The following is a 288,358-nucleotide window of genomic DNA, read 5'->3' as shown; positions in this document are numbered from 1 at the left end:
AATTATAAAACAAGTAAAAGGCAAGAAATGCCTACTCTATTACCCACAGGCCTCTGTGACGTGGGTTGATGTCACAACCCTAGAGCCTCAACAGGCCTGGGTCCCAAGGCTGGAGTATGCTGTTGCTGAGGGAGACAGGAAGGAGGACGTGCCACCAGATCACCGGCCCCTTGGACCTCTATTGCCCATTCTGCTCTGCATGGTACCACAACCTCCTGATCCAAGACAGTCCTCTTACAGGTAAGCAAAGCCTAGTGTACCCAAATGATGGTAGACCCGCTGGGAGGGAAGAGCTGTGAAAAGACATTGGATCTCCACAGCTCCTGCTAGTGGGGTTCGTACCTCCAGCCTCCTTCCTTAGAATCGCCCCACCTACAAACCACAGCACCCTCCGAATAGCACATTTGCAAGGCTTGGGATTTGCCTGGGGTCTGGCTGTGCAGGGTAAGGGGGAAGAGGTAAACACACACAAGCCCTGTGGTGTGTGTTCAGCCACTTTCGACTCCAATTTGCAACCCAACACCAAGACTCCCTCTAAGGCTCTGTTTGCCCAAGTTAACACAGAGGACACGAAGAAGTGCTGCCACATCGTGGCGCTTTCCTGTAACAACAACTTGAAAAACTGTGCTCAAGGGCACTTAATATTCACAAGGCCTGCGGGGCTGCAAACGACCCCTGCCCTGGAGTAACGTCCTGGGCTAGGTAATGTGAAATGAATTCCAATCAGGCCCGACCCCCAAGCAGAAATGTTTCAAGAGCTCAATGATCCTCACACGCTTTTTAAAAAACAGCACATCCAATCAAAAGATGTTCAGGATCTATCATGATTAGAGAATGCAAATAAATGTAGACGAGGTGTTCCCTCCCTGCAGTCCTCAAAAAACCTGAAAAGAGTAAGTGCTCAAGAGGGTAGGCAGAAAAGGGGATCCTACTATGCTGTTGGTGGAAATGTAAATTGCTAACAGCCAGTATGGAGATCAGTAGGCATGTTCCTTACTAAACTGTAAACTGGAGCTACCACGAGACTTGGCATCCCCACTCCAGTTTGTATAACAAGAGAATACCATCATTGGAATAAAACATTTGCCCACCCCCCCATCGGTCGTTGTGGTACTCTTTGCCACAGCCAAGACACCCAAACGACCAGAATGTCCAGCGAGAGATGATTGGATAAAGAAGTTGTGCTACCTATACCCCCTGGACTGTCACTCATCCAGAAAACAAAATGAACTCATGCTATTTGTAGCAGCATGGATGGAGCAGTAGATGATCTCACTAATTCTGGAAAATTAGAGACAGAAAGACACATATCCCAGGATATCACTTACATGTGCAGTCGAAAAATGGAGACCAAGGAACGTAATGTACAGAGCAAACACAGATTCACAAACGGAGACACAAAATGTAGAGTTACCATCGGGGGAAATTGGGGATCGGAGAAAGATGAAGTAAGGGTTTGGCATTAACAGAAACAAAGTAATGTATCAAAAAGAGTTCATCAACGATGACGCACCTGATAGCACAGGGAACGCTACTCAATATTCTTCAATAACCTAACAGGGAAAAGAATCCGAAATACTACAGGTACAGCTACATTTAGAACTGCATCAAGTTGCTGTAGGACTCAAACAGACACAACATTGTATATAAATTATGCTGAAATAGAAAATCAATATTAAATTATAAAACAAGAAAAAGGCAAGAAGTGCCTACTCTATTACCCTCAGGCCTCTGTGACGTGGGCTGATGACACAACCCTAGAACCTCAGCAGGCCTGAGTCCCAAGACTGCGGTATGCTGGTGCTGAGGGAGACAGGAAGGAGCACGTGCCACCAGATCAGCGGCCCCTTGGACCTCTATTGGCCATTCTCCTCTGCATGGTACCACAACCTCCTGATCCAAGACAGCCCCCTTACAGGTAAGCAAAGCCTAGTGTACCCAAATGATGGTAGACCCGCTGGGAGGGAGGAGCTGTGAAAGGACACCAGATCTCCACAGCTCCTGCTAGTGGGGTATCCACCTCCAGCCTCCTTCCTTAGAAAAGCCCCACCTACAAACCAGACCACCCTCCGAATAGCACATTTGCCAGGCTTGGGATTTGCTTGGGAAGTGGCGGTGCAGTGTCAGGGGGAAGAGGTAAGGATACACAAGCCCTGCGGTGTGTGTGCATCCACGTTCGACTCCAAGTTGCAACCCAACACCAAGACTCCTGCTAAGGCTGTGTTTGCCCAAGTTAACACAGAGGACACGAAGAAGTGCTGCCACATTGTGGCGCTTTCCCGTAACAACAACTTGAAAAACTGAGCTCAAGGGCACTTAACATTCACAAGGCCTGCGGGGCTACAAAGGACCCCTCACCTCGAGCAATGTCCTTGGCTAGTTGATCTGAAATGAACTCAAATCTGGCCCGACTCTCAGGAAGAAATGTTTCAAGAGCTCAGTGGTACTTACACGTATTTTTAAAAACAGCACATCAAATGAAAAAATGCTCAGGATCTGTCATGATTAGAGAATGCAAAGAAACGTAGACGAGGTGCTCCCTGGCTGCAGTCCTCAAAAAGCCTAAAAAGAGTAAGTACTCAAGAGGGCAGGCAATAAAGGGAACCCTACTATGCTATTGGTGGGAGTGTAAATTGATAATAGCCAGTATGGAGATCAGTTAGCAAGTCCCTTACTAAACTAAAAACTGGAGCTACCACGAGATACGGAAACCGCACTCCAGTCCGTATAACCAGAGAATACCATCATTGGAATAAAACACTTGCACCCCAACGGACGTTGTGCTACTCTTTACCAGAGCCCAGACATACAAACGACCGAAATGTCCAGCGAGATGAATGGATAAAGACGTTGTGCTACTTACATTCTGGCGACTATCACTCATCCAGAAAGCAAAATGAACCCATGCTATTTGCAGCAACATGGATGGAGCAGTAGATGATCTCACTAATTCTGGTAATTTAGAGACAAAAAGACACATATTCCAGGATATCACTTATATGTGGAGTCTAAAAAGGGATACAAAGGATGTAGTATACAAAGGAAACACAGGTTCACAAACGGAAGAAAGAAGTGTACAGTTCCCAGAGGGGGAAATTGGGGATCGGGGAAGGATGAAGTCAGATGTTGGGATTAACAGAAACACACTAATGTATCAAAAAGAATTCATCAACGATGACACACCTGATAGCACAAGGAACGCTACTCAATATTCTTCAATAACCTAACAGGGAAAAGCATCCAAAATACTAGAGGTACAGCTACATTCATAACTTCATCACCTTGCTGTCGAACTCAAACACAACACTGTATATAAACTATGCTGAAATAGGAAATCAATACTAAATTATAAAACAAGTAAAAGGCAAGAAATGCCTACTCTATTACCCACAGGCCTCTGTGACGTGGGTTGATGTCACAACCCTAGAGCCTCAACAGGCCTGGGTCCCAAGGCTGGAGTATGCTGTTGCTGAGGGAGACAGGAAGGAGGACGTGCCACCAGATCACCGGCCCCTTGGACCTCTATTGCCCATTCTGCTCTGCATGGTACCACAACCTCCTGATCCAAGACAGTCCTCTTACAGGTAAGCAAAGCCTAGTGTACCCAAATGATGGTAGACCCGCTGGGAGGGAAGAGCTGTGAAAAGACATTGGATCTCCACAGCTCCTGCTAGTGGGGTTCGTACCTCCAGCCTCCTTCCTTAGAATCGCCCCACCTACAAACCACAGCACCCTCCGAATAGCACATTTGCAAGGCTTGGGATTTGCCTGGGGTCTGGCTGTGCAGGGTAAGGGGGAAGAGGTAAACACACACAAGCCCTGTGGTGTGTGTTCAGCCACTTTCGACTCCAATTTGCAACCCAACACCAAGACTCCCTCTAAGGCTCTGTTTGCCCAAGTTAACACAGAGGACACGAAGAAGTGCTGCCACATCGTGGCGCTTTCCTGTAACAACAACTTGAAAAACTGTGCTCAAGGGCACTTAATATTCACAAGGCCTGCGGGGCTGCAAACGACCCCTGCCCTGGAGTAACGTCCTGGGCTAGGTAATGTGAAATGAATTCCAATCAGGCCCGACCCCCAAGCAGAAATGTTTCAAGAGCTCAATGATCCTCACACGCTTTTTAAAAAACAGCACATCCAATCAAAAGATGTTCAGGATCTATCATGATTAGAGAATGCAAATAAATGTAGACGAGGTGTTCCCTCCCTGCAGTCCTCAAAAAACCTGAAAAGAGTAAGTGCTCAAGAGGGTAGGCAGAAAAGGGGATCCTACTATGCTGTTGGTGGAAATGTAAATTGCTAACAGCCAGTATGGAGATCAGTAGGCATGTTCCTTACTAAACTGTAAACTGGAGCTACCACGAGACTTGGCATCCCCACTCCAGTTTGTATAACAAGAGAATACCATCATTGGAATAAAACATTTGCCCACCCCCCCATCGGTCGTTGTGGTACTCTTTGCCACAGCCAAGACACCCAAACGACCAGAATGTCCAGCGAGAGATGATTGGATAAAGAAGTTGTGCTACCTATACCCCCTGGACTGTCACTCATCCAGAAAACAAAATGAACTCATGCTATTTGTAGCAGCATGGATGGAGCAGTAGATGATCTCACTAATTCTGGAAAATTAGAGACAGAAAGACACATATCCCAGGATATCACTTACATGTGCAGTCGAAAAATGGAGACCAAGGAACGTAATGTACAGAGCAAACACAGATTCACAAACGGAGACACAAAATGTAGAGTTACCATCGGGGGAAATTGGGGATCGGAGAAAGATGAAGTAAGGGTTTGGCATTAACAGAAACAAAGTAATGTATCAAAAAGAGTTCATCAACGATGACGCACCTGATAGCACAGGGAACGCTACTCAATATTCTTCAATAACCTAACAGGGAAAAGAATCCGAAATACTACAGGTACAGCTACATTTAGAACTGCATCAAGTTGCTGTAGGACTCAAACAGACACAACATTGTATATAAATTATGCTGAAATAGAAAATCAATATTAAATTATAAAACAAGAAAAAGGCAAGAAGTGCCTACTCTATTACCCTCAGGCCTCTGTGACGTGGGCTGATGACACAACCCTAGAACCTCAGCAGGCCTGAGTCCCAAGACTGCGGTATGCTGGTGCTGAGGGAGACAGGAAGGAGCACGTGCCACCAGATCAGCGGCCCCTTGGACCTCTATTGGCCATTCTCCTCTGCATGGTACCACAACCTCCTGATCCAAGACAGCCCCCTTACAGGTAAGCAAAGCCTAGTGTACCCAAATGATGGTAGACCCGCTGGGAGGGAGGAGCTGTGAAAGGACACCAGATCTCCACAGCTCCTGCTAGTGGGGTATCCACCTCCAGCCTCCTTCCTTAGAAAAGCCCCACCTACAAACCAGACCACCCTCCGAATAGCACATTTGCCAGGCTTGGGATTTGCTTGGGAAGTGGCGGTGCAGTGTCAGGGGGAAGAGGTAAGGATACACAAGCCCTGCGGTGTGTGTGCATCCACGTTCGACTCCAAGTTGCAACCCAACACCAAGACTCCTGCTAAGGCTGTGTTTGCCCAAGTTAACACAGAGGACACGAAGAAGTGCTGCCACATTGTGGCGCTTTCCCGTAACAACAACTTGAAAAACTGAGCTCAAGGGCACTTAACATTCACAAGGCCTGCGGGGCTACAAAGGACCCCTCACCTCGAGCAATGTCCTTGGCTAGTTAATCTGAAATGAACTCAAATCTGGCCCGAATCTCAGGCAGAAATGTTTCAAGAGCTCAGTGGTACTTACACGTATTTTTAAAAACAGCACATCAAATGAAAAAATGCTCAGGATCTGTCATGATTAGAGAATGCAAAGAAACGTAGACGAGGTGCTCCCTGGCTGCAGTCCTCAAAAAGCCTAAAAAGAGTAAGTACTCAAGAGGGCAGGCAATAAAGGGAACCCTACTATGCTATTGGTGGGAGTGTAAATTGATAATAGCCAGTATGGAGATCAGTTAGCAAGTCCCTTACTAAACTAAAAACTGGAGCTACCACGAGATACGGAAACCGCACTCCAGTCCGTATAACCAGAGAATACCATCATTGGAATAAAACACTTGCACCCCAACGGACGTTGTGCTACTCTTTACCAGAGCCCAGACATACAAACGACCGAAATGTCCAGCGAGATGAATGGATAAAGACGTTGTGCTACTTACATTCTGGCGACTATCACTCATCCAGAAAGCAAAATGAACCCATGCTATTTGCAGCAACATGGATGGAGCAGTAGATGATCTCACTAATTCTGGTAATTTAGAGACAAAAAGACACATATTCCAGGATATCACTTATATGTGGAGTCTAAAAAGGGATACAAAGGATGTAGTATACAAAGGAAACACAGGTTCACAAACGGAAGAAAGAACTGTACAGTTCCCAGAGGGGGAAATTGGGGATCGGGGAAGGATGAAGTCAGATGTTGGGATTAACAGAAACACACTAATGTATCAAAAAGAATTCATCAACGATGACACACCTGATAGCACAAGGAACGCTACTCAATATTCTTCAATAACCTAACAGGGAAAAGCATCCAAAATACTAGAGGTACAGCTACATTCATAACTTCATCACCTTGCTGTCGAACTCAAACACAACACTGTATATAAACTATGCTGAAATAGGAAATCAATACTAAATTATAAAACAAGTAAAAGGCAAGAAATGCCTACTCTATTACCCACAGGCCTCTGTGACGTGGGTTGATGTCACAACCCTAGAGCCTCAACAGGCCTGGGTCCCAAGGCTGGAGTATGCTGTTGCTGAGGGAGACAGGAAGGAGGACGTGCCACCAGATCACCGGCCCCTTGGACCTCTATTGCCCATTCTGCTCTGCATGGTACCACAACCTCCTGATCCAAGACAGTCCTCTTACAGGTAAGCAAAGCCTAGTGTACCCAAATGATGGTAGACCCGCTGGGAGGGAAGAGCTGTGAAAAGACATTGGATCTCCACAGCTCCTGCTAGTGGGGTTCGTACCTCCAGCCTCCTTCCTTAGAATCGCCCCACCTACAAACCACAGCACCCTCCGAATAGCACATTTGCAAGGCTTGGGATTTGCCTGGGGTCTGGCTGTGCAGGGGAAGGGGGAAGAGGTAAACACACACAAGCCCTGTGGTGTGTGTTCAGCCACTTTCGACTCCAATTTGCAACCCAACACCAAGACTCCCTCTAAGGCTCTGTTTGCCCAAGTTAACACAGAGGACACGAAGAAGTGCTGCCACATCGTGGCGCTTTCCTGTAACAACAACTTGAAAAACTGTGCTCAAGGGCACTTAATATTCACAAGGCCTGCGGGGCTGCAAACGACCCCTGCCCTGGAGTAACGTCCTGGGCTAGGTAATGTGAAATGAATTCCAATCAGGCCCGACCCCCAAGCAGAAATGTTTCAAGAGCTCAATGATCCTCACACGCTTTTTAAAAAACAGCACATCCAATCAAAAGATGTTCAGGATCTATCATGATTAGAGAATGCAAATAAATGTAGACGAGGTGTTCCCTCCCTGCAGTCCTCAAAAAACCTGAAAAGAGTAAGTGCTCAAGAGGGTAGGCAGAAAAGGGGATCCTACTATGCTGTTGGTGGAAATGTAAATTGCTAACAGCCAGTATGGAGATCAGTAGGCATGTTCCTTACTAAACTGTAAACTGGAGCTACCACGAGACTTGGCATCCCCACTCCAGTTTGTATAACAAGAGAATACCATCATTGGAATAAAACATTTGCCCACCCCCCCATCGGTCGTTGTGGTACTCTTTGCCACAGCCAAGACACCCAAACGACCAGAATGTCCAGCGAGAGATGATTGGATAAAGAAGTTGTGCTACCTATACCCCCTGGACTGTCACTCATCCAGAAAACAAAATGAACTCATGCTATTTGTAGCAGCATGGATGGAGCAGTAGATGATCTCACTAATTCTGGAAAATTAGAGACAGAAAGACACATATCCCAGGATATCACTTACATGTGCAGTCGAAAAATGGAGACCAAGGAACGTAATGTACAGAGCAAACACAGATTCACAAACGGAGACACAAAATGTAGAGTTACCATCGGGGGAAATTGGGGATCGGAGAAAGATGAAGTAAGGGTTTGGCATTAACAGAAACAAAGTAATGTATCAAAAAGAGTTCATCAACGATGACGCACCTGATAGCACAGGGAACGCTACTCAATATTCTTCAATAACCTAACAGGGAAAAGAATCCGAAATACTACAGGTACAGCTACATTTAGAACTGCATCAAGTTGCTGTAGGACTCAAACAGACACAACATTGTATATAAATTATGCTGAAATAGAAAATCAATATTAAATTATAAAACAAGAAAAAGGCAAGAAGTGCCTACTCTATTACCCTCAGGCCTCTGTGACGTGGGCTGATGACACAACCCTAGAACCTCAGCAGGCCTGAGTCCCAAGACTGCGGTATGCTGGTGCTGAGGGAGACAGGAAGGAGCACGTGCCACCAGATCAGCGGCCCCTTGGACCTCTATTGGCCATTCTCCTCTGCATGGTACCACAACCTCCTGATCCAAGACAGCCCCCTTACAGGTAAGCAAAGCCTAGTGTACCCAAATGATGGTAGACCCGCTGGGAGGGAGGAGCTGTGAAAGGACACCAGATCTCCACAGCTCCTGCTAGTGGGGTATCCACCTCCAGCCTCCTTCCTTAGAAAAGCCCCACCTACAAACCAGACCACCCTCCGAATAGCACATTTGCCAGGCTTGGGATTTGCTTGGGAAGTGGCGGTGCAGTGTCAGGGGGAAGAGGTAAGGATACACAAGCCCTGCGGTGTGTGTGCATCCACGTTCGACTCCAAGTTGCAACCCAACACCAAGACTCCTGCTAAGGCTGTGTTTGCCCAAGTTAACACAGAGGACACGAAGAAGTGCTGCCACATTGTGGCGCTTTCCCGTAACAACAACTTGAAAAACTGAGCTCAAGGGCACTTAACATTCACAAGGCCTGCGGGGCTACAAAGGACCCCTCACCTCGAGCAATGTCCTTGGCTAGTTAATCTGAAATGAACTCAAATCTGGCCCGAATCTCAGGCAGAAATGTTTCAAGAGCTCAGTGGTACTTACACGTATTTTTAAAAACAGCACATCAAATGAAAAAATGCTCAGGATCTGTCATGATTAGAGAATGCAAAGAAACGTAGACGAGGTGCTCCCTGGCTGCAGTCCTCAAAAAGCCTAAAAAGAGTAAGTACTCAAGAGGGCAGGCAATAAAGGGAACCCTACTATGCTATTGGTGGGAGTGTAAATTGATAATAGCCAGTATGGAGATCAGTTAGCAAGTCCCTTACTAAACTAAAAACTGGAGCTACCACGAGATACGGAAACCGCACTCCAGTCCGTATAACCAGAGAATACCATCATTGGAATAAAACACTTGCACCCCAACGGACGTTGTGCTACTCTTTACCAGAGCCCAGACATACAAACGACCGAAATGTCCAGCGAGATGAATGGATAAAGACGTTGTGCTACTTACATTCTGGCGACTATCACTCATCCAGAAAGCAAAATGAACCCATGCTATTTGCAGCAACATGGATGGAGCAGTAGATGATCTCACTAATTCTGGTAATTTAGAGACAAAAAGACACATATTCCAGGATATCACTTATATGTGGAGTCTAAAAAGGGATACAAAGGATGTAGTATACAAAGGAAACACAGGTTCACAAACGGAAGAAAGAACTGTACAGTTCCCAGAGGGGGAAATTGGGGATCGGGGAAGGATGAAGTCAGATGTTGGGATTAACAGAAACACACTAATGTATCAAAAAGAATTCATCAACGATGACACACCTGATAGCACAAGGAACGCTACTCAATATTCTTCAATAACCTAACAGGGAAAAGCATCCAAAATACTAGAGGTACAGCTACATTCATAACTTCATCACCTTGCTGTCGAACTCAAACACAACACTGTATATAAACTATGCTGAAATAGGAAATCAATACTAAATTATAAAACAAGTAAAAGGCAAGAAATGCCTACTCTATTACCCACAGGCCTCTGTGACGTGGGTTGATGTCACAACCCTAGAGCCTCAACAGGCCTGGGTCCCAAGGCTGGAGTATGCTGTTGCTGAGGGAGACAGGAAGGAGGACGTGCCACCAGATCACCGGCCCCTTGGACCTCTATTGCCCATTCTGCTCTGCATGGTACCACAACCTCCTGATCCAAGACAGTCCTCTTACAGGTAAGCAAAGCCTAGTGTACCCAAATGATGGTAGACCCGCTGGGAGGGAAGAGCTGTGAAAAGACATTGGATCTCCACAGCTCCTGCTAGTGGGGTTCGTACCTCCAGCCTCCTTCCTTAGAATCGCCCCACCTACAAACCACAGCACCCTCCGAATAGCACATTTGCAAGGCTTGGGATTTGCCTGGGGTCTGGCTGTGCAGGGTAAGGGGGAAGAGGTAAACACACACAAGCCCTGTGGTGTGTGTTCAGCCACTTTCGACTCCAATTTGCAACCCAACACCAAGACTCCCTCTAAGGCTCTGTTTGCCCAAGTTAACACAGAGGACACGAAGAAGTGCTGCCACATCGTGGCGCTTTCCTGTAACAACAACTTGAAAAACTGTGCTCAAGGGCACTTAATATTCACAAGGCCTGCGGGGCTGCAAACGACCCCTGCCCTGGAGTAACGTCCTGGGCTAGGTAATGTGAAATGAATTCCAATCAGGCCCGACCCCCAAGCAGAAATGTTTCAAGAGCTCAATGATCCTCACACGCTTTTTAAAAAACAGCACATCCAATCAAAAGATGTTCAGGATCTATCATGATTAGAGAATGCAAATAAATGTAGACGAGGTGTTCCCTCCCTGCAGTCCTCAAAAAACCTGAAAAGAGTAAGTGCTCAAGAGGGTAGGCAGAAAAGGGGATCCTACTATGCTGTTGGTGGAAATGTAAATTGCTAACAGCCAGTATGGAGATCAGTAGGCATGTTCCTTACTAAACTGTAAACTGGAGCTACCACGAGACTTGGCATCCCCACTCCAGTTTGTATAACAAGAGAATACCATCATTGGAATAAAACATTTGCCCACCCCCCCATCGGTCGTTGTGGTACTCTTTGCCACAGCCAAGACACCCAAACGACCAGAATGTCCAGCGAGAGATGATTGGATAAAGAAGTTGTGCTACCTATACCCCCTGGACTGTCACTCATCCAGAAAACAAAATGAACTCATGCTATTTGTAGCAGCATGGATGGAGCAGTAGATGATCTCACTAATTCTGGAAAATTAGAGACAGAAAGACACATATCCCAGGATATCACTTACATGTGCAGTCGAAAAATGGAGACCAAGGAACGTAATGTACAGAGCAAACACAGATTCACAAACGGAGACACAAAATGTAGAGTTACCATCGGGGGAAATTGGGGATCGGAGAAAGATGAAGTAAGGGTTTGGCATTAACAGAAACAAAGTAATGTATCAAAAAGAGTTCATCAACGATGACGCACCTGATAGCACAGGGAACGCTACTCAATATTCTTCAATAACCTAACAGGGAAAAGAATCCGAAATACTACAGGTACAGCTACATTTAGAACTGCATCAAGTTGCTGTAGGACTCAAACAGACACAACATTGTATATAAATTATGCTGAAATAGAAAATCAATATTAAATTATAAAACAAGAAAAAGGCAAGAAGTGCCTACTCTATTACCCTCAGGCCTCTGTGACGTGGGCTGATGACACAACCCTAGAACCTCAGCAGGCCTGAGTCCCAAGACTGCGGTATGCTGGTGCTGAGGGAGACAGGAAGGAGCACGTGCCACCAGATCAGCGGCCCCTTGGACCTCTATTGGCCATTCTCCTCTGCATGGTACCACAACCTCCTGATCCAAGACAGCCCCCTTACAGGTAAGCAAAGCCTAGTGTACCCAAATGATGGTAGACCCGCTGGGAGGGAGGAGCTGTGAAAGGACACCAGATCTCCACAGCTCCTGCTAGTGGGGTATCCACCTCCAGCCTCCTTCCTTAGAAAAGCCCCACCTACAAACCAGACCACCCTCCGAATAGCACATTTGCCAGGCTTGGGATTTGCTTGGGAAGTGGCGGTGCAGTGTCAGGGGGAAGAGGTAAGGATACACAAGCCCTGCGGTGTGTGTGCATCCACGTTCGACTCCAAGTTGCAACCCAACACCAAGACTCCTGCTAAGGCTGTGTTTGCCCAAGTTAACACAGAGGACACGAAGAAGTGCTGCCACATTGTGGCGCTTTCCCGTAACAACAACTTGAAAAACTGAGCTCAAGGGCACTTAACATTCACAAGGCCTGCGGGGCTACAAAGGACCCCTCACCTCGAGCAATGTCCTTGGCTAGTTAATCTGAAATGAACTCAAATCTGGCCCGAATCTCAGGCAGAAATGTTTCAAGAGCTCAGTGGTACTTACACGTATTTTTAAAAACAGCACATCAAATGAAAAAATGCTCAGGATCTGTCATGATTAGAGAATGCAAAGAAACGTAGACGAGGTGCTCCCTGGCTGCAGTCCTCAAAAAGCCTAAAAAGAGTAAGTACTCAAGAGGGCAGGCAATAAAGGGAACCCTACTATGCTATTGGTGGGAGTGTAAATTGATAATAGCCAGTATGGAGATCAGTTAGCAAGTCCCTTACTAAACTAAAAACTGGAGCTACCACGAGATACGGAAACCGCACTCCAGTCCGTATAACCAGAGAATACCATCATTGGAATAAAACACTTGCACCCCAACGGACGTTGTGCTACTCTTTACCAGAGCCCAGACATACAAACGACCGAAATGTCCAGCGAGATGAATGGATAAAGACGTTGTGCTACTTACATTCTGGCGACTATCACTCATCCAGAAAGCAAAATGAACCCATGCTATTTGCAGCAACATGGATGGAGCAGTAGATGATCTCACTAATTCTGGTAATTTAGAGACAAAAAGACACATATTCCAGGATATCACTTATATGTGGAGTCTAAAAAGGGATACAAAGGATGTAGTATACAAAGGAAACACAGGTTCACAAACGGAAGAAAGAACTGTACAGTTCCCAGAGGGGGAAATTGGGGATCGGGGAAGGATGAAGTCAGATGTTGGGATTAACAGAAACACACTAATGTATCAAAAAGAATTCATCAACGATGACACACCTGATAGCACAAGGAACGCTACTCAATATTCTTCAATAACCTAACAGGGAAAAGCATCCAAAATACTAGAGGTACAGCTACATTCATAACTTCATCACCTTGCTGTCGAACTCAAACACAACACTGTATATAAACTATGCTGAAATAGGAAATCAATACTAAATTATAAAACAAGTAAAAGGCAAGAAATGCCTACTCTATTACCCACAGGCCTCTGTGACGTGGGTTGATGTCACAACCCTAGAGCCTCAACAGGCCTGGGTCCCAAGGCTGGAGTATGCTGTTGCTGAGGGAGACAGGAAGGAGGACGTGCCACCAGATCACCGGCCCCTTGGACCTCTATTGCCCATTCTGCTCTGCATGGTACCACAACCTCCTGATCCAAGACAGTCCTCTTACAGGTAAGCAAAGCCTAGTGTACCCAAATGATGGTAGACCCGCTGGGAGGGAAGAGCTGTGAAAAGACATTGGATCTCCACAGCTCCTGCTAGTGGGGTTCGTACCTCCAGCCTCCTTCCTTAGAATCGCCCCACCTACAAACCACAGCACCCTCCGAATAGCACATTTGCAAGGCTTGGGATTTGCCTGGGGTCTGGCTGTGCAGGGGAAGGGGGAAGAGGTAAACACACACAAGCCCTGTGGTGTGTGTTCAGCCACTTTCGACTCCAATTTGCAACCCAACACCAAGACTCCCTCTAAGGCTCTGTTTGCCCAAGTTAACACAGAGGACACGAAGAAGTGCTGCCACATCGTGGCGCTTTCCTGTAACAACAACTTGAAAAACTGTGCTCAAGGGCACTTAATATTCACAAGGCCTGCGGGGCTGCAAACGACCCCTGCCCTGGAGTAACGTCCTGGGCTAGGTAATGTGAAATGAATTCCAATCAGGCCCGACCCCCAAGCAGAAATGTTTCAAGAGCTCAATGATCCTCACACGCTTTTTAAAAAACAGCACATCCAATCAAAAGATGTTCAGGATCTATCATGATTAGAGAATGCAAATAAATGTAGACGAGGTGTTCCCTCCCTGCAGTCCTCAAAAAACCTGAAAAGAGTAAGTGCTCAAGAGGGTAGGCAGAAAAGGGGATCCTACTATGCTGTTGGTGGAAATGTAAATTGCTAACAGCCAGTATGGAGATCAGTAGGCATGTTCCTTACTAAACTGTAAACTGGAGCTACCACGAGACTTGGCATCCCCACTCCAGTTTGTATAACAAGAGAATACCATCATTGGAATAAAACATTTGCCCACCCCCCCATCGGTCGTTGTGGTACTCTTTGCCACAGCCAAGACACCCAAACGACCAGAATGTCCAGCGAGAGATGATTGGATAAAGAAGTTGTGCTACCTATACCCCCTGGACTGTCACTCATCCAGAAAACAAAATGAACTCATGCTATTTGTAGCAGCATGGATGGAGCAGTAGATGATCTCACTAATTCTGGAAAATTAGAGACAGAAAGACACATATCCCAGGATATCACTTACATGTGCAGTCGAAAAATGGAGACCAAGGAACGTAATGTACAGAGCAAACACAGATTCACAAACGGAGACACAAAATGTAGAGTTACCATCGGGGGAAATTGGGGATCGGAGAAAGATGAAGTAAGGGTTTGGCATTAACAGAAACAAAGTAATGTATCAAAAAGAGTTCATCAACGATGACGCACCTGATAGCACAGGGAACGCTACTCAATATTCTTCAATAACCTAACAGGGAAAAGAATCCGAAATACTACAGGTACAGCTACATTTAGAACTGCATCAAGTTGCTGTAGGACTCAAACAGACACAACATTGTATATAAATTATGCTGAAATAGAAAATCAATATTAAATTATAAAACAAGAAAAAGGCAAGAAGTGCCTACTCTATTACCCTCAGGCCTCTGTGACGTGGGCTGATGACACAACCCTAGAACCTCAGCAGGCCTGAGTCCCAAGACTGCGGTATGCTGGTGCTGAGGGAGACAGGAAGGAGCACGTGCCACCAGATCAGCGGCCCCTTGGACCTCTATTGGCCATTCTCCTCTGCATGGTACCACAACCTCCTGATCCAAGACAGCCCCCTTACAGGTAAGCAAAGCCTAGTGTACCCAAATGATGGTAGACCCGCTGGGAGGGAGGAGCTGTGAAAGGACACCAGATCTCCACAGCTCCTGCTAGTGGGGTATCCACCTCCAGCCTCCTTCCTTAGAAAAGCCCCACCTACAAACCAGACCACCCTCCGAATAGCACATTTGCCAGGCTTGGGATTTGCTTGGGAAGTGGCGGTGCAGTGTCAGGGGGAAGAGGTAAGGATACACAAGCCCTGCGGTGTGTGTGCATCCACGTTCGACTCCAAGTTGCAACCCAACACCAAGACTCCTGCTAAGGCTGTGTTTGCCCAAGTTAACACAGAGGACACGAAGAAGTGCTGCCACATTGTGGCGCTTTCCCATAACAACAACTTGAAAAACTGAGCTCAAGGGCACTTAACATTCACAAGGCCTGCGGGGCTACAAAGGACCCCTCACCTCGAGCAATGTCCTTGGCTAGTTGATCTGAAATGAACTCAAATCTGGCCCGACTCTCAGGAAGAAATGTTTCAAGAGCTCAGTGGTACTTACACGTATTTTTAAAAACAGCACATCAAATGAAAAAATGCTCAGGATCTGTCATGATTAGAGAATGCAAAGAAACGTAGACGAGGTGCTCCCTGGCTGCAGTCCTCAAAAAGCCTAAAAAGAGTAAGTACTCAAGAGGGCAGGCAATAAAGGGAACCCTACTATGCTATTGGTGGGAGTGTAAATTGATAATAGCCAGTATGGAGATCAGTTAGCAAGTCCCTTACTAAACTAAAAACTGGAGCTACCACGAGATACGGAAACCGCACTCCAGTCCGTATAACCAGAGAATACCATCATTGGAATAAAACACTTGCACCCCAACGGACGTTGTGCTACTCTTTACCAGAGCCCAGACATACAAACGACCGAAATGTCCAGCGAGATGAATGGATAAAGACGTTGTGCTACTTACATTCTGGCGACTATCACTCATCCAGAAAGCAAAATGAACCCATGCTATTTGCAGCAACATGGATGGAGCAGTAGATGATCTCACTAATTCTGGTAATTTAGAGACAAAAAGACACATATTCCAGGATATCACTTATATGTGGAGTCTAAAAAGGGATACAAAGGATGTAGTATACAAAGGAAACACAGGTTCACAAACGGAAGAAAGAAGTGTACAGTTCCCAGAGGGGGAAATTGGGGATCGGGGAAGGATGAAGTCAGATGTTGGGATTAACAGAAACACACTAATGTATCAAAAAGAATTCATCAACGATGACACACCTGATAGCACAAGGAACGCTACTCAATATTCTTCAATAACCTAACAGGGAAAAGCATCCAAAATACTAGAGGTACAGCTACATTCATAACTTCATCACCTTGCTGTCGAACTCAAACACAACACTGTATATAAACTATGCTGAAATAGGAAATCAATACTAAATTATAAAACAAGTAAAAGGCAAGAAATGCCTACTCTATTACCCACAGGCCTCTGTGACGTGGGTTGATGTCACAACCCTAGAGCCTCAACAGGCCTGGGTCCCAAGGCTGGAGTATGCTGTTGCTGAGGGAGACAGGAAGGAGGACGTGCCACCAGATCACCGGCCCCTTGGACCTCTATTGCCCATTCTGCTCTGCATGGTACCACAACCTCCTGATCCAAGACAGTCCTCTTACAGGTAAGCAAAGCCTAGTGTACCCAAATGATGGTAGACCCGCTGGGAGGGAAGAGCTGTGAAAAGACATTGGATCTCCACAGCTCCTGCTAGTGGGGTTCGTACCTCCAGCCTCCTTCCTTAGAATCGCCCCACCTACAAACCACAGCACCCTCCGAATAGCACATTTGCAAGGCTTGGGATTTGCCTGGGGTCTGGCTGTGCAGGGGAAGGGGGAAGAGGTAAACACACACAAGCCCTGTGGTGTGTGTTCAGCCACTTTCGACTCCAATTTGCAACCCAACACCAAGACTCCCTCTAAGGCTCTGTTTGCCCAAGTTAACACAGAGGACACGAAGAAGTGCTGCCACATCGTGGCGCTTTCCTGTAACAACAACTTGAAAAACTGTGCTCAAGGGCACTTAATATTCACAAGGCCTGCGGGGCTGCAAACGACCCCTGCCCTGGAGTAACGTCCTGGGCTAGGTAATGTGAAATGAATTCCAATCAGGCCCGACCCCCAAGCAGAAATGTTTCAAGAGCTCAATGATCCTCACACGCTTTTTAAAAAACAGCACATCCAATCAAAAGATGTTCAGGATCTATCATGATTAGAGAATGCAAATAAATGTAGACGAGGTGTTCCCTCCCTGCAGTCCTCAAAAAACCTGAAAAGAGTAAGTGCTCAAGAGGGTAGGCAGAAAAGGGGATCCTACTATGCTGTTGGTGGAAATGTAAATTGCTAACAGCCAGTATGGAGATCAGTAGGCATGTTCCTTACTAAACTGTAAACTGGAGCTACCACGAGACTTGGCATCCCCACTCCAGTTTGTATAACAAGAGAATACCATCATTGGAATAAAACATTTGCCCACCCCCCCATCGGTCGTTGTGGTACTCTTTGCCACAGCCAAGACACCCAAACGACCAGAATGTCCAGCGAGAGATGATTGGATAAAGAAGTTGTGCTACCTATACCCCCTGGACTGTCACTCATCCAGAAAACAAAATGAACTCATGCTATTTGTAGCAGCATGGATGGAGCAGTAGATGATCTCACTAATTCTGGAAAATTAGAGACAGAAAGACACATATCCCAGGATATCACTTACATGTGCAGTCGAAAAATGGAGACCAAGGAACGTAATGTACAGAGCAAACACAGATTCACAAACGGAGACACAAAATGTAGAGTTACCATCGGGGGAAATTGGGGATCGGAGAAAGATGAAGTAAGGGTTTGGCATTAACAGAAACAAAGTAATGTATCAAAAAGAGTTCATCAACGATGACGCACCTGATAGCACAGGGAACGCTACTCAATATTCTTCAATAACCTAACAGGGAAAAGAATCCGAAATACTACAGGTACAGCTACATTTAGAACTGCATCAAGTTGCTGTAGGACTCAAACAGACACAACATTGTATATAAATTATGCTGAAATAGAAAATCAATATTAAATTATAAAACAAGAAAAAGGCAAGAAGTGCCTACTCTATTACCCTCAGGCCTCTGTGACGTGGGCTGATGACACAACCCTAGAACCTCAGCAGGCCTGAGTCCCAAGACTGCGGTATGCTGGTGCTGAGGGAGACAGGAAGGAGCACGTGCCACCAGATCAGCGGCCCCTTGGACCTCTATTGGCCATTCTCCTCTGCATGGTACCACAACCTCCTGATCCAAGACAGCCCCCTTACAGGTAAGCAAAGCCTAGTGTACCCAAATGATGGTAGACCCGCTGGGAGGGAGGAGCTGTGAAAGGACACCAGATCTCCACAGCTCCTGCTAGTGGGGTATCCACCTCCAGCCTCCTTCCTTAGAAAAGCCCCACCTACAAACCAGACCACCCTCCGAATAGCACATTTGCCAGGCTTGGGATTTGCTTGGGAAGTGGCGGTGCAGTGTCAGGGGGAAGAGGTAAGGATACACAAGCCCTGCGGTGTGTGTGCATCCACGTTCGACTCCAAGTTGCAACCCAACACCAAGACTCCTGCTAAGGCTGTGTTTGCCCAAGTTAACACAGAGGACACGAAGAAGTGCTGCCACATTGTGGCGCTTTCCCGTAACAACAACTTGAAAAACTGAGCTCAAGGGCACTTAACATTCACAAGGCCTGCGGGGCTACAAAGGAACCCTCACCTCGAGCAATGTCCTTGGCTAGTTAATCTGAAATGAACTCAAATCTGGCCCGAATCTCAGGCAGAAATGTTTCAAGAGCTCAGTGGTACTTACACGTATTTTTAAAAACAGCACATCAAATGAAAAAATGCTCAGGATCTGTCATGATTAGAGAATGCAAAGAAACGTAGACGAGGTGCTCCCTGGCTGCAGTTCTCAAAAAGCCTAAAAAGAGTAAGTGCTCAAGAGGGCAGGCAATAAAGGGAACCCTACTATGCTGTTGGTGGGAATGTAAATTGATAACAGCCAGTATGGAGATCAGTAAGCAAGTCCCTTACTAAACTATAAACTGGAGCTACCACGAGACACGGAAACCGCACTCCAGTTCGTATAACCAGAGAATACCATCATTGGAATAAAACACTTGCACCCCAACGGACGTTGTGCTACTCTTTACCATAGCCCACACATGCAAATGACCGAAATGTCCAGCGAGAGATGAATGGATAAAGATGTTGTGCTACTTACATTCTGGCGACTATCACTCATCCAGAAAACAAAATGAACTCATGCTATTTGCTTCAACACGGATGGAGCAGTAGATGAGCTCACTAATTCTGGTAATTTAGAGACCGAAAGACACATATCCCAGGACATCACTTATATGTGGAGTCTATAAACAGATACAAAGGATGTAGTAAACAAAGGAAACACAGGTTCACAAACGGAAAAAAGAAGTGTAGAGCTCCCAGAGGGTGAAATTGGGGATGGGGGAAGGATGAAGTCAGAGGTGGGGATTAACAGAAACACACTAATGTATCAAAAAGAGTTCATCAACGAGGACGCACCTGATCGCACAGGGAACGCTACTCAATATTCTTCAATAACCTAACAGGGAAAAGAATCCAAAATACTACAGGTACAGCTACATTCATAATTCATCACCTTGCTGTCGAATTCAAACACAACACTGTATATAAACTATGCTGAAATAGGAAATCAATACTAAATTATAAAACAAGTAAAAGGCAAGAAATGCCTACTCTATTACCCTCAGGCCTCTGTGACGTGGGCTGATGTCACAACCCTAGAGCCTCAGCAGGCCTGGGTCCCAAGGCTGGAGTATGCAGTTCCTGAGGGAGACAGGAAGGAGGACGTGCCACCAGATCACCGGCCCCTTGGACCTCTATTGCCCATTCTGCTCTGCATGGTACCACAACCTCCTGATCCAAGACAGTCCTCTTACAGGTAAGCAAAGCCTAGTGTACCCAAATGATGGTAGACCCGCTGGGAGGGAAGAGCTGTGAAAAGACATTGGATCTCCACAGCTCCTGCTAGTGGGGTTCGTACCTCCAGCCTCCTTCCTTAGAATCGCCCCACCTACCAACCACAGCACCCTCAGAATAGCACATTTGCAAGGCTTGGGATTTGCCTGGGTGTGGCGGTGCAGTGTAAGGGGGAGGAGGTAAAGATACACAAGCCCTACGGTGTGTGTTCAGCCACCTTTGACTCCAATTTGCAACCCAACACCAAGACTCCCTCTAAGGTTGTGTTTGCACAAGTTAACACAGTGGACATGAAGAAGTGCTGCCGCCTTGTGGCCTTTTCCCATAACAACAACTTGAAAAACTGTGCTCAAGGGCACTTAACATTCACAAGGCCTGCGGGGCTGCAAACGACCCCTGCCCTCGAGAAATGTCCTTGGCTAGTTGATCTGAAATGAACTCAAATCTGGCCCGAATCTCAGGCAGAAATGTTTCAAGAGCTCAGTGGTACTTACACGTATTTTTAAAAACAGCACATCAAATGAAAAAATGCTAAGTATCTGTCATGATTAGAGAATGCAAAGAAACGTAGACGAGGTGTTCCCTGGCTGCAGTCCTCAAAAAGCCTAAAAAGAGTAAGTGCTCAAGAGGGCAGGCAATAAAGGGAACCCTACTATGCTGTTGGTGGGAGTGTAAATTGATAATAGCCAGTATGGAGATCAGTTAGCAAGTCCCTTACTAAACTAAAAATTGGAGCTACCACGAGATACGGAAACCGCACTCCAGTCCGTATAACCAGAGAATACCATCATTGGAATAAAACACTTGCACCCCAACGGACGTTGTGCTACTCTTTACCATAGCCCAGACATACAAACGACCAAAATGTCCAGCGAGAGATGAATGGATAAGGATGTTGTGCTACTTACATTCTGGCGACTATCACTCATCCAGAAAGCAAAATGAACCCATGCTATTTGCAGCAACATGGATGGAGCAGTAGATGATCTCACTAATTCTGGTAATTTAGAGACAAAAAGACACATATTCCAGGATATCACTTATATGTGGAGTCCAAAAAGGGATACAAAGGATGTAGTATACAACGGAAACACAGGTTCACAAACGGAAGAAAGAAGTGGACAGTTCCCAGAGGGGGAAATTGGGGATCGGGGAAGGATGAAGTCGGAGGTTGGGATTAACAGAAACACACTAATGTATCAAAAAGAATTCATCAACGATGACACACCTGATAGCACAAGGAACGCTACTCAATATTCTTCAATAACCTAACAGGGAAAAGCATCCAAAATACTAGAGGTACAGCTACATTCATAACTTCATCACCTTGCTGTCGAACTCAAACACAACACTGTATATAAACTATGCTGAAATAGGAAATCAATACTAAATTATAAAACAAGTAAAAGGCAAGAAATGCCTACTCTATTACCCTCAGGCCTCTGTGACGTGGGCTGATGTCACAACCCTAGAGCCTCAGCAGGCCTGGGTCCCAAGGCTGGAGTATGCTGTTGCTGAGGGAGACAGGAAGGAGGACGTGCCACCAGATCACCGGCCCCTTGGACCTCTATTGCCCATTCTGCTCTGCATGGAACCACAACCTCCCGATCTAAGACAGCCCTCTTACAGGTAAGCAAAGCCTAGTGTACCCAAATGATGGTAGAACCGCTGGGAGAGAGGAGCTGTGAAAGGACACCGGATCTCCACAGCTCCTGCTAGTGGGGTTCGTACCTCCAGCCTCCTTCCTTAGAATCGCCCCACCTACAAACCACAGCACCCTCCGAATAGCACATTTGCAAGGCTTGGGATTTGCCTGGGGTCTGGCTGTGCACGTTTAGGGGGAAGAGGTAAACACACACAAGCCCTGTGGTGTGTGTTCAGCCACGTTCGAGTCCAATTTGCAACCCAACACCAAGACTCCCTCTAAGGCTCTGTTTGCCCAAGTTAACACAGAGGACACGAAGAAGTGCTGCCACATCGTGGCGCTTTCCTGTAACAACAACTTGAAAAACTGTGCTCAAGGGCACTTAATATTCACAAGGCCTGCGGGGCTGCAAACGACCCCTGCCCTTGAGCAACGTCCTGGGCTAGGTAATGTGAAATGAATTCAAATCAGGCCCGACTCCCAGGCAGAAATGTTTCAAGAGCTCAATGATCCTCACACGCTTTTTAAAAAACAGCACATCCAATCAAAAGATGTTCAGGATCTATCATGATTAGAGAATGCAAATAAACGTAGACGAGGTGTTCCCTCCCTACAGTCCTCAAAAAGCCTAAAAAGAGTAAGTGCTCAAGAGGGCAGGCAGAAAAGGGGATCCTACTATGCTGTTGGTGGAAATGTAAATTGCTAACAGCCAGTATGGAGATCAGTAGGCATGTTCCTTACTAAACTGTAAACTGGAGCTACCACGAGATTGGGCATCCCCACTCCAGTTTGTATAAGAAGAGAATACCATCATTGGAATAAAACATTTGCCCCCCCCCAACGGTCGTTGTGGTACTCTTTGCCATAGCCAAGACACCCAAACGACCAGAATGTCCAGCGAGAGATGATTGGATAAAGAAGTTGTGCTACCTATAACCCCTGGACTGTCACTCATCCAGACAACAAAATGAACTCATGCTATTTGTAGCAGCATGGATGGAGCAATAGACGATCTCAGTAATTCGGGAAAATTAGACACAGAAAGACACATATCGTGAGATATCACGTACATGTGCAGTCGAAAACTGGAGAAAAAGGAACGTAATGTACAGAGCAAACACAGACTCACAAACGGAGACACGAAATGTAGAGTTACCATCGGGGGAAATTGGGGATCGGAGAAAGATGAAGTAAGAGGTTGGCATTAACAGAAACACAGTAATGTATCAAAAAGAGTTCATCAACGATGACGCACCTGATAGCACAGGGAACGCTACTCAATATTCTTCAGTAACCTAACAGGGAAAAGAATCCGAAATACTACAGGTACAGCTACATTTAGAACTGCATCAAGTTGCTGTAGGACTCAAATAGACAGAACATTGTATATAAATTATGCTGAAATAGAAAATCAGTATTAAATTATAAAACAAGAAAAAGGTAAGAAATGGCTACCTATTACCCTCAGGCCTCTGTGACGTGGGCTGATGTCACAACTGTAGAGCCTCAGCAGGCCTGGGTCCCAAGGCTGGAGTATGCTGTCGCTGAGGGAGACAGGAAGGAGCATGTGCCACCAGATCACCGGCCCCTTAGACCTCTATTGCCCATTCTGCTCTGCATGGTACCACAAGCTCCCGATCCAAGACAGCCCTCTTACAGGTAAGCAAAGCCTAGTGTACCCAAATGATGGTAGAACCGCTGGGAGGGAGGAGCTGTGAAAGGACACCGGATCTCCACAGCTCCTGCTAGTGGGGTATCCACCTCCAGCCTCCTTCCTTAGAATCACCCCACCTACAAACCACAGCACCCTCAGAATAGCACATTTTCAAGGCTTGGGATTTGCCTGGGGACTGGCGGTGCAGTGTAAGGGGGAGGAGGTAAAGATACACAAGCCCTGTGGTGTGTGTTCAACCACATTCAACTCCAATTTGCAACCCAACACCAAGACTCCCTCTAAGGTTGTGTTTGCCCAAGTTAACACAGAGGACATGAAGAAGTGCTGGCGCCTTCTGGCCTTTTCCCATAACAACAAATTGAAAAACTGTGCTCAAGGGCAGTTAACATTCACAAGGCCTGCGGGGCTGCAAACGACCCCTGCCCTTGAGAAATGTCCTTGGCTAGTTAATCTGAAATGAACTCAAATCTGGCCCGAATCTCAGGCAGAAATGTTTCAAGAGCTCAGTGGTACTTACACGTATTTTTAAAAACAGCACATCAAATGAAAAAATGCTCAGGATCTGTCATGATTAGAGAATGCAAAGAAACGTAGACGAGGTGTTCCCTGGCTGCAGTCCTCAAAAAGCCTAAAAAGAGTAAGTACTCAAGAGGGCAGGCAATAAAGGGAACCCTACTATGCTATTGGTGGGAGTGTAAATTGATAATAGCCAGTATGGAGATCAGTTAGCAAGTCCCTTACTAAACTAAAAACTGGAGCTACCACGAGATACGGAAACCGCACTCCAGTCCGTATAACCAGAGAATACCATCATTGGAATAAAACACTTGCACCCCAACGGACGTTGTGCTACTCTTTACCAGAGCCCAGACATACAAACGACCGAAATGTCCAGCGAGATGAATGGATAAAGACGTTGTGCTACTTACATTCTGGCGACTATCACTCATCCAGAAAGCAAAATGAACCCATGCTATTTGCAGCAACATGGATGGAGCAGTAGATGATCTCACTAATTCTGGTAATTTAGAGACAAAAAGACACATATTCCAGGATATCACTTATATGTGGAGTCTAAAAAGGGATACAAAGGATGTAGTATACAAAGGAAACACAGGTTCACAAACGGAAGAAAGAAGTGTACAGTTCCCAGAGGGGGAAATTGGGGATCGGGGAAGGATGAAGTCAGATGTTGGGATTAACAGAAACACACTAATGTATCAAAAAGAATTCATCAACGATGACACACCTGATAGCACAAGGAACGCTACTCAATATTCTTCAATAACCTAACAGGGAAAAGAATCCAAAATACTAGAGGTACAGCTACATTCATAACTTCATCACCTTGCTGTCGAACTCAAACACAACACTGTATATAAACTATGCTGAAATAGGAAATCAATACTAAATTATAAAACAAGTAAAAGGCAAGAAATGCCTACTCTATTACCCACAGGCCTCTGTGACGTGGGTTGATGTCACAACCCTAGAGCCTCAACAGGCCTGGGTCCCAAGGCTGGAGTATGCTGTTGCTGAGGGAGACAGGAAGGAGGACGTGCCACCAGATCACCGGCCCCTTGGACCTCTATTGCCCATTCTGCTCTGCATGGTACCACAACCTCCTGATCCAAGACAGTCCTCTTACAGGTAAGCAAAGCCTAGTGTACCCAAATGATGGTAGACCCGCTGGGAGGGAAGAGCTGTGAAAAGACATTGGATCTCCACAGCTCCTGCTAGTGGGGTTCATACCTCCAGCCTCCTTCCTTAGAATCGCCCCACCTACAAACCACAGCACCCTCCGAATAGCACATTTGCAAGGCTTGGGATTTGCCTGGGGTCTGGCTGTGCAGGGTAAGGGGGAAGAGGTAAACACACACAAGCCCTGTGGTGTGTGTTCAGCCACTTTCGACTCCAATTTGCAACCCAACACCAAGACTCCCTCTAAGGCTCTGTTTGCCCAAGTTAACACAGAGGACACGAAGAAGTGCTGCCACATCGTGGCGCTTTCCTGTAACAACAACTTGAAAAACTGTGCTCAAGGGCACTTAATATTCACAAGGCCTGCGGGGCTGCAAACGACCCCTGCCCTGGAGTAACGTCCTGGGCTAGGTAATGTGAAATGAATTCAAATCAGGCCCGACCCCCAAGCAGAAATGTTTCAAGAGCTCAATGATCCTCACACGCTTTTTAAAAAACAGCACATCCAATCAAAAGATGTTCAGGATCTATCATGATTAGAGAATGCAAATAAATGTAGACGAGGTGTTCCCTCCCTGCAGTCCTCAAAAAACCTGAAAAGAGTAAGTGCTCAAGAGGGTAGGCAGAAAAGGGGATCCTACTATGCTGTTGGTGGAAATGTAAATTGCTAACAGCCAGTATGGAGATCAGTAGGCATGTTCCTTACTAAACTGTAAACTGGAGCTACCACGAGACTTGGCATCCCCACTCCAGTTTGTATAACAAGAGAATACCATCATTGGAATAAAACATTTGCCCACCCCCCCATCGGTCGTTGTGGTACTCTTTGCCATAGCCAAGACACCCAAACGACCAGAATGTCCAGCGAGAGATGATTGGATAAAGAAGTTGTGCTACCTATACCCCCTGGACTGTCACTCATCCAGAAAACAAAATGAACTCATGCTATTTGTAGCAGCATGGATGGAGCAGTAGATGATCTCACTAATTCTGGAAAATTAGAGACAGAAAGACACATATCCCAGGATATCACTTACATGTGCAGTCGAAAAATGGAGACCAAGGAACGTAATGTACAGAGCAAACACAGATTCACAAACGGAGACACAAAATGTAGAGTTACCATCGGGGGAAATTGGGGATCGGAGAAAGATGAAGTAAGGGTTTGGCATTAACAGAAACAAAGTAATGTATCAAAAAGAGTTCATCAACGATGACGCACCTGATAGCACAGGGAACGCTACTCAATATTCTTCAATAACCTAACAGGGAAAAGAATCCGAAATACTACAGGTACAGCTACATTTAGAACTGCATCAAGTTGCTGTAGGACTCAAACAGACACAACATTGTATATAAATTATGCTGAAATAGAAAATCAATATTAAATTATAAAACAAGAAAAAGGCAAGAAGTGCCTACTCTATTACCCTCAGGCCTCTGTGACGTGGGCTGATGACACAACCCTAGAACCTCAGCAGGCCTGAGTCCCAAGACTGCGGTATGCTGGTGCTGAGGGAGACAGGAAGGAGCACGTGCCACCAGATCAGCGGCCCCTTGGACCTCTATTGGCCATTCTCCTCTGCATGGTACCACAACCTCCTGATCCAAGACAGCCCCCTTACAGGTAAGCAAAGCCTAGTGTACCCAAATGATGGTAGACCCGCTGGGAGGGAGGAGCTGTGAAAGGACACCAGATCTCCACAGCTCCTGCTAGTGGGGTATCCACCTCCAGCCTCCTTCCTTAGAAAAGCCCCACCTACAAACCAGACCACCCTCCGAATAGCACATTTGCCAGGCTTGGGATTTGCTTGGGAAGTGGCGGTGCAGTGTCAGGGGGAAGAGGTAAGGATACACAAGCCCTGCGGTGTGTGTGCATCCACGTTCGACTCCAAGTTGCAACCCAACACCAAGACTCCTGCTAAGGCTGTGTTTGCCCAAGTTAACACAGAGGACACGAAGAAGTGCTGCCACATTGTGGCGCTTTCCCGTAACAACAACTTGAAAAACTGAGCTCAAGGGCACTTAACATTCACAAGGCCTGCGGGGCTACAAAGGACCCCTCACCTCGAGCAATGTCCTTGGCTAGTTGATCTGAAATGAACTCAAATCTGGCCCGACTCTCAGGAAGAAATGTTTCAAGAGCTCATTGGTACTTACACGTAGTTTTAAAAACAGCACATCAAATGAAAAAATCCTCAGGATCTGTCATGAAGAGAGAATGCAACGAAACGTAGACGAGGTGCTCCCTGGCTGCAGTTCTCAAAAAGCCTAAAAAGAGTAAGTGCTCAAGAGGGCAGGCAATAAAGGGAACCCTACTATGCTGTTGGTGGGAATGTAAATTGATAACAGCCAGTATGGAGATCAGTAAGCAAGTCCCTTACTAAACTATAAACTGGAGCTACCACGAGACACGGAAACCGCACTCCAGTTCGTATAACCAGAGAATACCATCATTGGAATAAAACACTTGCACCCCAACGGACGTTGTGCTACTCTTTACCATAGCCCACACATGCAAATGACCGAAATGTCCAGCGAGAGATGAATGGATAAAGATGTTGTGCTACTTACATTCTGGCGACTATCACTCATCCAGAAAACAAAATGAACTCATGCTATTTGCTTCAACACGGATGGAGCAGTAGATGAGCTCACTAATTCTGGTAATTTAGAGACCGAAAGACACATATCCCAGGACATCACTTATATGTGGAGTCTATAAACAGATACAAAGGATGTAGTAAACAAAGGAAACACAGGTTCACAAACGGAAAAAAGAAGTGTAGAGCTCCCAGAGGGTGAAATTGGGGATGGGGGAAGGATGAAGTCAGAGGTGGGGATTAACAGAAACACACTAATGTATCAAAAAGAGTTCATCAACGAGGACGCACCTGATCGCACAGGGAACGCTACTCAATATTCTTCAATAACCTAACAGGGAAAAGAATCCAAAATACTACAGGTACAGCTACATTCATAATTCATCACCTTGCTGTCGAATTCAAACACAACACTGTATATAAACTATGCTGAAATAGGAAATCAATACTAAATTATAAAACAAGTAAAAGGCAAGAAATGCCTACTCTATTACCCTCAGGCCTCTGTGACGTGGGCTGATGTCACAACCCTAGAGCCTCAGCAGGCCTGGGTCCCAAGGCTGGAGTATGCAGTTCCTGAGGGAGACAGGAAGGAGGACGTGCCACCAGATCACCGGCCCCTTGGACCTCTATTGCCCATTCTGCTCTGCATGGTACCACAACCTCCTGATCCAAGACAGTCCTCTTACAGGTAAGCAAAGCCTAGTGTACCCAAATGATGGTAGACCCGCTGGGAGGGAAGAGCTGTGAAAAGACATTGGATCTCCACAGCTCCTGCTAGTGGGGTTCGTACCTCCAGCCTCCTTCCTTAGAATCGCCCCACCTACCAACCACAGCACCCTCAGAATAGCACATTTGCAAGGCTTGGGATTTGCCTGGGTGTGGCGGTGCAGTGTAAGGGGGAGGAGGTAAAGATACACAAGCCCTACGGTGTGTGTTCAGCCACCTTTGACTCCAATTTGCAACCCAACACCAAGACTCCCTCTAAGGTTGTGTTTGCACAAGTTAACACAGTGGACATGAAGAAGTGCTGCCGCCTTGTGGCCTTTTCCCATAACAACAACTTGAAAAACTGTGCTCAAGGGCACTTAACATTCACAAGGCCTGCGGGGCTGCAAACGACCCCTGCCCTCGAGAAATGTCCTTGGCTAGTTGATCTGAAATGAACTCAAATCTGGCCCGACTCTCAGGCAGAAATGTTTCAAGAGCTCAGTGGTACTTACACGTATTTTTAAAAACAGCACATCAAATGAAAAAATGCTAAGTATCTGTCATGATTAGAGAATGCAAAGAAACGTAGACGAGGTGTTCCCTGGCTGCAGTCCTCAAAAAGCCTAAAAAGAGTAAGTGCTCAAGAGGGCAGGCAATAAAGGGAACCCTACTATGCTGTTGGTGGGAGTGTAAATTGATAATAGCCAGTATGGAGATCAGTTAGCAAGTCCCTTACTAAACTAAAAATTGGAGCTACCACGAGATACGGAAACCGCACTCCAGTCCGTATAACCAGAGAATACCATCATTGGAATAAAACACTTGCACCCCAACGGACGTTGTGCTACTCTTTACCATAGCCCAGACATACAAACGACCAAAATGTCCAGCGAGAGATGAATGGATAAGGATGTTGTGCTACTTACATTCTGGCGACTATCACTCATCCAGAAAGCAAAATGAACCCATGCTATTTGCAGCAACATGGATGGAGCAGTAGATGATCTCACTAATTCTGGTAATTTAGAGACAAAAAGACACATATTCCAGGATATCACTTATATGTGGAGTCCAAAAAGGGATACAAAGGATGTAGTATACAACGGAAACACAGGTTCACAAACGGAAGAAAGAAGTGGACAGTTCCCAGAGGGGGAAATTGGGGATCGGGGAAGGATGAAGTCGGAGGTTGGGATTAACAGAAACACACTAATGTATCAAAAAGAATTCATCAACGATGACACACCTGATAGCACAAGGAACGCTACTCAATATTCTTCAATAACCTAACAGGGAAAAGCATCCAAAATACTAGAGGTACAGCTACATTCATAACTTCATCACCTTGCTGTCGAACTCAAACACAACACTGTATATAAACTATGCTGAAATAGGAAATCAATACTAAATTATAAAACAAGTAAAAGGCAAGAAATGCCTACTCTATTACCCTCAGGCCTCTGTGACGTGGGCTGATGTCACAACCCTAGAGCCTCAGCAGGCCTGGGTCCCAAGGCTGGAGTATGCTGTTGCTGAGGGAGACAGGAAGGAGGACGTGCCACCAGATCACCGGCCCCTTGGACCTCTATTGCCCATTCTGCTCTGCATGGAACCACAACCTCCCGATCTAAGACAGCCCTCTTACAGGTAAGCAAAGCCTAGTGTACCCAAATGATGGTAGAACCGCTGGGAGAGAGGAGCTGTGAAAGGACACCGGATCTCCACAGCTCCTGCTAGTGGGGTTCGTACCTCCAGCCTCCTTCCTTAGAATCGCCCCACCTACAAACCACAGCACCCTCCGAATAGCACATTTGCAAGGCTTGGGATTTGCCTGGGGTCTGGCTGTGCACGTTTAGGGGGAAGAGGTAAACACACACAAGCCCTGTGGTGTGTGTTCAGCCACGTTCGAGTCCAATTTGCAACCCAACACCAAGACTCCCTCTAAGGCTCTGTTTGCCCAAGTTAACACAGAGGACACGAAGAAGTGCTGCCACATCGTGGCGCTTTCCTGTAACAACAACTTGAAAAACTGTGCTCAAGGGCACTTAATATTCACAAGGCCTGCGGGGCTGCAAACGACCCCTGCCCTTGAGCAACGTCCTGGGCTAGGTAATGTGAAATGAATTCAAATCAGGCCCGACTCCCAGGCAGAAATGTTTCAAGAGCTCAATGATCCTCACACGCTTTTTAAAAAACAGCACATCCAATCAAAAGATGTTCAGGATCTATCATGATTAGAGAATGCAAATAAACGTAGACGAGGTGTTCCCTCCCTACAGTCCTCAAAAAGCCTAAAAAGAGTAAGTGCTCAAGAGGGCAGGCAGAAAAGGGGATCCTACTATGCTGTTGGTGGAAATGTAAATTGCTAACAGCCAGTATGGAGATCAGTAGGCATGTTCCTTACTAAACTGTAAACTGGAGCTACCACGAGATTGGGCATCCCCACTCCAGTTTGTATAAGAAGAGAATACCATCATTGGAATAAAACATTTGCCCCCCCCCAACGGTCGTTGTGGTACTCTTTGCCATAGCCAAGACACCCAAACGACCAGAATGTCCAGCGAGAGATGATTGGATAAAGAAGTTGTGCTACCTATAACCCCTGGACTGTCACTCATCCAGACAACAAAATGAACTCATGCTATTTGTAGCAGCATGGATGGAGCAATAGACGATCTCAGTAATTCGGGAAAATTAGACACAGAAAGACACATATCGTGAGATATCACGTACATGTGCAGTCGAAAACTGGAGAAAAAGGAACGTAATGTACAGAGCAAACACAGACTCACAAACGGAGACACGAAATGTAGAGTTACCATCGGGGGAAATTGGGGATCGGAGAAAGATGAAGTAAGAGGTTGGCATTAACAGAAACACAGTAATGTATCAAAAAGAGTTCATCAACGATGACGCACCTGATAGCACAGGGAACGCTACTCAATATTCTTCAGTAACCTAACAGGGAAAAGAATCCGAAATACTACAGGTACAGCTACATTTAGAACTGCATCAAGTTGCTGTAGGACTCAAATAGACAGAACATTGTATATAAATTATGCTGAAATAGAAAATCAGTATTAAATTATAAAACAAGAAAAAGGTAAGAAATGGCTACCTATTACCCTCAGGCCTCTGTGACGTGGGCTGATGTCACAACTGTAGAGCCTCAGCAGGCCTGGGTCCCAAGGCTGGAGTATGCTGTCGCTGAGGGAGACAGGAAGGAGCATGTGCCACCAGATCACCGGCCCCTTAGACCTCTATTGCCCATTCTGCTCTGCATGGTACCACAAGCTCCCGATCCAAGACAGCCCTCTTACAGGTAAGCAAAGCCTAGTGTACCCAAATGATGGTAGAACTGCTGGGAGGGAGGAGCTGTGAAAGGACACCGGATCTCCACAGCTCCTGCTAGTGGGGTATCCACCTCCAGCCTCCTTCCTTAGAATCACCCCACCTACAAACCACAGCACCCTCAGAATAGCACATTTTCAAGGCTTGGGATTTGCCTGGGGACTGGCGGTGCAGTGTAAGGGGGAGGAGGTAAAGATACACAAGCCCTGTGGTGTGTGTTCAACCACATTCAACTCCAATTTGCAACCCAACACCAAGACTCCCTCTAAGGTTGTGTTTGCCCAAGTTAACACAGAGGACATGAAGAAGTGCTGGCGCCTTCTGGCCTTTTCCCATAACAACAAATTGAAAAACTGTGCTCAAGGGCAGTTAACATTCACAAGGCCTGCGGGGCTGCAAACGACCCCTGCCCTTGAGAAATGTCCTTGGCTAGTTAATCTGAAATGAACTCAAATCTGGCCCGAATCTCAGGCAGAAATGTTTCAAGAGCTCAGTGGTACTTACACGTATTTTTAAAAACAGCACATCAAATGAAAAAATGCTCAGGATCTGTCATGATTAGAGAATGCAAAGAAACGTAGACGAGGTGTTCCCTGGCTGCAGTCCTCAAAAAGCCTAAAAAGAGTAAGTACTCAAGAGGGCAGGCAATAAAGGGAACCCTACTATGCTATTGGTGGGAGTGTAAATTGATAATAGCCAGTATGGAGATCAGTTAGCAAGTCCCTTACTAAACTAAAAACTGGAGCTACCACGAGATACGGAAACCGCACTCCAGTCCGTATAACCAGAGAATACCATCATTGGAATAAAACACTTGCACCCCAACGGACGTTGTGCTACTCTTTACCAGAGCCCAGACATACAAACGACCGAAATGTCCAGCGAGATGAATGGATAAAGACGTTGTGCTACTTACATTCTGGCGACTATCACTCATCCAGAAAGCAAAATGAACCCATGCTATTTGCAGCAACATGGATGGAGCAGTAGATGATCTCACTAATTCTGGTAATTTAGAGACAAAAAGACACATATTCCAGGATATCACTTATATGTGGAGTCTAAAAAGGGATACAAAGGATGTAGTATACAAAGGAAACACAGGTTCACAAACGGAAGAAAGAAGTGTACAGTTCCCAGAGGGGGAAATTGGGGATCGGGGAAGGATGAAGTCAGATGTTGGGATTAACAGAAACACACTAATGTATCAAAAAGAATTCATCAACGATGACACACCTGATAGCACAAGGAACGCTACTCAATATTCTTCAATAACCTAACAGGGAAAAGAATCCAAAATACTAGAGGTACAGCTACATTCATAACTTCATCACCTTGCTGTCGAACTCAAACACAACACTGTATATAAACTATGCTGAAATAGGAAATCAATACTAAATTATAAAACAAGTAAAAGGCAAGAAATGCCTACTCTATTACCCACACGCCTCTGTGACGTGGGTTGATGTCACAACCCTAGAGCCTCAACAGGCCTGGGTCCCAAGGCTGGAGTATGCTGTTGCTGAGGGAGACAGGAAGGAGGACGTGCCACCAGATCACCGGCCCCTTGGACCTCTATTGCCCATTCTGCTCTGCATGGTACCACAACCTCCTGATCCAAGACAGTCCTCTTACAGGTAAGCAAAGCCTAGTGTACCCAAATGATGGTAGACCCGCTGGGAGGGAAGAGCTGTGAAAAGACATTGGATCTCCACAGCTCCTGCTAGTGGGGTTCATACCTCCAGCCTCCTTCCTTAGAATCGCCCCACCTACAAAACACAGCACCCTCCGAATAGCACATTTGCAAGGCTTGGGATTTGCCTGGGGTCTGGCTGTGCAGGGTAAGGGGGAAGAGGTAAACACACACAAGCCCTGTGGTGTGTGTTCAGCCACTTTCGACTCCAATTTGCAACCCAACACCAAGACTCCCTCTAAGGCTCTGTTTGCCCAAGTTAACACAGAGGACACGAAGAAGTGCTGCCACATCGTGGCGCTTTCCTGTAACAACAACTTGAAAAACTGTGCTCAAGGGCACTTAATATTCACAAGGCCTGCGGGGCTGCAAACGACCCCTGCCCTGGAGTAACGTCCTGGGCTAGGTAATGTGAAATGAATTCCAATCAGGCCCGACCCCCAAGCAGAAATGTTTCAAGAGCTCAATGATCCTCACACGCTTTTTAAAAAACAGCACATCCAATCAAAAGATGTTCAGGATCTATCATGATTAGAGAATGCAAATAAATGTAGACGAGGTGTTCCCTCCCTGCAGTCCTCAAAAAACCTGAAAAGAGTAAGTGCTCAAGAGGGTAGGCAGAAAAGGGGATCCTACTATGCTGTTGGTGGAAATGTAAATTGCTAACAGCCAGTATGGAGATCAGTAGGCATGTTCCTTACTAAACTGTAAACTGGAGCTACCACGAGACTTGGCATCCCCACTCCAGTTTGTATAACAAGAGAATACCATCATTGGAATAAAACATTTGCCCACCCCCCCATCGGTCGTTGTGGTACTCTTTGCCATAGCCAAGACACCCAAACGACCAGAATGTCCAGCGAGAGATGATTGGATAAAGAAGTTGTGCTACCTATACCCCCTGGACTGTCACTCATCCAGAAAACAAAATGAACTCATGCTATTTGTAGCAGCATGGATGGAGCAGTAGATGATCTCACTAATTCTGGAAAATTAGAGACAGAAAGACACATATCCCAGGATATCACTTACATGTGCAGTCGAAAAATGGAGACCAAGGAACGTAATGTACAGAGCAAACACAGATTCACAAACGGAGACACAAAATGTAGAGTTACCATCGGGGGAAATTGGGGATCGGAGAAAGATGAAGTAAGGGTTTGGCATTAACAGAAACAAAGTAATGTATCAAAAAGAGTTCATCAACGATGACGCACCTGATAGCACAGGGAACGCTACTCAATATTCTTCAATAACCTAACAGGGAAAAGAATCCGAAATACTACAGGTACAGCTACATTTAGAACTGCATCAAGTTGCTGTAGGACTCAAACAGACACAACATTGTATATAAATTATGCTGAAATAGAAAATCAATATTAAATTATAAAACAAGAAAAAGGCAAGAAGTGCCTACTCTATTACCCTCAGGCCTCTGTGACGTGGGCTGATGACACAACCCTAGAACCTCAGCAGGCCTGAGTCCCAAGACTGCGGTATGCTGGTGCTGAGGGAGACAGGAAGGAGCACGTGCCACCAGATCAGCGGCCCCTTGGACCTCTATTGGCCATTCTCCTCTGCATGGTACCACAACCTCCTGATCCAAGACAGCCCCCTTACAGGTAAGCAAAGCCTAGTGTACCCAAATGATGGTAGACCCGCTGGGAGGGAGGAGCTGTGAAAGGACACCAGATCTCCACAGCTCCTGCTAGTGGGGTATCCACCTCCAGCCTCCTTCCTTAGAAAAGCCCCACCTACAAACCAGACCACCCTCCGAATAGCACATTTGCCAGGCTTGGGATTTGCTTGGGAAGTGGCGGTGCAGTGTCAGGGGGAAGAGGTAAGGATACACAAGCCCTGCGGTGTGTGTGCATCCACGTTCGACTCCAAGTTGCAACCCAACACCAAGACTCCTGCTAAGGCTGTGTTTGCCCAAGTTAACACAGAGGACACGAAGAAGTGCTGCCACATTGTGGCGCTTTCCCGTAACAACAACTTGAAAAACTGAGCTCAAGGGCACTTAACATTCACAAGGCCTGCGGGGCTACAAAGGACCCCTCACCTCGAGCAATGTCCTTGGCTAGTTGATCTGAAATGAACTCAAATCTGGCCCGACTCTCAGGAAGAAATGTTTCAAGAGCTCATTGGTACTTACACGTAGTTTTAAAAACAGCACATCAAATGAAAAAATCCTCAGGATCTGTCATGAAGAGAGAATGCAACGAAACGTAGACGAGGTGCTCCCTGGCTGCAGTTCTCAAAAAGCCTAAAAAGAGTAAGTGCTCAAGAGGGCAGGCAATAAAGGGAACCCTACTATGCTGTTGGTGGGAATGTAAATTGATAACAGCCAGTATGGAGATCAGTAAGCAAGTCCCTTACTAAACTATAAACTGGAGCTACCACGAGACACGGAAACCGCACTCCAGTTCGTATAACCAGAGAATACCATCATTGGAATAAAACACTTGCACCCCAACGGACGTTGTGCTACTCTTTACCATAGCCCACACATGCAAATGACCGAAATGTCCAGCGAGAGATGAATGGATAAAGATGTTGTGCTACTTACATTCTGGCGACTATCACTCATCCAGAAAACAAAATGAACTCATGCTATTTGCTTCAACACGGATGGAGCAGTAGATGAGCTCACTAATTCTGGTAATTTAGAGACCGAAAGACACATATCCCAGGACATCACTTATATGTGGAGTCTATAAACAGATACAAAGGATGTAGTAAACAAAGGAAACACAGGTTCACAAACGGAAAAAAGAAGTGTAGAGCTCCCAGAGGGTGAAATTGGGGATGGGGGAAGGATGAAGTCAGAGGTGGGGATTAACAGAAACACACTAATGTATCAAAAAGAGTTCATCAACGAGGACGCACCTGATCGCACAGGGAACGCTACTCAATATTCTTCAATAACCTAACAGGGAAAAGAATCCAAAATACTACAGGTACAGCTACATTCATAATTCATCACCTTGCTGTCGAACTCAAACACAACACTGTATATAAACTATGCTGAAATAGGAAATCAATACTAAATTATAAAACAAGTAAAAGGCAAGAAATGCCTACTCTATTACCCTCAGGCCTCTGTGACGTGGGCTGATGTCACAACCCTAGAGCCTCAGCAGGCCTGGGTCCCAAGGCTGGAGTATGCAGTTCCTGAGGGAGACAGGAAGGAGGACGTGCCACCAGATCACCGGCCCCTTGGACCTCTATTGCCCATTCTGCTCTGCATGGTACCACAACCTCCTGATCCAAGACAGTCCTCTTACAGGTAAGCAAAGCCTAGTGTACCCAAATGATGGTAGACCCGCTGGGAGGGAAGAGCTGTGAAAAGACATTGGATCTCCACAGCTCCTGCTAGTGGGGTTCGTACCTCCAGCCTCCTTCCTTAGAATCGCCCCACCTACCAACCACAGCACCCTCAGAATAGCACATTTGCAAGGCTTGGGATTTGCCTGGGTGTGGCGGTGCAGTGTAAGGGGGAGGAGGTAAAGATACACAAGCCCTACGGTGTGTGTTCAGCCACCTTTGACTCCAATTTGCAACCCAACACCAAGACTCCCTCTAAGGTTGTGTTTGCACAAGTTAACACAGTGGACATGAAGAAGTGCTGCCGCCTTGTGGCCTTTTCCCATAACAACAACTTGAAAAACTGTGCTCAAGGGCACTTAACATTCACAAGGCCTGCGGGGCTGCAAACGACCCCTGCCCTCGAGAAATGTCCTTGGCTAGTTGATCTGAAATGAACTCAAATCTGGCCCGACTCTCAGGCAGAAATGTTTCAAGAGCTCAGTGGTACTTACACGTATTTTTAAAAACAGCACATCAAATGAAAAAATGCTAAGTATCTGTCATGATTAGAGAATGCAAAGAAACGTAGACGAGGTGTTCCCTGGCTGCAGTCCTCAAAAAGCCTAAAAAGAGTAAGTGCTCAAGAGGGCAGGCAATAAAGGGAACCCTACTATGCTGTTGGTGGGAGTGTAAATTGATAATAGCCAGTATGGAGATCAGTTAGCAAGTCCCTTACTAAACTAAAAATTGGAGCTACCACGAGATACGGAAACCGCACTCCAGTCCGTATAACCAGAGAATACCATCATTGGAATAAAACACTTGCACCCCAACGGACGTTGTGCTACTCTTTACCATAGCCCAGACATACAAACGACCAAAATGTCCAGCGAGAGATGAATGGATAAGGATGTTGTGCTACTTACATTCTGGCGACTATCACTCATCCAGAAAGCAAAATGAACCTATGCTATTTGCAGCAACATGGATGGAGCAGTAGATGATCTCACTAATTCTGGTAATTTAGAGACAAAAAGACACATATTCCAGGATATCACTTATATGTGGAGTCCAAAAAGGGATACAAAGGATGTAGTATACAACGGAAACACAGGTTCACAAACGGAAGAAAGAAGTGGACAGTTCCCAGAGGGGGAAATTGGGGATCGGGGAAGGATGAAGTCGGAGGTTGGGATTAACAGAAACACACTAATGTATCAAAAAGAATTCATCAACGATGACACACCTGATAGCACAAGGAACGCTACTCAATATTCTTCAATAACCTAACAGGGAAAAGCATCCAAAATACTAGAGGTACAGCTACATTCATAACTTCATCACCTTGCTGTCGAACTCAAACACAACACTGTATATAAACTATGCTGAAATAGGAAATCAATACTAAATTATAAAACAAGTAAAAGGCAAGAAATGCCTACTCTATTACCCTCAGGCCTCTGTGACGTGGGCTGATGTCACAACCCTAGAGCCTCAGCAGGCCTGGGTCCCAAGGCTGGAGTATGCTGTTGCTGAGGGAGACAGGAAGGAGGACGTGCCACCAGATCACCGGCCCCTTGGACCTCTATTGCCCATTCTGCTCTGCATGGAACCACAACCTCCCGATCTAAGACAGCCCTCTTACAGGTAAGCAAAGCCTAGTGTACCCAAATGATGGTAGACCCGCTGGGAGGGAAGAGCTGTGAAAAGACATTGGATCTCCACAGCTCCTGCTAGTGGGGTTCGTACCTCCTGCTAGTGGGGTTCGTACCTCCAGCCTCCTTCCTTAGAATCGCCCCACCTACAAACCACAGCACCCTCCGAATAGCACATTTGCAAGGCTTGGGATTTGCCTGGGGTCTGGCTGTGCACGTTTAGGGGGAAGAGGTAAACACACACAAGCCCTGTGGTGTGTGTTCAGCCACGTTCGAGTCCAATTTGCAACCCAACACCAAGACTCCCTCTAAGGCTCTGTTTGCCCAAGTTAACACAGAGGACACGAAGAAGTGCTGCCACATCGTGGCGCTTTCCTGTAACAACAACTTGAAAAACTGTGCTCAAGGGCACTTAATATTCACAAGGCCTGCGGGGCTGCAAACGACCCCTGCCCTTGAGCAACGTCCTGGGCTAGGTAATGTGAAATGAATTCAAATCAGGCCCGACTCCCAGGCAGAAATGTTTCAAGAGCTCAATGATCCTCACACGCTTTTTAAAAAACAGCACATCAAATCAAAAGATGTTCAGGATCTATCATGATTAGAGAATGCAAATAAACGTAGACGAGGTGTTCCCTCCCTACAGTCCTCAAAAAGCCTAAAAAGAGTAAGTGCTCAAGAGGGCAGGCAGAAAAGGGGATCCTACTATGCTGTTGGTGGAAATGTAAATTGCTAACAGCCAGTATGGAGATCAGTAGGCATGTTCCTTACTAAACTGTAAACTGGAGCTACCACGAGATTGGGCATCCCCACTCCAGTTTGTATAAGAAGAGAATACCATCATTGGAATAAAACATTTGCCCCCCCCCCCAACGGTCGTTGTGGTACTCTTTGCCATAGCCAAGACACCCAAACGACCAGAATGTCCAGCGAGAGATGATTGGATAAAGAAGTTGTGCTACCTATAACCCCTGGACTGTCACTCATCCAGACAACAAAATGAACTCATGCTATTTGTAGCAGCATGGATGGAGCAATAGACGATCTCACTAATTCGGGAAAATTAGACACAGAAAGACACATATCGCGAGATATCACGTACATGTGCAGTCGAAAACTGGAGACCAAGGAACGTAATGTACAGAGCAAACACAGACTCACAAACGGAGACACGAAATGTAGAGTTACCATCGGGGGAAATTGGGGATCGGAGAAAGATGAAGTAAGAGGTTGGCATTAACAGAAACACAGTAATGTATCAAAAAGAGTTCATCAACGATGACACACCTGATAGCACAGGGAACGCTACTCAATATTCTTCAGTAACCTAACAGGGAAAAGAATCCGAAATACTACAGGTACAGCTACATTTAGAACTGCATCAAGTTGCTGTAGGACTCAAATAGACAGAACATTGTATATAAATTATGCTGAAATAGAAAATCAGTATTAAATTATAAAACAAGAAAAAGGTAAGAAATGCCTACCTATTACCCTCAGGCCTCTGTGACGTGGGCTGATGTCACAACTGTAGAGCCTCAGCAGGCCTGGGTCCCAAGGCTGGAGTATGCTGTCGCTGAGGGAGACAGGAAGGAGCATGTGCCACCAGATCACCGGCCCCTTAGACCTCTATTGCCCATTCTGCTCTGCATGGTACCACAAGCTCCCGATCCAAGACAGCCCTCTTACAGGTAAGCAAAGCCTAGTGTACCCAAATGATGGTAGAACTGCTGGGAGGGAGGAGCTGTGAAAGGACACCGGATCTCCACAGCTCCTGCTAGTGGGGTATCCACCTCCAGCCTCCTTCCTTAGAATCACCCCACCTACAAACCACAGCACCCTCAGAATAGCACATTTTCAAGGCTTGGGATTTGCCTGGGGACTGGCGGTGCAGTGTAAGGGGGAGGAGGTAAAGATACACAAGCCCTGTGGTGTGTGTTCAACCACATTCAACTCCAATTTGCAACCCAACACCAAGACTCCCTCTAAGGTTGTGTTTGCCCAAGTTAACACAGAGGACATGAAGAAGTGCTGGCGCCTTCTGGCCTTTTCCCATAACAACAAATTGAAAAACTGTGCTCAAGGGCAGTTAACATTCACAAGGCCTGCGGGGCTGCAAACGACCCCTGCCCTTGAGAAATGTCCTTGGCTAGTTAATCTGAAATGAACTCAAATCTGGCCCGAATCTCAGGCAGAAATGTTTCAAGAGCTCAGTGGTACTTACACGTATTTTTAAAAACAGCACATCAAATGAAAAAATGCTCAGGATCTGTCATGATTAGAGAATGCAAAGAAACGTAGACGAGGTGTTCCCTGGCTGCAGTCCTCAAAAAGCCTAAAAAGAGTAAGTACTCAAGAGGGCAGGCAATAAAGGGAACCCTACTATGCTATTGGTGGGAGTGTAAATTGATAATAGCCAGTATGGAGATCAGTTAGCAAGTCCCTTACTAAACTAAAAACTGGAGCTACCACGAGATACGGAAACCGCACTCCAGTCCGTATAACCAGAGAATACCATCATTGGAATAAAACACTTGCACCCCAACGGACGTTGTGCTACTCTTTACCAGAGCCCAGACATACAAACGACCGAAATGTCCAGCGAGATGAATGGATAAAGACGTTGTGCTACTTACATTCTGGCGACTATCACTCATCCAGAAAGCAAAATGAACCCATGCTATTTGCAGCAACATGGATGGAGCAGTAGATGATCTCACTAATTCTGGTAATTTAGAGACAAAAAGACACATATTCCAGGATATCACTTATATGTGGAGTCTAAAAAGGGATACAAAGGATGTAGTATACAAAGGAAACACAGGTTCACAAACGGAAGAAAGAAGTGTACAGTTCCCAGAGGGGGAAATTGGGGATCGGGGAAGGATGAAGTCAGATGTTGGGATTAACAGAAACACACTAATGTATCAAAAAGAATTCATCAACGATGACACACCTGATAGCACAAGGAACTCTACTCAATATTCTTCAATAACCTAACAGGGAAAAGAATCCAAAATACTAGAGGTACAGCTACATTCATAACTTCATCACCTTGCTGTCGAACTCAAACACAACACTGTATATAAACTATGCTGAAATAGGAAATCAATACTAAATTATAAAACAAGTAAAAGGCAAGAAATGCCTACTCTATTACCCACAGGCCTCTGTGACGTGGGTTGATGTCACAACCCTAGAGCCTCAACAGGCCTGGGTCCCAAGGCTGGAGTATGCTGTTGCTGAGGGAGACAGGAAGGAGGACGTGCCACCAGATCACCGGCCCCTTGGACCTCTATTGCCCATTCTGCTCTGCATGGTACCACAACCTCCTGATCCAAGACAGTCCTCTTACAGGTAAGCAAAGCCTAGTGTACCCAAATGATGGTAGACCCGCTGGGAGGGAAGAGCTGTGAAAAGACATTGGATCTCCACAGCTCCTGCTAGTGGGGTTCATACCTCCAGCCTCCTTCCTTAGAATCGCCCCACCTACAAACCACAGCACCCTCCGAATAGCACATTTGCAAGGCTTGGGATTTGCCTGGGGTCTGGCTGTGCAGGGTAAGGGGGAAGAGGTAAACACACACAAGCCCTGTGGTGTGTGTTCAGCCACTTTCGACTCCAATTTGCAACCCAACACCAAGACTCCCTCTAAGGCTCTGTTTGCCCAAGTTAACACAGAGGACACGAAGAAGTGCTGCCACATCGTGGCGCTTTCCTGTAACAACAACTTGAAAAACTGTGCTCAAGGGCACTTAATATTCACAAGGCCTGCGGGGCCGCAAACGACCCCTGCCCTGGAGTAACGTCCTGGGCTAGGTAATGTGAAATGAATTCAAATCAGGCCCGACCCCCAAGCAGAAATGTTTCAAGAGCTCAATGATCCTCACACGCTTTTTAAAAAACAGCACATCCAATCAAAAGATGTTCAGGATCTATCATGATTAGAGAATGCAAATAAATGTAGACAAGGTGTTCCCTCCCTGCAGTCCTCAAAAAACCTGAAAAGAGTAAGTGCTCAAGAGGGTAGGCAGAAAAGGGGATCCTACTATGCTGTTGGTGGAAATGTAAATTGCTAACAGCCAGTATGGAGATCAGTAGGCATGTTCCTTACTAAACTGTAAACTGGAGCTACCACGAGACTTGGCATCCCCACTCCAGTTTGTATAACAAGAGAATACCATCATTGGAATAAAACATTTGCCCACCCCCCCATCGGTCGTTGTGGTACTCTTTGCCATAGCCAAGACACCCAAACGACCAGAATGTCCAGCGAGAGATGATTGGATAAAGAAGTTGTGCTACCTATACCCCCCCTGGACTGTCACTCATCCAGAAAACAAAATGAACTCATGCTATTTGTAGCAGCATGGATGGAGCAGTAGATGATCTCACTAATTCTGGAAAATTAGAGACAGAAAGACACATATCCCAGGATATCACTTACATGTGCAGTCGAAAAATGGAGACCAAGGAACGTGATGTACAGAGCAAACACAGATTCACAAACGGAGACACAAAATGTAGAGTTACCATCGGGGGAAATTGGGGATCGGAGAAAGATGAAGTAAGGGTTTGGCATTAACAGAAACAAAGTAATGTATCAAAAAGAGTTCATCAACGATGACGCACCTGATAGCACAGGGAACGCTACTCAATATTCTTCAATAACCTAACAGGGAAAAGAATCCAAAATACTACAGGTACAGCTACATTTAGAACTGCATCAAGTTGCTGTAGGACTCAAACAGACACAACATTGTATATAAATTATGCTGAAATAGAAAATCAATATTAAATTATAAAACAAGAAAAAGGCAAGAAGTGCCTACTCTATTACCCTCAGGCCTCTGTGACGTGGGCTGATGACACAACCCTAGAACCTCAGCAGGCCTGAGTCCCAAGACTGCGGTATGCTGGTGCTGAGGGAGACAGGAAGGAGCACGTGCCACCAGATCAGCGGCCCCTTGGACCACTATTGGCCATTCTCCTCTGCATGGTACCACAACCTCCTGATCCAAGACAGCCCCCTTACAGGTAAGCAAAGCCTAGTGTACCCAAATGATGGTAGACCCGCTGGGAGGGAGGAGCTGTGAAAGGACACCAGATCTCCACAGCTCCTGCTAGTGGGGTATCCACCTCCAGCCTCCTTCCTTAGAATCGCCCCACCTACAAACCAGACCACCCTCCGAATAGCACATTTGCCAGGCTTGGGATTTGCTTGGGAAGTGGCGGTGCAGTGTCAGGGGGAAGAGGTAAGGATACACAAGCCCTGCGGTGTGTGTGCATCCACGTTCGACTCCAAGTTGCAACCCAACACCAAGACTCCTGCTAAGGCTGTGTTTGCCCAAGTTAACACAGAGGACACGAAGAAGTGCTGCCACATTGTGGCGCTTTCCCGTAACAACAACTTGAAAAACTGAGCTCAAGGGCACTTAACATTCACAAGGCCTGCGGGGCTACAAAGGACCCCTCACCTCGAGCAATGTCCTTGGCTAGTTGATCTGAAATGAACTCAAATCTGGCCCGACTCTCAGGAAGAAATGTTTCAAGAGCTCATTGGTACTTACACGTAGTTTTAAAAACAGCACATCAAATGAAAAAATCCTCAGGATCTGTCATGAAGAGAGAATGCAACGAAACGTAGACGAGGTGCTCCCTGGCTGCAGTTCTCAAAAAGCCTAAAAAGAGTAAGTGCTCAAGAGGGCAGGCAATAAAGGGAACCCTACTATGCTGTTGGTGGGAATGTAAATTGATAACAGCCAGTATGGAGATCAGTAAGCAAGTCCCTTACTAAACTATAAACTGGAGCTACCACGAGACACGGAAACCGCACTCCAGTTCGTATAACCAGAGAATACCATCATTGGAATAAAACACTTGCACCCCAACGGACGTTGTGCTACTCTTTACCATAGCCCACACATGCAAATGACCGAAATGTCCAGCGAGAGATGAATGGATAAAGATGTTGTGCTACTTACATTCTGGCGACTATCACTCATCCAGAAAACAAAATGAACTCATGCTATTTGCTTCAACACGGATGGAGCAGTAGATGAGCTCACTAATTCTGGTAATTTAGAGACCGAAAGACACATATCCCAGGACATCACTTATATGTGGAGTCTATAAACAGATACAAAGGATGTAGTAAACAAAGGAAACACAGGTTCACAAACGGAAAAAAGAAGTGTAGAGCTCCCAGAGGGTGAAATTGGGGATGGGGGAAGGATGAAGTCAGAGGTGGGGATTAACAGAAACACACTAATGTATCAAAAAGAGTTCATCAACGAGGACGCACCTGATCGCACAGGGAACGCTACTCAATATTCTTCAATAACCTAACAGGGAAAAGAATCCAAAATACTACAGGTACAGCTACATTCATAATTCATCACCTTGCTGTCGAACTCAAACACAACACTGTATATAAACTATGCTGAAATAGGAAATCAATACTAAATTATAAAACAAGTAAAAGGCAAGAAATGCCTACTCTATTACCCTCAGGCCTCTGTGACGTGGGCTGATGTCACAACCCTAGAGCCTCAGCAGGCCTGGGTCCCAAGGCTGGAGTATGCAGTTCCTGAGGGAGACAGGAAGGAGGACGTGCCACCAGATCACCGGCCCCTTGGACCTCTATTGCCCATTCTGCTCTGCATGGTACCACAACCTCCTGATCCAAGACAGTCCTCTTACAGGTAAGCAAAGCCTAGTGTACCCAAATGATGGTAGACCCGCTGGGAGGGAAGAGCTGTGAAAAGACATTGGATCTCCACAGCTCCTGCTAGTGGGGTTCGTACCTCCAGCCTCCTTCCTTAGAATCGCCCCACCTACCAACCACAGCACCCTCAGAATAGCACATTTGCAAGGCTTGGGATTTGCCTGGGTGTGGCGGTGCAGTGTAAGGGGGAGGAGGTAAAGATACACAAGCCCTACGGTGTGTGTTCAGCCACCTTTGACTCCAATTTGCAACCCAACACCAAGACTCCCTCTAAGGTTGTGTTTGCACAAGTTAACACAGTGGACATGAAGAAGTGCTGCCGCCTTGTGGCCTTTTCCCATAACAACAACTTGAAAAACTGTGCTCAAGGGCACTTAACATTCACAAGGCCTGCGGGGCTGCAAACGACCCCTGCCCTCGAGAAATGTCCTTGGCTAGTTGATCTGAAATGAACTCAAATCTGGCCCGACTCTCAGGCAGAAATGTTTCAAGAGCTCAGTGGTACTTACACGTATTTTTAAAAACAGCACATCAAATGAAAAAATGCTAAGTATCTGTCATGATTAGAGAATGCAAAGAAACGTAGACGAGGTGTTCCCTGGCTGCAGTCCTCAAAAAGCCTAAAAAGAGTAAGTGCTCAAGAGGGCAGGCAATAAAGGGAACCCTACTATGCTGTTGGTGGGAGTGTAAATTGATAATAGCCAGTATGGAGATCAGTTAGCAAGTCCCTTACTAAACTAAAAATTGGAGCTACCACGAGATACGGAAACCGCACTCCAGTCCGTATAACCAGAGAATACCATCATTGGAATAAAACACTTGCACCCCAACGGACGTTGTGCTACTCTTTACCATAGCCCAGACATACAAACGACCAAAATGTCCAGCGAGAGATGAATGGATAAGGATGTTGTGCTACTTACATTCTGGCGACTATCACTCATCCAGAAAGCAAAATGAACCCATGCTATTTGCAGCAACATGGATGGAGCAGTAGATGATCTCACTAATTCTGGTAATTTAGAGACAAAAAGACACATATTCCAGGATATCACTTATATGTGGAGTCCAAAAAGGGATACAAAGGATGTAGTATACAACGGAAACACAGGTTCACAAACGGAAGAAAGAAGTGGACAGTTCCCAGAGGGGGAAATTGGGGATCGGGGAAGGATGAAGTCGGAGGTTGGGATTAACAGAAACACACTAATGTATCAAAAAGAATTCATCAACGATGACACACCTGATAGCACAAGGAACGCTACTCAATATTCTTCAATAACCTAACAGGGAAAAGCATCCAAAATACTAGAGGTACAGCTACATTCATAACTTCATCACCTTGCTGTCGAACTCAAACACAACACTGTATATAAACTATGCTGAAATAGGAAATCAATACTAAATTATAAAACAAGTAAAAGGCAAGAAATGCCTACTCTATTACCCTCAGGCCTCTGTGACGTGGGCTGATGTCACAACCCTAGAGCCTCAGCAGGCCTGGGTCCCAAGGCTGGAGTATGCTGTTGCTGAGGGAGACAGGAAGGAGGACGTGCCACCAGATCACCGGCCCCTTGGACCTCTATTGCCCATTCTGCTCTGCATGGAACCACAACCTCCCGATCTAAGACAGCCCTCTTACAGGTAAGCAAAGCCTAGTGTACCCAAATGATGGTAGAACCGCTGGGAGAGAGGAGCTGTGAAAGGACACCGGATCTCCACAGCTCCTGCTAGTGGGGTTCGTACCTCCAGCCTCCTTCCTTAGAATCGCCCCACCTACAAACCACAGCACCCTCCGAATAGCACATTTGCAAGGCTTGGGATTTGCCTGGGGTCTGGCTGTGCACGTTTAGGGGGAAGAGGTAAACACACACAAGCCCTGTGGTGTGTGTTCAGCCACGTTCGAGTCCAATTTGCAACCCAACACCAAGACTCCCTCTAAGGCTCTGTTTGCCCAAGTTAACACAGAGGACACGAAGAAGTGCTGCCACATCGTGGCGCTTTCCTGTAACAACAACTTGAAAAACTGTGCTCAAGGGCACTTAATATTCACAAGGCCTGCGGGGCTGCAAACGACCCCTGCCCTTGAGCAACGTCCTGGGCTAGGTAATGTGAAATGAATTCAAATCAGGCCCGACTCCCAGGCAGAAATGTTTCAAGAGCTCAATGATCCTCACACGCTTTTTAAAAAACAGCACATCAAATCAAAAGATGTTCAGGATCTATCATGATTAGAGAATGCAAATAAACGTAGACGAGGTGTTCCCTCCCTACAGTCCTCAAAAAGCCTAAAAAGAGTAAGTGCTCAAGAGGGCAGGCAGAAAAGGGGATCCTACTATGCTGTTGGTGGAAATGTAAATTGCTAACAGCCAGTATGGAGATCAGTAGGCATGTTCCTTACTAAACTGTAAACTGGAGCTACCACGAGATTGGGCATCCCCACTCCAGTTTGTATAAGAAGAGAATACCATCATTGGAATAAAACATTTGCCCCCCCCCCCCCAACGGTCGTTGTGGTACTCTTTGCCATAGCCAAGACACCCAAACGACCAGAATGTCCAGCGAGAGATGATTGGATAAAGAAGTTGTGCTACCTATAACCCCTGGACTGTCACTCATCCAGACAACAAAATGAACTCATGCTATTTGTAGCAGCATGGATGGAGCAATAGACGATCTCACTAATTCGGGAAAATTAGACACAGAAAGACACATATCGCGAGATATCACGTACATGTGCAGTCGAAAACTGGAGACCAAGGAACGTAATGTACAGAGCAAACACAGACTCACAAACGGAGACACGAAATGTAGAGTTACCATCGGGGGAAATTGGGGATCGGAGAAAGATGAAGTAAGAGGTTGGCATTAACAGAAACACAGTAATGTATCAAAAAGAGTTCATCAACGATGACACACCTGATAGCACAGGGAACGCTACTCAATATTCTTCAGTAACCTAACAGGGAAAAGAATCCGAAATACTACAGGTACAGCTACATTTAGAACTGCATCAAGTTGCTGTAGGACTCAAATAGACAGAACATTGTATATAAATTATGCTGAAATAGAAAATCAGTATTAAATTATAAAACAAGAAAAAGGTAAGAAATGCCTACCTATTACCCTCAGGCCTCTGTGACGTGGGCTGATGTCACAACTGTAGAGCCTCAGCAGGCCTGGGTCCCAAGGCTGGAGTATGCTGTCGCTGAGGGAGACAGGAAGGAGCATGTGCCACCAGATCACCGGCCCCTTAGACCTCTATTGCCCATTCTGCTCTGCATGGTACCACAAGCTCCCGATCCAAGACAGCCCTCTTACAGGTAAGCAAAGCCTAGTGTACCCAAATGATGGTAGAACTGCTGGGAGGGAGGAGCTGTGAAAGGACACCGGATCTCCACAGCTCCTGCTAGTGGGGTATCCACCTCCAGCCTCCTTCCTTAGAATCACCCCACCTACAAACCACAGCACCCTCAGAATAGCACATTTTCAAGGCTTGGGATTTGCCTGGGGACTGGCGGTGCAGTGTAAGGGGGAGGAGGTAAAGATACACAAGCCCTGTGGTGTGTGTTCAACCACATTCAACTCCAATTTGCAACCCAACACCAAGACTCCCTCTAAGGTTGTGTTTGCCCAAGTTAACACAGAGGACATGAAGAAGTGCTGGCGCCTTCTGGCCTTTTCCCATAACAACAAATTGAAAAACTGTGCTCAAGGGCAGTTAACATTCACAAGGCCTGCGGGGCTGCAAACGACCCCTGCCCTTGAGAAATGTCCTTGGCTAGTTAATCTGAAATGAACTCAAATCTGGCCCGAATCTCAGGCAGAAATGTTTCAAGAGCTCAGTGGTACTTACACGTATTTTTAAAAACAGCACATCAAATGAAAAAATGCTCAGGATCTGTCATGATTAGAGAATGCAAAGAAACGTAGACGAGGTGTTCCCTGGCTGCAGTCCTCAAAAAGCCTAAAAAGAGTAAGTACTCAAGAGGGCAGGCAATAAAGGGAACCCTACTATGCTATTGGTGGGAGTGTAAATTGATAATAGCCAGTATGGAGATCAGTTAGCAAGTCCCTTACTAAACTAAAAACTGGAGCTACCACGAGATACGGAAACCGCACTCCAGTCCGTATAACCAGAGAATACCATCATTGGAATAAAACACTTGCACCCCAACGGACGTTGTGCTACTCTTTACCAGAGCCCAGACATACAAACGACCGAAATGTCCAGCGAGATGAATGGATAAAGACGTTGTGCTACTTACATTCTGGCGACTATCACTCATCCAGAAAGCAAAATGAACCCATGCTATTTGCAGCAACATGGATGGAGCAGTAGATGATCTCACTAATTCTGGTAATTTAGAGACAAAAAGACACATATTCCAGGATATCACTTATATGTGGAGTCTAAAAAGGGATACAAAGGATGTAGTATACAAAGGAAACACAGGTTCACAAACGGAAGAAAGAAGTGTACAGTTCCCAGAGGGGGAAATTGGGGATCGGGGAAGGATGAAGTCAGATGTTGGGATTAACAGAAACACACTAATGTATCAAAAAGAATTCATCAACGATGACACACCTGATAGCACAAGGAACGCTACTCAATATTCTTCAATAACCTAACAGGGAAAAGAATCCAAAATACTAGAGGTACAGCTACATTCATAACTTCATCACCTTGCTGTCGAACTCAAACACAACACTGTATATAAACTATGCTGAAATAGGAAATCAATACTAAATTATAAAACAAGTAAAAGGCAAGAAATGCCTACTCTATTACCCACAGGCCTCTGTGACGTGGGTTGATGTCACAACCCTAGAGCCTCAACAGGCCTGGGTCCCAAGGCTGGAGTATGCTGTTGCTGAGGGAGACAGGAAGGAGGACGTGCCACCAGATCACCGGCCCCTTGGACCTCTATTGCCCATTCTGCTCTGCATGGTACCACAACCTCCTGATCCAAGACAGTCCTCTTACAGGTAAGCAAAGCCTAGTGTACCCAAATGATGGTAGACCCGCTGGGAGGGAAGAGCTGTGAAAAGACATTGGATCTCCACAGCTCCTGCTAGTGGGGTTCATACCTCCAGCCTCCTTCCTTAGAATCGCCCCACCTACAAACCACAGCACCCTCCGAATAGCACATTTGCAAGGCTTGGGATTTGCCTGGGGTCTGGCTGTGCAGGGTAAGGGGGAAGAGGTAAACACACACAAGCCCTGTGGTGTGTGTTCAGCCACTTTCGACTCCAATTTGCAACCCAACACCAAGACTCCCTCTAAGGCTCTGTTTGCCCAAGTTAACACAGAGGACACGAAGAAGTGCTGCCACATCGTGGCGCTTTCCTGTAACAACAACTTGAAAAACTGTGCTCAAGGGCACTTAATATTCACAAGGCCTGCGGGGCCGCAAACGACCCCTGCCCTGGAGTAACGTCCTGGGCTAGGTAATGTGAAATGAATTCAAATCAGGCCCGACCCCCAAGCAGAAATGTTTCAAGAGCTCAATGATCCTCACACGCTTTTTAAAAAACAGCACATCCAATCAAAAGATGTTCAGGATCTATCATGATTAGAGAATGCAAATAAATGTAGACGAGGTGTTCCCTCCCTGCAGTCCTCAAAAAACCTGAAAAGAGTAAGTGCTCAAGAGGGTAGGCAGAAAAGGGGATCCTACTATGCTGTTGGTGGAAATGTAAATTGCTAACAGCCAGTATGGAGATCAGTAGGCATGTTCCTTACTAAACTGTAAACTGGAGCTACCACGAGACTTGGCATCCCCACTCCAGTTTGTATAACAAGAGAATACCATCATTGGAATAAAACATTTGCCCACCCCCCCATCGGTCGTTGTGGTACTCTTTGCCATAGCCAAGACACCCAAACGACCAGAATGTCCAGCGAGAGATGATTGGATAAAGAAGTTGTGCTACCTATACCCCCTGGACTGTCACTCATCCAGAAAACAAAATGAACTCATGCTATTTGTAGCAGCATGGATGGAGCAGTAGATGATCTCACTAATTCTGGAAAATTAGAGACAGAAAGACACATATCCCAGGATATCACTTACATGTGCAGTCGAAAAATGGAGACCAAGGAACGTGATGTACAGAGCAAACACAGATTCACAAACGGAGACACAAAATGTAGAGTTACCATCGGGGGAAATTGGGGATCGGAGAAAGATGAAGTAAGGGTTTGGCATTAACAGAAACAAAGTAATGTATCAAAAAGAGTTCATCAACGATGACGCACCTGATAGCACAGGGAACGCTACTCAATATTCTTCAATAACCTAACAGGGAAAAGAATCCAAAATACTACAGGTACAGCTACATTTAGAACTGCATCAAGTTGCTGTAGGACTCAAACAGACACAACATTGTATATAAATTATGCTGAAATAGAAAATCAATATTAAATTATAAAACAAGAAAAAGGCAAGAAGTGCCTACTCTATTACCCTCAGGCCTCTGTGACGTGGGCTGATGACACAACCCTAGAACCTCAGCAGGCCTGAGTCCCAAGACTGCGGTATGCTGGTGCTGAGGGAGACAGGAAGGAGCACGTGCCACCAGATCAGCGGCCCCTTGGACCACTATTGGCCATTCTCCTCTGCATGGTACCACAACCTCCTGATCCAAGACAGCCCCCTTACAGGTAAGCAAAGCCTAGTGTACCCAAATGATGGTAGACCCGCTGGGAGGGAGGAGCTGTGAAAGGACACCAGATCTCCACAGCTCCTGCTAGTGGGGTATCCACCTCCAGCCTCCTTCCTTAGAATCGCCCCACCTACAAACCAGACCACCCTCCGAATAGCACATTTGCCAGGCTTGGGATTTGCTTGGGAAGTGGCGGTGCAGTGTCAGGGGGAAGAGGTAAGGATACACAAGCCCTGCGGTGTGTGTGCATCCACGTTCGACTCCAAGTTGCAACCCAACACCAAGACTCCTGCTAAGGCTGTGTTTGCCCAAGTTAACACAGAGGACACGAAGAAGTGCTGCCACATTGTGGCGCTTTCCCGTAACAACAACTTGAAAAACTGAGCTCAAGGGCACTTAACATTCACAAGGCCTGCGGGGCTACAAAGGACCCCTCACCTCGAGCAATGTCCTTGGCTAGTTGATCTGAAATGAACTCAAATCTGGCCCGACTCTCAGGAAGAAATGTTTCAAGAGCTCATTGGTACTTACACGTAGTTTTAAAAACAGCACATCAAATGAAAAAATGCTCAGGATCTGTCATGAAGAGAGAATGCAACGAAACGTAGACGAGGTGCTCCCTGGCTGCAGTTCTCAAAAAGCCTAAAAAGAGTAAGTGCTCAAGAGGGCAGGCAATAAAGGGAACCCTACTATGCTGTTGGTGGGAATGTAAATTGATAACAGCCAGTATGGAGATCAGTAAGCAAGTCCCTTACTAAACTATAAACTGGAGCTACCACGAGACACGGAAACCGCACTCCAGTTCGTATAACCAGAGAATACCATCATTGGAATAAAACACTTGCACCCCAACGGACGTTGTGCTACTCTTTACCATAGCCCACACATGCAAATGACCGAAATGTCCAGCGAGAGATGAATGGATAAAGATGTTGTGCTACTTACATTCTGGCGACTATCACTCATCCAGAAAACAAAATGAACTCATGCTATTTGCTTCAACACGGATGGAGCAGTAGATGAGCTCACTAATTCTGGTAATTTAGAGACCGAAAGACACATATCCCAGGACATCACTTATATGTGGAGTCTATAAACAGATACAAAGGATGTAGTAAACAAAGGAAACACAGGTTCACAAACGGAAAAAAGAAGTGTAGAGCTCCCAGAGGGTGAAATTGGGGATGGGGGAAGGATGAAGTCAGAGGTGGGGATTAACAGAAACACACTAATGTATCAAAAAGAGTTCATCAACGAGGACGCACCTGATCGCACAGGGAACGCTACTCAATATTCTTCAATAACCTAACAGGGAAAAGAATCCAAAATACTACAGGTACAGCTACATTCATAATTCATCACCTTGCTGTCGAACTCAAACACAACACTGTATATAAACTATGCTGAAATAGGAAATCAATACTAAATTATAAAACAAGTAAAAGGCAAGAAATGCCTACTCTATTACCCTCAGGCCTCTGTGACGTGGGCTGATGTCACAACCCTAGAGCCTCAGCAGGCCTGGGTCCCAAGGCTGGAGTATGCAGTTCCTGAGGGAGACAGGAAGGAGGACGTGCCACCAGATCACCGGCCCCTTGGACCTCTATTGCCCATTCTGCTCTGCATGGTACCACAACCTCCTGATCCAAGACAGTCCTCTTACAGGTAAGCAAAGCCTAGTGTACCCAAATGATGGTAGACCCGCTGGGAGGGAAGAGCTGTGAAAAGACATTGGATCTCCACAGCTCCTGCTAGTGGGGTTCGTACCTCCAGCCTCCTTCCTTAGAATCGCCCCACCTACCAACCACAGCACCCTCAGAATAGCACATTTGCAAGGCTTGGGATTTGCCTGGGTGTGGCGGTGCAGTGTAAGGGGGAGGAGGTAAAGATACACAAGCCCTACGGTGTGTGTTCAGCCACCTTTGACTCCAATTTGCAACCCAACACCAAGACTCCCTCTAAGGTTGTGTTTGCACAAGTTAACACAGTGGACATGAAGAAGTGCTGCCGCCTTGTGGCCTTTTCCCATAACAACAACTTGAAAAACTGTGCTCAAGGGCACTTAACATTCACAAGGCCTGCGGGGCTGCAAACGACCCCTGCCCTCGAGAAATGTCCTTGGCTAGTTGATCTGAAATGAACTCAAATCTGGCCCGACTCTCAGGCAGAAATGTTTCAAGAGCTCAGTGGTACTTACACGTATTTTTAAAAACAGCACATCAAATGAAAAAATGCTAAGTATCTGTCATGATTAGAGAATGCAAAGAAACGTAGACGAGGTGTTCCCTGGCTGCAGTCCTCAAAAAGCCTAAAAAGAGTAAGTGCTCAAGAGGGCAGGCAATAAAGGGAACCCTACTATGCTGTTGGTGGGAGTGTAAATTGATAATAGCCAGTATGGAGATCAGTTAGCAAGTCCCTTACTAAACTAAAAATTGGAGCTACCACGAGATACGGAAACCGCACTCCAGTCCGTATAACCAGAGAATACCATCATTGGAATAAAACACTTGCACCCCAACGGACGTTGTGCTACTCTTTACCATAGCCCAGACATACAAACGACCAAAATGTCCAGCGAGAGATGAATGGATAAGGATGTTGTGCTACTTACATTCTGGCGACTATCACTCATCCAGAAAGCAAAATGAACCCATGCTATTTGCAGCAACATGGATGGAGCAGTAGATGATCTCACTAATTCTGGTAATTTAGAGACAAAAAGACACATATTCCAGGATATCACTTATATGTGGAGTCCAAAAAGGGATACAAAGGATGTAGTATACAACGGAAACACAGGTTCACAAACGGAAGAAAGAAGTGGACAGTTCCCAGAGGGGGAAATTGGGGATCGGGGAAGGATGAAGTCGGAGGTTGGGATTAACAGAAACACACTAATGTATCAAAAAGAATTCATCAACGATGACACACCTGATAGCACAAGGAACGCTACTCAATATTCTTCAATAACCTAACAGGGAAAAGCATCCAAAATACTAGAGGTACAGCTACATTCATAACTTCATCACCTTGCTGTCGAACTCAAACACAACACTGTATATAAACTATGCTGAAATAGGAAATCAATACTAAATTATAAAACAAGTAAAAGGCAAGAAATGCCTACTCTATTACCCTCAGGCCTCTGTGACGTGGGCTGATGTCACAACCCTAGAGCCTCAGCAGGCCTGGGTCCCAAGGCTGGAGTATGCTGTTGCTGAGGGAGACAGGAAGGAGGACGTGCCACCAGATCACCGGCCCCTTGGACCTCTATTGCCCATTCTGCTCTGCATGGAACCACAACCTCCCGATCTAAGACAGCCCTCTTACAGGTAAGCAAAGCCTAGTGTACCCAAATGATGGTAGAACCGCTGGGAGAGAGGAGCTGTGAAAGGACACCGGATCTCCACAGCTCCTGCTAGTGGGGTTCGTACCTCCAGCCTCCTTCCTTAGAATCGCCCCACCTACAAACCACAGCACCCTCCGAATAGCACATTTGCAAGGCTTGGGATTTGCCTGGGGTCTGGCTGTGCACGTTTAGGGGGAAGAGGTAAACACACACAAGCCCTGTGGTGTGTGTTCAGCCACGTTCGAGTCCAATTTGCAACCCAACACCAAGACTCCCTCTAAGGCTCTGTTTGCCCAAGTTAACACAGAGGACACGAAGAAGTGCTGCCACATCGTGGCGCTTTCCTGTAACAACAACTTGAAAAACTGTGCTCAAGGGCACTTAATATTCACAAGGCCTGCGGGGCTGCAAACGACCCCTGCCCTTGAGCAACGTCCTGGGCTAGGTAATGTGAAATGAATTCAAATCAGGCCCGACTCCCAGGCAGAAATGTTTCAAGAGCTCAATGATCCTCACACGCTTTTTAAAAAACAGCACATCAAATCAAAAGATGTTCAGGATCTATCATGATTAGAGAATGCAAATAAACGTAGACGAGGTGTTCCCTCCCTACAGTCCTCAAAAAGACTAAAAAGAGTAAGTGCTCAAGAGGGCAGGCAGAAAAGGGGATCCTACTATGCTGTTGGTGGAAATGTAAATTGCTAACAGCCAGTATGGAGATCAGTAGGCATGTTCCTTACTAAACTGTAAACTGGAGCTACCACGAGACTTGGCATCCCCACTCCAGTTTGTATAACAAGAGAATACCATCATTGGAATAAAACATTTGCCCCCCCCCCAACGGTCGTTGTGCTACTCTTTGCCATAGCCAAGACACCCAAACGACCAGAATGTCCAGCGAGAGATGATTGGATAAAGAAGTTGTGCTACCTATAACCCCTGGACTGTCACTCATCCAGACAACAAAATGAACTCATGCTATTTGTAGCAGCATGGATGGAGCAATAGACGATCTCACTAATTCGGGAAAATTAGACACAGAAAGACACATATCGCGAGATATCACGTACATGTGCAGTCGAAAACTGGAGACCAAGGAACGTAATGTACAGAGCAAACACAGACTCACAAACGGAGACACGAAATGTAGAGTTACCATCGGGGGAAATTGGGGATCGGAGAAAGATGAAGTAAGAGGTTGGCATTAACAGAAACACAGTAATGTATCAAAAAGAGTTCATCAACGATGACACACCTGATAGCACAGGGAACGCTACTCAATATTCTTCAGTAACCTAACAGGGAAAAGAATCCGAAATACTACAGGTACAGCTACATTTAGAACTGCATCAAGTTGCTGTAGGACTCAAATAGACAGAACATTGTATATAAATTATGCTGAAATAGAAAATCAGTATTAAATTATAAAACAAGAAAAAGGTAAGAAATGCCTACCTATTACCCTCAGGCCTCTGTGACGTGGGCTGATGACACAACCCTAGAACCTCAGCAGGCCTGAGTCCCAAGACTGCGGTATGCTGGTGCTGAGGGAGACAGGAAGGAGCACGTGCCACCAGATCAGCGGCCCCTTAGAGCTCTATTGCCCATTCTGCTCTGCATGGTACCACAAGCTCCCGATCCAAGACAGCCCTCTTACAGGTAAGCAAAGCCTAGTGTACCCAAATGATGGTAGAACTGCTGGGAGGGAGGAGCTGTGAAAGGACACCGGATCTCCACAGCTCCTGCTAGTGGGGTATCCACCTCCAGCCTCCTTCCTTAGAATCACCCCACCTACAAACCACAGCACCCTCAGAATAGCACATTTTCAAGGCTTGGGATTTGCCTGGGGACTGGCGGTGCAGTGTAAGGGGGAGGAGGTAAAGATACACAAGCCCTGTGGTGTGTGTTCAACCACATTCAACTCCAATTTGCAACCCAACACCAAGACTCCCTCTAAGGTTGTGTTTGCCCAAGTTAACACAGAGGACATGAAGAAGTGCTGGCGCCTTCTGGCCTTTTCCCATAACAACAAATTGAAAAACTGTGCTCAAGGGCAGTTAACATTCACAAGGCCTGAGGGGCTGCAAACGACCCCTGCCCTTGAGAAATGTCCTTGGCTAGTTAATCTGAAATGAACTCAAATCTGGCCCGAATCTCAGGCAGAAATGTTTCAAGAGCTCAGTGGTACTTACACGTATTTTTAAAAACAGCACATCAAATGAAAAAATGCTCAGGATCTGTCATGATTAGAGAATGCAAAGAAACGTAGACGAGGTGTTCCCTGGCTGCAGTCCTCAAAAAGCCTAAAAAGAGTAAGTACTCAAGAGGGCAGGCAATAAAGGGAACCCTACTATGCTATTGGTGGGAGTGTAAATTGATAATAGCCAGTATGGAGATCAGTTAGCAAGTCCCTTACTAAACTAAAAACTGGAGCTACCACGAGATACGGAAACCGCACTCCAGTCCGTATAACCAGAGAATACCATCATTGGAATAAAACACTTGCACCCCAACGGACGTTGTGCTACTCTTTACCAGAGCCCAGACATACAAACGACCGAAATGTCCAGCGAGATGAATGGATAAAGACGTTGTGCTACTTACATTCTGGCGACTATCACTCATCCAGAAAGCAAAATGAACCCATGCTATTTGCAGCAACATGGATGGAGCAGTAGATGATCTCACTAATTCTGGTAATTTAGAGACAAAAAGACACATATTCCAGGATATCACTTATATGTGGAGTCTAAAAAGGGATACAAAGGATGTAGTATACAAAGGAAACACAGGTTCACAAACGGAAGAAAGAAGTGTACAGTTCCCAGAGGGGGAAATTGGGGATCGGGGAAGGATGAAGTCAGATGTTGGGATTAACAGAAACACACTAATGTATCAAAAAGAATTCATCAACGATGACACACCTGATAGCACAAGGAACGCTACTCAATATTCTTCAATAACCTAACAGGGAAAAGCATCCAAAATACTAGAGGTACAGCTACATTCATAACTTCATCACCTTGCTGTCGAACTCAAACACAACACTGTATATAAACTATGCTGAAATAGGAAATCAATACTAAATTATAAAACAAGTAAAAGGCAAGAAATGCCTACTCTATTACCCACAGGCCTCTGTGACGTGGGTTGATGTCACAACCCTAGAGCCTCAACAGGCCTGGGTCCCAAGGCTGGAGTATGCTGTTGCTGAGGGAGACAGGAAGGAGGACGTGCCACCAGATCACCGGCCCCTTGGACCTCTATTGCCCATTCTGCTCTGCATGGTACCACAACCTCCTGATCCAAGACAGTCCTCTTACAGGTAAGCAAAGCCTAGTGTACCCAAATGATGGTAGACCCGCTGGGAGGGAAGAGCTGTGAAAAGACATTGGATCTCCACAGCTCCTGCTAGTGGGGTTCATACCTCCAGCCTCCTTCCTTAGAATCGCCCCACCTACAAACCACAGCACCCTCCGAATAGCACATTTGCAAGGCTTGGGATTTGCCTGGGGTCTGGCTGTGCAGGGTAAGGGGGAAGAGGTAAACACACACAAGCCCTGTGGTGTGTGTTCAGCCACTTTCGACTCCAATTTGCAACCCAACACCAAGACTCCCTCTAAGGCTCTGTTTGCCCAAGTTAACACAGAGGACACGAAGAAGTGCTGCCACATCGTGGCGCTTTCCTGTAACAACAACTTGAAAAACTGTGCTCAAGGGCACTTAATATTCACAAGGCCTGCGGGGCCGCAAACGACCCCTGCCCTGGAGTAACGTCCTGGGCTAGGTAATGTGAAATGAATTCAAATCAGGCCCGACCCCCAAGCAGAAATGTTTCAAGAGCTCAATGATCCTCACACGCTTTTTAAAAAACAGCACATCCAATCAAAAGATGTTCAGGATCTATCATGATTAGAGAATGCAAATAAATGTAGACGAGGTGTTCCCTCCCTGCAGTCCTCAAAAAACCTGAAAAGAGTAAGTGCTCAAGAGGGTAGGCAGAAAAGGGGATCCTACTATGCTGTTGGTGGAAATGTAAATTGCTAACAGCCAGTATGGAGATCAGTAGGCATGTTCCTTACTAAACTGTAAACTGGAGCTACCACGAGACTTGGCATCCCCACTCCAGTTTGTATAACAAGAGAATACCATCATTGGAATAAAACATTTGCCCACCCCCCCATCGGTCGTTGTGGTACTCTTTGCCATAGCCAAGACACCCAAACGACCAGAATGTCCAGCGAGAGATGATTGGATAAAGAAGTTGTGCTACCTATACCCCCTGGACTGTCACTCATCCAGAAAACAAAATGAACTCATGCTATTTGTAGCAGCATGGATGGAGCAGTAGATGATCTCACTAATTCTGGAAAATTAGAGACAGAAAGACACATATCCCAGGATATCACTTACATGTGCAGTCGAAAAATGGAGACCAAGGAACGTAATGTACAGAGCAAACACAGATTCACAAACGGAGACACAAAATGTAGAGTTACCATCGGGGGAAATTGGGGATCGGAGAAAGATGAAGTAAGGGTTTGGCATTAACAGAAACAAAGTAATGTATCAAAAAGAGTTCATCAACGATGACGCACCTGATAGCACAGGGAACGCTACTCAATATTCTTCAATAACCTAACAGGGAAAAGAATCCAAAATACTACAGGTACAGCTACATTTAGAACTGCATCAAGTTGCTGTAGGACTCAAACAGACACAACATTGTATATAAATTATGCTGAAATAGAAAATCAATATTAAATTATAAAACAAGAAAAAGGCAAGAAGTGCCTACTCTATTACCCTCAGGCCTCTGTGACGTGGGCTGATGACACAACCCTAGAACCTCAGCAGGCCTGAGTCCCAAGACTGCGGTATGCTGGTGCTGAGGGAGACAGGAAGGAGCACGTGCCACCAGATCAGCGGCCCCTTGGACCTCTATTGGCCATTCTCCTCTGCATGGTACCACAACCTCCTGATCCAAGACAGCCCCCTTACAGGTAAGCAAAGCCTAGTGTACCCAAATGATGGTAGACCCGCTGGGAGGGAGGAGCTGTGAAAGGACACCAGATCTCCACAGCTCCTGCTAGTGGGGTATCCACCTCCAGCCTCCTTCCTTAGAATCGCCCCACCTACAAACCAGACCACCCTCCGAATAGCACATTTGCCAGGCTTGGGATTTGCTTGGGAAGTGGCGGTGCAGTGTCAGGGGGAAGAGGTAAGGATACACAAGCCCTGCGGTGTGTGTGCATCCACGTTCGACTCCAAGTTGCAACCCAACACCAAGACTCCTGCTAAGGCTGTGTTTGCCCAAGTTAACACAGAGGACACGAAGAAGTGCTGCCACATTGTGGCGCTTTCCCGTAACAACAACTTGAAAAACTGAGCTCAAGGGCACTTAACATTCACAAGGCCTGCGGGGCTACAAAGGACCCCTCACCTCGAGCAATGTCCTTGGCTAGTTGATCTGAAATGAACTCAAATCTGGCCCGACTCTCAGGAAGAAATGTTTCAAGAGCTCATTGGTACTTACACGTATTTTTAAAAACAGCACATCAAATGAAAAAATCCTCAGGATCTGTCATGAAGAGAGAATGCAACGAAACGTAGACGAGGTGCTCCCTGGCTGCAGTTCTCAAAAAGCCTAAAAAGAGTAAGTGCTCAAGAGGGCAGGCAATAAAGGGAACCCTACTATGCTGTTGGTGGGAATGTAAATTGATAACAGCCAGTATGGAGATCAGTAAGCAAGTCCCTTACTAAACTATAAACTGGAGCTACCACGAGACACGGAAACCGCACTCCAGTTCGTATAACCAGAGAATACCATCATTGGAATAAAACACTTGCACCCCAACGGACGTTGTGCTACTCTTTACCATAGCCCACACATGCAAATGACCGAAATGTCCAGCGAGAGATGAATGGATAAAGATGTTGTGCTACTTACATTCTGGCGACTATCACTCATCCAGAAAACAAAATGAACTCATGCTATTTGCTTCAACACGGATGGAGCAGTAGATGAGCTCACTAATTCTGGTAATTTAGAGACCGAAAGACACATATCCCAGGACATCACTTATATGTGGAGTCTATAAACAGATACAAAGGATGTAGTAAACAAAGGAAACACAGGTTCACAAACGGAAAAAAGAAGTGTAGAGCTCCCAGAGGGTGAAATTGGGGATGGGGGAAGGATGAAGTCAGAGGTGGGGATTAACAGAAACACACTAATGTATCAAAAAGAGTTCATCAACGAGGACGCACCTGATCGCACAGGGAACGCTACTCAATATTCTTCAATAACCTAACAGGGAAAAGAATCCAAAATACTACAGGTACAGCTACATTCATAATTCATCACCTTGCTGTCGAACTCAAACACAACACTGTATATAAACTATGCTGAAATAGGAAATCAATACTAAATTATAAAACAAGTAAAAGGCAAGAAATGCCTACTCTATTACCCTCAGGCCTCTGTGACGTGGGCTGATGTCACAACCCTAGAGCCTCAGCAGGCCTGGGTCCCAAGGCTGGAGTATGCAGTTCCTGAGGGAGACAGGAAGGAGGACGTGCCACCAGATCACCGGCCCCTTGGACCTCTATTGCCCATTCTGCTCTGCATGGTACCACAACCTCCTGATCCAAGACAGTCCTCTTACAGGTAAGCAAAGCCTAGTGTACCCAAATGATGGTAGACCCGCTGGGAGGGAAGAGCTGTGAAAAGACATTGGATCTCCACAGCTCCTGCTAGTGGGGTTCGTACCTCCAGCCTCCTTCCTTAGAATCGCCCCACCTACCAACCACAGCACCCTCAGAATAGCACATTTGCAAGGCTTGGGATTTGCCTGGGTGTGGCGGTGCAGTGTAAGGGGGAGGAGGTAAAGATACACAAGCCCTACGGTGTGTGTTCAGCCACCTTTGACTCCAATTTGCAACCCAACACCAAGACTCCCTCTAAGGTTGTGTTTGCACAAGTTAACACAGTGGACATGAAGAAGTGCTGCCGCCTTGTGGCCTTTTCCCATAACAACAACTTGAAAAACTGTGCTCAAGGGCACTTAACATTCACAAGGCCTGCGGGGCTGCAAAGGACCCCTGCCCTCGAGAAATGTCCTTGGCTAGTTGATCTGAAATGAACTCAAATCTGGCCCGACTCTCAGGCAGAAATGTTTCAAGAGCTCAGTGGTACTTACACGTATTTTTAAAAACAGCACATCAAATGAAAAAATGCTAAGTATCTGTCATGATTAGAGAATGCAAAGAAACGTAGACGAGGTGTTCCCTGGCTGCAGTCCTCAAAAAGCCTAAAAAGAGTAAGTGCTCAAGAGGGCAGGCAATAAAGGGAACCCTACTATGCTGTTGGTGGGAGTGTAAATTGATAATAGCCAGTATGGAGATCAGTTAGCAAGTCCCTTACTAAACTAAAAATTGGAGCTACCACGAGATACGGAAACCGCACTCCAGTCCGTATAACCAGAGAATACCATCATTGGAATAAAACACTTGCACCCCAACGGACGTTGTGCTACTCTTTACCATAGCCCAGACATACAAATGACCAAAATGTCCAGCGAGAGATGAATGGATAAGGATGTTGTGCTACTTACATTCTGGCGACTATCACTCATCCAGAAAGCAAAATGAACCCATGCTATTTGCAGCAACATGGATGGAGCAGTAGATGATCTCACTAATTCTGGTAATTTAGAGACAAAAAGACACATATTCCAGGATATCACTTATATGTGGAGTCCAAAAAGGGATACAAAGGATGTAGTATACAACGGAAACACAGGTTCACAAACGGAAGAAAGAAGTGGACAGTTCCCAGAGGGGGAAATTGGGGATCGGGGAAGGATGAAGTCGGAGGTTGGGATTAACAGAAACACACTAATGTATCAAAAAGAATTCATCAACGATGACACACCTGATAGCACAAGGAACGCTACTCAATATTCTTCAATAACCTAACAGGGAAAAGCATCCAAAATACTAGAGGTACAGCTACATTCATAACTTCATCACCTTGCTGTCGAACTCAAACACAACACTGTATATAAACTATGCTGAAATAGGAAATCAATACTAAATTATAAAACAAGTAAAAGGCAAGAAATGCCTACTCTATTACCCTCAGGCCTCTGTGACGTGGGCTGATGTCACAACCCTAGAGCCTCAGCAGGCCTGGGTCCCAAGGCTGGAGTATGCTGTTGCTGAGGGAGACAGGAAGGAGGACGTGCCACCAGATCACCGGCCCCTTGGACCTCTATTGCCCATTCTGCTCTGCATGGAACCACAACCTCCCGATCTAAGACAGCCCTCTTACAGGTAAGCAAAGCCTAGTGTACCCAAATGATGGTAGAACCGCTGGGAGAGAGGAGCTGTGAAAGGACACCGGATCTCCACAGCTCCTGCTAGTGGGGTTCGTACCTCCAGCCTCCTTCCTTAGAATCGCCCCACCTACAAACCACAGCACCCTCCGAATAGCACATTTGCAAGGCTTGGGATTTGCCTGGGGTCTGGCTGTGCACGTTTAGGGGGAAGAGGTAAACACACACAAGCCCTGTGGTGTGTGTTCAGCCACGTTCGAGTCCAATTTGCAACCCAACACCAAGACTCCCTCTAAGGCTCTGTTTGCCCAAGTTAACACAGAGGACACGAAGAAGTGCTGCCACATCGTGGCGCTTTCCTGTAACAACAACTTGAAAAACTGTGCTCAAGGGCACTTAATATTCACAAGGCCTGCGGGGCTGCAAACGACCCCTGCCCTTGAGCAACGTCCTGGGCTAGGTAATGTGAAATGAATTCAAATCAGGCCCGACTCCCAGGCAGAAATGTTTCAAGAGCTCAATGATCCTCACACGCTTTTTAAAAAACAGCACATCAAATCAAAAGATGTTCAGGATCTATCATGATTAGAGAATGCAAATAAACGTAGACGAGGTGTTCCCTCCCTACAGTCCTCAAAAAGCCTAAAAAGAGTAAGTGCTCAAGAGGGCAGGCAGAAAAGGGGATCCTACTATGCTGTTGGTGGAAATGTAAATTGCTAACAGCCAGTATGGAGATCAGTAGGCATGTTCCTTACTAAACTGTAAACTGGAGCTACCACGAGATTGGGCATCCCCACTCCAGTTTGTATAAGAAGAGAATACCATCATTGGAATAAAACATTTGCCCCCCCCCCCCAACGGTCGTTGTGGTACTCTTTGCCATAGCCAAGACACCCAAACGACCAGAATGTCCAGCGAGAGATGATTGGATAAAGAAGTTGTGCTACCTATAACCCCTGGACTGTCACTCATCCAGACAACAAAATGAACTCATGCTATTTGTAGCAGCATGGATGGAGCAATAGACGATCTCACTAATTCGGGAAAATTAGACACAGAAAGACACATATCGCGAGATATCACGTACATGTGCAGTCGAAAACTGGAGACCAAGGAACGTAATGTACAGAGCAAACACAGACTCACAAACGGAGACACGAAATGTAGAGTTACCATCGGGGGAAATTGGGGATCGGAGAAAGATGAAGTAAGAGGTTGGCATTAACAGAAACACAGTAATGTATCAAAAAGAGTTCATCAACGATGACACACCTGATAGCACAGGGAACGCTACTCAATATTCTTCAGTAACCTAACAGGGAAAAGAATCCGAAATACTACAGGTACAGCTACATTTAGAACTGCATCAAGTTGCTGTAGGACTCAAATAGACAGAACATTGTATATAAATTATGCTGAAATAGAAAATCAGTATTAAATTATAAAACAAGAAAAAGGTAAGAAATGCCTACCTATTACCCTCAGGCCTCTGTGACGTGGGCTGATGTCACAACTGTAGAGCCTCAGCAGGCCTGGGTCCCAAGGCTGGAGTATGCTGTCGCTGAGGGAGACAGGAAGGAGCATGTGCCACCAGATCACCGGCCCCTTAGACCTCTATTGCCCATTCTGCTCTGCATGGTACCACAAGCTCCCGATCCAAGACAGCCCTCTTACAGGTAAGCAAAGCCTAGTGTACCCAAATGATGGTAGAACCGCTGGGAGGGAGGAGCTGTGAAAGGACACCGGATCTCCACAGCTCCTGCTAGTGGGGTATCCACCTCCAGCCTCCTTCCTTAGAATCACCCCACCTACAAACCACAGCACCCTCAGAATAGCACATTTTCAAGGCTTGGGATTTGCCTGGGGACTGGCGGTGCAGTGTAAGGGGGAGGAGGTAAAGATACACAAGCCCTGTGGTGTGTGTTCAACCACATTCAACTCCAATTTGCAACCCAACACCAAGACTCCCTCTAAGGTTGTGTTTGCCCAAGTTAACACAGAGGACATGAAGAAGTGCTGGCGCCTTCTGGCCTTTTCCCATAACAACAAATTGAAAAACTGTGCTCAAGGGCAGTTAACATTCACAAGGCCTGCGGGGCTGCAAACGACCCCTGCCCTTGAGAAATGTCCTTGGCTAGTTAATCTGAAATGAACTCAAATCTGGCCCGAATCTCAGGCAGAAATGTTTCAAGAGCTCAGTGGTACTTACACGTATTTTTAAAAACAGCACATCAAATGAAAAAATGCTCAGGATCTGTCATGATTAGAGAATGCAAAGAAACGTAGACGAGGTGTTCCCTGGCTGCAGTCCTCAAAAAGCCTAAAAAGAGTAAGTACTCAAGAGGGCAGGCAATAAAGGGAACCCTACTATGCTATTGGTGGGAGTGTAAATTGATAATAGCCAGTATGGAGATCAGTTAGCAAGTCCCTTACTAAACTAAAAACTGGAGCTACCACGAGATACGGAAACCGCACTCCAGTCCGTATAACCAGAGAATACCATCATTGGAATAAAACACTTGCACCCCAACGGACGTTGTGCTACTCTTTACCAGAGCCCAGACATACAAACGACCGAAATGTCCAGCGAGATGAATGGATAAAGACGTTGTGCTACTTACATTCTGGCGACTATCACTCATCCAGAAAGCAAAATGAACCCATGCTATTTGCAGCAACATGGATGGAGCAGTAGATGATCTCACTAATTCTGGTAATTTAGAGACAAAAAGACACATATTCCAGGATATCACTTATATGTGGAGTCTAAAAAGGGATACAAAGGATGTAGTATACAAAGGAAACACAGGTTCACAAACGGAAGAAAGAAGTGTACAGTTCCCAGAGGGGGAAATTGGGGATCGGGGAAGGATGAAGTCAGATGTTGGGATTAACAGAAACACACTAATGTATCAAAAAGAATTCATCAACGATGACACACCTGATAGCACAAGGAACGCTACTCAATATTCTTCAATAACCTAACAGGGAAAAGAATCCAAAATACTAGAGGTACAGCTACATTCATAACTTCATCACCTTGCTGTCGAACTCAAACACAACACTGTATATAAACTATGCTGAAATAGGAAATCAATACTAAATTATAAAACAAGTAAAAGGCAAGAAATGCCTACTCTATTACCCACAGGCCTCTGTGACGTGGGTTGATGTCACAACCCTAGAGCCTCAACAGGCCTGGGTCCCAAGGCTGGAGTATGCTGTTGCTGAGGGAGACAGGAAGGAGGACGTGCCACCAGATCACCGGCCCCTTGGACCTCTATTGCCCATTCTGCTCTGCATGGTACCACAACCTCCCGATCCAAGACAGTCCTCTTACAGGTAAGCAAAGCCTAGTGTACCCAAATGATGGTAGACCCGCTGGGAGGGAAGAGCTGTGAAAAGACATTGGATCTCCACAGCTCCTGCTAGTGGGGTTCATACCTCCAGCCTCCTTCCTTAGAATCGCCCCACCTACAAACCACAGCACCCTCCGAATAGCACATTTGCAAGGCTTGGGATTTGCCTGGGGTCTGGCTGTGCAGGGTAAGGGGGAAGAGGTAAACACACACAAGCCCTGTGGTGTGTGTTCAGCCACTTTCGACTCCAATTTGCAACCCAACACCAAGACTCCCTCTAAGGCTCTGTTTGCCCAAGTTAACACAGAGGACACGAAGAAGTGCTGCCACATCGTGGCGCTTTCCTGTAACAACAACTTGAAAAACTGTGCTCAAGGGCACTTAATATTCACAAGGCCTGCGGGGCCGCAAACGACCCCTGCCCTGGAGTAACGTCCTGGGCTAGGTAATGTGAAATGAATTCAAATCAGGCCCGACCCCCAAGCAGAAATGTTTCAAGAGCTCAATGATCCTCACACGCTTTTTAAAAAACAGCACATCCAATCAAAAGATGTTCAGGATCTATCATGATTAGAGAATGCAAATAAATGTAGACGAGGTGTTCCCTCCCTGCAGTCCTCAAAAAACCTGAAAAGAGTAAGTGCTCAAGAGGGTAGGCAGAAAAGGGGATCCTACTATGCTGTTGGTGGAAATGTAAATTGCTAACAGCCAGTATGGAGATCAGTAGGCATGTTCCTTACTAAACTGTAAACTGGAGCTACCACGAGACTTGGCATCCCCACTCCAGTTTGTATAACAAGAGAATACCATCATTGGAATAAAACATTTGCCCACCCCCCCATCGGTCGTTGTGGTACTCTTTGCCATAGCCAAGACACCCAAACGACCAGAATGTCCAGCGAGAGATGATTGGATAAAGAAGTTGTGCTACCTATACCCCCTGGACTGTCACTCATCCAGAAAACAAAATGAACTCATGCTATTTGTAGCAGCATGGATGGAGCAGTAGATGATCTCACTAATTCTGGAAAATTAGAGACAGAAAGACACATATCCCAGGATATCACTTACATGTGCAGTCGAAAAATGGAGACCAAGGAACGTAATGTACAGAGCAAACACAGATTCACAAACGGAGACACAAAATGTAGAGTTACCATCGGGGGAAATTGGGGATCGGAGAAAGATGAAGTAAGGGTTTGGCATTAACAGAAACAAAGTAATGTATCAAAAAGAGTTCATCAACGATGACGCACCTGATAGCACAGGGAACGCTACTCAATATTCTTCAATAACCTAACAGGGAAAAGAATCCGAAATACTACAGGTACAGCTACATTTAGAACTGCATCAAGTTGCTGTAGGACTCACACAGACACAACATTGTATATAAATTATGCTGAAATAGAAAATCAATATTAAATTATAAAACAAGAAAAAGGCAAGAAGTGCCTACTCTATTACCCTCAGGCCTCTGTGACGTGGGCTGATGACACAACCCTAGAACCTCAGCAGGCCTGAGTCCCAAGACTGCGGTATGCTGGTGCTGAGGGAGACAGGAAGGAGCACGTGCCACCAGATCAGCGGCCCCTTGGACCTCTATTGGCCATTCTCCTCTGCATGGTACCACAACCTCCTGATCCAAGACAGCCCCCTTACAGGTAAGCAAAGCCTAGTGTACCCAAATGATGGTAGACCCGCTGGGAGGGAGGAGCTGTGAAAGGACACCAGATCTCCACAGCTCCTGCTAGTGGGGTATCCACCTCCAGCCTCCTTCCTTAGAAAAGCCCCACCTACAAACCAGACCACCCTCCGAATAGCACATTTGCCAGGCTTGGGATTTGCTTGGGAAGTGGCAGTGCAGTATCAGGGGGAAGAGGTAAGGATACACAAGCCCTGCGGTGTGTGTGCATCCACGTTCGACTCCAAGTTGCAACCCAACACCAAGACTCCTGCTAAGGCTGTGTTTGCCCAAGTTAACACAGAGGACACGAAGAAGTGCTGCCACATTGTGGCGCTTTCCCGTAACAACAACTTGAAAAACTGAGCTCAAGGGCACTTAACATTCACAAGGCCTGCGGGGCTACAAAGGACCCCTCACCTCGAGCAATGTCCTTGGCTAGTTGATCTGAAATGAACTCAAATCTGGCCCGACTCTCAGGAAGAAATGTTTCAAGAGCTCATTGGTACTTACACGTAGTTTTAAAAACAGCACATCAAATGAAAAAATCCTCAGGATCTGTCATGAAGAGAGAATGCAATGAAACGTAGACGAGGTGCTCCCTGGCTGCAGTTCTCAAAAAGCCTAAAAAGAGTAAGTGCTCAAGAGGGCAGGCAATAAAGGGAACCCTACTATGCTGTTGGTGGGAATGTAAATTGATAACAGCCAGTATGGAGATCAGTAAGCAAGTCCCTTACTAAACTATAAACTGGAGCTACCACGAGACACGGAAACCGCACTCCAGTTCGTATAACCAGAGAATACCATCATTGGAATAAAACACTTGCACCCCAACGGACGTTGTGCTACTCTTTACCATAGCCCACACATGCAAATGACCGAAATGTCCAGCGAGAGATGAATGGATAAAGATGTTGTGCTACTTACATTCTGGCGACTATCACTCATCCAGAAAACAAAATGAACTCATGCTATTTGCTTCAACACGGATGGAGCAGTAGATGAGCTCACTAATTCTGGTAATTTAGAGACCGAAAGACACATATCCCAGGACATCACTTATATGTGGAGTCTATAAACAGATACAAAGGATGTAGTAAACAAAGGAAACACAGGTTCACAAACGGAAAAAAGAAGTGTAGAGCTCCCAGAGGGTGAAATTGGGGATGGGGGAAGGATGAAGTCAGAGGTGGGGATTAACAGAAACACACTAATGTATCAAAAAGAGTTCATCAACGAGGACGCACCTGATCGCACAGGGAACGCTACTCAATATTCTTCAATAACCTAACAGGGAAAAGAATCCAAAATACTACAGGTACAGCTACATTCATAATTCATCACCTTGCTGTCGAACTCAAACACAACACTGTATATAAACTATGCTGAAATAGGAAATCAATACTAAATTATAAAACAAGTAAAAGGCAAGAAATGCCTACTCTATTACCCTCAGGCCTCTGTGACGTGGGCTGATGTCACAACCCTAGAGCCTCAGCAGGCCTGGGTCCCAAGGCTGGAGTATGCAGTTCCTGAGGGAGACAGGAAGGAGGACGTGCCACCAGATCACCGGCCCCTTGGACCTCTATTGCCCATTCTGCTCTGCATGGTACCACAACCTCCTGATCCAAGACAGTCCTCTTACAGGTAAGCAAAGCCAAGTGTACCCAAATGATGGTAGACCCGCTGGGAGGGAAGAGCTGTGAAAAGACATTGGATCTCCACAGCTCCTGCTAGTGGGGTTCGTACCTCCAGCCTCCTTCCTTAGAATCGCCCCACCTACCAACCACAGCACCCTCAGAATAGCACATTTGCAAGGCTTGGGATTTGCCTGGGTGTGGCGGTGCAGTGTAAGGGGGAGGAGGTAAAGATACACAAGCCCTACGGTGTGTGTTCAGCCACCTTTGACTCCAATTTGCAACCCAACACCAAGACTCCCTCTAAGGTTGTGTTTGCACAAGTTAACACAGTGGACATGAAGAAGTGCTGCCGCCTTGTGGCCTTTTCCCATAACAACAACTTGAAAAACTGTGCTCAAGGGCACTTAACATTCACAAGGCCTGCGGGGCTGCAAACGACCCCTGCCCTCGAGAAATGTCCTTGGCTAGTTGATCTGAAATGAACTCAAATCTGGCCCGACTCTCAGGCAGAAATGTTTCAAGAGCTCAGTGGTACTTACACGTATTTTTAAAAACAGCACATCAAATGAAAAAATGCTAAGTATCTGTCATGATTAGAGAATGCAAAGAAACGTAGACGAGGTGTTCCCTGGCTGCAGTCCTCAAAAAGCCTAAAAAGAGTAAGTGCTCAAGAGGGCAGGCAATAAAGGGAACCCTACTATGCTGTTGGTGGGAGTGTAAATTGATAATAGCCAGTATGGAGATCAGTTAGCAAGTCCCTTACTAAACTAAAAACTGGAGCTACCACGAGATACGGAAACCGCACTCCAGTCCGTATAACCAGAGAATACCATCATTGGAATAAAACACTTGCACCCCAACGGACGTTGTGCTACTCTTTACCATAGCCCAGACATACAAACGACCAAAATGTCCAGCGAGAGATGAATGGATAAGGATGTTGTGCTACTTACATTCTGGCGACTATCACTCATCCAGAAAGCAAAATGAACCCATGCTATTTGCAGCAACATGGATGGAGCAGTAGATGATCTCACTAATTCTGGTAATTTAGAGACAAAAAGACACATATTCCAGGATATCACTTATATGTGGAGTCCAAAAAGGGATACAAAGGATGTAGTATACAACGGAAACACAGGTTCACAAACGGAAGAAAGAAGTGGACAGTTCCCAGAGGGGGAAATTGGGGATCGGGGAAGGATGAAGTCGGAGGTTGGGATTAACAGAAACACACTAATGTATCAAAAAGAATTCATCAACGATGACACACCTGATAGCACAAGGAACGCTACTCAATATTCTTCAATAACCTAACAGGGAAAAGCATCCAAAATACTAGAGGTACAGCTACATTCATAACTTCATCACCTTGCTGTCGAACTCAAACACAACACTGTATATAAACTATGCTGAAATAGGAAATCAATACTAAATTATAAAACAAGTAAAAGGCAAGAAATGCCTACTCTATTACCCTCAGGCCTCTGTGACGTGGGCTGATGTCACAACCCTAGAGCCTCAGCAGGCCTGGGTCCCAAGGCTGGAGTATGCTGTTGCTGAGGGAGACAGGAAGGAGGACGTGCCACCAGATCACCGGCCCCTTGGACCTCTATTGCCCATTCTGCTCTGCATGGAACCACAACCTCCCGATCTAAGACAGCCCTCTTACAGGTAAGCAAAGCCTAGTGTACCCAAATGATGGTAGAACCGCTGGGAGAGAGGAGCTGTGAAAGGACACCGGATCTCCACAGCTCCTGCTAGTGGGGTTCGTACCTCCAGCCTCCTTCCTTAGAATCGCCCCACCTACAAACCACAGCACCCTCCGAATAGCACATTTGCAAGGCTTGGGATTTGCCTGGGGTCTGGCTGTGCACGTTTAGGGGGAAGAGGTAAACACACACAAGCCCTGTGGTGTGTGTTCAGCCACGTTCGAGTCCAATTTGCAACCCAACACCAAGACTCCCTCTAAGGCTCTGTTTGCCCAAGTTAACACAGAGGACACGAAGAAGTGCTGCCACATCGTGGCGCTTTCCTGTAACAACAACTTGAAAAACTGTGCTCAAGGGCACTTAATATTCACAAGGCCTGCGGGGCTGCAAACGACCCCTGCCCTTGAGCAACGTCCTGGGCTAGGTAATGTGAAATGAATTCAAATCAGGCCCGACTCCCAGGCAGAAATGTTTCAAGAGCTCAATGATCCTCACACGCTTTTTAAAAAACAGCACATCAAATCAAAAGATGTTCAGGATCTATCATGATTAGAGAATGCAAATAAACGTAGACGAGGTGTTCCCTCCCTACAGTCCTCAAAAAGCCTAAAAAGAGTAAGTGCTCAAGAGGGCAGGCAGAAAAGGGGATCCTACTATGCTGTTGGTGGAAATGTAAATTGCTAACAGCCAGTATGGAGATCAGTAGGCATGTTCCTTACTAAACTGTAAACTGGAGCTACCACGAGATTGGGCATCCCCACTCCAGTTTGTATAAGAAGAGAATACCATCATTGGAATAAAACATTTGCCCCCCCCCCCCCAACGGTCGTTGTGGTACTCTTTGCCATAGCCAAGACACCCAAACGACCAGAATGTCCAGCGAGAGATGATTGGATAAAGAAGTTGTGCTACCTATAACCCCTGGACTGTCACTCATCCAGACAACAAAATGAACTCATGCTATTTGTAGCAGCATGGATGGAGCAATAGACGATCTCACTAATTCGGGAAAATTAGACACAGAAAGACACATATCGCGAGATATCACGTACATGTGCAGTCGAAAACTGGAGACCAAGGAACGTAATGTACAGAGCAAACACAGACTCACAAACGGAGACACGAAATGTAGAGTTACCATCGGGGGAAATTGGGGATCGGAGAAAGATGAAGTAAGAGGTTGGCATTAACAGAAACACAGTAATGTATCAAAAAGAGTTCATCAACGATGACACACCTGATAGCACAGGGAACGCTACTCAATATTCTTCAGTAACCTAACAGGGAAAAGAATCCGAAATACTACAGGTACAGCTACATTTAGAACTGCATCAAGTTGCTGTAGGACTCAAATAGACAGAACATTGTATATAAATTATGCTGAAATAGAAAATCAGTATTAAATTATAAAACAAGAAAAAGGTAAGAAATGCCTACCTATTACCCTCAGGCCTCTGTGACGTGGGCTGATGTCACAACTGTAGAGCCTCAGCAGGCCTGGGTCCCAAGGCTGGAGTATGCTGTCGCTGAGGGAGACAGGAAGGAGCATGTGCCACCAGATCACCGGCCCCTTAGACCTCTATTGCCCATTCTGCTCTGCATGGTACCACAAGCTCCCGATCCAAGACAGCCCTCTTACAGGTAAGCAAAGCCTAGTGTACCCAAATGATGGTAGAACTGCTGGGAGGGAGGAGCTGTGAAAGGACACCGGATCTCCACAGCTCCTGCTAGTGGGGTATCCACCTCCAGCCTCCTTCCTTAGAATCACCCCACCTACAAACCACAGCACCCTCAGAATAGCACATTTTCAAGGCTTGGGATTTGCCTGGGGACTGGCGGTGCAGTGTAAGGGGGAGGAGGTAAAGATACACAAGCCCTGTGGTGTGTGTTCAACCACATTCAACTCCAATTTGCAACCCAACACCAAGACTCCCTCTAAGGTTGTGTTTGCCCAAGTTAACACAGAGGACATGAAGAAGTGCTGGCGCCTTCTGGCCTTTTCCCATAACAACAAATTGAAAAACTGTGCTCAAGGGCAGTTAACATTCACAAGGCCTGCGGGGCTGCAAACGACCCCTGCCCTTGAGAAATGTCCTTGGCTAGTTAATCTGAAATGAACTCAAATCTGGCCCGAATCTCAGGCAGAAATGTTTCAAGAGCTCAGTGGTACTTACACGTATTTTTAAAAACAGCACATCAAATGAAAAAATGCTCAGGATCTGTCATGATTAGAGAATGCAAAGAAACGTAGACGAGGTGTTCCCTGGCTGCAGTCCTCAAAAAGCCTAAAAAGAGTAAGTACTCAAGAGGGCAGGCAATAAAGGGAACCCTACTATGCTATTGGTGGGAGTGTAAATTGATAATAGCCAGTATGGAGATCAGTTAGCAAGTCCCTTACTAAACTAAAAACTGGAGCTACCACGAGATACGGAAACCGCACTCCAGTCCGTATAACCAGAGAATACCATCATTGGAATAAAACACTTGCACCCCAACGGACGTTGTGCTACTCTTTACCAGAGCCCAGACATACAAACGACCGAAATGTCCAGCGAGATGAATGGATAAAGACGTTGTGCTACTTACATTCTGGCGACTATCACTCATCCAGAAAGCAAAATGAACCCATGCTATTTGCAGCAACATGGATGGAGCAGTAGATGATCTCACTAATTCTGGTAATTTAGAGACAAAAAGACACATATTCCAGGATATCACTTATATGTGGAGTCTAAAAAGGGATACAAAGGATGTAGTATACAAAGGAAACACAGGTTCACAAACGGAAGAAAGAAGTGTACAGTTCCCAGAGGGGGAAATTGGGGATCGGGGAAGGATGAAGTCAGATGTTGGGATTAACAGAAACACACTAATGTATCAAAAAGAATTCATCAACGATGACACACCTGATAGCACAAGGAACGCTACTCAATATTCTTCAATAACCTAACAGGGAAAAGAATCCAAAATACTAGAGGTACAGCTACATTCATAACTTCATCACCTTGCTGTCGAACTCAAACACAACACTGTATATAAACTATGCTGAAATAGGAAATCAATACTAAATTATAAAACAAGTAAAAGGCAAGAAATGCCTACTCTATTACCCACAGGCCTCTGTGACGTGGGTTGATGTCACAACCCTAGAGCCTCAACAGGCCTGGGTCCCAAGGCTGGAGTATGCTGTTGCTGAGGGAGACAGGAAGGAGGACGTGCCACCAGATCACCGGCCCCTTGGACCTCTATTGCCCATTCTGCTCTGCATGGTACCACAACCTCCTGATCCAAGACAGTCCTCTTACAGGTAAGCAAAGCCTAGTGTACCCAAATGATGGTAGACCCGCTGGGAGGGAAGAGCTGTGAAAAGACATTGGATCTCCACAGCTCCTGCTAGTGGGGTTCATACCTCCAGCCTCCTTCCTTAGAATCGCCCCACCTACAAACCACAGCACCCTCCGAATAGCACATTTGCAAGGCTTGGGATTTGCCTGGGGTCTGGCTGTGCAGGGTAAGGGGGAAGAGGTAAACACACACAAGCCCTGTGGTGTGTGTTCAGCCACTTTCGACTCCAATTTGCAACCCAACACCAAGACTCCCTCTAAGGCTCTGTTTGCCCAAGTTAACACAGAGGACACGAAGAAGTGCTGCCACATCGTGGCGCTTTCCTGTAACAACAACTTGAAAAACTGTGCTCAAGGGCACTTAATATTCACAAGGCCTGCGGGGCCGCAAACGACCCCTGCCCTGGAGTAACGTCCTGGGCTAGGTAATGTGAAATGAATTCAAATCAGGCCCGACCCCCAAGCAGAAATGTTTCAAGAGCTCAATGATCCTCACACGCTTTTTAAAAAACAGCACATCCAATCAAAAGATGTTCAGGATCTATCATGATTAGAGAATGCAAATAAATGTAGACGAGGTGTTCCCTCCCTGCAGTCCTCAAAAAACCTGAAAAGAGTAAGTGCTCAAGAGGGTAGGCAGAAAAGGGGATCCTACTATGCTGTTGGTGGAAATGTAAATTGCTAACAGCCAGTATGGAGATCAGTAGGCATGTTCCTTACTAAACTGTAAACTGGAGCTACCACGAGACTTGGCATCCCCACTCCAGTTTGTATAACAAGAGAATACCATCATTGGAATAAAACATTTGCCCACCCCCCCATCGGTCGTTGTGGTACTCTTTGCCATAGCCAAGACACCCAAACGACCAGAATGTCCAGCGAGAGATGATTGGATAAAGAAGTTGTGCTACCTATACCCCCTGGACTGTCACTCATCCAGACAACAAAATGAACTCATGCTATTTGTGGCAGCCTGGATGGAGCAGTAGATGATCTCACTAATTCTGGAAAATTAGAGACAGAAAGACACATATCCCAGGATATCACTTACATGTGCAGTCGAAAAATGGAGACCAAGGAACGTAATGTACAGAGCAAACACAGACTCACAAACGGAGACACAGAATGTAGAGTTACCATCGGGGGAAATTGGGGATCGGAGAAAGATGAAGTAAGGGTTTGGCATTAACAGAAACACAGTAATGTATCAAAAAGAGTTCATCAACGATGACGCACCTGATAGCACAGGGAACGCTACTCAATATTCTTCAATAACCTAACAGGGAAAAGAATCCGAAATACTACAGGTACAGCTACATTTAGAACTGCATCAAGTTGCTGTAGGACTCAAACAGACACAACATTGTATATAAATTATGCTGAAATAGAAAATCAATATTAAATTATAAAACAAGAAAAAGGCAAGAAGTGCCTACTCTATTACCCTCAGGCCTCTGTGACGTGGGCTGATGACACAACCCTAGAGCCTCAGCAGGCCTGGGTCCCAAGACTGCGGTATGCTGGTGCTGAGGGAGACAGGAAGGAGCACGTGCCACCAGATCAGCGGCCCCTTGGACCTCTATTGGCCATTCTCCTGTGCATGGTACCACAACCTCCTGATCCAAGACAGCCCCCTTACTGGTAAGAAAAGCCTAGTGTACCCAAATGATGGTAGACCCCCTGGGAGGGAGGAGCTGTGAAAGGACACCAGATCTCCACAGCTCCTGCTAGTGGGGTTCGTACCTCCAGCCTCCTTCCTTAGAATCGCCCCACCTACAAACCACAGCACCCTCCGAATAGCACATTTGCAAGGCTTGGGATTTGCCTGGGGTCTGGCTGTGCAGGGTAAGGGGGAAGAGGTAAACACACACAAGACTTGTGGTGTGTGTTCAGCCACGTTCGACTCCAATTTGCAACCCAACACCAAGACTCCCTCTAAGGCTCTGTTTGCCCAAGTTAACACAGAGGACACGAAGAAGTGCTGCCACATCGTGGCGCTTTCCTGTAACAACAACTTGAAAAACTGTGCTCAAGGGCACTTAATATTCACAAGGCCTGCGGGGCTGCAAACGACCCCTGCCCTTGAGCAACGTCCTGGGCTAGGTAATGTGAAATGAATTCAAATCAGGCCCGACTCCCAGGCAGAAATGTTTCAAGAGCTCAATGACCCTCACACGCTTTTTAAAAAACAGCACATCAAATCAAAAGATGTTCAGGATCTATCATGATTAGAGAATGCAAATAAACGTAGAAGAGGTGTTCCCTCCCTACAGTCCTCAAAAAGCCTAAAAAGAGTAAGTGCTCAAGAGGGCAGGCAGAAAAGGGGATCCTACTATGCTGTTGGTGGAAATGTAAATTGCTAACAGCCAGTATGGAGATCAGTAGGCATGTTCCTTACTAAACTGTAAACTGGAGCTACCACGAGATTGGGCATCCCCACTCCAGTTTGTATAACAAGAGAATACCATCATTGGAATAAAACATTTGCCCCCCCCAACGGTCGTTGTGGTACTCTTTGCCATAGCCAAGACACCCAAACGACCAGAATGTCCAGCGAGAGATGATTGGATAAAGAAGTTGTGCTACCTATACCCCCTGGACTGTCACTCATCCAGACAACAAAATGAACTCATGCTATTTGTGGCAGCCTGGATGGAGCAGTAGATGATCTCACTAATTCTGGAAAATTAGAGACAGAAAGACACATATCCCAGGATATCACTTACATGTGCAGTCGAAAAATGGAGACCAAGGAACGTAATGTACAGAGCAAACACAGACTCACAAACGGAGACACAGAATGTAGAGTTACCATCGGGGGAAATTGGGGATTGGAGAAAGATGAAGTAAGGGTTTGGCATTAACAGAAACACAGTAATGTATCAAAAAGTGTTCATCAACGATGACGCACCTGATAGCACAGGGAACGCTACTCAATATTCTTCAATAACCTAACAGGGAAAAGAATCCGAAATACTACAGGTACAGCTACATGTAGAACTGCATCAAGTTGCTGTAGGACTCAAACAGACACAACATTGTATATAAATTATGCTGAAATAGAAAATCAATATTAAATTATAAAACAAGAAAAAGGCAAGAAGTGCCTACTCTATTACCCTCAGGCCTCTGTGACGTGGGCTGATGACACAACCCTAGAGCCTCAGCAGGCCTGGGTCCCAAGACTGCGGTATGCTGGTGCTGAGGGAGACAGGAAGGAGCACGTGCCACCAGATCAGCGGCCCCTTGGACCTCTATTGGCCATTCTCCTGTGCATGGTACCACAACCTCCTGATCCAAGACAGCCCCCTTACTGGTAAGAAAAGCCTAATGTACCCAAATGATGGTAGACCCGCTGGGAGGGAGGAGCTGTGAAAGGACACCAGATCTCCACAGCTCCTGCTAGTGGGGTATCCACCTCCAGCCTCCTTCCTTAGAATCGCCCCACCTACAAACCAGACCACCCTCCGAATAGCACATTTGCCAGGCTTGGGATTTGCTTGGGAAGTGGCGGTGCAGTGTCAGGGGGAAGAGGTAAGGATACACAAGCCCTGCGGTGTGTGTGCATCCACGTTCGACTCCAAGTTGCAACCCAACACCAAGACTCCTGCTAAGGCTGTGTTTGCCCAAGTTAACACAGAGGACACGAAGATGTGCTGCCACATTGTGGCGCTTTCCCGTAACAACAACTTGAAAAACTGTGCTCAAGGGCACTTAATATTCACAAGGCCTGCGGGGCTACAAACGACCCCTGCCCTCGAGCAATGTCCTTGGCTAGTTGATCTGAAATGAACTCAAATCTGGCCCGACTCTCAGAAAGAAATGTTTCAAGAGCTCATTGGTACTTACACGTAGTTTTAAAAACAGCACATCAAATGAAAAAATCCTCAGGATCTGTCATGAAGAGAGAATGCAACGAAACGTAGACGAGGTGCTCCCTGGCTGCAGTTCTCAAAAAGCCTAAAAAGAGTAAGTGCTCAAGAGGGCAGGCAATAAAGGGAACCCTACTATGCTGTTGGTGGGAATGTAAATTGATAACAGCCAGTATGGAGATCAGTAAGCAAGTCCCTTACTAAACTATAAACTGGAGCTACCACGAGACACGGAAACCGCACTCCAGTTCGTATAACCAGAGAATACCATCATTGGAATAAAACACTTGCACCCCAACGGACGTTGTGCTACTCTTTACCATAGCCCACACATGCAAATGACCGAAATGTCCAGCGAGAGATGAATGGATAAAGATGTTGTGCTACTTACATTCTGGCGACTATCACTCACCCAGAAAACAAAATGAACTCATGCTATTTGCTTCAACACGGATGGAGCAGTAGATGAGCTCACTAATTCTGGTAATTTAGAGACCGAAAGACACATATCCCAGGACATCACTTATATGTGGAGTCTATAAACGGATACAAAGGATGTAGCAAACAAAGGAAACACAGGTTCACAAACGGAAAAAAGAAGTGTAGAGCTCCCAGAGGGTGAAATTGGGGATGGGGGAAGGATGAAGTCAGAGGTGGGGATTAACAGAAACACACTAATGTATCAAAAAGAGTTCATCAACGAGGACGCACCTGATCGCACAGGGAACGCTACTCAATATTCTTCAATAACCTAACAGGGAAAAGAATCCAAAATACTACAGGTACAGCTACATTCATAATTCATCACCTTGCTGTCGAACTCAAACACAACACTGTATATAAACTATGCTGAAATAGGAAATCAATACTAAATTATAAAACAAGAAAAAGGCAAGAAATGCCTACTCTATTACACTCAGGCCTCTGTGACGTGGGCTGATGTCACAACCCTAGAGCCTCAGCAGGCCTGGGTCCCAAGGCTGGAGTATGCTGTTGCTGAGGGAGACAGGAAGGAGGACGAGCCACCAGATCACCGGCCCCTTGGACCTCTATTGCCCATTCTGCTCTGCATGGAACCACAACCTCCCGATCCAAGACAGCCTTCTTACAGGTAAGCAAAGCCTAGTGTACCCAAATGATGGTAGAACCACTGGGAGAGAGGAGCTGTGAAAGGACACCGGATCTCCACAGCTCCTGCTAGTGGGGTTCGTACCTCCAGCCTCCTTCTTTAGAATCGCCCCACCTACAAACCACAGCACCCTCCGAATAGCACATTTGCAAGGCTTGGGATTTGCCTGGGGTCTGGCTGTGCAGGGTAAGGGGGAAGAGGTAAACACACACAAGCCCTGTGGTGTGTGTTCAGCCACTTTTGACTCCAATTTGCAACCCAACACCAAGACTCCCTCTAAGGCTCGGTTTGCCCAAGTTAACACAGAGGACACGAAGAAGTGCTGCCGCATCGTGGCGCTTTCCTGTAACAACAACTTGAAAAACTGTGCTCAAGGGCACTTAATATTCACAAGGCCTGCGGGGCTGCAAACGACCCCTGCCCTGGAGTAACGTCCTGGGCTAGGTAATGTGAAATGAATTCAAATCAGGCCCGACCCCCAAGCAGAAATGTTTCAAGAGCTCAATGATCCTCACTCGCTTTTTAAAAAACAGCACATCCAATCAAAAGATGTTCAGGATCTATCATGATTAGAGAATGCAAATAAATGGAGACGAGGTGTTCCCTCCCTGCAGTCCTCAAAAAACCTGAAAAGAGTAAGTGCTCAAGAGGGTAGGCAGAAAAGGGGATCCTACTATGCTGTTGGTGGAAATGTAAATTGCTAACAGCCAGTATGGAGATCACTAGGCATGTTCCTTACTAAACTGTAAACTGGAGCTAACACGAGACTTGGCATCCCCACTCCAGTTTGTATAACAAGAGAATACCATCATTGGAATAAAACATTTGCCCACCCCCCCATCGTTCGTTGTGGTACTCTTTGCCATAGCCAAGACACCCAAACGACCAGAATGTCCAGTGAGAGATGATTGGATAAAGAAGTTGTGCTACCTATACCCCCTGGACTGTCACTCATCCAGACAACAAAATGAACTCATGCTATTTGTAGCTTCACGGATGGAGCAGTAGATGATCACACTAATTCGGGAAAATTAGAGACAGAAAGACACATCTCCCAGGATATCACTTACATGTGCAGTCGAAAAATGGAGACCAAGGAACGTAATGTACAGAGCAAACACAGACTCACAAACGGAGACACAAAATGTAGAGTTACCATCGGGGGAAATTGGGGATCGGAGAAAGATGAAGTAAGGGGTTGGCATTAACAGAAACACAGTAATGTATCAAAAAGAGTTCATCAACGATGACGCACCTGATAGCACAGGGAACGCTATTCAATATTCTTCAATAACCTAACAGGGAAGAGAATCCGAAATACTCCAGGTACAGCTACATTTATAACTGCATCAAGTTGCTGTAGGACTCAAATAGACACAACATTGTATATAAATTATGCTGAAATAGAAAATCAATATTAAATTATAAAACAAGAAAAAGGCAAGAAATGCCTACTCTATTACCCTCAGGCCTCTGTGACGTGGGCTGATGACACAACCCTAGAGCCTCAGCAGGCCTGGGTCCCAAGGTTGCGGTATGCTGGTGCTGAGGGAGACAGGAAGGAGCACGTGCCACCAGATCAGCGGCCCCTTGGACCTCTATTGGCCATTCTCCTCTGCATGGTACCACAACCTCCCGATCCAAGACAGCCCCCTTACAGGTAAGCAAAGCCTAGTGTACCCAAATGATGGTAGACCCGCTGGGAGGGAGGAGCTGTGAAAGGACACCAGATCTCCACAGCTCCTGCTAGTTGGGTATCCACCTCCAACCTCCTTCCTTAGAATCGCCCCACCTACAAACCACAGCACCCTCAGAATAGCACATTTTCAAGGCTTGGGATTTGCCTGGGGAGTGGCGGTGCAGTGTAAGGGGGAGGAGGTAAAGATACACAAGCCCTGCGGTGTGTGTTCAGCCACCTTCGACTCCAATTTGCAACCCAACACCAAGACTGCCTCTCAGGTTGTGTTTGCACAAGTTAACACAGAGGACATGAAGAAGTGCTGGCGCCTTGTGGCCTTTTCCCATAACAACAACTTGAAAAACTGTGCTCAAGGGCACTTAACATTCACAAGGCCTACGGGGCTGCAAACGACTCCTGCCCTCCAGAAATCTCCTTGGCTAGTTGATCTGAAATGAACTCAAATCTGGCCCGACTCTCAGGCAGAAATGTTTCAGGAGCTCAGTGGTACTTACACGTATTTTTAAAAACAGCACGTCAAATGAAAAAATGCTCAGGATCTGTCATGATTAGAAAATGCAAAGAAACGTAGATGAGGTGTTCCCTGGCTGCAGTCCTCAAAAAGCCTAAAAAGAGTAAGTGCTCAAGAGGGCAGCCAATAAATGGAACACTACTATGCTGTTGGTGGGAGTGTAAATTGATAATAGCCAGTATGGAGATCAGTTAGCAAGTCCCTTACTAAACTAAAAACTGGAGCTACCACGAGATACGGAAACCGCACTCCAGTCCGTATAACCAGAGAATACCATCATTGGAATAAAACACTTGCACCCCAACGGACGTTGTGCTACTCTTTACCATAGCCCAGACATACAAACGACCGAAATGTCCAGTGAGAGATGAATGGATAAAGATGTTGTGCTACTTACATTCTGGCGACTATCACTCATCCAGAAAGCAAAATGAACCCATGCTATTTGCAGCAACATGGATGGAGCAGTAGATGATCTCACTAATTCTGGTAATTTAGAGACAAAAAGACACATATTCCAGGATATCACTTATATGTGGAGTCTAAAAAGGGATACAAAGGATGTAGTATACAAAGGAAACACAGGTTCACAAACGGAAGAAAGAAGTGTACAGTTCCCAGAGGGGGAAATTGGGGATCGGGGAAGGATGAAGTCGGAGGTTGGGATTAACAGAAACACACTAATGTATCAAAAAGAATTCATCAACGATGACACACCTGATAGCACAAGGAACGCTACTCAATATTCTTCAATAACCTAACAGGGAAAAGAATCCAAAATACTACAGGTACAGCTACATTCATAACTTCATCACCTTGCTGTCGAACTCAAACACAACACTGTATATAAACTATGCTGAAATAGGAAATCAATACTAAATTATAAAACAAGTAAAAGGCAAGAAATGCCTACTCTATTACCCTCAGGCCTCTGTGACGTGGGCTGATGTCACAACCCTAGAGCCTCAGCAGGCCTGGGTCCCAAGGCTGGAGTATGCTGTTGCTGAGGGAGACAGGAAGGAGGACGTGCCACCAGATCACCGGCCCCTTGGACCTCTATTGCCCATTCTGCTCTGCATGGTACCACAACCTCCTGATCCAAGACAGTCCTCTTACAGGTAAGCAAAGCCTAGTGTACCCAAATGTTGGTAGACCCGCTGGGAGGGAAGAGCTGTGAAAAGACATTGGATCTCCACAGCTCCTGCTAGTGGGCTTCGTACCTCCAGCCTCCTTCCTTGGAATCGCCCCACCTACAAACCACAGCACCCTCCGAATAGCACATTTGCAAGGCTTGGGATTTGCCTGGGGTCTGGCTGTGCAGGGTAAGGGGGAAGAGGTAAACACACACAAGCCCTGTGGTGTGTGTTCAGCCACTTTCGACTCCAATTTGCAACCCAACACCAAGACTCCCTCTAAGGCTCTGTTTGCCCAAGTTAACACAGAGGACACGAAGAAGTGCTGCCACATCGTGGCGCTTTCCTGTAACAACAACTTGAAAAACTGTGCTCAAGGCCACTTAATATTCACAAGGCCTGCGGGGCTGCAAACGACCCCTGCCCTGGAGTAACGTCCTGGGCTAGGTAATGTGAAATGAATTCAAATCAGGCCCGACCCCCAAGCAGAAATGTTTCAAGAGCTCAATGATCCTCACACGCTTTTTAAAAAACAGCACATCCAATCAAAAGATGTTCAGGATCTATCATGATTAGAGAATGCAAATAAATGGAGATGAGGTGTTCCCTCCCTGCAGTCCTCAAAAAACCTGAAAAGAGTAAGTGCTCAAGAGGGTAGGCAGAAAAGGGGATCCTACTATGCTGTTGGTGGAAATGTAAATTGCTAACAGCCAGTATGGAGATCACTAGGCATGTTCCTTACTAAACTGTAAACTGGAGCTACCATGAGACTTGGCATCCCCACTCCAGTTTGTATAACAAGAGAATACCATCATTGGAATAAAACATTTGCCCCCCCAACGGTCGTTGTGGTACTCTTTGCCATAGCCAAGACACCCAAACGACCAGAATGTCCAGCGAGAGATGATTGGATAAAGAAGTTGTGCTACCTATACCCCCTGGACTGTCACTCATCCAGACAACAAAATGAACTCATGCTATTTGTAGCTTCACGGATGGAGCAGTAGATGATCACACTAATTCTGGAAAATTAGAGATAGAAAGACACATCTCCCAGGATATCACTTACATGTGCAGTCGAAAAATGGAGACCAAGGAACGTAATGTACAGAGCAAACACAGACTCACAAACGGAGACACAAAATGTAGAGTTACCTTCGGGGGAAATTGGGGATCGGAGAAAGATGAAGTAAGGGGTTGGCATTAACAGAAACACAGTAATGTATCAAAAAGAGTTCATCAACGATGACGCACCTGATAGCACAGGGAACGCTATTCAATATTCTTCAATAACCTAACAGGGAAGAGAATCCGAAATACTCCAGGTACAGCTACATTTATAACTGCATCAAGTTGCTGTAGGACTCAAATAGACACAACATTGTATATAAATTATGCTGAAATAGAAAATCAATATTAAATTATAAAACAAGAAAAAGGCAAGAAATGCCTACTCTATTACCCTCAGGCCTCTGTGACGTGGGCTGATGACACAACCCTAGAGCCTCAGCGGGTCTGGGTCCCAAGGTTGCGGTATGCTGGTGCTGAGGGAGACAGGAAGGAGCACGTGCCACCAGATCAGCGGCCCCTTGGACCTCTATTGGCCATTCTCCTCTGCATGGTACCACAACCTCCCGATCCAAGACAGCCCCCTTACAGGTAAGCAAAGCCTAGTGTACCCAAATGATGGTAGACCCGCTGGGAGGGAGGAGCTGTGAAAGGACACCAGATCTCCACAGCTCCTGCTAGTGGGGTATCCACCTCCAGCCTCCTTCCTTAGAATCGCCCCACCTACAAACCAGACCACCCTCCGAATAGCACATTTGCAAGGCTTGGGATTTGCCTGGGGAGTGGCGGTGCAGTGTCAGGGGGAAGAGGTAAAGATACACAAGCCCTGCGGTGTGTGTGCGCCCACGTTCGACTCCAAGTTGCAACCCACCACCAAGACTCTTGCTAAGGCTGTGTTTGCCCAAGTTAACACAGAGGACACGAAGAAGTGCTGCCGCCTTGTGGCGCTTTCCCGTAACAACAACTTGAAAAACTGTGCTCAAGGGCACTTAACATTCACAAGGCCTGCGGGGCTACAAACGACCCCTGCCCTCGAGAAATGTCCTTGGCTAGTTGATCTGAAATGAACTCAAATCAGGCCCGACTCTCAGGCAGAAATGTTTCAAGAGCTCAGTGGTACTTACACGTATTTTTAAAAACAGCACGTCAAATGAAAAAATGCTCAGGATCTGTCATGTTCAGAGAATGCAAAGAAATGTAGACGAGGTGTTCCCTGGCTGCAGTCCTCAAAAAGCCTAAAAAGAGTAAGTGCTCAAGAGGGCAGCCAATAAAGGGAGCCCTACTATGCTGTTGGTGGGAGTGTAAATTGATAATAGCCAGTATGGAGATCAGTTAGCAAGTCCCTTACTAAACTAAAAACTGGAGCTACCACGAGATACAGAAACCGCACTCCAGTCCGTATAACCAGAGAATACCATCATTGGAATAAAACACTTGCACCCCAACGGACGTTGTGCTACTCTTTACCATAGCCCAGACATACAAACGACCGAAATGTCCAGTGAGAGATGAATGGATAAAGATGTTGTGCTACTTACATTCTGGCGACTATCACTCATCCAGAAAGCAAAATGAACCCATGCTATTTGCAGCAACATGGATGGAGCAGTAGATGATCTCACTAATTCTGGTAATTTAGAGACAAAAAGACACATATTCCAGGATATCACTTATATGTGGAGTCTAAAAAGGGATACAAAGGATGTAGTATACAAAGGAAACACAGGTTCACAAACGGAAGAAAGAAGTGTACAGTTCCCAGAGGGGGAAATTGGGGATCGGGGAAGGATGAAGTCGGAGGTTGGGATTAACAGAAACACACTAATGTATCAAAAAGAATTCATCAACGATGACACACCTGATAGCACAAGGAACGCTACTCAATATTCTTCAATAACCTAACAGGGAAAAGAATCCAAAATACTACAGGTACAGCTACATTCATAACTTCATCACCTTGCTGTCGAACTCAAACACAACACTGTATATAAACTATGCTGAAATAGGAAATCAATACTAAATTATAAAACAAGTAAAAGGCAAGAAATGCCTACTCTATTACCCTCAGGCCTCTGTGACGTGGGCTGATGTCACAACCCTAGAGCCTCAGCAGGCCTGGGTCCCAAGGCTGGAGTATGCTGTTGCTGAGGGAGACAGGAAGGAGGACGTGCCACCAGATCACCGGCCCCTTGGACCTCTATTGCCCATTCTGCTCTGCATGGTACCACAACCTCCTGATCCAAGACAGTCCTCTTACAGGTAAGCAAAGCCTAGTGTACCCAAATGTTGGTAGACCCGCTGGGAGGGAAGAGCTGTGAAAAGACATTGGATCTCCACAGCTCCTGCTAGTGGGCTTCGTACCTCCAGCCTCCTTCCTTGGAATCGCCCCACCTACAAACCACAGCACCCTCCGAATAGCACATTTGCAAGGCTTGGGATTTGCCTGGGGTCTGGCTGTGCAGGGTAAGGGGGAAGAGGTAAACACACACAAGCCCTGTGGTGTGTGTTCAGCCACTTTCGACTCCAATTTGCAACCCAACACCAAGACTCCCTCTAAGGCTCTGTTTGCCCAAGTTAACACAGAGGACACGAAGAAGTGCTGCCACATCGTGGCGCTTTCCTGTAACAACAACTTGAAAAACTGTGCTCAAGGCCACTTAATATTCACAAGGCCTGCGGGGCTGCAAACGACCCCTGCCCTGGAGTAACGTCCTGGGCTAGGTAATGTGAAATGAATTCAAATCAGGCCCGACCCCCAAGCAGAAATGTTTCAAGAGCTCAATGATCCTCACACGCTTTTTAAAAAACAGCACATCCAATCAAAAGATGTTCAGGATCTATCATGATTAGAGAATGCAAATAAATGGAGATGAGGTGTTCCCTCCCTGCAGTCCTCAAAAAACCTGAAAAGAGTAAGTGCTCAAGAGGGTAGGCAGAAAAGGGGATCCTACTATGCTGTTGGTGGAAATGTAAATTGCTAACAGCCAGTATGGAGATCACTAGGCATGTTCCTTACTAAACTGTAAACTGGAGCTACCATGAGACTTGGCATCCCCACTCCAGTTTGTATAACAAGAGAATACCATCATTGGAATAAAACATTTGCCCCCCCAACGGTCGTTGTGGTACTCTTTGCCATAGCCAAGACACCCAAACGACCAGAATGTCCAGCGAGAGATGATTGGATAAAGAAGTTGTGCTACCTATACCCCCTGGACTGTCACTCATCCAGACAACAAAATGAACTCATGCTATTTGTAGCTTCACGGATGGAGCAGTAGATGATCACACTAATTCTGGAAAATTAGAGATAGAAAGACACATCTCCCAGGATATCACTTACATGTGCAGTCGAAAAATGGAGACCAAGGAACGTAATGTACAGAGCAAACACAGACTCACAAACGGAGACACAAAATGTAGAGTTACCTTCGGGGGAAATTGGGGATCGGAGAAAGATGAAGTAAGGGGTTGGCATTAACAGAAACACAGTAATGTATCAAAAAGAGTTCATCAACGATGACGCACCTGATAGCACAGGGAACGCTATTCAATATTCTTCAATAACCTAACAGGGAAGAGAATCCGAAATACTCCAGGTACAGCTACATTTATAACTGCATCAAGTTGCTGTAGGACTCAAATAGACACAACATTGTATATAAATTATGCTGAAATAGAAAATCAATATTAAATTATAAAACAAGAAAAAGGCAAGAAATGCCTACTCTATTACCCTCAGGCCTCTGTGACGTGGGCTGATGACACAACCCTAGAGCCTCAGCGGGTCTGGGTCCCAAGGTTGCGGTATGCTGGTGCTGAGGGAGACAGGAAGGAGCACGTGCCACCAGATCAGCGGCCCCTTGGACCTCTATTGGCCATTCTCCTCTGCATGGTACCACAACCTCCCGATCCAAGACAGCCCCCTTACAGGTAAGCAAAGCCTAGTGTACCCAAATGATGGTAGACCCGCTGGGAGGGAGGAGCTGTGAAAGGACACCAGATCTCCACAGCTCCTGCTAGTGGGGTATCCACCTCCAGCCTCCTTCCTTAGAATCGCCCCACCTACAAACCAGACCACCCTCCGAATAGCACATTTGCAAGGCTTGGGATTTGCCTGGGGAGTGGCGGTGCAGTGTCAGGGGGAAGAGGTAAAGATACACAAGCCCTGCGGTGTGTGTGCGCCCACGTTCGACTCCAAGTTGCAACCCACCACCAAGACTCTTGCTAAGGCTGTGTTTGCCCAAGTTAACACAGAGGACACGAAGAAGTGCTGCCGCCTTGTGGCGCTTTCCCGTAACAACAACTTGAAAAACTGTGCTCAAGGGCACTTAACATTCACAAGGCCTGCGGGGCTACAAACGACCCCTGCCCTCGAGAAATGTCCTTGGCTAGTTGATCTGAAATGAACTCAAATCAGGCCCGACTCTCAGGCAGAAATGTTTCAAGAGCTCAGTGGTACTTACACGTATTTTTAAAAACAGCACGTCAAATGAAAAAATGCTCAGGATCTGTCATGTTCAGAGAATGCAAAGAAATGTAGACGAGGTGTTCCCTGGCTGCAGTCCTCAAAAAGCCTAAAAAGAGTAAGTGCTCAAGAGGGCAGCCAATAAAGGGAGCCCTACTATGCTGTTGGTGGGAGTGTAAATTGATAATAGCCAGTATGGAGATCAGTTAGCAAGTCCCTTACTAAACTAAAAACTGGAGCTACCACGAGATACAGAAACCGCACTCCAGTCCGTATAACCAGAGAATACCATCATTGGAATAAAACACTTGCACCCCAACGGACGTTGTGCTACTCTTTACCATAGCCCAGACATACAAACGACCGAAATGTCCAGTGAGAGATGAATGGATAAAGATGTTGTGCTACTTACATTCTGGCGACTATCACTCATCCAGAAAGCAAAATGAACCCATGCTATTTGCAGCAACATGGATGGAGCAGTAGATGATCTCACTAATTCTGGTAATTTAGAGACAAAAAGACACATATTCCAGGATATCACTTATATGTGGAGTCTAAAAAGGGATACAAAGGATGTAGTATACAAAGGAAACACAGGTTCACAAACGGAAGAAAGAAGTGTACAGTTCCCAGAGGGGGAAATTGGGGATCGGGGAAGGATGAAGTCGGAGGTTGGGATTAACAGAAACACACTAATGTATCAAAAAGAATTCATCAACGATGACACACCTGATAGCACAAGGAACGCTACTCAATATTCTTCAATAACCTAACAGGGAAAAGAATCCAAAATACTACAGGTACAGCTACATTCATAACTTCATCACCTTGCTGTCGAACTCAAACACAACACTGTATATAAACTATGCTGAAATAGGAAATCAATACTAAATTATAAAACAAGTAAAAGGCAAGAAATGCCTACTCTATTACCCTCAGGCCTCTGTGACGTGGGCTGATGTCACAACCCTAGAGCCTCAGCAGGCCTGGGTCCCAAGGCTGGAGTATGCTGTTGCTGAGGGAGACAGGAAGGAGGACGTGCCACCAGATCACCGGCCCCTTGGACCTCTATTGCCCATTCTGCTCTGCATGGTACCACAACCTCCTGATCCAAGACAGTCCTCTTACAGGTAAGCAAAGCCTAGTGTACCCAAATGTTGGTAGACCCGCTGGGAGGGAAGAGCTGTGAAAAGACATTGGATCTCCACAGCTCCTGCTAGTGGGCTTCGTACCTCCAGCCTCCTTCCTTGGAATCGCCCCACCTACAAACCACAGCACCCTCCGAATAGCACATTTGCAAGGCTTGGGATTTGCCTGGGGTCTGGCTGTGCAGGGTAAGGGGGAAGAGGTAAACACACACAAGCCCTGTGGTGTGTGTTCAGCCACTTTCGACTCCAATTTGCAACCCAACACCAAGACTCCCTCTAAGGCTCTGTTTGCCCAAGTTAACACAGAGGACACGAAGAAGTGCTGCCACATCGTGGCGCTTTCCTGTAACAACAACTTGAAAAACTGTGCTCAAGGCCACTTAATATTCACAAGGCCTGCGGGGCTGCAAACGACCCCTGCCCTGGAGTAACGTCCTGGGCTAGGTAATGTGAAATGAATTCAAATCAGGCCCGACCCCCAAGCAGAAATGTTTCAAGAGCTCAATGATCCTCACACGCTTTTTAAAAAACAGCACATCCAATCAAAAGATGTTCAGGATCTATCATGATTAGAGAATGCAAATAAATGGAGATGAGGTGTTCCCTCCCTGCAGTCCTCAAAAAACCTGAAAAGAGTAAGTGCTCAAGAGGGTAGGCAGAAAAGGGGATCCTACTATGCTGTTGGTGGAAATGTAAATTGCTAACAGCCAGTATGGAGATCACTAGGCATGTTCCTTACTAAACTGTAAACTGGAGCTACCATGAGACTTGGCATCCCCACTCCAGTTTGTATAACAAGAGAATACCATCATTGGAATAAAACATTTGCCCCCCCAACGGTCGTTGTGGTACTCTTTGCCATAGCCAAGACACCCAAACGACCAGAATGTCCAGCGAGAGATGATTGGATAAAGAAGTTGTGCTACCTATACCCCCTGGACTGTCACTCATCCAGACAACAAAATGAACTCATGCTATTTGTAGCTTCACGGATGGAGCAGTAGATGATCACACTAATTCTGGAAAATTAGAGATAGAAAGACACATCTCCCAGGATATCACTTACATGTGCAGTCGAAAAATGGAGACCAAGGAACGTAATGTACAGAGCAAACACAGACTCACAAACGGAGACACAAAATGTAGAGTTACCTTCGGGGGAAATTGGGGATCGGAGAAAGATGAAGTAAGGGGTTGGCATTAACAGAAACACAGTAATGTATCAAAAAGAGTTCATCAACGATGACGCACCTGATAGCACAGGGAACGCTATTCAATATTCTTCAATAACCTAACAGGGAAGAGAATCCGAAATACTCCAGGTACAGCTACATTTATAACTGCATCAAGTTGCTGTAGGACTCAAATAGACACAACATTGTATATAAATTATGCTGAAATAGAAAATCAATATTAAATTATAAAACAAGAAAAAGGCAAGAAATGCCTACTCTATTACCCTCAGGCCTCTGTGACGTGGGCTGATGACACAACCCTAGAGCCTCAGCGGGTCTGGGTCCCAAGGTTGCGGTATGCTGGTGCTGAGGGAGACAGGAAGGAGCACGTGCCACCAGATCAGCGGCCCCTTGGACCTCTATTGGCCATTCTCCTCTGCATGGTACCACAACCTCCCGATCCAAGACAGCCCCCTTACAGGTAAGCAAAGCCTAGTGTACCCAAATGATGGTAGACCCGCTGGGAGGGAGGAGCTGTGAAAGGACACCAGATCTCCACAGCTCCTGCTAGTGGGGTATCCACCTCCAGCCTCCTTCCTTAGAATCGCCCCACCTACAAACCAGACCACCCTCCGAATAGCACATTTGCAAGGCTTGGGATTTGCCTGGGGAGTGGCGGTGCAGTGTCAGGGGGAAGAGGTAAAGATACACAAGCCCTGCGGTGTGTGTGCGCCCACGTTCGACTCCAAGTTGCAACCCACCACCAAGACTCTTGCTAAGGCTGTGTTTGCCCAAGTTAACACAGAGGACACGAAGAAGTGCTGCCGCCTTGTGGCGCTTTCCCGTAACAACAACTTGAAAAACTGTGCTCAAGGGCACTTAACATTCACAAGGCCTGCGGGGCTACAAACGACCCCTGCCCTCGAGAAATGTCCTTGGCTAGTTGATCTGAAATGAACTCAAATCAGGCCCGACTCTCAGGCAGAAATGTTTCAAGAGCTCAGTGGTACTTACACGTATTTTTAAAAACAGCACGTCAAATGAAAAAATGCTCAGGATCTGTCATGTTCAGAGAATGCAAAGAAATGTAGACGAGGTGTTCCCTGGCTGCAGTCCTCAAAAAGCCTAAAAAGAGTAAGTGCTCAAGAGGGCAGCCAATAAAGGGAGCCCTACTATGCTGTTGGTGGGAGTGTAAATTGATAATAGCCAGTATGGAGATCAGTTAGCAAGTCCCTTACTAAACTAAAAACTGGAGCTACCACGAGATACGGAAACCGCACTCCAGTCCGTATAACCAGAGAATACCATCATTGGAATAAAACACTTGCACCCCAACGGACGTTGTGCTACTCTTTACCATAGCCCAGACATACAAACGACCGAAATGTCCAGTGAGAGATGAATGGATAAAGATGTTGTGCTACTTACATTCTGGCGACTATCACTCATCCAGAAAGCAAAATGAACCCATGCTATTTGCAGCAACATGGATGGAGCAGTAGATGATCTCACTAATTCTGGTAATTTAGAGACAAAAAGACACATATTCCAGGATATCACTTATATGTGGAGTCTAAAAAGGGATACAAAGGATGTAGTATACAAAGGAAACACAGGTTCACAAACGGAAGAAAGAAGTGTACAGTTCCCAGAGGGGGAAATTGGGGATCGGGGAAGGATGAAGTCGGAGGTTGGGATTAACAGAAACACACTAATGTATCAAAAAGAATTCATCAACGATGACACACCTGATAGCACAAGGAACGCTACTCAATATTCTTCAATAACCTAACAGGGAAAAGAATCCAAAATACTACAGGTACAGCTACATTCATAACTTCATCACCTTGCTGTCGAACTCAAACACAACACTGTATATAAACTATGCTGAAATAGGAAATCAATACTAAATTATAAAACAAGTAAAAGGCAAGAAATGCCTACTCTATTACCCTCAGGCCTCTGTGACGTGGGCTGATGTCACAACCCTAGAGCCTCAGCAGGCCTGGGTCCCAAGGCTGGAGTATGCTGTTGCTGAGGGAGACAGGAAGGAGGACGTGCCACCAGATCACCGGCCCCTTGGACCTCTATTGCCCATTCTGCTCTGCATGGTACCACAACCTCCTGATCCAAGACAGTCCTCTTACAGGTAAGCAAAGCCTAGTGTACCCAAATGTTGGTAGACCCGCTGGGAGGGAAGAGCTGTGAAAAGACATTGGATCTCCACAGCTCCTGCTAGTGGGCTTCGTACCTCCAGCCTCCTTCCTTGGAATCGCCCCACCTACAAACCACAGCACCCTCCGAATAGCACATTTGCAAGGCTTGGGATTTGCCTGGGGTCTGGCTGTGCAGGGTAAGGGGGAAGAGGTAAACACACACAAGCCCTGTGGTGTGTGTTCAGCCACTTTCGACTCCAATTTGCAACCCAACACCAAGACTCCCTCTAAGGCTCTGTTTGCCCAAGTTAACACAGAGGACACGAAGAAGTGCTGCCACATCGTGGCGCTTTCCTGTAACAACAACTTGAAAAACTGTGCTCAAGGCCACTTAATATTCACAAGGCCTGCGGGGCTGCAAACGACCCCTGCCCTGGAGTAACGTCCTGGGCTAGGTAATGTGAAATGAATTCAAATCAGGCCCGACCCCCAAGCAGAAATGTTTCAAGAGCTCAATGATCCTCACACGCTTTTTAAAAAACAGCACATCCAATCAAAAGATGTTCAGGATCTATCATGATTAGAGAATGCAAATAAATGGAGATGAGGTGTTCCCTCCCTGCAGTCCTCAAAAAACCTGAAAAGAGTAAGTGCTCAAGAGGGTAGGCAGAAAAGGGGATCCTACTATGCTGTTGGTGGAAATGTAAATTGCTAACAGCCAGTATGGAGATCACTAGGCATGTTCCTTACTAAACTGTAAACTGGAGCTACCATGAGACTTGGCATCCCCACTCCAGTTTGTATAACAAGAGAATACCATCATTGGAATAAAACATTTGCCCCCCCAACGGTCGTTGTGGTACTCTTTGCCATAGCCAAGACACCCAAACGACCAGAATGTCCAGCGAGAGATGATTGGATAAAGAAGTTGTGCTACCTATACCCCCTGGACTGTCACTCATCCAGACAACAAAATGAACTCATGCTATTTGTAGCTTCACGGATGGAGCAGTAGATGATCACACTAATTCTGGAAAATTAGAGATAGAAAGACACATCTCCCAGGATATCACTTACATGTGCAGTCGAAAAATGGAGACCAAGGAACGTAATGTACAGAGCAAACACAGACTCACAAACGGAGACACAAAATGTAGAGTTACCTTCGGGGGAAATTGGGGATCGGAGAAAGATGAAGTAAGGGGTTGGCATTAACAGAAACACAGTAATGTATCAAAAAGAGTTCATCAACGATGACGCACCTGATAGCACAGGGAACGCTATTCAATATTCTTCAATAACCTAACAGGGAAGAGAATCCGAAATACTCCAGGTACAGCTACATTTATAACTGCATCAAGTTGCTGTAGGACTCAAATAGACACAACATTGTATATAAATTATGCTGAAATAGAAAATCAATATTAAATTATAAAACAAGAAAAAGGCAAGAAATGCCTACTCTATTACCCTCAGGCCTCTGTGACGTGGGCTGATGACACAACCCTAGAGCCTCAGCGGGTCTGGGTCCCAAGGTTGCGGTATGCTGGTGCTGAGGGAGACAGGAAGGAGCACGTGCCACCAGATCAGCGGCCCCTTGGACCTCTATTGGCCATTCTCCTCTGCATGGTACCACAACCTCCCGATCCAAGACAGCCCCCTTACAGGTAAGCAAAGCCTAGTGTACCCAAATGATGGTAGACCCGCTGGGAGGGAGGAGCTGTGAAAGGACACCAGATCTCCACAGCTCCTGCTAGTGGGGTATCCACCTCCAGCCTCCTTCCTTAGAATCGCCCCACCTACAAACCAGACCACCCTCCGAATAGCACATTTGCAAGGCTTGGGATTTGCCTGGGGAGTGGCGGTGCAGTGTCAGGGGGAAGAGGTAAAGATACACAAGCCCTGCGGTGTGTGTGCGCCCACGTTCGACTCCAAGTTGCAACCCACCACCAAGACTCTTGCTAAGGCTGTGTTTGCCCAAGTTAACACAGAGGACACGAAGAAGTGCTGCCGCCTTGTGGCGCTTTCCCGTAACAACAACTTGAAAAACTGTGCTCAAGGGCACTTAACATTCACAAGGCCTGCGGGGCTACAAACGACCCCTGCCCTCGAGAAATGTCCTTGGCTAGTTGATCTGAAATGAACTCAAATCAGGCCCGACTCTCAGGCAGAAATGTTTCAAGAGCTCAGTGGTACTTACACGTATTTTTAAAAACAGCACGTCAAATGAAAAAATGCTCAGGATCTGTCATGTTCAGAGAATGCAAAGAAATGTAGACGAGGTGTTCCCTGGCTGCAGTCCTCAAAAAGCCTAAAAAGAGTAAGTGCTCAAGAGGGCAGCCAATAAAGGGAGCCCTACTATGCTGTTGGTGGGAGTGTAAATTGATAATAGCCAGTATGGAGATCAGTTAGCAAGTCCCTTACTAAACTAAAAACTGGAGCTACCACGAGATACGGAAACCGCACTCCAGTCCGTATAACCAGAGAATACCATCATTGGAATAAAACACTTGCACCCCAACGGACGTTGTGCTACTCTTTACCATAGCCCAGACATACAAACGACCGAAATGTCCAGTGAGAGATGAATGGATAAAGATGTTGTGCTACTTACATTCTGGCGACTATCACTCATCCAGAAAGCAAAATGAACCCATGCTATTTGCAGCAACATGGATGGAGCAGTAGATGATCTCACTAATTCTGGTAATTTAGAGACAAAAAGACACATATTCCAGGATATCACTTATATGTGGAGTCTAAAAAGGGATACAAAGGATGTAGTATACAAAGGAAACACAGGTTCACAAACGGAAGAAAGAAGTGTACAGTTCCCAGAGGGGGAAATTGGGGATCGGGGAAGGATGAAGTCGGAGGTTGGGATTAACAGAAACACACTAATGTATCAAAAAGAATTCATCAACGATGACACACCTGATAGCACAAGGAACGCTACTCAATATTCTTCAATAACCTAACAGGGAAAAGAATCCAAAATACTACAGGTACAGCTACATTCATAACTTCATCACCTTGCTGTCGAACTCAAACACAACACTGTATATAAACTATGCTGAAATAGGAAATCAATACTAAATTATAAAACAAGTAAAAGGCAAGAAATGCCTACTCTATTACCCTCAGGCCTCTGTGACGTGGGCTGATGTCACAACCCTAGAGCCTCAGCAGGCCTGGGTCCCAAGGCTGGAGTATGCTGTTGCTGAGGGAGACAGGAAGGAGGACGTGCCACCAGATCACCGGCCCCTTGGACCTCTATTGCCCATTCTGCTCTGCATGGTACCACAACCTCCTGATCCAAGACAGTCCTCTTACAGGTAAGCAAAGCCTAGTGTACCCAAATGTTGGTAGACCCGCTGGGAGGGAAGAGCTGTGAAAAGACATTGGATCTCCACAGCTCCTGCTAGTGGGCTTCGTACCTCCAGCCTCCTTCCTTGGAATCGCCCCACCTACAAACCACAGCACCCTCCGAATAGCACATTTGCAAGGCTTGGGATTTGCCTGGGGTCTGGCTGTGCAGGGTAAGGGGGAAGAGGTAAACACACACAAGCCCTGTGGTGTGTGTTCAGCCACTTTCGACTCCAATTTGCAACCCAACACCAAGACTCCCTCTAAGGCTCTGTTTGCCCAAGTTAACACAGAGGACACGAAGAAGTGCTGCCACATCGTGGCGCTTTCCTGTAACAACAACTTGAAAAACTGTGCTCAAGGCCACTTAATATTCACAAGGCCTGCGGGGCTGCAAACGACCCCTGCCCTGGAGTAACGTCCTGGGCTAGGTAATGTGAAATGAATTCAAATCAGGCCCGACCCCCAAGCAGAAATGTTTCAAGAGCTCAATGATCCTCACACGCTTTTTAAAAAACAGCACATCCAATCAAAAGATGTTCAGGATCTATCATGATTAGAGAATGCAAATAAATGGAGATGAGGTGTTCCCTCCCTGCAGTCCTCAAAAAACCTGAAAAGAGTAAGTGCTCAAGAGGGTAGGCAGAAAAGGGGATCCTACTATGCTGTTGGTGGAAATGTAAATTGCTAACAGCCAGTATGGAGATCACTAGGCATGTTCCTTACTAAACTGTAAACTGGAGCTACCATGAGACTTGGCATCCCCACTCCAGTTTGTATAACAAGAGAATACCATCATTGGAATAAAACATTTGCCCCCCCAACGGTCGTTGTGGTACTCTTTGCCATAGCCAAGACACCCAAACGACCAGAATGTCCAGCGAGAGATGATTGGATAAAGAAGTTGTGCTACCTATACCCCCTGGACTGTCACTCATCCAGACAACAAAATGAACTCATGCTATTTGTAGCTTCACGGATGGAGCAGTAGATGATCACACTAATTCTGGAAAATTAGAGATAGAAAGACACATCTCCCAGGATATCACTTACATGTGCAGTCGAAAAATGGAGACCAAGGAACGTAATGTACAGAGCAAACACAGACTCACAAACGGAGACACAAAATGTAGAGTTACCTTCGGGGGAAATTGGGGATCGGAGAAAGATGAAGTAAGGGGTTGGCATTAACAGAAACACAGTAATGTATCAAAAAGAGTTCATCAACGATGACGCACCTGATAGCACAGGGAACGCTATTCAATATTCTTCAATAACCTAACAGGGAAGAGAATCCGAAATACTCCAGGTACAGCTACATTTATAACTGCATCAAGTTGCTGTAGGACTCAAATAGACACAACATTGTATATAAATTATGCTGAAATAGAAAATCAATATTAAATTATAAAACAAGAAAAAGGCAAGAAATGCCTACTCTATTACCCTCAGGCCTCTGTGACGTGGGCTGATGACACAACCCTAGAGCCTCAGCGGGTCTGGGTCCCAAGGTTGCGGTATGCTGGTGCTGAGGGAGACAGGAAGGAGCACGTGCCACCAGATCAGCGGCCCCTTGGACCTCTATTGGCCATTCTCCTCTGCATGGTACCACAACCTCCCGATCCAAGACAGCCCCCTTACAGGTAAGCAAAGCCTAGTGTACCCAAATGATGGTAGACCCGCTGGGAGGGAGGAGCTGTGAAAGGACACCAGATCTCCACAGCTCCTGCTAGTGGGGTATCCACCTCCAGCCTCCTTCCTTAGAATCGCCCCACCTACAAACCAGACCACCCTCCGAATAGCACATTTGCAAGGCTTGGGATTTGCCTGGGGAGTGGCGGTGCAGTGTCAGGGGGAAGAGGTAAAGATACACAAGCCCTGCGGTGTGTGTGCGCCCACGTTCGACTCCAAGTTGCAACCCACCACCAAGACTCTTGCTAAGGCTGTGTTTGCCCAAGTTAACACAGAGGACACGAAGAAGTGCTGCCGCCTTGTGGCGCTTTCCCGTAACAACAACTTGAAAAACTGTGCTCAAGGGCACTTAACATTCACAAGGCCTGCGGGGCTACAAACGACCCCTGCCCTCGAGAAATGTCCTTGGCTAGTTGATCTGAAATGAACTCAAATCAGGCCCGACTCTCAGGCAGAAATGTTTCAAGAGCTCAGTGGTACTTACACGTATTTTTAAAAACAGCACGTCAAATGAAAAAATGCTCAGGATCTGTCATGTTCAGAGAATGCAAAGAAATGTAGACGAGGTGTTCCCTGGCTGCAGTCCTCAAAAAGCCTAAAAAGAGTAAGTGCTCAAGAGGGCAGCCAATAAAGGGAGCCCTACTATGCTGTTGGTGGGAGTGTAAATTGATAATAGCCAGTATGGAGATCAGTTAGCAAGTCCCTTACTAAACTAAAAACTGGAGCTACCACGAGATACAGAAACCGCACTCCAGTCCGTATAACCAGAGAATACCATCATTGGAATAAAACACTTGCACCCCAACGGACGTTGTGCTACTCTTTACCATAGCCCAGACATACAAACGACCGAAATGTCCAGTGAGAGATGAATGGATAAAGATGTTGTGCTACTTACATTCTGGCGACTATCACTCATCCAGAAAGCAAAATGAACCCATGCTATTTGCAGCAACATGGATGGAGCAGTAGATGATCTCACTAATTCTGGTAATTTAGAGACAAAAAGACACATATTCCAGGATATCACTTATATGTGGAGTCTAAAAAGGGATACAAAGGATGTAGTATACAAAGGAAACACAGGTTCACAAACGGAAGAAAGAAGTGTACAGTTCCCAGAGGGGGAAATTGGGGATCGGGGAAGGATGAAGTCGGAGGTTGGGATTAACAGAAACACACTAATGTATCAAAAAGAATTCATCAACGATGACACACCTGATAGCACAAGGAACGCTACTCAATATTCTTCAATAACCTAACAGGGAAAAGAATCCAAAATACTACAGGTACAGCTACATTCATAACTTCATCACCTTGCTGTCGAACTCAAACACAACACTGTATATAAACTATGCTGAAATAGGAAATCAATACTAAATTATAAAACAAGTAAAAGGCAAGAAATGCCTACTCTATTACCCTCAGGCCTCTGTGACGTGGGCTGATGTCACAACCCTAGAGCCTCAGCAGGCCTGGGTCCCAAGGCTGGAGTATGCTGTTGCTGAGGGAGACAGGAAGGAGGACGTGCCACCAGATCACCGGCCCCTTGGACCTCTATTGCCCATTCTGCTCTGCATGGTACCACAACCTCCTGATCCAAGACAGTCCTCTTACAGGTAAGCAAAGCCTAGTGTACCCAAATGTTGGTAGACCCGCTGGGAGGGAAGAGCTGTGAAAAGACATTGGATCTCCACAGCTCCTGCTAGTGGGCTTCGTACCTCCAGCCTCCTTCCTTGGAATCGCCCCACCTACAAACCACAGCACCCTCCGAATAGCACATTTGCAAGGCTTGGGATTTGCCTGGGGTCTGGCTGTGCAGGGTAAGGGGGAAGAGGTAAACACACACAAGCCCTGTGGTGTGTGTTCAGCCACTTTCGACTCCAATTTGCAACCCAACACCAAGATTCCCTCTAAGGCTCGGTTTGCCCAAGTTAACACAGAGGACACGAAGAAGTGCTGCCACATCGTGGCGCTTTCCTGTAACAACAACTTGAAAAACTGTGCTCAAGGGCACTTAATATTCACAAGGCCTGCGGGGCTGCAAACGACCCCTGCCCTGGAGTAACGTCCTGGGCTAGGTAATGTGAAATGAATTCAAATCAGGCCCGACCCCCAAGCAGAAATGTTTCAAGAGCTCAATGATCCTCACACGCTTTTTAAAAAACAGCACATCCAATCAAAAGATGTTCAGGATCTATCATGATTAGAGAATGCAAATAAATGGAGACGAGGTGTTCCCTCCCTGCAGTCCTCAAAAAACCTGAAAAGAGTAAGTGCTCAAGAGGGTAGGCAGAAAAGGGGATCCTACTATGCTGTTGGTGGAAATGTAAATTGCTAACAGCCAGTATGGAGATCACTAGGCATGTTCCTTACTAAACTGTAAACTGGAGCTACCACGAGACTTGGCATCCCCACTCCAGTTTGTATAACAAGAGAATACCATCATTGGAATAAAACATTTGCCCACCCCCCCATCGGTCGTTGTGGTACTCTTTGCCATAGCCAAGACACCCAAACGACCAGAATGTCCAGTGAGAGATGATTGGATAAAGAAGTTGTGCTACCTATACCCCCTGGACTGTCACTCATCCAGACAACAAAATGAACTCATGCTATTTGTAGCTTCACGGATGGAGCAGTAGATGATCACACTAATTCGGGAAAATTAGAGACAGAAAGACACATCTCCCAGGATATCACTTACATGTGCAGTCGAAAAATGGAGACCAAGGAACGTAATGTACAGAGCAAACACAGACTCACAAACGGAGACACAAAATGTAGAGTTACCATCGGGGGAAATTGGGGATCGGAGAAAGATGAAGTAAGGGGTTGGCATTAACAGAAACACAGTAATGTATCAAAAAGAGTTCATCAACGATGACGCACCTGATAGCACAGGGAACGCTATTCAATATTCTTCAATAACCTAACAGGGAAGAGAATCCGAAATACTCCAGGTACAGCTACATTTATAACTGCATCAAGTTGCTGTAGGACTCAAATAGACACAACATTGTATATAAATTATGCTGAAATAGAAAATCAATATTAAATTATAAAACAAGAAAAAGGCAAGAAATGCCTACTCTATTACCCTCAGGCCTCTGTGACGTGGGCTGATGACACAACCCTAGAGCCTCAGCGGGTCTGGGTCCCAAGGTTGCGGTATGCTGGTGCTGAGGGAGACAGGAAGGAGCACGTGCCACCAGATCAGCGGCCCCTTGGACCTCTATTGGCCATTCTCCTCTGCATGGTACCACAACCTCCCGATCCAAGACAGCCCCCTTACAGGTAAGCAAAGCCTAGTGTACCCAAATGATGGTAGACCCGCTGGGAGGGAGGAGCTGTGAAAGGACACCAGATCTCCACAGCTCCTGCTAGTGGGGTATCCACCTCCAGCCTCCTTCCTTAGAATCGCCCCACCTACAAACCAGACCACCCTCCGAATAGCACATTTGCAAGGCTTGGGATTTGCCTGGGGAGTGGCGGTGCAGTGTCAGGGGGAAGAGGTAAAGATACACAAGCCCTGCGGTGTGTGTGCGCCCACGTTCGACTCCAAGTTGCAACCCACCACCAAGACTCTTGCTAAGGCTGTGTTTGCCCAAGTTAACACAGAGGACACGAAGAAGTGCTGCCGCCTTGTGGCGCTTTCCCGTAACAACAACTTGAAAAACTGTGCTCAAGGGCACTTAACATTCACAAGGCCTGCGGGGCTACAAACGACCCCTGCCCTCGAGAAATGTCCTTGGCTAGTTGATCTGAAATGAACTCAAATCAGGCCCGACTCTCAGGCAGAAATGTTTCAAGAGCTCAGTGGTACTTACACGTATTTTTAAAAACAGCACGTCAAATGAAAAAATGCTCAGGATCTGTCATGTTCAGAGAATGCAAAGAAATGTAGACGAGGTGTTCCCTGGCTGCAGTCCTCAAAAAGCCTAAAAAGAGTAAGTGCTCAAGAGGGCAGCCAATAAAGGGAGCCCTACTATGCTGTTGGTGGGAGTGTAAATTGATAATAGCCAGTATGGAGATCAGTTAGCAAGTCCCTTACTAAACTAAAAACTGGAGCTACCACGAGATACGGAAACCGCACTCCAGTCCGTATAACCAGAGAATACCATCATTGGAATAAAACACTTGCACCCCAACGGACGTTGTGCTACTCTTTACCATAGCCCAGACATACAAACGACCGAAATGTCCAGTGAGAGATGAATGGATAAAGATGTTGTGCTACTTACATTCTGGCGACTATCACTCATCCAGAAAGCAAAATGAACCCATGCTATTTGCAGCAACATGGATGGAGCAGTAGATGATCTCACTAATTCTGGTAATTTAGAGACAAAAAGACACATATTCCAGGATATCACTTATATGTGGAGTCTAAAAAGGGATACAAAGGATGTAGTATACAAAGGAAACACAGGTTCACAAACGGAAGAAAGAAGTGTACAGTTCCCAGAGGGGGAAATTGGGGATCGGGGAAGGATGAAGTCGGAGGTTGGGATTAACAGAAACACACTAATGTATCAAAAAGAATTCATCAACGATGACACACCTGATAGCACAAGGAACGGTACTCAATATTCTTCAATAACCTAACAGGGAAAAGAATCTGAAACACTACAGGTACAGCTACATGTATAACTGCATCAAGTTGCTGTAGGACTCAAACAGACACAACACTGTATATAAACTCTGCTGAAATAGAAAATAAATATTAAATTATAAAACAAGAAAAAGGCAAGAAATGCCTACTCTATTACCCTCAGGCCTCTGTGACGTAGGCTGATGTCACAACTGTAGAGCCTCAGCAGGCCTGGGTCCCAAGACTGGGGTATGCTGGTGCTGAGGGAGACAGGAAGCAGGACGTGCCAACAGATCACGGGCCCCTTGGACCTGTATTGCCCAATCTCCTCTGCATGGTACTGCAAACTCCCGATCCAAGATAGCACTCTTACAGGGAAGCAAAGCCTAGTGTACCCAAATGATGCTAGACCCGCTGCGAGGGAAGAGGTGTGAAAGGACACCGGATCTCCACAGCTCCTGCTAGTTGGGTATCCACCTCCAACCTCCTTCCTTAGAATCGCCCCACCTACAAACCAGAGCACCCTCAGAATAGCACATTTTCAAGGCTTGGGATTTGCCTGGGGAGTGGCGGTGCAGTGTAAGGGGGAGGAGGTAAAGATACACAAGCCCTGCGGTGTGTGTTCAGCCACCTTCGACTCCAATTTGCAACCCAACACCAAGACTCCCTCTCAGGTTGTGTTTGCACAAGGTAACACAGAGGACATGAAGAAGTGCTGGCGCCTTGTGGCCTTTTCCCATAACAACAACTTGAAAAACTGTGCTCAAGGGCACTTAACATTCACAAGGCCTACGGGGCTGCAAACGACCCCTGCCCTCGAGAAATGTCCTTGGCTAGTTGATCTGAAATGAACTCAAATCAGGCCCGACTCTCAGGCAGAAATGTTTCAGGAGCTCAGTGGTACTTACACGTATTTTTAAAAACAGCACATCAAATGAAAAAATGCTCAGGATCTGTCATGATTAGAGAATGCAAAGAAACGTAGACGAGGTGTTCCCTGGCTGCAGTCCTCAAAAAGCCTAAAACGAGTAAGTGCTCAAGAGGGCAGCCAATAAAGGGAACCCTACTATGCTGTTGGTGGGAATGTAAATTGATAATAGCCAGTATGGAGATCAGTTAGCAAGTCCCTTACTAAACTAAAAACTGGAGCTACCACGAGATACGGAAACCGCACTCCAGTCCGTATAACCAGAGAATACCATCATTGGAATAAAACACTTGCACCCCAACGGACGTTGTGCTACTCTTTACCAGAGCCCAGACATACAAACGACCGAAATGTCCAGTGAGAGATGAATGGATAAAGATGTTGTGCTACTTACATTCTGGCGACTATCACTCATCCAGAAAGCAAAATGAACCCATGCTATTTGCAGCAACATGGATGGAGCAGTAGATGATCTCACTAATTCTGGTAATTTAGAGACAAAAAGACACATATTCCAGGATATCACTTATATGTGGAGTCTAAAAAGGGATACAAAGGATGTAGTATACAAAGGAAACACAGGTTCACAAACGGAAGAAAGAAGTGTACAGTTCCCAGAGGGGGAAATTGGGGATCGGGGAAGGATGAAGTCGGAGGTTGGGATTAACAGAAACACACTAATGTATCAAAAAGAATTCATCAACGATGACACACCTGATAGCACAAGGAACGCTACTCAATATTCTTCAATAACCTAACAGGGAAAAGAATCCAAAATACTACAGGTACAGCTACATTCATAACTTCATCACCTTGCTGTCGAACTCAAACACAACACTGTATATAAACTATGCTGAAATAGGAAATCAATACTAAATTATAAAACAAGTAAAAGGCAAGAAATGCCTACTCTATTACCCTCAGGCCTCTGTGACGTGGGCTGATGTCACAACCCTAGAGCCTCAGCAGGCCTGGGTCCCAAGGCTGGAGTATGCTGTTGCTGAGGGAGACAGGAAGGAGGACGTGCCACCAGATCACCGGCCCCTTGGACCTCTATTGCCCATTCTGCTCTGCATGGTACCACAACCTCCTGATCCAAGACAGTCCTCTTACAGGTAAGCAAAGCCTAGTGTACCCAAATGTTGGTAGACCCGCTGGGAGGGAAGAGCTGTGAAAAGACATTGGATCTCCACAGCTCCTGCTAGTGGGCTTCGTACCTCCAGCCTCCTTCCTTGGAATCGCCCCACCTACAAACCACAGCACCCTCCGAATAGCACATTTGCAAGGCTTGGGATTTGCCTGGGGTCTGGCTGTGCAGGGTAAGGGGGAAGAGGTAAACACACACAAGCCCTGTGGTGTGTGTTCAGCCACTTTCGACTCCAATTTGCAACCCAACACCAAGACTCCCTCTAAGGCTCGGTTTGCCCAAGTTAACACAGAGGACACGAAGAAGTGCTGCCACATCGTGGCGCTTTCCTGTAACAACAACTTGAAAAACTGTGCTCAAGGCCACTTAATATTCACAAGGCCTGCGGGGCTGCAAACGACCCCTGCCCTGGAGTAACGTCCTGGGCTAGGTAATGTGAAATGAATTCAAATCAGGCCCGACCCCCAAGCAGAAATGTTTCAAGAGCTCAATGATCCTCACACGCTTTTTAAAAAACAGCACATCCAATCAAAAGATGTTCAGGATCTATCATGATTAGAGAATGCAAATAAATGGAGACGAGGTGTTCCCTCCCTGCAGTCCTCAAAAAACCTGAAAAGAGTAAGTGCTCAAGAGGGTAGGCAGAAAAGGGGATCCTACTATGCTGTTGGTGGAAATGTAAATTGCTAACAGCCAGTATGGAGATCACTAGGCATGTTCCTTACTAAACTGTAAACTGGAGCTACCACGAGACTTGGCATCCCCACTCCAGTTTGTATAACAAGAGAATACCATCATTGGAATAAAACATTTGCCCCCTCAACGGTCGTTGTGGTACTCTTTGCCATAGCCAAGACACCCAAACGACCAGAATGTCCAGTGAGAGATGATTGGATAAAGAAGTTGTGCTACCTATACCCCCTGGACTGTCACTCATCCAGACAACAAAATGAACTCATGCTATTTGTAGCTTCACGGATGGAGCAGTAGATGATCACACTAATTCTGGAAAATTAGAGACAGAAAGACACATCTCCGAGGATATCACTTACATGTGCAGTCGAAAAATGGAGACCAAGGAACGTAATGTACAGAGCAAACACAGACTCACAAACGGAGACACAAAATGTAGAGTTACCATCGGGGGAAATTGGGGATCGGAGAAAGATGAAGTAAGGGGTTGGCATTAACAGAAACACAGTAATGTATCAAAAAGAGTTCATCAACGATGACGCACCTGATAGCACAGGGAACGCTATTCAATATTCTTCAATAACCTAACTGGGAAGAGAATCCGAAATACTCCAGGTACAGCTACATTTATAACTGCATCAAGTTGCTGTAGGACTCAAATAGACACAACATTGTATATAAATTATGCTGAAATAGAAAATCAATATTAAATTATAAAACAAGAAAAAGGCAAGAAATGCCTACTCTATTACCCTCAGGCCTCTGTGACGTGGGCTGATGACACAACCCTAGAGCCTCAGCGGGTCTGGGTCCCAAGGTTGCGGTATGCTGGTGCTGAGGGAGACAGGAAGGAGCATGTGCCACCAGATCAGCGGCCCCTTGGACCTCTATTGGCCATTCTCCTCTGCATGGTACCACAACCTCCCGATCCAAGACAGCCCCCTTACAGGTAAGCAAAGCCTAGTGTACCCAAATGATGGTAGACCCGCTGGGAGGGAGGAGCTGTGAAAGGACACCAGATCTCCACAGCTCCTGCTAGTGGGGTATCCACCTCCAGCCTCCTTCCTTAGAATCGCCCCACCTACAAACCAGACCACCCTCCGAATAGCACATTTGCAAGGCTTGGGATTTGCCTGGGGAGTGGCGGTGCAGTGTCAGGGGGAAGAGGTAAAGATACACAAGCCCTGCGGTGTGTGTGCGCCCACGTTCGACTCCAAGTTGCAACCCACCACCAAGACTCTTGCTAAGGCTGTGTTTGCCCAAGTTAACACAGAGGACACGAAGAAGTGCTGCCGCCTTGTGGCGCTTTCCCGTAACAACAACTTGAAAAACTGTGCTCAAGGGCACTTAACATTCACAAGGCCTGCGGGGCTACAAACGACCCCTGCCCTCGAGAAATGTCCTTGGCTAGTTGATCTGAAATGAACTCAAATCAGGCCCGACTCTCAGGCAGAAATGTTTCAAGAGCTCAGTGGTACTTACACGTATTTTTAAAAACAGCACGTCAAATGAAAAAATGCTCAGGATCTGTCATGTTCAGAGAATGCAAAGAAATGTAGACGAGGTGTTCCCTGGCTGCAGTCCTCAAAAAGCCTAAAAAGAGTAAGTGCTCAAGAGGGCAGCCAATAAAGGGAGCCCTACTATGCTGTTGGTGGGAGTGTAAATTGATAATAGCCAGTATGGAGATCAGTTAGCAAGTCCCTTACTAAACTAAAAACTGGAGCTACCACGAGATACGGAAACCGCACTCCAGTCCGTATAACCAGAGAATACCATCATTGGAATAAAACACTTGCACCCCAACGGACGTTGTGCTACTCTTTACCATAGCCCAGACATACAAACGACCGAAATGTCCAGTGAGAGATGAATGGATAAAGATGTTGTGCTACTTACATTCTGGCGACTATCACTCATCCAGAAAGCAAAATGAACCCATGCTATTTGCAGCAACATGGATGGAGCAGTAGATGATCTCACTAATTCTGGTAATTTAGAGACAAAAAGACACATATTCCAGGATATCACTTATATGTGGAGTCTAAAAAGGGATACAAAGGATGTAGTATACAAAGGAAACACAGGTTCACAAACGGAAGAAAGAAGTGTACAGTTCCCAGAGGGGGAAATTGGGGATCGGGGAAGGATGAAGTCGGAGGTTGGGATTAACAGAAACACACTAATGTATCAAAAAGAATTCATCAACGATGACACACCTGATAGCACAAGGAACGCTACTCAATATTCTTCAATAACCTAACAGGGAAAAGAATCCAAAATACTACAGGTACAGCTACATTCATAACTTCATCACCTTGCTGTCGAACTCAAACACAACACTGTATATAAACTATGCTGAAATAGGAAATCAATACTAAATTATAAAACAAGTAAAAGGCAAGAAATGCCTACTCTATTACCCTCAGGCCTCTGTGACGTGGGCTGATGTCACAACCCTAGAGCCTCAGCAGGCCTGGGTCCCAAGGCTGGAGTATGCTGTTGCTGAGGGAGACAGGAAGGAGGACGTGCCACCAGATCACCGGCCCCTTGGACCTCTATTGCCCATTCTGCTCTGCATGGTACCACAACCTCCTGATCCAAGACAGTCCTCTTACAGGTAAGCAAAGCCTAGTGTACCCAAATGTTGGTAGACCCGCTGGGAGGGAAGAGCTGTGAAAAGACATTGGATCTCCACAGCTCCTGCTAGTGGGCTTCGTACCTCCAGCCTCCTTCCTTGGAATCGCCCCACCTACAAACCACAGCACCCTCCGAATAGCACATTTGCAAGGCTTGGGATTTGCCTGGGGTCTGGCTGTGCAGGGTAAGGGGGAAGAGGTAAACACACACAAGCCCTGTGGTGTGTGTTCAGCCACTTTCGACTCCAATTTGCAACCCAACACCAAGACTCCCTCTAAGGCTCGGTTTGCCCAAGTTAACACAGAGGACACGAAGAAGTGCTGCCACATCGTGGCGCTTTCCTGTAACAACAACTTGAAAAACTGTGCTCAAGGCCACTTAATATTCACAAGGCCTGCGGGGCTGCAAACGACCCCTGCCCTGGAGTAACGTCCTGGGCTAGGTAATGTGAAATGAATTCAAATCAGGCCCGACCCCCAAGCAGAAATGTTTCAAGAGCTCAATGATCCTCACACGCTTTTTAAAAAACAGCACATCCAATCAAAAGATGTTCAGGATCTATCATGATTAGAGAATGCAAATAAATGGAGACGAGGTGTTCCCTCCCTGCAGTCCTCAAAAAACCTGAAAAGAGTAAGTGCTCAAGAGGGTAGGCAGAAAAGGGGATCCTACTATGCTGTTGGTGGAAATGTAAATTGCTAACAGCCAGTATGGAGATCACTAGGCATGTTCCTTACTAAACTGTAAACTGGAGCTACCACGAGACTTGGCATCCCCACTCCAGTTTGTATAACAAGAGAATACCATCATTGGAATAAAACATTTGCCCCCTCAACGGTCGTTGTGGTACTCTTTGCCATAGCCAAGACACCCAAACGACCAGAATGTCCAGTGAGAGATGATTGGATAAAGAAGTTGTGCTACCTATACCCCCTGGACTGTCACTCATCCAGACAACAAAATGAACTCATGCTATTTGTAGCTTCACGGATGGAGCAGTAGATGATCACACTAATTCTGGAAAATTAGAGACAGAAAGACACATCTCCGAGGATATCACTTACATGTGCAGTCGAAAAATGGAGACCAAGGAACGTAATGTACAGAGCAAACACAGACTCACAAACGGAGACACAAAATGTAGAGTTACCATCGGGGGAAATTGGGGATCGGAGAAAGATGAAGTAAGGGGTTGGCATTAACAGAAACACAGTAATGTATCAAAAAGAGTTCATCAACGATGACGCACCTGATAGCACAGGGAACGCTATTCAATATTCTTCAATAACCTAACTGGGAAGAGAATCCGAAATACTCCAGGTACAGCTACATTTATAACTGCATCAAGTTGCTGTAGGACTCAAATAGACACAACATTGTATATAAATTATGCTGAAATAGAAAATCAATATTAAATTATAAAACAAGAAAAAGGCAAGAAATGCCTACTCTATTACCCTCAGGCCTCTGTGACGTGGGCTGATGACACAACCCTAGAGCCTCAGCGGGTCTGGGTCCCAAGGTTGCGGTATGCTGGTGCTGAGGGAGACAGGAAGGAGCACGTGCCACCAGATCAGCGGCCCCTTGGACCTCTATTGGCCATTCTCCTCTGCATGGTACCACAACCTCCCGATCCAAGACAGCCCCCTTACAGGTAAGCAAAGCCTAGTGTACCCAAATGATGGTAGACCCGCTGGGAGGGAGGAGCTGTGAAAGGACACCAGATCTCCACAGCTCCTGCTAGTGGGGTATCCACCTCCAGCCTCCTTCCTTAGAATCGCCCCACCTACAAACCAGACCACCCTCCGAATAGCACATTTGCAAGGCTTGGGATTTGCCTGGGGAGTGGCGGTGCAGTGTCAGGGGGAAGAGGTAAAGATACACAAGCCCTGCAGTGTGTGTGCGCCCACGTTCGACTCTAAGTTGCAACCCACCACCAAGACTCTTGGTAAGGCTGTGTTTGCCCAAGTTAACACAGAGGACACGAAGAAGTGCTGCCGCCTTGTGGCGCTTTCCCGTAACAACAACTTGAAAAACTGTGCTCAAGGGCACTTAACATTCACAAGGCCTGCGGGGCTACAAACGACCCCTGCCCTCGAGAAATGTCCTTGGCTAGTTGATCTGAAATGAACTCAAATCAGGCCCGACTCTCAGGCAGAAATGTTTCAAGAGCTCAGTGGTACTTACACGTATTTTTAAAAACAGCACGTCAAATGAAAAAATGCTCAGGATCTGTCATGTTCAGAGAATGCAAAGAAATGTAGACGAGGTGTTCCCTGGCTGCAGTCCTCAAAAAGCCTAAAAAGAGTAAGTGCTCAAGAGGGCAGCCAATAAAGGGAGCCCTACTATGCTGTTGGTGGGAGTGTAAATTGATAATAGCCAGTATGGAGATCAGTTAGCAAGTCCCTTACTAAACTAAAAACTGGAGCTACCACGAGATACGGAAACCGCACTCCAGTCCGTATAACCAGAGAATACCATCATTGGAATAAAACACTTGCACCCCAACGGACGTTGTGCTACTCTTTACCATAGCCCAGACATACAAACGACCGAAATGTCCAGTGAGAGATGAATGGATAAAGATGTTGTGCTACTTACATTCTGGCGACTATCACTCATCCAGAAAGCAAAATGAACCCATGCTATTTGCAGCAACATGGATGGAGCAGTAGATGATCTCACTAATTCTGGTAATTTAGAGACAAAAAGACACATATTCCAGGATATCACTTATATGTGGAGTCTAAAAAGGGATACAAAGGATGTAGTATACAAAGGAAACACAGGTTCACAAACGGAAGAAAGAAGTGTACAGTTCCCAGAGGGGGAAATTGGGGATCGGGGAAGGATGAAGTCGGAGGTTGGGATTAACAGAAACACACTAATGTATCAAAAAGAATTCATCAACGATGACACACCTGATAGCACAAGGAACGCTACTCAATATTCTTCAATAACCTAACAGGGAAAAGAATCCAAAATACTACAGGTACAGCTACATTCATAACTTCATCACCTTGCTGTCGAACTCAAACACAACACTGTATATAAAGTATGCTGAAATAGGAAATCAATACTAAATTATAAAACAAGTAAAAGGCAAGAAATGCCTACTCTATTACCCTCAGGCCTCTGTGACGTGGGCTGATGTCACAACCCTAGAGCCTCAGCAGGCCTGGGTCCCAAGGCTGGAGTATGCTGTTGCTGAGGGAGACAGGAAGGAGGACGTGCCACCAGATCACCGGCCCCTTGGACCTCTATTGCCCATTCTGCTCTGCATGGTACCACAACCTCCTGATCCAAGACAGTCCTCTTACAGGTAAGCAAAGCCTAGTGTACCCAAATGTTGGTAGACCCGCTGGGAGGGAAGAGCTGTGAAAAGACATTGGATCTCCACAGCTCCTGCTAGTGGGCTTCGTACCTCCAGCCTCCTTCCTTGGAATCGCCCCACCTACAAACCACAGCACCCTCCGAATAGCACATTTGCAAGGCTTGGGATTTGCCTGGGGTCTGGCTGTGCAGGGTAAGGGGGAAGAGGTAAACACACACAAGCCCTGTGGTGTGTGTTCAGCCACTTTCGACTCCAATTTGCAACCCAACACCAAGACTCCCTCTAAGGCTCGGTTTGCCCAAGTTAACACAGAGGACACGAAGAAGTGCTGCCACATCGTGGCGCTTTCCTGTAACAACAACTTGAAAAACTGTGCTCAAGGGCACTTAATATTCACAAGGCCTGCGGGGCTGCAAACGACCCCTGCCCTGGAGTAACGTCCTGGGCTAGGTAATGTGAAATGAATTCAAATCAGGCCCGACCCCCAAGCAGAAATGTTTCAAGAGCTCAATGATCCTCACACGCTTTTTAAAAAACAGCACATCCAATCAAAAGATGTTCAGGATCTATCATGATTAGAGAATGCAAATAAATGGAGACGAGGTGTTCCCTCCCTGCAGTCCTCAAAAAACCTGAAAAGAGTAAGTGCTCAAGAGGGTAGGCAGAAAACGGGATCCTACTATGCTGTTGGTGGAAATGTAAATTGCTAACAGCCAGTATGGAGATCACTAGGCATGTTCCTTACTAAACTGTAAACTGGAGCTACCACGAGACTTGGCATCCCCACTCCACTTTGTATAACAAGAGAATACCATCACTGGAATAAAACATTTGCCCCCCCAACGGTCGTTGTGGTACTCTTTGCCATAGCCAAGACACCCAAACGACCAGAATGTCCAGCGAGAGATGATTGGATAAAGAAGTTGTGCTACCTATACCCCCTGGACTGTCACTCATCCAGACAACAAAATGAACTCATGCTATTTGTAGCTTCACGGATGGAGCAGTAGATGATCACACTAATTCTGGAAAATTAGAGACAGAAAGACACATCTCCCAGGATATCACTTACATGTGCAGTCGAAAAATGGAGACCAAGGAACGTAATGTACAGAGCAAACACAGACTCACAAACGGAGACACAAAATGTAGAGTTACCATCGGGGGAAATTGGGGATCGGAGAAAGATGAAGTAAGGGGTTGGCATTAACAGAAACACAGTAATGTATCAAAAAGAGTTCATCAACGATGACGCACCTGATAGCACAGGGAACGCTATTCAATATTCTTCAATAACCTAACAGGGAAGAGAATCCGAAATACTCCAGGTACAGCTACATTTATAACTGCATCAAGTTGCTGTAGGACTCAAATAGACACAACATTGTATATAAATTATGCTGAAATAGAAAATCAATATTAAATTATAAAACAAGAAAAAGGCAAGAAATGCCTACTCTATTACCCTCAGGCCTCTGTGACGTGGGCTGATGACACAACCCTAGAGCCTCAGCAGGCCTGGGTCCCAAGGTTGCGGTATGCTGGTGCTGAGGGAGACAGGAAGGAGCACGTGCCACCAGATCAGCGGCCCCTTGGACCTCTATTGGCCATTCTCCTCTGCATGGTACCACAACCTCCCAATCCAAGACAGCCCCCTTACAGGTAAGCAAAGCCTAGTGTACCCAAATGATGGTAGACCCGCTGGGAGGGAGGAGCTGTGAAAGGACACCAGATCTCCACAGCTCCTGCTAGTGGGGTATCCACCTCCAGCCTCCTTCCTTAGAATCGCCCCACCTACAAACCAGACCACCCTCCGAATAGCACATTTGCAAGGCTTGGGATTTGCCTGGGGAGTGGCGGTGCAGTATCAGGGGGAAGAGGTAAAGATACACAAGCCCTGCGGTGTGTGTGCGCCCACGTTCGACTCCAAGTTGCAACCCACCACCAAGACTCTTGGTAAGGCTGTGTTTGCCCAAGTTAACACAGAGGACACGAAGAAGTGCTGCCGCCTTGTGGCACTTTCCCGTAACAACAACTTGAAAAACTGTTCTCAAGGGCACTTAACATTCACAAGGCCTGCGGGGCTGCAAACGACCCCTGCCCTCGAGAAATGTCCTTGGCTAGTTGATCTGAAATGAACTCAAATCTGGCCCGAATCTCAGGCAGAAATGTTTCAAGAGCTCAGTGGTACTTACACGTATTTTTAAAAACAGCACATCAAATGAAAAAATGCTAAGTATCTGTCATGATTAGAGAATGCAAAGAAACGTAGACGAGGTGTTCCCTGGCTGCAGTCCTCAAAAAGCCTAAAAAGAGTAAGTGCTCAAGAGGGCAGGCAATAAAGGGAACCCTACTATGCTGTTGGTGGGAGTGTAAATTGATAATAGCCAGTATGGAGATCAGTTAGCAAGTCCCTTACTAAACTAAAAACTGGAGCTACCACGAGATACGGAAACCGCACTCCAGTCCATATAACCAGAGAATACCATCATTGGAATAAAACACTTGCACCCCAACGGACGTTGTGCTACTCTTTACCATAGCCCAGACATACAAACGACCAAAATGTCCAGCGAGAGATGAATGGATAAAGATGTTGTGCTACTTACATTCTGGCGACTATCACTCATCCAGAAAGCAAAATGAACCCATGCTATTTGCAGCAACATGGATGGAGCAGTAGATGATCTCACTAATTCTGGTAATTTAGAGACAAAAAGACACATATTCCAGGATATCACTTATATGTGGAGTCCAAAAAGGGATACAAAGGATGTAGTATACAACGGAAACACAGGTTCACAAACGGAAGAAGGAAGTGGACAGTTCCCAGAGGGGGAAATTGGGGATCGGGGAAGGATGAAGTCGGAGGTTGGGATTAACAGAAACACACTAATGTATCAAAAAGAATTCATCAACGATGACACACCTGATAGCACAAGGAACGCTACTCAATATTCTTCAATAACCTAACAGGGAAAAGCATCCAAAATACTACAGGTACAGCTACATTCATAACGTCATCACCTTGCTGTCGAACTCAAACACAACACTGTATATAAACTATGCTGAAATAGGAAATCAATACTAAATTATAAAACAAGAAAAAGGCAAGAAATGCCTACTCTATTACACTCAGGCCTCTGTGACGTGGGCTGATGTCACAACCCTACAGCCTCAGCAGGCCTGGGTCCCAAGGCTGGAGTATGCTGTTGCTGAGGGAGACAGGAAGGAGGACGTGCCACCAGATCACCGGCCCCTTGGACCTCTATTGCCCATTCTGCTCTGCATGGAACCACAACCTCCCGATCTAAGACAGCCCTCTTACAGGTAAGCAAAGCCTAGTGTACCCAAATGATGGTAGAACCGCTGGGAGAGAGGAGCTGTGAAAGGACACCGGATCTCCACAGCTCCTGCTAGTGGGGTTCGTACCTCCAGCCTCCTTCCTTAGAATCGCCCCACCTACAAACCACAGCACCCTCCGAATAGCACATTTGCAAGGCTTGGGATTTGCCTGGGGTCTGGCTGTGCACGTTTAGGGGGAAGAGGTAAACACACACAAGCCCTGTGGTGTGTGTTCAGCCACGTTCGAGTCCAATTTGCAACCCAACACCAAGACTCCCTCTAAGGCTCTGTTTGCCCAAGTTAACACAGAGGACACGAAGAAGTGCTGCCACATCGTGGCGCTTTCCTGTAACAACAACTTGAAAAACTGTGCTCAAGGGCACTTAATATTCACAAGGCCTGCGGGGCTGCAAACGACCCCTGCCCTGGAGTAACGTCCTGGGCTAGGTAATGTGAAATGAATTCAAATCAGGCCCGACCCCCAAGCAGAAATGTTTCAAGAGCTCAATGATCCTCACACGCTTTTTAAAAAACAGCACATCCAATCAAAAGATGTTCAGGATCTATCATGATTAGAGAATGCAAATAAATGGAGACGAGGTGTTCCCTCCCTGCAGTCCTCAAAAAACCTGAAAAGAGTAAGTGCTCAAGAGGGTAGGCAGAAAAGGGGATCCTACTATGCTGTTGGTGGAAATGTAAATTGCTAACAGCCAGTATGGAGATCACTAGGCATGTTCCTTACTAAACTGTAAACTGGAGCTACCACGAGACTTGGCATCCCCACTCCACTTTGTATAACAAGAGAATACCATCACTGGAATAAAACATTTGCCCCCCCAACGGTCGTTGTGGTACTCTTTGCCATAACCAAGACACCCAAACGACCAGAATGTCCAGCGAGAGATGATTGGATAAAGAAGTTGTGCTACCTATACCCCCTGGACTGTCACTCATCCAGACAACAAAATGAACTCATGCTATTTGTAGCTTCACGGATGGAGCAGTAGATGATCACACTAATTCTGGAAAATTAGAGACAGAAAGACACATCTCCCAGGATATCACTTACATGTGCAGTCGAAAAATGGAGACCAAGGAACGTAATGTACAGAGCAAACACAGACTCACAAACGGAGACACAAAATGTAGAGTTACCATCGGGGGAAATTGGGGATCGGAGAAAGATGAAGTAAGGGGTTGGCATTAACAGAAACACAGTAATGTATCAAAAAGAGTTCATCAACGATGACGCACCTGATAGCACAGGGAACGCTATTCAATATTCTTCAATAACCTAACAGGGAAGAGAATCCGAAATACTCCAGGTACAGCTACATTTATAACTGCATCAAGTTGCTGTAGGACTCAAATAGACACAACATTGTATATAAATTATGCTGAAATAGAAAATCAATATTAAATTATAAAACAAGAAAAAGGCAAGAAATGCCTACTCTATTACCCTCAGGCCTCTGTGACGTGGGCTGATGACACAACCCTAGAGCCTCAGCAGGCCTGGGTCCCAAGGTTGCGGTATGCTGGTGCTGAGGGAGACAGGAAGGAGCACGTGCCACCAGATCAGCGGCCCCTTGGACCTCTATTGGCCATTCTCCTCTGCATGGTACCACAACCTCCCAATCCAAGACAGCCCCCTTACAGGTAAGCAAAGCCTAGTGTACCCAAATGATGGTAGACCCGCTGGGAGGGAGGAGCTGTGAAAGGACACCAGATCTCCACAGCTCCTGCTAGTGGGGTATCCACCTCCAGCCTCCTTCCTTAGAATCGCCCCACCTAAAAACCAGACCACCCTCCGAATAGCACATTTGCAAGGCTTGGGATTTGCCTGGGGAGTGGCGGTGCAGTGTCAGGGGGAAGAGGTAAAGATACACAAGCCCTGCGGTGTGTGTGCGCCCACGTTCGACTCCAAGTTGCAACCCACCACCAAGACTCTTGGTAAGGCTGTGTTTGCCCAAGTTAACACAGAGGACACGAAGAAGTGCTGCCGCCTTGTGGCGCTTTCCCGTAACAACAACTTGAAAAACTGTTCTCAAGGGCACTTAACATTCACAAGGCCTGCGGGGCTGCAAACGACCCCTGCCCTCGAGAAATGTCCTTGGCTAGTTGATCTGAAATGAACTCAAATCTGGCCCGAATCTCAGGCAGAAATGTTTCAAGAGCTCAGTGGTACTTACACGTATTTTTAAAAACAGCACATCAAATGAAAAAATGCTAAGTATCTGTCATGATTAGAGAATGCAAAGAAACGTAGACGAGGTGTTCCCTGGCTGCAGTCCTCAAAAAGCCTAAAAAGAGTAAGTGCTCAAGAGGGCAGGCAATAAAGGGAACCCTACTATGCTGTTGGTGGGAGTGTAAATTGATAATAGCCAGTATGGAGATCAGTTAGCAAGTCCCTTACTAAACTAAAAACTGGAGCTACCACGAGATACGGAAACCGCACTCCAGTCCATATAACCAGAGAATACCATCATTGGAATAAAACACTTGCACCCCAACGGACATTGTGCTACTCTTTACCATAGCCCAGACATACAAACGACAAAAATGTCCAGCGAGAGATGAATGGATAAAGATGTTGTGCTACTTACATTCTGGCGACTATCACTCATCCAGAAAGCAAAATGAACCCATGCTATTTGCAGCAACATGGATGGAGCAGTAGATGATCTCACTAATTCTGGTAATTTAGAGACAAAAAGACACATATTCCAGGATATCACTTATATGTGGAGTCCAAAAAGGGATACAAAGGATGTAGTATACAACGGAAACACAGGTTCACAAACGGAAGAAAGAAGTGGACAGTTCCCAGAGGGGGAAATTGGGGATCGGGGAAGGATGAAGTCGGAGGTTGGGATTAACAGAAACACACTAATGTATCAAAAAGAATTCATCAACGATGACACACCTGATAGCACAAGGAACGCTACTCAATATTCTTCAATAACCTAACAGGGAAAAGCATCCAAAATACTACAGGTACAGCTACATTCATAACGTCATCACCTTGCTGTCGAACTCAAACACAACACTGTATATAAACTATGCTGAAATAGGAAATCAATACTAAATTATAAAACAAGAAAAAGGCAAGAAATGCCTACTCTATTACACTCAGGCCTCTGTGACGTGGGCTGATGTCACAACCCTAGAGCCTCAGCAGGCCTGGGTCCCAAGGCTGGAGTATGCTGTTGCTGAGGGAGACAGGAAGGAGGACGTGCCACCAGATCACCGGCCCCTTGGACCTCTATTGCCCATTCTGCTCTGCATGGAACCACAACCTCCCGATCTAAGACAGCCCTCTTACAGGTAAGCAAAGCCTAGTGTACCCAAATGATGGTAGAACCGCTGGGAGAGAGGAGCTGTGAAAGGACACCGGATCTCCACAGCTCCTGCTAGTGGGGTTCGTACCTCCAGCCTCCTTCCTTAGAATCGCCCCACCTACAAACCACAGCACCCTCCGAATAGCACATTTGCAAGGCTTGGGATTTGCCTGGGGTCTGGCTGTGCACGTTTAGGGGGAAGAGGTAAACACACACAAGCCCTGTGGTGTGTGTTCAGCCACGTTCGAGTCCAATTTGCAACCCAACACCAAGACTCCCTCTAAGGCTCTGTTTGCCCAAGTTAACACAGAGGACACGAAGAAGTGCTGCCACATCGTGGCGCTTTCCTGTAACAACAACTTGAAAAACTGTGCTCAAGGGCACTTAATATTCACAAGGCCTGCGGGGCTGCAAACGACCCCTGCCCTTGAGCAACGTCCTGGGCTAGGTAATGTGAAATGAATTCAAATCAGGCCCGACTCCCAGGCAGAAATGTTTCAAGAGCTCAATGATCCTCACACGCTTTTTAAAAAACAGCACATCAAATCAAAAGATGTTCAGGATCTATCATGATTAGAGAATGCAAATAAATGTAGACGAGGTGTTCCCTCCCTACAGTCCTCAAAAAGCCTAAAAAGAGTAAGTGCTCAAGAGGGCAGGCAGAAAAGGGGATCCTACTATGCTGTTGGTGGAAATGTAAATTGCTAACAGCCAGTATGGAGATCAGTAGGCATGTTCCTTACTAAACTGTAAACTGGAGCTACCACGAGATTGGGCATCCCCACTCCAGTTTGTATAACAAGAGAATACCATCATTGGAATAAAACATTTGCCCCCCCCCAACGGTCGTTGTGGTACTCTTTGCCATAGCCAAGACACCCAAACGACCAGAATGTCCAGCGAGAGATGATTGGATAAAGAAGTTGTGCTACCTATAACCCCTGGACTGTCACTCATCCAGACAACAAAATGAACTCATGCTATTTGTAGCAGCATGGATGGAGCAATAGACGATCTCACTAATTCGGGAAAATTAGACACAGAAAGACACATATCGCGAGATATCACGTACATGTGCAGTCGAAAACTGGAGACCAAGGAACGTAATGTACAGAGCAAACACAGACTCACAAACGGAGACACGAAATGTAGAGTTACCATCGGGGGAAATTGGGGATCGGAGAAAGATGAAGTAAGAGGTTGGCATTAACAGAAACACAGTAATGTATCAAAAAGAGTTCATCAACGATGACACACCTGATAGCACAGGGAACGCTACTCAATATTCTTCAGTAACCTAACAGGGAAAAGAATCCGAAATACTACAGGTACAGCTACATTTAGAACTGCATCAAGTTGCTGTAGGACTCAAATAGACAGAACATTGTATATAAATTATGCTGAAATAGAAAATCAGTATTAAATTATAAAACAAGAAAAAGGTAAGAAATGCCTACCTATTACCCTCAGGCCTCTGTGACGTGGGCTGATGTCACAACTGTAGAGCCTCAGCAGGCCTGGGTCCCAAGGCTGGAGTATGCTGTCGCTGAGGGAGACAGGAAGGAGCATGTGCCACCAGATCACCGGCCCCTTAGACCTCTATTGCCCATTCTGCTCTGCATGGTACCACAAGCTCCCGATCCAAGACAGCCCTCTTACAGGTAAGCAAAGCCTAGTGTACCCAAATGATGGTAGAACCGCTGGGAGGGAGGAGCTGTGAAAGGACACCGGATCTCCACAGCTCCTGCTAGTGGGGTATCCACCTCCAGCCTCCTTCCTTAGAATCACCCCACCTACAAACCACAGCACCCTCAGAATAGCACATTTTCAAGGCTTGGGATTTGCCTGGGGACTGGCGGTGCAGTGTAAGGGGGAGGAGGTAAAGATACACAAGCCCTGTGGTGTGTGTTCAACCACATTCAACTCCAATTTGCAACCCAACACCAAGACTCCCTCTAAGGTTGTGTTTGCCCAAGTTAACACAGAGGACATGAAGAAGTGCTGGCGCCTTCTGGCCTTTTCCCATAACAACAAATTGAAAAACTGTGCTCAAGGGCAGTTAACATTCACAAGGCCTGCGGGGCTGCAAACGACCCCTGCCCTTGAGAAATGTCCTTGGCTAGTTAATCTGAAATGAACTCAAATCTGGCCCGAATCTCAGGCAGAAATGTTTCAAGAGCTCAGTGGTACTTACACGTATTTTTAAAAACAGCACATCAAATGAAAAAATGCTCAGGATCTGTCATGATTAGAGAATGCAAAGAAACGTAGACGAGGTGTTCCCTGGCTGCAGTCCTCAAAAAGCCTAAAAAGAGTAAGTACTCAAGAGGGCAGGCAATAAAGGGAACCCTACTATGCTATTGGTGGGAGTGTAAATTGATAATAGCCAGTATGGAGATCAGTTAGCAAGTCCCTTACTAAACTAAAAACTGGAGCTACCACGAGATACGGAAACCGCACTCCAGTCCGTATAACCAGAGAATACCATCATTGGAATAAAACACTTGCACCCCAACGGACGTTGTGCTACTCTTTACCAGAGCCCAGACATACAAACGACCGAAATGTCCAGCGAGATGAATGGATAAAGACGTTGTGCTACTTACATTCTGGCGACTATCGCTCATCCAGAAAGCAAAATGAACCCATGCTATTTGCAGCAACATGGATGGAGCAGTAGATGATCTCACTAATTCTGGTAATTTAGAGACAAAAAGACACATATTCCAGGATATCACTTATATGTGGAGTCCAAAAAGGGATACAAAGGATGTAGTATACAACGGAAACACAGGTTCACAAACGGAAGAAAGAAGTGGACAGTTCCCAGAGGGGGAAATTGGGGATCGGGGAAGGATGAAGTCGGAGGTTGGGATTAACAGAAACACACTAATGTATCAAAAAGAATTCATCAACGATGACACACCTGATAGCACAAGGAACGCTACTCAATATTCTTCAATAACCTAACAGGGAAAAGAATCCAAAATACTAGAGGTACAGCTACATTCATAACTTCATCACCTTGCTGTCGAACTCAAACACAACACTGTATATAAACTATGCTGAAATAGGAAATCAATACTAAATTATAAAACAAGAAAAAGGCAAGAAATGCCTACTCTATTACACTCAGGCCTCTGTGACGTGGGCTGATGTCACAACCCTAGAGCCTCAGCAGGCCTGGGTCCCAAGGCTGGAGTATGCTGTTGCTGAGGGAGACAGGAAGGAGGACGTGCCACCAGATCACCGGCCCCTTGGACCTCTATTGCCCATTCTGCTCTGCATGGAACCACAACCTCCCGATCTAAGACAGCCCTCTTACAGGTAAGCAAAGCCTAGTGTACCCAAATGATGGTAGAACCGCTGGGAGAGAGGAGCTGTGAAAGGACACCGGATCTCCACAGCTCCTGCTAGTGGGGTTCGTACCTCCAGCCTCCTTCCTTAGAATCGCCCCACCTACAAACCACAGCACCCTCCGAATAGCACATTTGCAAGGCTTGGGATTTGCCTGGGGTCTGGCTGTGCACGTTTAGGGGGAAGAGGTAAACACACACAAGCCCTGTGGTGTGTGTTCAGCCACGTTCGAGTCCAATTTGCAACCCAACACCAAGACTCCCTCTAAGGCTCTGTTTGCCCAAGTTAACACAGAGGACACGAAGAAGTGCTGCCACATCGTGGCGCTTTCCTGTAACAACAACTTGAAAAACTGTGCTCAAGGGCACTTAATATTCACAAGGCCTGCGGGGCTGCAAACGACCCCTGCCCTTGAGCAACGTCCTGGGCTAGGTAATGTGAAATGAATTCAAATCAGGCCCGACTCCCAGGCAGAAATGTTTCAAGAGCTCAATGATCCTCACACGCTTTTTAAAAAACAGCACATCAAATCAAAAGATGTTCAGGATCTATCATGATTAGAGAATGCAAATAAACGTAGACGAGGTGTTCCCTCCCTACAGTCCTCAAAAAGCCTAAAAAGAGTAAGTGCTCAAGAGGGCAGGCAGAAAAGGGGATCCTACTATGCTGTTGGTGGAAATGTAAATTGCTAACAGCCAGTATGGAGATCAGTAGGCATGTTCCTTACTAAACTGTAAACTGGAGCTACCACGAGATTGGGCATCCCCACTCCAGTTTGTATAACAAGAGAATACCATCATTGGAATAAAACATTTGCCCCCCCCCAACGGTCGTTGTGGTACTCTTTGCCATAGCCAAGACACCCAAACGACCAGAATGTCCAGCGAGAGATGATTGGATAAAGAAGTTGTGCTACCTATAACCCCTGGACTGTCACTCATCCAGACAACAAAATGAACTCATGCTATTTGTAGCAGCATGGATGGAGCAATAGACGATCTCACTAATTCGGGAAAATTAGACACAGAAAGACACATATCGCGAGATATCACGTACATGTGCAGTCGAAAACTGGAGACCAAGGAACGTAATGTACAGAGCAAACACAGACTCACAAACGGAGACACGAAATGTAGAGTTACCATCGGGGGAAATTGGGGATCGGAGAAAGATGAAGTAAGAGGTTGGCATTAACAGAAACACAGTAATGTATCAAAAAGAGTTCATCAACGATGACACACCTGATAGCACAGGGAACGCTACTCAATATTCTTCAGTAACCTAACAGGGAAAAGAATCCGAAATACTACAGGTACAGCTACATTTAGAACTGCATCAAGTTGCTGTAGGACTCAAATAGACAGAACATTGTATATAAATTATGCTGAAATAGAAAATCAGTATTAAATTATAAAACAAGAAAAAGGTAAGAAATGCCTACCTATTACCCTCAGGCCTCTGTGACGTGGGCTGATGTCACAACTGTAGAGCCTCAGCAGGCCTGGGTCCCAAGGCTGGAGTATGCTGTCGCTGAGGGAGACAGGAAGGAGCATGTGCCACCAGATCACCAGCCCCTTAGACCTCTATTGCCCATTCTGCTCTGCATGGTACCACAAGCTCCCGATCCAAGACAGCCCTCTTACAGGTAAGCAAAGCCTAGTGTACCCAAATGATGGTAGAACCGCTGGGAGGGAGGAGCTGTGAAAGGACACCGGATCTCCACAGCTCCTGCTAGTGGGGTATCCACCTCCAGCCTCCTTCCTTAGAATCACCCCACCTACAAACCACAGCACCCTCAGAATAGCACATTTTCAAGGCTTGGGATTTGCCTGGGGACTGGCGGTGCAGTGTAAGGGGGAGGAGGTAAAGATACACAAGCCCTGTGGTGTGTGTTCAACCACATTCAACTCCAATTTGCAACCCAACACCAAGACTCCCTCTAAGGTTGTGTTTGCCCAAGTTAACACAGAGGACATGAAGAAGTGCTGGCGCCTTCTGGCCTTTTCCCATAACAACAAATTGAAAAACTGTGCTCAAGGGCAGTTAACATTCACAAGGCCTGCGGGGCTGCAAACGACCCCTGCCCTTGAGAAATGTCCTTGGCTAGTTAATCTGAAATGAACTCAAATCTGGCCCGAATCTCAGGCAGAAATGTTTCAAGAGCTCAGTGGTACTTACACGTATTTTTAAAAACAGCACATCAAATGAAAAAATGCTCAGGATCTGTCATGATTAGAGAATGCAAAGAAACGTAGACGAGGTGTTCCCTGGCTGCAGTCCTCAAAAAGCCTAAAAAGAGTAAGTGCTCAAGAGGGCAGGCAATAAAGGGAACCCTACTATGCTATTGGTGGGAGTGTAAATTGATAATAGCCAGTATGGAGATCAGTTAGCAAGTCCCTTACTAAACTAAAAACTGGAGCTACCACGAGATACGGAAACCGCACTCCAGTCCGTATAACCAGAGAATACCATCATTGGAATAAAACACTTGCACCCCAACGGACGTTGTGCTACTCTTTACCAGAGCCCAGACATACAAACGACCGAAATGTCCAGCGAGATGAATGGATAAAGACGTTGTGCTACTTACATTCTGGCGACTATCGCTCATCCAGAAAGCAAAATGAACCCATGCTATTTGCAGCAACATGGATGGAGCAGTAGATGATCTCACTAATTCTGGTAATTTAGAGACAAAAAGACACATATTCCAGGATATCACTTATATGTGGAGTCCAAAAAGGGATACAAAGGATGTAGTATACAACGGAAACACAGGTTCACAAACGGAAGAAAGAAGTGGACAGTTCCCAGAGGGGGAAATTGGGGATCGGGGAAGGATGAAGTCGGAGGTTGGGATTAACAGAAACACACTAATGTATCAAAAAGAATTCATCAACGATGACACACCTGATAGCACAAGGAACGCTACTCAATATTCTTCAATAACCTAACAGGGAAAAGAATCCAAAATACTAGAGGTACAGCTACATTCATAACTTCATCACCTTGCTGTCGAACTCAAACACAACACTGTATATAAACTATGCTGAAATAGGAAATCAATACTAAATTATAAAACAAGAAAAAGGCAAGAAATGCCTACTCTATTACACTCAGGCCTCTGTGACGTGGGCTGATGTCACAACCCTAGAGCCTCAGCAGGCCTGGGTCCCAAGGCTGGAGTATGCTGTTGCTGAGGGAGACAGGAAGGAGGACGTGCCACCAGATCACCGGCCCCTTGGACCTCTATTGCCCATTCTGCTCTGCATGGAACCACAACCTCCCGATCTAAGACAGCCCTCTTACAGGTAAGCAAAGCCTAGTGTACCCAAATGATGGTAGAACCGCTGGGAGAGAGGAGCTGTGAAAGGACACCGGATCTCCACAGCTCCTGCTAGTGGGGTTCGTACCTCCAGCCTCCTTCCTTAGAATCGCCCCACCTACAAACCACAGCACCCTCCGAATAGCACATTTGCAAGGCTTGGGATTTGCCTGGGGTCTGGCTGTGCACGTTTAGGGGGAAGAGGTAAACACACACAAGCCCTGTGGTGTGTGTTCAGCCACGTTCGAGTCCAATTTGCAACCCAACACCAAGACTCCCTCTAAGGCTCTGTTTGCCCAAGTTAACACAGAGGACACGAAGAAGTGCTGCCACATCGTGGCGCTTTCCTGTAACAACAACTTGAAAAACTGTGCTCAAGGGCACTTAATATTCACAAGGCCTGCGGGGCTGCAAACGACCCCTGCCCTTGAGCAACGTCCTGGGCTAGGTAATGTGAAATGAATTCAAATCAGGCCCGACTCCCAGGCAGAAATGTTTCAAGAGCTCAATGATCCTCACACGCTTTTTAAAAAACAGCACATCAAATCAAAAGATGTTCAGGATCTATCATGATTAGAGAATGCAAATAAACGTAGACGAGGTGTTCCCTCCCTACAGTCCTCAAAAAGCCTAAAAAGAGTAAGTGCTCAAGAGGGCAGGCAGAAAAGGGGATCCTACTATGCTGTTGGTGGAAATGTAAATTGCTAACAGCCAGTATGGAGATCAGTAGGCATGTTCCTTACTAAACTGTAAACTGGAGCTACCACGAGATTGGGCATCCCCACTCCAGTTTGTATAACAAGAGAATACCATCATTGGAATAAAACATTTGCCCCCCCCCCAACGGTCGTTGTGGTACTCTTTGCCATAGCCAAGACACCCAAACGACCAGAATGTCCAGCGAGAGATGATTGGATAAAGAAGTTGTGCTACCTATAACCCCTGGACTGTCACTCATCCAGACAACAAAATGAACTCATGCTATTTGTAGCAGCATGGATGGAGCAATAGACGATCTCACTAATTCGGGAAAATTAGACACAGAAAGACACATATCGCGAGATATCACGTACATGTGCAGTCGAAAACTGGAGACCAAGGAACGTAATGTACAGAGCAAACACAGACTCACAAACGGAGACACGAAATGTAGAGTTACCATCGGGGGAAATTGGGGATCGGAGAAAGATGAAGTAAGAGGTTGGCATTAACAGAAACACAGTAATGTATCAAAAAGAGTTCATCAACGATGACACACCTGATAGCACAGGGAACGCTACTCAATATTCTTCAGTAACCTAACAGGGAAAAGAATCCGAAATACTACAGGTACAGCTACATTTAGAACTGCATCAAGTTGCTGTAGGACTCAAATAGACAGAACATTGTATATAAATTATGCTGAAATAGAAAATCAGTATTAAATTATAAAACAAGAAAAAGGTAAGAAATGCCTACCTATTACCCTCAGGCCTCTGTGACGTGGGCTGATGTCACAACTGTAGAGCCTCAGCAGGCCTGGGTCCCAAGGCTGGAGTATGCTGTCGCTGAGGGAGACAGGAAGGAGCATGTGCCACCAGATCACCGGCCCCTTAGACCTCTATTGCCCATTCTGCTCTGCATGGTACCACAAGCTCCCGATCCAAGACAGCCCTCTTACAGGTAAGCAAAGCCTAGTGTACCCAAATGATGGTAGAACCGCTGGGAGGGAGGAGCTGTGAAAGGACACCGGATCTCCACAGCTCCTGCTAGTGGGGTATCCACCTCCAGCCTCCTTCCTTAGAATCACCCCACCTACAAACCACAGCACCCTCAGAATAGCACATTTTCAAGGCTTGGGATTTGCCTGGGGACTGGCGGTGCAGTGTAAGGGGGAGGAGGTAAAGATACACAAGCCCTGTGGTGTGTGTTCAACCACATTCAACTCCAATTTGCAACCCAACACCAAGACTCCCTCTAAGGTTGTGTTTGCCCAAGTTAACACAGAGGACATGAAGAAGTGCTGGCGCCTTCTGGCCTTTTCCCATAACAACAAATTGAAAAACTGTGCTCAAGGGCAGTTAACATTCACAAGGCCTGCGGGGCTGCAAACGACCCCTGCCCTTGAGAAATGTCCTTGGCTAGTTAATCTGAAATGAACTCAAATCTGGCCCGAATCTCAGGCAGAAATGTTTCAAGAGCTCAGTGGTACTTACACGTATTTTTAAAAACAGCACATCAAATGAAAAAATGCTCAGGATCTGTCATGATTAGAGAATGCAAAGAAACGTAGACGAGGTGTTCCCTGGCTGCAGTCCTCAAAAAGCCTAAAAAGAGTAAGTGCTCAAGAGGGCAGGCAATAAAGGGAACCCTACTATGCTATTGGTGGGAGTGTAAATTGATAATAGCCAGTATGGAGATCAGTTAGCAAGTCCCTTACTAAACTAAAAACTGGAGCTACCACGAGATACGGAAACCGCACTCCAGTCCGTATAACCAGAGAATACCATCATTGGAATAAAACACTTGCACCCCAACGGACGTTGTGCTACTCTTTACCAGAGCCCAGACATACAAACGACCGAAATGTCCAGCGAGATGAATGGATAAAGACGTTGTGCTACTTACATTCTGGCGACTATCGCTCATCCAGAAAGCAAAATGAACCCATGCTATTTGCAGCAACATGGATGGAGCAGTAGATGATCTCACTAATTCTGGTAATTTAGAGACAAAAAGACACATATTCCAGGATATCACTTATATGTGGAGTCCAAAAAGGGATACAAAGGATGTAGTATACAACGGAAACACAGGTTCACAAACGGAAGAAAGAAGTGGACAGTTCCCAGAGGGGGAAATTGGGGATCGGGGAAGGATGAAGTCGGAGGTTGGGATTAACAGAAACACACTAATGTATCAAAAAGAATTCATCAACGATGACACACTTGATAGCACAAGGAACGCTACTCAATATTCTTCAATAACCTAACAGGGAAAAGAATCCAAAATACTAGAGGTACAGCTACATTCATAACTTCATCACCTTGCTGTCGAACTCAAACACAACACTGTATATAAACTATGCTGAAATAGGAAATCAATACTAAATTATAAAACAAGAAAAAGGCAAGAAATGCCTACTCTATTACACTCAGGCCTCTGTGACGTGGGCTGATGTCACAACCCTAGAGCCTCAGCAGGCCTGGGTCCCAAGGCTGGAGTATGCTGTTGCTGAGGGAGACAGGAAGGAGGACGTGCCACCAGATCACCGGCCCCTTGGACCTCTATTGCCCATTCTGCTCTGCATGGAACCACAACCTCCCGATCTAAGACAGCCCTCTTACAGGTAAGCAAAGCCTAGTGTACCCAAATGATGGTAGAACCGCTGGGAGAGAGGAGCTGTGAAAGGACACCGGATCTCCACAGCTCCTGCTAGTGGGGTTCGTACCTCCAGCCTCCTTCCTTAGAATCGCCCCACCTACAAACCACAGCACCCTCCGAATAGCACATTTGCAAGGCTTGGGATTTGCCTGGGGTCTGGCTGTGCACGTTTAGGGGGAAGAGGTAAACACACACAAGCCCTGTGGTGTGTGTTCAGCCACGTTCGAGTCCAATTTGCAACCCAACACCAAGACTCCCTCTAAGGCTCTGTTTGCCCAAGTTAACACAGAGGACACGAAGAAGTGCTGCCACATCGTGGCGCTTTCCTGTAACAACAACTTGAAAAACTGTGCTCAAGGGCACTTAATATTCACAAGGCCTGCGGGGCTGCAAACGACCCCTGCCCTTGAGCAACGTCCTGGGCTAGGTAATGTGAAATGAATTCAAATCAGGCCCGACTCCCAGGCAGAAATGTTTCAAGAGCTCAATGATCCTCACACGCTTTTTAAAAAACAGCACATCAAATCAAAAGATGTTCAGGATCTATCATGATTAGAGAATGCAAATAAACGTAGACGAGGTGTTCCCTCCCTACAGTCCTCAAAAAGCCTAAAAAGAGTAAGTGCTCAAGAGGGCAGGCAGAAAAGGGGATCCTACTATGCTGTTGGTGGAAATGTAAATTGCTAACAGCCAGTATGGAGATCAGTAGGCATGTTCCTTACTAAACTGTAAACTGGAGCTACCACGAGATTGGGCATCCCCACTCCAGTTTGTATAACAAGAGAATACCATCATTGGAATAAAACATTTGCCCCCCCCCCAACGGTCGTTGTGGTACTCTTTGCCATAGCCAAGACACCCAAACGACCAGAATGTCCAGCGAGAGATGATTGGATAAAGAAGTTGTGCTACCTATAACCCCTGGACTGTCACTCATCCAGACAACAAAATGAACTCATGCTATTTGTAGCAGCATGGATGGAGCAATAGACGATCTCACTAATTCGGGAAAATTAGACACAGAAAGACACATATCGCGAGATATCACGTACATGTGCAGTCGAAAACTGGAGACCAAGGAACGTAATGTACAGAGCAAACACAGACTCACAAACGGAGACACGAAATGTAGAGTTACCATCGGGGGAAATTGGGGATCGGAGAAAGATGAAGTAAGAGGTTGGCATTAACAGAAACACAGTAATGTATCAAAAAGAGTTCATCAACGATGACACACCTGATAGCACAGGGAACGCTACTCAATATTCTTCAGTAACCTAACAGGGAAAAGAATCCGAAATACTACAGGTACAGCTACATTTAGAACTGCATCAAGTTGCTGTAGGACTCAAATAGACAGAACATTGTATATAAATTATGCTGAAATAGAAAATCAGTATTAAATTATAAAACAAGAAAAAGGTAAGAAATGCCTACCTATTACCCTCAGGCCTCTGTGACGTGGGCTGATGTCACAACTGTAGAGCCTCAGCAGGCCTGGGTCCCAAGGCTGGAGTATGCTGTCGCTGAGGGAGACAGGAAGGAGCATGTGCCACCAGATCACCGGCCCCTTAGACCTCTATTGCCCATTCTGCTCTGCATGGTACCACAAGCTCCCGATCCAAGACAGCCCTCTTACAGGTAAGCAAAGCCTAGTGTACCCAAATGATGGTAGAACCGCTGGGAGGGAGGAGCTGTGAAAGGACACCGGATCTCCACAGCTCCTGCTAGTGGGGTATCCACCTCCAGCCTCCTTCCTTAGAATCACCCCACCTACAAACCACAGCACCCTCAGAATAGCACATTTTCAAGGCTTGGGATTTGCCTGGGGACTGGCGGTGCAGTGTAAGGGGGAGGAGGTAAAGATACACAAGCCCTGTGGTGTGTGTTCAACCACATTCAACTCCAATTTGCAACCCAACACCAAGACTCCCTCTAAGGTTGTGTTTGCCCAAGTTAACACAGAGGACATGAAGAAGTGCTGGCGCCTTCTGGCCTTTTCCCATAACAACAAATTGAAAAACTGTGCTCAAGGGCACTTAACATTCACAAGGCCTGCGGGGCTGCAAACGACCCCTGCCCTTGAGAAATGTCCTTGGCTAGTTAATCTGAAATGAACTCAAATCTGGCCCGAATCTCAGGCAGAAATGTTTCAAGAGCTCAGTGGTACTTACACGTATTTTTAAAAACAGCACATCAAATGAAAAAATGCTCAGGATCTGTCATGATTAGAGAATGCAAAGAAACGTAGACGAGGTGTTCCCTGGCTGCAGTCCTCAAAAAGCCTAAAAAGAGTAAGTGCTCAAGAGGGCAGGCAATAAAGGGAACCCTACTATGCTATTGGTGGGAGTGTAAATTGATAATAGCCAGTATGGAGATCAGTTAGCAAGTCCCTTACTAAACTAAAAACTGGAGCTACCACGAGATACGGAAACCGCACTCCAGTCCGTATAACCAGAGAATACCATCATTGGAATAAAACACTTGCACCCCAACGGACGTTGTGCTACTCTTTACCAGAGCCCAGACATACAAACGACCGAAATGTCCAGCGAGATGAATGGATAAAGACGTTGTGCTACTTACATTCTGGCGACTATCGCTCATCCAGAAAGCAAAATGAACCCATGCTATTTGCAGCAACATGGATGGAGCAGTAGATGATCTCACTAATTCTGGTAATTTAGAGACAAAAAGACACATATTCCAGGATATCACTTATATGTGGAGTCCAAAAAGGGATACAAAGGATGTAGTATACAACGGAAACACAGGTTCACAAACGGAAGAAAGAAGTGGACAGTTCCCAGAGGGGGAAATTGGGGATCGGGGAAGGATGAAGTCGGAGGTTGGGATTAACAGAAACACACTAATGTATCAAAAAGAATTCATCAACGATGACACACCTGATAGCACAAGGAACGCTACTCAATATTCTTCAATAACCTAACAGGGAAAAGAATCCAAAATACTAGAGGTACAGCTACATTCATAACTTCATCACCTTGCTGTCGAACTCAAACACAACACTGTATATAAACTATGCTGAAATAGGAAATCAATACTAAATTATAAAACAAGAAAAAGGCAAGAAATGCCTACTCTATTACACTCAGGCCTCTGTGACGTGGGCTGATGTCACAACCCTAGAGCCTCAGCAGGCCTGGGTCCCAAGGCTGGAGTATGCTGTTGCTGAGGGAGACAGGAAGGAGGACGTGCCACCAGATCACCGGCCCCTTGGACCTCTATTGCCCATTCTGCTCTGCATGGAACCACAACCTCCCGATCTAAGACAGCCCTCTTACAGGTAAGCAAAGCCTAGTGTACCCAAATGATGGTAGAACCGCTGGGAGAGAGGAGCTGTGAAAGGACACCGGATCTCCACAGCTCCTGCTAGTGGGGTTCGTACCTCCAGCCTCCTTCCTTAGAATCGCCCCACCTACAAACCACAGCACCCTCCGAATAGCACATTTGCAAGGCTTGGGATTTGCCTGGGGTCTGGCTGTGCACGTTTAGGGGGAAGAGGTAAACACACACAAGCCCTGTGGTGTGTGTTCAGCCACGTTCGAGTCCAATTTGCAACCCAACACCAAGACTCCCTCTAAGGCTCTGTTTGCCCAAGTTAACACAGAGGACACGAAGAAGTGCTGCCACATCGTGGCGCTTTCCTGTAACAACAACTTGAAAAACTGTGCTCAAGGGCACTTAATATTCACAAGGCCTGCGGGGCTGCAAACGACCCCTGCCCTTGAGCAACGTCCTGGGCTAGGTAATGTGAAATGAATTCAAATCAGGCCCGACTCCCAGGCAGAAATGTTTCAAGAGCTCAATGATCCTCACACGCTTTTTAAAAAACAGCACATCAAATCAAAAGATGTTCAGGATCTATCATGATTAGAGAATGCAAATAAACGTAGACGAGGTGTTCCCTCCCTACAGTCCTCAAAAAGCCTAAAAAGAGTAAGTGCTCAAGAGGGCAGGCAGAAAAGGGGATCCTACTATGCTGTTGGTGGAAATGTAAATTGCTAACAGCCAGTATGGAGATCAGTAGGCATGTTCCTTACTAAACTGTAAACTGGAGCTACCACGAGATTGGGCATCCCCACTCCAGTTTGTATAACAAGAGAATACCATCATTGGAATAAAACATTTGCCCCCCCCCCAACGGTCGTTGTGGTACTCTTTGCCATAGCCAAGACACCCAAACGACCAGAATGTCCAGCGAGAGATGATTGGATAAAGAAGTTGTGCTACCTATAACCCCTGGACTGTCACTCATCCAGACAACAAAATGAACTCATGCTATTTGTAGCAGCATGGATGGAGCAATAGACGATCTCACTAATTCGGGAAAATTAGACACAGAAAGACACATATCGCGAGATATCACGTACATGTGCAGTCGAAAACTGGAGACCAAGGAACGTAATGTACAGAGCAAACACAGACTCACAAACGGAGACACGAAATGTAGAGTTACCATCGGGGGAAATTGGGGATCGGAGAAAGATGAAGTAAGAGGTTGGCATTAACAGAAACACAGTAATGTATCAAAAAGAGTTCATCAACGATGACACACCTGATAGCACAGGGAACGCTACTCAATATTCTTCAGTAACCTAACAGGGAAAAGAATCCGAAATACTACAGGTACAGCTACATTTAGAACTGCATCAAGTTGCTGTAGGACTCAAATAGACAGAACATTGTATATAAATTATGCTGAAATAGAAAATCAGTATTAAATTATAAAACAAGAAAAAGGTAAGAAATGCCTACCTATTACCCTCAGGCCTCTGTGACGTGGGCTGATGTCACAACTGTAGAGCCTCAGCAGGCCTGGGTCCCAAGGCTGGAGTATGCTGTCGCTGAGGGAGACAGGAAGGAGCATGTGCCACCAGATCACCGGCCCCTTAGACCTCTATTGCCCATTCTGCTCTGCATGGTACCACAAGCTCCCGATCCAAGACAGCCCTCTTACAGGTAAGCAAAGCCTAGTGTACCCAAATGATGGTAGAACCGCTGGGAGGGAGGAGCTGTGAAAGGACACCGGATCTCCACAGCTCCTGCTAGTGGGGTATCCACCTCCAGCCTCCTTCCTTAGAATCACCCCACCTACAAACCACAGCACCCTCAGAATAGCACATTTTCAAGGCTTGGGATTTGCCTGGGGACTGGCGGTGCAGTGTAAGGGGGAGGAGGTAAAGATACACAAGCCCTGTGGTGTGTGTTCAACCACATTCAACTCCAATTTGCAACCCAACACCAAGACTCCCTCTAAGGTTGTGTTTGCCCAAGTTAACACAGAGGACATGAAGAAGTGCTGGCGCCTTCTGGCCTTTTCCCATAACAACAAATTGAAAAACTGTGCTCAAGGGCACTTAACATTCACAAGGCCTGCGGGGCTGCAAACGACCCCTGCCCTTGAGAAATGTCCTTGGCTAGTTAATCTGAAATGAACTCAAATCTGGCCCGAATCTCAGGCAGAAATGTTTCAAGAGCTCAGTGGTACTTACACGTATTTTTAAAAACAGCACATCAAATGAAAAAATGCTCAGGATCTGTCATGATTAGAGAATGCAAAGAAACGTAGACGAGGTGTTCCCTGGCTGCAGTCCTCAAAAAGCCTAAAAAGAGTAAGTGCTCAAGAGGGCAGGCAATAAAGGGAACCCTACTATGCTATTGGTGGGAGTGTAAATTGATAATAGCCAGTATGGAGATCAGTTAGCAAGTCCCTTACTAAACTAAAAACTGGAGCTACCACGAGATACGGAAACCGCACTCCAGTCCGTATAACCAGAGAATACCATCATTGGAATAAAACACTTGCACCCCAACGGACGTTGTGCTACTCTTTACCAGAGCCCAGACATACAAACGACCGAAATGTCCAGCGAGATGAATGGATAAAGACGTTGTGCTACTTACATTCTGGCGACTATCGCTCATCCAGAAAGCAAAATGAACCCATGCTATTTGCAGCAACATGGATGGAGCAGTAGATGATCTCACTAATTCTGGTAATTTAGAGACAAAAAGACACATATTCCAGGATATCACTTATATGTGGAGTCCAAAAAGGGATACAAAGGATGTAGTATACAACGGAAACACAGGTTCACAAACGGAAGAAAGAAGTGGACAGTTCCCAGAGGGGGAAATTGGGGATCGGGGAAGGATGAAGTCGGAGGTTGGGATTAACAGAAACACACTAATGTATCAAAAAGAATTCATCAACGATGACACACCTGATAGCACAAGGAACGCTACTCAATATTCTTCAATAACCTAACAGGGAAAAGAATCCAAAATACTAGAGGTACAGCTACATTCATAACTTCATCACCTTGCTGTCGAACTCAAACACAACACTGTATATAAACTATGCTGAAATAGGAAATCAATACTAAATTATAAAACAAGAAAAAGGCAAGAAATGCCTACTCTATTACACTCAGGCCTCTGTGACGTGGGCTGATGTCACAACCCTAGAGCCTCAGCAGGCCTGGGTCCCAAGGCTGGAGTATGCTGTTGCTGAGGGAGACAGGAAGGAGGACGTGCCACCAGATCACCGGCCCCTTGGACCTCTATTGCCCATTCTGCTCTGCATGGAACCACAACCTCCCGATCTAAGACAGCCCTCTTACAGGTAAGCAAAGCCTAGTGTACCCAAATGATGGTAGAACCGCTGGGAGAGAGGAGCTGTGAAAGGACACCGGATCTCCACAGCTCCTGCTAGTGGGGTTCGTACCTCCAGCCTCCTTCCTTAGAATCGCCCCACCTACAAACCACAGCACCCTCCGAATAGCACATTTGCAAGGCTTGGGATTTGCCTGGGGTCTGGCTGTGCACGTTTAGGGGGAAGAGGTAAACACACACAAGCCCTGTGGTGTGTGTTCAGCCACGTTCGAGTCCAATTTGCAACCCAACACCAAGACTCCCTCTAAGGCTCTGTTTGCCCAAGTTAACACAGAGGACACGAAGAAGTGCTGCCACATCGTGGCGCTTTCCTGTAACAACAACTTGAAAAACTGTGCTCAAGGGCACTTAATATTCACAAGGCCTGCGGGGCTGCAAACGACCCCTGCCCTTGAGCAACGTCCTGGGCTAGGTAATGTGAAATGAATTCAAATCAGGCCCGACTCCCAGGCAGAAATGTTTCAAGAGCTCAATGATCCTCACACGCTTTTTAAAAAACAGCACATCAAATCAAAAGATGTTCAGGATCTATCATGATTAGAGAATGCAAATAAACGTAGACGAGGTGTTCCCTCCCTACAGTCCTCAAAAAGCCTAAAAAGAGTAAGTGCTCAAGAGGGCAGGCAGAAAAGGGGATCCTACTATGCTGTTGGTGGAAATGTAAATTGCTAACAGCCAGTATGGAGATCAGTAGGCATGTTCCTTACTAAACTGTAAACTGGAGCTACCACGAGATTGGGCATCCCCACTCCAGTTTGTATAACAAGAGAATACCATCATTGGAATAAAACATTTGCCCCCCCCCCAACGGTCGTTGTGGTACTCTTTGCCATAGCCAAGACACCCAAACGACCAGAATGTCCAGCGAGAGATGATTGGATAAAGAAGTTGTGCTACCTATAACCCCTGGACTGTCACTCATCCAGACAACAAAATGAACTCATGCTATTTGTAGCAGCATGGATGGAGCAATAGACGATCTCACTAATTCGGGAAAATTAGACACAGAAAGACACATATCGCGAGATATCACGTACATGTGCAGTCGAAAACTGGAGACCAAGGAACGTAATGTACAGAGCAAACACAGACTCACAAACGGAGACACGAAATGTAGAGTTACCATCGGGGGAAATTGGGGATCGGAGAAAGATGAAGTAAGAGGTTGGCATTAACAGAAACACAGTAATGTATCAAAAAGAGTTCATCAACGATGACACACCTGATAGCACAGGGAACGCTACTCAATATTCTTCAGTAACCTAACAGGGAAAAGAATCCGAAATACTACAGGTACAGCTACATTTAGAACTGCATCAAGTTGCTGTAGGACTCAAATAGACAGAACATTGTATATAAATTATGCTGAAATAGAAAATCAGTATTAAATTATAAAACAAGAAAAAGGTAAGAAATGCCTACCTATTACCCTCAGGCCTCTGTGACGTGGGCTGATGTCACAACTGTAGAGCCTCAGCAGGCCTGGGTCCCAAGGCTGGAGTATGCTGTCGCTGAGGGAGACAGGAAGGAGCATGTGCCACCAGATCACCGGCCCCTTAGACCTCTATTGCCCATTCTGCTCTGCATGGTACCACAAGCTCCCGATCCAAGACAGCCCTCTTACAGGTAAGCAAAGCCTAGTGTACCCAAATGATGGTAGAACCGCTGGGAGGGAGGAGCTGTGAAAGGACACCGGATCTCCACAGCTCCTGCTAGTGGGGTATCCACCTCCAGCCTCCTTCCTTAGAATCACCCCACCTACAAACCACAGCACCCTCAGAATAGCACATTTTCAAGGCTTGGGATTTGCCTGGGGACTGGCGGTGCAGTGTAAGGGGGAGGAGGTAAAGATACACAAGCCCTGTGGTGTGTGTTCAACCACATTCAACTCCAATTTGCAACCCAACACCAAGACTCCCTCTAAGGTTGTGTTTGCCCAAGTTAACACAGAGGACATGAAGAAGTGCTGGCGCCTTCTGGCCTTTTCCCATAACAACAAATTGAAAAACTGTGCTCAAGGGCACTTAACATTCACAAGGCCTGCGGGGCTGCAAACGACCCCTGCCCTTGAGAAATGTCCTTGGCTAGTTAATCTGAAATGAACTCAAATCTGGCCCGAATCTCAGGCAGAAATGTTTCAAGAGCTCAGTGGTACTTACACGTATTTTTAAAAACAGCACATCAAATGAAAAAATGCTCAGGATCTGTCATGATTAGAGAATGCAAAGAAACGTAGACGAGGTGTTCCCTGGCTGCAGTCCTCAAAAAGCCTAAAAAGAGTAAGTGCTCAAGAGGGCAGGCAATAAAGGGAACCCTACTATGCTATTGGTGGGAGTGTAAATTGATAATAGCCAGTATGGAGATCAGTTAGCAAGTCCCTTACTAAACTAAAAACTGGAGCTACCACGAGATACGGAAACCGCACTCCAGTCCGTATAACCAGAGAATACCATCATTGGAATAAAACACTTGCACCCCAACGGACGTTGTGCTACTCTTTACCAGAGCCCAGACATACAAACGACCGAAATGTCCAGCGAGATGAATGGATAAAGACGTTGTGCTACTTACATTCTGGCGACTATCGCTCATCCAGAAAGCAAAATGAACCCATGCTATTTGCAGCAACATGGATGGAGCAGTAGATGATCTCACTAATTCTGGTAATTTAGAGACAAAAAGACACATATTCCAGGATATCACTTATATGTGGAGTCCAAAAAGGGATACAAAGGATGTAGTATACAACGGAAACACAGGTTCACAAACGGAAGAAAGAAGTGGACAGTTCCCAGAGGGGGAAATTGGGGATCGGGGAAGGATGAAGTCGGAGGTTGGGATTAACAGAAACACACTAATGTATCAAAAAGAATTCATCAAAGATGACACACTTGATAGCACAAGGAACGCTACTCAATATTCTTCAATAACCTAACAGGGAAAAGAATCCAAAATACTAGAGGTACAGCTACATTCATAACTTCATCACCTTGCTGTCGAACTCAAACACAACACTGTATATAAACTATGCTGAAATAGGAAATCAATACTAAATTATAAAACAAGAAAAAGGCAAGAAATGCCTACTCTATTACACTCAGGCCTCTGTGACGTGGGCTGATGTCACAACCCTAGAGCCTCAGCAGGCCTGGGTCCCAAGGCTGGAGTATGCTGTTGCTGAGGGAGACAGGAAGGAGGACGTGCCACCAGATCACCGGCCCCTTGGACCTCTATTGCCCATTCTGCTCTGCATGGAACCACAACCTCCCGATCTAAGACAGCCCTCTTACAGGTAAGCAAAGCCTAGTGTACCCAAATGATGGTAGAACCGCTGGGAGAGAGGAGCTGTGAAAGGACACCGGATCTCCACAGCTCCTGCTAGTGGGGTTCGTACCTCCAGCCTCCTTCCTTAGAATCGCCCCACCTACAAACCACAGCACCCTCCGAATAGCACATTTGCAAGGCTTGGGATTTGCCTGGGGTCTGGCTGTGCACGTTTAGGGGGAAGAGGTAAACACACACAAGCCCTGTGGTGTGTGTTCAGCCACTTTCGACTCCAATTTGCAACCCAACACCAAGACTCCCTCTAAGGCTCTGTTTGCCCAAGTTAACACAGAGGACACGAAGAAGTGCTGCCACATCGTGGCGCTTTCCTGTAACAACAACTTGAAAAACTGTGCTCAAGGGCACTTAATATTCACAAGGCCTGCGGGGCTGCAAACGACCCCTGCCCTTGAGCAACGTCCTGGGCTAGGTAATGTGAAATGAATTCAAATCAGGCCCGACTCCCAGGCAGAAATGTTTCAAGAGCTCAATGATCCTCACACGCTTTTTAAAAAACAGCACATCAAATCAAAAGATGTTCAGGATCTATCATGATTAGAGAATGCAAATAAACGTAGACGAGGTGTTCCCTCCCTACAGTCCTCAAAAAGCCTAAAAAGAGTAAGTGCTCAAGAGGGCAGGCAGAAAAGGGGATCCTACTATGCTGTTGGTGGAAATGTAAATTGCTAACAGCCAGTATGGAGATCAGTAGGCATGTTCCTTACTAAACTGTAAACTGGAGCTACCACGAGATTGGGCATCCCCACTCCAGTTTGTATAACAAGAGAATACCATCATTGGAATAAAACATTTGCCCCCCCCCCAACGGTCGTTGTGGTACTCTTTGCCATAGCCAAGACACCCAAACGACCAGAATGTCCAGCGAGAGATGATTGGATAAAGAAGTTGTGCTACCTATAAACCCTGGACTGTCACTCATCCAGACAACAAAATGAACTCATGCTATTTGTAGCAGCATGGATGGAGCAATAGACGATCTCACTAATTCGGGAAAATTAGACACAGAAAGACACATATCGCGAGATATCACGTACATGTGCAGTCGAAAACTGGAGACCAAGGAACGTAATGTACAGAGCAAACACAGACTCACAAACGGAGACACGAAATGTAGAGTTACCATCGGGGGAAATTGGGGATCGGAGAAAGATGAAGTAAGAGGTTGGCATTAACAGAAACACAGTAATGTATCAAAAAGAGTTCATCAACGATGACACACCTGATAGCACAGGGAACGCTACTCAATATTCTTCAGTAACCTAACAGGGAAAAGAATCCGAAATACTACAGGTACAGCTACATTTAGAACTGCATCAAGTTGCTGTAGGACTCAAATAGACAGAACATTGTATATAAATTATGCTGAAATAGAAAATCAGTATTAAATTATAAAACAAGAAAAAGGTAAGAAATGACTACCTATTACCCTCAGGCCTCTGTGACGTGGGCTGAAGTCACAACTGTAGAGCCTCAGCAGGCCTGGGTCCCAAGGCTGGAGTATGCTGTCGCTGAGGGAGACAGGAAGGAGCATGTGCCACCAGATCACCGGCCCCTTAGACCTCTATTGCCCATTCTGCTCTGCATGGTACCACAAGCTCCCGATCCAAGACAGCCCTCTTACAGGTAAGCAAAGCCTAGTGTACCCAAATGATGGTAGAACCGCTGGGAGGGAGGAGCTGTGAAAGGACACCGGATCTCCACAGCTCCTGCTAGTGGGGTATCCACCTCCAGCCTCCTTCCTTAGAATCACCCCACCTACAAACCACAGCACCCTCAGAATAGCACATTTTCAAGGCTTGGGATTTGCCTGGGGACTGGCGGTGCAGTGTAAGGGGGAGGAGGTAAAGATACACAAGCCCTGTGGTGTGTGTTCAACCACATTCAACTCCAATTTGCAACCCAACACCAAGACTCCCTCTAAGGTTGTGTTTGCCCAAGTTAACACAGAGGACATGAAGAAGTGCTGGCGCCTTCTGGCCTTTTCCCATAACAACAAATTGAAAAACTGTGCTCAAGGGCAGTTAACATTCACAAGGCCTGCGGGGCTGCAAACGACCCCTGCCCTTGAGAAATGTCCTTGGCTAGTTAATCTGAAATGAACTCAAATCTGGCCCGAATCTCAGGCAGAAATGTTTCAAGAGCTCAGTGGTACTTACACGTATTTTTAAAAACAGCACATCAAATGAAAAAATGCTCAGGATCTGTCATGATTAGAGAATGCAAAGAAACGTAGACGAGGTGTTCCCTGGCTGCAGTCCTCAAAAAGCCTAAAAAGAGTAAGTACTCAAGAGGGCAGGCAATAAAGGGAACCCTACTATGCTATTGGTGGGAGTGTAAATTGATAATAGCCAGTATGGAGATCAGTTAGCAAGTCCCTTACTAAACTAAAAACTGGAGCTACCACGAGATACGGAAACCACACTCCAGTCCGTATAACCAGAGAATACCATCATTGGAATAAAACACTTGCACCCCAACGGACGTTGTGCTACTCTTTACCAGAGCCCAGACATACAAACGACCGAAATGTCCAGCGAGATGAATGGATAAAGACGTTGTGCTACTTACATTCTGGCGACTATCACTCATCCAGAAAGCAAAATGAACCCATGCTATTTGCAGCAACATGGATGGAGCAGTAGATGATCTCACTAATTCTGGTAATTTAGAGACAAAAAGACACATATTCCAGGATATCACTTATATGTGGAGTCTAAAAAGGGATACAAAGGATGTAGTATACAAAGGAAACACAGGTTCACAAACGGAAGAAAGAACTGTACAGTTCCCAGAGGGGGAAATTGGGGATCGGGGAAGGATGAAGTCAGATGTTGGGATTAACAGAAACACACTAATGTATCAAAAAGAATTCATCAACGATGACACACCTGATAGCACAAGGAACGCTACTCAATATTCTTCAATAACCTAACAGGGAAAAGAATCCAAAATACTAGAGGTACAGCTACATTCATAACTTCATCACCTTGCTGTCGAACTCAAACACAACACTGTATATAAACTATGCTGAAATAGGAAATCAATACTAAATTATAAAACAAGTAAAAGGCAAGAAATGCCTACTCTATTACCCACAGGCCTCTGTGACGTGGGTTGATGTCACAACCCTAGAGCCTCAACAGGCCTGGGTCCCAAGGCTGGAGTATGCTGTTGCTGAGGGAGACAGGAAGGAGGACGTGCCACCAGATCACCGGCCCCTTGGACCTCTATTGCCCATTCTGCTCTGCATGGTACCACAACCTCCTGATCCAAGACAGTCCTCTTACAGGTAAGCAAAGCCTAGTGTACCCAAATGATGGTAGAACCGCTGGGAGGGAAGAGCTGTGAAAAGACATTGGATCTCCACAGCTCCTGCTAGTGGGGTTCGTACCTCCAGCCTCCTTCCTTAGAATCGCCCCACCTACAAACCACAGCACCCTCCGAATAGCACATTTGCAAGGCTTGGGATTTGCCTGGGGTCTGGCTGTGCAGGGTAAGGGGGAAGAGGTAAACACACACAAGCCCTGTGGTGTGTGTTCAGCCACTTTCGACTCCAATTTGCAACCCAACACCAAGACTCCCTCTAAGGCTCTGTTTGCCCAAGTTAACACAGAGGACACGAAGAAGTGCTGCCACATCGTGGCGCTTTCCTGTAACAACAACTTGAAAAACTGTGCTCAAGGGCACTTAATATTCACAAGGCCTGCGGGGCTGCAAACGACCCCTGCCCTGGAGTAACGTCCTGGGCTAGGTAATGTGAAATGAATTCCAATCAGGCCCGACCCCCAAGCAGAAATGTTTCAAGAGCTCAATGATCCTCACACGCTTTTTAAAAAACAGCACATCCAATCAAAAGATGTTCAGGATCTATCATGATTAGAGAATGCAAATAAATGTAGACTAGGTGTTCCCTCCCGGCAGTCCTCAAAAAACCTGAAAAGAGTAAGTGCTCAAGAGGGTAGGCAGAAAAGGGGATCCTACTATGCTGTTGGTGGAAATGTAAATTGCTAACAGCCAGTATGGAGATCAGTAGGCATGTTCCTTACTAAACTGTAAACTGGAGCTACCACGAGACTTGGCATCCCCACTCCAGTTTGTATAACAAGAGAATACCATCATTGGAATAAAACATTTGCCCACCCCCCCATCGGTCGTTGTGGTACTCTTTGCCATAGCCAAGACACCCAAACGACCAGAATGTCCAGCGAGAGATGATTGGATAAAGAAGTTGTGCTACCTATACCCCCTGGACTGTCACTCATCCAGAAAACAAAATGAACTCATGCTATTTGTAGCAGCATGGATGGAGCAGTAGATGATCTCACTAATTCTGGAAAATTAGAGACAGAAAGACACATATCCCAGGATATCACTTACATGTGCAGTCGAAAAATGGAGACCAAGGAACGTAATGTACAGAGCAAACACAGATTCACAAACGGAGACACAAAATGTAGAGTTACCATCGGGGGAAATTGGGGATCGGAGAAAGATGAAGTAAGGGTTTGGCATTAACAGAAACAAAGTAATGTATCAAAAAGAGTTCATCAACGATGACGCACCTGATAGCACAGGGAACGCTACTCAATATTCTTCAATAACCTAACAGGGAAAAGAATCCGAAATACTACAGGTACAGCTACATTTAGAACTGCATCAAGTTGCTGTAGGACTCAAACAGACACAACATTGTATATAAATTATGCTGAAATAGAAAATCAATATTAAATTATAAAACAAGAAAAAGGCAAGAAGTGCCTACTCTATTACCCTCAGGCCTCTGTGACGTGGGCTGATGACACAACCCTAGAACCTCAGCAGGCCTGAGTCCCAAGACTGCGGTATGCTGGTGCTGAGGGAGACAGGAAGGAGCACGTGCCACCAGATCAGCGGCCCCTTGGACCTCTATTGGCCATTCTCCTCTGCATGGTACCACAACCTCCTGATCCAAGACAGCCCCCTTACAGGTAAGCAAAGCCTAGTGTACCCAAATGATGGTAGACCCGCTGGGAGGGAGGAGCTGTGAAAGGACACCAGATCTCCACAGCTCCTGCTAGTGGGGTATCCACCTCCAGCCTCCTTCCTTAGAAAAGCCCCACCTACAAACCAGACCACCCTCCGAATAGCACATTTGCCAGGCTTGGGATTTGCTTGGGAAGTGGCGGTGCAGTGTCAGGGGGAAGAGGTAAGGATACACAAGCCCTGCGGTGTGTGTGCATCCACGTTCGACTCCAAGTTGCAACCCAACACCAAGACTCCTGCTAAGGCTGTGTTTGCCCAAGTTAACACAGAGGACACGAAGAAGTGCTGCCACATTGTGGCACTTTCCCGTAACAACAACTTGAAAAACTGAGCTCAAGGGCACTTAACATTCACAAGGCCTGTGGGGCTACAAAGGACCCCTCACCTCGAGCAATGTCCTTGGCTAGTTAATCTGAAATGAACTCAAATCTGGCCCGAATCTCAGGCAGAAATGTTTCAAGAGCTCAGTGGTACTTACACGTATTTTTAAAAACAGCACATCAAATGAAAAAATGCTCAGGATCTGTCATGATTAGAGAATGCAAAGAAACGTAGACGAGGTGTTCCCTGGCTGCAGTCCTCAAAAAGCCTAAAAAGAGTAAGTGCTCAAGAGGGCAGGCAATAAAGGGAACCCTACTATGCTGTTGGTGGGAGTGTAAATTGATAATAGCCAGTATGGAGATCAGTTAGCAAGTCCCTTACTAAACTAAAAATTGGAGCTACCACGAGATACGGAATCCGCACTCCAGTCCGTATAACCAGAGAATACCATCATTGGAATAAAACACTTGCACCCCAACGGACGTTGTGCTACTCTTTACCATAGCCCAGACATACAAACGACCGAAATGTCCAGTGAGAGATGAATGGATAAAGATGTTGTGCTACTTACATTCTGGCAACTATCACTCATCCAGAAAGCAAAATGAACCCATGCTATTTGCAGCAACATGGATGGAGCAGTAGATGATCTCACTAATTCTGGTACTTTAGAGACAAAAAGACACATATTCCAGGATATCACTTATATGTGGAGTCTAAAAAGGGATACAAAGCATGTAGTATACAAAGGAAACACAGGTTCACAAACGGAAGAAAGAAGTGTACAGTACCCGGAGGGGGAATTTGGGGATCGGGGAAGGATGAAGTCGGAGGTTGGGATTAACAGAAACACACTAATGTATCAAAAAGAATTCATCAACGATGACACACCTGATAGCACAAGGAACGCTACTCAATATTCTTCAATAACCTAACAGGGAAAAGAATCTGAAACACTACAGGTACAGCTACATGTATAACTGCATCAAGTTGCTGTAGGACTCAAACAGACACAAAACTGTATATAAACTCTGCTGAAATAGAAAATAAATATTAAATTATAAAACAAGAAAAAGGCAAGAAATGCCTACTCTATTACCCTCAGGCCTCTGTGACGTAGGCTGATGTCACAACTGTAGAGCCTCAGCAGGCCTGGGTCCCAAGACTGGGGTATGCTGGTGCTGAGGGAGACAGGAAGCAGGACGTGCCAACAGATCACGGGCCCCTTGGACCTGTATTGCCCAATCTCCTCTGCATGGTACTGCAAACTCCCGATCCAAGATAGCACTCTTACAGGGAAGCAAAGCCTAGTGTACCCAAATGATGCTAGACCCGCTGCGAGGGAAGAGGTGTGAAAGGACACCGGATCTCCACAGCTCCTGCTAGTTGGGTATCCACCTCCAACCTCCTTCCTTAGAATCGCCCCACCTACAAACCACAGCACCCTCAGAATAGCACATTTTCAAGGCTTGGGATTTGCCTGGGGAGTGGCGGTGCAGTGTAAGGGGGAGGAGGTAAAGATACACAAGCCCTGCGGTGTGTGTTCAGCCACCTTCGACTCCAATTTGCAACCCAACACCAAGACTCCCTCTAAGGTTGTGTTTGCACAAGTTAACACAGAGGACACGAAGAAGTGCTGCCACATCGTGGCGCTTTCCTGTAACAACAACTTGAAAAACTGTGCTCAAGGGCACTTAACATTCACAAGGCCTGCGGGGCTGCAAACGACCCCTGCCCTGGAGAAATGTCCTTGGCTAGTTGATCTGAAATGAACTCAAATCTGGCCCGACTCTCAGGCAGAAATGTTTCAGGAGCTCAGTGGTACTTACACGTATTTTTAAAAACAGCACATCAAATGAAAAAATGCTCAGGATCTGTCATGATTAGAGAATGCAAAGAAACGTAGACGAGGTGTTCCCTGGCTGCAGTCCTCAAAAAGCCTAAAACGAGTAAGTGCTCAAGAGGGCAGCCAATAAAGGGAACCCTACTATGCTGTTGGTGGGAGTGTAAATTGATAATAGCCAGTATGGAGATCAGTTAGCAAGTCCCTTACTAAACTAAAAACTGGAGCTACCACGAGATACGGAAACCGCACTCCAGTCCGTATAACCAGAGAATACCATCATTGGAATAAAACACTTGCACCCCAACGGACGTTGTGCTACTCTTTACCAGAGCCCAGACATACAAACGACCGAAATGTCCAGTGAGAGATGAATGGATAAAGATGTTGTGCTACTTACATTCTGGCGACTATCACTCATCCAGAAAGCAAAATGAACCCATGCTATTTGCAGCAACATGGATGGAGCAGTAGATGATCTCACTAATTCTGGTACTTTAGAGACAAAAAGACACATATTCCAGGATATCACTTATATGTGGAGTCTAAAAAGGGATACAAAGGATGTAGTATACAAAGGAAACACAGGTTCACAAACGGAAGAAAGAAGTGTACAGTTCCCAGAGGGGGAAATTGGGGATCGGGGAAGGATGAAGTCGGAGGTTGGGATTAACAGAAACACACTAATGTATCAAAAAGAATTCATCAACGGTGACACACCTGATAGCACAAGGAACGCTACTCAATATTCTTCAATAACCTAACAGGGAAAAGAATCCAAAATACTACAGGTACAGCTACACTCATAACTTCATCACCTTGCTGTCGAACTCAAACACAACACTGTATATAAACTATGCTGAAATAGGAAATCAATACTAAATTATAAAACAAGAAAAAGGCAAGAAATGCCTACTCTATTACCCTCAGGCCTCTGTGACGTGGGCTGATGTCACAACCCTAGAGCCTCAGCAGGCCTGGGTCCCAAGGCTGGAGTATGCTGTTGCTGAGGGAGACAGGAAGGAGGACGTGCCACCAGATCACCGGCCCCTTGGACCTCTATTACCCATTCTGCTCTGCATGGTACCACAACCTCCTGATCCAAGACAGTCCTCTTACAGGTAAGCAAAGCCTAGTGTACCCAAATGATGGTAGACCCGCTGGGAGGGAAGAGCTGTGAAAAGACATTGGATCTCCACAGCTCCTGCTAGTGGGGTTCGTACCTCCAGCCTCCTTCCTTAGAATCGCCCCACCTACAAACCACAGCACCCTCCGAATAGCACATTTGCAAGGCTTGGGATTTGCCTGGGGTCTGGCTGTGCAGGGTAAGGGGGAAGAGGTAAACACACACAAGCCCTGTGGTGTGTGTTCAGCCACTTTCGACTCCAATTTGCAACCCAACACCAAGACTCCCTCTAAGGCTCGGTTTGCCCAAGTTAACACAGAGGACACGAAGAAGTGCTGCCACATCGTGGCGCTTTCCTGTAACAACAACTTGAAAAACTGTGCTCAAGGGCACTTAATATTCACAAGGCCTGCGGGGCTGCAAAGGACCCCTGCCCTGGAGTAACGTCCTGGGCTAGGTAATGTGAAATGAATTCCAATCAGGCCCGACCCACAAGCAGAAATGTTTCAAGAGCTCAATGATCCTCACACGCTTTTTAAAAAACAGCACATCAAATCAAAAGATGTTCAGGATCTATCATGATTAGAGAATGCAAATAAACGTAGACGAGGTGTTCCCTCCCTACAGTCCTCAAAAAGCCTAAAAAGAGTAAGTGCTCAAGAGGGCAGGCAGAAAAGGGGATCCTACTATGCTGTTGGTGGAAATGTAAATTGCTAACAGCCAGTATGGAGATCAGTAGGCATGTTCCTTACTAAACTGTAAACTGGAGCTACCACGAGATTGGGCATCCCCACTCCAGTTTGTATAAGAAGAGAATACCATCATTGGAATAAAACATTTGCCCCCCCCCAACGGTCGTTGTGGTACTCTTTGCCATAGCCAAGACACCCAAACGACCAGAATGTCCAGCGAGAGATGATTGGATAAAGAAGTTGTGCTACCTATAACCCCTGGACTGTCACTCATCCAGACAACAAAATGAACTCATGCTATTTGTAGCAGCATGGATGGAGCAATAGACGATCTCACTAATTCGGGAAAATTAGACACAGAAAGACACATATCGCGAGATATCACGTACATGTGCAGTCGAAAACTGGAGACCAAGGAACGTAATGTACAGAGCAAACACAGACTCACAAACGGAGACACGAAATGTAGAGTTACCATCGGGGGAAATTGGGGATCGGAGAAAGATGAAGTAAGAGGTTGGCATTAACAGAAACACAGTAATGTATCAAAAAGAGTTCATCAACGATGACACACCTGATAGCACAGGGAACGCTACTCAATATTCTTCAGTAACCTAACAGGGAAAAGAATCCGAAATACTACAGGTACAGCTACATTTAGAACTGCATCAAGTTGCTGTAGGACTCAAATAGACAGAACATTGTATATAAATTATGCTGAAATAGAAAATCAGTATTAAATTATAAAACAAGAAAAAGGTAAGAAATGCCTACCTATTACCCTCAGGCCTCTGTGACGTGGGCTGATGTCACAACTGTAGAGCCTCAGCAGGCCTGGGTCCCAAGGCTGGAGTATGCTGTCGCTGAGGGAGACAGGAAGGAGCATGTGCCACCAGATCACCGGCCCCTTAGACCTCTATTGCCCATTCTGCTCTGCATGGTACCACAAGCTCCCGATCCAAGACAGCCCTCTTACAGGTAAGCAAAGCCTAGTGTACCCAAATGATGGTAGAACCGCTGGGAGGGAGGAGCTGTGAAAGGACACCGGATCTCCACAGCTCCTGCTAGTGGGGTATCCACCTCCAGCCTCCTTCCTTAGAATCACCCCACCTACAAACCACAGCACCCTCAGAATAGCACATTTTCAAGGCTTGGGATTTGCCTGGGGACTGGCGGTGCAGTGTAAGGGGGAGGAGGTAAAGATACACAAGCCCTGTGGTGTGTGTTCAACCACATTCAACTCCAATTTGCAACCCAACACCAAGACTCCCTCTAAGGTTGTGTTTGCCCAAGTTAACACAGAGGACATGAAGAAGTGCTGGCGCCTTCTGGCCTTTTCCCATAACAACAAATTGAAAAACTGTGCTCAAGGGCAGTTAACATTCACAAGGCCTGCGGGGCTGCAAACGACCCCTGCCCTTGAGAAATGTCCTTGGCTAGTTAATCTGAAATGAACTCAAATCTGGCCCGAATCTCAGGCAGAAATGTTTCAAGAGCTCAGTGGTACTTACACGTATTTTTAAAAACAGCACATCAAATGAAAAAATGCTCAGGATCTGTCATGATTAGAGAATGCAAAGAAACGTAGACGAGGTGTTCCCTGGCTGCAGTCCTCAAAAAGCCTAAAAAGAGTAAGTACTCAAGAGGGCAGGCAATAAAGGGAACCCTACTATGCTATTGGTGGGAGTGTAAATTGATAATAGCCAGTATGGAGATCAGTTAGCAAGTCCCTTACTAAACTAAAAACTGGAGCTACCACGAGATACGGAAACCGCACTCCAGTCCGTATAACCAGAGAATACCATCATTGGAATAAAACACTTGCACCCCAACGGACGTTGTGCTACTCTTTACCAGAGCCCAGACATACAAACGACCGAAATGTCCAGCGAGAGGAATGGATAAAGACGTTGTGCTACTTACATTCTGGCGACTATCGCTCATCCAGAAAGCAAAATGAACCCATGCTATTTGCAGCAACATGGATGGAGCAGTAGATGATCTCACTAATTCTGGTAATTTAGAGACAAAAAGACACATATTCCAGGATATCACTTATATGTGGAGTCCAAAAAGGGATACAAAGGATGTAGTATACAAAGGAAACACAGGTTCACAAACGGAAGAAAGAAGTGGACAGTTCCCAGAGGGGGAAATTGGGGATCGGGGAAGGATGAAGTCGGAGGTTGGGATTAACAGAAACACACTAATGTATCAAAAAGAATTCATCAAAGATGACACACTTGATAGCACAAGGAACGCTACTCAATATTCTTCAATAACCTAACAGGGAAAAGAATCCAAAATACTAGAGGTACAGCTACATTCATAACTTCATCACCTTGCTGTCGAACTCAAACACAACACTGTATATAAACTATGCTGAAATAGGAAATCAATACTAAATTATAAAACAAGAAAAAGGCAAGAAATGCCTACTCTATTACACTCAGGCCTCTGTGACGTGGGCTGATGTCACAACCCTAGAGCCTCAGCAGGCCTGGGTCCCAAGGCTGGAGTATGCTGTTGCTGAGGGAGACAGGAAGGAGGACGTGCCACCAGATCACCGGCCCCTTGGACCTCTATTGCCCATTCTGCTCTGCATGGAACCACAACCTCCCGATCTAAGACAGCCCTCTTACAGGTAAGCAAAGCCTAGTGTACCCAAATGATGGTAGAACCGCTGGGAGAGAGGAGCTGTGAAAGGACACCGGATCTCCACAGCTCCTGCTAGTGGGGTTCGTACCTCCAGCCTCCTTCCTTAGAATCGCCCCACCTACAAACCACAGCACCCTCCGAATAGCACATTTGCAAGGCTTGGGATTTGCCTGGGGTCTGGCTGTGCACGTTTAGGGGGAAGAGGTAAACACACACAAGCCCTGTGGTGTGTGTTCAGCCACGTTCGAGTCCAATTTGCAACCCAACACCAAGACTCCCTCTAAGGCTCTGTTTGCCCAAGTTAACACAGAGGACACGAAGAAGTGCTGCCACATCGTGGCGCTTTCCTGTAACAACAACTTGAAAAACTGTGCTCAAGGGCACTTAATATTCACAAGGCCTGCGGGGCTGCAAACGACCCCTGCCCTTGAGCAACGTCCTGGGCTAGGTAATGTGAAATGAATTCAAATCAGGCCCGACTCCCAGGCAGAAATGTTTCAAGAGCTCAATGATCCTCACACGCTTTTTAAAAAACAGCACATCAAATCAAAAGATGTTCAGGATCTATCATGATTAGAGAATGCAAATAAACGTAGACGAGGTGTTCCCTCCCTACAGTCCTCAAAAAGCCTAAAAAGAGTAAGTGCTCAAGAGGGCAGGCAGAAAAGGGGATCCTACTATGCTGTTGGTGGAAATGTAAATTGCTAACAGCCAGTATGGAGATCAGTAGGCATGTTCCTTACTAAACTGTAAACTGGAGCTACCACGAGATTGGGCATCCCCACTCCAGTTTGTATAACAAGAGAATACCATCATTGGAATAAAACATTTGCCCCCCCCCCAACGGTCGTTGTGGTACTCTTTGCCATAGCCAAGACACCCAAACGACCAGAATGTCCAGCGAGAGATGATTGGATAAAGAAGTTGTGCTACCTATAACCCCTGGACTGTCACTCATCCAGACAACAAAATGAACTCATGCTATTTGTAGCAGCATGGATGGAGCAATAGACGATCTCACTAATTCGGGAAAATTAGACACAGAAAGACACATATCGCGAGATATCACGTACATGTGCAGTCGAAAACTGGAGACCAAGGAACGTAATGTACAGAGCAAACACAGACTCACAAACGGAGACACGAAATGTAGAGTTACCATCGGGGGAAATTGGGGATCGGAGAAAGATGAAGTAAGAGGTTGGCATTAACAGAAACACAGTAATGTATCAAAAAGAGTTCATCAACGATGACACACCTGATAGCACAGGGAACGCTACTCAATATTCTTCAGTAACCTAACAGGGAAAAGAATCCGAAATACTACAGGTACAGCTACATTTATAACTGCATCAAGTTGCTGTAGGACTCAAATAGACAGAACATTGTATATAAATTATGCTGAAATAGAAAATCAGTATTAAATTATAAAACAAGAAAAAGGTAAGAAATGACTACCTATTACCCTCAGGCCTCTGTGACGTGGGCTGAAGTCACAACTGTAGAGCCTCAGCAGGCCTGGGTCCCAAGGCTGGAGTATGCTGTCGCTGAGGGAGACAGGAAGGAGCATGTGCCACCAGATCACCGGCCCCTTAGACCTCTATTGCCCATTCTGCTCTGCATGGTACCACAAGCTCCCGATCCAAGACAGCCCTCTTACAGGTAAGCAAAGCCTAGTGTACCCAAATGATGGTAGAACCGCTGGGAGGGAGGAGCTGTGAAAGGACACCGGATCTCCACAGCTCCTGCTAGTGGGGTATCCACCTCCAGCCTCCTTCCTTAGAATCACCCCACCTACAAACCACAGCACCCTCAGAATAGCACATTTTCAAGGCTTGGGATTTGCCTGGGGACTGGCGGTGCAGTGTAAGGGGGAGGAGGTAAAGATACACAAGCCCTGTGGTGTGTGTTCAACCACATTCAACTCCAATTTGCAACCCAACACCAAGACTCCCTCTAAGGTTGTGTTTGCCCAAGTTAACACAGAGGACATGAAGAAGTGCTGGCGCCTTCTGGCCTTTTCCCATAACAACAAATTGAAAAACTGTGCTCAAGGGCAGTTAACATTCACAAGGCCTGCGGGGCTGCAAACGACCCCTGCCCTTGAGAAATGTCCTTGGCTAGTTAATCTGAAATGAACTCAAATCTGGCCCGAATCTCAGGCAGAAATGTTTCAAGAGCTCAGTGGTACTTACACGTATTTTTAAAAACAGCACATCAAATGAAAAAATGCTCAGGATCTGTCATGATTAGAGAATGCAAAGAAACGTAGACGAGGTGTTCCCTGGCTGCAGTCCTCAAAAAGCCTAAAAAGAGTAAGTACTCAAGAGGGCAGGCAATAAAGGGAACCCTACTATGCTATTGGTGGGAGTGTAAATTGATAATAGCCAGTATGGAGATCAGTTAGCAAGTCCCTTACTAAACTAAAAACTGGAGCTACCACGAGATACGGAAACCGCACTCCAGTCCGTATAACCAGAGAATACCATCATTGGAATAAAACACTTGCACCCCAACGGACGTTGTGCTACTCTTTACCAGAGCCCAGACATACAAACGACCGAAATGTCCAGCGAGATGAATGGATAAAGACGTTGTGCTACTTACATTCTGGCGACTATCACTCATCCAGAAAGCAAAATGAACCCATGCTATTTGCAGCAACATGGATGGAGCAGTAGATGATCTCACTAATTCTGGTAATTTAGAGACAAAAAGACACATATTCCAGGATATCACTTATATGTGGAGTCTAAAAAGGGATACAAAGGATGTAGTATACAAAGGAAACACAGGTTCACAAACGGAAGAAAGAACTGTACAGTTCCCAGAGGGGGAAATTGGGGATCGGGGAAGGATGAAGTCAGATGTTGGGATTAACAGAAACACACTAATGTATCAAAAAGAATTCATCAACGATGACACACCTGATAGCACAAGGAACGCTACTCAATATTCTTCAATAACCTAACAGGGAAAAGAATCCAAAATACTAGAGGTACAGCTACATTCATAACTTCATCACCTTGCTGTCGAACTCAAACACAACACTGTATATAAACTATGCTGAAATAGGAAATCAATACTAAATTATAAAACAAGTAAAAGGCAAGAAATGCCTACTCTATTACCCACAGGCCTCTGTGACGTGGGTTGATGTCACAACCCTAGAGCCTCAACAGGCCTGGGTCCCAAGGCTGGAGTATGCTGTTGCTGAGGGAGACAGGAAGGAGGACGTGCCACCAGATCACCGGCCCCTTGGACCTCTATTGCCCATTCTGCTCTGCATGGTACCACAACCTCCTGATCCAAGACAGTCCTCTTACAGGTAAGCAAAGCCTAGTGTACCCAAATGATGGTAGAACCGCTGGGAGGGAAGAGCTGTGAAAAGACATTGGATCTCCACAGCTCCTGCTAGTGGGGTTCGTACCTCCAGCCTCCTTCCTTAGAATCGCCCCACCTACAAACCACAGCACCCTCCGAATAGCACATTTGCAAGGCTTGGGATTTGCCTGGGGTCTGGCTGTGCACGTTTAGGGGGAAGAGGTAAACACACACAAGCCCTGTGGTGTGTGTTCAGCCACTTTCGACTCCAATTTGCAACCCAACACCAAGACTCCCTCTAAGGCTCTGTTTGCCCAAGTTAACACAGAGGACACGAAGAAGTGCTGCCACATCGTGGCGCTTTCCTGTAACAACAACTTGAAAAACTGTGCTCAAGGGCACTTAATATTCACAAGGCCTGCGGGGCTGCAAACGACCCCTGCCCTGGAGTAACGTCCTGGGCTAGGTAATGTGAAATGAATTCCAATCAGGCCCGACCCCCAAGCAGAAATGTTTCAAGAGCTCAATGATCCTCACACGCTTTTTAAAAAACAGCACATCCAATCAAAAGATGTTCAGGATCTATCATGATTAGAGAATGCAAATAAATGTAGACTAGGTGTTCCCTCCCGGCAGTCCTCAAAAAACCTGAAAAGAGTAAGTGCTCAAGAGGGTAGGCAGAAAAGGGGATCCTACTATGCTGTTGGTGGAAATGTAAATTGCTAACAGCCAGTATGGAGATCAGTAGGCATGTTCCTTACTAAACTGTAAACTGGAGCTACCACGAGACTTGGCATCCCCACTCCAGTTTGTATAACAAGAGAATACCATCATTGGAATAAAACATTTGCCCACCCCCCCATCGGTCGTTGTGGTACTCTTTGCCATAGCCAAGACACCCAAACGACCAGAATGTCCAGCGAGAGATGATTGGATAAAGAAGTTGTGCTACCTATACCCCCTGGACTGTCACTCATCCAGAAAACAAAATGAACTCATGCTATTTGTAGCAGCATGGATGGAGCAGTAGATGATCTCACTAATTCTGGAAAATTAGAGACAGAAAGACACATATCCCAGGATATCACTTACATGTGCAGTCGAAAAATGGAGACCAAGGAACGTAATGTACAGAGCAAACACAGATTCACAAACGGAGACACAAAATGTAGAGTTACCATCGGGGGAAATTGGGGATCGGAGAAAGATGAAGTAAGGGTTTGGCATTAACAGAAACAAAGTAATGTATCAAAAAGAGTTCATCAACGATGACGCACCTGATAGCACAGGGAACGCTACTCAATATTCTTCAATAACCTAACAGGGAAAAGAATCCGAAATACTACAGGTACAGCTACATTTAGAACTGCATCAAGTTGCTGTAGGACTCAAACAGACACAACATTGTATATAAATTATGCTGAAATAGAAAATCAATATTAAATTATAAAACAAGAAAAAGGCAAGAAGTGCCTACTCTATTACCCTCAGGCCTCTGTGACGTGGGCTGATGACACAACCCTAGAACCTCAGCAGGCCTGAGTCCCAAGACTGCGGTATGCTGGTGCTGAGGGAGACAGGAAGGAGCACGTGCCACCAGATCAGCGGCCCCTTGGACCTCTATTGGCCATTCTCCTCTGCATGGTACCACAACCTCCTGATCCAAGACAGCCCCCTTACAGGTAAGCAAAGCCTAGTGTACCCAAATGATGGTAGACCCGCTGGGAGGGAGGAGCTGTGAAAGGACACCAGATCTCCACAGCTCCTGCTAGTGGGGTATCCACCTCCAGCCTCCTTCCTTAGAAAAGCCCCACCTACAAACCAGACCACCCTCCGAATAGCACATTTGCCAGGCTTGGGATTTGCTTGGGAAGTGGCGGTGCAGTGTCAGGGGAAAGAGGTAAGGATACACAAGCCCTGCGGTGTGTGTGCATCCACGTTCGACTCCAAGTTGCAACCCAACACCAAGACTCCTGCTAAGGTTGTGTTTGCCCAAGTTAACACAGAGGACACGAAGAAGTGCTGCCACATTGTGGCACTTTCCCGTAACAACAACTTGAAAAACTGAGCTCAAGGGCACTTAACATTCACAAGGCCTGTGGGGCTACAAAGGACCCCTCACCTCGAGCAATGTCCTTGGCTAGTTAATCTGAAATGAACTCAAATCTGGCCCGAATCTCAGGCAGAAATGTTTCAAGAGCTCAGTGGTACTTACACGTATTTTTAAAAACAGCACATCAAATGAAAAAATGCTCAGGATCTGTCATGATTAGAGAATGCAAAGAAACGTAGACGAGGTGTTCCCTGGCTGCAGTCCTCAAAAAGCCTAAAAAGAGTAAGTGCTCAAGAGGGCAGGCAATAAAGGGAACCCTACTATGCTGTTGGTGGGAGTGTAAATTGATAATAGCCAGTATGGAGATCAGTTAGCAAGTCCCTTACTAAACTAAAAATTGGAGCTACCACGAGATACGGAATCCGCACTCCAGTCCGTATAACCAGAGAATACCATCATTGGAATAAAACACTTGCACCCCAACGGACGTTGTGCTACTCTTTACCATAGCCCAGACATACAAACGACCGAAATGTCCAGTGAGAGATGAATGGATAAAGATGTTGTGCTACTTACATTCTGGCAACTATCACTCATCCAGAAAGCAAAATGAACCCATGCTATTTGCAGCAACATGGATGGAGCAGTAGATGATCTCACTAATTCTGGTACTTTAGAGACAAAAAGACACATATTCCAGGATATCACTTATATGTGGAGTCTAAAAAGGGATACAAAGCATGTAGTATACAAAGGAAACACAGGTTCACAAACGGAAGAAAGAAGTGTACAGTACCCGGAGGGGGAATTTGGGGATCGGGGAAGGATGAAGTCGGAGGTTGGGATTAACAGAAACACACTAATGTATCAAAAAGAATTCATCAACGATGACACACCTGATAGCACAAGGAACGCTACTCAATATTCTTCAATAACCTAACAGGGAAAAGAATCTGAAACACTACAGGTACAGCTACATGTATAACTGCATCAAGTTGCTGTAGGACTCAAACAGACACAACACTGTATATAAACTCTGCTGAAATAGAAAATAAATATTAAATTATAAAACAAGAAAAAGGCAAGAAATGCCTACTCTATTACCCTCAGGCCTCTGTGACGTAGGCTGATGTCACAACTGTAGACCCTCAGCAGGCCTGGGTCCCAAGACTGGGGTATGCTGGTGCTGAGGGAGACAGGAAGCAGGACGTGCCAACAGATCACGGGCCCCTTGGACCTGTATTGCCCAATCTCCTCTGCATGGTACTGCAAACTCCCGATCCAAGATAGCACTCTTACAGGGAAGCAAAGCCTAGTGTACCCAAATGATGCTAGACCCGCTGCGAGGGAAGAGGTGTGAAAGGACACCGGATCTCCACAGCTCCTGCTAGTTGGGTATCCACCTCCAACCTCCTTCCTTAGAATCGCCCCACCTACAAACCACAGCACCCTCAGAATAGCACATTTTCAAGGCTTGGGATTTGCCTGGGGAGTGGCGGTGCAGTGTAAGGGGGAGGAGGTAAAGATACACAAGCCCTGCGGTGTGTGTTCAGCCACCTTCGACTCCAATTTGCAACCCAACACCAAGACTCCCTCTAAGGTTGTGTTTGCACAAGTTAACACAGAGGACACGAAGAAGTGCTGCCACATCGTGGCGCTTTCCTGTAACAACAACTTGAAAAACTGTGCTCAAGGGCACTTAACATTCACAAGGCCTGCGGGGCTGCAAACGACCCCTGCCCTGGAGAAATGTCCTTGGCTAGTTGATCTGAAATGAACTCAAATCTGGCCCGACTCTCAGGCAGAAATGTTTCAGGAGCTCAGTGGTACTTACACGTATTTTTAAAAACAGCACATCAAATGAAAAAATGCTCAGGATCTGTCATGATTAGAGAATGCAAAGAAACGTAGACGAGGTGTTCCCTGGCTGCAGTCCTCAAAAAGCCTAAAACGAGTAAGTGCTCAAGAGGGCAGCCAATAAAGGGAACCCTACTATGCTGTTGGTGGGAGTGTAAATTGATAATAGCCAGTATGGAGATCAGTTAGCAAGTCCCTTACTAAACTAAAAACTGGAGCTACCACGAGATACGGAAACCGCACTCCAGTCCGTATAACCAGAGAATACCATCATTGGAATAAAACACTTGCACCCCAACGGACGTTGTGCTACTCTTTACCAGAGCCCAGACATACAAACGACCGAAATGTCCAGTGAGAGATGAATGGATAAAGATGTTGTGCTACTTACATTCTGGCGACTATCACTCATCCAGAAAGCAAAATGAACCCATGCTATTTGCAGCAACATGGATGGAGCAGTAGATGATCTCACTAATTCTGGTACTTTAGAGACAAAAAGACACATATTCCAGGATATCACTTATATGTGGAGTCTAAAAAGGGATACAAAGGATGTAGTATACAAAGGAAACACAGGTTCAAAAACGGAAGAAAGAAGTGGACAGTTCCCAGAGGGGGAAATTGGGGATCGGGGAAGGATGAAGTCGGAGGTTGGGATTAACAGAAACACACTAATGTATCAAAAAGAATTCATCAACGGTGACACACCTGATAGCACAAGGAACGCTACTCAATATTCTTCAATAACCTAACAGGGAAAAGAATCCAAAATACTACAGGTACAGCTACACTCATAACTTCATCACCTTGCTGTCGAACTCAAACACAACACTGTATATAAACTATGCTGAAATAGGAAATCAATACTAAATTATAAAACAAGTAAAAGGCAAGAAATGCCTACTCTATTACCCTCAGGCCTCTGTGACGTGGGCTGATGTCACAACCCTAGAGCCTCAGCAGGCCTGGGTCCCAAGGCTGGAGTATGCTGTTGCTGAGGGAGACAGGAAGGAGGACGTGCCACCAGATCACCGGCCCCTTGGACCTCTATTACCCATTCTGCTCTGCATGGTACCACAACCTCCTGATCCAAGACAGTCCTCTTACAGGTAAGCAAAGCCTAGTGTACCCAAATGATGGTAGACCCGCTGGGAGGGAAGAGCTGTGAAAAGACATTGGATCTCCACAGCTCCTGCTAGTGGGGTTCGTACCTCCAGCCTCCTTCCTTAGAATCGCCCCACCTACAAACCACAGCACCCTCCGAATAGCACATTTGCAAGGCTTGGGATTTGCCTGGGGTCTGGCTGTGCAGGGTAAGGGGGAAGAGGTAAACACACACAAGCCCTGTGGTGTGTGTTCAGCCACTTTCGACTCCAATTTGCAACCCAACACCAAGACTCCCTCTAAGGCTCGGTTTGCCCAAGTTAACACAGAGGACACGAAGAAGTGCTGCCACATCGTGGCGCTTTCCTGTAACAACAACTTGAAAAACTGTGCTCAAGGGCACTTAATATTCACAAGGCCTGCGGGGCCGCAAAGGACCCCTGCCCTGGAGTAACGTCCTGGGCTAGGTAATGTGAAATGAATTCCAATCAGGCCCGACCCACAAGCAGAAATGTTTCAAGAGCTCAATGATCCTCACACGCTTTTTAAAAAACAGCACATCCAATCAAAAGATGTTCAGGATCTATCATGATTAGAGAATGCAAATAAATGGAGACGAGGTGTTCCCTCCCTGCAGTCCTCAAAAAACCTGAAAAGAGTAAGTGCTCAAGAGGGTAGGCAGAAAAGGGGATCCTACTATGCTGTTGGTGGAAATGTAAATTGCTAACAGCCAGTATGGAGATCACTAGGCATGTTCCTTACTAAACTGTAAACTGGAGCTACCACGAGACTTGGCATACCCACTCCAGTTTGTATAACAAGAGAATACCATCATTGGAATAAAACATTTGCCCCCCCAACGGTCGTTGTGGTACTCTTTGCCATAGCCAAGACACCCAAACGACCAGAATGTCCAGCGAGAGATGATTGGATAAAGAAGTTGTGCTACCTATACCCCCTGGACTGTCACTCATCCAGACAACAAAATGAACTCATGCTATTTGTAGCTTCACGGATGGAGCAGTAGATGATCACACTAATTCTGGAAAATTAGAGACAGAAAGACACATCTCCCAGGATATCACTTACATGTGCAGTCGAAAAATGGAGACCAAGGAACGTAATGTACAGAGCAAACACAGACTCACAAACGGAGACACAAAATGTAGAGTTACCATCGGGGGAAATTGGGGATTGGAGAAAGATGAAGTAAGGGGTTGGCATTAACAGAAACACAGTAATGTATCAAAAAGAGTTCATCAACGATGACGCACCTGATAGCACAGGGAACGCTATTCAATATTCTTCAATAACCTAACAGGGAAGAGAATCCGAAATACTCCAGGTACAGCTACATTTATAACTGCATCAAGTTGCTGTAGGACTCAAATAGACACAACATTGTATATAAATTATGCTGAAATAGAAAATCAATATTAAATTATAAAACAAGAAAAAGGCAAGAAATGCCTACTCTATTACCCTCAGGCCTCTGTGACGTGGGCTGATGACACAACCCTAGAGCCTCAGCAGGCCTGGGTCCCAAGGTTGCGGTATGCTGGTGCTGAGGGAGACAGGAAGGAGCACGTGCCACCAGATCAGCGGCCCCTTCGACCTCTATTGGCCATTCTCCTCTGCATGGTACCACAACCTCCCGATCCAAGACAGCCCCCTTACAGGTAAGCAAAGCCTAGTGTACCCAAATGATGGTAGACCCGCTGGGAGGGAGGAGCTGTGAAAGGACACCAGATCTCCACAGCTCCTGCTAGTGGGGTATCCACCTCCAGCCTCCTTCCTTAGAATCGCCCCACCTACAAACCACAGCACCCTCCGAATAGCACATTTGCAAGGCTTGGGATTTGCCTGGGGTCTGGCTGTGCAGGGGAAGGGGGAAGAGGTAAACACACACAAGCCCTGTGGTGTGTGTTCAGCCACTTTCGACTCCAATTTGCAACCCAACACCAAGACTCCCTCTAAGGCTCGGTTTGCCCAAGTTAACACAGAGGACACGAAGAAGTGCTGCCACATCGTGGAGCTTTCCTGTAACAACAACTTGAAAAACTGTGCTCAAGGGCACTTAATATTCACAAGGCCTGCGGGGCCGCAAAGGACCCCTGCCCTGGAGTAACGTCCTGGGCTAGGTAATGTGAAATGAATTCAAATCAGGCCCGACCCCCAAGTAGAAATGTTTCAAGAGCTCAATGATCCTCACACGCTTTTTAAAAAACAGCACATCCAATCAAAAGATGTTCAGGATCTATCATGATTAGAGAATGCAAATAAATGGAGACGAGGTGTTCCCTTCCTGCAGTCCTCAAAAAACCTGAAAAGAGTAAGTGCTCAAGAGGGTAGGCAGAAAAGGGGATCCTACTATGCTGTTGGTGGAAATGTAAATTGCTAACAGCCAGTATGGAGATCACTAGGCATGTTCCTTACTAAACTGTAAACTGGAGCTACCACGAGACTTGGCATCCCCACTCCAGTTTGTATAACAAGAGAATACCATCATTGGAATAAAACATTTGCCCCCCCAACGGTCGTTGTGGTACTCTTTGCCATAGCCAAGACACCCAAACGACCAGAATGTCCAGCGAGAGATGATTGGATAAAGAAGTTGTGCTACCTATACCCCCTGGACTGTCACTCATCCAGACAACAAAATGAACTCATGCTATTTGTAGCAGCATGGATGGAGCAGTAGATGATCTCACTAATTCTGGAAAATTAGAGACAGAAAGACACATATCCCAGGATATCACTTACATGTGCAGTCGAAAAATGGAGACCAAGGAACGTAATGTACAGAGCAAACACAGACTCACAAACGGAGACACAAAATGTAGAGTTACCATCGGGGGAAATTGGGGATCGGAGAAAGATGAAGTAAGGGGTTGGCATTAACAGAAACACAGTAATGTATCAAAAAGAGTTCATCAACGATGACGCACCTGATAGCACAGGGAACGCTACTCAATATTCTTCAATAACCTAACAGGGAAAAGAATCCGAAATACTAAAGGTACAGCTACATTTAGAACTGCATCAAGTTGCTGTAGGACTCAAACAGACACAACATTGTATATAAATTATGCTGAAATAGAAAATCAATATTAAATTATAAAACAAGAAAAAGGCAAGAAGTGCCTACTCTATTACCCTCAGGCCTCTGTGACGTGGGCTGATGACACAACCCTAGAGCCTCAGCAGGCCTGGGTCCCAAGACTGCGGTATGCTGGTGCTGAGGGAGACAGGAAGGAGCACGTGCCACCAGATCAGCGTCCCCTTGGACCTCTATTGGCCATTCTCCTGTGCATGGTACCACAACCTCCTGATCCAAGACAGCCCCCTTACAGGTAAGCAAAGCCTAGTGTACCCAAATGATGGTAGACCCGCTGGGAGGGAGGAGCTGTGAAAGGACACCAGATCTCCACAGCTCCTGCTAGTGGGGTATCCACCTCCAGCCTCCTTCCTTAGAATCGCCCCACCTACAAACCAGACCACCCTCCGAATAGCACATTTGCCAGGTTGGGATTTGCTTGGGAAGTGGTGGTGCAGTGTCAGGGGGAAGAGGTAAGGATACACAAGCCATGCGGTGTGTGTGCATCCACGTTCGACTCCAAGTTGCAACCCAACACCAAGACTCTTGCTAAGGCTGTGTTTGCCCAAGTTAACACAGAGGACACGAAGAAGTGCTGCCACATTGTGGCGCTTTCCCGTAACAACAACTTGAAAAACTGTGCTCAAGGGCACTTAACATTCACAAGGCCTGCGGGGCTACAAACGACCCCTGCCCTCGAGCAATGTCCTTGGGTAGTTGATCTGAAATGAACTCAAATCTGGCCCGACTCTCAGGAAGAAATGTTTCAAGAGCTCATTGGTACTTACACGTAGTTTTAAAAACAGCACATCAAATGAAAAAATCCTCAGGATCTGTCATGAAGAGAGAATGCAACGAAACGTAGACGAGGTGCTCCCTGGCTGCAGTTCTCAAAAAGCCTAAAAAGAGTAAGTGCTCAAGAGGGCAGGCAATAAAGGGAACCCTACTATGCTCTTGGTGGGAATGTAAATTGATAACAGCCAGTATGGAGATCAGTAAGCAAGTCCCTTACTAAACTATAAACTGGAGCTACCACGAGACACGGAAACCGCACTCCAGTTCGTATAACCAGAGAATACCATCATTGGAATAAAACACTTGCACCCCAACGGACGTTGTGCTACTCTTTACCATAGCCCACACATGCAAATGACTGAAATGTCCAGCGAGAGATGAATGGATAAAGATGTTGTGCTACTTACATTCTGGCGACTATCACTCATCCAGAAAACAAAATGAACTCATGCTATTTGCTTCAACATGGATGGAGCAGTAGATGAGCTCACTAATTCTGGTAATTTAGAGACCGAAAGACACATATCCCAGGACATCACTTATATGTGGAGTCTATAAACGGATACAAAGGATGTAGTAAACAAAGGAAACACAGGTTCACAAACGGAAAAAAGAAGTGTAGAGCTCCCAGAGGGTGAAATTGGGGATGGGGGAAGGATGAAGTCAGAGGTGGGGATTAACAGAAACACACTAATGTATCAAAAAGAGTTCATCAACGAGGACGCACCTGATCGCACAGGGAACGCTACTCAATATTCTTCAATAACCTAACAGGGAAAAGAATCCAAAATACTACAGGTACAGCTACATTCATAATTCATCACCTTGCTGTCGAACTCAAACACAACACTGTATATAAACTATGCTGAAATAGGAAATCAATACTAAATTATAAAACAAGAAAAAGGCAAGAAATGCCTACTCTATTACACTCAGGCCTCTGTGACGTGGGCTGATGTCACAACCCTAGAGCCTCAGCAGGCCTGGGTCCCAAGGCTGGAGTATGCTGTTGCTGAGGGAGACAGGAAGGAGGACGTGACACCAGATCACCGGCCCCTTGGACCTCTATTGCCCATTCTGCTCTGCATGGAACCACAACCTCCCGATCCAAGACAGCCCTCTTACAGGTAAGCAAAGCCTAGTGTACCCAAATGATGGTAGAACCGCTGGGAGAGAGGAGCTGTGAAAGGACACCGGATCTCCACAGCTCTTGCTAGTGGGGTTCGTACCTCCAGCCTCCTTCCTTAGAATCACCCCACCTACAAACCACAGCACCCTCCGAATAGCACATTTGCAAGGCTTGGGATTTGCCTGGGGTCTGGCTGTGCAGGGTAAGGGGGAAGAGGTAAACACACACAAGACCTGTGGTGTGTGTTCAGCCACGTTCGACTCCAATTTGCAACCCAACACCAAGACTCCCTCTAAGGCTCTGTTTGCCCAAGTTAACACAGAGGACACGAAGAAGTGCTGCCACATCGTGGCGCTTTCCTGTAACAACAACTTGAAAAACTGTGCTCAAGGGCACTTAATATTCAAAAGGCCTGCGGGGCTGCAAACGACCCCTGCCCTTGAGCAACGTCCTGGGCTAGGTAATGTGAAATGAATTCAAATCAGGCCCGACTCCCAGGCAGAAATGTTTCAAGAGCTCAATGATCCTCACACGCTTTTTAAAAAACAGCACATCAAATCAAAAGATGTTCAGGATCTATCATGATTAGAGAATACAAATAAACGTAGATGAGGTGTTCCCTCCCTACAGTCCTCAAAAAGCCTAAAAAGAGTAAGTGCTCAAGAGGGCAGGCAGAAAAGGGAATCCTACTATGCTGTTGGTGGAAATGTAAATTGCTAACAGCCAGTATGGAGATCAGTAGGCATGTTCCTTACTAAACTGTAAACTGGAGCTACCACGAGATTGGGCATCCCCACTCCAGTTTGTATAACAAGAGAATACCATCATTGGAATAAAACATTTGCCCCCCCCCAAAGGTCGTTGTGGTACTCTTTGCCATAGCCAAGACACCCAAACGACCAGAATGTCCAGCGAGAGATGATTGGATAAAGAAGTTGTGCTACCTATAACCCCTGGACTGTCACTCATCCAGACAACAAAATGAACTCATGCTATTTGTAGCAGCATGGATGGAGCAATAGACGATCTCACTAATTCGGGAAAATTAGACACAGAAAGACACATATCGCGAGATATCACGTACATGTGCAGTCGAAAAATGGAGACCAAGGAACGTAATGTACAGAGCAAACACAGACTCACAAACGGAGACACGAAATGTAGAGTTACCATCGGGGGAAATTGGAGATCGGAGAAAGATGAAGTAAGAGGTTGGCATTAACAGAAACACAGTAATGTATCAAAAAGAGTTCATCAACGATGACACACCTGATAGCACAGGGAACGCTACTCAATATTCTTTTTTTTTTTTTTAATATTTATTTATTTATTTTTATTTATTTATGGCTGTGTCGGGTCTTCGTTTCTGTGCGAGGGCATTCTCTAGTTGCGGCAAGTGGGGGCCACTCTTCATCGCGGTGCGTGGGCCTCTTATTATCGCGGCCTCTCTTGTTGCGGAGCACGGGCTCCAGACGCGCAGGCTCAGTAGTTGTGGCTCACGGGCCCAGTTGCTCCGCGGCATGTGGGATCTTCCCAGACCAGAGCTCGAACCCGTGTCCCCTGCATTGGCAGGCAGATTCTCAACCACTGCGCCAACAGGGAAGCCCCCTCAATATTCTTCAGTAACCTAACAGGGAAAAGAATCCGAAATACTACAGGTACAGCTACATTTATAACTGCATCAAGTTGCTGTAGGACTCAAATAGACAGAACATTGTATATAAATTATGCTGAAATAGAAAATCAGTATTAAATTATAAAACAAGAAAAAGGTAAGAAATGCCTACCTATTACCCTCAGGCCTCTGTGACGTGGGCTGATGTCACAACTGTAGAGCCTCAGCAGGCCTGGGTCCCAAGGCTGGAGTATGCTGTCGCTGAGGGAGACAGGAAGGAGCATGTGCCACCAGATCACCGGCCCCTTAGACCTCTATTGCCCATTCTGCTCTGCATGGTACCACAAGCTCCCGATCCAAGACAGCCCTCTTACAGGTAAGCAAAGCCTAGTGTACCCAAATGATGGTAGAACCGCTGGGAGGGAGGAGCTGTGAAAGGACACCGGATCTCCACAGCTCCTGCTAGTGGGGTATCCACCTCCAGCCTCCTTCCTTAGAATCACCCCACCTACAAACCACAGCACCCTCAGAATAGCACATTTTCAAGGCTTGGGATTTGCCTGGGGACTGGCGGTGCAGTGTAAGGGGGAGGAGGTAAAGATACACAAGCCCTGTGGTGTGTGTTCAACCACATTCAACTCCAATTTGCAACCCAACACCAAGACTCCCTCTAAGGTTGTGTTTGCCCAAGTTAACACAGAGGACATGAAGAAGTGCTGGCGCCTTCTGGCCTTTTCCCATAACAACAAATTGAAAAACTGTGCTCAAGGGCAGTTAACATTCACAAGGCCTGCGGGGCTGCAAACGACCCCTGCCCTTGAGAAATGTCCTTGGCTAGTTAATCTGAAATGAACTCAAATCTGGCCCGAATCTCAGGCAGAAATGTTTCAAGAGCTCAGTGGTACTTACACGTATTTTTAAAAACAGCACATCAAATGAAAAAATGCTCAGGATCTGTCATGATTAGAGAATGCAAAGAAACGTAGACGAGGTGTTCCCTGGCTGCAGTCCTCAAAAAGCCTAAAAAGAGTAAGTACTCAAGAGGGCAGGCAATAAAGGGAACCCTACTATGCTATTGGTGGGAGTGTAAATTGATAATAGCCAGTATGGAGATCAGTTAGCAAGTCCCTTACTAAACTAAAAACTGGAGCTACCACGAGATACGGAAACCGCACTCCAGTCCGTATAACCAGAGAATACCATCATTGGAATAAAACACTTGCACCCCAACGGACGTTGTGCTACTCTTTACCAGAGCCCAGACATACAAACGACCGAAATGTCCAGCGAGATGAATGGATAAAGACGTTGTGCTACTTACATTCTGGCGACTATCACTCATCCAGAAAGCAAAATGAACCCATGCTATTTGCAGCAACATGGATGGAGCAGTAGATGATCTCACTAATTCTGGTAATTTAGAGACAAAAAGACACATATTCCAGGATATCACTTATATGTGGAGTCTAAAAAGGGATACAAAGGATGTAGTATACAAAGGAAACACAGGTTCACAAACGGAAGAAAGAAGTGTACAGTTCCCAGAGGGGGAAATTGGGGATCGGGGAAGGATGAAGTCAGATGTTGGGATTAACAGAAACACACTAATGTATCAAAAAGAATTCATCAACGATGACACACCTGATAGCACAAGGAACGCTACTCAATATTCTTCAATAACCTAACAGGGAAAAGAATCCAAAATACTAGAGGTACAGCTACATTCATAACTTCATCACCTTGCTGTCGAACTCAAACACAACACTGTATATAAACTATGCTGAAATAGGAAATCAATACTAAATTATAAAACAAGTAAAAGGCAAGAAATGCCTACTCTATTACCCACAGGCCTCTGTGACGTGGGTTGATGTCACAACCCTAGAGCCTCAACAGGCCTGGGTCCCAAGGCCGGAGTATGCTGTTGCTGAGGGAGACAGGAAGGAGGACGTGCCACCAGATCACCGGCCCCTTGGACCTCTATTGCCCATTCTGCTCTGCATGGTACCACAACCTCCTGATCCAAGACAGTCCTCTTACAGGTAAGCAAAGCCTAGTGTACCCAAATGATGGTAGACCCGCTGGGAGGGAAGAGCTGTGAAAAGACATTGGATCTCCACAGCTCCTGCTAGTGGGGTTCATACCTCCAGCCTCCTTCCTTAGAATCGCCCCACCTACAAACCACAGCACCCTCCGAATAGCACATTTGCAAGGCTTGGGATTTGCCTGGGGTCTGGCTGTGCAGGGTAAGGGGGAAGAGGTAAACACACACAAGCCCTGTGGTGTGTGTTCAGCCACTTTCGACTCCAATTTGCAACCCAACACCAAGACTCCCTCTAAGGCTCTGTTTGCCCAAGTTAACACAGAGGACACGAAGAAGTGCTGCCACATCGTGGCGCTTTCCTGTAACAACAACTTGAAAAACTGTGCTCAAGGGCACTTAATATTCACAAGGCCTGCGGGGCCGCAAACGACCCCTGCCCTGGAGTAACGTCCTGGGCTAGGTAATGTGAAATGAATTCAAATCAGGCCCGACCCCCAAGCAGAAATGTTTCAAGAGCTCAATGATCCTCACACGCTTTTTAAAAAACAGCACATCCAATCAAAAGATGTTCAGGATCTATCATGATTAGAGAATGCAAATAAATGGAGACGAGGTGTTCCCTCCCTGCAGTCCTCAAAAAACCTGAAAAGAGTAAGTGCTCAAGAGGGTAGGCAGAAAAGGGGATCCTACTATGCTGTTGGTGGAAATGTAAATTGCTAACAGCCAGTATGGAGATCAGTAGGCATGTTCCTTACTAAACTGTAAACTGGAGCTACCACGAGATTGGGCATCCCCACTCCAGTTTGTATAACAAGAGAATACCATCATTGGAATAAAACATTTGCCCCCCCCAACGGTCGTTGTGGTACTCTTTGCCATAGCCAAGACACCCAAACGACCAGAATGTCCAGCGAGAGATGATTGGATAAAGAAGTTGTGCTACCTATACCCCCTGGACTGTCACTCATCCAGACAACAAAATGAACTCATGCTATTTGTAGCAGCATGGATGGAGCAATAGACGATCTCACTAATTCGGGAAAATTAGACACAGAAAGACACATATCGCGAGATATCACGTACATGTGCAGTCGAAAACTGGAGACCAAGGAACGTAATGTACAGAGCAAACACAGACTCACAAACGGAGACACGAAATGTAGAGTTACCATCGGGGGAAATTGGGGATCGGAGAAAGATGAAGTAAGAGGTTGGCATTAACAGAAACACAGTAATGTATCAAAAAGAGTTCATCAACGAGGACGCACCTGATCGCACAGGGAACGCTACTCAATATTCTTCAACAACCTAACAGGGAAAAGAATCCAAAATACTACAGGTACAGCTACATTCATAATTCATCACCTTGCTGTCGAACTCAAACACAACACTGTATATAAACTATGCTGAAATAGGAAATCAATACTAAATTATAAAACAAGAAAAAGGCAAGAAATGCCTACTCTATTACACTCAGGCCTCTGTGACGTGGGCTGATGTCACAACCCTAGAGCCTCAGCAGGCCTGGGTCCCAAGGCTGGAGTATGCTGTTGCTGAGGGAGACAGGAAGGAGGACGTGACACCAGATCACCGGCCCCTTGGACCTCTATTGCCCATTCTGCTCTGCATGGAACCACAACCTCCCGATCCAAGACAGCCCTCTTACAGGTAAGCAAAGCCTAGTGTACCCAAATGATGGTAGAACCGCTGGGAGAGAGGAGCTGTGAAAGGACACCGGATCTCCACAGCTCTTGCTAGTGGGGTTCGTACCTCCAGCCTCCTTCCTTAGAATCACCCCACCTACAAACCACAGCACCCTCCGAATAGCACATTTGCAAGGCTTGGGATTTGCCTGGGGTCTGGCTGTGCAGGGTAAGGGGGAAGAGGTAAACACACACAAGACCTGTGGTGTGTGTTCAGCCACGTTCGACTCCAATTTGCAACCCAACACCAAGACTCCCTCTAAGGCTCTGTTTGCCCAAGTTAACACAGAGGACACGAAGAAGTGCTGCCACATCGTGGCGCTTTCCTGTAACAACAACTTGAAAAACTGTGCTCAAGGGCACTTAATATTCACAAGGCCTGCGGGGCTGCAAACGACCCCTGCCCTTGAGCAACGTCCTGGGCTAGGTAATGTGAAATGAATTCAAATCAGGCCCGACTCCCAGGCAGAAATGTTTCAAGAGCTCAATGATCCTCACACGCTTTTTAAAAAACAGCACATCAAATCAAAAGATGTTCAGGATCTATCATGATTAGAGAATACAAATAAACGTAGATGAGGTGTTCCCTCCCTACAGTCCTCAAAAAGCCTAAAAAGAGTAAGTGCTCAAGAGGGCAGGCAGAAAAGGGAATCCTACTATGCTGTTGGTGGAAATGTAAATTGCTAACAGCCAGTATGGAGATCAGTAGGCATGTTCCTTACTAAACTGTAAACTGGAGCTACCACGAGATTGGGCATCCCCACTCCAGTTTGTATAACAAGAGAATACCATCATTGGAATAAAACATTTGCCCCCCCCCCCAAAGGTCGTTGTGGTACTCTTTGCCATAGCCAAGACACCCAAACGACCAGAATGTCCAGCGAGAGATGATTGGATAAAGAAGTTGTGCTACCTATAACCCCTGGACTGTCACTCATCCAGACAACAAAATGAACTCATGCTATTTGTAGCAGCATGGATGGAGCAATAGACGATCTCACTAATTCGGGAAAATTAGACAGAGAAAGACACATATCGCGAGATATCACGTACATGTGCAGTCGAAAAATGGAGACCAAGGAACGTAATGTACAGAGCAAACACAGACTCACAAACGGAGACACGAAATGTAGAGTTACCATCGGGGGAAATTGGAGATCGGAGAAAGATGAAGTAAGAGGTTGGCATTAACAGAAACACAGTAATGTATCAAAAAGAGTTCAACAACGATGACACACCTGATAGCACAGGGAACGCTACTCAATATTCTTTTTTTTTTTTTTTAATATTTATTTATTTATTTTTATTTATTTATGGCTGTGTCGGGTCTTCGTTTCTGTGCGAGGGCATTCTCTAGTTGCGGCAAGTGGGGGCCACTCTTCATCGCGGTGCGTGGGCCTCTTATTATCGCGGCCTCTCTTGTTGCGGAGCACGGGCTCCAGACGCGCAGGCTCAGTAGTTGTGGCTCACGGGCCCAGTTGCTCCGCGGCATGTGGGATCTTCCCAGACCAGAGCTCGAACCCGTGTCCCCTGCATTGGCAGGCAGATTCTCAACCACTGCGCCAACAGGGAAGCCCCCTCAATATTCTTCAGTAACCTAACAGGGAAAAGAATCCGAAATACTACAGGTACAGCTACATTTATAACTGCATCAAGTTGCTGTAGGACTCAAATAGACAGAACATTGTATATAAATTATGCTGAAATAGAAAGTCAGTATTAAATTATAAAACAAGAAAAAGGTAAGAAATGCCTACCTATTACCCTCAGGCCTCTGTGACGTGGGCTGATGTCACAACTGTAGAGCCTCAGCAGGCCTGGGTCCCAAGGCTGGAGTATGCTGTCGCTGAGGGAGACAGGAAGGAGCATGTGCCACCAGATCACCGGCCCCTTAGACCTCTATTGCCCATTCTGCTCTGCATGGTACCACAAGCTCCCGATCCAAGACAGCCCTCTTACAGGTAAGCAAAGCCTAGTGTACCCAAATGATGGTAGAACCGCTGGGAGGGAGGAGCTGTGAAAGGACACCGGATCTCCACAGCTCCTGCTAGTGGGGTATCCACCTCCAGCCTCCTTCCTTAGAATCACCCCACCTACAAACCACAGCACCCTCAGAATAGCACATTTTCAAGGCTTGGGATTTGCCTGGGGACTGGCGGTGCAGTGTAAGGGGGAGGAGGTAAAGATACACAAGCCCTGTGGTGTGTGTTCAACCACATTCAACTCCAATTTGCAACCCAACACCAAGACTCCCTCTAAGGTTGTGTTTGCCCAAGTTAACACAGAGGACATGAAGAAGTGCTGGCGCCTTCTGGCCTTTTCCCATAACAACAAATTGAAAAACTGTGCTCAAGGGCAGTTAACATTCACAAGGCCTGCGGGGCTGCAAACGACCCCTGCCCTTGAGAAATGTCCTTGGCTAGTTAATCTGAAATGAACTCAAATCTGGCCCGAATCTCAGGCAGAAATGTTTCAAGAGCTCAGTGGTACTTACACGTATTTTTAAAAACAGCACATCAAATGAAAAAATGCTCAGGATCTGTCATGATTAGAGAATGCAAAGAAACGTAGACGAGGTGTTCCCTGGCTGCAGTCCTCAAAAAGCCTAAAAAGAGTAAGTACTCAAGAGGGCAGGCAATAAAGGGAACCCTACTATGCTATTGGTGGGAGTGTAAATTGATAATAGCCAGTATGGAGATCAGTTAGCAAGTCCCTTACTAAACTAAAAACTGGAGCTACCACGAGATACGGAAACCGCACTCCAGTCCGTATAACCAGAGAATACCATCATTGGAATAAAACACTTGCACCCCAACGGACGTTGTGCTACTCTTTACCAGAGCCCAGACATACAAACGACCGAAATGTCCAGCGAGATGAATGGATAAAGACGTTGTGCTACTTACATTCTGGCGACTATCACTCATCCAGAAAGCAAAATGAACCCATGCTATTTGCAGCAACATGGATGGAGCAGTAGATGATCTCACTAATTCTGGTAATTTAGAGACAAAAAGACACATATTCCAGGATATCACTTATATGTGGAGTCTAAAAAGGGATACAAAGGATGTAGTATACAAAGGAAACACAGGTTCACAAACGGAAGAAAGAACTGTACAGTTCCCAGAGGGGGAAATTGGGGATCGGGGAAGGATGAAGTCAGATGTTGGGATTAACAGAAACACACTAATGTATCAAAAAGAATTCATCAACGATGACACACCTGATAGCACAAGGAACGCTACTCAATATTCTTCAATAACCTAACAGGGAAAAGCATCCAAAATACTAGAGGTACAGCTACATTCATAACTTCATCACCTTGCTGTCGAACTCAAACACAACACTGTATATAAACTATGCTGAAATAGGAAATCAATACTAAATTATAAAACAAGTAAAAGGCAAGAAATGCCTACTCTATTACCCACAGGCCTCTGTGACGTGGGTTGATGTCACAACCCTAGAGCCTCAACAGGCCTGGGTCCCAAGGCTGGAGTATGCTGTTGCTGAGGGAGACAGGAAGGAGGACGTGCCACCAGATCACCGGCCCCTTGGACCTCTATTGCCCATTCTGCTCTGCATGGTACCACAACCTCCTGATCCAAGACAGTCCTCTTACAGGTAAGCAAAGCCTAGTGTACCCAAATGATGGTAGACCCGCTGGGAGGGAAGAGCTGTGAAAAGACATTGGATCTCCACAGCTCCTGCTAGTGGGGTTCATACCTCCAGCCTCCTTCCTTAGAATCGCCCCACCTACAAACCACAGCACCCTCCGAATAGCACATTTGCAAGGCTTGGGATTTGCCTGGGGTCTGGCTGTGCAGGGGAAGGGGGAAGAGGTAAACACACACAAGCCCTGTGGTGTGTGTTCAGCCACTTTCGACTCCAATTTGCAACCCAACACCAAGACTCCCTCTAAGGCTCTGTTTGCCCAAGTTAACACAGAGGACACGAAGAAGTGCTGCCACATCGTGGCGCTTTCCTGTAACAACAACTTGAAAAACTGTGCTCAAGGGCACTTAATATTCACAAGGCCTGCAGGGCCGCAAACGACCCCTGCCCTGGAGTAACGTCCTGGGCTAGGTAATGTGAAATGAATTCAAATCAGGCCCGACCCCCAAGCAGAAATGTTTCAAGAGCTCAATGATCCTCACACGCTTTTTAAAAAACAGCACATCCAATAAAAAGATGTTCAGGATCTATCATGATTAGAGAATGCAAATAAATGTAGACGAGGTGTTCCCTCCCTGCAGTCCTCAAAAAACCTGAAAAGAGTAAGTGCTCAAGAGGGTAGGCAGAAAAGGGGATCCTACTATGCTGTTGGTGGAAATGTAAATTGCTAACAGCCAGTATGGAGATCAGTAGGCATGTTCCTTACTAAACTGTAAACTGGAGCTACCACGAGATTGGGCATCCCCACTCCAGTTTGTATAACAAGAGAATACCATCATTGGAATAAAACATTTGCCCCCCCCAACGGTCGTTGTGGTACTCTTTGCCATAGCCAAGACACCCAAACGACCAGAATGTCCAGCGAGAGATGATTGGATAAAGAAGTTGTGCTACCTATACCCCCTGGACTGTCACTCATCCAGACAACAAAATGAACTCATGCTATTTGTAGCAGCATGGATGGAGCAATAGACGATCTCACTAATTCGGGAAAATTAGACACAGAAAGACACATATCGCGAGATATCACGTACATGTGCAGTCGAAAACTGGAGACCAAGGAACGTAATGTACAGAGCAAACACAGACTCACAAACGGAGACACGAAATGTAGAGTTACCATCGGGGGAAATTGGGGATCGGCGAAAGATGAAGTAAGAGGTTGGCATTAACAGAAACACAGTAATGTATCAAAAAGAGTTCATCAACGATGACACACCTGATAGCACAGGGAACGCTACTCAATATTCTTCAGTAACCTAACAGGGAAAAGAATCCGAAATACTACAGGTACAGCTACATTTATAACTGCATCAAGTTGCTGTAGGACTCAAATAGACAGAACATTGTATATAAATTATGCTGAAATAGAAAATCAGTATTAAATTATAAAACAAGAAAAAGGTAAGAAATGCCTACCTATTACCCTCAGGCCTCTGTGACGTGGGCTGATGTCACAACTGTAGAGCCTCAGCAGGCCTGGGTCCCAAGGCTGGAGTATGCTGTCGCTGAGGGAGACAGGAAGGAGCATGTGCCACCAGATCACCGGCCCCTTAGACCTCTATTGCCCATTCTGCTCTGCATGGTACCACAAGCTCCCGATCCAAGACAGCCCTCTTACAGGTAAGCAAAGCCTAGTGTACCCAAATGATGGTAGAACCGCTGGGAGGGAGGAGCTGTGAAAGGACACCGGATCTCCACAGCTCCTGCTAGTGGGGTATCCACCTCCAGCCTCCTTCCTTAGAATCACCCCACCTACAAACCACAGCACCCTCAGAATAGCACATTTTCAAGGCTTGGGATTTGCCTGGGGACTGGCGGTGCAGTGTAAGGGGGAGGAGGTAAAGATACACAAGCCCTGTGGTGTGTGTTCAACCACATTCAACTCCAATTTGCAACCCAACACCAAGACTCCCTCTAAGGTTGTGTTTGCCCAAGTTAACACAGAGGACATGAAGAAGTGCTGGCGCCTTCTGGCCTTTTCCCATAACAACAAATTGAAAAACTGTGCTCAAGGGCAGTTAACATTCACAAGGCCTGCGGGGCTGCAAACGACCCCTGCCCTTGAGAAATGTCCTTGGCTAGTTAATCTGAAATGAACTCAAATCTGGCCCGAATCTCAGGCAGAAATGTTTCAAGAGCTCAGTGGTACTTACACGTATTTTTAAAAACAGCACATCAAATGAAAAAATGCTCAGGATCTGTCATGATTAGAGAATGCAAAGAAACGTAGACGAGGTGTTCCCTGGCTGCAGTCCTCAAAAAGCCTAAAAAGAGTAAGTACTCAAGAGGGCAGGCAATAAAGGGAACCCTACTATGCTATTGGTGGGAGTGTAAATTGATAATAGCCAGTATGGAGATCAGTTAGCAAGTCCCTTACTAAACTAAAAACTGGAGCTACCACGAGATACGGAAACCGCACTCCAGTCCGTATAACCAGAGAATACCATCATTGGAATAAAACACTTGCACCCCAACGGACGTTGTGCTACTCTTTACCAGAGCCCAGACATACAAACGACCGAAATGTCCAGCGAGATGAATGGATAAAGACGTTGTGCTACTTACATTCTGGCGACTATCACTCATCCAGAAAGCAAAATGAACCCATGCTATTTGCAGCAACATGGATGGAGCAGTAGATGATCTCACTAATTCTGGTAATTTAGAGACAAAAAGACACATATTCCAGGATATCACTTATATGTGGAGTCTAAAAAGGGATACAAAGGATGTAGTATACAAAGGAAACACAGGTTCACAAACGGAAGAAAGAAGTGTACAGTTCCCAGAGGGGGAAATTGGGGATCGGGGAAGGATGAAGTCAGATGTTGGGATTAACAGAAACACACTAATGTATCAAAAAGAATTCATCAACGATGACACACCTGATAGCACAAGGAACGCTACTCAATATTCTTCAATAACCTAACAGGGAAAAGCATCCAAAATACTAGAGGTACAGCTACATTCATAACTTCATCACCTTGCTGTCGAACTCAAACACAACACTGTATATAAACTATGCTGAAATAGGAAATCAATACTAAATTATAAAACAAGTAAAAGGCAAGAAATGCCTACTCTATTACCCACAGGCCTCTGTGACGTGGGTTGATGTCACAACCCTAGAGCCTCAACAGGCCTGGGTCCCAAGGCTGGAGTATGCTGTTGCTGAGGGAGACAGGAAGGAGGACGTGCCACCAGATCACCGGCCCCTTGGACCTCTATTGCCCATTCTGCTCTGCATGGTACCACAACCTCCTGATCCAAGACAGTCCTCTTACAGGTAAGCAAAGCCTAGTGTACCCAAATGATGGTAGACCCGCTGGGAGGGAAGAGCTGTGAAAAGACATTGGATCTCCACAGCTCCTGCTAGTGGGGTTCATACCTCCAGCCTCCTTCCTTAGAATCGCCCCACCTACAAACCACAGCACCCTCCGAATAGCACATTTGCAAGGCTTGGGATTTGCCTGGGGTCTGGCTGTGCAGGGGAAGGGGGAAGAGGTAAACACACACAAGCCCTGTGGTGTGTGTTCAGCCACTTTCGACTCCAATTTGCAACCCAACACCAAGACTCCCTCTAAGGCTCTGTTTGCCCAAGTTAACACAGAGGACACGAAGAAGTGCTGCCACATCGTGGCGCTTTCCTGTAACAACAACTTGAAAAACTGTGCTCAAGGGCACTTAATATTCACAAGGCCTGCGGGGCCGCAAACGACCCCTGCCCTGGAGTAACGTCCTGGGCTAGGTAATGTGAAATGAATTCAAATCAGGCCCGACCCCCAAGCAGAAATGTTTCAAGAGCTCAATGATCCTCACACGCTTTTTAAAAAACAGCACATCCAATCAAAAGATGTTCAGGATCTATCATGATTAGAGAATGCAAATAAATGTAGACGAGGTGTTCCCTCCCTGCAGTCCTCAAAAAACCTGAAAAGAGTAAGTGCTCAAGAGGGTAGGCAGAAAAGGGGATCCTACTATGCTGTTGGTGGAAATGTAAATTGCTAACAGCCAGTATGGAGATCAGTAGGCATGTTCCTTACTAAACTGTAAACTGGAGCTACCACGAGACTTGGCATCCCCACTCCAGTTTGTATAACAAGAGAATACCATCATTGGAATAAAACATTTGCCCACCCCCCCATCGGTCGTTGTGGTACTCTTTGCCATAGCCAAGACACCCAAACGACCAGAATGTCCAGCGAGAGATGATTGGATAAAGAAGTTGTGCTACCTATACCCCCTGGACTGTCACTCATCCAGACAACAAAATGAACTCATGCTATTTGTAGCAGCATGGATGGAGCAGTAGATGATCTCACTAATTCTGGAAAATTAGAGACAGAAAGACACATATCCCAGGATATCACTTACATGTGCAGTCGAAAAATGGAGACCAAGGAACGTAATGTACAGAGCAAACACAGATTCACAAACGGAGACACAAAATGTAGAGTTACCATCGGGGGAAATTGGGGATCGGAGAAAGATGAAGTAAGGGTTTGGCATTAACAGAAACAAAGTAATGTATCAAAAAGAGTTCATCAACGATGACGCACCTGATAGCACAGGGAACGCTACTCAATATTCTTCAATAACCTAACAGGGAAAAGAATCCGAAATACTACAGGTACAGCTACATTTATAACTGCATCAAGTTGCTGTAAGACTCAAACAGACACAACATTGTATATAAATTATGCTGAAATAGAAAATCAATATTAAATTATAAAACAAGAAAAAGGCAAGAAGTGCCTACTCTATTACCCTCAGGCCTCTGTGACGTGGGCTGATGACACAACCCTAGAACCTCAGCAGGCCTGAGTCCCAAGACTGCGGTATGCTGGTGCTGAGGGAGACAGGAAGGAGCACGTGCCACCAGATCAGCGGCCCCTTGGACCTCTATTGGCCATTCTCCTCTGCATGGTACCACAACCTCCTGATCCAAGACAGCCCCCTTACAGGTAAGCAAAGCCTAGTGTACCCAAATGATGGTAGACCCGCTGGGAGGGAGGAGCTGTGAAAGGACACCAGATCTCCACAGCTCCTGCTAGTGGGGTATCCACCTCCAGCCTCCTTCCTTAGAAAAGCCCCACCTACAAACCAGACCACCCTCCGAATAGCACATTTGCCAGGCTTGGGATTTGCTTGGGAAGTGGCGGTGCAGTGTCAGGGGGAAGAGGTAAGGATACACAAGCCCTGCGGTGTGTGTGCATCCACGTTCGACTCCAAGTTGCAACCCAACACCAAGACTCCTGCTAAGGCTGTGTTTGCCCAAGTTAACACAGAGGACACGAAGAAGTGCTGCCACATTGTGGCGCTTTCCCGTAACAACAACTTGAAAAACTGAGCTCAAGGGCACTTAACATTCACAAGGCCTGCGGGGCTACAAAGGACCCCTCACCTCGAGCAATGTCCTTGGCTAGTTAATCTGAAATGAACTCAAATCTGGCCCGAATCTCAGGCAGAAATGTTTCAAGAGCTCAGTGGTACTTACACGTATTTTTAAAAACAGCACATCAAATGAAAAAATGCTCAGGATCTGTCATGATTAGAGAATGCAAAGAAACGTAGACGAGGTGCTCCCTGGCTGCAGTCCTCAAAAAGCCTAAAAAGAGTAAGTACTCAAGAGGGCAGGCAATAAAGGGAACCCTACTATGCTATTGGTGGGAGTGTAAATTGATAATAGCCAGTATGGAGATCAGTTAGCAAGTCCCTTACTAAACTAAAAACTGGAGCTACCACGAGATACGGAAACTGCACTCCAGTCCGTATAACCAGAGAATACCATCATTGGAATAAAACACTTGCACCCCAACGGACGTTGTGCTACTCTTTACCAGAGCCCAGACATACAAACGACCGAAATGTCCAGCGAGATGAATGGATAAAGACGTTGTGCTACTTACATTCTGGCGACTATCACTCATCCAGAAAGCAAAATGAACCCATGCTATTTGCAGCAACATGGATGGAGCAGTAGATGATCTCACTAATTCTGGTAATTTAGAGACAAAAAGACACATATTCCAGGATATCACTTATATGTGGAGTCTAAAAAGGGATACAAAGGATGTAGTATACAAAGGAAACACAGGTTCACAAACGGAAGAAAGAAGTGTACAGTTCCCAGAGGGGGAAATTGGGGATCGGGGAAGGATGAAGTCAGATGTTGGGATTAACAGAAACACACTAATGTATCAAAAAGAATTCATCAACGATGACACACCTGATAGCACAAGGAACGCTACTCAATATTCTTCAATAACCTAACAGGGAAAAGCATCCAAAATACTAGAGGTACAGCTACATTCATAACTTCATCACCTTGCTGTCGAACTCAAACACAACACTGTATATAAACTATGCTGAAATAGGAAATCAATACTAAATTATAAAACAAGTAAAAGGCAAGAAATGCCTACTCTATTACCCACAGGCCTCTGTGACGTGGGTTGATGTCACAACCCTAGAGCCTCAACAGGCCTGGGTCCCAAGGCTGGAGTATGCTGTTGCTGAGGGAGACAGGAAGGAGGACGTGCCACCAGATCACCGGCCCCTTGGACCTCTATTGCCCATTCTGCTCTGCATGGTACCACAACCTCCTGATCCAAGACAGTCCTCTTACAGGTAAGCAAAGCCTAGTGTACCCAAATGATGGTAGAACCGCTGGGAGGGAAGAGCTGTGAAAAGACATTGGATCTCCACAGCTCCTGCTAGTGGGGTTCGTACCTCCAGCCTCCTTCCTTAGAATCGCCCCACCTACAAACCACAGCACCCTCCGAATAGCACATTTGCAAGGCTTGGGATTTGCCTGGGGTCTGGCTGTGCAGGGGAAGGGGGAAGAGGTAAACACACACAAGCCCTGTGGTGTGTGTTCAGCCACTTTCGACTCCAATTTGCAACCCAACACCAAGACTCCCTCTAAGGCTCTGTTTGCCCAAGTTAACACAGAGGACACGAAGAAGTGCTGCCACATCGTGGCGCTTTCCTGTAACAACAACTTGAAAAACTGTGCTCAAGGGCACTTAATATTCACAAGGCCTGCGGGGCTGCAAACGACCCCTGCCCTGGAGTAACGTCCTGGGCTAGGTAATGTGAAATGAATTCCAATCAGGCCCGACCCCCAAGCAGAAATGTTTCAAGAGCTCAATGATCCTCACACGCTTTTTAAAAAACAGCACATCCAATCAAAAGATGTTCAGGATCTATCATGATTAGAGAATGCAAATAAATGTAGACTAGGTGTTCCCTCCCTGCAGTCCTCAAAAAACCTGAAAAGAGTAAGTGCTCAAGAGGGTAGGCAGAAAAGGGGATCCTACTATGCTGTTGGTGGAAATGTAAATTGCTAACAGCCAGTATGGAGATCAGTAGGCATGTTCCTTACTAAACTGTAAACTGGAGCTACCACGAGACTTGGCATCCCCACTCCAGTTTGTATAACAAGAGAATACCATCATTGGAATAAAACATTTGCCCACCCCCCCATCGGTCGTTGTGGTACTCTTTGCCACAGCCAAGACACCCAAACGACCAGAATGTCCAGCGAGAGATGATTGGATAAAGAAGTTGTGCTACCTATACCCCCTGGACTGTCACTCATCCAGAAAACAAAATGAACTCATGCTATTTGTAGCAGCATGGATGGAGCAGTAGATGATCTCACTAATTCTGGAAAATTAGAGACAGAAAGACACATATCCCAGGATATCACTTACATGTGCAGTCGAAAAATGGAGACCAAGGAACGTAATGTACAGAGCAAACACAGATTCACAAACGGAGACACAAAATGTAGAGTTACCATCGGGGGAAATTGGGGATCGGAGAAAGATGAAGTAAGGGTTTGGCATTAACAGAAACAAAGTAATGTATCAAAAAGAGTTCATCAACGATGACGCACCTGATAGCACAGGGAACGCTACTCAATATTCTTCAATAACCTAACAGGGAAAAGAATCCGAAATACTACAGGTACAGCTACATTTATAACTGCATCAAGTTGCTGTAAGACTCAAACAGACACAACATTGTATATAAATTATGCTGAAATAGAAAATCAATATTAAATTATAAAACAAGAAAAAGGCAAGAAGTGCCTACTCTATTACCCTCAGGCCTCTGTGACGTGGGCTGATGACACAACCCTAGAACCTCAGCAGGCCTGAGTCCCAAGACTGCGGTATGCTGGTGCTGAGGGAGACAGGAAGGAGCACGTGCCACCAGATCAGCGGCCCCTTGGACCTCTATTGGCCATTCTCCTCTGCATGGTACCACAACCTCCTGATCCAAGACAGCCCCCTTACAGGTAAGCAAAGCCTAGTGTACCCAAATGATGGTAGACCCGCTGGGAGGGAGGAGCTGTGAAAGGACACCAGATCTCCACAGCTCCTGCTAGTGGGGTATCCACCTCCAGCCTCCTTCCTTAGAAAAGCCCCACCTACAAACCAGACCACCCTCCGAATAGCACATTTGCCAGGCTTGGGATTTGCTTGGGAAGTGGCGGTGCAGTGTCAGGGGGAAGAGGTAAGGATACACAAGCCCTGCGGTGTGTGTGCATCCACGTTCGACTCCAAGTTGCAACCCAACACCAAGACTCCTGCTAAGGCTGTGTTTGCCCAAGTTAACACAGAGGACACGAAGAAGTGCTGCCACATTGTGGCGCTTTCCCGTAACAACAACTTGAAAAACTGAGCTCAAGGGCACTTAACATTCACAAGGCCTGCGGGGCTACAAAGGACCCCTCACCTCGAGCAATGTCCTTGGCTAGTTAATCTGAAATGAACTCAAATCTGGCCCGAATCTCAGGCAGAAATGTTTCAAGAGCTCAGTGGTACTTACACGTATTTTTAAAAACAGCACATCAAATGAAAAAATGCTCAGGATCTGTCATGATTAGAGAATGCAAAGAAACGTAGACGAGGTGCTCCCTGGCTGCAGTCCTCAAAAAGCCTAAAAAGAGTAAGTACTCAAGAGGGCAGGCAATAAAGGGAACCCTACTATGCTATTGGTGGGAGTGTAAATTGATAATAGCCAGTATGGAGATCAGTTAGCAAGTCCCTTACTAAACTAAAAACTGGAGCTACCACGAGATACGGAAACCGCACTCCAGTCCGTATAACCAGAGAATACCATCATTGGAATAAAACACTTGCACCCCAACGGACGTTGTGCTACTCTTTACCAGAGCCCAGACATACAAACGACCGAAATGTCCAGCGAGATGAATGGATAAAGACGTTGTGCTACTTACATTCTGGCGACTATCACTCATCCAGAAAGCAAAATGAACCCATGCTATTTGCAGCAACATGGATGGAGCAGTAGATGATCTCACTAATTCTGGTAATTTAGAGACAAAAAGACACATATTCCAGGATATCACTTATATGTGGAGTCTAAAAAGGGATACAAAGGATGTAGTATACAAAGGAAACACAGGTTCACAAACGGAAGAAAGAACTGTACAGTTCCCAGAGGGGGAAATTGGGGATCGGGGAAGGATGAAGTCAGATGTTGGGATTAACAGAAACACACTAATGTATCAAAAAGAATTCATCAACGATGACACACCTGATAGCACAAGGAACGCTACTCAATATTCTTCAATAACCTAACAGGGAAAAGCATCCAAAATACTAGAGGTACAGCTACATTCATAACTTCATCACCTTGCTGTCGAACTCAAACACAACACTGTATATAAACTATGCTGAAATAGGAAATCAATACTAAATTATAAAACAAGTAAAAGGCAAGAAATGCCTACTCTATTACCCACAGGCCTCTGTGACGTGGGTTGATGTCACAACCCTAGAGCCTCAACAGGCCTGGGTCCCAAGGCTGGAGTATGCTGTTGCTGAGGGAGACAGGAAGGAGGACGTGCCACCAGATCACCGGCCCCTTGGACCTCTATTGCCCATTCTGCTCTGCATGGTACCACAACCTCCTGATCCAAGACAGTCCTCTTACAGGTAAGCAAAGCCTAGTGTACCCAAATGATGGTAGAACCGCTGGGAGGGAAGAGCTGTGAAAAGACATTGGATCTCCACAGCTCCTGCTAGTGGGGTTCGTACCTCCAGCCTCCTTCCTTAGAATCGCCCCACCTACAAACCACAGCACCCTCCGAATAGCACATTTGCAAGGCTTGGGATTTGCCTGGGGTCTGGCTGTGCAGGGGAAGGGGGAAGAGGTAAACACACACAAGCCCTGTGGTGTGTGTTCAGCCACTTTCGACTCCAATTTGCAACCCAACACCAAGACTCCCTCTAAGGCTCTGTTTGCCCAAGTTAACACAGAGGACACGAAGAAGTGCTGCCACATCGTGGCGCTTTCCTGTAACAACAACTTGAAAAACTGTGCTCAAGGGCACTTAATATTCACAAGGCCTGCGGGGCTGCAAACGACCCCTGCCCTGGAGTAACGTCCTGGGCTAGGTAATGTGAAATGAATTCCAATCAGGCCCGACCCCCAAGCAGAAATGTTTCAAGAGCTCAATGATCCTCACACGCTTTTTAAAAAACAGCACATCCAATCAAAAGATGTTCAGGATCTATCATGATTAGAGAATGCAAATAAATGTAGACTAGGTGTTCCCTCCCTGCAGTCCTCAAAAAACCTGAAAAGAGTAAGTGCTCAAGAGGGTAGGCAGAAAAGGGGATCCTACTATGCTGTTGGTGGAAATGTAAATTGCTAACAGCCAGTATGGAGATCAGTAGGCATGTTCCTTACTAAACTGTAAACTGGAGCTACCACGAGACTTGGCATCCCCACTCCAGTTTGTATAACAAGAGAATACCATCATTGGAATAAAACATTTGCCCACCCCCCCATCGGTCGTTGTGGTACTCTTTGCCACAGCCAAGACACCCAAACGACCAGAATGTCCAGCGAGAGATGATTGGATAAAGAAGTTGTGCTACCTATACCCCCTGGACTGTCACTCATCCAGAAAACAAAATGAACTCATGCTATTTGTAGCAGCATGGATGGAGCAGTAGATGATCTCACTAATTCTGGAAAATTAGAGACAGAAAGACACATATCCCAGGATATCACTTACATGTGCAGTCGAAAAATGGAGACCAAGGAACGTAATGTACAGAGCAAACACAGATTCACAAACGGAGACACAAAATGTAGAGTTACCATCGGGGGAAATTGGGGATCGGAGAAAGATGAAGTAAGGGTTTGGCATTAACAGAAACAAAGTAATGTATCAAAAAGAGTTCATCAACGATGACGCACCTGATAGCACAGGGAACGCTACTCAATATTCTTCAATAACCTAACAGGGAAAAGAATCCGAAATACTACAGGTACAGCTACATTTATAACTGCATCAAGTTGCTGTAAGACTCAAACAGACACAACATTGTATATAAATTATGCTGAAATAGAAAATCAATATTAAATTATAAAACAAGAAAAAGGCAAGAAGTGCCTACTCTATTACCCTCAGGCCTCTGTGACGTGGGCTGATGACACAACCCTAGAACCTCAGCAGGCCTGAGTCCCAAGACTGCGGTATGCTGGTGCTGAGGGAGACAGGAAGGAGCACGTGCCACCAGATCAGCGGCCCCTTGGACCTCTATTGGCCATTCTCCTCTGCATGGTACCACAACCTCCTGATCCAAGACAGCCCCCTTACAGGTAAGCAAAGCCTAGTGTACCCAAATGATGGTAGACCCGCTGGGAGGGAGGAGCTGTGAAAGGACACCAGATCTCCACAGCTCCTGCTAGTGGGGTATCCACCTCCAGCCTCCTTCCTTAGAAAAGCCCCACCTACAAACCAGACCACCCTCCGAATAGCACATTTGCCAGGCTTGGGATTTGCTTGGGAAGTGGCGGTGCAGTGTCAGGGGGAAGAGGTAAGGATACACAAGCCCTGCGGTGTGTGTGCATCCACGTTCGACTCCAAGTTGCAACCCAACACCAAGACTCCTGCTAAGGCTGTGTTTGCCCAAGTTAACACAGAGGACACGAAGAAGTGCTGCCACATTGTGGCGCTTTCCCGTAACAACAACTTGAAAAACTGAGCTCAAGGGCACTTAACATTCACAAGGCCTGCGGGGCTACAAAGGACCCCTCACCTCGAGCAATGTCCTTGGCTAGTTAATCTGAAATGAACTCAAATCTGGCCCGAATCTCAGGCAGAAATGTTTCAAGAGCTCAGTGGTACTTACACGTATTTTTAAAAACAGCACATCAAATGAAAAAATGCTCAGGATCTGTCATGATTAGAGAATGCAAAGAAACGTAGACGAGGTGCTCCCTGGCTGCAGTCCTCAAAAAGCCTAAAAAGAGTAAGTACTCAAGAGGGCAGGCAATAAAGGGAACCCTACTATGCTATTGGTGGGAGTGTAAATTGATAATAGCCAGTATGGAGATCAGTTAGCAAGTCCCTTACTAAACTAAAAACTGGAGCTACCACGAGATACGGAAACCGCACTCCAGTCCGTATAACCAGAGAATACCATCATTGGAATAAAACACTTGCACCCCAACGGACGTTGTGCTACTCTTTACCAGAGCCCAGACATACAAACGACCGAAATGTCCAGCGAGATGAATGGATAAAGACGTTGTGCTACTTACATTCTGGCGACTATCACTCATCCAGAAAGCAAAATGAACCCATGCTATTTGCAGCAACATGGATGGAGCAGTAGATGATCTCACTAATTCTGGTAATTTAGAGACAAAAAGACACATATTCCAGGATATCACTTATATGTGGAGTCTAAAAAGGGATACAAAGGATGTAGTATACAAAGGAAACACAGGTTCACAAACGGAAGAAAGAACTGTACAGTTCCCAGAGGGGGAAATTGGGGATCGGGGAAGGATGAAGTCAGATGTTGGGATTAACAGAAACACACTAATGTATCAAAAAGAATTCATCAACGATGACACACCTGATAGCACAAGGAACGCTACTCAATATTCTTCAATAACCTAACAGGGAAAAGCATCCAAAATACTAGAGGTACAGCTACATTCATAACTTCATCACCTTGCTGTCGAACTCAAACACAACACTGTATATAAACTATGCTGAAATAGGAAATCAATACTAAATTATAAAACAAGTAAAAGGCAAGAAATGCCTACTCTATTACCCACAGGCCTCTGTGACGTGGGTTGATGTCACAACCCTAGAGCCTCAACAGGCCTGGGTCCCAAGGCTGGAGTATGCTGTTGCTGAGGGAGACAGGAAGGAGGACGTGCCACCAGATCACCGGCCCCTTGGACCTCTATTGCCCATTCTGCTCTGCATGGTACCACAACCTCCTGATCCAAGACAGTCCTCTTACAGGTAAGCAAAGCCTAGTGTACCCAAATGATGGTAGAACCGCTGGGAGGGAAGAGCTGTGAAAAGACATTGGATCTCCACAGCTCCTGCTAGTGGGGTTCGTACCTCCAGCCTCCTTCCTTAGAATCGCCCCACCTACAAACCACAGCACCCTCCGAATAGCACATTTGCAAGGCTTGGGATTTGCCTGGGGTCTGGCTGTGCAGGGGAAGGGGGAAGAGGTAAACACACACAAGCCCTGTGGTGTGTGTTCAGCCACTTTCGACTCCAATTTGCAACCCAACACCAAGACTCCCTCTAAGGCTCTGTTTGCCCAAGTTAACACAGAGGACACGAAGAAGTGCTGCCACATCGTGGCGCTTTCCTGTAACAACAACTTGAAAAACTGTGCTCAAGGGCACTTAATATTCACAAGGCCTGCGGGGCTGCAAACGACCCCTGCCCTGGAGTAACGTCCTGGGCTAGGTAATGTGAAATGAATTCCAATCAGGCCCGACCCCCAAGCAGAAATGTTTCAAGAGCTCAATGATCCTCACACGCTTTTTAAAAAACAGCACATCCAATCAAAAGATGTTCAGGATCTATCATGATTAGAGAATGCAAATAAATGTAGACTAGGTGTTCCCTCCCTGCAGTCCTCAAAAAACCTGAAAAGAGTAAGTGCTCAAGAGGGTAGGCAGAAAAGGGGATCCTACTATGCTGTTGGTGGAAATGTAAATTGCTAACAGCCAGTATGGAGATCAGTAGGCATGTTCCTTACTAAACTGTAAACTGGAGCTACCACGAGACTTGGCATCCCCACTCCAGTTTGTATAACAAGAGAATACCATCATTGGAATAAAACATTTGCCCACCCCCCCATCGGTCGTTGTGGTACTCTTTGCCACAGCCAAGACACCCAAACGACCAGAATGTCCAGCGAGAGATGATTGGATAAAGAAGTTGTGCTACCTATACCCCCTGGACTGTCACTCATCCAGAAAACAAAATGAACTCATGCTATTTGTAGCAGCATGGATGGAGCAGTAGATGATCTCACTAATTCTGGAAAATTAGAGACAGAAAGACACATATCCCAGGATATCACTTACATGTGCAGTCGAAAAATGGAGACCAAGGAACGTAATGTACAGAGCAAACACAGATTCACAAACGGAGACACAAAATGTAGAGTTACCATCGGGGGAAATTGGGGATCGGAGAAAGATGAAGTAAGGGTTTGGCATTAACAGAAACAAAGTAATGTATCAAAAAGAGTTCATCAACGATGACGCACCTGATAGCACAGGGAACGCTACTCAATATTCTTCAATAACCTAACAGGGAAAAGAATCCGAAATACTACAGGTACAGCTACATTTATAACTGCATCAAGTTGCTGTAAGACTCAAACAGACACAACATTGTATATAAATTATGCTGAAATAGAAAATCAATATTAAATTATAAAACAAGAAAAAGGCAAGAAGTGCCTACTCTATTACCCTCAGGCCTCTGTGACGTGGGCTGATGACACAACCCTAGAACCTCAGCAGGCCTGAGTCCCAAGACTGCGGTATGCTGGTGCTGAGGGAGACAGGAAGGAGCACGTGCCACCAGATCAGCGGCCCCTTGGACCTCTATTGGCCATTCTCCTCTGCATGGTACCACAACCTCCTGATCCAAGACAGCCCCCTTACAGGTAAGCAAAGCCTAGTGTACCCAAATGATGGTAGACCCGCTGGGAGGGAGGAGCTGTGAAAGGACACCAGATCTCCACAGCTCCTGCTAGTGGGGTATCCACCTCCAGCCTCCTTCCTTAGAAAAGCCCCACCTACAAACCAGACCACCCTCCGAATAGCACATTTGCCAGGCTTGGGATTTGCTTGGGAAGTGGCGGTGCAGTGTCAGGGGGAAGAGGTAAGGATACACAAGCCCTGCGGTGTGTGTGCATCCACGTTCGACTCCAAGTTGCAACCCAACACCAAGACTCCTGCTAAGGCTGTGTTTGCCCAAGTTAACACAGAGGACACGAAGAAGTGCTGCCACATTGTGGCGCTTTCCCGTAACAACAACTTGAAAAACTGAGCTCAAGGGCACTTAACATTCACAAGGCCTGCGGGGCTACAAAGGACCCCTCACCTCGAGCAATGTCCTTGGCTAGTTAATCTGAAATGAACTCAAATCTGGCCCGAATCTCAGGCAGAAATGTTTCAAGAGCTCAGTGGTACTTACACGTATTTTTAAAAACAGCACATCAAATGAAAAAATGCTCAGGATCTGTCATGATTAGAGAATGCAAAGAAACGTAGACGAGGTGCTCCCTGGCTGCAGTCCTCAAAAAGCCTAAAAAGAGTAAGTACTCAAGAGGGCAGGCAATAAAGGGAACCCTACTATGCTATTGGTGGGAGTGTAAATTGATAATAGCCAGTATGGAGATCAGTTAGCAAGTCCCTTACTAAACTAAAAACTGGAGCTACCACGAGATACGGAAACCGCACTCCAGTCCGTATAACCAGAGAATACCATCATTGGAATAAAACACTTGCACCCCAACGGACGTTGTGCTACTCTTTACCAGAGCCCAGACATACAAACGACCGAAATGTCCAGCGAGATGAATGGATAAAGACGTTGTGCTACTTACATTCTGGCGACTATCACTCATCCAGAAAGCAAAATGAACCCATGCTATTTGCAGCAACATGGATGGAGCAGTAGATGATCTCACTAATTCTGGTAATTTAGAGACAAAAAGACACATATTCCAGGATATCACTTATATGTGGAGTCTAAAAAGGGATACAAAGGATGTAGTATACAAAGGAAACACAGGTTCACAAACGGAAGAAAGAACTGTACAGTTCCCAGAGGGGGAAATTGGGGATCGGGGAAGGATGAAGTCAGATGTTGGGATTAACAGAAACACACTAATGTATCAAAAAGAATTCATCAACGATGACACACCTGATAGCACAAGGAACGCTACTCAATATTCTTCAATAACCTAACAGGGAAAAGCATCCAAAATACTAGAGGTACAGCTACATTCATAACTTCATCACCTTGCTGTCGAACTCAAACACAACACTGTATATAAACTATGCTGAAATAGGAAATCAATACTAAATTATAAAACAAGTAAAAGGCAAGAAATGCCTACTCTATTACCCACAGGCCTCTGTGACGTGGGTTGATGTCACAACCCTAGAGCCTCAACAGGCCTGGGTCCCAAGGCTGGAGTATGCTGTTGCTGAGGGAGACAGGAAGGAGGACGTGCCACCAGATCACCGGCCCCTTGGACCTCTATTGCCCATTCTGCTCTGCATGGTACCACAACCTCCTGATCCAAGACAGTCCTCTTACAGGTAAGCAAAGCCTAGTGTACCCAAATGATGGTAGAACCGCTGGGAGGGAAGAGCTGTGAAAAGACATTGGATCTCCACAGCTCCTGCTAGTGGGGTTCGTACCTCCAGCCTCCTTCCTTAGAATCGCCCCACCTACAAACCACAGCACCCTCCGAATAGCACATTTGCAAGGCTTGGGATTTGCCTGGGGTCTGGCTGTGCAGGGGAAGGGGGAAGAGGTAAACACACACAAGCCCTGTGGTGTGTGTTCAGCCACTTTCGACTCCAATTTGCAACCCAACACCAAGACTCCCTCTAAGGCTCTGTTTGCCCAAGTTAACACAGAGGACACGAAGAAGTGCTGCCACATCGTGGCGCTTTCCTGTAACAACAACTTGAAAAACTGTGCTCAAGGGCACTTAATATTCACAAGGCCTGCGGGGCTGCAAACGACCCCTGCCCTGGAGTAACGTCCTGGGCTAGGTAATGTGAAATGAATTCCAATCAGGCCCGACCCCCAAGCAGAAATGTTTCAAGAGCTCAATGATCCTCACACGCTTTTTAAAAAACAGCACATCCAATCAAAAGATGTTCAGGATCTATCATGATTAGAGAATGCAAATAAATGTAGACTAGGTGTTCCCTCCCTGCAGTCCTCAAAAAACCTGAAAAGAGTAAGTGCTCAAGAGGGTAGGCAGAAAAGGGGATCCTACTATGCTGTTGGTGGAAATGTAAATTGCTAACAGCCAGTATGGAGATCAGTAGGCATGTTCCTTACTAAACTGTAAACTGGAGCTACCACGAGACTTGGCATCCCCACTCCAGTTTGTATAACAAGAGAATACCATCATTGGAATAAAACATTTGCCCACCCCCCCATCGGTCGTTGTGGTACTCTTTGCCACAGCCAAGACACCCAAACGACCAGAATGTCCAGCGAGAGATGATTGGATAAAGAAGTTGTGCTACCTATACCCCCTGGACTGTCACTCATCCAGAAAACAAAATGAACTCATGCTATTTGTAGCAGCATGGATGGAGCAGTAGATGATCTCACTAATTCTGGAAAATTAGAGACAGAAAGACACATATCCCAGGATATCACTTACATGTGCAGTCGAAAAATGGAGACCAAGGAACGTAATGTACAGAGCAAACACAGATTCACAAACGGAGACACAAAATGTAGAGTTACCATCGGGGGAAATTGGGGATCGGAGAAAGATGAAGTAAGGGTTTGGCATTAACAGAAACAAAGTAATGTATCAAAAAGAGTTCATCAACGATGACGCACCTGATAGCACAGGGAACGCTACTCAATATTCTTCAATAACCTAACAGGGAAAAGAATCCGAAATACTACAGGTACAGCTACATTTATAACTGCATCAAGTTGCTGTAAGACTCAAACAGACACAACATTGTATATAAATTATGCTGAAATAGAAAATCAATATTAAATTATAAAACAAGAAAAAGGCAAGAAGTGCCTACTCTATTACCCTCAGGCCTCTGTGACGTGGGCTGATGACACAACCCTAGAACCTCAGCAGGCCTGAGTCCCAAGACTGCGGTATGCTGGTGCTGAGGGAGACAGGAAGGAGCACGTGCCACCAGATCAGCGGCCCCTTGGACCTCTATTGGCCATTCTCCTCTGCATGGTACCACAACCTCCTGATCCAAGACAGCCCCCTTACAGGTAAGCAAAGCCTAGTGTACCCAAATGATGGTAGACCCGCTGGGAGGGAGGAGCTGTGAAAGGACACCAGATCTCCACAGCTCCTGCTAGTGGGGTATCCACCTCCAGCCTCCTTCCTTAGAAAAGCCCCACCTACAAACCAGACCACCCTCCGAATAGCACATTTGCCAGGCTTGGGATTTGCTTGGGAAGTGGCGGTGCAGTGTCAGGGGGAAGAGGTAAGGATACACAAGCCCTGCGGTGTGTGTGCATCCACGTTCGACTCCAAGTTGCAACCCAACACCAAGACTCCTGCTAAGGCTGTGTTTGCCCAAGTTAACACAGAGGACACGAAGAAGTGCTGCCACATTGTGGCGCTTTCCCGTAACAACAACTTGAAAAACTGAGCTCAAGGGCACTTAACATTCACAAGGCCTGCGGGGCTACAAAGGACCCCTCACCTCGAGCAATGTCCTTGGCTAGTTAATCTGAAATGAACTCAAATCTGGCCCGAATCTCAGGCAGAAATGTTTCAAGAGCTCAGTGGTACTTACACGTATTTTTAAAAACAGCACATCAAATGAAAAAATGCTCAGGATCTGTCATGATTAGAGAATGCAAAGAAACGTAGACGAGGTGCTCCCTGGCTGCAGTCCTCAAAAAGCCTAAAAAGAGTAAGTACTCAAGAGGGCAGGCAATAAAGGGAACCCTACTATGCTATTGGTGGGAGTGTAAATTGATAATAGCCAGTATGGAGATCAGTTAGCAAGTCCCTTACTAAACTAAAAACTGGAGCTACCACGAGATACGGAAACCGCACTCCAGTCCGTATAACCAGAGAATACCATCATTGGAATAAAACACTTGCACCCCAACGGACGTTGTGCTACTCTTTACCAGAGCCCAGACATACAAACGACCGAAATGTCCAGCGAGATGAATGGATAAAGACGTTGTGCTACTTACATTCTGGCGACTATCACTCATCCAGAAAGCAAAATGAACCCATGCTATTTGCAGCAACATGGATGGAGCAGTAGATGATCTCACTAATTCTGGTAATTTAGAGACAAAAAGACACATATTCCAGGATATCACTTATATGTGGAGTCTAAAAAGGGATACAAAGGATGTAGTATACAAAGGAAACACAGGTTCACAAACGGAAGAAAGAACTGTACAGTTCCCAGAGGGGGAAATTGGGGATCGGGGAAGGATGAAGTCAGATGTTGGGATTAACAGAAACACACTAATGTATCAAAAAGAATTCATCAACGATGACACACCTGATAGCACAAGGAACGCTACTCAATATTCTTCAATAACCTAACAGGGAAAAGCATCCAAAATACTAGAGGTACAGCTACATTCATAACTTCATCACCTTGCTGTCGAACTCAAACACAACACTGTATATAAACTATGCTGAAATAGGAAATCAATACTAAATTATAAAACAAGTAAAAGGCAAGAAATGCCTACTCTATTACCCACAGGCCTCTGTGACGTGGGTTGATGTCACAACCCTAGAGCCTCAACAGGCCTGGGTCCCAAGGCTGGAGTATGCTGTTGCTGAGGGAGACAGGAAGGAGGACGTGCCACCAGATCACCGGCCCCTTGGACCTCTATTGCCCATTCTGCTCTGCATGGAACCACAACCTCCCGATCCAAGACAGCCCTCTTACAGGTAAGCAAAGCCTAGTGTACCCAAATGATGGTAGAACCGCTGGGAGAGAGGAGCTGTGAAAGGACACCGGATCTCCACAGCTCCTGCTAGTGGGGTTCGTACCTCCAGCCTCCTTCCTTAGAATCGCCCCACCTACAAACCACAGCACCCTCCGAATAGCACATTTGCAAGGCTTGGGATTCGCCTGGGGTCTGGCTGTGCACGTTTAGGGGGAAGAGGTAAACACACACAAGCCCTGTGGTGTGTGTTCAGCCACTTTCGACTCCAATTTGCAACCCAACACCAAGACTCCCTCTAAGGCTCTGTTTGCCCAAGTTAACACAGAGGACACGAAGAAGTGCTGCCACATCGTGGCGCTTTCCTGTAACAACAACTTGAAAAACTGTGCTCAAGGGCACTTAATATTCACAAGGCCTGCGTGGCTGCAAACGACCTCTGCCCTTGAGCAACGTCCTGGGCTAGGTAATGTGAAATGAATTCAAATCAGGCCCGACTCCCAGGCAGAAATGTTTCAAGAGCTCAATGATCCTCACACGCTTTTTAAAAAACAGCACATCCAATCAAAAGATGTTCAGGATCTATCATGATTAGAGAATGCAAATAAACGTAGACGAGGTGTTCCCTCCCTACAGTCCTCAAAAAGCCTAAAAAGAGTAAGTGCTCAAGAGGGCAGGCAGAAAAGGGAATCCTACTATGCTGTTGGTGGAAATGTAAATTGCTAACAGCCAGTATGGAGATCAGTAGGCATGTTCCTTACTAAACTGTAAACTGGAGCTACCACGAGATTGGGCATCCCCACTCCAGTTTGTATAACAAGAGAATACCATCATTGGAATAAAACATTTGCCCCCCCCCAACGGTCGTTGTGGTACTCTTTGCCATAGCCAAGACACCCAAAGGACCAGAATGTCCAGCGAGAGATGATTGGATAAAGAAGTTGTGCTACCTATAACCCCTGGACTGTCACTCATCCAGACAACAAAATGAACTCATGCTATTTGTAGCAGCATGGATGGAGCAATAGACGATCTCACTAATTCGGGAAAATTAGACACAGAAAGACACATATCGCGAGATATCACGTACATGTGCAGTCGAAAACTGGAGACCAAGGAACGTAATGTACAGAGCAAACACAGACTCACAAACGGAGACACGAAATGTAGAGTTACCATCGGGGGAAATTGGGGATCGGAGAAAGATGAAGTAAGAGGTTGGCATTAACAGAAACACAGTAATGTATCAAAAAGAGTTCATCAACGATGACACACCTGATAGCACAGGGAACGCTACTCAATATTCTTCAGTAACCTAACAGGGAAAAGAATCCGAAATACTACAGGTACAGCTACATTTAGAACTGCATCAAGTTGCTGTAGGACTCAAATAGACAGAACATTGTATATAAATTATGCTGAAATAGAAAATCAGTATTAAATTATAAAACAAGAAAAAGGTAAGAAATGCCTACCTATTACCCTCAGGCCTCTGTGACGTGGGCTGATGTCACAACTGTAGAGCCTCAGCAGGCCTGGGTCCCAAGGCTGGAGTATGCTGTCGCTGAGGGAGACAGGAAGGAGCATGTGCCACCAGATCACCGGCCCCTTAGACCTCTATTGCCCATTCTGCTCTGCATGGTACCACAAGCTCCCGATCCAAGACAGCCCTCTTACAGGTAAGCAAAGCCTAGTGTACCCAAATGATGGTAGAACCGCTGGGAGGGAGGAGCTGTGAAAGGACACCGGATCTCCACAGCTCCTGCTAGTGGGGTATCCACCTCCAGCCTCCTTCCTTAGAATCACCCCACCTACAAACCACAGCACCCTCAGAATAGCACATTTTCAAGGCTTGGGATTTGCCTGGGGACTGGCGGTGCAGTGTAAGGGGGAGGAGGTAAAGATACACAAGCCCTGTGGTGTGTGTTCAACCACATTCAACTCCAATTTGCAACCCAACACCAAGACTCCCTCTAAGGTTGTGTTTGCCCAAGTTAACACAGAGGACATGAAGAAGTGCTGGCGCCTTCTGGCCTTTTCCCATAACAACAAATTGAAAAACTGTGCTCAAGGGCAGTTAACATTCACAAGGCCTGCGGGGCTGCAAAGGACCCCTGCCCTTGAGAAATGTCCTTGGCTAGTTAATCTGAAATGAACTCAAATCTGGCCCGAATCTCAGGCAGAAATGTTTCAAGAGCTCAGTGGTACTTACACGTATTTTTAAAAACAGCACATCAAATGAAAAAATGCTCAGGATCTGTCATGATTAGAGAATGCAAAGAAACGTAGACGAGGTGTTCCCTGGCTGCAGTCCTCAAAAAGCCTAAAAAGAGTAAGTACTCAAGAGGGCAGGCAATAAAGGGAACCCTACTATGCTATTGGTGGGAGTGTAAATTGATAATAGCCAGTATGGAGATCAGTTAGCAAGTCCCTTACTAAACTAAAAACTGGAGCTACCACGAGATACGGAAACCGCACTCCAGTCCGTATAACCAGAGAATACCATCATTGGAATAAAACACTTGCACCCCAACGGACGTTGTGCTACTCTTTACCAGAGCCCAGACATACAAACGACCGAAATGTCCAGCGAGATGAATGGATAAAGACGTTGTGCTACTTACATTCTGGCGACTATCACTCATCCAGAAAGCAAAATGAACCCATGCTATTTGCAGCAACATGGATGGAGCAGTAGATGATCTCACTAATTCTGGTAATTTAGAGACAAAAAGACACATATTCCAGGATATCACTTATATGTGGAGTCTAAAAAGGGATACAAAGGATGTAGTATACAAAGGAAACACAGGTTCACAAACGGAAGAAAGAAGTGTACAGTTCCCAGAGGGGGAAATTGGGGATCGGGGAAGGATGAAGTCAGATGTTGGGATTAACAGAAACACACTAATGTATCAAAAAGAATTCATCAACGATGACACACCTGATAGCACAAGGAACGCTACTCAATATTCTTCAATAACCTAACAGGGAAAAGCATCCAAAATACTAGAGGTACAGCTACATTCATAACTTCATCACCTTGCTGTCGAACTCAAACACAACACTGTATATAAACTATGCTGAAATAGGAAATCAATACTAAATTATAAAACAAGTAAAAGGCAAGAAATGCCTACTCTATTACCCACAGGCCTCTGTGACGTGGGTTGATGTCACAACCCTAGAGCCTCAACAGGCCTGGGTCCCAAGGCTGGAGTATGCTGTTGCTGAGGGAGACAGGAAGGAGGACGTGCCACCAGATCACCGGCCCCTTGGACCTCTATTGCCCATTCTGCTCTGCATGGAACCACAACCTCCCGATCCAAGACAGCCCTCTTACAGGTAAGCAAAGCCTAGTGTACCCAAATGATGGTAGAACCGCTGGGAGAGAGGAGCTGTGAAAGGACACCGGATCTCCACAGCTCCTGCTAGTGGGGTTCGTACCTCCAGCCTCCTTCCTTAGAATCGCCCCACCTACAAACCACAGCACCCTCCGAATAGCACATTTGCAAGGCTTGGGATTCGCCTGGGGTCTGGCTGTGCACGTTTAGGGGGAAGAGGTAAACACACACAAGCCCTGTGGTGTGTGTTCAGCCACTTTCGACTCCAATTTGCAACCCAACACCAAGACTCCCTCTAAGGCTCTGTTTGCCCAAGTTAACACAGAGGACACGAAGAAGTGCTGCCACATCGTGGCGCTTTCCTGTAACAACAACTTGAAAAACTGTGCTCAAGGGCACTTAATATTCACAAGGCCTGCGGGGCTGCAAACGACCTCTGCCCTGGAGTAACGTCCTGGGCTAGGTAATGTGAAATGAATTCCAATCAGGCCCGACCCCCAAGCAGAAATGTTTCAAGAGCTCAATGATCCTCACACGCTTTTTAAAAAACAGCACATCCAATCAAAAGATGTTCAGGATCTATCATGATTAGAGAATGCAAATAAATGTAGACTAGGTGTTCCCTCCCTGCAGTCCTCAAAAAACCTGAAAAGAGTAAGTGCTCAAGAGGGTAGGCAGAAAAGGGGATCCTACTATGCTGTTGGTGGAAATGTAAATTGCTAACAGCCAGTATGGAGATCAGTAGGCATGTTCCTTACTAAACTGTAAACTGGAGCTACCACGAGACTTGGCATCCCCACTCCAGTTTGTATAACATGAGAATACCATCATTGGAATAAAACATTTGCCCACCCCCCCATCGGTCGTTGTGGTACTCTTTGCCATAGCCAAGACACCCAAACGACCAGAATGTCCAGCGAGAGATGATTGGATAAAGAAGTTGTGCTACCTATACCCCCTGGACTGTCACTCATCCAGAAAACAAAATGAACTCATGCTATTTGTAGCAGCATGGATGGAGCAGTAGATGATCTCACTAATTCTGGAAAATTAGAGACAGAAAGACACATATCCCAGGATATCACTTACATGTGCAGTCGAAAAATGGAGACCAAGGAACGTAATGTACAGAGCAAACACAGATTCACAAACGGAGACACAAAATGTAGAGTTACCATCGGGGGAAATTGGGGATCGGAGAAAGATGAAGTAAGGGTTTGGCATTAACAGAAACAAAGTAATGTATCAAAAAGAGTTCATCAACGATGACGCACCTGATAGCACAGGGAACGCTACTCAATATACTTCAATAACCTAACAGGGAAAAGAATCCGAAATACTACAGGTACAGCTACATTTATAACTGCATCAAGTTGCTGTAAGACTCAAACAGACACAACATTGTATATAAATTATGCTGAAATAGAAAATCAATATTAAATTATAAAACAAGAAAAAGGCAAGAAGTGCCTACTCTATTACCCTCAGGCCTCTGTGACGTGGGCTGATGACACAACCCTAGAACCTCAGCAGGCCTGAGTCCCAAGACTGCGGTATGCTGGTGCTGAGGGAGACAGGAAGGAGCACGTGCCACCAGATCAGCGGCCCCTTGGACCTCTATTGGCCATTCTCCTCTGCATGGTACCACAACCTCCTGATCCAAGACAGCCCCCTTACAGGTAAGCAAAGCCTAGTGTACCCAAATGATGGTAGACCCGCTGGGAGGGAGGAGCTGTGAAAGGACACCAGATCTCCACAGCTCCTGCTAGTGGGGTATCCACCTCCAGCCTCCTTCCTTAGAAAAGCCCCACCTACAAACCAGACCACCCTCCGAATAGCACATTTGCCAGGCTTGGGATTTGCTTGGGAAGTGGCGGTGCAGTGTCAGGGGGAAGAGGTAAGGATACACAAGCCCTGCGGTGTGTGTGCATCCACGTTCGACTCCAAGTTGCAACCCAACACCAAGACTCCTGCTAAGGCTGTGTTTGCCCAAGTTAACACAGAGGACACGAAGAAGTGCTGCCACATTGTGGCGCTTTCCCGTAACAACAACTTGAAAAACTGAGCTCAAGGGCACTTAACATTCACAAGGCCTGTGGGGCTACAAAGGACCCCTCACCTCGAGCAATGTCCTTGGCTAGTTAATCTGAAATGAACTCAAATCTGGCCCGAATCTCAGGTAGAAATGTTTCAAGAGCTCAGTGGTACTTACACGTATTTTTAAAAACAGCACATCAAATGAAAAAATGCTCAGGATCTGTCATGATTAGAGAATGCAAAGAAACGTAGACGAGGTGCTCCCTGGCTGCAGTCCTCAAAAAGCCTAAAAAGAGTAAGTACTCAAGAGGGCAGGCAATAAAGGGAACCCTACTATGCTATTGGTGGGAGTGTAAATTGATAATAGCCAGTATGGAGATCAGTTAGCAAGTCCCTTACTAAACTAAAAACTGGAGCTACCACGAGATACGGAAACCGCACTCCAGTCCGTATAACCAGAGAATACCATCATTGGAATAAAACACTTGCACCCCAACGGACGTTGTGCTACTCTTTACCAGAGCCCAGACATACAAACGACCGAAATGTCCAGCGAGATGAATGGATAAAGACGTTGTGCTACTTACATTCTGGCGACTATCACTCATCCAGAAAGCAAAATGAACCCATGCTATTTGCAGCAACATGGATGGAGCAGTAGATGATCTCACTAATTCTGGTAATTTAGAGACAAAAAGACACATATTCCAGGATATCACTTATATGTGGAGTCTAAAAAGGGATACAAAGGATGTAGTATACAAAGGAAACACAGGTTCACAAACGGAAGAAAGAACTGTACAGTTCCCAGAGGGGGAAATTGGGGATCGGGGAAGGATGAAGTCAGATGTTGGGATTAACAGAAACACACTAATGTATCAAAAAGAATTCATCAACGATGACACACCTGATAGCACAAGGAACGCTACTCAATATTCTTCAATAACCTAACAGGGAAAAGCATCCAAAATACTAGAGGTACAGCTACATTCATAACTTCATCACCTTGCTGTCGAACTCAAACACAACACTGTATATAAACTATGCTGAAATAGGAAATCAATACTAAATTATAAAACAAGTAAAAGGCAAGAAATGCCTACTCTATTACCCACAGGCCTCTGTGACGTGGGTTGATGTCACAACCCTAGAGCCTCAACAGGCCTGGGTCCCAAGGCTGGAGTATGCTGTTGCTGAGGGAGACAGGAAGGAGGACGTGCCACCAGATCACCGGCCCCTTGGACCTCTATTGCCCATTCTGCTCTGCATGGTACCACAACCTCCTGATCCAAGACAGTCCTCTTACAGGTAAGCAAAGCCTAGTGTACCCAAATGATGGTAGACCCGCTGGGAGGGAAGAGCTGTGAAAAGACATTGGATCTCCACAGCTCCTGCTAGTGGGGTTCGTACCTCCAGCCTCCTTCCTTAGAATCGCCCCACCTACAAACCACAGCACCCTCCGAATAGCACATTTGCAAGGCTTGGGATTTGCCTGGGGTCTGGCTGTGCAGGGGAAGGGGGAAGAGGTAAACACACACAAGCCCTGTGGTGTGTGTTCAGCCACTTTCGACTCCAATTTGCAACCCAACACCAAGACTCCCTCTAAGGCTCTGTTTGCCCAAGTTAACACAGAGGACACGAAGAAGTGCTGCCACATCGTGGCGCTTTCCTGTAACAACAACTTGAAAAACTGTGCTCAAGGGCACTTAATATTCACAAGGCCTGCGGGGCTGCAAACGACCCCTGCCCTTGAGCAACGTCCTGGGCTAGGTAATGTGAAATGAATTCAAATCAGGCCCGACTCCCAGGCAGAAATGTTTCAAGAGCTCAATGATCCTCACACGCTTTTTAAAAAACAGCACATCCAATCAAAAGATGTTCAGGATCTATCATGATTAGAGAATGCAAATAAACGTAGACGAGGTGTTCCCTCCCTACAGTCCTCAAAAAGCCTAAAAAGAGTAAGTGCTCAAGAGGGCAGGCAGAAAAGGGAATCCTACTATGCTGTTGGTGGAAATGTAAATTGCTAACAGCCAGTATGGAGATCAGTAGGCATGTTCCTTACTAAACTGTAAACTGGAGCTACCACGAGATTGGGCATCCCCACTCCAGTTTGTATAACAAGAGAATACCATCATTGGAATAAAACATTTGCCCCCCCCCAATGGTCGTTGTGGTACTCTTTGCCATAGCCAAGACACCCAAACGACCAGAATGTCCAGCGAGAGATGATTGGATAAAGAAGTTGTGCTACCTATAACCCCTGGACTGTCACTCATCCAGACAACAAAATGAACTCATGCTATTTGTAGCAGCATGGATGGAGCAATAGACGATCTCACTAATTCGGGAAAATTAGACACAGAAAGACACATATCGCGAGATATCACGTACATGTGCAGTCGAAAACTGGAGACCAAGGAACGTAATGTACAGAGCAAACACAGACTCACAAACGGAGAAACGAAATGTAGAGTTACCATCGGGGGAAATTGGGGATCGGAGAAAGATGAAGTAAGAGGTTGGCATTAACAGAAACACAGTAATGTATCAAAAAGAGTTCATCAACGATGACACACCTGATAGCACAGGGAACGCTACTCAATATTCTTCAGTAACCTAACAGGGAAAAGAATCCGAAATACTACAGGTACAGCTACATTTATAACTGCATCAAGTTGCTGTAGGACTCAAATAGACAGAACATTGTATATAAATTATGCTGAAATAGAAAATCAGTATTAAATTATAAAACAAGAAAAAGGTAAGAAATGCCTACCTATTACCCTCAGGCCTCTGTGACGTGGGCTGATGTCACAACTGTAGAGCCTCAGCAGGCCTGGGTCCCAAGGCTGGAGTATGCTGTCGCTGAGGGAGACAGGAAGGAGCATGTGCCACCAGATCACCGGCCCCTTAGACCTCTATTGCCCATTCTGCTCTGCATGGTACCACAAGCTCCCGATCCAAGACAGCCCTCTTACAGGTAAGCAAAGCCTAGTGTACCCAAATGATGGTAGAACCGCTGGGAGGGAGGAGCTGTGAAAGGACACCGGATCTCCACAGCTCCTGCTAGTGGGGTATCCACCTCCAGCCTCCTTCCTTAGAATCACCCCACCTACAAACCACAGCACCCTCAGAATAGCACATTTTCAAGGCTTGGGATTTGCCTGGGGACTGGCGGTGCAGTGTAAGGGGGAGGAGGTAAAGATACACAAGCCCTGTGGTGTGTGTTCAACCACATTCAACTCCAATTTGCAACCCAACACCAAGACTCCCTCTAAGGTTGTGTTTGCCCAAGTTAACACAGAGGACATGAAGAAGTGCTGGCGCCTTCTGGCCTTTTCCCATAACAACAAATTGAAAAACTGTGCTCAAGGGCAGTTAACATTCACAAGGCCTGCGGGGCTGCAAACGACCCCTGCCCTTGAGAAATGTCCTTGGCTAGTTAATCTGAAATGAACTCAAATCTGGCCCGAATCTCAGGCAGAAATGTTTCAAGAGCTCAGTGGTACTTACACGTATTTTTAAAAACAGCACATCAAATGAAAAAATGCTCAGGATCTGTCATGATTAGAGAATGCAAAGAAACGTAGACGAGGTGTTCCCTGGCTGCAGTCCTCAAAAAGCCTAAAAAGAGTAAGTACTCAAGAGGGCAGGCAATAAAGGGAACCCTACTATGCTATTGGTGGGAGTGTAAATTGATAATAGCCAGTATGGAGATCAGTTAGCAAGTCCCTTACTAAACTAAAAACTGGAGCTACCACGAGATACGGAAACCGCACTCCAGTCCGTATAACCAGAGAATACCATCATTGGAATAAAACACTTGCACCCCAACGGACGTTGTGCTACTCTTTACCAGAGCCCAGACATACAAACGACCGAAATGTCCAGCGAGATGAATGGATAAAGACGTTGTGCTACTTACATTCTGGCGACTATCACTCATCCAGAAAGCAAAATGAACCCATGCTATTTGCAGCAACATGGATGGAGCAGTAGATGATCTCACTAATTCTGGTAATTTAGAGACAAAAAGACACATATTCCAGGATATCACTTATATGTGGAGTCTAAAAAGGGATACAAAGGATGTAGTATACAAAGGAAACACAGGTTCACAAACGGAAGAAAGAACTGTACAGTTCCCAGAGGGGGAAATTGGGGATCGGGGAAGGATGAAGTCAGATGTTGGGATTAACAGAAACACACTAATGTATCAAAAAGAATTCATCAACGATGACACACCTGATAGCACAAGGAACGCTACTCAATATTCTTCAATAACCTAACAGGGAAAAGCATCCAAAATACTAGAGGTACAGCTACATTCATAACTTCATCACCTTGCTGTCGAACTCAAACACAACACTGTATATAAACTATGCTGAAATAGGAAATCAATACTAAATTATAAAACAAGTAAAAGGCAAGAAATGCCTACTCTATTACCCACAGGCCTCTGTGACGTGGGTTGATGTCACAACCCTAGAGCCTCAACAGGCCTGGGTCCCAAGGCTGGAGTATGCTGTTGCTGAGGGAGACAGGAAGGAGGACGTGCCACCAGATCACCGGCCCCTTGGACCTCTATTGCCCATTCTGCTCTGCATGGTACCACAACCTCCTGATCCAAGACAGTCCTCTTACAGGTAAGCAAAGCCTAGTGTACCCAAATGATGGTAGACCCGCTGGGAGGGAAGAGCTGTGAAAAGACATTGGATCTCCACAGCTCCTGCTAGTGGGGTTCATACCTCCAGCCTCCTTCCTTAGAATCGCCCCACCTACAAACCACAGCACCCTCCGAATAGCACATTTGCAAGGCTTGGGATTTGCCTGGGGTCTGGCTGTGCAGGGTAAGGGGGAAGAGGTAAACACACACAAGCCCTGTGGTGTGTGTTCAGCCACTTTCGACTCCAATTTGCAACCCAACACCAAGACTCCCTCTAAGGCTCTGTTTGCCCAAGTTAACACAGAGGACACGAAGAAGTGCTGCCACATCGTGGCGCTTTCCTGTAACAACAACTTGAAAAACTGTGCTCAAGGGCACTTAATATTCACAAGGCCTGCGGGGCCGCAAACGACCCCTGCCCTGGAGTAACGTCCTGGGCTAGGTAATGTGAAATGAATTCAAATCAGGCCCGACCCCCAAGCAGAAATGTTTCAAGAGCTCAATGATCCTCACACGCTTTTTAAAAAACAGCACATCCAATCAAAAGATGTTCAGGATCTATCATGATTAGAGAATGCAAATAAATGTAGACGAGGTGTTCCCTCCCTGCAGTCCTCAAAAAACCTGAAAAGAGTAAGTGCTCAAGAGGGTAGGCAGAAAAGGGGATCCTACTATGCTGTTGGTGGAAATGTAAATTGCTAACAGCCAGTATGGAGATCAGTAGGCATGTTCCTTACTAAACTGTAAACTGGAGCTACCACGAGACTTGGCATCCCCACTCCAGTTTGTATAACAAGAGAATACCATCATTGGAATAAAACATTTGCCCCCCCCCAACGGTCGTTGTGGTACTCTTTGCCATAGCCAAGACACCCAAAGGACCAGAATGTCCAGCGAGAGATGATTGGATAAAGAAGTTGTGCTACCTATACCCCCTGGACTGTCACTCATCCAGACAACAAAATGAACTCATGCTATTTGTAGCAGCATGGATGGAGCAGTAGATGATCTCACTAATTCTGGAAAATTAGAGACAGAAAGACACATATCCCAGGATATCACTTACATGTGCAGTCGAAAAATGGAGACCAAGGAACGTAATGTACAGAGCAAACACAGATTCACAAACGGAGACACAAAATGTAGAGTTACCATCGGGGGAAATTGGGGATCGGAGAAAGATGAAGTAAGGGTTTGGCATTAACAGAAACACAGTAATGTATCAAAAAGAGTTCATCAACGATGACACACCTGATAGCACAGGGAACGCTACTCAATATTCTTCAGTAACCTAACAGGGAAAAGAATCCGAAATACTACAGGTACAGCTACATTTATAACTGCATCAAGTTGCTGTAGGACTCAAATAGACAGAACATTGTATATAAATTATGCTGAAATAGAAAATCAGTATTAAATTATAAAACAAGAAAAAGGTAAGAAATGCCTACCTATTACCCTCAGGCCTCTGTGACGTGGGCTGATGTCACAACTGTAGAGCCTCAGCAGGCCTGGGTCCCAAGGCTGGAGTATGCTGTCGCTGAGGGAGACAGGAAGGAGCATGTGCCACCAGATCACCGGCCCCTTAGACCTCTATTGCCCATTCTGCTCTGCATGGTACCACAAGCTCCCGATCCAAGACAGCCCTCTTACAGGTAAGCAAAGCCTAGTGTACCCAAATGATGGTAGAACCGCTGGGAGGGAGGAGCTGTGAAAGGACACCGGATCTCCACAGCTCCTGCTAGTGGGGTATCCACCTCCAGCCTCCTTCCTTAGAATCACCCCACCTACAAACCACAGCACCCTCAGAATAGCACATTTTCAAGGCTTGGGATTTGCCTGGGGACTGGCGGTGCAGTGTAAGGGGGAGGAGGTAAAGATACACAAGCCCTGTGGTGTGTGTTCAACCACATTCAACTCCAATTTGCAACCCAACACCAAGACTCCCTCTAAGGTTGTGTTTGCCCAAGTTAACACAGAGGACATGAAGAAGTGCTGGCGCCTTCTGGCCTTTTCCCATAACAACAAATTGAAAAACTGTGCTCAAGGGCAGTTAACATTCACAAGGCCTGCGGGGCTGCAAATGACCCCTGCCCTTGAGAAATGTCCTTGGCTAGTTAATCTGAAATGAACTCAAATCTGGCCCGAATCTCAGGCAGAAATGTTTCAAGAGCTCAGTGGTACTTACACGTATTTTTAAAAACAGCACATCAAATGAAAAAATGCTCAGGATCTGTCATGATTAGAGAATGCAAAGAAACGTAGACGAGGTGTTCCCTGGCTGCAGTCCTCAAAAAGCCTAAAAAGAGTAAGTACTCAAGAGGGCAGGCAATAAAGGGAACCCTACTATGCTATTGGTGGGAGTGTAAATTGATAATAGCCAGTATGGAGATCAGTTAGCAAGTCCCTTACTAAACTAAAAACTGGAGCTACCACGAGATACGGAAACCGCACTCCAGTCCGTATAACCAGAGAATACCATCATTGGAATAAAACACTTGCACCCCAACGGACGTTGTGCTACTCTTTACCAGAGCCCAGACATACAAACGACCGAAATGTCCAGCGAGATGAATGGATAAAGACGTTGTGCTACTTACATTCTGGCGACTATCACTCATCCAGAAAGCAAAATGAACCCATGCTATTTGCAGCAACATGGATGGAGCAGTAGATGATCTCACTAATTCTGGTAATTTAGAGACAAAAAGACACATATTCCAGGATATCACTTATATGTGGAGTCTAAAAAGGGATACAAAGGATGTAGTATACAAAGGAAACACAGGTTCACAAACGGAAGAAAGAACTGTACAGTTCCCAGAGGGGGAAATTGGGGATCGGGGAAGGATGAAGTCAGATGTTGGGATTAACAGAAACACACTAATGTATCAAAAAGAATTCATCAACGATGACACACCTGATAGCACAAGGAACGCTACTCAATATTCTTCAATAACCTAACAGGGAAAAGCATCCAAAATACTAGAGGTACAGCTACATTCATAACTTCATCACCTTGCTGTCGAACTCAAACACAACACTGTATATAAACTATGCTGAAATAGGAAATCAATACTAAATTATAAAACAAGTAAAAGGCAAGAAATGCCTACTCTATTACCCACAGGCCTCTGTGACGTGGGTTGATGTCACAACCCTAGAGCCTCAACAGGCCTGGGTCCCAAGGCTGGAGTATGCTGTTGCTGAGGGAGACAGGAAGGAGGACGTGCCACCAGATCACCGGCCCCTTGGACCTCTATTGCCCATTCTGCTCTGCATGGTACCACAACCTCCTGATCCAAGACAGTCCTCTTACAGGTAAGCAAAGCCTAGTGTACCCAAATGATGGTAGACCCGCTGGGAGGGAAGAGCTGTGAAAAGACATTGGATCTCCACAGCTCCTGCTAGTGGGGTTCGTACCTCCAGCCTCCTTCCTTAGAATCGCCCCACCTACAAACCACAGCACCCTCCGAATAGCACATTTGCAAGGCTTGGGATTTGCCTGGGGTCTGGCTGTGCAGGGGAAGGGGGAAGAGGTAAACACACACAAGCCCTGTGGTGTGTGTTCAGCCACCTTTGACTCCAATTTGCAACCCAACACCAAGACTCCCTCTAAGGCTCTGTTTGCCCAAGTTAACACAGAGGACACGAAGAAGTGCTGCCACATCGTGGCGCTTTCCTGTAACAACAACTTGAAAAACTGTGCTCAAGGGCACTTAATATTCACAAGGCCTGCGGGGCTGCAAACGACCCCTGCCCTGGAGTAACGTCCTGGGCTAGGTAATGTGAAATGAATTCCAATCAGGCCCGACCCCCAAGCAGAAATGTTTCAAGAGCTCAATGATCCTCACACGCTTTTTAAAAAACAGCACATCCAATCAAAAGATGTTCAGGATCTATCATGATTAGAGAATGCAAATAAATGTAGACGAGGTGTTCCCTCCCGGCAGTCCTCAAAAAACCTGAAAAGAGTAAGTGCTCAAGAGGGTAGGCAGAAAAGGGGATCCTACTATGCTGTTGGTGGAAATGTAAATTGCTAACAGCCAGTATGGAGATCAGTAGGCATGTTCCTTACTAAACTGTAAACTGGAGCTACCACGAGACTTGGCATCCCCACTCCAGTTTGTATAACAAGAGAATACCATCATTGGAATAAAACATTTGCCCACCCCCCCATCGGTCGTTGTGGTACTCTTTGCCACAGCCAAGACACCCAAACGACCAGAATGTCCAGCGAGAGATGATTGGATAAAGAAGTTGTGCTACCTATACCCCCTGGACTGTCACTCATCCAGAAAACAAAATGAACTCATGCTATTTGTAGCAGCATGGATGGAGCAGTAGATGATCTCACTAATTCTGGAAAATTAGAGACAGAAAGACACATATCCCAGGATATCACTTACATGTGCAGTCGAAAAATGGAGACCAAGGAACGTAATGTACAGAGCAAACACAGATTCACAAACGGAGACACAAAATGTAGAGTTACCATCGGGGGAAATTGGGGATCGGAGAAAGATGAAGTAAGGGTTTGGCATTAACAGAAACAAAGTAATGTATCAAAAAGAGTTCATCAACGATGACGCACCTGATAGCACAGGGAACGCTACTCAATATTCTTCAATAACCTAACAGGGAAAAGAATCCGAAATACTACAGGTACAGCTACATTTAGAACTGCATCAAGTTGCTGTAGGACTCAAATAGACAGAACATTGTATATAAATTATGCTGAAATAGAAAATCAGTATTAAATTATAAAACAAGAAAAAGGTAAGAAATGCCTACCTATTACCCTCAGGCCTCTGTGACGTGGGCTGATGTCACAACTGTAGAGCCTCAGCAGGCCTGGGTCCCAAGGCTGGAGTATGCTGTCGCTGAGGGAGACAGGAAGGAGCATGTGCCACCAGATCACCGGCCCCTTAGACCTCTATTGCCCATTCTGCTCTGCATGGTACCACAAGCTCCCGATCCAAGACAGCCCTCTTACAGGTAAGCAAAGCCTAGTGTACCCAAATGATGGTAGAACCGCTGGGAGGGAGGAGCTGTGAAAGGACACCGGATCTCCACAGCTCCTGCTAGTGGGGTATCCACCTCCAGCCTCCTTCCTTAGAATCACCCCACCTACAAACCACAGCACCCTCAGAATAGCACATTTTCAAGGCTTGGGATTTGCCTGGGGACTGGCGGTGCAGTGTAAGGGGGAGGAGGTAAAGATACACAAGCCCTGTGGTGTGTGTTCAACCACATTCAACTCCAATTTGCAACCCAACACCAAGACTCCCTCTAAGGTTGTGTTTGCCCAAGTTAACACAGAGGACATGAAGAAGTGCTGGCGCCTTCTGGCCTTTTCCCATAACAACAAATTGAAAAACTGTGCTCAAGGGCAGTTAACATTCACAAGGCCTGCGGGGCTGCAAATGACCCCTGCCCTTGAGAAATGTCCTTGGCTAGTTAATCTGAAATGAACTCAAATCTGGCCCGAATCTCAGGCAGAAATGTTTCAAGAGCTCAGTGGTACTTACACGTATTTTTAAAAACAGCACATCAAATGAAAAAATGCTCAGGATCTGTCATGATTAGAGAATGCAAAGAAACGTAGACGAGGTGTTCCCTGGCTGCAGTCCTCAAAAAGCCTAAAAAGAGTAAGTACTCAAGAGGGCAGGCAATAAAGGGAACCCTACTATGCTATTGGTGGGAGTGTAAATTGATAATAGCCAGTATGGAGATCAGTTAGCAAGTCCCTTACTAAACTAAAAACTGGAGCTACCACGAGATACGGAAACCGCACTCCAGTCCGTATAACCAGAGAATACCATCATTGGAATAAAACACTTGCACCCCAACGGACGTTGTGCTACTCTTTACCAGAGCCCAGACATACAAACGACCGAAATGTCCAGCGAGATGAATGGATAAAGACGTTGTGCTACTTACATTCTGGCGACTATCACTCATCCAGAAAGCAAAATGAACCCATGCTATTTGCAGCAACATGGATGGAGCAGTAGATGATCTCACTAATTCTGGTAATTTAGAGACAAAAAGACACATATTCCAGGATATCACTTATATGTGGAGTCTAAAAAGGGATACAAAGGATGTAGTATACAAAGGAAACACAGGTTCACAAACGGAAGAAAGAACTGTACAGTTCCCAGAGGGGGAAATTGGGGATCGGGGAAGGATGAAGTCAGATGTTGGGATTAACAGAAACACACTAATGTATCAAAAAGAATTCATCAACGATGACACACCTGATAGCACAAGGAACGCTACTCAATATTCTTCAATAACCTAACAGGGAAAAGCATCCAAAATACTAGAGGTACAGCTACATTCATAACTTCATCACCTTGCTGTCGAACTCAAACACAACACTGTATATAAACTATGCTGAAATAGGAAATCAATACTAAATTATAAAACAAGTAAAAGGCAAGAAATGCCTACTCTATTACCCACAGGCCTCTGTGACGTGGGTTGATGTCACAACCCTAGAGCCTCAACAGGCCTGGGTCCCAAGGCTGGAGTATGCTGTTGCTGAGGGAGACAGGAAGGAGGACGTGCCACCAGATCACCGGCCCCTTGGACCTCTATTGCCCATTCTGCTCTGCATGGTACCACAACCTCCTGATCCAAGACAGTCCTCTTACAGGTAAGCAAAGCCTAGTGTACCCAAATGATGGTAGACCCGCTGGGAGGGAAGAGCTGTGAAAAGACATTGGATCTCCACAGCTCCTGCTAGTGGGGTTCGTACCTCCAGCCTCCTTCCTTAGAATCGCCCCACCTACAAACCACAGCACCCTCCGAATAGCACATTTGCAAGGCTTGGGATTTGCCTGGGGTCTGGCTGTGCAGGGGAAGGGGGAAGAGGTAAACACACACAAGCCCTGTGGTGTGTGTTCAGCCACCTTTGACTCCAATTTGCAACCCAACACCAAGACTCCCTCTAAGGCTCTGTTTGCCCAAGTTAACACAGAGGACACGAAGAAGTGCTGCCACATCGTGGCGCTTTCCTGTAACAACAACTTGAAAAACTGTGCTCAAGGGCACTTAATATTCACAAGGCCTGCGGGGCTGCAAACGACCCCTGCCCTGGAGTAACGTCCTGGGCTAGGTAATGTGAAATGAATTCCAATCAGGCCCGACCCCCAAGCAGAAATGTTTCAAGAGCTCAATGATCCTCACACGCTTTTTAAAAAACAGCACATCCAATCAAAAGATGTTCAGGATCTATCATGATTAGAGAATGCAAATAAATGTAGACGAGGTGTTCCCTCCCGGCAGTCCTCAAAAAACCTGAAAAGAGTAAGTGCTCAAGAGGGTAGGCAGAAAAGGGGATCCTACTATGCTGTTGGTGGAAATGTAAATTGCTAACAGCCAGTATGGAGATCAGTAGGCATGTTCCTTACTAAACTGTAAACTGGAGCTACCACGAGACTTGGCATCCCCACTCCAGTTTGTATAACAAGAGAATACCATCATTGGAATAAAACATTTGCCCACCCCCCCATCGGTCGTTGTGGTACTCTTTGCCACAGCCAAGACACCCAAACGACCAGAATGTCCAGCGAGAGATGATTGGATAAAGAAGTTGTGCTACCTATACCCCCTGGACTGTCACTCATCCAGAAAACAAAATGAACTCATGCTATTTGTAGCAGCATGGATGGAGCAGTAGATGATCTCACTAATTCTGGAAAATTAGAGACAGAAAGACACATATCCCAGGATATCACTTACATGTGCAGTCGAAAAATGGAGACCAAGGAACGTAATGTACAGAGCAAACACAGATTCACAAACGGAGACACAAAATGTAGAGTTACCATCGGGGGAAATTGGGGATCGGAGAAAGATGAAGTAAGGGTTTGGCATTAACAGAAACAAAGTAATGTATCAAAAAGAGTTCATCAACGATGACGCACCTGATAGCACAGGGAACGCTACTCAATATTCTTCAATAACCTAACAGGGAAAAGAATCCGAAATACTACAGGTACAGCTACATTTAGAACTGCATCAAGTTGCTGTAAGACTCAAACAGACACAACATTGTATATAAATTATGCTGAAATAGAAAATCAATATTAAATTATAAAACAAGAAAAAGGCAAGAAGTGCCTACTCTATTACCCTCAGGCCTCTGTGACGTGGGCTGATGACACAACCCTAGAACCTCAGCAGGCCTGAGTCCCAAGACTGCGGTATGCTGGTGCTGAGGGAGACAGGAAGGAGCACGTGCCACCAGATCAGCGGCCCCTTGGACCTCTATTGGCCATTCTCCTCTGCATGGTACCACAACCTCCTGATCCAAGACAGCCCCCTTACAGGTAAGCAAAGCCTAGTGTACCCAAATGATGGTAGACCCGCTGGGAGGGAGGAGCTGTGAAAGGACACCAGATCTCCACAGCTCCTGCTAGTGGGGTATCCACCTCCAGCCTCCTTCCTTAGAAAAGCCCCACCTACAAACCAGACCACCCTCCGAATAGCACATTTGCCAGGCTTGGGATTTGCTTGGGAAGTGGCGGTGCAGTGTCAGGGGGAAGAGGTAAGGATACACAAGCCCTGCGGTGTGTGTGCATCCACGTTCGACTCCAAGTTGCAACCCAACACCAAGACTCCTGCTAAGGCTGTGTTTGCCCAAGTTAACACAGAGGACACGAAGAAGTGCTGCCACATTGTGGCGCTTTCCCGTAACAACAACTTGAAAAACTGAGCTCAAGGGCACTTAACATTCACAAGGCCTGCGGGGCTACAAAGGACCCCTCACCTCGAGCAATGTCCTTGGCTAGTTAATCTGAAATGAACTCAAATCTGGCCCGAATCTCAGGCAGAAATGTTTCAAGAGCTCAGTGGTACTTACACGTATTTTTAAAAACAGCACATCAAATGAAAAAATGCTCAGGATCTGTCATGATTAGAGAATGCAAAGAAACGTAGACGAGGTGCTCCCTGGCTGCAGTCCTCAAAAAGCCTAAAAAGAGTAAGTACTCAAGAGGGCAGGCAATAAAGGGAACCCTACTATGCTATTGGTGGGAGTGTAAATTGATAATAGCCAGTATGGAGATCAGTTAGCAAGTCCCTTACTAAACTAAAAACTGGAGCTACCACGAGATACGGAAACCGCACTCCAGTCCGTATAACCAGAGAATACCATCATTGGAATAAAACACTTGCACCCCAACGGACGTTGTGCTACTCTTTACCAGAGCCCAGACATACAAACGACCGAAATGTCCAGCGAGATGAATGGATAAAGACGTTGTGCTACTTACATTCTGGCGACTATCACTCATCCAGAAAGCAAAATGAACCCATGCTATTTGCAGCAACATGGATGGAGCAGTAGATGATCTCACTAATTCTGGTAATTTAGAGACAAAAAGACACATATTCCAGGATATCACTTATATGTGGAGTCTAAAAAGGGATACAAAGGATGTAGTATACAAAGGAAACACAGGTTCACAAACGGAAGAAAGAACTGTACAGTTCCCAGAGGGGGAAATTGGGGATCGGGGAAGGATGAAGTCAGATGTTGGGATTAACAGAAACACACTAATGTATCAAAAAGAATTCATCAACGATGACACACCTGATAGCACAAGGAACGCTACTCAATATTCTTCAATAACCTAACAGGGAAAAGCATCCAAAATACTAGAGGTACAGCTACATTCATAACTTCATCACCTTGCTGTCGAACTCAAACACAACACTGTATATAAACTATGCTGAAATAGGAAATCAATACTAAATTATAAAACAAGTAAAAGGCAAGAAATGCCTACTCTATTACCCACAGGCCTCTGTGACGTGGGTTGATGTCACAACCCTAGAGCCTCAACAGGCCTGGGTCCCAAGGCTGGAGTATGCTGTTGCTGAGGGAGACAGGAAGGAGGACGTGCCACCAGATCACCGGCCCCTTGGACCTCTATTGCCCATTCTGCTCTGCATGGTACCACAACCTCCTGATCCAAGACAGTCCTCTTACAGGTAAGCAAAGCCTAGTGTACCCAAATGATGGTAGACCCGCTGGGAGGGAAGAGCTGTGAAAAGACATTGGATCTCCACAGCTCCTGCTAGTGGGGTTCGTACCTCCAGCCTCCTTCCTTAGAATCGCCCCACCTACAAACCACAGCACCCTCCGAATAGCACATTTGCAAGGCTTGGGATTTGCCTGGGGTCTGGCTGTGCAGGGGAAGGGGGAAGAGGTAAACACACACAAGCCCTGTGGTGTGTGTTCAGCCACTTTCGACTCCAATTTGCAACCCAACACCAAGACTCCCTCTAAGGCTCTGTTTGCCCAAGTTAACACAGAGGACACGAAGAAGTGCTGCCACATCGTGGCGCTTTCCTGTAACAACAACTTGAAAAACTGTGCTCAAGGGCACTTAATATTCACAAGGCCTGCGGGGCTGCAAACGACCCCTGCCCTGGAGTAACGTCCTGGGCTAGGTAATGTGAAATGAATTCCAATCAGGCCCGACCCCCAAGCAGAAATGTTTCAAGAGCTCAATGATCCTCACACGCTTTTTAAAAAACAGCACATCCAATCAAAAGATGTTCAGGATCTATCATGATTAGAGAATGCAAATAAATGTAGACGAGGTGTTCCCTCCCGGCAGTCCTCAAAAAACCTGAAAAGAGTAAGTGCTCAAGAGGGTAGGCAGAAAAGGGGATCCTACTATGCTGTTGGTGGAAATGTAAATTGCTAACAGCCAGTATGGAGATCAGTAGGCATGTTCCTTACTAAACTGTAAACTGGAGCTACCACGAGACTTGGCATCCCCACTCCAGTTTGTATAACAAGAGAATACCATCATTGGAATAAAACATTTGCCCACCCCCTCATCGGTCGTTGTGGTACTCTTTGCCACAGCCAAGACACCCAAACGACCAGAATGTCCAGCGAGAGATGATTGGATAAAGAAGTTGTGCTACCTATACCCCCTGGACTGTCACTCATCCAGAAAACAAAATGAACTCATGCTATTTGTAGCAGCATGGATGGAGCAGTAGATGATCTCACTAATTCTGGAAAATTAGAGACAGAAAGACACATATCCCAGGATATCACTTACATGTGCAGTCGAAAAATGGAGACCAAGGAACGTAATGTACAGAGCAAACACAGATTCACAAACGGAGACACAAAATGTAGAGTTACCATCGGGGGAAATTGGGGATCGGAGAAAGATGAAGTAAGGGTTTGGCATTAACAGAAACAAAGTAATGTATCAAAAAGAGTTCATCAACGATGACGCACCTGATAGCACAGGGAACGCTACTCAATATTCTTCAATAACCTAACAGGGAAAAGAATCCGAAATACTACAGGTACAGCTACATTTAGAACTGCATCAAGTTGCTGTAAGACTCAAACAGACACAACATTGTATATAAATTATGCTGAAATAGAAAATCAATATTAAATTATAAAACAAGAAAAAGGCAAGAAGTGCCTACTCTATTACCCTCAGGCCTCTGTGACGTGGGCTGATGACACAACCCTAGAACCTCAGCAGGCCTGAGTCCCAAGACTGCGGTATGCTGGTGCTGAGGGAGACAGGAAGGAGCACGTGCCACCAGATCAGCGGCCCCTTGGACCTCTATTGGCCATTCTCCTCTGCATGGTACCACAACCTCCTGATCCAAGACAGCCCCCTTACAGGTAAGCAAAGCCTAGTGTACCCAAATGATGGTAGACCCGCTGGGAGGGAGGAGCTGTGAAAGGACACCAGATCTCCACAGCTCCTGCTAGTGGGGTATCCACCTCCAGCCTCCTTCCTTAGAAAAGCCCCACCTACAAACCAGACCACCCTCCGAATAGCACATTTGCCAGGCTTGGGATTTGCTTGGGAAGTGGCGGTGCAGTGTCAGGGGGAAGAGGTAAGGATACACAAGCCCTGCGGTGTGTGTGCATCCACGTTCGACTCCAAGTTGCAACCCAACACCAAGACTCCTGCTAAGGCTGTGTTTGCCCAAGTTAACACAGAGGACACGAAGAAGTGCTGCCACATTGTGGCGCTTTCCCGTAACAACAACTTGAAAAACTGAGCTCAAGGGCACTTAACATTCACAAGGCCTGCGGGGCTACAAAGGACCCCTCACCTCGAGCAATGTCCTTGGCTAGTTAATCTGAAATGAACTCAAATCTGGCCCGAATCTCAGGCAGAAATGTTTCAAGAGCTCAGTGGTACTTACACGTATTTTTAAAAACAGCACATCAAATGAAAAAATGCTCAGGATCTGTCATGATTAGAGAATGCAAAGAAACGTAGACGAGGTGCTCCCTGGCTGCAGTCCTCAAAAAGCCTAAAAAGAGTAAGTACTCAAGAGGGCAGGCAATAAAGGGAACCCTACTATGCTATTGGTGGGAGTGTAAATTGATAATAGCCAGTATGGAGATCAGTTAGCAAGTCCCTTACTAAACTAAAAACTGGAGCTACCACGAGATACGGAAACCGCACTCCAGTCCGTATAACCAGAGAATACCATCATTGGAATAAAACACTTGCACCCCAACGGACGTTGTGCTACTCTTTACCAGAGCCCAGACATACAAACGACCGAAATGTCCAGCGAGATGAATGGATAAAGACGTTGTGCTACTTACATTCTGGCGACTATCACTCATCCAGAAAGCAAAATGAACCCATGCTATTTGCAGCAACATGGATGGAGCAGTAGATGATCTCACTAATTCTGGTAATTTAGAGACAAAAAGACACATATTCCAGGATATCACTTATATGTGGAGTCTAAAAAGGGATACAAAGGATGTAGTATACAAAGGAAACACAGGTTCACAAACGGAAGAAAGAACTGTACAGTTCCCAGAGGGGGAAATTGGGGATCGGGGAAGGATGAAGTCAGATGTTGGGATTAACAGAAACACACTAATGTATCAAAAAGAATTCATCAACGATGACACACCTGATAGCACAAGGAACGCTACTCAATATTCTTCAATAACCTAACAGGGAAAAGCATCCAAAATACTAGAGGTACAGCTACATTCATAACTTCATCACCTTGCTGTCGAACTCAAACACAACACTGTATATAAACTATGCTGAAATAGGAAATCAATACTAAATTATAAAACAAGTAAAAGGCAAGAAATGCCTACTCTATTACCCACAGGCCTCTGTGACGTGGGTTGATGTCACAACCCTAGAGCCTCAACAGGCCTGGGTCCCAAGGCTGGAGTATGCTGTTGCTGAGGGAGACAGGAAGGAGGACGTGCCACCAGATCACCGGCCCCTTGGACCTCTATTGCCCATTCTGCTCTGCATGGTACCACAACCTCCTGATCCAAGACAGTCCTCTTACAGGTAAGCAAAGCCTAGTGTACCCAAATGATGGTAGACCCGCTGGGAGGGAAGAGCTGTGAAAAGACATTGGATCTCCACAGCTCCTGCTAGTGGGGTTCGTACCTCCAGCCTCCTTCCTTAGAATCGCCCCACCTACAAACCACAGCACCCTCCGAATAGCACATTTGCAAGGCTTGGGATTTGCCTGGGGTCTGGCTGTGCAGGGGAAGGGGGAAGAGGTAAACACACACAAGCCCTGTGGTGTGTGTTCAGCCACTTTCGACTCCAATTTGCAACCCAACACCAAGACTCCCTCTAAGGCTCTGTTTGCCCAAGTTAACACAGAGGACACGAAGAAGTGCTGCCACATCGTGGCGCTTTCCTGTAACAACAACTTGAAAAACTGTGCTCAAGGGCACTTAATATTCACAAGGCCTGCGGGGCTGCAAACGACCCCTGCCCTGGAGTAACGTCCTGGGCTAGGTAATGTGAAATGAATTCCAATCAGGCCCGACCCCCAAGCAGAAATGTTTCAAGAGCTCAATGATCCTCACACGCTTTTTAAAAAACAGCACATCCAATCAAAAGATGTTCAGGATCTATCATGATTAGAGAATGCAAATAAATGTAGACGAGGTGTTCCCTCCCGGCAGTCCTCAAAAAACCTGAAAAGAGTAAGTGCTCAAGAGGGTAGGCAGAAAAGGGGATCCTACTATGCTGTTGGTGGAAATGTAAATTGCTAACAGCCAGTATGGAGATCAGTAGGCATGTTCCTTACTAAACTGTAAACTGGAGCTACCACGAGACTTGGCATCCCCACTCCAGTTTGTATAACAAGAGAATACCATCATTGGAATAAAACATTTGCCCACCCCCCCATCGGTCGTTGTGGTACTCTTTGCCACAGCCAAGACACCCAAACGACCAGAATGTCCAGCGAGAGATGATTGGATAAAGAAGTTGTGCTACCTATACCCCCTGGACTGTCACTCATCCAGAAAACAAAATGAACTCATGCTATTTGTAGCAGCATGGATGGAGCAGTAGATGATCTCACTAATTCTGGAAAATTAGAGACAGAAAGACACATATCCCAGGATATCACTTACATGTGCAGTCGAAAAATGGAGACCAAGGAACGTAATGTACAGAGCAAACACAGATTCACAAACGGAGACACAAAATGTAGAGTTACCATCGGGGGAAATTGGGGATCGGAGAAAGATGAAGTAAGGGTTTGGCATTAACAGAAACAAAGTAATGTATCAAAAAGAGTTCATCAACGATGACGCACCTGATAGCACAGGGAACGCTACTCAATATTCTTCAATAACCTAACAGGGAAAAGAATCCGAAATACTACAGGTACAGCTACATTTAGAACTGCATCAAGTTGCTGTAGGACTCAAACAGACACAACATTGTATATAAATTATGCTGAAATAGAAAATCAATATTAAATTATAAAACAAGAAAAAGGCAAGAAGTGCCTACTCTATTACCCTCAGGCCTCTGTGACGTGGGCTGATGACACAACCCTAGAACCTCAGCAGGCCTGAGTCCCAAGACTGCGGTATGCTGGTGCTGAGGGAGACAGGAAGGAGCACGTGCCACCAGATCAGCGGCCCCTTGGACCTCTATTGGCCATTCTCCTCTGCATGGTACCACAACCTCCTGATCCAAGACAGCCCCCTTACAGGTAAGCAAAGCCTAGTGTACCCAAATGATGGTAGACCCGCTGGGAGGGAGGAGCTGTGAAAGGACACCAGATCTCCACAGCTCCTGCTAGTGGGGTATCCACCTCCAGCCTCCTTCCTTAGAAAAGCCCCACCTACAAACCAGACCACCCTCCGAATAGCACATTTGCCAGGCTTGGGATTTGCTTGGGAAGTGGCGGTGCAGTGTCAGGGGGAAGAGGTAAGGATACACAAGCCCTGCGGTGTGTGTGCATCCACGTTCGACTCCAAGTTGCAACCCAACACCAAGACTCCTGCTAAGGCTGTGTTTGCCCAAGTTAACACAGAGGACACGAAGAAGTGCTGCCACATTGTGGCGCTTTCCCGTAACAACAACTTGAAAAACTGAGCTCAAGGGCACTTAACATTCACAAGGCCTGCGGGGCTACAAAGGACCCCTCACCTCGAGCAATGTCCTTGGCTAGTTAATCTGAAATGAACTCAAATCTGGCCCGAATCTCAGGCAGAAATGTTTCAAGAGCTCAGTGGTACTTACACGTATTTTTAAAAACAGCACATCAAATGAAAAAATGCTCAGGATCTGTCATGATTAGAGAATGCAAAGAAACGTAGACGAGGTGCTCCCTGGCTGCAGTCCTCAAAAAGCCTAAAAAGAGTAAGTACTCAAGAGGGCAGGCAATAAAGGGAACCCTACTATGCTATTGGTGGGAGTGTAAATTGATAATAGCCAGTATGGAGATCAGTTAGCAAGTCCCTTACTAAACTAAAAACTGGAGCTACCACGAGATACGGAAACCGCACTCCAGTCCGTATAACCAGAGAATACCATCATTGGAATAAAACACTTGCACCCCAACGGACGTTGTGCTACTCTTTACCAGAGCCCAGACATACAAACGACCGAAATGTCCAGCGAGATGAATGGATAAAGACGTTGTGCTACTTACATTCTGGCGACTATCACTCATCCAGAAAGCAAAATGAACCCATGCTATTTGCAGCAACATGGATGGAGCAGTAGATGATCTCACTAATTCTGGTAATTTAGAGACAAAAAGACACATATTCCAGGATATCACTTATATGTGGAGTCTAAAAAGGGATACAAAGGATGTAGTATACAAAGGAAACACAGGTTCACAAACGGAAGAAAGAACTGTACAGTTCCCAGAGGGGGAAATTGGGGATCGGGGAAGGATGAAGTCAGATGTTGGGATTAACAGAAACACACTAATGTATCAAAAAGAATTCATCAACGATGACACACCTGATAGCACAAGGAACGCTACTCAATATTCTTCAATAACCTAACAGGGAAAAGCATCCAAAATACTAGAGGTACAGCTACATTCATAACTTCATCACCTTGCTGTCGAACTCAAACACAACACTGTATATAAACTATGCTGAAATAGGAAATCAATACTAAATTATAAAACAAGTAAAAGGCAAGAAATGCCTACTCTATTACCCACAGGCCTCTGTGACGTGGGTTGATGTCACAACCCTAGAGCCTCAACAGGCCTGGGTCCCAAGGCTGGAGTATGCTGTTGCTGAGGGAGACAGGAAGGAGGACGTGCCACCAGATCACCGGCCCCTTGGACCTCTATTGCCCATTCTGCTCTGCATGGTACCACAACCTCCTGATCCAAGACAGTCCTCTTACAGGTAAGCAAAGCCTAGTGTACCCAAATGATGGTAGAACCGCTGGGAGGGAAGAGCTGTGAAAAGACATTGGATCTCCACAGCTCCTGCTAGTGGGGTTCGTACCTCCAGCCTCCTTCCTTAGAATCGCCCCACCTACAAACCACAGCACCCTCCGAATAGCACATTTGCAAGGCTTGGGATTTGCCTGGGGTCTGGCTGTGCAGGGGAAGGGGGAAGAGGTAAACACACACAAGCCCTGTGGTGTGTGTTCAGCCACTTTCGACTCCAATTTGCAACCCAACACCAAGACTCCCTCTAAGGCTCTGTTTGCCCAAGTTAACACAGAGGACACGAAGAAGTGCTGCCACATCGTGGCGCTTTCCTGTAACAACAACTTGAAAAACTGTGCTCAAGGGCACTTAATATTCACAAGGCCTGCGGGGCTGCAAACGACCCCTGCCCTGGAGTAACGTCCTGGGCTAGGTAATGTGAAATGAATTCCAATCAGGCCCGACCCCCAAGCAGAAATGTTTCAAGAGCTCAATGATCCTCACACGCTTTTTAAAAAACAGCACATCCAATCAAAAGATGTTCAGGATCTATCATGATTAGAGAATGCAAATAAATGTAGACGAGGTGTTCCCTCCCTGCAGTCCTCAAAAAACCTGAAAAGAGTAAGTGCTCAAGAGGGTAGGCAGAAAAGGGGATCCTACTATGCTGTTGGTGGAAATGTAAATTGCTAACAGCCAGTATGGAGATCAGTAGGCATGTTCCTTACTAAACTGTAAACTGGAGCTACCACGAGACTTGGCATCCCCACTCCAGTTTGTATAACAAGAGAATACCATCATTGGAATAAAACATTTGCCCACCCCCCCATCGGTCGTTGTGGTACTCTTTGCCACAGCCAAGACACCCAAACGACCAGAATGTCCAGCGAGAGATGATTGGATAAAGAAGTTGTGCTACCTATACCCCCTGGACTGTCACTCATCCAGAAAACAAAATGAACTCATGCTATTTGTAGCAGCATGGATGGAGCAGTAGATGATCTCACTAATTCTGGAAAATTAGAGACAGAAAGACACATATCCCAGGATATCACTTACATGTGCAGTCGAAAAATGGAGACCAAGGAACGTAATGTACAGAGCAAACACAGATTCACAAACGGAGACACAAAATGTAGAGTTACCATCGGGGGAAATTGGGGATCGGAGAAAGATGAAGTAAGGGTTTGGCATTAACAGAAACAAAGTAATGTATCAAAAAGAGTTCATCAACGATGACGCACCTGATAGCACAGGGAACGCTACTCAATATTCTTCAATAACCTAACAGGGAAAAGAATCCGAAATACTACAGGTACAGCTACATTTAGAACTGCATCAAGTTGCTGTAGGACTCAAACAGACACAACATTGTATATAAATTATGCTGAAATAGAAAATCAATATTAAATTATAAAACAAGAAAAAGGCAAGAAGTGCCTACTCTATTACCCTCAGGCCTCTGTGACGTGGGCTGATGACACAACCCTAGAACCTCAGCAGGCCTGAGTCCCAAGACTGCGGTATGCTGGTGCTGAGGGAGACAGGAAGGAGCACGTGCCACCAGATCAGCGGCCCCTTGGACCTCTATTGGCCATTCTCCTCTGCATGGTACCACAACCTCCTGATCCAAGACAGCCCCCTTACAGGTAAGCAAAGCCTAGTGTACCCAAATGATGGTAGACCCGCTGGGAGGGAGGAGCTGTGAAAGGACACCAGATCTCCACAGCTCCTGCTAGTGGGGTATCCACCTCCAGCCTCCTTCCTTAGAAAAGCCCCACCTACAAACCAGACCACCCTCCGAATAGCACATTTGCCAGGCTTGGGATTTGCTTGGGAAGTGGCGGTGCAGTGTCAGGGGGAAGAGGTAAGGATACACAAGCCCTGCGGTGTGTGTGCATCCACGTTCGACTCCAAGTTGCAACCCAACACCAAGACTCCTGCTAAGGCTGTGTTTGCCCAAGTTAACACAGAGGACACGAAGAAGTGCTGCCACATTGTGGCGCTTTCCCGTAACAACAACTTGAAAAACTGAGCTCAAGGGCACTTAACATTCACAAGGCCTGCGGGGCTACAAAGGACCCCTCACCTCGAGCAATGTCCTTGGCTAGTTAATCTGAAATGAACTCAAATCTGGCCCGAATCTCAGGCAGAAATGTTTCAAGAGCTCAGTGGTACTTACACGTATTTTTAAAAACAGCACATCAAATGAAAAAATGCTCAGGATCTGTCATGATTAGAGAATGCAAAGAAACGTAGACGAGGTGCTCCCTGGCTGCAGTCCTCAAAAAGCCTAAAAAGAGTAAGTACTCAAGAGGGCAGGCAATAAAGGGAACCCTACTATGCTATTGGTGGGAGTGTAAATTGATAATAGCCAGTATGGAGATCAGTTAGCAAGTCCCTTACTAAACTAAAAACTGGAGCTACCACGAGATACGGAAACCGCACTCCAGTCCGTATAACCAGAGAATACCATCATTGGAATAAAACACTTGCACCCCAACGGACGTTGTGCTACTCTTTACCAGAGCCCAGACATACAAACGACCGAAATGTCCAGCGAGATGAATGGATAAAGACGTTGTGCTACTTACATTCTGGCGACTATCACTCATCCAGAAAGCAAAATGAACCCATGCTATTTGCAGCAACATGGATGGAGCAGTAGATGATCTCACTAATTCTGGTAATTTAGAGACAAAAAGACACATATTCCAGGATATCACTTATATGTGGAGTCTAAAAAGGGATACAAAGGATGTAGTATACAAAGGAAACACAGGTTCACAAACGGAAGAAAGAAGTGTACAGTTCCCAGAGGGGGAAATTGGGGATCGGGGAAGGATGAAGTCAGATGTTGGGATTAACAGAAACACACTAATGTATCAAAAAGAATTCATCAACGATGACACACCTGATAGCACAAGGAACGCTACTCAATATTCTTCAATAACCTAACAGGGAAAAGCATCCAAAATACTAGAGGTACAGCTACATTCATAACTTCATCACCTTGCTGTCGAACTCAAACACAACACTGTATATAAACTATGCTGAAATAGGAAATCAATACTAAATTATAAAACAAGTAAAAGGCAAGAAATGCCTACTCTATTACCCACAGGCCTCTGTGACGTGGGTTGATGTCACAACCCTAGAGCCTCAACAGGCCTGGGTCCCAAGGCTGGAGTATGCTGTTGCTGAGGGAGACAGGAAGGAGGACGTGCCACCAGATCACCGGCCCCTTGGACCTCTATTGCCCATTCTGCTCTGCATGGTACCACAACCTCCTGATCCAAGACAGTCCTCTTACAGGTAAGCAAAGCCTAGTGTACCCAAATGATGGTAGACCCGCTGGGAGGGAAGAGCTGTGAAAAGACATTGGATCTCCACAGCTCCTGCTAGTGGGGTTCGTACCTCCAGCCTCCTTCCTTAGAATCGCCCCACCTACAAACCACAGCACCCTCCGAATAGCACATTTGCAAGGCTTGGGATTTGCCTGGGGTCTGGCTGTGCAGGGGAAGGGGGAAGAGGTAAACACACACAAGCCCTGTGGTGTGTGTTCAGCCACTTTCGACTCCAATTTGCAACCCAACACCAAGACTCCCTCTAAGGCTCTGTTTGCCCAAGTTAACACAGAGGACACGAAGAAGTGCTGCCACATCGTGGCGCTTTCCTGTAACAACAACTTGAAAAACTGTGCTCAAGGGCACTTAATATTCACAAGGCCTGCGGGGCTGCAAACGACCCCTGCCCTGGAGTAACGTCCTGGGCTAGGTAATGTGAAATGAATTCCAATCAGGCCCGACCCCCAAGCAGAAATGTTTCAAGAGCTCAATGATCCTCACACGCTTTTTAAAAAACAGCACATCCAATCAAAAGATGTTCAGGATCTATCATGATTAGAGAATGCAAATAAATGTAGACGAGGTGTTCCCTCCCTGCAGTCCTCAAAAAACCTGAAAAGAGTAAGTGCTCAAGAGGGTAGGCAGAAAAGGGGATCCTACTATGCTGTTGGTGGAAATGTAAATTGCTAACAGCCAGTATGGAGATCAGTAGGCATGTTCCTTACTAAACTGTAAACTGGAGCTACCACGAGACTTGGCATCCCCACTCCAGTTTGTATAACAAGAGAATACCATCATTGGAATAAAACATTTGCCCACCCCCCCATCGGTCGTTGTGGTACTCTTTGCCACAGCCAAGACACCCAAACGACCAGAATGTCCAGCGAGAGATGATTGGATAAAGAAGTTGTGCTACCTATACCCCCTGGACTGTCACTCATCCAGAAAACAAAATGAACTCATGCTATTTGTAGCAGCATGGATGGAGCAGTAGATGATCTCACTAATTCTGGAAAATTAGAGACAGAAAGACACATATCCCAGGATATCACTTACATGTGCAGTCGAAAAATGGAGACCAAGGAACGTAATGTACAGAGCAAACACAGATTCACAAACGGAGACACAAAATGTAGAGTTACCATCGGGGGAAATTGGGGATCGGAGAAAGATGAAGTAAGGGTTTGGCATTAACAGAAACAAAGTAATGTATCAAAAAGAGTTCATCAACGATGACGCACCTGATAGCACAGGGAACGCTACTCAATATTCTTCAATAACCTAACAGGGAAAAGAATCCGAAATACTACAGGTACAGCTACATTTAGAACTGCATCAAGTTGCTGTAGGACTCAAACAGACACAACATTGTATATAAATTATGCTGAAATAGAAAATCAATATTAAATTATAAAACAAGAAAAAGGCAAGAAGTGCCTACTCTATTACCCTCAGGCCTCTGTGACGTGGGCTGATGACACAACCCTAGAACCTCAGCAGGCCTGAGTCCCAAGACTGCGGTATGCTGGTGCTGAGGGAGACAGGAAGGAGCACGTGCCACCAGATCAGCGGCCCCTTGGACCTCTATTGGCCATTCTCCTCTGCATGGTACCACAACCTCCTGATCCAAGACAGCCCCCTTACAGGTAAGCAAAGCCTAGTGTACCCAAATGATGGTAGACCCGCTGGGAGGGAGGAGCTGTGAAAGGACACCAGATCTCCACAGCTCCTGCTAGTGGGGTATCCACCTCCAGCCTCCTTCCTTAGAAAAGCCCCACCTACAAACCAGACCACCCTCCGAATAGCACATTTGCCAGGCTTGGGATTTGCTTGGGAAGTGGCGGTGCAGTGTCAGGGGGAAGAGGTAAGGATACACAAGCCCTGCGGTGTGTGTGCATCCACGTTCGACTCCAAGTTGCAACCCAACACCAAGACTCCTGCTAAGGCTGTGTTTGCCCAAGTTAACACAGAGGACACGAAGAAGTGCTGCCACATTGTGGCGCTTTCCCGTAACAACAACTTGAAAAACTGAGCTCAAGGGCACTTAACATTCACAAGGCCTGCGGGGCTACAAAGGACCCCTCACCTCGAGCAATGTCCTTGGCTAGTTAATCTGAAATGAACTCAAATCTGGCCCGAATCTCAGGCAGAAATGTTTCAAGAGCTCAGTGGTACTTACACGTATTTTTAAAAACAGCACATCAAATGAAAAAATGCTCAGGATCTGTCATGATTAGAGAATGCAAAGAAACGTAGACGAGGTGCTCCCTGGCTGCAGTCCTCAAAAAGCCTAAAAAGAGTAAGTACTCAAGAGGGCAGGCAATAAAGGGAACCCTACTATGCTATTGGTGGGAGTGTAAATTGATAATAGCCAGTATGGAGATCAGTTAGCAAGTCCCTTACTAAACTAAAAACTGGAGCTACCACGAGATACGGAAACCGCACTCCAGTCCGTATAACCAGAGAATACCATCATTGGAATAAAACACTTGCACCCCAACGGACGTTGTGCTACTCTTTACCAGAGCCCAGACATACAAACGACCGAAATGTCCAGCGAGATGAATGGATAAAGACGTTGTGCTACTTACATTCTGGCGACTATCACTCATCCAGAAAGCAAAATGAACCCATGCTATTTGCAGCAACATGGATGGAGCAGTAGATGATCTCACTAATTCTGGTAATTTAGAGACAAAAAGACACATATTCCAGGATATCACTTATATGTGGAGTCTAAAAAGGGATACAAAGGATGTAGTATACAAAGGAAACACAGGTTCACAAACGGAAGAAAGAAGTGTACAGTTCCCAGAGGGGGAAATTGGGGATCGGGGAAGGATGAAGTCGGATGTTGGGATTAACAGAAACACCCTAATGTATCAAAAAGAATTCATCAACGATGACACACCTGATAGCACAAGGAACGCTACTCAATATTCTTCAATAACCTAACAGGGAAAAGCATCCAAAATACTAGAGGTACAGCTACATTCATAACTTCATCACCTTGCTGTCGAACTCAAACACAACACTGTATATAAACTATGCTGAAATAGGAAATCAATACTAAATTATAAAACAAGTAAAAGGCAAGAAATGCCTACTCTATTACCCACAGGCCTCTGTGACGTGGGTTGATGTCACAACCCTAGAGCCTCAACAGGCCTGGGTCCCAAGGCTGGAGTATGCTGTTGCTGAGGGAGACAGGAAGGAGGACGTGCCACCAGATCACCGGCCCCTTGGACCTCTATTGCCCATTCTGCTCTGCATGGTACCACAACCTCCTGATCCAAGACAGTCCTCTTACAGGTAAGCAAAGCCTAGTGTACCCAAATGATGGTAGACCCGCTGGGAGGGAAGAGCTGTGAAAAGACATTGGATCTCCACAGCTCCTGCTAGTGGGGTTCATACCTCCAGCCTCCTTCCTTAGAATCGCCCCACCTACAAACCACAGCACCCTCCGAATAGCACATTTGCAAGGCTTGGGATTTGCCTGGGGTCTGGCTGTGCAGGGGAAGGGGGAAGAGGTAAACACACACAAGCCCTGTGGTGTGTGTTCAGCCACTTTCGACTCCAATTTGCAACCCAACACCAAGACTCCCTCTAAGGCTCTGTTTGCCCAAGTTAACACAGAGGACACGAAGAAGTGCTGCCACATCGTGGCGCTTTCCTGTAACAACAACTTGAAAAACTGTGCTCAAGGGCACTTAATATTCACAAGGCCTGCGGGGCTGCAAACGACCCCTGCCCTGGAGTAACGTCCTGGGCTAGGTAATGTGAAATGAATTCCAATCAGGCCCGACCCCCAAGCAGAAATGTTTCAAGAGCTCAATGATCCTCACACGCTTTTTAAAAAACAGCACATCCAATCAAAAGATGTTCAGGATCTATCATGATTAGAGAATGCAAATAAATGTAGACGAGGTGTTCCCTCCCTGCAGTCCTCAAAAAACCTGAAAAGAGTAAGTGCTCAAGAGGGTAGGCAGAAAAGGGGATCCTACTATGCTGTTGGTGGAAATGTAAATTGCTAACAGCCAGTATGGAGATCAGTAGGCATGTTCCTTACTAAACTGTAAACTGGAGCTACCACGAGACTTGGCATCCCCACTCCAGTTTGTATAACAAGAGAATACCATCATTGGAATAAAACATTTGCCCACCCCCCCATCGGTCGTTGTGGTACTCTTTGCCATAGCCAAGACACCCAAACGACCAGAATGTCCAGCGAGAGATGATTGGATAAAGAAGTTGTGCTACCTATACCCCCTGGACTGTCACTCATCCAGAAAACAAAATGAACTCATGCTATTTGTAGCAGCATGGATGGAGCAGTAGATGATCTCACTAATTCTGGAAAATTAGAGACAGAAAGACACATATCCCAGGATATCACTTACATGTGCAGTCGAAAAATGGAGACCAAGGAACGTAATGTACAGAGCAAACACAGATTCACAAACGGAGACACAAAATGTAGAGTTACCATCGGGGGAAATTGGGGATCGGAGAAAGATGAAGTAAGGGTTTGGCATTAACAGAAACAAAGTAATGTATCAAAAAGAGTTCATCAACGATGACGCACCTGATAGCACAGGGAACGCTACTCAATATTCTTCAATAACCTAACAGGGAAAAGAATCCGAAATACTACAGGTACAGCTACATTTAGAACTGCATCAAGTTGCTGTAGGACTCAAACAGACACAACATTGTATATAAATTATGCTGAAATAGAAAATCAATATTAAATTATAAAACAAGAAAAAGGCAAGAAGTGCCTACTCTATTACCCTCAGGCCTCTGTGACGTGGGCTGATGACACAACCCTAGAACCTCAGCAGGCCTGAGTCCCAAGACTGCGGTATGCTGGTGCTGAGGGAGACAGGAAGGAGCACGTGCCACCAGATCAGCGGCCCCTTGGACCTCTATTGGCCATTCTCCTCTGCATGGTACCACAACCTCCTGATCCAAGACAGCCCCCTTACAGGTAAGCAAAGCCTAGTGTACCCAAATGATGGTAGACCCGCTGGGAGGGAGGAGCTGTGAAAGGACACCAGATCTCCACAGCTCCTGCTAGTGGGGTATCCACCTCCAGCCTCCTTCCTTAGAAAAGCCCCACCTACAAACCAGACCACCCTCCGAATAGCACATTTGCCAGGCTTGGGATTTGCTTGGGAAGTGGCGGTGCAGTGTCAGGGGGAAGAGGTAAGGATACACAAGCCCTGCGGTGTGTGTGCATCCACGTTCGACTCCAAGTTGCAACCCAACACCAAGACTCCTGCTAAGGCTGTGTTTGCCCAAGTTAACACAGAGGACACGAAGAAGTGCTGCCACATTGTGGCGCTTTCCCGTAACAACAACTTGAAAAACTGAGCTCAAGGGCACTTAACATTCACAAGGCCTGCGGGGCTACAAAGGACCCCTCACCTCGAGCAATGTCCTTGGCTAGTTGATCTGAAATGAACTCAAATCTGGCCCGACTCTCAGGAAGAAATGTTTCAAGAGCTCATTGGTACTTACACGTAGTTTTAAAAACAGCACATCAAATGAAAAAATCCTCAGGATCTGTCATGAAGAGAGAATGCAACGAAACGTAGACGAGGTGCTCCCTGGCTGCAGTTCTCAAAAAGCCTAAAAAGAGTAAGTGCTCAAGAGGGCAGGCAATAAAGGGAACCCTACTATGCTGTTGGTGGGAATGTAAATTGATAACAGCCAGTATGGAGATCAGTAAGCAAGTCCCTTACTAAACTATAAACTGGAGCTACCACGAGACACGGAAACCGCACTCCAGTTCGTATAACCAGAGAATACCATCATTGGAATAAAACACTTGCACCCCAACGGACGTTGTGCTACTCTTTACCATAGCCCACACATGCAAATGACCGAAATGTCCAGCGAGAGATGAATGGATAAAGATGTTGTGCTACTTACATTCTGGCGACTATCACTCATCCAGAAAACAAAATGAACTCATGCTATTTGCTTCAACACGGATGGAGCAGTAGATGAGCTCACTAATTCTGGTAATTTAGAGACCGAAAGACACATATCCCAGGACATCACTTATATGTGGAGTCTATAAACAGATACAAAGGATGTAGTAAACAAAGGAAACACAGGTTCACAAACGGAAAAAAGAAGTGTAGAGCTCCCAGAGGGTGAAATTGGGGATGGGGGAAGGATGAAGTCAGAGGTGGGGATTAACAGAAACACACTAATGTATCAAAAAGAGTTCATCAACGAGGACGCACCTGATCGCACAGGGAACGCTACTCAATATTCTTCAATAACCTAACAGGGAAAAGAATCCAAAATACTACAGGTACAGCTACATTCATAATTCATCACCTTGCTGTCGAACTCAAACACAACACTGTATATAAACTATGCTGAAATAGGAAATCAATACTAAATTATAAAACAAGTAAAAGGCAAGAAATGCCTACTCTATTACCCTCAGGCCTCTGTGACGTGGGCTGAGTCACAACCCTAGAGCCTCAGCAGGCCTGGGTCCCAAGGCTGGAGTATGCAGTTCCTGAGGGAGACAGGAAGGAGGACGTGCCACCAGATCATCGGCCCCTTGGACCTCTATTGCCCATTCTGCTCTGCATGGTACCACAACCTCCTGATCCAAGACAGTCCTCTTACAGGTAAGCAAAGCCTAGTGTACCCAAATGATGGTAGACCCGCTGGGAGGGAAGAGCTGTGAAAAGACATTGGATCTCCACAGCTCCTGCTAGTGGGGTTCGTACCTCCAGCCTCCTTCCTTAGAATCGCCCCACCTACCAACCACAGCACCCTCAGAATAGCACATTTGCAAGGCTTGGGATTTGCCTGGGTGTGGCGGTGCAGTGTAAGGGGGAGGAGGTAAAGATACACAAGCCCTACGGTGTGTGTTCAGCCACCTTTGACTCCAATTTGCAACCCAACACCAAGACTCCCTCTAAGGTTGTGTTTGCACAAGTTAACACAGTGGACATGAAGAAGTGCTGCCGCCTTGTGGCCTTTTCCCATAACAACAACTTGAAAAACTGTGCTCAAGGGCACTTAACATTCACAAGGCCTGCGGGGCTGCAAACGACCCCTGCCTTCGAGAAATGTCCTTGGCTAGTTGATCTGAAATGAACTCAAATCTGGCCCGACTCTCAGGCAGAAATGTTTCAAGAGCTCAGTGGTACTTACACGTATTTTTAAAAACAGCACATCAAATAAAAAAATGCTCAGGATCTCTCATGATTAGAGAATGCAAAGAAACGTAGACGAGGTGTTCCCTGGCTGCAGTCCTCAAAAAGCCTAAAAAGAGTAAGTGCTCAAGAGGGCAGGCAATAAAGGGAACCCTACTATGCTGTTGGTGGGAGTGTAAATTGATAATAGCCAGTATGGAGATCAGTTAGCAAGTCCCTTACTAAACTAAAAATTGGAGCTACCACGAGATACGGAAACCGCACTCCAGTCCGTATAACCAGAGAATACCATCATTGGAATAAAACACTTGCACCCCAACGGACGTTGTGCTACTCTTTACCATAGCCCAGACATACAAACGACCAAAATGTCCAGCGAGAGATGAATGGATAAGGATGTTGTGCTACTTACATTCTGGCGACTATCACTCATCCAGAAAGCAAAATGAACCCATGCTATTTGCAGCAACATGGATGGAGCAGTAGATGATCTCACTAATTCTGGTAATTTAGAGACAAAAAGACACATATTCCAGGATATCACTTATATGTGGAGTCCAAAAAGGGATACAAAGGATGTAGTATACAACGGAAACACAGGTTCACAAACGGAAGAAAGAAGTGGACAGTTCCCAGAGGGGGAAATTGGGGATCGGGGAAGGATGAAGTCGGAGGTTGGGATTAACAGAAACACACTAATGTATCAAAAAGAATTCATCAACGATGACACACCTGATAGCACAAGGAACGCTACTCAATATTCTTCAATAACCTAACAGGGAAAAGCATCCAAAATACTAGAGGTACAGCTACATTCATAACTTCATCACCTTGCTGTCGAACTCAAACACAACACTGTATATAAACTATGCTGAAATAGGAAATCAATACTAAATTATAAAACAAGAAAAAGGCAAGAAATGCCTACTCTATTACACTCAGGCCTCTGTGACGTGGGCTGATGTCACAACCCTAGAGCCTCAGCAGGCCTGGGTCCCAAGGCTGGAGTATGCTGTTGCTGAGGGAGACAGGAAGGAGGACGTGCCACCAGATCACCGGCCCCTTGGACCTCTATTGCCCATTCTGCTCTGCATGGAACCACAACCTCCCGATCTAAGACAGCCCTCTTACAGGTAAGCAAAGCCTAGTGTACCCAAATGATGGTAGAACCGCTGGGAGAGAGGAGCTGTGAAAGGACACCGGATCTCCACAGCTCCTGCTAGTGGGGTTCGTACCTCCAGCCTCCTTCCTTAGAATCGCCCCACCTACAAACCACAGCACCCTCCGAATAGCACATTTGCAAGGCTTGGGATTTGCCTGGGGTCTGGCTGTGCACGTTTAGGGGGAAGAGGTAAACACACACAAGCCCTGTGGTGTGTGTTCAGCCACGTTCGAGTCCAATTTGCAACCCAACACCAAGACTCCCTCTAAGGCTCTGTTTGCCCAAGTTAACACAGAGGACACGAAGAAGTGCTGCCACATCGTGGCGCTTTCCTGTAACAACAACTTGAAAAACTGTGCTCAAGGGCACTTAATATTCACAAGGCCTGCGGGGCTGCAAACGACCCCTGCCCTTGAGCAACGTCCTGGGCTAGGTAATGTGAAATGAATTCAAATCAGGCCCGACTCCCAGGCAGAAATGTTTCAAGAGCTCAATGATCCTCACACGCTTTTTAAAAAACAGCACATCCAATCAAAAGATGTTCAGGATCTATCATGATTAGAGAATGCAAATAAACGTAGACGAGGTGTTCCCTCCCTACAGTCCTCAAAAAGCCTAAAAAGAGTAAGTGCTCAAGAGGGCAGGCAGAAAAGGGGATCCTACTATGCTGTTGGTGGAAATGTAAATTGCTAACAGCCAGTATGGAGATCAGTAGGCATGTTCCTTACTAAACTGTAAACTGGAGCTACCACGAGATTGGGCATCCCCACTCCAGTTTGTATAAGAAGAGAATACCATCATTGGAATAAAATATTTGCCCCCCCCCCCCAACGGTCGTTGTGGTACTCTTTGCCATAGCCAAGACACCCAAACGACCAGAATGTCCAGCGAGAGATGATTGGATAAAGAAGTTGTGCTACCTATAACCCCTGGACTGTCACTCATCCAGACAACAAAATGAACTCATGCTATTTGTAGCAGCATGGATGGAGCAATAGACGATCTCACTAATTCGGGAAAATTAGACACAGAAAGACACATATCGCGAGATATCACGTACATGTGCAGTCGAAAACTGGAGACCAAGGAACGTAATGTACAGAGCAAACACAGACTCACAAACGGAGACACGAAATGTAGAGTTACCATCGGGGGAAATTGGGGATCGGAGAAAGATGAAGTAAGAGGTTGGCATTAACAGAAACACAGTAATGTATCAAAAAGAGTTCATCAACGATGACACACCTGATAGCACAGGGAACGCTACTCAATATTCTTCAGTAACCTAACAGGGAAAAGAATCCGAAATACTACAGGTACAGCTACATTTAGAACTGCATCAAGTTGCTGTAGGACTCAAATAGACAGAACATTGTATATAAATTATGCTGAAATAGAAAATCAGTATTAAATTATAAAACAAGAAAAAGGTAAGAAATGCCTACCTATTACCCTCAGGCCTCTGTGACGTGGGCTGATGTCACAACTGTAGAGCCTCAGCAGGCCTGGGTCCCAAGGCTGGAGTATGCTGTCGCTGAGGGAGACAGGAAGGAGCATGTGCCACCAGATCACCGGCCCCTTAGACCTCTATTGCCCATTCTGCTCTGCATGGTACCACAAGCTCCCGATCCAAGACAGCCCTCTTACAGGTAAGCAAAGCCTAGTGTACCCAAATGATGGTAGAACCGCTGGGAGGGAGGAGCTGTGAAAGGACACCGGATCTCCACAGCTCCTGCTAGTGGGGTATCCACCTCCAGCCTCCTTCCTTAGAATCACCCCACCTACAAACCACAGCACCCTCAGAATAGCACATTTTCAAGGCTTGGGATTTGCCTGGGGACTGGCGGTGCAGTGTAAGGGGGAGGAGGTAAAGATACACAAGCCCTGTGGTGTGTGTTCAACCACATTCAACTCCAATTTGCAACCCAACACCAAGACTCCCTCTAAGGTTGTGTTTGCCCAAGTTAACACAGAGGACATGAAGAAGTGCTGGCGCCTTCTGGCCTTTTCCCATAACAACAAATTGAAAAACTGTGCTCAAGGGCAGTTAACATTCACAAGGCCTGCAGGGCTGCAAACGACCCCTGCCCTTGAGAAATGTCCTTGGCTAGTTAATCTGAAATGAACTCAAATCTGGCCCGAATCTCAGGCAGAAATGTTTCAAGAGCTCAGTGGTACTTACACGTATTTTTAAAAACAGCACATCAAATGAAAAAATGCTCAGGATCTGTCATGATTAGAGAATGCAAAGAAACGTAGACGAGGTGTTCCCTGGCTGCAGTCCTCAAAAAGCCTAAAAAGAGTAAGTACTCAAGAGGGCAGGCAATAAAGGGAACCCTACTATGCTATTGGTGGGAGTGTAAATTGATAATAGCCAGTATGGAGATCAGTTAGCAAGTCCCTTACTAAACTAAAAACTGGAGCTACCACGAGATACGGAAACCGCACTCCAGTCCGTATAACCAGAGAATACCATCATTGGAATAAAACACTTGCACCCCAACGGACGTTGTGCTACTCTTTACCAGAGCCCAGACATACAAACGACCGAAATGTCCAGCGAGATGAATGGATAAAGACGTTGTGCTACTTACATTCTGGCGACTATCACTCATCCAGAAAGCAAAATGAACCCATGCTATTTGCAGCAACATGGATGGAGCAGTAGATGATCTCACTAATTCTGGTAATTTAGAGACAAAAAGACACATATTCCAGGATATCACTTATATGTGGAGTCTAAAAAGGGATACAAAGGATGTAGTATACAAAGGAAACACAGGTTCACAAACGGAAGAAAGAAGTGTACAGTTCCCAGAGGGGGAAATTGGGGATCGGGGAAGGATGAAGTCAGATGTTGGGATTAACAGAAACACACTAATGTATCAAAAAGAATTCATCAACGATGACACACCTGATAGCACAAGGAACGCTACTCAATATTCTTCAATAACCTAACAGGGAAAAGCATCCAAAATACTAGAGGTACAGCTACATTCATAACTTCATCACCTTGCTGTCGAACTCAAACACAACACTGTATATAAACTATGCTGAAATAGGAAATCAATACTAAATTATAAAACAAGTAAAAGGCAAGAAATGCCTACTCTATTACCCACAGGCCTCTGTGACGTGGGTTGATGTCACAACCCTAGAGCCTCAACAGGCCTGGGTCCCAAGGCTGGAGTATGCTGTTGCTGAGGGAGACAGGAAGGAGGACGTGCCACCAGATCACCGGCCCCTTGGACCTCTATTGCCCATTCTGCTCTGCATGGTACCACAACCTCCTGATCCAAGACAGTCCTCTTACAGGTAAGCAAAGCCTAGTGTACCCAAATGATGGTAGACCCGCTGGGAGGGAAGAGCTGTGAAAAGACATTGGATCTCCACAGCTCCTGCTAGTGGGGTTCATACCTCCAGCCTCCTTCCTTAGAATCGCCCCACCTACAAACCACAGCACCCTCCGAATAGCACATTTGCAAGGCTTGGGATTTGCCTGGGGTCTGGCTGTGCAGGGGAAGGGGGAAGAGGTAAACACACACAAGCCCTGTGGTGTGTGTTTAGCCACTTTCGACTCCAATTTGCAACCCAACACCAAGACTCCCTCTAAGGCTCTGTTTGCCCAAGTTAACACAGAGGACACGAAGAAGTGCTGCCACATCGTGGCGCTTTCCTGTAACAACAACTTGAAAAACTGTGCTCAAGGGCACTTAATATTCACAAGGCCTGCGGGGCTGCAAACGACCCTTGCCCTGGAGTAACGTCCTCGGCTAGGTAATGTGAAATGAATTCCAATCAGGCCCGACCCCCAAGCAGAAATGTTTCAAGAGCTCAATGATCCTCACACGCTTTTTAAAAAACAGCACATCCAATCAAAAGATGTTCAGGATCTATCATGATTAGAGAATGCAAATAAATGTAGACGAGGTGTTCCCTCCCTGCAGTCCACAAAAAACCTGAAAAGAGTAAGTGCTCAAGAGGGTAGGCAGAAAAGGGGATCCTACTATGCTGTTGGTGGAAATGTAAATTGCTAACAGCCAGTATGGAGATCAGTAGGCATGTTCCTTACTAAACTGTAAACTGGAGCTACCACGAGACTTGGCATCCCCACTCCAGTTTGTATAACAAGAGAATAACATCATTGGAATAAAACATTTGCCCACCCACCCATCGGTCGTTGTGGTACTCTTTGCCATAGCCAAGACACCCAAACGACCAGAATGTCCAGCGAGAGATGATTGGATAAAGAAGTTGTGCTACCTATACCCCCTGGACTGTCACTCATCCAGAAAACAAAATGAACTCATGCTATTTGTAGCAGCATGGATGGAGCAGTAGATGATCTCACTAATTCTGGAAAATTAGAGACAGAAAGACACATATCCCAGGATATCACTTACATGTGCAGTCGAAAAATGGAGACCAAGGAACGTAATGTACAGAGCAAACACAGATTCACAAACGGAGACACAAAATGTAGAGTTACCATCGGGGGAAATTGGGGATCGGAGAAAGATGAAGTAAGGGTTTGGCATTAACAGAAACAAAGTAATGTATCAAAAAGAGTTCATCAACGATGACGCACCTGATAGCACAGGGAACGCTACTCAATATTCTTCAATAACCTAACAGGGAAAAGAATCCGAAATACTACAGGTACAGCTACATTTAGAACTGCATCAAGTTGCTGTAAGACTCAAACAGACACAACATTGTATATAAATTATGCTGAAATAGAAAATCAATATTAAATTATAAAACAAGAAAAAGGCAAGAAGTGCCTACTCTATTACCCTCAGGCCTCTGTGACGTGGGCTGATGACACAACCCTAGAACCTCAGCAGGCCTGAGTCCCAAGACTGCGGTATGCTGGTGCTGAGGGAGACAGGAAGGAGCACGTGCCACCAGATCAGCGGCCCCTTGGACCTCTATTGGCCATTCTCCTCTGCATGGTACCACAACCTCCTGATCCAAGACAGCCCCCTTACAGGTAAGCAAAGCCTAGTGTACCCAAATGATGGTAGACCCGCTGGGAGGGAGGAGCTGTGAAAGGACACCAGATCTCCACAGCTCCTGCTAGTGGGGTATCCACCTCCAGCCTCCTTCCTTAGAAAAGCCCCACCTACAAACCAGACCACCCTCCGAATAGCACATTTGCCAGGCTTGGGATTTGCTTGGGAAGTGGCGGTGCAGTGTCAGGGGGAAGAGGTAAGGATACACAAGCCCTGCGGTGTGTGTGCATCCACGTTCGACTCCAAGTTGCAACCCAACACCAAGACTCCTGCTAAGGCTGTGTTTGCCCAAGTTAACACAGAGGACACGAAGAAGTGCTGCCACATTGTGGCGCTTTCCCGTAACAACAACTTGAAAAACTGAGCTCAAGGGCACTTAACATTCACAAGGCCTGCGGGGCTACAAAGGACCCCTCACCTCGAGCAATGTCCTTGGCTAGTTGATCTGAAATGAACTCAAATCTGGCCCGACTCTCAGGAAGAAATGTTTCAAGAGCTCATTGGTACTTACACGTAGTTTTAAAAACAGCACATCAAATGAAAAAATCCTCAGGATCTGTCATGAAGAGAGAATGCAACGAAACGTAGACGAGGTGCTCCCTGGCTGCAGTTCTCAAAAAGCCTAAAAAGAGTAAGTGCTCAAGAGGGCAGGCAATAAAGGGAACCCTACTATGCTGTTGGTGGGAATGTAAATTGATAACAGCCAGTATGGAGATCAGTAAGCAAGTCCCTTACTAAACTATAAACTGGAGCTACCACGAGACACGGAAACCGCACTCCAGTTCGTATAACCAGAGAATACCATCATTGGAATAAAACACTTGCACCCCAACGGACGTTGTGCTACTCTTTACCATAGCCCACACATGCAAATGACCGAAATGTCCAGCGAGAGATGAATGGATAAAGATGTTGTGCTACTTACATTCTGGCGACTATCACTCATCCAGAAAACAAAATGAACTCATGCTATTTGCTTCAACACGGATGGAGCAGTAGATGAGCTCACTAATTCTGGTAATTTAGAGACCGAAAGACACATATCCCAGGACATCACTTATATGTGGAGTCTATAAACGGATACAAAGGATGTAGTAAACAAAGGAAACACAGGTTCACAAACGGAAAAAAGAAGTGTAGAGCTCCCAGAGGGTGAAATTGGGGATGGGGGAAGGATGAAGTCAGAGGTGGGGATTAACAGAAACACACTAATGTATCAAAAAGAGTTCATCAACGAGGACGCACCTGATCGCACAGGGAACGCTACTCAATATTCTTCAATAACCTAACAGGGAAAAGAATCCAAAATACTACAGGTACAACTACATTCATAATTCATCACCTTGCTGTCGAACTCAAACACAACACTGTATATAAACTATGCTGAAATAGGAAATCAATACTAAATTATAAAACAAGAAAAAGGCAAGAAATGCCTACACTATTACACTCAGGCCTCTGTGACGTGGGCTGATGTCACAACCCTAGAGCCTCAGCAGGCCTGGGTCCCAAGGCTGGAGTATGCTGTTGCTGAGGGAGACAGGAAGGAGGACGTGCCACCAGATCACCGGCCCCTTGGACCTCTATTGCCCATTCTGCTCTGCATGGTACCACAACCTCCTGATCCAAGACAGTCCTCTTACAGGTAAGCAAAGCCTAGTGTACCCAAATGATGGTAGACCCGCTGGGAGGGAAGAGCTGTGAAAAGACATTGGATCTCCACAGCTCCTGCTAGTGGGGTTCGTACCTCCAGCCTCCTTCCTTAGAATCGCCCCACCTACCAACCACAGCACCCTCAGAATAGCACATTTGCAAGGCTTGGGATTTGCCTGGGTGTGGCGGTGCAGTGTAAGGGGGAGGAGGTAAAGATACACAAGCCCTACGGTGTGTGTTCAGCCACCTTTGACTCCAATTTGCAACCCAACACCAAGACTCCCTCTAAGGTTGTGTTTGCACAAGTTAACACAGTGGACATGAAGAAGTGCTGCCGCCTTGTGGCCTTTTCCCATAACAACAACTTGAAAAACTGTGCTCAAGGGCACTTAACATTCACAAGGCCTGCGGGGCTGCAAACGACCCCTGCCCTCGAGAAATGTCCTTGGCTAGTTGATCTGAAATGAACTCAAATCTGGCCCGACTCTCAGGCAGAAATGTTTCAAGAGCTCAGTGGTACTTACACGTATTTTTAAAAACAGCACATCAAATGAAAAAATGCTCAGGATCTCTCATGATTAGAGAATGCAAAGAAACGTAGACGAGGTGTTCCCTGGCTGCAGTCCTCAAAAAGCCTAAAAAGAGTAAGTGCTCAAGAGGGCAGGCAATAAAGGGAACCCTACTATGCTGTTGGTGGGAGTGTAAATTGATAATAGCCAGTATGGAGATCAGTTAGCAAGTCCCTTACTAAACTAAAAATTGGAGCTACCACGAGATACGGAAACCGCACTCCAGTCCGTATAACCAGAGAATACCATCATTGGAATAAAACACTTGCACCCCAACGGACGTTGTGCTACTCTTTACCATAGCCCAGACATACAAACGACCAAAATGTCCAGCGAGAGATGAATGGATAAGGATGTTGTGCTACTTACATTCTGGCGACTATCACTCATCCAGAAAGCAAAATGAACCCATGCTATTTGCAGCAACATGGATGGAGCAGTAGATGATCTCACTAATTCTGGTAATTTAGAGACAAAAAGACACATATTCCAGGATATCACTTATATGTGGAGTCCAAAAAGGGATACAAAGGATGTAGTATACAACGGAAACACAGGTTCACAAACGGAAGAAAGAAGTGTACAGTTCCCAGAGGGGGAAATTGGGGATCGGGGAAGGATGAAGTCGGAGGTTGGGATTAACAGAAACACACTAATGTATCAAAAAGAATTCATCAACGATGACACACCTGATAGCACAAGGAACGCTACTCAATATTCTTCAATAACCTAACAGGGAAAAGCATCCAAAATACTAGAGGTACAGCTACATTCATAACTTCATCACCTTGCTGTCGAACTCAAACACAACACTGTATATAAACTATGCTGAAATAGGAAATCAATACTAAATTATAAAACAAGAAAAAGGCAAGAAATGCCTACTCTATTACACTCAGGCCTCTGTGACGTGGGCTGATGTCACAACCCTAGAGCCTCAGCAGGCCTGGGTCCCAAGGCTGGAGTATGCTGTTGCTGAGGGAGACAGGAAGGAGGACGTGCCACCAGATCACCGGCCCCTTGGACCTCTATTGCCCATTCTGCTCTGCATGGAACCACAACCTCCCGATCTAAGACAGCCCTCTTACAGGTAAGCAAAGCCTAGTGTACCCAAATGATGGTAGAACCGCTGGGAGAGAGGAGCTGTGAAAGGACACCGGATCTCCACAGCTCCTGCTAGTGGGGTTCGTACCTCCAGCCTCCTTCCTTAGAATCGCCCCACCTACAAACCACAGCACCCTCCGAATAGCACATTTGCAAGGCTTGGGATTTGCCTGGGGTCTGGCTGTGCACGTTTAGGGGGAAGAGGTAAACACACACAAGCCCTGTGGTGTGTGTTCAGCCACGTTCGAGTCCAATTTGCAACCCAACACCAAGACTCCCTCTAAGGCTCTGTTTGCCCAAGTTAACACAGAGGACACGAAGAAGTGCTGCCACATCGTGGCGCTTTCCTGTAACAACAACTTGAAAAACTGTGCTCAAGGGCACTTAATATTCACAAGGCCTGCGGGGCTGCAAACGACCCCTGCCCTTGAGCAACGTCCTGGGCTAGGTAATGTGAAATGAATTCAAATCAGGCCCGACTCCCAGGCAGAAATGTTTCAAGAGCTCAATGATCCTCACACGCTTTTTAAAAAACAGCACATCCAATCAAAAGATGTTCAGGATCTATCATGATTAGAGAATGCAAATAAACGTAGACGAGGTGTTCCCTCCCTACAGTCCTCAAAAAGCCTAAAAAGAGTAAGTGCTCAAGAGGGCAGGCAGAAAAGGGGATCCTACTATGCTGTTGGTGGAAATGTAAATTGCTAACAGCCAGTATGGAGATCAGTAGGCATGTTCCTTACTAAACTGTAAACTGGAGCTACCACGAGATTGGGCATCCCCACTCCAGTTTGTATAAGAAGAGAATACCATCATTGGAATAAAACATTTGCCCCCCCCCCCAACGGTCGTTGTGGTACTCTTTGCCATAGCCAAGACACCCAAACGACCAGAATGTCCAGCGAGAGATGATTGGATAAAGAAGTTGTGCTACCTATAACCCCTGGACTGTCACTCATCCAGACAACAAAATGAACTCATGCTATTTGTAGCAGCATGGATGGAGCAATAGACGATCTCACTAATTCGGGAAAATTAGACACAGAAAGACACATATCGCGAGATATCACGTACATGTGCAGTCGAAAACTGGAGACCAAGGAACGTAATGTACAGAGCAAACACAGACTCACAAACGGAGACACGAAATGTAGAGTTACCATCGGGGGAAATTGGGGATCGGAGAAAGATGAAGTAAGAGGTTGGCATTAACAGAAACACAGTAATGTATCAAAAAGAGTTCATCAACGATGACACACCTGATAGCACAGGGAACGCTACTCAATATTCTTCAGTAACCTAACAGGGAAAAGAATCCGAAATACTACAGGTACAGCTACATTTAGAACTGCATCAAGTTGCTGTAGGACTCAAATAGACAGAACATTGTATATAAATTATGCTGAAATAGAAAATCAGTATTAAATTATAAAACAAGAAAAAGGTAAGAAATGCCTACCTATTACCCTCAGGCCTCTGTGACGTGGGCTGATGTCACAACTGTAGAGCCTCAGCAGGCCTGGGTCCCAAGGCTGGAGTATGCTGTCGCTGAGGGAGACAGGAAGGAGCATGTGCCACCAGATCACCGGCCCCTTAGACCTCTATTGCCCATTCTGCTCTGCATGGTACCACAAGCTCCCGATCCAAGACAGCCCTCTTACAGGTAAGCAAAGCCTAGTGTACCCAAATGATGGTAGAACTGCTGGGAGGGAGGAGCTGTGAAAGGACACCGGATCTCCACAGCTCCTGCTAGTGGGGTATCCACCTCCAGCCTCCTTCCTTAGAATCACCCCACCTACAAACCACAGCACCCTCAGAATAGCACATTTTCAAGGCTTGGGATTTGCCTGGGGACTGGCGGTGCAGTGTAAGGGGGAGGAGGTAAAGATACACAAGCCCTGTGGTGTGTGTTCAACCACATTCAACTCCAATTTGCAACCCAACACCAAGACTCCCTCTAAGGTTGTGTTTGCCCAAGTTAACACAGAGGACATGAAGAAGTGCTGGCGCCTTCTGGCCTTTTCCCATAACAACAAATTGAAAAACTGTGCTCAAGGGCAGTTAACATTCACAAGGCCTGCAGGGCTGCAAACGACCCCTGCCCTTGAGAAATGTCCTTGGCTAGTTAATCTGAAATGAACTCAAATCTGGCCCGAATCTCAGGCAGAAATGTTTCAAGAGCTCAGTGGTACTTACACGTATTTTTAAAAACAGCACATCAAATGAAAAAATGCTCAGGATCTGTCATGATTAGAGAATGCAAAGAAACGTAGACGAGGTGTTCCCTGGCTGCAGTCCTCAAAAAGCCTAAAAAGAGTAAGTACTCAAGAGGGCAGGCAATAAAGGGAACCCTACTATGCTATTGGTGGGAGTGTAAATTGATAATAGCCAGTATGGAGATCAGTTAGCAAGTCCCTTACTAAACTAAAAACTGGAGCTACCACGAGATACGGAAACCGCACTCCAGTCCGTATAACCAGAGAATACCATCATTGGAATAAAACACTTGCACCCCAACGGACGTTGTGCTACTCTTTACCAGAGCCCAGACATACAAACGACCGAAATGTCCAGCGAGATGAATGGATAAAGACGTTGTGCTACTTACATTCTGGCGACTATCACTCATCCAGAAAGCAAAATGAACCCATGCTATTTGCAGCAACATGGATGGAGCAGTAGATGATCTCACTAATTCTGGTAATTTAGAGACAAAAAGACACATATTCCAGGATATCACTTATATGTGGAGTCTAAAAAGGGATACAAAGGATGTAGTATACAAAGGAAACACAGGTTCACAAACGGAAGAAAGAAGTGTACAGTTCCCAGAGGGGGAAATTGGGGATCGGGGAAGGATGAAGTCAGATGTTGGGATTAACAGAAACACACTAATGTATCAAAAAGAATTCATCAACGATGACACACCTGATAGCACAAGGAACGCTACTCAATATTCTTCAATAACCTAACAGGGAAAAGCATCCAAAATACTAGAGGTACAGCTACATTCATAACTTCATCACCTTGCTGTCGAACTCAAACACAACACTGTATATAAACTATGCTGAAATAGGAAATCAATACTAAATTATAAAACAAGTAAAAGGCAAGAAATGCCTACTCTATTACCCACAGGCCTCTGTGACGTGGGTTGATGTCACAACCCTAGAGCCTCAACAGGCCTGGGTCCCAAGGCTGGAGTATGCTGTTGCTGAGGGAGACAGGAAGGAGGACGTGCCACCAGATCACCGGCCCCTTGGACCTCTATTGCCCATTCTGCTCTGCATGGTACCACAACCTCCTGATCCAAGACAGTCCTCTTACAGGTAAGCAAAGCCTAGTGTACCCAAATGATGGTAGACCCGCTGGGAGGGAAGAGCTGTGAAAAGACATTGGATCTCCACAGCTCCTGCTAGTGGGGTTCATACCTCCAGCCTCCTTCCTTAGAATCGCCCCACCTACAAACCACAGCACCCTCCGAATAGCACATTTGCAAGGCTTGGGATTTGCCTGGGGTCTGGCTGTGCAGGGGAAGGGGGAAGAGGTAAACACACACAAGCCCTGTGGTGTGTGTTTAGCCACTTTCGACTCCAATTTGCAACCCAACACCAAGACTCCCTCTAAGGCTCTGTTTGCCCAAGTTAACACAGAGGACACGAAGAAGTGCTGCCACATCGTGGCGCTTTCCTGTAACAACAACTTGAAAAACTGTGCTCAAGGGCACTTAATATTCACAAGGCCTGCGGGGCTGCAAACGACCCTTGCCCTGGAGTAACGTCCTCGGCTAGGTAATGTGAAATGAATTCCAATCAGGCCCGACCCCCAAGCAGAAATGTTTCAAGAGCTCAATGATCCTCACACGCTTTTTAAAAAACAGCACATCCAATCAAAAGATGTTCAGGATCTATCATGATTAGAGAATGCAAATAAATGTAGACGAGGTGTTCCCTCCCTGCAGTCCTCAAAAAACCTGAAAAGAGTAAGTGCTCAAGAGGGTAGGCAGAAAAGGGGATCCTACTATGCTGTTGGTGGAAATGTAAATTGCTAACAGCCAGTATGGAGATCAGTAGGCATGTTCCTTACTAAACTGTAAACTGGAGCTACCACGAGACTTGGCATCCCCACTCCAGTTTGTATAACAAGAGAATAACATCATTGGAATAAAACATTTGCCCACCCACCCATCGGTCGTTGTGGTACTCTTTGCCATAGCCAAGACACCCAAACGACCAGAATGTCCAGCGAGAGATGATTGGATAAAGAAGTTGTGCTACCTATACCCCCTGGACTGTCACTCATCCAGAAAACAAAATGAACTCATGCTATTTGTAGCAGCATGGATGGAGCAGTAGATGATCTCACTAATTCTGGAAAATTAGAGACAGAAAGACACATATCCCAGGATATCACTTACATGTGCAGTCGAAAAATGGAGACCAAGGAACGTAATGTACAGAGCAAACACAGATTCACAAACGGAGACACAAAATGTAGAGTTACCATCGGGGGAAATTGGGGATCGGAGAAAGATGAAGTAAGGGTTTGGCATTAACAGAAACAAAGTAATGTATCAAAAAGAGTTCATCAACGATGACGCACCTGATAGCACAGGGAACGCTACTCAATATTCTTCAATAACCTAACAGGGAAAAGAATCCGAAATACTACAGGTACAGCTACATTTAGAACTGCATCAAGTTGCTGTAGGACTCAAACAGACACAACATTGTATATAAATTATGCTGAAATAGAAAATCAATATTAAATTATAAAACAAGAAAAAGGCAAGAAGTGCCTACTCTATTACCCTCAGGCCTCTGTGACGTGGGCTGATGACACAACCCTAGAACCTCAGCAGGCCTGAGTCCCAAGACTGCGGTATGCTGGTGCTGAGGGAGACAGGAAGGAGCACGTGCCACCAGATCAGCGGCCCCTTGGACCTCTATTGGCCATTCTCCTCTGCATGGTACCACAACCTCCTGATCCAAGACAGCCCCCTTACAGGTAAGCAAAGCCTAGTGTACCCAAATGACGGTAGACCCGCTGGGAGGGAGGAGCTGTGAAAGGACACCAGATCTCCACAGCTCCTGCTAGTGGGGTATCCACCTCCAGCCTCCTTCCTTAGAAAAGCCCCACCTACAAACCAGACCACCCTCCGAATAGCACATTTGCCAGGCTTGGGATTTGCTTGGGAAGTGGCGGTGCAGTGTCAGGGGGAAGAGGTAAGGATACACAAGCCCTGCGGTGTGTGTGCATCCACGTTCGACTCCAAGTTGCAACCCAACACCAAGACTCCTGCTAAGGCTGTGTTTGCCCAAGTTAACACAGAGGACACGAAGAAGTGCTGCCACATTGTGGCGCTTTCCCGTAACAACAACTTGAAAAACTGAGCTCAAGGGCACTTAACATTCACAAGGCCTGCGGGGCTACAAAGGACCCCTCACCTCGAGCAATGTCCTTGGCTAGTTGATCTGAAATGAACTCAAATCTGGCCCGACTCTCAGGAAGAAATGTTTCAAGAGCTCATTGGTACTTACACGTAGTTTTAAAAACAGCACATCAAATGAAAAAATCCTCAGGATCTGTCATGAAGAGAGAATGCAACGAAACGTAGACGAGGTGCTCCCTGGCTGCAGTTCTCAAAAAGCCTAAAAAGAGTAAGTGCTCAAGAGGGCAGGCAATAAAGGGAACCCTACTATGCTGTTGGTGGGAATGTAAATTGATAACAGCCAGTATGGAGATCAGTAAGCAAGTCCCTTACTAAACTATAAACTGGAGCTACCACGAGACACGGAAACCGCACTCCAGTTCGTATAACCAGAGAATACCATCATTGGAATAAAACACTTGCACCCCAACGGACGTTGTGCTACTCTTTACCATAGCCCACACATGCAAATGACCGAAATGTCCAGCGAGAGATGAATGGATAAAGATGTTGTGCTACTTACATTCTGGCGACTATCACTCATCCAGAAAACAAAATGAACTCATGCTATTTGCTTCAACACGGATGGAGCAGTAGATGAGCTCACTAATTCTGGTAATTTAGAGACCGAAAGACACATATCCCAGGACATCACTTATATGTGGAGTCTATAAACGGATACAAAGGATGTAGTAAACAAAGGAAACACAGGTTCACAAACGGAAAAAAGAAGTGTAGAGCTCCCAGAGGGTGAAATTGGGGATGGGGGAAGGATGAAGTCAGAGGTGGGGATTAACAGAAACACACTAATGTATCAAAAAGAGTTCATCAACGAGGACGCACCTGATCGCACAGGGAACGCTACTCAATATTCTTCAATAACCTAACAGGGAAAAGAATCCAAAATACTACAGGTACAACTACATTCATAATTCATCACCTTGCTGTCGAACTCAAACACAACACTGTATATAAACTATGCTGAAATAGGAAATCAATACTAAATTATAAAACAAGAAAAAGGCAAGAAATGCCTACACTATTACACTCAGGCCTCTGTGACGTGGGCTGATGTCACAACCCTAGAGCCTCAGCAGGCCTGGGTCCCAAGGCTGGAGTATGCTGTTGCTGAGGGAGACAGGAAGGAGGACGTGCCACCAGATCACCGGCCCCTTGGACCTCTATTGCCCATTCTGCTCTGCATGGTACCACAACCTCCTGATCCAAGACAGTCCTCTTACAGGTAAGCAAAGCCTAGTGTACCCAAATGATGGTAGACCCGCTGGGAGGGAAGAGCTGTGAAAAGACATTGGATCTCCACAGCTCCTGCTAGTGGGGTTCGTACCTCCAGCCTCCTTCCTTAGAATCGCCCCACCTACCAACCACAGCACCCTCAGAATAGCACATTTGCAAGGCTTGGGATTTGCCTGGGTGTGGCGGTGCAGTGTAAGGGGGAGGAGGTAAAGATACACAAGCCCTACGGTGTGTGTTCAGCCACCTTTGACTCCAATTTGCAACCCAACACCAAGACTCCCTCTAAGGTTGTGTTTGCACAAGTTAACACAGTGGACATGAAGAAGTGCTGCCGCCTTGTGGCCTTTTCCCATAACAACAACTTGAAAAACTGTGCTCAAGGGCACTTAACATTCACAAGGCCTGCGGGGCTGCAAACGACCCCTGCCCTCGAGAAATGTCCTTGGCTAGTTGATCTGAAATGAACTCAAATCTGGCCCGACTCTCAGGCAGAAATGTTTCAAGAGCTCAGTGGTACTTACACGTATTTTTAAAAACAGCACATCAAATGAAAAAATGCTCAGGATCTCTCATGATTAGAGAATGCAAAGAAACGTAGACGAGGTGTTCCCTGGCTGCAGTCCTCAAAAAGCCTAAAAAGAGTAAGTGCTCAAGAGGGCAGGCAATAAAGGGAACCCTACTATGCTGTTGGTGGGAGTGTAAATTGATAATAGCCAGTATGGAGATCAGTTAGCAAGTCCCTTACTAAACTAAAAATTGGAGCTACCACGAGATACGGAAACCGCACTCCAGTCCGTATAACCAGAGAATACCATCATTGGAATAAAACACTTGCACCCCAACGGACGTTGTGCTACTCTTTACCATAGCCCAGACATACAAACGACCAAAATGTCCAGCGAGAGATGAATGGATAAGGATGTTGTGCTACTTACATTCTGGCGACTATCACTCATCCAGAAAGCAAAATGAACCCATGCTATTTGCAGCAACATGGATGGAGCAGTAGATGATCTCACTAATTCTGGTAATTTAGAGACAAAAAGACACATATTCCAGGATATCACTTATATGTGGAGTCCAAAAAGGGATACAAAGGATGTAGTATACAACGGAAACACAGGTTCACAAACGGAAGAAAGAAGTGTACAGTTCCCAGAGGGGGAAATTGGGGATCGGGGAAGGATGAAGTCGGAGGTTGGGATTAACAGAAACACACTAATGTATCAAAAAGAATTCATCAACGATGACACACCTGATAGCACAAGGAACGCTACTCAATATTCTTCAATAACCTAACAGGGAAAAGCATCCAAAATACTAGAGGTACAGCTACATTCATAACTTCATCACCTTGCTGTCGAACTCAAACACAACACTGTATATAAACTATGCTGAAATAGGAAATCAATACTAAATTATAAAACAAGAAAAAGGCAAGAAATGCCTACTCTATTACACTCAGGCCTCTGTGACGTGGGCTGATGTCACAACCCTAGAGCCTCAGCAGGCCTGGGTCCCAAGGCTGGAGTATGCTGTTGCTGAGGGAGACAGGAAGGAGGACGTGCCACCAGATCACCGGCCCCTTGGACCTCTATTGCCCATTCTGCTCTGCATGGAACCACAACCTCCCGATCTAAGACAGCCCTCTTACAGGTAAGCAAAGCCTAGTGTACCCAAATGATGGTAGAACCGCTGGGAGAGAGGAGCTGTGAAAGGACACCGGATCTCCACAGCTCCTGCTAGTGGGGTTCGTACCTCCAGCCTCCTTCCTTAGAATCGCCCCACCTACAAACCACAGCACCCTCCGAATAGCACATTTGCAAGGCTTGGGATTTGCCTGGGGTCTGGCTGTGCACGTTTAGGGGGAAGAGGTAAACACACACAAGCCCTGTGGTGTGTGTTCAGCCACGTTCGAGTCCAATTTGCAACCCAACACCAAGACTCCCTCTAAGGCTCTGTTTGCCCAAGTTAACACAGAGGACACGAAGAAGTGCTGCCACATCGTGGCGCTTTCCTGTAACAACAACTTGAAAAACTGTGCTCAAGGGCACTTAATATTCACAAGGCCTGCGGGGCTGCAAACGACCCCTGCCCTTGAGCAACGTCCTGGGCTAGGTAATGTGAAATGAATTCAAATCAGGCCCGACTCCCAGGCAGAAATGTTTCAAGAGCTCAATGATCCTCACACGCTTTTTAAAAAACAGCACATCCAATCAAAAGATGTTCAGGATCTATCATGATTAGAGAATGCAAATAAACGTAGACGAGGTGTTCCCTCCCTACAGTCCTCAAAAAGCCTAAAAAGAGTAAGTGCTCAAGAGGGCAGGCAGAAAAGGGGATCCTACTATGCTGTTGGTGGAAATGTAAATTGCTAACAGCCAGTATGGAGATCAGTAGGCATGTTCCTTACTAAACTGTAAACTGGAGCTACCACGAGATTGGGCATCCCCACTCCAGTTTGTATAAGAAGAGAATACCATCATTGGAATAAAACATTTGCCCCCCCCCCCAACGGTCGTTGTGGTACTCTTTGCCATAGCCAAGACACCCAAACGACCAGAATGTCCAGCGAGAGATGATTGGATAAAGAAGTTGTGCTACCTATAACCCCTGGACTGTCACTCATCCAGACAACAAAATGAACTCATGCTATTTGTAGCAGCATGGATGGAGCAATAGACGATCTCACTAATTCGGGAAAATTAGACACAGAAAGACACATATCGCGAGATATCACGTACATGTGCAGTCGAAAACTGGAGACCAAGGAACGTAATGTACAGAGCAAACACAGACTCACAAACGGAGACACGAAATGTAGAGTTACCATCGGGGGAAATTGGGGATCGGAGAAAGATGAAGTAAGAGGTTGGCATTAACAGAAACACAGTAATGTATCAAAAAGAGTTCATCAACGATGACACACCTGATAGCACAGGGAACGCTACTCAATATTCTTCAGTAACCTAACAGGGAAAAGAATCCGAAATACTACAGGTACAGCTACATTTAGAACTGCATCAAGTTGCTGTAGGACTCAAATAGACAGAACATTGTATATAAATTATGCTGAAATAGAAAATCAGTATTAAATTATAAAACAAGAAAAAGGTAAGAAATGCCTACCTATTACCCTCAGGCCTCTGTGACGTGGGCTGATGTCACAACTGTAGAGCCTCAGCAGGCCTGGGTCCCAAGGCTGGAGTATGCTGTCGCTGAGGGAGACAGGAAGGAGCATGTGCCACCAGATCACCGGCCCCTTAGACCTCTATTGCCCATTCTGCTCTGCATGGTACCACAAGCTCCCGATCCAAGACAGCCCTCTTACAGGTAAGCAAAGCCTAGTGTACCCAAATGATGGTAGAACCGCTGGGAGGGAGGAGCTGTGAAAGGACACCGGATCTCCACAGCTCCTGCTAGTGGGGTATCCACCTCCAGCCTCCTTCCTTAGAATCACCCCACCTACAAACCACAGCACCCTCAGAATAGCACATTTTCAAGGCTTGGGATTTGCCTGGGGACTGGCGGTGCAGTGTAAGGGGGAGGAGGTAAAGATACACAAGCCCTGTGGTGTGTGTTCAACCACATTCAACTCCAATTTGCAACCCAACACCAAGACTCCCTCTAAGGTTGTGTTTGCCCAAGTTAACACAGAGGACATGAAGAAGTGCTGGCGCCTTCTGGCCTTTTCCCATAACAACAAATTGAAAAACTGTGCTCAAGGGCAGTTAACATTCACAAGGCCTGCAGGGCTGCAAACGACCCCTGCCCTTGAGAAATGTCCTTGGCTAGTTAATCTGAAATGAACTCAAATCTGGCCCGAATCTCAGGCAGAAATGTTTCAAGAGCTCAGTGGTACTTACACGTATTTTTAAAAACAGCACATCAAATGAAAAAATGCTCAGGATCTGTCATGATTAGAGAATGCAAAGAAACGTAGACGAGGTGTTCCCTGGCTGCAGTCCTCAAAAAGCCTAAAAAGAGTAAGTACTCAAGAGGGCAGGCAATAAAGGGAACCCTACTATGCTATTGGTGGGAGTGTAAATTGATAATAGCCAGTATGGAGATCAGTTAGCAAGTCCCTTACTAAACTAAAAACTGGAGCTACCACGAGATACGGAAACCGCACTCCAGTCCGTATAACCAGAGAATACCATCATTGGAATAAAACACTTGCACCCCAACGGACGTTGTGCTACTCTTTACCAGAGCCCAGACATACAAACGACCGAAATGTCCAGCGAGATGAATGGATAAAGACGTTGTGCTACTTACATTCTGGCGACTATCACTCATCCAGAAAGCAAAATGAACCCATGCTATTTGCAGCAACATGGATGGAGCAGTAGATGATCTCACTAATTCTGGTAATTTAGAGACAAAAAGACACATATTCCAGGATATCACTTATATGTGGAGTCTAAAAAGGGATACAAAGGATGTAGTATACAAAGGAAACACAGGTTCACAAACGGAAGAAAGAAGTGTACAGTTCCCAGAGGGGGAAATTGGGGATCGGGGAAGGATGAAGTCAGATGTTGGGATTAACAGAAACACACTAATGTATCAAAAAGAATTCATCAACGATGACACACCTGATAGCACAAGGAACGCTACTCAATATTCTTCAATAACCTAACAGGGAAAAGCATCCAAAATACTAGAGGTACAGCTACATTCATAACTTCATCACCTTGCTGTCGAACTCAAACACAACACTGTATATAAACTATGCTGAAATAGGAAATCAATACTAAATTATAAAACAAGTAAAAGGCAAGAAATGCCTACTCTATTACCCACAGGCCTCTGTGACGTGGGTTGATGTCACAACCCTAGAGCCTCAACAGGCCTGGGTCCCAAGGCTGGAGTATGCTGTTGCTGAGGGAGACAGGAAGGAGGACGTGCCACCAGATCACCGGCCCCTTGGACCTCTATTGCCCATTCTGCTCTGCATGGTACCACAACCTCCTGATCCAAGACAGTCCTCTTACAGGTAAGCAAAGCCTAGTGTACCCAAATGATGGTAGACCCGCTGGGAGGGAAGAGCTGTGAAAAGACATTGGATCTCCACAGCTCCTGCTAGTGGGGTTCATACCTCCAGCCTCCTTCCTTAGAATCGCCCCACCTACAAACCACAGCACCCTCCGAATAGCACATTTGCAAGGCTTGGGATTTGCCTGGGGTCTGGCTGTGCAGGGGAAGGGGGAAGAGGTAAACACACACAAGCCCTGTGGTGTGTGTTTAGCCACTTTCGACTCCAATTTGCAACCCAACACCAAGACTCCCTCTAAGGCTCTGTTTGCCCAAGTTAACACAGAGGACACGAAGAAGTGCTGCCACATCGTGGCGCTTTCCTGTAACAACAACTTGAAAAACTGTGCTCAAGGGCACTTAATATTCACAAGGCCTGCGGGGCTGCAAACGACCCTTGCCCTGGAGTAACGTCCTCGGCTAGGTAATGTGAAATGAATTCCAATCAGGCCCGACCCCCAAGCAGAAATGTTTCAAGAGCTCAATGATCCTCACACGCTTTTTAAAAAACAGCACATCCAATCAAAAGATGTTCAGGATCTATCATGATTAGAGAATGCAAATAAATGTAGACGAGGTGTTCCCTCCCTGCAGTCCTCAAAAAACCTGAAAAGAGTAAGTGCTCAAGAGGGTAGGCAGAAAAGGGGATCCTACTATGCTGTTGGTGGAAATGTAAATTGCTAACAGCCAGTATGGAGATCAGTAGGCATGTTCCTTACTAAACTGTAAACTGGAGCTACCACGAGACTTGGCATCCCCACTCCAGTTTGTATAACAAGAGAATAACATCATTGGAATAAAACATTTGCCCACCCACCCATCGGTCGTTGTGGTACTCTTTGCCATAGCCAAGACACCCAAACGACCAGAATGTCCAGCGAGAGATGATTGGATAAAGAAGTTGTGCTACCTATACCCCCTGGACTGTCACTCATCCAGAAAACAAAATGAACTCATGCTATTTGTAGCAGCATGGATGGAGCAGTAGATGATCTCACTAATTCTGGAAAATTAGAGACAGAAAGACACATATCCCAGGATATCACTTACATGTGCAGTCGAAAAATGGAGACCAAGGAACGTAATGTACAGAGCAAACACAGATTCACAAACGGAGACACAAAATGTAGAGTTACCATCGGGGGAAATTGGGGATCGGAGAAAGATGAAGTAAGGGTTTGGCATTAACAGAAACAAAGTAATGTATCAAAAAGAGTTCATCAACGATGACGCACCTGATAGCACAGGGAACGCTACTCAATATTCTTCAATAACCTAACAGGGAAAAGAATCCGAAATACTACAGGTACAGCTACATTTAGAACTGCATCAAGTTGCTGTAGGACTCAAACAGACACAACATTGTATATAAATTATGCTGAAATAGAAAATCAATATTAAATTATAAAACAAGAAAAAGGCAAGAAGTGCCTACTCTATTACCCTCAGGCCTCTGTGACGTGGGCTGATGACACAACCCTAGAACCTCAGCAGGCCTGAGTCCCAAGACTGCGGTATGCTGGTGCTGAGGGAGACAGGAAGGAGCACGTGCCACCAGATCAGCGGCCCCTTGGACCTCTATTGGCCATTCTCCTCTGCATGGTACCACAACCTCCTGATCCAAGACAGCCCCCTTACAGGTAAGCAAAGCCTAGTGTACCCAAATGATGGTAGACCCGCTGGGAGGGAGGAGCTGTGAAAGGACACCAGATCTCCACAGCTCCTGCTAGTGGGGTATCCACCTCCAGCCTCCTTCCTTAGAAAAGCCCCACCTACAAACCAGACCACCCTCCGAATAGCACATTTGCCAGGCTTGGGATTTGCTTGGGAAGTGGCGGTGCAGTGTCAGGGGGAAGAGGTAAGGATACACAAGCCCTGCGGTGTGTGTGCATCCACGTTCGACTCCAAGTTGCAACCCAACACCAAGACTCCTGCTAAGGCTGTGTTTGCCCAAGTTAACACAGAGGACACGAAGAAGTGCTGCCACATTGTGGCGCTTTCCCGTAACAACAACTTGAAAAACTGAGCTCAAGGGCACTTAACATTCACAAGGCCTGCGGGGCTACAAAGGACCCCTCACCTCGAGCAATGTCCTTGGCTAGTTGATCTGAAATGAACTCAAATCTGGCCCGACTCTCAGGAAGAAATGTTTCAAGAGCTCATTGGTACTTACACGTAGTTTTAAAAACAGCACATCAAATGAAAAAATCCTCAGGATCTGTCATGAAGAGAGAATGCAACGAAACGTAGACGAGGTGCTCCCTGGCTGCAGTTCTCAAAAAGCCTAAAAAGAGTAAGTGCTCAAGAGGGCAGGCAATAAAGGGAACCCTACTATGCTGTTGGTGGGAATGTAAATTGATAACAGCCAGTATGGAGATCAGTAAGCAAGTCCCTTACTAAACTATAAACTGGAGCTACCACGAGACACGGAAACCGCACTCCAGTTCGTATAACCAGAGAATACCATCATTGGAATAAAACACTTGCACCCCAACGGACGTTGTGCTACTCTTTACCATAGCCCACACATGCAAATGACCGAAATGTCCAGCGAGAGATGAATGGATAAAGATGTTGTGCTACTTACATTCTGGCGACTATCACTCATCCAGAAAACAAAATGAACTCATGCTATTTGCTTCAACACGGATGGAGCAGTAGATGAGCTCACTAATTCTGGTAATTTAGAGACCGAAAGACACATATCCCAGGACATCACTTATATGTGGAGTCTATAAACGGATACAAAGGATGTAGTAAACAAAGGAAACACAGGTTCACAAACGGAAAAAAGAAGTGTAGAGCTCCCAGAGGGTGAAATTGGGGATGGGGGAAGGATGAAGTCAGAGGTGGGGATTAACAGAAACACACTAATGTATCAAAAAGAGTTCATCAACGAGGACGCACCTGATCGCACAGGGAACGCTACTCAATATTCTTCAATAACCTAACAGGGAAAAGAATCCAAAATACTACAGGTACAACTACATTCATAATTCATCACCTTGCTGTCGAACTCAAACACAACACTGTATATAAACTATGCTGAAATAGGAAATCAATACTAAATTATAAAACAAGAAAAAGGCAAGAAATGCCTACACTATTACACTCAGGCCTCTGTGACGTGGGCTGATGTCACAACCCTAGAGCCTCAGCAGGCCTGGGTCCCAAGGCTGGAGTATGCTGTTGCTGAGGGAGACAGGAAGGAGGACGTGCCACCAGATCACCGGCCCCTTGGACCTCTATTGCCCATTCTGCTCTGCATGGTACCACAACCTCCTGATCCAAGACAGTCCTCTTACAGGTAAGCAAAGCCTAGTGTACCCAAATGATGGTAGACCCGCTGGGAGGGAAGAGCTGTGAAAAGACATTGGATCTCCACAGCTCCTGCTAGTGGGGTTCGTACCTCCAGCCTCCTTCCTTAGAATCGCCCCACCTACCAACCACAGCACCCTCAGAATAGCACATTTTCAAGGCTTGGGATTTGCCTGGGTGTGGCGGTGCAGTGTAAGGGGGAGGAGGTAAAGATACACAAGCCCTACGGTGTGTGTTCAGCCACCTTTGACTCCAATTTGCAACCCAACACCAAGACTCCCTCTAAGGTTGTGTTTGCACAAGTTAACACAGTGGACATGAAGAAGTGCTGCCGCCTTGTGGCCTTTTCCCATAACAACAACTTGAAAAACTGTGCTCAAGGGCACTTAACATTCACAAGGCCTGCGGGGCTGCAAACGACCCCTGCCCTCGAGAAATGTCCTTGGCTAGTTGATCTGAAATGAACTCAAATCTGGCCCGACTCTCAGGCAGAAATGTTTCAAGAGCTCAGTGGTACTTACACGTATTTTTAAAAACAGCACATCAAATGAAAAAATGCTCAGGATCTCTCATGATTAGAGAATGCAAAGAAACGTAGACGAGGTGTTCCCTGGCTGCAGTCCTCAAAAAGCCTAAAAAGAGTAAGTGCTCAAGAGGGCAGGCAATAAAGGGAACCCTACTATGCTGTTGGTGGGAGTGTAAATTGATAATAGCCAGTATGGAGATCAGTTAGCAAGTCCCTTACTAAACTAAAAATTGGAGCTACCACGAGATACGGAAACCGCACTCCAGTCCGTATAACCAGAGAATACCATCATTGGAATAAAACACTTGCACCCCAACGGACGTTGTGCTACTCTTTACCATAGCCCAGACGTACAAACGACCAAAATGTCCAGCGAGAGATGAATGGATAAGGATGTTGTGCTACTTACATTCTGGCGACTATCACTCATCCAGATAGCAAAATGAACCCATGCTATTTGCAGCAACATGGATGGAGCAGTAGATGATCTCACTAATTCTGGTAATTTAGAGACAAAAAGACACATATTCCAGGATATCACTTATATGTGGAGTCCAAAAAGGGATACAAAGGATGTAGTATACAACGGAAACACAGGTTCACAAACGGAAGAAAGAAGTGTACAGTTCCCAGAGGGGGAAATTGGGGATCGGGGAAGGATGAAGTCGGAGGTTGGGATTAACAGAAACACACTAATGTATCAAAAAGAATTCATCAACGATGACACACCTGATAGCACAAGGAACGCTACTCAATATTCTTCAATAACCTAACAGGGAAAAGCATCCAAAATACTAGAGGTACAGCTACATTCATAACTTCATCACCTTGCTGTCGAACTCAAACACAACACTGTATATAAACTATGCTGAAATAGGAAATCAATACTAAATTATAAAACAAGAAAAAGGCAAGAAATGCCTACTCTATTACACTCAGGCCTCTGTGACGTGGGCTGATGTCACAACCCTAGAGCCTCAGCAGGCCTGGGTCCCAAGGCTGGAGTATGCTGTTGCTGAGGGAGACAGGAAGGAGGACGTGCCACCAGATCACCGGCCCCTTGGACCTCTATTGCCCATTCTGCTCTGCATGGAACCACAACCTCCCGATCTAAGACAGCCCTCTTACAGGTAAGCAAAGCCTAGTGTACCCAAATGATGGTAGAACCGCTGGGAGAGAGGAGCTGTGAAAGGACACCGGATCTCCACAGCTCCTGCTAGTGGGGTTCGTACCTCCAGCCTCCTTCCTTAGAATCGCCCCACCTACAAACCACAGCACCCTCCGAATAGCACATTTGCAAGGCTTGGGATTTGCCTGGGGTCTGGCTGTGCACGTTTAGGGGGAAGAGGTAAACACACACAAGCCCTGTGGTGTGTGTTCAGCCACGTTCGAGTCCAATTTGCAACCCAACACCAAGACTCCCTCTAAGGCTCTGTTTGCCCAAGTTAACACAGAGGACACGAAGAAGTGCTGCCACATCGTGGCGCTTTCCTGTAACAACAACTTGAAAAACTGTGCTCAAGGGCACTTAATATTCACAAGGCCTGCGGGGCTGCAAACGACCCCTGCCCTTGAGCAACGTCCTGGGCTAGGTAATGTGAAATGAATTCAAATCAGGCCCGACTCCCAGGCAGAAATGTTTCAAGAGCTCAATGATCCTCACACGCTTTTTAAAAAACAGCACATCCAATCAAAAGATGTTCAGGATCTATCATGATTAGAGAATGCAAATAAACGTAGACGAGGTGTTCCCTCCCTACAGTCCTCAAAAAGCCTAAAAAGAGTAAGTGCTCAAGAGGGCAGGCAGAAAAGGGGATCCTACTATGCTGTTGGTGGAAATGTAAATTGCTAACAGCCAGTATGGAGATCAGTAGGCATGTTCCTTACTAAACTGTAAACTGGAGCTACCACGAGATTGGGCATCCCCACTCCAGTTTGTATAAGAAGAGAATACCATCATTGGAATAAAACATTTGCCCCCCCCCCCAACGGTCGTTGTGGTACTCTTTGCCATAGCCAAGACACCCAAACGACCAGAATGTCCAGCGAGAGATGATTGGATAAAGAAGTTGTGCTACCTATAACCCCTGGACTGTCACTCATCCAGACAACAAAATGAACTCATGCTATTTGTAGCAGCATGGATGGAGCAATAGACGATCTCACTAATTCGGGAAAATTAGACACAGAAAGACACATATCGCGAGATATCACGTACATGTGCAGTCGAAAACTGGAGACCAAGGAACGTAATGTACAGAGCAAACACAGACTCACAAACGGAGACACGAAATGTAGAGTTACCATCGGGGGAAATTGGGGATCGGAGAAAGATGAAGTAAGAGGTTGGCATTAACAGAAACACAGTAATGTATCAAAAAGAGTTCATCAACGATGACACACCTGATAGCACAGGGAACGCTACTCAATATTCTTCAGTAACCTAACAGGGAAAAGAATCCGAAATACTACAGGTACAGCTACATTTAGAACTGCATCAAGTTGCTGTAGGACTCAAATAGACAGAACATTGTATATAAATTATGCTGAAATAGAAAATCAGTATTAAATTATAAAACAAGAAAAAGGTAAGAAATGCCTACCTATTACCCTCAGGCCTCTGTGACGTGGGCTGATGTCACAACTGTAGAGCCTCAGCAGGCCTGGGTCCCAAGGCTGGAGTATGCTGTCGCTGAGGGAGACAGGAAGGAGCATGTGCCACCAGATCACCGGCCCCTTAGACCTCTATTGCCCATTCTGCTCTGCATGGTACCACAAGCTCCCGATCCAAGACAGCCCTCTTACAGGTAAGCAAAGCCTAGTGTACCCAAATGATGGTAGAACCGCTGGGAGGGAGGAGCTGTGAAAGGACACCGGATCTCCACAGCTCCTGCTAGTGGGGTATCCACCTCCAGCCTCCTTCCTTAGAATCACCCCACCTACAAACCACAGCACCCTCAGAATAGCACATTTTCAAGGCTTGGGATTTGCCTGGGGACTGGCGGTGCAGTGTAAGGGGGAGGAGGTAAAGATACACAAGCCCTACGGTGTGTGTTCAACCACATTCAACTCCAATTTGCAACCCAACACCAAGACTCCCTCTAAGGTTGTGTTTGCCCAAGTTAACACAGAGGACATGAAGAAGTGCTGGCGCCTTCTGGCCTTTTCCCATAACAACAAATTGAAAAACTGTGCTCAAGGGCAGTTAACATTCACAAGGCCTGCAGGGCTGCAAACGACCCCTGCCCTTGAGAAATGTCCTTGGCTAGTTAATCTGAAATGAACTCAAATCTGGCCCGAATCTCAGGCAGAAATGTTTCAAGAGCTCAGTGGTACTTACACGTATTTTTAAAAACAGCACATCAAATGAAAAAATGCTCAGGATCTGTCATGATTAGAGAATGCAAAGAAACGTAGACGAGGTGTTCCCTGGCTGCAGTCCTCAAAAAGCCTAAAAAGAGTAAGTACTCAAGAGGGCAGGCAATAAAGGGAACCCTACTATGCTATTGGTGGGAGTGTAAATTGATAATAGCCAGTATGGAGATCAGTTAGCAAGTCCCTTACTAAACTAAAAACTGGAGCTACCACGAGATACGGAAACCGCACTCCAGTCCGTATAACCAGAGAATACCATCATTGGAATAAAACACTTGCACCCCAACGGACGTTGTGCTACTCTTTACCAGAGCCCAGACATACAAACGACCGAAATGTCCAGCGAGATGAATGGATAAAGACGTTGTGCTACTTACATTCTGGCGACTATCACTCATCCAGAAAGCAAAATGAACCCATGCTATTTGCAGCAACATGGATGGAGCAGTAGATGATCTCACTAATTCTGGTAATTTAGAGACAAAAAGACACATATTCCAGGATATCACTTATATGTGGAGTCTAAAAAGGGATACAAAGGATGTAGTATACAAAGGAAACACAGGTTCACAAACGGAAGAAAGAAGTGTACAGTTCCCAGAGGGGGAAATTGGGGATCGGGGAAGGATGAAGTCAGATGTTGGGATTAACAGAAACACACTAATGTATCAAAAAGAATTCATCAACGATGACACACCTGATAGCACAAGGAACGCTACTCAATATTCTTCAATAACCTAACAGGGAAAAGCATCCAAAATACTAGAGGTACAGCTACATTCATAACTTCATCACCTTGCTGTCGAACTCAAACACAACACTGTATATAAACTATGCTGAAATAGGAAATCAATACTAAATTATAAAACAAGTAAAAGGCAAGAAATGCCTACTCTATTACCCACAGGCCTCTGTGACGTGGGTTGATGTCACAACCCTAGAGCCTCAACAGGCCTGGGTCCCAAGGCTGGAGTATGCTGTTGCTGAGGGAGACAGGAAGGAGGACGTGCCACCAGATCACCGGCCCCTTGGACCTCTATTGCCCATTCTGCTCTGCATGGTACCACAACCTCCTGATCCAAGACAGTCCTCTTACAGGTAAGCAAAGCCTAGTGTACCCAAATGATGGTAGACCCGCTGGGAGGGAAGAGCTGTGAAAAGACATTGGATCTCCACAGCTCCTGCTAGTGGGGTTCATACCTCCAGCCTCCTTCCTTAGAATCGCCCCACCTACAAACCACAGCACCCTCCGAATAGCACATTTGCAAGGCTTGGGATTTGCCTGGGGTCTGGCTGTGCAGGGGAAGGGGGAAGAGGTAAACACACACAAGCCCTGTGGTGTGTGTTTAGCCACTTTCGACTCCAATTTGCAACCCAACACCAAGACTCCCTCTAAGGCTCTGTTTGCCCAAGTTAACACAGAGGACACGAAGAAGTGCTGCCACATCGTGGCGCTTTCCTGTAACAACAACTTGAAAAACTGTGCTCAAGGGCACTTAATATTCACAAGGCCTGCGGGGCTGCAAACGACCCCTGCCCTGGAGTAACGTCCTCAGCTAGGTAATGTGAAATGAATTCCAATCAGGCCCGACCCCCAAGCAGAAATGTTTCAAGAGCTCAATGATCCTCACACGCTTTTTAAAAAACAGCACATCCAATCAAAAGATGTTCAGGATCTATCATGATTAGAGAATGCAAATAAATGTAGACGAGGTGTTCCCTCCCTGCAGTCCTCAAAAAACCTGAAAAGAGTAAGTGCTCAAGAGGGTAGGCAGAAAAGGGGATCCTACTATGCTGTTGGTGGAAATGTAAATTGCTAACAGCCAGTATGGAGATCAGTAGGCATGTTCCTTACTAAACTGTAAACTGGAGCTACCACGAGACTTGGCATCCCCACTCCAGTTTGTATAACAAGAGAATAACATCATTGGAATAAAACATTTGCCCACCCACCCATCGGTCGTTGTGGTACTCTTTGCCATAGCCAAGACACCCAAACGACCAGAATGTCCAGCGAGAGATGATTGGATAAAGAAGTTGTGCTACCTATACCCCCTGGACTGTCACTCATCCAGAAAACAAAATGAACTCATGCTATTTGTAGCAGCATGGATGGAGCAGTAGATGATCTCACTAATTCTGGAAAATTAGAGACAGAAAGACACATATCCCAGGATATCACTTACATGTGCAGTCGAAAAATGGAGACCAAGGAACGTAATGTACAGAGCAAACACAGATTCACAAACGGAGACACAAAATGTAGAGTTACCATCGGGGGAAATTGGGGATCGGAGAAAGATGAAGTAAGGGTTTGGCATTAACAGAAACAAAGTAATGTATCAAAAAGAGTTCATCAACGATGACGCACCTGATAGCACAGGGAACGCTACTCAATATTCTTCAATAACCTAACAGGGAAAAGAATCCGAAATACTACAGGTACAGCTACATTTAGAACTGCATCAAGTTGCTGTAGGACTCAAACAGACACAACATTGTATATAAATTATGCTGAAATAGAAAATCAATATTAAATTATAAAACAAGAAAAAGGCAAGAAGTGCCTACTCTATTACCCTCAGGCCTCTGTGACGTGGGCTGATGACACAACCCTAGAACCTCAGCAGGCCTGAGTCCCAAGACTGCGGTATGCTGGTGCTGAGGGAGACAGGAAGGAGCACGTGCCACCAGATCAGCGGCCCCTTGGACCTCTATTGGCCATTCTCCTCTGCATGGTACCACAACCTCCTGATCCAAGACAGCCCCCTTACAGGTAAGCAAAGCCTAGTGTACCCAAATGATGGTAGACCCGCTGGGAGGGAGGAGCTGTGAAAGGACACCAGATCTCCACAGCTCCTGCTAGTGGGGTATCCACCTCCAGCCTCCTTCCTTAGAAAAGCCCCACCTACAAACCAGACCACCCTCCGAATAGCACATTTGCCAGGCTTGGGATTTGCTTGGGAAGTGGCGGTGCAGTGTCAGGGGGAAGAGGTAAGGATACACAAGCCCTGCGGTGTGTGTGCATCCACGTTCGACTCCAAGTTGCAACCCAACACCAAGACTCCTGCTAAGGCTGTGTTTGCCCAAGTTAACACAGAGGACACGAAGAAGTGCTGCCACATTGTAGCGCTTTCCCGTAACAACAACTTGAAAAACTGAGCTCAAGGGCACTTAACATTCACAAGGCCTGCGGGGCTACAAAGGACCCCTCACCTCGAGCAATGTCCTTGGCTAGTTGATCTGAAATGAACTCAAATCTGGCCCGACTCTCAGGAAGAAATGTTTCAAGAGCTCATTGGTACTTACACGTAGTTTTAAAAACAGCACATCAAATGAAAAAATCCTCAGGATCTGTCATGAAGAGAGAATGCAACGAAACGTAGACGAGGTGCTCCCTGGCTGCAGTTCTCAAAAAGCCTAAAAAGAGTAAGTGCTCAAGAGGGCAGGCAATAAAGGGAACCCTACTATGCTGTTGGTGGGAATGTAAATTGATAACAGCCAGTATGGAGATCAGTAAGCAAGTCCCTTACTAAACTATAAACTGGAGCTACCACGAGACACGGAAACCGCACTCCAGTTCGTATAACCAGAGAATACCATCATTGGAATAAAACACTTGCACCCCAACGGACGTTGTGCTACTCTTTACCATAGCCCACACATGCAAATGACCGAAATGTCCAGCGAGAGATGAATGGATAAAGATGTTGTGCTACTTACATTCTGGCGACTATCACTCATCCAGAAAACAAAATGAACTCATGCTATTTGCTTCAACACGGATGGAGCAGTAGATGAGCTCACTAATTCTGGTAATTTAGAGACCGAAAGACACATATCCCAGGACATCACTTATATGTGGAGTCTATAAACGGATACAAAGGATGTAGTAAACAAAGGAAACACAGGTTCACAAACGGAAAAAAGAAGTGTAGAGCTCCCAGAGGGTGAAATTGGGGATGGGGGAAGGATGAAGTCAGAGGTGGGGATTAACAGAAACACACTAATGTATCAAAAAGAGTTCATCAACGAGGACGCACCTGATCGCACAGGGAACGCTACTCAATATTCTTCAATAACCTAACAGGGAAAAGAATCCAAAATACTACAGGTACAACTACATTCATAATTCATCACCTTGCTGTCGAACTCAAACACAACACTGTATATAAACTATGCTGAAATAGGAAATCAATACTAAATTATAAAACAAGAAAAAGGCAAGAAATGCCTACACTATTACACTCAGGCCTCTGTGACGTGGGCTGATGTCACAACCCTAGAGCCTCAGCAGGCCTGGGTCCCAAGGCTGGAGTATGCTGTTGCTGAGGGAGACAGGAAGGAGGACGTGCCACCAGATCACCGGCCCCTTGGACCTCTATTGCCCATTCTGCTCTGCATGGTACCACAACCTCCTGATCCAAGACAGTCCTCTTACAGGTAAGCAAAGCCTAGTGTACCCAAATGATGGTAGACCCGCTGGGAGGGAAGAGCTGTGAAAAGACATTGGATCTCCACAGCTCCTGCTAGTGGGGTTCGTACCTCCAGCCTCCTTCCTTAGAATCGCCCCACCTACCAACCACAGCACCCTCAGAATAGCACATTTGCAAGGCTTGGGATTTGCCTGGGTGTGGCGGTGCAGTGTAAGGGGGAGGAGGTAAAGATACACAAGCCCTACGGTGTGTGTTCAGCCACCTTTGACTCCAATTTGCAACCCAACACCAAGACTCCCTCTAAGGTTGTGTTTGCACAAGTTAACACAGTGGACATGAAGAAGTGCTGCCGCCTTGTGGCCTTTTCCCATAACAACAACTTGAAAAACTGTGCTCAAGGGCACTTAACATTCACAAGGCCTGCGGGGCTGCAAACGACCCCTGCCCTCGAGAAATGTCCTTGGCTAGTTGATCTGAAATGAACTCAAATCTGGCCCGACTCTCAGGCAGAAATGTTTCAAGAGCTCAGTGGTACTTACACGTATTTTTAAAAACAGCACATCAAATGAAAAAATGCTCAGGATCTGTCATGATTAGAGAATGCAAAGAAAGGTAGACGAGGTGTTCCCTGGCTGCAGTCCTCAAAAAGCCTAAAAAGAGTAAGTGCTCAAGAGGGCAGGCAATAAAGGGAACCCTACTATGCTGTTGGTGGGAGTGTAAATTGATAATAGCCAGTATGGAGATCAGTTAGCAAGTCCCTTACTAAACTAAAAATTGGAGCTACCACGAGATACGGAAACCGCACTCCAGTCCGTATAACCAGAGAATACCATCATTGGAATAAAACACTTGCACCCCAACGGACGTTGTGCTACTCTTTACCATAGCCCAGACGTACAAATGACCAAAATGTCCAGCGAGAGATGAATGGATAAGGATGTTGTGCTACTTACATTCTGGCGACTATCACTCATCCAGAAAGCAAAATGAACCCATGCTATTTGCAGCAACATGGATGGAGCAGTAGATGATCTCACTAATTCTGGTAATTTAGAGACAAAAAGACACATATTCCAGGATATCACTTATATGTGGAGTCCAAAAAGGGATACAAAGGATGTAGTATACAACGGAAACACAGGTTCACAAACGGAAGAAAGAAGTGTACAGTTCCCAGAGGGGGAAATTGGGGATCGGGGAAGGATGAAGTCGGAGGTTGGGATTAACAGAAACACACTAATGTATCAAAAAGAATTCATCAACGATGACACACCTGATAGCACAAGGAACGCTACTCAATATTCTTCAATAACCTAACAGGGAAAAGCATCCAAAATACTAGAGGTACAGCTACATTCATAACTTCATCACCTTGCTGTCGAACTCAAACACAACACTGTATATAAACTATGCTGAAATAGGAAATCAATACTAAATTATAAAACAAGAAAAAGGCAAGAAATGCCTACTCTATTACACTCAGGCCTCTGTGACGTGGGCTGATGTCACAACCCTAGAGCCTCAGCAGGCCTGGGTCCCAAGGCTGGAGTATGCTGTTGCTGAGGGAGACAGGAAGGAGGACGTGCCACCAGATCACCGGCCCCTTGGACCTCTATTGCCCATTCTGCTCTGCATGGAACCACAACCTCCCGATCTAAGACAGCCCTCTTACAGGTAAGCAAAGCCTAGTGTACCCAAATGATGGTAGAACCGCTGGGAGAGAGGAGCTGTGAAAGGACACCGGATCTCCACAGCTCCTGCTAGTGGGGTTCGTACCTCCAGCCTCCTTCCTTAGAATCGCCCCACCTACAAACCACAGCACCCTCCGAATAGCACATTTGCAAGGCTTGGGATTTGCCTGGGGTCTGGCTGTGCACGTTTAGGGGGAAGAGGTAAACACACACAAGCCCTGTGGTGTGTGTTCAGCCACGTTCGAGTCCAATTTGCAACCCAACACCAAGACTCCCTCTAAGGCTCTGTTTGCCCAAGTTAACACAGAGGACACGAAGAAGTGCTGCCACATCGTGGCGCTTTCCTGTAACAACAACTTGAAAAACTGTGCTCAAGGGCACTTAATATTCACAAGGCCTGCGGGGCTGCAAACGACCCCTGCCCTTGAGCAACGTCCTGGGCTAGGTAATGTGAAATGAATTCAAATCAGGCCCGACTCCCAGGCAGAAATGTTTCAAGAGCTCAATGATCCTCACACGCTTTTTAAAAAACAGCACATCCAATCAAAAGATGTTCAGGATCTATCATGATTAGAGAATGCAAATAAACGTAGACGAGGTGTTCCCTCCCTACAGTCCTCAAAAAGCCTAAAAAGAGTAAGTGCTCAAGAGGGCAGGCAGAAAAGGGGATCCTACTATGCTGTTGGTGGAAATGTAAATTGCTAACAGCCAGTATGGAGATCAGTAGGCATGTTCCTTACTAAACTGTAAACTGGAGCTACCACGAGATTGGGCATCCCCACTCCAGTTTGTATAAGAAGAGAATACCATCATTGGAATAAAATATTTGCCCCCCCCCCCAACGGTCGTTGTGGTACTCTTTGCCATAGCCAAGACACCCAAACGACCAGAATGTCCAGCGAGAGATGATTGGATAAAGAAGTTGTGCTACCTATAACCCCTGGACTGTCACTCATCCAGACAACAAAATGAACTCATGCTATTTGTAGCAGCATGGATGGAGCAATAGACGATCTCACTAATTCGGGAAAATTAGACACAGAAAGACACATATCGCGAGATATCACGTACATGTGCAGTCGAAAACTGGAGACCAAGGAACGTAATGTACAGAGCAAACACAGACTCACAAACGGAGACACGAAATGTAGAGTTACCATCGGGGGAAATTGGGGATCGGAGAAAGATGAAGTAAGAGGTTGGCATTAACAGAAACACAGTAATGTATCAAAAAGAGTTCATCAACGATGACACACCTGATAGCACAGGGAACGCTACTCAATATTCTTCAGTAACCTAACAGGGAAAAGAATCCGAAATACTACAGGTACAGCTACATTTAGAACTGCATCAAGTTGCTGTAGGACTCAAATAGACAGAACATTGTATATAAATTATGCTGAAATAGAAAATCAGTATTAAATTATAAAACAAGAAAAAGGTAAGAAATGCCTACCTATTACCCTCAGGCCTCTGTGACGTGGGCTGATGTCACAACTGTAGAGCCTCAGCAGGCCTGGGTCCCAAGGCTGGAGTATGCTGTCGCTGAGGGAGACAGGAAGGAGCATGTGCCACCAGATCACCGGCCCCTTAGACCTCTATTGCCCATTCTGCTCTGCATGGTACCACAAGCTCCCGATCCAAGACAGCCCTCTTACAGGTAAGCAAAGCCTAGTGTACCCAAATGATGGTAGAACCGCTGGGAGGGAGGAGCTGTGAAAGGACACCGGATCTCCACAGCTCCTGCTAGTGGGGTATCCACCTCCAGCCTCCTTCCTTAGAATCACCCCACCTACAAACCACAGCACCCTCAGAATAGCACATTTTCAAGGCTTGGGATTTGCCTGGGGACTGGCGGTGCAGTGTAAGGGGGAGGAGGTAAAGATACACAAGCCCTGTGGTGTGTGTTCAACCACATTCAACTCCAATTTGCAACCCAACACCAAGACTCCCTCTAAGGTTGTGTTTGCCCAAGTTAACACAGAGGACATGAAGAAGTGCTGGCGCCTTCTGGCCTTTTCCCATAACAACAAATTGAAAAACTGTGCTCAAGGGCACTTAACATTCACAAGGCCTGCGGGGCTGCAAACGACCCCTGCCCTCGAGAAATGTCCTTGGCTAGTTGATCTGAAATGAACTCAAATCTGGCCCGAATCTCAGGCAGAAATGTTTCAAGAGCTCAGTGGTACTTACACGTATTTTTAAAAACAGCACATCAAATGAAAAAATGCTCAGGATCTGTCATGATTAGAGAATGCAAAGAAACGTAGACGAGGTGTTCCCTGGCTGCAGTCCTCAAAAAGCCTAAAAAGAGTAAGTACTCAAGAGGGCAGGCAATAAAGGGAACCCTACTATGCTATTGGTGGGAGTGTAAATTGATAATAGCCAGTATGGAGATCAGTTAGCAAGTCCCTTACTAAACTAAAAACTGGAGCTACCACGAGATACGGAAACCGCACTCCAGTCCGTATAACCAGAGAATACCATCATTGGAATAAAACACTTGCACCCCAACGGACGTTGTGCTACTCTTTACCAGAGCCCAGACATACAAACGACCGAAATGTCCAGCGAGATGAATGGATAAAGACGTTGTGCTACTTACATTCTGGCGACTATCACTCATCCAGAAAGCAAAATGAACCCATGCTATTTGCAGCAACATGGATGGAGCAGTAGATGATCTCACTAATTCTGGTAATTTAGAGACAAAAAGACACATATTCCAGGATATCACTTATATGTGGAGTCTAAAAAGGGATACAAAGGATGTAGTATACAAAGGAAACACAGGTTCACAAACGGAAGAAAGAACTGTACAGTTCCCAGAGGGGGAAATTGGGGATCGGGGAAGGATGAAGTCGGAGGTTGGGATTAACAGAAACACACTAATGTATCAAAAAGAATTCATCAACGATGACACACCTGATAGCACAAGGAACGCTACTCAATATTCTTCAATAACCTAACAGGGAAAAGAATCCAAAATACTACAGGTACAGCTACATTCATAACTTCATCACCTTGCTGTCGAACTCAAACACAACACTGTATATAAACTATGCTGAAATAGGAAATCAATACTAAATTATAAAACAAGTAAAAGGCAAGAAATGCCTACTCTATTACCCTCAGGCCTCTGTGACGTGGGCTGATGTCACAACCCTAGAGCCTCAGCAGGCCTGGGTCCCAAGGCTGGAGTATGCTGTTGCTGAGGGAGACAGGAAGGAGGACGTGCCACCAGATCACCGGCCCCTTGGACCTCTATTGCCCATTCTGCTCTGCATGGTACCACAACCTCCTGATCCAAGACAGTCCTCTTACAGGTAAGCAAAGCCTAGTGTACCCAAATGTTGGTAGACCCGCTGGGAGGGAAGAGCTGTGAAAAGACATTGGATCTCCACAGCTCCTGCTAGTGGGCTTCGTACCTCCAGCCTCCTTCCTTAGAATCGCCCCACCTACAAACCACAGCACCCTCCGAATAGCACATTTGTAAGGCTTGGGATTTGCCTGGGGTCTGGCTGTGCAGGGGAAGGGGGAAGAGGTAAACACACACAAGCCCTGTGGTGTGTGTTCAGCCACTTTCGACTCCAATTTGCAACCCAACACCAAGACTCCCTCTAAGGCTCGGTTTGCCCAAGTTAACACAGAGGACACGAAGAAGTGCTGCCACATCGTGGCGCTTTCCTGTAACAACAACTTGAAAAACTGTGCTCAAGGGCACTTAATATTCACAAGGCCTGCGGGGCTGCAAACGACCCCTGCCCTGGAGTAACGTCCTGGACTAGGTAATGTGAAATGAATTCAAATCAGGCCCGATCCCCAAGCAGAAATGTTTCAAGAGCTCAATGATCCTCACACGCTTTTTAAAAAACAGCACATCCAATCAAAAGATGTTCAGGATCTATCATGATTAGAGAATGCAAATAAATGGAGATGAGGTGTTCCCTCCCTGCAGTCCTCAAAAAACCTGAAAAGAGTAAGTGCTCAAGAGGGTAGGCAGAAAAGGGGATCCTACTATGCTGTTGGTGGAAATGTAAATTGCTAACAGCCAGTATGGAGATCACTAGGCATGTTCCTTACTAAACTGTAAACTGGAGCTACCATGAGACTTGGCATCCCCACTCCAGTTTGTATAACAAGAGAATACCATCATTGGAATAAAACATTTGCCCCCCCAACGGTCGTTGTGGTACTCTTTGCCATAGCCAAGACACCCAAACGACCAGAATGTCCAGCGAGAGATGATTGGATAAAGAAGTTGTGCTACCTATACCCCCTGGACTGTCACTCATCCAGACAACAAAATGAACTCATGCTATTTGTAGCTTCACGGATGGAGCAGTAGATGATCACACTAATTCTGGAAAATTAGAGATAGAAAGACACATCTCCCAGGATATCACTTACATGTGCAGTCGAAAAATGGAGGGGCTTCCCTGGTGGCGCAGTGGTTGAGAGTCTGCCTGCCAATGCAGAGCACACGGGTTCATGCCCCGGTCCGGGAAGATCCCACATGCCGCGGAGCAACTGGGCCCGTGAGCCACAATTGCTGAGCCTGCGCGTCTGGAGCCTGTGCTCCGCAACAAGAGAGGCTGCCATAGTGAGAGGCCCGCGCGCTGTGATGAAGAGTGGCCCCCACTTGCCGCAACTGGAGAAGGCCCTCGCGCAGAAACGAAGACCCAACACAGCCATAAATAAATTAAATAAATAAATAAATAATTTAAAAAAAAAAAAAAAAAAAAAAAGAAAAATGGAGACCAAGGAACGTAATGTACAGAGCAAACACAGACTCACAAACGGAGACACAAAATGTAGAGTTACCTTCGGGGGAAATTGGGGATCGGAGAAAGATGAAGTAAGGGGTTGGCATTAACAGAAACACAGTAATGTATCAAAAAGAGTTCATCAACGATGACGCACCTGATAGCACAGGGAACGCTATTCAATATTCTTCAATAACCTAACAGGGAAGAGAATCCGAAATACTCCAGGTACAGCTACATTTATAACTGCATCAAGTTGCTGTAGGACTCAAATAGACACAACATTGTATATAAATTATGCTGAAATAGAAAATCAATATTAAATTATAAAACAAGAAAAAGGCAAGAAATGCCTACTCTATTACCCTCAGGCCTCTGTGACGTGGGCTGATGACACAACCCTAGAGCCTCAGCGGGTCTGGGTCCCAAGGTTGCGGTATGCTGGTGCTGAGGGAGACAGGAAGGAGCACGTGCCACCAGATCAGCGGCCCCTTGGACCTCTATTGGCCATTCTCCTCTGCATGGTACCACAACCTCCCGATCCAAGACAGCCCCCTTACAGGTAAGCAAAGCCTAGTGTACCCAAATGATGGTAGACCCGCTGGGAGGGAGGAGCTGTGAAAGGACACCAGATCTCCACAGCTCCTGCTAGTGGGGTATCCACCTCCAGCCTCCTTCCTTAGAATCGCCCCACCTACAAACCAGACCACCCTCCGAATAGCACATTTGCAAGGCTTGGGATTTGCCTGGGGAGTGGCGGTGCAGTGTCAGGGGGAAGAGGTAAAGATACACAAGCCCTGCGGTGTGTGTGCGCCCACGTTCGACTCCAAGTTGCAACCCACCACCAAGACTCTTGCTAAGGCTGTGTTTGCCCAAGTTAACACAGAGGACACGAAGAAGTGCTGCCGCCTTGTGGCGCTTTCCCGTAACAACAACTTGAAAAACTGTGCTCAAGGGCACTTAACATTCACAAGGCCTGCGGGGCTACAAACGACCCCTGCCCTCGAGAAATGTCCTTGGCTAGTTGATCTGAAATGAACTCAAATCAGGCCCGACTCTCAGGCAGAAATGTTTCAAGAGCTCAGTGGTACTTACACGTATTTTTAAAAACAGCACGTCAAATGAAAAAATGCTCAGGATCTGTCATGTTCAGAGAATGCAAAGAAATGTAGACGAGGTGTTCCCTGGCTGCAGTCCTCAAAAAGCCTAAAAAGAGTAAGTGCTCAAGAGGGCAGCCAATAAAGGGAGCCCTACTATGCTGTTGGTGGGAGTGTAAATTGATAATAGCCAGTATGGAGATCAGTTAGCAAGTCCCTTACTAAACTAAAAACTGGAGCTACCACGAGATACGGAAACCGCACTCCAGTCCGTATAACCAGAGAATACCATCATTGGAATAAAACACTTGCACCCCAACGGACGTTGTGCTACTCTTTACCATAGCCCAGACATACAAACGACCGAAATGTCCAGTGAGAGATGAATGGATAAAGATGTTGTGCTACTTACATTCTGGCGACTATCACTCATCCAGAAAGCAAAATGAACCCATGCTATTTGCAGCAACATGGATGGAGCAGTAGATGATCTCACTAATTCTGGTAATTTAGAGACAAAAAGACACATATTCCAGGATATCACTTATATGTGGAGTCTAAAAAGGGATACAAAGGATGTAGTATACAAAGGAAACACAGGTTCACAAACGGAAGAAAGAAGTGTACAGTTCCCAGAGGGGGAAATTGGGGATCGGGGAAGGATGAAGTCGGAGGTTGGGATTAACAGAAACACACTAATGTATCAAAAAGAATTCATCAACGATGACACACCTGATAGCACAAGGAACGCTACTCAATATTCTTCAATAACCTAACAGGGAAAAGAATCTGAAACACTACAGGTACAGCTACATGTATAACTGCATCAAGTTGCTGTAGGACTCAAACAGACACAACACTGTATATAAACTCTGCTGAAATAGAAAATAAATATTAAATTATAAAACAAGAAAAAGGCAAGAAATGCCTACTCTATTACCCTCAGGCCTCTGTGACGTAGGCTGATGTCACAACTGTAGAGCCTCAGCAGGCCTGGGTCCCAAGACTGGGGTATGCTGGTGCTGAGGGAGACAGGAAGCAGGACGTGCCAACAGATCACGGGCCCCTTGGACCTGTATTGCCCAATCTCCTCTGCATGGTACTGCAAACTCCCGATCCAAGATAGCACTCTTACAGGGAAGCAAAGCCTAGTGTACCCAAATGATGCTAGACCCGCTGCGAGGGAAGAGGTGTGAAAGGACACCGGATCTCCACAGCTCCTGCTAGTTGGGTATCCACCTCCAACCTCCTTCCTTAGAATCGCCCCACCTACAAACCAGAGCACCCTCAGAATAGCACATTTTCAAGGCTTGGGATTTGCCTGGGGAGTGGCGGTGCAGTGTAAGGGGGAGGAGGTAAAGATACACAAGCCCTGCGGTGTGTGTTCAGCCACCTTCGACTCCAATTTGCAACCCAACACCAAGACTCCCTCTCAGGTTGTGTTTGCACAAGGTAACACAGAGGACATGAAGAAGTGCTGGCGCCTTGTGGCCTTTTCCCATAACAACAACTTGAAAAACTGTGCTCAAGGGCACTTAACATTCACAAGGCCTACGGGGCTGCAAACGACCCCTGCCCTCGAGAAATGTCCTTGGCTAGTTGATCTGAAATGAACTCAAATCAGGCCCGACTCTCAGGCAGAAATGTTTCAGGAGCTCAGTGGTACTTACACGTATTTTTAAAAACAGCACATCAAATGAAAAAATGCTCAGGATCTGTCATGATTAGAGAATGCAAAGAAACGTAGACGAGGTGTTCCCTGGCTGCAGTCCTCAAAAAGCCTAAAACGAGTAAGTGCTCAAGAGGGCAGCCAATAAAGGGAACCCTACTATGCTGTTGGTGGGAATGTAAATTGATAATAGCCAGTATGGAGATCAGTTAGCAAGTCCCTTACTAAACTAAAAACTGGAGCTACCACGAGATACGGAAACCGCACTCCAGTCCGTATAACCAGAGAATACCATCATTGGAATAAAACACTTGCACCCCAACGGACGTTGTGCTACTCTTTACCAGAGCCCAGACATACAAACGACCGAAATGTCCAGCGAGATGAATGGATAAAGACGTTGTGCTACTTACATTCTGGCGACTATCACTCATCCAGAAAGCAAAATGAACCCATGCTATTTGCAGCAACATGGATGGAGCAGTAGATGATCTCACTAATTCTGGTAATTTAGAGACAAAAAGACACATATTCCAGGATATCACTTATATGTGGAGTCTAAAAAGGGATACAAAGGATGTAGTATACAAAGGAAACACAGGTTCACAAACGGAAGAAAGAACTGTACAGTTCCCAGAGGGGGAAATTGGGGATCGGGGAAGGATGAAGTCGGAGGTTGGGATTAACAGAAACACACTAATGTATCAAAAAGAATTCATCAACGATGACACACCTGATAGCACAAGGAACGCTACTCAATATTCTTCAATAACCTAACAGGGAAAAGAATCCAAAATACTACAGGTACAGCTACATTCATAACTTCATCACCTTGCTGTCGAACTCAAACACAACACTGTATATAAACTATGCTGAAATAGGAAATCAATACTAAATTATAAAACAAGTAAAAGGCAAGAAATGCCTACTCTATTACCCTCAGGCCTCTGTGACGTGGGCTGATGTCACAACCCTAGAGCCTCAGCAGGCCTGGGTCCCAAGGCTGGAGTATGCTGTTGCTGAGGGAGACAGGAAGGAGGACGTGCCACCAGATCACCGGCCCCTTGGACCTCTATTGCCCATTCTGCTCTGCATGGTACCACAACCTCCTGATCCAAGACAGTCCTCTTACAGGTAAGCAAAGCCTAGTGTACCCAAATGTTGGTAGACCCGCTGGGAGGGAAGAGCTGTGAAAAGACATTGGATCTCCACAGCTCCTGCTAGTGGGCTTCGTACCTCCAGCCTCCTTCCTTAGAATCGCCCCACCTACAAACCACAGCACCCTCCGAATAGCACATTTGTAAGGCTTGGGATTTGCCTGGGGTCTGGCTGTGCAGGGGAAGGGGGAAGAGGTAAACACACACAAGCCCTGTGGTGTGTGTTCAGCCACTTTCGACTCCAATTTGCAACCCAACACCAAGACTCCCTCTAAGGCTCGGTTTGCCCAAGTTAACACAGAGGACACGAAGAAGTGCTGCCACATCGTGGCGCTTTCCTGTAACAACAACTTGAAAAACTGTGCTCAAGGGCACTTAATATTCACAAGGCCTGCGGGGCTGCAAACGACCCCTGCCCTGGAGTAACGTCCTGGACTAGGTAATGTGAAATGAATTCAAATCAGGCCCGATCCCCAAGCAGAAATGTTTCAAGAGCTCAATGATCCTCACACGCTTTTTAAAAAACAGCACATCCAATCAAAAGATGTTCAGGATCTATCATGATTAGAGAATGCAAATAAATGGAGATGAGGTGTTCCCTCCCTGCAGTCCTCAAAAAACCTGAAAAGAGTAAGTGCTCAAGAGGGTAGGCAGAAAAGGGGATCCTACTATGCTGTTGGTGGAAATGTAAATTGCTAACAGCCAGTATGGAGATCACTAGGCATGTTCCTTACTAAACTGTAAACTGGAGCTACCATGAGACTTGGCATCCCCACTCCAGTTTGTATAACAAGAGAATACCATCATTGGAATAAAACATTTGCCCCCCCAACGGTCGTTGTGGTACTCTTTGCCATAGCCAAGACACCCAAACGACCAGAATGTCCAGCGAGAGATGATTGGATAAAGAAGTTGTGCTACCTATACCCCCTGGACTGTCACTCATCCAGACAACAAAATGAACTCATGCTATTTGTAGCTTCACGGATGGAGCAGTAGATGATCACACTAATTCTGGAAAATTAGAGATAGAAAGACACATCTCCCAGGATATCACTTACATGTGCAGTCGAAAAATGGAGGGGCTTCCCTGGTGGCGCAGTGGTTGAGAGTCTGCCTGCCAATGCAGAGCACACGGGTTCATGCCCCGGTCCGGGAAGATCCCACATGCCGCGGAGCAACTGGGCCCGTGAGCCACAATTGCTGAGCCTGCGCGTCTGGAGCCTGTGCTCCGCAACAAGAGAGGCTGCCATAGTGAGAGGCCCGCGCGCTGTGATGAAGAGTGGCCCCCACTTGCCGCAACTGGAGAAGGCCCTCGCGCAGAAACGAAGACCCAACACAGCCATAAATAAATTAAATAAATAAATAAATAATTTAAAAAAAAAAAAAAAAAAAAAAGAAAAATGGAGACCAAGGAACGTAATGTACAGAGCAAACACAGACTCACAAACGGAGACACAAAATGTAGAGTTACCTTCGGGGGAAATTGGGGATCGGAGAAAGATGAAGTAAGGGGTTGGCATTAACAGAAACACAGTAATGTATCAAAAAGAGTTCATCAACGATGACGCACCTGATAGCACAGGGAACGCTATTCAATATTCTTCAATAACCTAACAGGGAAGAGAATCCGAAATACTCCAGGTACAGCTACATTTATAACTGCATCAAGTTGCTGTAGGACTCAAATAGACACAACATTGTATATAAATTATGCTGAAATAGAAAATCAATATTAAATTATAAAACAAGAAAAAGGCAAGAAATGCCTACTCTATTACCCTCAGGCCTCTGTGACGTGGGCTGATGACACAACCCTAGAGCCTCAGCGGGTCTGGGTCCCAAGGTTGCGGTATGCTGGTGCTGAGGGAGACAGGAAGGAGCACGTGCCACCAGATCAGCGGCCCCTTGGACCTCTATTGGCCATTCTCCTCTGCATGGTACCACAACCTCCCGATCCAAGACAGCCCCCTTACAGGTAAGCAAAGCCTAGTGTACCCAAATGATGGTAGACCCGCTGGGAGGGAGGAGCTGTGAAAGGACACCAGATCTCCACAGCTCCTGCTAGTGGGGTATCCACCTCCAGCCTCCTTCCTTAGAATCGCCCCACCTACAAACCAGACCACCCTCCGAATAGCACATTTGCAAGGCTTGGGATTTGCCTGGGGAGTGGCGGTGCAGTGTCAGGGGGAAGAGGTAAAGATACACAAGCCCTGCGGTGTGTGTGCGCCCACGTTCGACTCCAAGTTGCAACCCACCACCAAGACTCTTGCTAAGGCTGTGTTTGCCCAAGTTAACACAGAGGACACGAAGAAGTGCTGCCGCCTTGTGGCGCTTTCCCGTAACAACAACTTGAAAAACTGTGCTCAAGGGCACTTAACATTCACAAGGCCTGCGGGGCTACAAACGACCCCTGCCCTCGAGAAATGTCCTTGGCTAGTTGATCTGAAATGAACTCAAATCAGGCCCGACTCTCAGGCAGAAATGTTTCAAGAGCTCAGTGGTACTTACACGTATTTTTAAAAACAGCACGTCAAATGAAAAAATGCTCAGGATCTGTCATGTTCAGAGAATGCAAAGAAATGTAGACGAGGTGTTCCCTGGCTGCAGTCCTCAAAAAGCCTAAAAAGAGTAAGTGCTCAAGAGGGCAGCCAATAAAGGGAGCCCTACTATGCTGTTGGTGGGAGTGTAAATTGATAATAGCCAGTATGGAGATCAGTTAGCAAGTCCCTTACTAAACTAAAAACTGGAGCTACCACGAGATACGGAAACCGCACTCCAGTCCGTATAACCAGAGAATACCATCATTGGAATAAAACACTTGCACCCCAACGGACGTTGTGCTACTCTTTACCATAGCCCAGACATACAAACGACCGAAATGTCCAGTGAGAGATGAATGGATAAAGATGTTGTGCTACTTACATTCTGGCGACTATCACTCATCCAGAAAGCAAAATGAACCCATGCTATTTGCAGCAACATGGATGGAGCAGTAGATGATCTCACTAATTCTGGTAATTTAGAGACAAAAAGACACATATTCCAGGATATCACTTATATGTGGAGTCTAAAAAGGGATACAAAGGATGTAGTATACAAAGGAAACACAGGTTCACAAACGGAAGAAAGAAGTGTACAGTTCCCAGAGGGGGAAATTGGGGATCGGGGAAGGATGAAGTCGGAGGTTGGGATTAACAGAAACACACTAATGTATCAAAAAGAATTCATCAACGATGACACACCTGATAGCACAAGGAACGCTACTCAATATTCTTCAATAACCTAACAGGGAAAAGAATCCAAAATACTACAGGTACAGCTACATTCATAACTTCATCACCTTGCTGTCGAACTCAAACACAACACTGTATATAAACTATGCTGAAATAGGAAATCAATACTAAATTATAAAACAAGTAAAAGGCAAGAAATGCCTACTCTATTACCCTCAGGCCTCTGTGACGTGGGCTGATGTCACAACCCTAGAGCCTCAGCAGGCCTGGGTCCCAAGGCTGGAGTATGCTGTTGCTGAGGGAGACAGGAAGGAGGACGTGCCACCAGATCACCGGCCCCTTGGACCTCTATTGCCCATTCTGCTCTGCATGGTACCACAACCTCCTGATCCAAGACAGTCCTCTTACAGGTAAGCAAAGCCTAGTATACCCAAATGTTGGTAGACCCACTGTGAGGGAAGAGCTGTGAAAAGACATTGGATCTCCACAGCTCCTGCTAGTGGGCTTCGTACCTCCAGCCTCCTTCCTTGGAATCGCCCCACCTACAATCCACAGCACCCTCCGAATAGCACATTTGCAAGGCTTGGGATTTGCCTGGGGTCTGGCTGTGCAGGGTAAGGGGGAAGAGGTAAACACACACAAGCCCTGTGGTGTGTGTTCAGCCACTTTCGACTCCAATTTGCAACCCAACACCAAGATTCCCTCTAAGGCTCGGTTTGCCCAAGTTAACACAGAGGACACGAAGAAGTGCTGCCACATCGTGGCGCTTTCCTGTAACAACAACTTGAAAAACTGTGCTCAAGGGCACTTAATATTCACAAGGCCTGCGGGGCTGCAAACGACCCCTGCCCTGGAGTAACGTCCTGGGCTAGGTAATGTGAAATGAATTCCAATCAGGCCCGACCCCCAAGCAGAAATGTTTCAAGAGCTCAATGATCCTCACACGCTTTTTAAAAAACAGCACATCCAATCAAAAGATGTTCAGGATCTATCATGATTAGAGAATGCAAATAAATGGAGACGAGGTGTTCCCTCCCTGCAGTCCTCAAAAAACCTGAAAAGAGTAAGTGCTCAAGAGGGTAGGCAGAAAAGGGGATCCTACTATGCTGTTGGTGGAAATGTAAATTGCTAACAGCCAGTATGGAGATCACTAGGCATGTTCCTTACTAAACTGTAAACTGGAGCTACCACGAGACTTGGCATCCCCACTCCAGTTTGTATAACAAGAGAATACCATCATTGGAATAAAACATTTGCCCACCCCCCCATCGGTCGTTGTGGTACTCTTTGCCATAGCCAAGACACCCAAACGACCAGAATGTCCAGTGAGAGATGATTGGATAAAGAAGTTGTGCTACCTATACCCCCTGGACTGTCACTCATCCAGACAACAAAATGAACTCATGCTATTTGTAGCTTCACGGATGGAGCAGTAGATGATCACACTAATTCGGGAAAATTAGAGACAGAAAGACACATCTCCCAGGATATCACTTACATGTGCAGTCGAAAAATGGAGACCAAGGAACGTAATGTACAGAGCAAACACAGACTCACAAACGGAGACACAAAATGTAGAGTTACCATCGGGGGAAATTGGGGATCGGAGAAAGATGAAGTAAGGGGTTGGCATTAACAGAAACACAGTAATGTATCAAAAAGAGTTCATCAACGATGACGCACCTGATAGCACAGGGAACGCTATTCAATATTCTTCAATAACCTAACAGGGAAGAGAATCCGAAATACTCCAGGTACAGCTACATTTATAACTGCATCAAGTTGCTGTAGGACTCAAATAGACACAACATTGTATATAAATTATGCTGAAATAGAAAATCAATATTAAATTATAAAACAAGAAAAAGGCAAGAAATGCCTACTCTATTACCCTCAGGCCTCTGTGACGTGGGCTGATGACACAACCCTAGAGCCTCAGCGGGTCTGGGTCCCAAGGTTGCGGTATGCTGGTGCTGAGGGAGACAGGAAGGAGCACGTGCCACCAGATCAGCGGCCCCTTGGACCTCTATTGGCCATTCTCCTCTGCATGGTACCACAACCTCCCGATCCAAGACAGCCCCCTTACAGGTAAGCAAAGCCTAGTGTACCCAAATGATGGTAGACCCGCTGGGAGGGAGGAGCTGTGAAAGGACACCAGATCTCCACAGCTCCTGCTAGTGGGGTATCCACCTCCAGCCTCCTTCCTTAGAATCGCCCCACCTACAAACCAGACCACCCTCCGAATAGCACATTTGCAAGGCTTGGGATTTGCCTGGGGAGTGGCGGTGCAGTGTCAGGGGGAAGAGGTAAAGATACACAAGCCCTGCGGTGTGTGTGCGCCCACGTTCGACTCCAAGTTGCAACCCACCACCAAGACTCTTGCTAAGGCTGTGTTTGCCCAAGTTAACACAGAGGACACGAAGAAGTGCTGCCGCCTTGTGGCGCTTTCCCGTAACAACAACTTGAAAAACTGTGCTCAAGGGCACTTAACATTCACAAAGCCTGCGGGGCTACAAACGACCCCTGCCCTCGAGAAATGTCCTTGGCTAGTTGATCTGAAATGAACTCAAATCAGGCCCGACTCTCAGGCAGAAATGTTTCAAGAGCTCAGTGGTACTTACACGTATTTTTAAAAACAGCACGTCAAATGAAAAAATGCTCAGGATCTGTCATGTTCAGAGAATGCAAAGAAATGTAGACGAGGTGTTCCCTGGCTGCAGTCCTCAAAAAGCCTAAAAAGAGTAAGTGCTCAAGAGGGCAGCCAATAAAGGGAGCCCTACTATGCTGTTGGTGGGAGTGTAAATTGATAATAGCCAGTATGGAGATCAGTTAGCAAGTCCCTTACTAAACTAAAAACTGGAGCTACCACGAGATACGGAAACCGCACTCCAGTCCGTATAACCAGAGAATACCATCATTGGAATAAAACACTTGCACCCCAACGGACGTTGTGCTACTCTTTACCATAGCCCAGACATACAAACGACCGAAATGTCCAGTGAGAGATGAATGGATAAAGATGTTGTGCTACTTACATTCTGGCGACTATCACTCATCCAGAAAGCAAAATGAACCCATGCTATTTGCAGCAACATGGATGGAGCAGTAGATGATCTCACTAATTCTGGTAATTTAGAGACAAAAAGACACATATTCCAGGATATCACTTATATGTGGAGTCTAAAAAGGGATACAAAGGATGTAGTATACAAAGGAAACACAGGTTCACAAACGGAAGAAAGAAGTGTACAGTTCCCAGAGGGGGAAATTGGGGATCGGGGAAGGATGAAGTCGGAGGTTGGGATTAACAGAAACACACTAATGTATCAAAAAGAATTCATCAACGATGACACACCTGATAGCACAAGGAACGCTACTCAATATTCTTCAATAACCTAACAGGGAAAAGAATCCAAAATACTAGGGGTACAGCTACATTCATAACTTCATCACCTTGCTGTCGAACTCAAACACAACACTGTATATAAACTATGCTGAAATAGGAAATCAATACTAAATTATAAAACAAGTAAAAGGCAAGAAATGCCTACTCTATTACCCTCAGGCCTCTGTGACGTGGGCTGATGTCACAACCCTAGAGCCTCAGCAGGCCTGGGTCCCAAGGCTGGAGTATGCTGTTGCTGAGGGAGACAGGAAGGAGGACGTGCCACCAGATCACCGGCCCCTTGGACCTCTATTGCCCATTCTGCTCTGCATGGTACCACAACCTCCTGATCCAAGACAGTCCTCTTACAGGTAAGCAAAGCCTAGTGTACCCAAATGTTGGTAGACCCGCTGTGAGGGAAGAGCTGTGAAAAGACATTGGATCTCCACAGCTCCTGCTAGTGGGCTTCGTACCTCCAGCCTCCTTCCTTGGAATCGCCCCACCTACAATCCACAGCACCCTCCGAATAGCACATTTGCAAGGCTTGGGATTTGCCTGGGGTCTGGCTGTGCAGGGTAAGGGGGAAGAGGTAAACACACACAAGCCCTGTGGTGTGTGTTCAGCCACTTTCGACTCCAATTTGCAACCCAACACCAAGATTCCCTCTAAGGCTCGGTTTGCCCAAGTTAACACAGAGGACACGAAGAAGTGCTGCCACATCGTGGCGCTTTCCTGTAACAACAACTTGAAAAACTGTGCTCAAGGGCACTTAATATTCACAAGGCCTGCGGGGCTGCAAACGACCCCTGCCCTGGAGTAACGTCCTGGGCTAGGTAATGTGAAATGAATTCCAATCAGGCCCGACCCCCAAGCAGAAATGTTTCAAGAGCTCAATGATCCTCACACGCTTTTTAAAAAACAGCACATCCAATCAAAAGATGTTCAGGATCTATCATGATTAGAGAATGCAAATAAATGGAGACGAGGTGTTCCCTCCCTGCAGTCCTCAAAAAACCTGAAAAGAGTAAGTGCTCAAGAGGGTAGGCAGAAAAGGGGATCCTACTATGCTGTTGGTGGAAATGTAAATTGCTAACAGCCAGTATGGAGATCACTAGGCATGTTCCTTACTAAACTGTAAACTGGAGCTACCACGAGACTTGGCATCCCCACTCCAGTTTGTATAACAAGAGAATACCATCATTGGAATAAAACATTTGCCCACCCCCCCATCGGTCGTTGTGGTACTCTTTGCCATAGCCAAGACACCCAAACGACCAGAATGTCCAGTGAGAGATGATTGGATAAAGAAGTTGTGCTACCTATACCCCCTGGACTGTCACTCATCCAGACAACAAAATGAACTCATGCTATTTGTAGCTTCACGGATGGAGCAGTAGATGATCACACTAATTCGGGAAAATTAGAGACAGAAAGACACATCTCCCAGGATATCACTTACATGTGCAGTCGAAAAATGGAGACCAAGGAACGTAATGTACAGAGCAAACACAGACTCACAAACGGAGACACAAAATGTAGAGTTACCATCGGGGGAAATTGGGGATCGGAGAAAGATGAAGTAAGGGGTTGGCATTAACAGAAACACAGTAATGTATCAAAAAGAGTTCATCAACGATGACGCACCTGATAGCACAGGGAACGCTATTCAATATTCTTCAATAACCTAACAGGGAAGAGAATCCGAAATACTCCAGGTACAGCTACATTTATAACTGCATCAAGTTGCTGTAGGACTCAAATAGACACAACATTGTATATAAATTATGCTGAAATAGAAAATCAATATTAAATTATAAAACAAGAAAAAGGCAAGAAATGCCTACTCTATTACCCTCAGGCCTCTGTGACGTGGGCTGATGACACAACCCTAGAGCCTCAGCGGGTCTGGGTCCCAAGGTTGCGGTATGCTGGTGCTGAGGGAGACAGGAAGGAGCACGTGCCACCAGATCAGCGGCCCCTTGGACCTCTATTGGCCATTCTCCTCTGCATGGTACCACAACCTCCCGATCCAAGACAGCCCCCTTACAGGTAAGCAAAGCCTAGTGTACCCAAATGATGGTAGACCCGCTGGGAGGGAGGAGCTGTGAAAGGACACCAGATCTCCACAGCTCCTGCTAGTGGGGTATCCACCTCCAGCCTCCTTCCTTAGAATCGCCCCACCTACAAACCAGACCACCCTCCGAATAGCACATTTGCAAGGCTTGGGATTTGCCTGGGGAGTGGCGGTGCAGTGTCAGGGGGAAGAGGTAAAGATACACAAGCCCTGCGGTGTGTGTGCGCCCACGTTCGACTCCAAGTTGCAACCCACCACCAAGACTCTTGCTAAGGCTGTGTTTGCCCAAGTTAACACAGAGGACACGAAGAAGTGCTGCCGCCTTGTGGCGCTTTCCCGTAACAACAACTTGAAAAACTGTGCTCAAGGGCACTTAACATTCACAAAGCCTGCGGGGCTACAAACGACCCCTGCCCTCGAGAAATGTCCTTGGCTAGTTGATCTGAAATGAACTCAAATCAGGCCCGACTCTCAGGCAGAAATGTTTCAAGAGCTCAGTGGTACTTACACGTATTTTTAAAAACAGCACGTCAAATGAAAAAATGCTCAGGATCTGTCATGTTCAGAGAATGCAAAGAAATGTAGACGAGGTGTTCCCTGGCTGCAGTCCTCAAAAAGCCTAAAAAGAGTAAGTGCTCAAGAGGGCAGCCAATAAAGGGAGCCCTACTATGCTGTTGGTGGGAGTGTAAATTGATAATAGCCAGTATGGAGATCAGTTAGCAAGTCCCTTACTAAACTAAAAACTGGAGCTACCACGAGATACGGAAACCGCACTCCAGTCCGTATAACCAGAGAATACCATCATTGGAATAAAACACTTGCACCCCAACGGACGTTGTGCTACTCTTTACCATAGCCCAGACATACAAACGACCGAAATGTCCAGTGAGAGATGAATGGATAAAGATGTTGTGCTACTTACATTCTGGCGACTATCACTCATCCAGAAAGCAAAATGAACCCATGCTATTTGCAGCAACATGGATGGAGCAGTAGATGATCTCACTAATTCTGGTAATTTAGAGACAAAAAGACACATATTCCAGGATATCACTTATATGTGGAGTCTAAAAAGGGATACAAAGGATGTAGTATACAAAGGAAACACAGGTTCACAAACGGAAGAAAGAAGTGTACAGTTCCCAGAGGGGGAAATTGGGGATCGGGGAAGGATGAAGTCGGAGGTTGGGATTAACAGAAACACACTAATGTATCAAAAAGAATTCATCAACGATGACACACCTGATAGCACAAGGAACGCTACTCAATATTCTTCAATAACCTAACAGGGAAAAGAATCCAAAATACTAGGGGTACAGCTACATTCATAACTTCATCACCTTGCTGTCGAACTCAAACACAACACTGTATATAAACTATGCTGAAATAGGAAATCAATACTAAATTATAAAACAAGTAAAAGGCAAGAAATGCCTACTCTATTACCCTCAGGCCTCTGTGACGTGGGCTGATGTCACAACCCTAGAGCCTCAGCAGGCCTGGGTCCCAAGGCTGGAGTATGCTGTTGCTGAGGGAGACAGGAAGGAGGACGTGCCACCAGATCACCGGCCCCTTGGACCTCTATTGCCCATTCTGCTCTGCATGGTACCACAACCTCCTGATCCAAGACAGTCCTCTTACAGGTAAGCAAAGCCTAGTGTACCCAAATGTTGGTAGACCCGCTGTGAGGGAAGAGCTGTGAAAAGACATTGGATCTCCACAGCTCCTGCTAGTGGGCTTCGTACCTCCAGCCTCCTTCCTTGGAATCGCCCCACCTACAATCCACAGCACCCTCCGAATAGCACATTTGCAAGGCTTGGGATTTGCCTGGGGTCTGGCTGTGCAGGGTAAGGGGGAAGAGGTAAACACACACAAGCCCTGTGGTGTGTGTTCAGCCACTTTCGACTCCAATTTGCAACCCAACACCAAGATTCCCTCTAAGGCTCGGTTTGCCCAAGTTAACACAGAGGACACGAAGAAGTGCTGCCACATCGTGGCGCTTTCCTGTAACAACAACTTGAAAAACTGTGCTGAAGGGCACTTAATATTCACAAGGCCTGCGGGGCTGCAAACGACCCCTGCCCTGGAGTAACGTCCTGGGCTAGGTAATGTGAAATGAATTCCAATCAGGCCCGACCCCCAAGCAGAAATGTTTCAAGAGCTCAATGATCCTCACACGCTTTTTAAAAAACAGCACATCCAATCAAAAGATGTTCAGGATCTATCATGATTAGAGAATGCAAATAAATGGAGACGAGGTGTTCCCTCCCTGCAGTCCTCAAAAAACCTGAAAAGAGTAAGTGCTCAAGAGGGTAGGCAGAAAAGGGGATCCTACTATGCTGTTGGTGGAAATGTAAATTGCTAACAGCCAGTATGGAGATCACTAGGCATGTTCCTTACTAAACTGTAAACTGGAGCTACCACGAGACTTGGCATCCCCACTCCAGTTTGTATAACAAGAGAATACCATCATTGGAATAAAACATTTGCCCACCCCCCCATCGGTCGTTGTGGTACTCTTTGCCATAGCCAAGACACCCAAACGACCAGAATGTCCAGTGAGAGATGATTGGATAAAGAAGTTGTGCTACCTATACCCCCTGGACTGTCACTCATCCAGACAACAAAATGAACTCATGCTATTTGTAGCTTCACGGATGGAGCAGTAGATGATCACACTAATTCGGGAAAATTAGAGACAGAAAGACACATCTCCCAGGATATCACTTACATGTGCAGTCGAAAAATGGAGACCAAGGAACGTAATGTACAGAGCAAACACAGACTCACAAACGGAGACACAAAATGTAGAGTTACCATCGGGGGAAATTGGGGATCGGAGAAAGATGAAGTAAGGGGTTGGCATTAACAGAAACACAGTAATGTATCAAAAAGAGTTCATCAACGATGACGCACCTGATAGCACAGGGAACGCTATTCAATATTCTTCAATAACCTAACAGGGAAGAGAATCCGAAATACTCCAGGTACAGCTACATTTATAACTGCATCAAGTTGCTGTAGGACTCAAATAGACACAACATTGTATATAAATTATGCTGAAATAGAAAATCAATATTAAATTATAAAACAAGAAAAAGGCAAGAAATGCCTACTCTATTACCCTCAGGCCTCTGTGACGTGGGCTGATGACACAACCCTAGAGCCTCAGCGGGTCTGGGTCCCAAGGTTGCGGTATGCTGGTGCTGAGGGAGACAGGAAGGAGCACGTGCCACCAGATCAGCGGCCCCTTGGACCTCTATTGGCCATTCTCCTCTGCATGGTACCACAACCTCCCGATCCAAGACAGCCCCCTTACAGGTAAGCAAAGCCTAGTGTACCCAAATGATGGTAGACCCGCTGGGAGGGAGGAGCTGTGAAAGGACACCAGATCTCCACAGCTCCTGCTAGTGGGGTATCCACCTCCAGCCTCCTTCCTTAGAATCGCCCCACCTACAAACCAGACCACCCTCCGAATAGCACATTTGCAAGGCTTGGGATTTGCCTGGGGAGTGGCGGTGCAGTGTCAGGGGGAAGAGGTAAAGATACACAAGCCCTGCGGTGTGTGTGCGCCCACGTTCGACTCCAAGTTGCAACCCACCACCAAGACTCTTGCTAAGGCTGTGTTTGCCCAAGTTAACACAGAGGACACGAAGAAGTGCTGCCGCCTTGTGGCGCTTTCCCGTAACAACAACTTGAAAAACTGTGCTCAAGGGCACTTAACATTCACAAAGCCTGCGGGGCTACAAACGACCCCTGCCCTCGAGAAATGTCCTTGGCTAGTTGATCTGAAATGAACTCAAATCAGGCCCGACTCTCAGGCAGAAATGTTTCAAGAGCTCAGTGGTACTTACACGTATTTTTAAAAACAGCACGTCAAATGAAAAAATGCTCAGGATCTGTCATGTTCAGAGAATGCAAAGAAATGTAGACGAGGTGTTCCCTGGCTGCAGTCCTCAAAAAGCCTAAAAAGAGTAAGTGCTCAAGAGGGCAGCCAATAAAGGGAGCCCTACTATGCTGTTGGTGGGAGTGTAAATTGATAATAGCCAGTATGGAGATCAGTTAGCAAGTCCCTTACTAAACTAAAAACTGGAGCTACCACGAGATACGGAAACCGCACTCCAGTCCGTATAACCAGAGAATACCATCATTGGAATAAAACACTTGCACCCCAACGGACGTTGTGCTACTCTTTACCATAGCCCAGACATACAAACGACCGAAATGTCCAGTGAGAGATGAATGGATAAAGATGTTGTGCTACTTACATTCTGGCGACTATCACTCATCCAGAAAGCAAAATGAACCCATGCTATTTGCAGCAACATGGATGGAGCAGTAGATGATCTCACTAATTCTGGTAATTTAGAGACAAAAAGACACATATTCCAGGATATCACTTATATGTGGAGTCTAAAAAGGGATACAAAGGATGTAGTATACAAAGGAAACACAGGTTCACAAACGGAAGAAAGAAGTGTACAGTTCCCAGAGGGGGAAATTGGGGATCGGGGAAGGATGAAGTCGGAGGTTGGGATTAACAGAAACACACTAATGTATCAAAAAGAATTCATCAACGATGACACACCTGATAGCACAAGGAACGCTACTCAATATTCTTCAATAACCTAACAGGGAAAAGAATCCAAAATACTAGGGGTACAGCTACATTCATAACTTCATCACCTTGCTGTCGAACTCAAACACAACACTGTATATAAACTATGCTGAAATAGGAAATCAATACTAAATTATAAAACAAGTAAAAGGCAAGAAATGCCTACTCTATTACCCTCAGGCCTCTGTGACGTGGGCTGATGTCACAACCCTAGAGCCTCAGCAGGCCTGGGTCCCAAGGCTGGAGTATGCTGTTGCTGAGGGAGACAGGAAGGAGGACGTGCCACCAGATCACCGGCCCCTTGGACCTCTATTGCCCATTCTGCTCTGCATGGTACCACAACCTCCTGATCCAAGACAGTCCTCTTACAGGTAAGCAAAGCCTAGTGTACCCAAATGTTGGTAGACCCGCTGTGAGGGAAGAGCTGTGAAAAGACATTGGATCTCCACAGCTCCTGCTAGTGGGCTTCGTACCTCCAGCCTCCTTCCTTGGAATCGCCCCACCTACAATCCACAGCACCCTCCGAATAGCACATTTGCAAGGCTTGGGATTTGCCTGGGGTCTGGCTGTGCAGGGTAAGGGGGAAGAGGTAAACACACACAAGCCCTGTGGTGTGTGTTCAGCCACTTTCGACTCCAATTTGCAACCCAACACCAAGATTCCCTCTAAGGCTCGGTTTGCCCAAGTTAACACAGAGGACACGAAGAAGTGCTGCCACATCGTGGCGCTTTCCTGTAACAACAACTTGAAAAACTGTGCTGAAGGGCACTTAATATTCACAAGGCCTGCGGGGCTGCAAACGACCCCTGCCCTGGAGTAACGTCCTGGGCTAGGTAATGTGAAATGAATTCCAATCAGGCCCGACCCCCAAGCAGAAATGTTTCAAGAGCTCAATGATCCTCACACGCTTTTTAAAAAACAGCACATCCAATCAAAAGATGTTCAGGATCTATCATGATTAGAGAATGCAAATAAATGGAGACGAGGTGTTCCCTCCCTGCAGTCCTCAAAAAACCTGAAAAGAGTAAGTGCTCAAGAGGGTAGGCAGAAAAGGGGATCCTACTATGCTGTTGGTGGAAATGTAAATTGCTAACAGCCAGTATGGAGATCACTAGGCATGTTCCTTACTAAACTGTAAACTGGAGCTACCACGAGACTTGGCATCCCCACTCCAGTTTGTATAACAAGAGAATACCATCATTGGAATAAAACATTTGCCCACCCCCCCATCGGTCGTTGTGGTACTCTTTGCCATAGCCAAGACACCCAAACGACCAGAATGTCCAGTGAGAGATGATTGGATAAAGAAGTTGTGCTACCTATACCCCCTGGACTGTCACTCATCCAGACAACAAAATGAACTCATGCTA

This window comes from Balaenoptera ricei, chromosome 11 (genome assembly GCF_028023285.1).
Source record: "Balaenoptera ricei isolate mBalRic1 chromosome 11, mBalRic1.hap2, whole genome shotgun sequence".
Taxonomy (NCBI): domain Eukaryota; kingdom Metazoa; phylum Chordata; class Mammalia; order Artiodactyla; family Balaenopteridae; genus Balaenoptera; species Balaenoptera ricei.
The sequence above is the reverse complement of the archived record's forward strand: the minus strand, read 5'-3'. Positions refer to the sequence as shown.